The sequence below is a fragment of the Pseudophryne corroboree genome, chromosome 2 (genome assembly GCF_028390025.1).
Source record: "Pseudophryne corroboree isolate aPseCor3 chromosome 2, aPseCor3.hap2, whole genome shotgun sequence".
Classification (NCBI taxonomy): Eukaryota; Metazoa; Chordata; class Amphibia; order Anura; family Myobatrachidae; genus Pseudophryne; species Pseudophryne corroboree.
The window spans coordinates 61,215,009-61,503,366 of record NC_086445.1 but is presented as its reverse complement, the minus strand read 5'-3'; the positions used below and the strand labels follow the sequence as shown (position 1 = coordinate 61,503,366).

The 288,358-nt window shown below is 47.9% G+C and overlaps 1 protein-coding gene across 13 annotated transcripts; it reads left to right on the top strand.

Annotated features, from left to right (window-relative positions):
• The first annotated feature begins 102,968 nt into the window (after nt 1-102,968).
• On the top strand, nt 102,969-263,789 carry PICALM (phosphatidylinositol binding clathrin assembly protein). Of its 13 annotated transcripts, none has more exons than XM_063951359.1 (24): nt 102,969-103,373; nt 165,298-165,440; nt 202,307-202,382; nt 203,146-203,248; nt 206,275-206,368; nt 213,433-213,544; nt 214,279-214,385; nt 215,632-215,673; nt 219,396-219,481; nt 227,161-227,284; nt 227,452-227,582; nt 230,850-230,947; nt 233,275-233,421; nt 233,578-233,649; nt 243,075-243,158; nt 244,056-244,166; nt 245,097-245,228; nt 245,311-245,341; nt 245,589-245,688; nt 246,730-246,753; nt 256,178-256,240; nt 257,656-257,760; nt 260,731-260,833; nt 262,817-263,789. In XM_063951359.1, exons 1-23 carry the CDS (start codon nt 103,244-103,246, stop codon nt 260,821-260,823), a joined length of 2,208 nt encoding a protein of 735 aa, XP_063807429.1. In that variant the 5' UTR covers nt 102,969-103,243; the 3' UTR covers nt 260,824-260,833; nt 262,817-263,789. The 13 variants fall into 13 exon arrangements, with proteins under 13 accessions (XP_063807429.1, XP_063807427.1, XP_063807426.1 ...); XM_063951357.1 differs by having other exon boundaries at nt 227,446-227,582; XM_063951356.1 differs by having other exon boundaries at nt 102,970-103,373; nt 227,446-227,582; nt 230,847-230,947; nt 243,078-243,158.
• The last annotated feature ends 24,569 nt before the right edge of the window (nt 263,790-288,358 follow it).

Here is a 288,358-nt window from a genome sequence, read left to right as displayed (position 1 = left end):
ATCCGACCGGAGGCACTGAAGACTGGGGACCTTGTCTGGAAGAAACGGAATCACCGTACCAGCAAGCTTGACGCTATGTGGGAAAGTTGCCCATACGTCGTGATCAGTGTTCCTGAGGGCGACCGACACACCTACAAGATCCGTAAGGGCCCGGAAGGTCCAGTCAGCGTGGTACCAAGGGACCAACTCAAGCTCTGCACTGTAGAGTTACCAATGAGAAGCGCAGATCCACCTGTGGCAGAGGGACGGGAGACCCTAGGGGGCATACCCTTACACGATCCCAAGGAGCTCTTAGTGTTTATGGGTGGACTACCACCACCGCATTCAGCCCCACCCATAACGCCAAACCCGGTGTTCAATGGGCCTGTTGAAGACCAGGATCGGCCTAGCCTAATTACCGCTCCTGACGAGAGCGACATCCCTGGGGTTGAGACCAGAAGGTCGGGACGCAGCACCCAGGGCGTCCCGCCTTTAAGGTATAGAGAGTAAACTGTTAACCGTTTCCACTGTATACTTATATCCGATTTGTTTACACCTGTTTATTGTTATGCTTAAATTGAGATTTATATTAGAGACTTCGGCCTGCTGCCATAGGCGTGAGGACACGCAAGATTTTAGCTGGGGTGCATGTGATACCCTGAAACTGCAGCCCAAATCAACTGTGGCACTACAGGTGCCAGCATGACTTTAAAAAAGTAAAATGTTTGCTGGAGTTGCATAGCACTGTGCCAGCAGCCTACAGCTTGCAGCACAGAAGGAGTTAACAGCACAGCTCATAGCAATACAGATCAGTCTGCAAAATGCAAAGTGCATGACTCACCCATTTGCAGACTAAGAGCGGGAAATCCCAGATAGAATGTGTTCCTGGGAATCCAAAGTTATAAAAAGGTTGTCCTGCAGCAGCCTGCAGAACAGTGAGCTGAGGAGAGTGAGCAGGCAGTGAGGAGACTGAGAGAACAGTGAGCTGAGGAGATCGGGGCAGAGGCGGGAAGACGGAGAGAGAGAGGACCGCAGTGTGAGGGGAACGAAGAGAGCGCGCCCACCCGCTGGAATCGCTGCTGCCTGCCACGGCCGGAGAGAAGGAACAACACCACCGCGTGGACAAGAGAGGGAGGTGGCTCAGGTCACGGAGGATTCCTGACACCTGCCCAACATCAAAGACGCCGCGGCTCAAGGGCTCGAGATCCGGAAGGGGGAGATCGCGTGGGAAGAGGATTCCCCTAACAACAGTCATACGGGAGAGGCTGCAGTGATTGGGAGCACGGCTGCAGACAGCAGGAGCAACGAATATACCGCAGGTACTCTCACTTATCCCCAATATCCAAGCTATCCGGGTTACAGGAACCCCAAGTACAGAAGTACTGTACCTGGGTCTTCATAGATGTTTCCACGTAAAGTAGAGGGTTATCATTAACTGCCGTCTGTCAGAAAGGGGGACGCCCCTAACCCTAAACAGCTCCGTCAAAGACTCTCCCTATGTAATAGCGCCTCCTAACGGGTCCATGTTATGACCTTCACACTTATACTGCACCCGGTTGTTACAACACAGTTCAACAAAAGGTAACAGGACTGTGCAAACCCCTGTTCTTACTGTGCAAACCCCTGTTCTTACTGTGCAAGCCAGAACTGGTCTGTTTACTAGTTTATATCACTGGATGATAACTGACTTACCTTTCTGTGGATACAAATGCGGTTGGTACCGTGAGACATTACTGCTGTTCTGTATTATGGAGAAAGTGGTTTTGCATGCCTGTTTACAACTGTTTACCTTGCGTCCACTGACGCCTCCTTAGAAGTCCTCTGTTTCAGTATAAGCAGTCTATTAGAGAGACATTGGCCGCAAACGCCTCTGGGGCGCAGGAACTGAACGTTACGGTCCAGCATATAACGCCCCCCTCGTGGACAGTTTAGGGAGGGCTCCCGCGTTACTGCCAGGACATACTTTACCCTAATAGGACATTATTCTCCAAATGATTAGTAGTACGGGTGAAGTATTTGATTGTTTGATTTGGTCAAAGTTATACCTTCGAGGTGTTAAAACTGTGAATGCTGTTATAAGACAGGGAAAGACTCAGGATATTGTAATAATGTTCAACCTATGCAACTGTGTTTAATGAAAATTGAGTTACAGCGGTGACTGATATCGTCAGCGCAATAAATGGTTGTCACCGTCTCCATGTGTCGTGGTCCTTGAGCACATTGGGTTTGGGTTGCCCTTCCGGGGTTCTCCTGGTCCTTCTGCCCCAGCCTTACAGGTGAGGAGAAGATTAGACGCTGGCCAAGACATCGTTGAAGAGTGGATACGGCCGATTACGAGACCGACAGAGTTTCAGGTACGAACCCTTTTATAGAGATATTACACAATACATATACCAGAAAACAAACAAACCAAAACTGCCCAAACCCCCCCTCCCTGCATATCCATCCCAAACTAGACATGCCTGGATCCCAAAAAACCCAACTAAACTAAAGCTGAAAACCTATAACAACCCCAGGGAGTAGAGACAAGTATTGCCTCTACAAAAAGGCTATATCCTAGCATTCAGCTCATAAAATTAAAGATCGTCCCCGCTACATGGATAGCAGGAGTACAAAACCCAGCAAACAATGCGACCCCTGAGAGAGAAACAGTCCTCAGATAGGGGACCGAGGTCTACGCTCCAGCCAGGCCTCCGCCTCTTGAGCGGTATTGAAGAAGTGTGTGGAGCCATCATACACCACCCTTAAACGTGCCGGAAACAACATGGCATATTGGATTTGATGGTCACGAAGCTTCCTTTTGACCTGAAGGAACTGCGCAGCCGACTTCTGGACATCTACGGCAAAGTCCGGATAAACAGAAATATCATGGTTGTCAAATTTCAAAGGACCCTGTGTGCGGGCCAGCCGCAGGACCGCATCCCGGTCCCTGTAGTATAGGAAACGGGCTATGAAAGTGCGTGCAGGTGCGCCCGGGGGAGGAGCCCTGGCAGGCAATCGGTTCGCCCTCTCCACAGAAAACCGAGGACCAAAGTCATCGCGTTGAAATAATATGAGAAGCCATGTTTCCAGGAACGATTCTGGGGAGGAGCCCTCCGCTCTCTCCGGGAGGCCCACAAAGCGGACGTTACGACGTAGTCTTCCTTCAATATCAGAAAGCTTCGCCTTAACTGCCGACATTTGAGTTGTGAGATTGGAAACTGTATCTTTAAGAGGATTGGTGACGTCTTCTAGGTTGGAGATACGGTGCTCCGCCTCCCCCACCCGTTCACGAATCTTTTGCATGTCATGTCTGATTAAAGTGATATCCACCTGTACTTGGCCGATTTTATCCATGACTCTGTGTTCGGACGTGGATATGGCCAAAAAAATTTGCTGCGTCGACTAGGACCTGTCATCCTCTCGAGGAGGTGTCCACGAGGGGGAAGGGGGGGGTGGGGGAGCAGCACCCCGGGTGGGCTGGGAGGAGGACTGAGAGCCTCTAGCATATTTTTCAAGCTTAGCAGCAGCGGTAGCAGCAGCAGCACTGCCCCCACGCACCATGACGGGACACGGGTGGAACACGGGGATGGAGGTAGAAGTAGCAATAACAGTAGAGGCCAAGTGCGAGAACAATGCTGCTGAAGTAATGCAGAGAGAGGACTCCCGCAGCGATGATATAGAACAAACAATACGTGCTCACCACAGGCTGTAAAATCTTCAGGCTTCCAGAGTCTCACGTAGGTGAATGAACACAGGCAGGGAAAAGGAAATCTTTAGTGGCAGCAGTCAGGCTGTATAATCAGCAGCAGGCTTTCAAGTGGACCCTCATGGAGAGTAGTGTAGATAGGGAAGCGCCAACCAGCAGTGTAGGTAGAGTAGGATAACTGCAGGTATCCAGGCAGCTCCGCAGGCAGAGTAGTGCAGACAGGGAGGCTCCGACCAGCAGTACAGGGAGGCAGGGGACGTGAGGAGGGACGGTCCGTGCAGATAGATGCACCCCCGCACTGTCAGCAGCAATCACCGCCACACAAGGACATTCAGCCCGCCAGTCGCAAGGTGTAGGGAGACAGGGGCACACGCCGACCTCCGGATCAGCAGAAACAGCAGAGGGCACGGGTGAAGGGAGCTCCGGCCCAGCGAGTCCCCGGCCTCCGCTGTTAGTTCTCAATATGGCCCGCACTTCCGGCCAGACAGAAGGAGTGAGACAGAGCGGTGTAGGCCGCGATCCGTCCAGCGGCCGCCCAGGGCAGAAACACAGTCCCGCAGACCCCTCAAAATGAGCAGGGCTAAGAGTTACAAAGGGTGAGCCAGGTCAGGAGCGATCACCAGCGGGGGAATCAGGATAAAGAAAGCAGGATAGACGGAGCTCTAACTCCTAGCTCCTTACTCCATGCTCGGCCAAGCCACGCCCCCACCCTGAAGTCCATTTACACACATTCTGGTACCTTACTCAGACCGGCAATTGCGTCGGCCTGGGTTTGTAGCGCTGTAGCAGCATGGACAGATACCTTATCAGCGGAAATTGAGACCCTAGATAAGGATACCATTTTATTGACCCTAGGGCATATAAAAGATGCTGTCATATATATGAGAGATACTCAAAGAGACATTAGTCTACTGGGTTCTAGAATCAACGCTATGTCGACCTATGGACCCGGCAATGGACAGGTGATGCCGACTCAAAAAGGCATATGGAGGTGTAACCTTACAGAGGTGAGGAATTGTTTGGGGAAGGTCTCTCGGACCTGGTCTCCACAGCTACAGCTGGTAAATCAAATTTTTTGCCTTATATTCCCTCACAGCCTAAGAAAGCGCCACATTATCAAATGCAGTCCTTTCGATCACAAAGAAACAAGAAAGTACGAGGTGCGTCGTTTCTTGCCAGAGGTAAGGGCAGAGGGAAAAAGCTGCACAACACAGCTAGTTCCCAAGAGCAGAAGTCCTCCCCGGCCTCTACAAAATCCACCGCATGACGCTGGGGCTCCGCTACAGGAGTCCGCCCCAGTGGGGGAACGTCTTCGAATTTTCAGCCACATCTGGGTTCACTCGCAGGTGGATCCCTGGACAATAGAAATTGTTTCTCAGGGTTACAAGCTGGAATTCGAAGAGGTGCCTCCTCGCCGGTTTTTCAAATCGGCCCTGACATCTTCTACCCAGGAAAGGGAGATAGTGTTAAATGCAATTCACAAATTGTATCTTCAACAGGTGGTGGCCAAGGTTCCCCTGCTTCAACAAGGAAGGGGATATTACTCAACCCTGTTTGTAGTCCCGAAACCGGATGGTTCGGTCAGACCCATATTAAATTTAAAATCCCTGAACCTATACTTGAAAAGGTTCAAGTTCAAGATGGAATCGCTAAGAGCGGTCATCGCCAGCCTGGAAGAGGGGGATTTTATGGTATCTCTGGGCATAAAGGATGCATACCTTCATGTTCCCATTTATCCACCTCATCAGGCGTACCTGAGATTTGCGGTACAGGATTGTCATTACCAATTTCAGACGTTGCCGTTTGGTCTTTCCACGGCCCCGAGAATTTTCACCAAGGTAATGGCGGGAATGATGGTGTTCCTGCGCAAGCAAGGTGTCACAATTATCCCGTACTTGGACGATCTCCTCATAAAAGCGAGATCAAGAGAGCAGTTGCTGAACAGCGTATCACTTTCACTGAAGGTGTTACAGTAACACGGCTGGATTCTCAATATCCCGAAGTCGCAGTTGGTTCCTACGACTCGTCTGACCTTCTTGGGCATGATTCTGGATACAGACCAGAAAAGGGTTTATCTTCCGATAGAAAAGGCCCAGGAACTCATGACTCTGTTCAGGAACCTATTGAAGCCAAAACAGGTGTCAGTGCATCACTGCACTCGAGTCCTGGGAAAGATGGTGGCATCATACGAGGCCATTCCCTTCGGCAGGTTCCATGCGAGGACCTTCCAATGGGACCTACTGGACAAGTGGTCCGGGTCACATCTTCAGATTCATCAGTTGATCACCCTGTTCCCCTGGGCCAGGGTATGTCTCCTGTGGTGGCTGCAGAGTGCTCACATTCTAGAGGGCCGCAGGTTCGGCATTCAGGACTGGATCCTGGTGACCACGGACGCGAGCCTCCAAGGTTGGGGAGCAGTCACACAGGGAAGAAACTTCCAAGGTCTCTGGTCAAGTCAAGAGACTTGTCTTCACATCAACATCCTGGAACTGAGGGCCATATACAACGCCCTACGTCAAGCGGAGACCTTACTTCGCGACCAACCAGTTCTGATCCAGTCAGACAACGCCACCGCAGTAGCTCATGTAAACCGCCAAGGCGGCACAAGGAACAGAGTGGCAATGGCGGAAGCCACCAGAATTCTTCGCTGGGCGGAGAATCATGTAAGCGCACTGTCAGCAGTGTTGATTCCGGGAGTGGACAACTGGGAAGCAGACTTCCTCAGCAGACACGACCTGCATCCAGGAGAGTGGGGACTTCATCAGGAAGTCTTCGCACAGATTGCAAGTCAGTGGGGACTGCCCCAGATAGACATGATGGCATCCCGCCTCAACAAAAAACTACAGAGGTATTGCGCCAGGTCAAGAGACCCTCAGGCGGTAGCTGTAGACGCCCTAGTGACACCGTGGGTGTTCCGGTCGGTCTATGTATTTCCTCCTCTTCCTCTCATACCCAAGGTGTTGAGAATAATAAGAAAAAGAGGAGTGAGAACAATTCTCATTGTTCCAGATTGGCCACGAAGGACCTGGTATCTGGATCTGCAGGAAATGCTCACAGAAGATCCGTGGCCTCTTCCTCTAAGACAGGACCTGTTGCAACAGGGGCCCTGTCTGTTCCAAGACTTACCGCGGCTGCGTTTGACGGCATGGCGGTTGAACGCCGGATCCTAGCGGAAAAAGGTATTCCGGATGAGGTCATTCCTACCCTCATAAAGGCTAGGAAGGACGTGACATCTAAACATTATCACCGTATATGGCGAAAATATGTTTCTTGGTGTGAGGCCAGGAATGCTCCTACGGAAGAATTCCATCTGGGCCGTTTCCTTCACTTCCTCCAAACTGGAGTGAATTTGGGCCTAAAATTAGGCTCTATTAAGGTTCAGATTTCGGCCTTATCCATTTTCTTTCAAAAGGAATTGGCCTCTCTCCCTGAAGTACAGACTTTTGTGAAGGGAGTGCTGCATATTCAGCCTCCTTTTGTACCTCTGGTGGCACCTTGGGACCTTAACGTGGTGTTAAGTTTCCTTAAGTCACACTGGTTTGAACCACTTAAAACGGTGGAGTTAAAATATCTCACTTGGAAGGTGGTCATGTTATTAGCCTTGGCTTCGGCTAGGCGAGTGTCGGAATTAGCGGCTTTAACTCATAAAAGCCCCTATCTGGCTTTCCATATGGATAGAGCGGAATTGCGGACCCGTCCTCAATTCCTGCCTAAGGTGGTGTCATCTTTTCATATGAACCAACCTATTGTGGTGCCTGTGGCTATGCGTGACTTGGAGGATTCTGAGTCACTGGATGTGGTCAGGGCTTTGAAAATTGACGTGGCCAGAACGGCTAGAGTCAGAAAAACAGAAGCGCTGTTTGTCCTGTATGCAGCCAACAAGGTTGGCGCTCCTGCTTCAAAGCAGACTATTGCTCGCTGGATCTGTAACACGATTCAGCAGGCGCATGCGACGGCTGGATTGCCGTTACCAAAATCGGTCAAGGCCCATTCCACTAGGAAGGTTGGCTCGTCTTGGGCGGCTGCCCGAGGGGTCTCGGCACTACAGCTGTGCCGAGCTGCTACTTGGTCGGGTTCAAACACCTTTGCAAAGTTCTATAAGTTTGATACCCTGGCTGAGGAGGACCTCCTGTTTGCTCAATCGGTGCTGTAGAGTCATCCGCACTCTCCCGCCCGTTTGGGAGCTTTGGTATAATCCCCATGGTCCTTACGGAGTCCCCAGCATCCTCTAGGACGTAAGAGAAAATAAGATTTTAAACCTACCGGTAAATCTTTTTCTCGTAGACCGTAGAGGATGCTGGGCGCCCGTCCCAAGTGCGGACTACTTCTGCAAGACTTGTATATAGTTTTGCTTACATAAGTGTTATGTTATAGTTTTCATCGGTCTTGGACTGATGCTATATTGTTTTCATACTGTTAACTGGTTAATATATCACAAGTTATACGGTGTGATTGGTGTGGCTGGTATGTATCTTGCCCTTGGATTAACAAAAATCCTTTCCTCGTACTGTCCGTCTCCTCTGGGCACAGTTTCTTTAACTGAGGTCTGGAGGAGGGGCATAGAGGGAGGAGCCAGTGCACACCCAGTCCTAAAGTCTTTCTTAAAGTGCCCATGTCTCCTGCGGAGCCCGTCTATCCCCATGGTCCTTACGGAGTCCCCAGCATCCTCTACGGACTACGAAAAAAAGATTTACCGGTAGGTTTAAAATCTTATTTTTAAAGGATAAAAAAAAGAAAAACCTGTACAACACGGCCAACGCCAGCCCCAACCTGGCGAAAGGACAGAAGGGGGTTATCGTGAGGTGAAGAGCCACCTCACCATTCATACATCAGGTGCCCATCGCCTTCCTATGCACACAGCGCAACAGACATTATTGCAGTATGCGCTGTGTGCATTTCTTAAATCCCCACTGAGAGACGCTTCATACATTGCGGTGAAGCGGGGAATGCAGGACTTAGCGTGCGCTATGTACACATAGCGACGCTTCATACATCTGCCTCCAAGACCCTTGCTCGACTTCGCCAAGTGCAGCCAAAAGGGGCATGGCCTCGGTCGGATGTGGGTGTGTCCTCGGCAGGGAGGGAGTGGCCTAGTTGCACGACCCCGTTCTTGTCATTTTTGGGGTGTGCCCAGCATTCCCCAGGCAGTGCCCTCAGCTCACCTCCCTGCACAGCATCCATTCAGGGAATCAGTATGGGATCCCAAAAGTCAGGATCCCGGCGGTCATAAAACCAAGGCCGGAATTCCAACGACGAGAGCAGCATGTCACCTCGCAGGCTCGCGCTCACCACGCTTTGGGCCCAGTAGTGAGCTTTTCTCGCCACACTAATAATTCCCCCTCGGGGGGCGCGGACCAACCCCGAGTGGAGATTCCGGGCCCTGGTCGGGATCCCGACCACCGGGTTTCCCTTGGCTGTCGGAATTCCGGTGTCGGTATTCTGACCATCAGGATTCCGACAGCGGTACGCTGTGCTAATCTGTGTCTTTAAAATAGGGCATCCTGCATTTGCTTCTGGCGTTCATAAAGCCTCCTGACTTGGTTGTTATCTCTTTTATTTTATTATTGCAGGAAGCCAATTAACTTACAAACATGTTTTTGGATGTTGGGTGTAAACCTGGGCCACCAGAGGAAACCCACATAAAAATGGTGAGAACATAGAAACGCCACACTTGTAGGGTCCTGGTTGGAATTGAACCCATGACCGCAGTGCTGCGAGGCTGTCATGCTAAGCACTGTGCCACAGTGCTGCCCAAAAGTAAAGGGACCGATTCAGACCTGATCGATGTTGTGCAAAATCGCACAGCGGCCGATTATCGAATGACTGCGCATGTGTATGCACCGCAATACGCAGGTGCGTCACCAAACAGCGACAGGATGGTGCGAAATTTTCGATCGCAAGGTGATTTACAGGAAGAGGACATTTGTGGGTGGTAACTGGCCGTCTTCACGAAGTGTCAGGAAAAATACAGGCGTTCCCAAGCGTTTTCAGGGAGGGTGTGTGACATCAGCTCTGGGCCCCGATCAGCCTGTTACCCACAGTCTGGTAAAATCATTCGATGTTGAGTGAGTTGTGAACGGATTTGCAGATGTCCGCTGTCTGACAGAATTTTTGCACGGCGTAGACATGCATTCGCACACTTGCAGGGGGCGGGTTTTCACTCTCTATGGGCGGCGGCTATCTGATCGCAGACCTCTGCAAAAACGCACATAAGCGATCAGGTCTGAATCAGGCCCAAAACTCAGTAACAACAACAAGCCAAACCTTGTCACAAATATGGGGGGTCATTCCGAGTTGTTCGCTCGGTAAAAATCTTCGCATCGCAGCAATTTTCCGCTTAATGTGCATGCGCAATGTCCGCACTGCGACTGCGCCAAGTAAATTTGCTATGCACTTAGGAATTTTACTCACGGCTTTTTCTTCGTTCTGGCGATCGTAATGTGATTGACAGGAAATGGGTGTTACTGGGCGGAAACAGGCCGTTTTATGGGCGTGTGGGAAAAAACCCTACCGTTTCCGGAAAAACGCAGGAGTGGCCGGAGAAACGGGGGAGTGTCTGGGCGAACGCTGGGTGTGTTTGTGACGTCAAACCAGGAACGACAAGCACTGAACTGATCGCAGAAGCCGAGTAAGTCTTGAGCTACTCAGAAACTGCTACGAGGTGTGTAATCGCAATATTGCGAATACATCGTTCGCAATTTTAAGATGCTAAGATTCACTCCCAGTAGGCGGCGGCTTAGCATGAGCAAATCTGCTAAAATCCGCTTGCGAGCGAACAACTCGGAATGACCCCCATGGTACGCCAGATCACAACAGGTGCATTTGCTGTCAGCTAACGTATGTACAGTAACATTGAAGGACTGGAAGAACGGTGAAACAGAGTTAGTTTCTAGTTTTTCATGTTAATGGCATGACCAGGAAATTGAAAAAACTGTATGAGACCATGGATCCGTTATGTTAGGTGACAGCAATGCAACCTGGTGGTGCAGGCAGGGTTGGACTGGCCCATAGGGGTACAGGGGAACCGTTAGTGGGCCCCCTGCCTCATGGCTCCTCTAGGCATCGGGTTCCAGTCCGTGCACTTGAATTATACATTATCAGTGGTGCAAGGGGGCGGGTATGGGTGGGTACGGCGTACCCTTAAGAATTTAGCCGTGGGTATGCCGTACCCTCTGCCAGTGGGCTGGCGCTCCCTTCCACCCTCCGCTGCTGCTCACCGCGCCGCTGCTGCATGGGGGAGGAGAGCGCAGCGTACGCCTCTCCTGCCCCTCAGTGTCTATCTTCGATTCGGCGCCGGCCCGTGAGACAATCAGAGCTCGCGGACTGGCAGCCAAGGAGGTAAGAGGGTCCCCCAGGCGGGACCCGCTGGAAATCGCGATCCACCGCGGCCATTAGGAGGTGGGCCTCGTGCGCTGCCGTGGACACTGTGGCAGTACAGGGACGCCACTAGACCACCAGGGCAAGAGCACAGGTCGGATTAGTCTATAATCCATTTTATTAAGGCACGCAGCACCCGGTGGTGAAGTCCATCAAGGGGATAAGGCTCTGGCCTGTAGCCCCTCCTCCAGCGCCTGGGCGCCATTTAGAGTCAATGTTCCCGCCCTGAAGCTGCATCTCTCTGTCTCCCTCACTCCTGTCAGCGTTTGGGCGCCATTACACACAGCTGCGCTGATTCTGGGACTGCTGGGTGATGCCTCCTCTGTAAAGCCGACCTGCATCATCAGCGCTGTGCATTTACAGGACACTTAAGTATTCTACGTGTCCTTTAGACAGTGTTAGTTAAGAACAAGTGCATACATTCAGGGTTATTTAGTACAAGTACCCTGTGATATTCATCCAGTTTTTACTGTGCATTGATATATCTGTTTATATACATAGCTTTACTCAGTAATAGTATTGCTAGTCCAGTGTAGTTTTATTGTTTGTCATAATTCCTGCATTGTACATGTGACTGTGTGTGTGTGCATATAGCTGCTGGGTGATTTCTACTCAGTGTATCTCACTCCTACTGCTATCCCTATATTCTGTAACCTGAGGGGGCTCCGTGCATCAGGGTTATTAGATAATATAGGTTTCTCATACGTCCTAGAGGATGCTGGGGTCCACTTCATGACCATGGGGTATAGACGGTTCCGCAGGAGCCATGGGCACTCTTAAGACTTTTCAATGGGTGTGAACTGGCTCCTCTCTCTATGCCCCTCCTCCACACCCCAGTTTTAGAAATGTGTCCAGGCAGACTGGATGCACTCTAGGGGAGCTCTACTGAGCTTCTCTGAAAAAACTTATGTTAGGTTTTTGTTTTCAGGAATAACTGCTGGCAACAGTCTCCCTGCTTCGTGGGACTGAGGGGGCAGAAGTAGGAACCAACTTCCTGAAGAGTTTCATGGCTCTGCTTCTGGCTGACAGGACACCATTAGCTCCTGAAGGATACTGAACGCTAGCCGTGTCTAGATGCTCACTCCCACAGCACGCTGTCACCCCCCTCACAGAGCCAGAAGTCAGAAGACAGGTGAGTAGAAGAAGACAGATCTTCTATCAAGAAAAGTGATGGCTGAGGTACAGCGCGGCTGGAGGGAGCGCAGCGCGCCATTGCTGCCCACACACACAGGCACTGCAGGGTGCAGGGTGCTGGGGGGGGGGTGCCCTGGGCAGCAAAACACCTCTATAAACTGGCAAAAAGGGGGCATAAGATGCCCAGGCACAGCCCTACCCCCGCCAGTATAAATATCATGAAAAGTTTCTGAGGTAAAAAGGGCGGAGCTTCTTCCTCAGGCAGCCAGCACACTGCTCAGTGCCATGTTCTTTCTCCTCAGGCTGCAGAGACATCGCTGGCCCTCCTTCACTTCTGACTACAAGTATCAGGGTGCAAAACAGTGTGTTTTACTGTGTAAAAAGCGCTGCATGTCAGTGGGCATTCTGTGTTCACAGGCATTAGATACTGGCGCTGGGGTTGTGAACTGGCTGCTCCTAATCTGTGTCCCTCTGACAGATTTTACTGTGGGTCTGTCCCCTATAAGTCCCAGTGTGTCTGTGTGTGTGTTGTACACGTGTGTAAGACATGTCAGAGGCAGGGAGATCCTCACCGGAGGAAACCATTTTAGGGACACAGAAGTGTAATATGGTTGCGCTGCCGGCACACCAAGAGCCTGCATGGGTGAAAGAAATACGTGATAGTAAGTATGCATCATATCAATAGGAGATTAGATAAATATGAATCTCATGCTGAGTGCTGGAGAAAATCTGTGGAGGTTGTGATTTTTCAGGGCTCTGTTCTTCCATCCGCAGGCGACCCCTCTGGGTCACATAAGAGACCATTTGCGAATATTATGAATACTGATACCGACACGGACACTGATTCTTGTGTCGACGATAGTGATTCCAGAGAAATAGATCATAAATTGGCAAAAAATATACAATATATGATTGTGGCTATACGGGAAGTTCTGGAAGTCACGGAAGCCACTCCTGTACCTCAGGAGAAGGCTTATTTCTATAAAGAAAAGAAATCTAAGGTCACTTTCCCTCCTTCCCACGAGCTTAATACACTCTTTGAAGGGATGTGGGTGAATCCTGAAAAGAAATTTCGTATTCCCAAGAGAATTCAGATAGCTTATCCTTTCCCGGTGGAGGACAGGAAAATATGGGAGTCACCCCCTGTGTTAGACAGTGCACTGTCCAGGTTGACAAAGAAGGTAATTCTCCCTGCACCTGGCACGGCTTCACTAAAAGAGCCGGCAGACCGAAAGATGGAAACTACATTGAAATCTTTCGGAAACTACATTGAAATCTTTTGAAATTTATGTTGCCAATGGTACGCTGCTCAGGCCCACAATTGCTTGCGAGTGGGTGAGTCGCGCTATTGAAAAATGGTCATAAAGCGTGTCATCAGAAATTTACACGATTGATAAAGATGAGGTACTCCTTAAGTTAGGGAATATCAAAGACGCTGCCGCATACATGCTAGAAGCGATGAAAGATATTGGACTCTTGAGTTCACAAGCCGCTACCATGGCAGTATCGGCTTGGCGGGCGTTGTGGATTCGCCAGTGGAACGAGGATGCAGATTCCAAAAGAAATATGGAGGCTCTCCCATATAAAGGTGAGGCCTTATTTGGCGATGGACTGGATGCGTTAGTCTCGGCGGCTACCGCAGGTAAGTCGACATTTTTGCCCTCTGCGCCTGCACCGGCAAAAAAGACATATCACCCGCACATGCAGTCCTTTCGGCCCAATAAATACAAAATAGCGAGAGGTTCCCCCTTCTTTGCGGGTAGGGGAAGGGGAAAGGGAAAGAAGTCCACAACAGCTTCAGGTTCCCAGGAGCAGAAGTCTACCACTACTTCTGCCAAATCTTCAGAATGACGCTGGGGCTCCTTTGCGGGAGGCCACTCGTGTGGGGGCACATCTCAAACTGTTCAGCCAAGGTTGGATTCTGTCTGGCCTGGATCCCTGTGTGTTGCAAATAGTGTCCCAGTGATACAAGCTGGAGCTTCAAGATGTTCCCGCATGCCGATTTTTCAAATCGACCTTGCCAGCTTCTCTTCCAGAAAGGGAAGCAGTAACAGCGGCAATCCAAAAATTATGTCAGGATCAGGTCATAGTCCTGGTACCTTTGTCACAACAAGGGGAGGGGTTTTATTCAAGCCTTTTTGTAGTTCCGAAGCCGGACGGCTCGGTCAGACCGATCCTAAACCTGAAAAATCTGAATCTCTACTTGAAACGATTCAAGTTCAAAATGGAATCACTGAGGGCAGTGATTTCCAGTCTGGAGGAGGGGGACTACATGGTGTCTGTAGACATAAAAGATGCTTACCTGCTTGTTCCTATTTATCCTCTTCACCAGGCTTATCTGAGATTCGCGGTTCAGGATTGCCATTACCAATTCCAGACGTTACCTTTCGGTCTCTCCACGGCGCCGAGGGTATTCACCAAGGTGATGGCGAAGATGATGGTTCTCCTGCGTCAAAAAGGAGTCAATATAATTCCTTATCTAGACGATCTCCTGATAAAGGCGATATCCAGGGAGCAGTTGTTACAAAACATCACACTCTCCCTGTCAATACTCCAACAACACGGTTGGATCATAAATTATCCAAAGTCACAGTTGGAACCGACGACAAGATTGTCTTTTCTCGGGATGATTCTGGACACAGAAGTTCAGAGAGTATTTCTTCCGGTGGAAAAGGCTCTGGAAATCCAGAAAATGGTAAAACAGATATTGAAACCATCGAGTGTGTCGACCCATCAGTGCATTCGGTTGTTGGGAACGATGGTGGCGGCCTACGAGGCCATACAGTTTGGCAGATGCCATGCCAGGGTATTCCAGTGGGACCTGTTGGACAAGTGGTCGGGATCCCACCTACACATGCACCGGAAGATAATCCTGTCGTCAAAAGCCAGGATTTCGCTCCTTTGGTAGCTACACAGTTCTCACCTACTAGAGGGACGCAGGTTCGGGATTCAGGACTGGGTCCTGGTAACCACGGATGCAAGTCTCCGAGGCTGGGGAGCTGTCACTCAGGGGGCAAGCTTCCAAGGAAAATGGTCAAGTCAGGAAGCCTGCCTTCACATAAACGTGCTGGAATTGAGAGCCATTTACAACGACCTTCAACAAGCGGTACATCTTCTTCAAGATCATTCCGTGCAGATCCAGTCGGACAATGTAACAGCAGTCGCGTACATAAACAGTCAAGGCGGAACGAAAAGCAGAGCAGCAATGGCAGAGGTGACGAAGAGCCTCCTCTCGGCAGAAAGACATGTAAAGGCTCTGTCGGCAATTTTCATTCCGGGAGTAGACAACTGGGAAGCAGACTTCCTCAGCAGACACGATATCCATCCAGGAGAGTGGGGCCTCCACCAAGAAGTCTTCGCAGAGGTGACAAGTCTTTGGGGAGTTCCTCAAGTAGACATGATGGCATCTCGTCTCAACAAGAAGCTTCAGAAATATTGTTCCAGGTCGAGAGACCCTCAAGCAATAGCAGTGGATGCGCTTGTGGCCCAGTGGGTGTTCCGGTCGGTGTATGTCTTCCCTCCACTTCCGCTGATCCCAAAGGTGCTCAGGATCATAAGGAGAACAAGTCTAGTTACCAGCATAGTCCGTAAATTAGAAAAGGCAGACCAAGGCGGGCCCTGATGTGCCCCCGTTGTTACAAACTGACTGGGGGGGTACAGAACCCCCAGAACCTGAACCCTCCGCACAGTGGCGGTTCTTGCCACGGGCAAGCGGTACTTTTGCCCGGGGCGCCGCCATCCGGAGGGCGCCGCACCAGGGCAAGATCCGCCACTGTGCCACCCGTGGCACCTCTAGTGTCTATGCTGTTCTATGGGAGAGACGTAATAACGTCTCTCCCATAGATCGAAGAGAAGAGAGAGGGGAGAAGAGCGGTGCCGCCAGCGGAGGGGGTCTGGATCAGGAACGGGGATGGTAAGTATTCTTTTTATTTATTTATTTATTTTCTTGCAGCGTCGTGACCACGCCCCCAATTGAAGCCACGCTTCCATATTTTGCCCGGGGCGCCACAAGTCTTAGAATCGTCCCTGCCTCCGCAGCCATGGTATCCTCAAATGCATCTAGGACATCACAACCACGCATGGCGGAATCAGCCCCCCTGTAGCTGACATGATATGAAAGCGTAAACCACAGGCGACACAGTACAATATCAGCAGATATAATACCTAACACAACCCCCTCCTCCCGTGCAGTGTGACAGCACAAACAGAGGATTTCTGAGGTAAAATGTGACTGAAATACACAGAGAAAAATACAAAATACGTATATCCTGTGAAATAACAGGGCACTCTTAAGACTTTTCAATGGGTGTGAACTGGCTCCTCCCTCTATGCCCCTCCTCCAGACCCCAGTTATAGGAACTGTGCCCAGGGAGACGGACATTTCGAGGAAAGGATTTGAGATACATACCAGCTCACACCTCAACCATGCAGCACAACATGGCATTCAACATAAAACACGCCAACAGGCATGAACCAATTACAGCAACATGCTGAAACTAATAAAACACAACATGTGTAACTCTAATAAACAAAACTGCAGGTAAAGTACGCACTGGGACGGGTGCCCAGCATCCTCTATGGACTAGGAGAAAAGGATTTACCGGTAGGTATCAAAATCCTGTTTTCTCATACGTCCTAGAGTCTTCGGAGCAAGAACAAGGGGTCCTCAAGCAGCGTTCGTGGACGCACTGGCAATTCCATGGAACTTTCGGCTGCCATACGTGCTCCCTCCGGTGTCACTACTGCCCAGAGTAGTGAGGAAGTTCAAGCAAGAAGGAAGAATCCTTCTTCTAATAACTCCAGCGTGGCCCAGACGGCATTGGTTCTCAGACCTACAGGGTCTCTCGCTAGAGTGTCCTCTTCTACTTCTGCAACGACCAGACCTCCTCGTTCAGGGCCCTTGTGTTTACCAGGATTTGGCCCGACTGGCTTTGACGGCGTGGCTCTTGAAGCTTCCGTACTGAGGGCCAAAAGATTTTCTGAGGCGGTCATTCAAACTATGTTGAAGGCCCGTAAGCCGGCTTGTGCTCGGATTTACCATAGGGTCTGGAATGCTTACTTTGCTTGGTGCGCATCTAGCAATCATGACGTTTACAAGTTTAGTACGGCCAAACTTTTGGCCTTCCTACAACAGGGCCTGGACTTGGGCCTTCGGCTGGCCTCCCTCAAGGTTCATATTTCTGACTTGTTTGTATGGTTTCAGAGCAAAATTGCGACTCTGCCTGATGTTCATACATTCACTCAGGGTGTTTTTCGGATTCAACTTCCCTATGTCCCACCTGTGGCTCCTTGGGATTTGTTGGTGGTTCTGGAGGCTTTGCAAGAGTCAACGTTTGAACCTCTGCGGACCTTAAGTGGCTTTCCCTCAAGGTCTTGTTTCTGCTGGCTATTGCCTCTGCTAGACGGGTATCAGATTTGGGTGCCTTGTCTTGTAGGTCCCTCTATCTGATTTTTTCACCGTGACCGGGCGGTTCTTCGAATGTGCCCTGGTTATCTACCTAAGGTGGTGTCTTCTTTCCACCTTAACCAAGAGATTGTGGTTCCGGCCTTTGTCTCTCCGGATTTATCCTCCAAAGAGTGGTCTTTGGATGTGGTACGGGCTCTCCGTATCTATGTGAAGAGGACAGCCTCCATTAGGAAGTCTGATTCTCTCTTTGTACTGTTTGGTTTTCACAAATGTGGCTGGCCTGTTAACAAGCAGACCCTGGCCAGATGGATTAGATTGGTGATTGTACATGTTTATGTACAGGCTGGCCTTTCAGCTCCTGTTACCATCAAAGCCCATTCTTGGGCAGCCCGCCGTGGAGCGACCCTTGAACAATTGTGCAAGGCGGCTACATGGTCCTCAGTGAACACGTTCATAAAGTTCTATGCCTTCGATACTTCCGCCTCCCAGGATGTTTCCTTTGGACGCTTCTTGTGCCCGCTACAGTGCGTCTCCTCCCATAAGGAACTGCTTTAGGACATCCCCAATGTTATTCCCTGTGGAATACCAGTGTACCCCACTGCAAAAAAGGAGATTTATGGTAAGAACTTACCCTTGTTAAATCTCTTTCTGCGAGGTACACTGGATTCCACAAGGCGCCCACCCTGACGCACTTAGCCTCTTTGGGTTGGTATGGCATTAGCTGCTGATACCTTCTCCTGTCGTGAGAATGTGGTGTCTGTGGCTACTAACTGTTGTCGTCTCTTTTACCTGCTACTGCAATGGACTGGTTAACAAAAACTGAGCTCCCGTGTACACGGAGGCGGGGTTATAGAGGAGGCGACGCTGAACATCTTGGGAACAGTCAAAGCTTTTAGCCTGTTGGTGCCTCGGATCAAGATCCTACTCTATACCCCCGATGTTATTCCCTATGGAATCCAGTGTACCTCGCAGAAAGAGATTTAACAAGGGTAAGTTCTTACCATAAATCCCCTTTTTTGGCGCGCGCGCCTACAGTACCTGTAAGACATTTTTTCTACTTGCCACTGTACATTATACATATGTTACATTATACTGCACAGGGGGGCTATAGTGTATTTTCTACAGGGCATTGCTGTTGGTAATCTGGTACATTATTGTACATGTGCTAACAATATTTACTATATATTTATAGAGGGTTCCAGAGCATGCACTCTCTAATAGGTAGCCAAGTCTCTGTGGTGGCTGGCCACACCCAATACAGAGTTTGGCCACACCCCTAAGAATGGGTCCCTACCACTGCATTCCCCCGGTGGGCCCTTTATTTCCCAGTCCAACACTGGTTGCAGGCCCGGGCCTTTGGGGGTGTGGTCACTGGAGTGTGCGTGCATGAACCCCAGTGGAGTGTAGGTTATTATGTGGGACATATAGTCTTGGCTGACCCATGAGACCTTATGTTTTCTAAAACAACACATTACCAGTCTAACATAGGCTTCTGATAGCAGCTTATTCATTCACTAGACGCTAGTGATTTGTCACGTCACTGAAGCAAGAGGCACAAAATAGTGTCACTGATGTCACTTGCAAAATGGCTGCCCCTCCATGTATACACGATGTGTGCACATAAAGGAACGGGGATCGTTGCTGCAGCTCCACCATCTGCCTTGTTGGTCCTGACAGACAAATATATCTCAGCGCCTTAGAAACAAGCCCTGTAACACTGCAGACCTGTCTCTGTGTTTGCAGATCGTATAGAAATTGCCAGTGATCCCAGTTCAGTGTAAGACACATTCCAGTGTGATTGCTCCGCACGCAGAAGTCGTTATTTTTGAAAGCTCCATTTCCAAGTACTTCCTGTGGCTTGGCAAGGCAGCTACCTGTTAGATATTAGTCACCGCGTGACGTGCAGGCTATATATAGTCCGTCTAGATTTTGGGGCTTTCTATTTTCAAAACAGAGTAGAAACCAAGAATGTAACCTGGCAGGAGACAACGTCTAGATGTCAGCTTTCCCAATCACGTAGAAAGCAAACTGCAGCCATTATGTATGAACACGTTCTTTCAATTAATCTGCAAATGGGAAAAATAAAAAGTTGTAACGTAACTGCAACATGTTCAGATATTTTCAAAGGGACATTTTGCTACCGAGCCAAAATTATCTACGCCTGTTACGTGGAATTCTGTCCCTGCGGACCTTGCGGCTCTACACATATTGTCCGCCCGCCCCCTCAAAAAAAAAGCAGTATGATGCACCTCCCCTGACAGAGGAAGAGGAAGGCACTAGCAGAGGGTGGAGGCACTAGCAGAGAGTGGTGAGGCACTGGGAGAGGGGGGAGGCACTAACACTGTCACCAGGACTGCTGCACTTACAAATTCCTTGGACTTCTTTCCACCTTCATCCGGATTCTACAGCTTCTTCTTGTCCTTGGTGCTCTTGGTGAGAGCCGGAGGGCCCTCTCCATAGCTACCTCTCCCGTCTGGCTGAGCCATGCTGCTGGCTCACGCTCCAAGGGGCCTCGCTCAGGCGCTGACAGGCAGCACTTATCCCTTTTTCGCTGTGGAGGCGCCGTGCCGACTGCTGTACATGAGCTGCTGCTGGTAGAGGCTATCCTTGCAATGCTCCCGAGTCCGATCAATCCGGCGCCGCTACTGACGCCTTGGACAGAGCTGGCCCTTGCAGCACACGCCGATCACTGCTGATCGGTCAGCACAGCAGGACCCCCCACCCAGTGGCTGGAGACAATTGCAGCCACTGGGGCAGTGTAAAGCCCCATACGCACTAGGCGTGAAAGTGAACGATCTCGCTCAGAAGGGCCGATCTGAGCGAGATCTTTCACAATCCCGTCCAGTGTGTGCACTAAATGTCGTTAACGATGCACGCTCCCCCGCATTGTTAACGACCCCCTCCCTCGTCTGAACATGTACAGATGAGGGACGTCCTCGTTAACAACAGCCGTGCTGGAGACTGGCCACTCCCTTAAGCTTGAGCCCTTACCACTGCATTTCCCCGGTGGCCCCTTCATGCCCTCAGTCCGACACTGCAGCCAGGGCTTGTTGAACCCTAGATGGGTGACCCAATTCTCCTTGTTCTCCACGCAGTTTAAAAACTTTTTTTTTTAATGATTACATTTTGGTCTTTTGCTCTTCTTAATAGAAAAGCTTTCACAGATCCCCAGAACTTCACTTTGATTATAAGGAATTGGGACTATGGGGGTTATTCCGAGTTGTTCGCTCGCTAGCTGCTTTTAGCAGCATTGCACACGCTAAGCCGCCGCCCTCTGGGAGTGTATCTTAGCTTAGCAGAATTGCTAACGAATGATTAGCAGAATTGCTACTAAATAATTCCTTGCAGTTTCTGAGTAGCTCCAGACCTACTCACAGATTGCGATCAGCTCAGTCCGTTTAGTTCCTGGTTTGACGTCACAAACACGCCCTGCGTTTGGCCAGCCACTCCCCCGTTTCCTCAGACACTCCCGCATTTTTCCCTGATACGCCTGCGTTTTTTTGCAAACGCCGTGAAAACGCTGAGTTGCCACCCAGAAACACCCACTTCCTGTCAATCACTCACCGATCAGCAGTGTGACTGAAAAGCGCAGCTGAAGTGATAAAGCTAACTATTTATCTTATTACATTCACCTTAAAATGGGTAAGAGACTCAGTACGCAATTGGCGTATGGGGTATCGTAAGGGTACGCACTTAGCGTAACAGACGCTTAGCCGTGGTCGAGACGCACATGCGGCACGCTCGCTCACAGCTTAACGCGCGGCGTCGAGCACGCTATAGGCGGCCGACTACCGTAATGCTACGCTACTAGCGTAGCGTACGCACGTGACCACGAGGGGAACACGAGCGGCGCAGACGCTCACGGGATGACACTCAGTAAACCTTGTATGCAACACAGTGAAAGATTGAGTTTGTACTGTAAACCTTGGTTTTGTAATGTGAGCACAATGCAATGCTAATTAACCTCTATTGTATGAAAGCCTCTTGAGCGATTGAGACACTCTGAATACTCTCAGCAATGTAATAAACACACAATACCTTGCTAAGGTTCCAACACCTTTACTAACAATATCTAGCTATGTAAAAAAGAAATAAACAGTTAACAGTTCATACACTACAGGCTAACATCAATATCTAAGCAGAATAACTACACATAAATATACAATATCGTCACAATCTTATACAATAACAGAGAGAGAGAATATGGCAAATACAGTCAGAGATTTAGAATGGTCACAGAGAATAACTTACACACACTGGGGAATGATCGCTGCGCAGTCCTGGTACCAGCTCCGAGTTAGTCAAGATGAAAACCGTTTGTGGAGAGAAGACTGAGCTGGCCAGGCTGTCTGTCCTTATATACACTGCGTACAGTATACTACAAAGGGACCTACAATCTCATTGTTTATTGGACACAGGAATGTCTCCTCGCATCATAACAAAAGGTCATAGGTTAGTTTGAACAGGTGGGCTGTGACTATATCAAACTGCTCAGGTGGGAGGGAATCTGAGAATTCCCGCCGCATGGATAATGAACCGCAAATATAGTAAATGTCCAGAAACTACTAATAGACATAACTATACGCAGGAGCGATTAATCTTTACCTAACCAGCACCGGATTGTTTCTAATAAAATGTTCTTTAGTTAGGTACCAAACACAACTGCTCAAACCCTGTCTGACCCTTCGTACCATGCAAAGAGGAATTTCTCTGTCCAGCGACCAGTTACATTAAACAAACTTACAGTCATTATTAAGGGGAACATTATCTATAAAACATACTATTTGGTTTTATTATTTAACGATTGAGTCGCCGGCTAGACGCACACAAACTCTACCGTAAATGCACATACCACGCGCTCAAGCGCACGGCCGTGGAGGCGCCGTCACGCAGCTGCGAATATGCGCACGCACAGGAGAGAATGTGCACGTGCAGCGGGCAAGCGCATGAGGTGAATATATGGCAACGTGTAGCATGATATTTTTCCGACTTTGACAGTCCACCCTTTGGCAGTCATCAATAACTGCCACTTCCTAAAACAGTTCAAAAAGAAAAATATATGTCATAATGTAAATACAATTTTATGATTGGGTAAAGGAAGGAGAGGAGCAGGTGGGAAAAAGGTATGACCTAGTGGGATAGTAGAAGCATGTGTGTATGAATCCATGTTTGAGGGGTCATGTATCATCGTGCCGTACGTGTTTTAGATCAAGCTTCGAGGTATTGCGAAGTATACATTTGAATTCCTTCTTATCCCGTATTACGGGTCTGTGGATGGGCTGTCAAACTTTACCGAGCTCTTTTCGGCTTTTGGTTGCAACAAATGGGGGAGCACATTTAGTTGATGATACATGAATGGGGGGATATGTGAGTGCTGATATCTGTATCTATATTCCCTATCGACTATGTGTGTCATTACCTGGAGGTTGTAGAGGTGAAGATAAGAAGCAATTATTATACATGCAGTCGTAAATTATGTGAGTTTAATATGCATTTGCCGATTAAAGTCTTGTCTGATGTCTTGTCTTGATGTACATGTTGTCTGATGTCTCTCGGTGCTTTTGCTATAAATAACGAGCAAAAGTTGTTCCATTGTCCATAAAGTTACAGTCTCTAAAGTGTTGGGCTATCGTAAAAGTTAAAGTCACTAGGGAAATTGGGGCTTGTAGCATCGTTCATCAATGGTCTGTATAAAAGAGGTTGTCAAATTCTTCTTCCAAGCGGATGTCTTTGTACCTTGGAGGAAAACAAAGGAGAAACGGGTGAAAGAGACGGACCGTGGAATCACATTTTCATCACAACATTGTCTCTATCGTTGGGTCATAAATCAAATTAGTTGTTGTTAGTACAGTGTCCTCGCTCCCTAGACTCATCACCCTGGTATTACTTTTATGCTTCGCTAAAACCTGAACGCATCTAAATATCAGGCCAACCAATATGACGACTCCCAGAATACACAAAAGAAATTTCCCTACATCCATAATAATACCTTGGGCCCATTCTCCTAAGCCCGAGAACCAATTTCGTGGGTTCAACCATGACACCCAACTGGTCAGCTCATTACCCACAGCAGCGAGTGTGAGATTGTGTTTCCTTCGAAACTCCCATTTTAATTGTAAAATGTCATCCATCTTTTGGTCTATGACCTCGGCTGGGTCCTCCGTGCTGTTTGTAATGTACGTGCAGCACTTTATTCCATATTGAGTTGCTAGGGTAACACAATACCCGCCTGTCACAGCTGTGAGGTAATTAAGAATCATTCTATGCTGAACCAGTTCTGTTTTGTAGGCTTGTAACTCTTTCCCAGTGTACCTGAATGTGTCGTCATACATTTCGGTGATATTGTCTAATAAATTTGCAAGCGCAGATATATATTTATAATTTATCACTCCTCTGGCGGTACGAGTGATATCTAACGCGAGTAGGAATTGAATCCCGGTGGATTCATGGATCAGATCAGAGGCTGAATGCTCTGTCCTCTCTATCAGGTGCCGTTTAACGACGTGCTCATAATGAGTGTGAGTATAAGGAGCTTGGGCACTGCGGTGAATATCTTTCATTTTGTTATGGGTTACAGTCATTACTTCAGGCAGTACTTTTCCAATATAGCACAATCCCTCTGAGTTTGGGGCAAGCCACTTATACGCCTTCCTCTCGCATATGAAATATGCATCATCGGGGAGAACATATGGGACGGAGTATGACATTATCATGTTACAAATATTCCATGTGAAATCTCCTAACCCTAATTCTCCCATCTGTTTAGTACACGTATCAGGTTGTACGATATGTGCACAGTATCCTGGTGATACTTCTCCAACTCGCATGGTCCTACTTCCTAGATTGTACCTATACCGGAAATATTTTCCATGGTCGGCTATCTGGCGTATAAGTTCTGTGTCTATGGGCATTCTGTCGGGTCTGTATGAAAAGGTCATGGTTTGATTACTCCATGACACTTCCCAATTTCCCGGCTTTCGGGGATTGGAAATGTTAAAGCACACTAAAGACCTATCCACATGATATTGGTGGAGCTTCAAACTAGGAGGACTAGAGATATTAAACCTCTTGTCCACCGGCCTCCCACCACTTAGCTCAAGTACCTCTCCTACAGTTAAAGGGAATGGTACTAGTCCTGATTTGCTATGACCTTGAGGTACTTGAGAGCATACCCAACAGTCTGTCTGATTTAACACTTTACCCACTAAGGAGTGATAGTCACTCAATGGATGCCGGTCCATGTGGACATTAAAACTGGACTGACACTTCTTGATGCACCCATCCTCAACTATATTGTCACAATGCCTACAGATGCAGTTCTCTTCAGCTAACAATCCTTCACAATTCCTTCTATTGTCAATGCTACCAGATCGTTTTCTGATACTCGCCTTTATTCGGAGATTATGTTGCTCTTGGAAAACTACGCCTCCATCCTGGTCATCAGAACCCATTCCCGATCCTTTCTCGACCTCCATGGTACTCTCACCGAAACAGACTGCTCTGGTCAACAACAGGGTCAACAGGAAAATCCGGATCACAGTCTCTTGGGGCAAGTCCATCTTAGAGGAGTAAAAGGAGAAAAATAAGAAAGGGGAAAGGAAATAGGAGGGAGGTGGGAACTGGAGAAAATAACAAATGGGAAAAAGAAATCTGGCTCGACAAGCTTCTGGTCTTATTATTCTCAGCACTCAGGTGTCGTCTTAATCCTCCCTGAACAGACACTCTAGTGATACAACTTCTACCGTCTGTTCTTTATCACGGGACCTCTCTGGGTCAGAGACCTTTTTACAATGAGACGAATGGACCCAAGTGTCTCTCTCGGCAACCTTCAATGCTGTTGTGCTGGTCAATAAGACTTGATATGGTCCTTCCCATCTGTCAATAAGGCAACCTGAGCGTAGAAAATTTTGTATCATTACATAATCCCCAGGTTCAATGTCATGACAATTACTGTCTGGCAGATCAGGAATCACCAACTTTAGATTATCATTCTGATTCCTCAATTGCTTACTCATCTTAACCAAGTACTTTACAGTTACTTCATTGTTACATTTCAAATCATCCTGGGGGTTAATCATAACATGGGGTTGTCGACCAAACAGAATTTCAAAAGGAGACAGATTAAGAGGGGACCTGGGAGTGGTTCTGATGCTGTATAATACAATTGGCAAAGCTTCGGGCCATAACAGTCCTGTTTCAGTCATTACCTTGCTCAATTTATTTTTAATAGTGCTGTTTACTCTTTCCACCTTCGCACTCGCCTGGGGGCGATACGGAGTGTGCAGCTTACTATTAATTCCCATCAACTTACTCATTGTTTGAAAGACTTCACCTGTAAAATGGGTACCCCTATCACTTTCAAGGATTCTAGGGATACCATACCTACACACAAATTCCTGCACAATTTTCTTTGCAGTAAATACAGCGGTATTTGTGGCCGCGGGAAATGCTTCAACCCAATTTGAGAACACATCAATACAGACCAATACATATTTTAAATTTCTACAAGGTGGCAATTGTATGAAATCAATTTGTATTACCTGAAAAGGGCCATCTGTCGGAGGGATATGGGATGGCTCTGTCGGTATTGCCTTTCCGATATTCTTCCTCAAGCAGGTGAGACATGTCATCGCTCTTTTACCCGCATGGGGAGAAAATCCTGGGGCACACCAATAAGCTCTTACCAACTTACACATTCCTTCTTTGCCTAGATGAGTCAGCCCATGTGCCGCTTCCGCTAGACTTGGAAGGTATGCTCGGGGTGCCACTGGCTTACCCTGTCCATCTGTCCAGAGTCCTGAGGACTCCTGACCATATCCTTTTGACCTCCAAACTGCCTTTTCCTGTGGGGAACACAAATTTTGCATTTCACACAATTTCTGTGTGTTTACAGTATTAAATACCATCAGTCGTGTACTATCTGTTTGTATGGGGTTACCTGCTGCTGATTTAGCAGCTTCGTCTGCTCGGCTGTTACCAAGTGATACCGGGTCTTGGCTATATGTGTGAGCTTTACACTTGATAACAGCCATTCTGTCGGGTTCCTGTATCGCTGTTAGAAGTCTTTTGATGTGGGCTGCATGCGCTACGGGTGTGCCAGCTGCCGTCATGAAATTTCTGAGGCGCCATAGGGCCCCGAAATCATGGACTACTCCGAAGGCGTACCTAGAATCTGTGTAAATATTGGCTGATTTGCCCTTAGCCAATTCACATGCTCTGGTTAGGGCAACCAGTTCAGCAACTTGTGCTGAGTGTGGTGGGCCTAGCGGTTCCGCTTCTATGGTACCTTGGTCATCTACGACTGCGTATCCAGTACACAAGTCTCCCGAGTCCGTCTGTCTGTGACAACTACCGTCAGTGTAGAAAGTAAAATCTACATCTTCCAGTGGGTTGTCACTGATGTCAGGCCTTGCCGTGAAATTTTGGGTCAAATATTCCATACAATCATGCGTGTCATCCCCTGTATTAAATCCTCCTTCACCATCACTCTCATCCTCCATCCTTTGTGCCTGTCCAGGCACACCTGGGAGATACGTTGCAGGATTTAATGTGCTGCATCTCCTTATGGTGATGTTTACGGGGGCCATCAATGCCAATTCCCATCTTGTAAACCGCGCTGATGAGACGTGTCTGGTTTGGGCCGAATTCAGTAAGGCTGACACTGCATGTGGTGTATGAATTGTGAGGTTGTGTCCTAGCACTACATCTTCGCTTTTTGTGACTAGCAATGCTATTGCTGCAACGCTTCGCAAGCATGTGGGGAGGGATCGCGCTACCGTATCTAGCTGAGCGCTATAGTAGGCTACCGGCCTGCTGGCATCACCATGCTTCTGGGTTAAGACACCTGCTGCGCACCCAGCACTCTCTGTTCCGTACAGCTCAAAGGGTTTCCCATAGTCAGGCATACCTAATGCCGGTGCCTGCGTTAGGCAATGTTTAAGTCTCTCAAATGCCATCTCAGACTCGTCTGTGTGTGAAATCCGATCAGGTTTGTTTGAGGAGACCATCTCCTGCAAAGGTAGGGCTAGTATGGAAAAACCTGGGATCCAGTTACGGCAATACCCACACATTCCTAAAAATGTTCTAATCTGTTGCTGGGTTTGTGGCAGGGTCATGTCACGAATTGCTTGAATTCTATCAGCGGTAAGGTGTCTCAGTCCTTGTGTTAGACAGTGTCCCAAATACTTCACACGGGTTTGGCATAATTGTAACTTGTCCTTGGAAACCTTGTGTCCTGTGTCTGAAAGATGAATCAGGAGTTGTTTCGTATCTCTCAGGGACGCTTCCAGTGAATCTGAACACAGCAGTAAATCATCCACATACTGTATCAATATTGATCCACTCTCTGGTTGGAAAGACTGTAAACAATCATGCAGGGCCTGTGAGAAAATACTTGGACTGTCTATGAAACCTTGTGGTAATCGAGTCCAAGTGTACTGAACTCCTCTGTATGTGAATGCGAATAAGTATTGACTGTCAGGGTGCAGAGGTACCGAGAAGAAAGCGGAGCATAGGTCAATCACAGTGAAAAATTTGGCAGTGGGAGGGATTTGCATAAGGATGACAGCTGGATTTGGCACTACGGGGAATTGACTCTCAACTATTTTGTTGATCCCTCTTAGATCCTGCACTAATCTGTAACCCCTCCCCCCACTCTTTTTAACAGGGAAGATGGGACTATTGGCTTTGCTGGACGTTCTTACCAGAATGCCCTGTTGTAGCAAGCGCTCTATTACAGGGTAAACTCCTAACTCCACCTCTGGCTTCAGAGGGTATTGTGGGATTTTTGGAGCTATCCTACCATCTTTTACTTGCACAACTACTGGGGCTACATTTGCCATCAATCCAGTGTCTTGTCCATCCTTGGTCCAAAGTGATTCCGGTATTTGGGAAATCATTTCCTCTACCTTGGACGGACACCTATTTACAACAACAGTGTGTGACATTAATCTTGTTGGGGAGTCTAGCATATCCTGCGCTTCCTGAGCGTGGTTTTCGGGTATGTCCAAGAACACACCTTCAGGAGTACAGTATATGACGCATCCCATTTTGCACAGTAAATATCTCCCTAGGAGATTAGTCGGAGCCGATGCAGCCAGCAGAAAAGAATGCTTGGTATGCAAAGGCCCTATCGTAATCTCTGCAGGTTTGCTTAAAGGGTAGTGCTGTACTACTCCTGTTACTCCCATGGCTGGAATTGTTTTACCAGTGGTTCTCATGCCCACGGTCGAATTTATCACTGACTTGGCCGCCCCCGTATCTACAAGGAAATTTAGAGATTTACCAGCTACGTCAATTGTGACCTTGGGTTCACTTCCAAGGCTCGCAATTAATTTCACTGGCTGCAGATTACAGGTGTGGCCCCGCCCCTATGGTGCGTGGTGACCTCCCTGCATTGCGCTGGCAGCTATTACCTGTGAAGGGGGTAAATGGGAACTATCAGTGACTTGCCAGTCTCTTTTTGGGGGATACCTTTTTGTTTCCCCTGCGTGTGGCTCATAACTTCGTCTCTGCGGTCCTTGATCCCAATTTCGTGTGTCATGTCGTTGTCTAGAGGTTTGATATGATTTTTGTGCATTTTTCGATCTACAGTCTCGTGCAAAATGTCCCTCTTTATGACAGTAATAACAAGTTACCACATTTGACTTACCCACAGGGGTCGGAGATTTATACTGAGGTGGCCTTGTGGTCAGGGCCTGTATACTTACGGCCATTAACTTATCACTTTGTGACTCCCTGTGTCTGGTGATATTCCGATCATGATCAATAGCGGCCTCTCTCAAAGTAGCCACCGACAGACCTCGCCAACATGGTTGGGTGGTCTGTACCCTCGTCCTCAATACTTCCTTTAAACCATCCATTAACACAGATACTGCTACTTCTCTATGATTCACATTTGTCTTAATGTATTCTATGCCTGTATACTTAGCCATTTCCTGTAGTGCCCGATGAAAATAATCAGCAGCTGTTTCTCCCTCTTTTTGTTTGATGGAGAATATTTTGTTCCATTTGGCAACAGCTGGAAAATACTCTTTTAACTGTAAATTTATTCTCTTTACATTATCTTGGTTGTACACGTCCGTAAGGGGTACCTCTTCATCTAATTTACAGTCAGCTATAAATCTCGCTGAGTCGATATTGGAGGGTAAACATGCCCTCAGCAATATCTGCCAGTCTTTGTTATTGGGCTCCACAGTATTTCCTAGCTCTCTAATGTATTCCTGGCTTGCAACTAGATCTTTCCTAGGATCAGGGAATTCAGACACCATTGATCTTAATTCCATTCGGGAAAAGGGGCAGTGCGTGGCGATGTGTCTGACAGGAGTGAGTCCTGAAGTGTCAGTTTTCCCATTTGGCACTGCAATTACCCTAACGGGATTAAGTTCAATAACATCATTCTGAGTAGATTCTACAACATGTGGTGTAATGGTTTCAGCATAGTGTATAGTGCCAGACTTACCAGTTGATACGACCTCACCTGTCCCTCCACTAGGGGCCTTTGATACTGCTCTTACTGGTTGGGACGTGCCCACTGTTGTTTCTGCTATGGTGGCTGCTAGAGAGAGTGCCGATATTGTTGTTGGCTCATCCTCTTGGTCACAATCCTGGGGAAAGTTTAAAACAGGATACAGCTTGCACGGGTTAATATTAGCATCAACAATCTTGGTTACATTATTCTTAACATTTATACAGTTACTAAGTGCATGTTTATCATTCACCAGTGTGCCATTCTCTGTAACCACCTTCTCTCCCGTTATGTATGGTGGTGGGGGAGCAGTGGCTATCAGTTTCCTGATAGGGTTAGATCCAGCCGCTTGAGCCAATCCTCTTTGTATTTCACCTTCCTGTTGCCATAATTGTAAATAATGATAATGTTTGATCCGTCTCTTTGCAGATTTAATGAGACATATCCTTCTCCTTAGATTTTGTAACACCTCGGGACTAAAACTGCCTACCCGTGGGAACTTTTCCCCATCATGCACAGTCATTCTTTCCCATTCATCGCACAAAACCTCTGTGTGTGAACCGTATTTCTCACACATGACATACCTTGCCGACCCGATTGGTCGGTTTACTAAGTCAACCCGAACCGAGGTTGATCGCCCCCTGTCACAACTGAGGGCCTGAGCTGACGGGAGGCAGCCTCAGTTGTAGGGGCTGAGATGTACCGGAACCTGGGAGGTTGTATCAGACCCCTGGACATGTAAGTAACATAAATAATAACTGCCCGAAGGCGTGACCACGACAACTTGGATAAAAGTCAATGATGTTTATTATGACAACTCCGCAACACAGCAGCAGTAAAAGAAAACGTAAAAGTCAGCAAAGAATAAATACAGTTCCTGGGTACTACAGGATGGCAGGAGCCACAGGGCACTGGTAGTGTGAGATAGTTCTTATGATCTTCTAGATGGAAAGTCCTTACCAGGCCCGACTGTAGCAATGGAGATAACCCAGGATTGTGCCAGCTGGTGTTCCAGGAAAAGCTGGGTTGCTGAAGATAAAACAGCTGCTGTGGATACTGGCTGGAACCAGACTGTTGTTAGCACGGAGTGGATACTGGCTGGAACCAGTTAAATAATAAATGAACTTGGGAGCGATGAAATATGAACTGAAATGTAGAACTTGAGAGCGGAGAAATAATAATACCGGTGGAGAGTGGTAAAGTGTAGAAAGGACACCGGCCCTTTAAGGGAAGCTGTACTCTGCTGGAAGCTGAGCTGGAAGCAGGTAATGTTGTAGCTGGAAACAGATGAATCCACAATGGATTGGAGAGTCAGGCTACACCGCAGGTGGAATGCTGGTGCGGGTCTCTATGGTGGAAGTCTTGAGACAGGAGCTGGAACCTGGAAGACAATCACAGGAGAGAGACAAACAGGAACTAGGTTTGACAACCAAAGCACTGACGCCTTCCTTGCTCAGGCACAGTGTATTTATACCTGCAGCAAGGAAGGGATTGGCTAGGCAATTATGCAGATTATCAATACTGAGAACAGATTGGTGGAAATGATCAGCTGACAGAATCCAAGATGGCTGCGCCCATGCAGACACTTGGAGGGAAGTTTGGTTTGTAATCCATGTGGTAATGAAAACAGTAATGGCGGCGCCGGCCACCGGAGACAGGAGGCGCCAGGCTGACAGATGCACATCCAACCACGCGGACACAGCGGAGGCCGCGGCTGACGTAATCGCCACTCAGACACTCTGCATGCAGAAGTTCAGGGACGGCGGCGGAGGCCGCGGGAGACGCCATGCCAGGTGTAATATGGCGTTTACTGTGACAGCGTCCCAGAGTGACAGGAGAGGATACAGGAATGTACACATCAGGATAACAGATGGGATCCGGTCCTGGAGCGCTGAGCCAGCCTTAGGAGGCATCTGATGGGTAAGAAATGGCGTCCAGATACCCGGATCGTGACACCCCCTACCTGAACAACTGGCCCCATATTTGCAGGTGTTGCTTTCACTACCTCTGACCTTCAAATCAGGGTCTTCAGCGAACCCTTACAAAAACCAAGATGTCCGGGGTAGGCCGGCGGCGGAAGTTTACCGAGTACCTCCACTCACTCGCCCAGGTCGACCAATACGCCCACACACTGCCTTAGCGCTGGCGTACTCAACCTAGGGCCCCTGCGACCTGAACCTCTATTTACTGGAACATGTGGGTGTGATCCGAAGAGCACTTAACCCTTCCCAGTAACTATTGGTTGTTAGAGAATTCCCGAGTGACCAGCGAACCTCCCTTAAAATAAAAAAAATTACACAAATCACGTTAGAATGTACAAATAGCGTTTATGACCCCTCTAGCGTACGCAAATGGTACTGGGTCAAGTTACTAACTAATGCACACAATTACGTGCGGTACAATCGTTCTGCACATAAGCAACTAATCTTATGTGCGGAGCGACCAGTGGAATCGAAAATTGTGGCTGCGAATTCCTTCAGCCAGAGCTTAATGGCCTATATGGGTACCGCACCAACCTGGTGTTGTGCTCCTTTACTCTTTATCTATAGCGGACTTCTAAGTCTGCTGTACCTAGACCTCCTGGTCTGTCTGGACCTCCTGGTCTGTGCTACAGTAGACCTCCTGGTCTGCTATACTCTAATGCTCTTATTAATATGTTTAACAAGGGATGCCTCCCAAGCCACCGTGCCGTCACTTACACGTATGTACCTCACGAGAACTCGATGATTTCCTGTGGTTCAACCCCAAAATTTTAGAAACTTATATATATATATACACACTCTTTCACCTCATATACTCTTTACTTTCGTTTCTGCGCAGAAATCCCTTTCAGTATCGCAGGCTAATCCCGAGGAGTTGCAACTAGAGAAGGATCTATTAGCTTAAAATTTTGGACACTGAGATTGATTTGCGCTATTATCACGTTGCCTCCTTATTGCCTAACTAAAACAATACTTTCTTCTTATTTGTATTATGTGGGCATACCCAGACGCTCCGTTGCGTAATATACGCTCCGTGCGTCGGCCCTTGCGTCGCGTACGCTAGTCCCGCCCTTTGTTAGAGACACATGTACGCAAGCCAGGTATATCCACAGAAATACAATTAACACATTTATATCAATGTAGATGATCTTTAACTGTAATCATTTACTGAACACCACACCGAACTTCCTTGTATCTTAGGCAAGCCGTGCGCGTGTTTTACAAATTACTCCTTAACGTATTAATATTACTTTTAACTACCAATAGCAACAAATCTTTCTCAGCACGTTATCAATTGTGAAATGGCAAACAGGAAAGTGAGGTGTGAAAATACACAAATGAAAAGCAATACAGGTGTGTGCGTGCGTGCGTGTGTGCGTACGCAAAACAGAAATAAACAGTTTTAAAGACAATAGCGTACTGTTCTTACCTTCCGGTTCCGGATTCCACCAGCACTCCTACAGCGTAGCGAAACAGACGCTTATCTAGCCAGCACTACTGTATCCCGATACGAAGGGATACTGCCTTCCTGCCCTTGCTGACAGATAAAGTCTGTGTTCGCTGGTGCGGATATGTGGAGGACGGACGAGCCACCAATTGATAAAGCTAACTATTTATCTTATTACATTCACTATAAAATGGGTAAGAGACTCAGTACGCAATTGGCGTATGGGGTATCGTAAGGGTACGCACTTAGCGTAACAGACGCTTAGCCGTGGTCAAGACGCACATGCGGCACGCTCGCTCACAGCTTAACGCGTGGCGTCGAGCACGCTATAGGCGGCCGACTACCGTAATGCTACGCTACTAGCGTAGCGTACGCACGTGACCACGAGGGGAACACGAGCGGCGCAGACGCTCACGGGATGACACTCAGTAAACCTTGTATGCAACACAGTGAAAGATTGAGTTTGTACTGTAAACCTTGGTTTTGTAATGTGAGCACAATGCAATGCTAATTAACCTCTATTGTATGAAAGCCTCTTGAGCGATTGAGACACTCTGAATACTCTCAGCAATGTAATAAACACACAATACCTTGCTATGGTTCCAACACCTTTACTAACAATATCTAGCTATGTAAAAAAGAAATAAACAGTTAACAGTTCATACACTACAGGCTAACATCAATATCTAAGCAGAATAACTACACATAAATATACAATATCGTCACAATCTTATACAATAACAGAGAGAGAGAATATGGCAAATACAGTCAGAGATTTAGAATGGTCACAGAGAATAACTTACACACACTGGGGAATGATCGCTGCGCAGTTCTGGTACCAGCTCAGAGTTAGTCAAGATGAAAACCGTTTGTGGAGAGAAGACTGAGCTGGCCAGGCTGGCTGTCCTTATATACACTGCATACAGTATACTACAAAGGGACCTACAATCTCATTGTTCATTGGACACAGGAATGTCTCCTCGCATCATAACAAAAGGTCATAGGTTAGTTTGAACAGGTGGGCTGTGACTATATCAAACTGCTCAGGTGGGAGGAAAACTGAGAATTCCCGCCGCATGGATAATGAACCGCAAATATAGTAAATGTCCAGAAACTACTAATAGACATAACTATACGCAGGAGCGATTAATCTTTACCTAACCAGCATCGGATTGTTTCTAATAAAATGTTCTTTAGTTAGGTACCAAACACAACTGCTCAAACCCTGTCTGACCCTTCATATCATGCAAAGAGGAATTTCTCTGTCCAGCGACCAGTTACATTAAACAAACTTACAGTCATTATTAAGGGGAACATTATCTATAAAACATACTATTTGGTTTTATTATTTAACGTTTGAGTCGCCCGCTATACGCACACAAACTCTACCGTAAATGCACATACCACGCGCTCGAGCGCATGGCCGAGGAGGCGCCATCACGCAGCTGCGAGTATCCGCACGCACGGGAGAGAATGTGCACGTGCAGCGGGCAAGCGCATGAGGTGAATATATGGCAACGTGTAGCATGATATTTTTCCGACTTTGACAGAAGCCACAGCAAAACTGCTAGCAACAAATCGCAGCATAGCGAAAATCGACAACGAGCGAAGAACTCGGAATGACCCCCAATACCACAAATAGCGGGACTGTTACCGCAATGACTCATTCCATTAAGTAAAAAATGCTCTGCTCCTGGACTATCTTGCCAGTGGTGGCTCCAGAGGTGGAGCGGCAGCGCAGTCCAAAATGATACTTTTTGTACATGTACTTACACTAAGAGTTCTAATTACGTGTTGAGAACAGCGCTCGTATGCAACGGCCTACCCAAAAATAACCCAGCTCGGAACTGTTACCTTCAATTAACAAGTCCCAAAACCAGCGACCTTTAAAAAAAAAAAAAAAAAAAAAATTTTTTAGAACTGATTCAACATAAGCTTAGAAAGCTGGGCTTTGAATAGGTTTAAATCAAAACAATAGCTATATATTTTTTTTGTCTGGGAACAGGACAAAAGCAGTTTTTCTTTGGTGTAACCATGCATGGCTGGGGGAAGGGTAACAAGGGCAAAACTGGTGGTTGTTTTTTTTTTTTTAGTTTTAGAGAACGAAAAGGAGAATGGCAGCTTTAGATGTGTATGTGAGCCTCACCAGTGGCGCAGATTTGCTGCTTTCATTTCTACCAATAATGGGGGTCATTCCGAGTTGATTGCTAGCTGCCGTTGTTCGCAGCGCAGCGATCAGGCTAAAAATCTGCATTTCTGCGCATGCACCGCAATGTGCAGGCGCGTCATACGGGTACAATGAGCATCGTGGGTTTGCACAGAGTGTAACGAACATTCCAGTCGCACGGCCGAACGCAGGAAGATTGACATGAAGTGGGCGTTTCTGGGTGTGAACTGACCACTTTCAGGGAGTGCTTAGAAAAACGCAGGCGTGGCAGAAAAAACGCAGGCGTGGCTGGGCGTTCGCTGGGCGGTTGTGTGACGTCAAAAACCGTCCTCCGTCGTTAGAATCAAAGCACAGGAAGAGTAACTACAGGGCTGGTCTTGTTTTGCACAAAATGTGTTTGCAGCGGCTCTGCTGCACAAGCGTACGCACTTCTGCAAAGAGAAAATACACTCCCCAGTGGGCGGCGACTATGCGTTTGCACGGCTGCTAAAAACTGCTAGCGAGCGATCAACTCGGAATGACCCCCAATAATGATAATAAAGACAAAAGGGTGAGATGTCTCAAATACCGGAAAGGTGGTGGTGGTGGGGGTTTGGATTGCTCACCCACATTTTAAGAATTGCTACCATGCTGAGACTTGTAGTGCCATACAGGCAAAAGAAAATGTAGGTGCACACTCTAAGCACTAAGGATATTCCCCCAACATCCATTGTCAGAGGTACTTGCACATAAATAGCTCCCCAATGTATCTATAGAAATCTATGGGCGCTGCTTTCTTTTCAAATTTACAGGGATGTGCTGCGATTCAGGTGGGCGTGGACTCGCGGCATACCCTCATTTTCTTGGAGACACATGCGGGGAAGGCGGGGGGGGGGGCTGTGGGTGACAAAACCACAGAGCCTGAAGCTTGCTCTCTGTGGGGCCGGACCGGGCCACTGGAACATCTTAACTTCTGGCATATGCGCCAGATGGGGTTCCGGTATGAATGGTCGACCATGTTATGGTCGACAGTCATTAGGTCGACCACTATTTGTCGACATTGGCATGGTTGACATGGACAAATGTCGACACATGAAAATGGTAAACACATGAAAGGTCGACATGAGTTTTTTTACTTTTTTTGGTGTCGTTTTTTGCGTAAAGTGACGGGGAACCCCAATTAGTGCACCGCATCCCCTCGCATGGCTCACTTCACTCGCCATACTTCAGGCAAGGTGCCTCGCACAGCTACCGCTGCGCTCGGCACAGATTACCGTTCCCAATCGTTGTCCACGTGGATCGTAAAGAAAAGTTCCACAAAAGAAATTTTTTTTAAAACTCATGTCGACCTTTTCATGTGTCGACCTTTCATGTGTCAACCATTTTCATGTGTCGACCATGTGTCCATGTCGACCATGTCAATGTCGACCAATAGTGGTCGACCTAATGACTGTCAACCATGACATGGTCGACCATCCAAACGGATACCGTCCCCGACAGCAGGTGGCAGGGTATCTGGACTCCAGGTCGACAACAAAAAGGTCGACACACCTTAGGTCGACACCAATTGGTCGACACACCTTAGGTCGACATGGGCAAAATGTCGACATGAGCAAGGTCGACATGGAAAAAAGGTCGACATGAGTTTTTCACAATTTTTTTCTTTTTTGGAACTTTTTCATACTTAACGATCAACGTGGACTATGATTGGAATGGTAATCTGTGCCGAGCGAAGGCACCATGCCCGAAGCATGGCGAGTGAAGCAAGCCATGCGAGGGGACGCGGTGCACTAATTGGGTTCCCGGTCACTCTACGAAGAAAACAACACCCCAAAAAATGAAAAAAACTCATGTCGACCTTTTTCCACGTCGACCTTGTTCCTGTCGACCTTTTGTCCATGTCGACCTTTTGCCCATGTCGACCTAAGGTGTGTCGACCTTTTTGTTGTCGACCTGGAGTCCCAGACCCGGTGGCAGATAACTAGGTTAGGAGGGGCACTTATTTTGTCAATGTGGAGTTAGATGTCACACACAGGGAAACCAGGGCTTCCGATGTCGTGCAAGTCCCAGCCAGCCTTTGTACTGGAGATAGGCAGTGTATCAGTGTGTAACAGATGTTGGGAGAGGGCACAGAGCTCCGCCTGTCTCACACACACATTACTGGCCGCCCTTTCCTTGGCTATTACGGCTACCATGAGGCCTCCTCCGCTCCGATCATCATCAAATGCTAGTCTCCCGGCTCCCCAAAGATGCGTGGCCTCGTGGAAGTCCCGCCTATGTCACCAAAGGGGGTGTGGCCTCACAGGTAGACCTCCAGGACCCAAGTACTTCATTGTGAATGTATTAGGCAGAGTGCTGCAGCGTGACTGGGTGGAGAGGAGCGGCGGGGCCCTGCAGACATCCAGGGCCCTATAGCAGCCACATTCCCAGCACCTACGGTAGTTATGCCACTGCCTGGGTTGCTAACGCAATCTGAAGATGGTATTAGTGTGTAACTAGACATTTTAGCGCTGTGTGCAAGAAATGGTATTGGCGCCCCCCCTCCTTATGTAAAACAGGAGCAGTGCGCGCCGTAGTTGCGCGCAAAAATATATAGGGGTGTGGCTTAATGGGGAAGGGGTGTGACCACAAAATAATACCAATTCATACTACGGTGCACAGTAGTCTCCATTATTCAAATTTTCGACGCACAGTAGCGCCACTACACCAGGTAGAGCCCCTTTTACACATTACGGAAGACAGTCCTCTTTTTACACTTAATGGCAGACAGCGTCCCCTTTTTACACATTACGGCAGACAGCGTCCCCTTTTTACACATTACGGCAGACAGCGTCCCCTTATTACACATTACGTCAGACAGCGTCCCCTTATTACACATTACATCAGACAGCGTCCCCTTATTACACATTACGTCAGACAGCGTCCCCTTTTTACACAGTACAGCAGACAGCGTCCCCTTTTTACACATTACGGCAGACAGTGTCCCCCTTTTTACACATTACGGCAGACAGCGTCCCCTTATTACACATTACGTCAGACAGCGTCCCCTTATTACACATTATGGCAGACAGCGTCCCCTTATTACACATTTCGGCAGACAGCGGCCCCCTTTTTACACATTACGACAGACAGCGTCCCCTTTTATACATTATGGCAGACAGCGGCCGCTTTTTACACATAACGGCAGACAGTGTCCCCCTTTTTACACAGTACGGCAGACAGCGTCCCCTTTTTACACATTACAGCAGACAGCGCCCCCTTTTTATACATTACAGCAGACAGTGGCCCCCTTTTTACACATTACGGCAGACAGTCCCCCTTTTGTACACATTACGGCAGACAGTGGCCCCCTTTTTACACATTACGGCAGACAGCGGCCCCTTTTTACACATTACGGCAGACAGCATCCCCTTTTTACACATTACGGCAGACAGTGTCCCCCTTTTTACACATTACGGCCGACAGCGTCCCCTTTTTACACATTACGGCAGACAGCGTCCCCTTATTACACATTACGGCATACAGCGTCCCCCTTTTTATACATTACGGCAGACAGCGGCCCCCTTTTTACACATTACGGCAGTCCCCCTTTTGTACACATTACGGCAGACAGCATCCCTCTTTTTACACATTACAGCAGACAGCATCCCCTTTTTACACAGTAAGTCAGACAGCGTCCCCTTTTTACACATTACTGCAGACAGCGTCCCCCTTTTGGCACATTATCGTAGACAGTGTCACCCTTTTTTACACATTACGGCAGACAGCGTCCCCCTTTTTACACATTACGGCAGACATCGTCCCCCTTTTTCCACACTACGGCAGACAGCGTCCCCCTTTTTACACATTTCGGCAGACAGCGTCTTCTTTTTACACAGTAAGGCAGACAGCGTCCCCTTTTTACACATTATGGCAGACAGCATCCCCCTTTTTACACATTATGGTAGACAGTGTCCCCCTTTTTACACATTACGGCAGACAGTGTCCCCCTTTTTACACAGTATGGCAGACAGCGTCCCCTTATTACACATTATGGCAGACAGCGTCCCCCTTTTTACACAGTACGGCAGACAGCGTCCCCTTTTTACACAGTAAGGCAGACAGAATAGATAGATTGATAGATAGATACTTACCATCTCTCCCCGCTGGCTCAGGCAGTCAGGCTCCTCGGTGCTGGCAGATCCTGGGCAGGGGAGAAGGAGGAGGAGGGAGGGGGACTCGGGAGCCGCAGCAGCGCTCAGTATGACTCATTACAAGCCGCTGACATGGAATGCTGGCCGTTGCACCTTCAGGGCGACTGCGCTGTGTGCCAGGCACACCTGGCACACACGTAGTTACGGCTCTGGATCATGGTATTAGCCACTGTAGCCTATAGGTTGCATATTACAAAAATCACCATGAAAGGGATTCGTAAAAAATCTGAAAATGAAAGACGAGAACCCCACTGTGATACTGTCTGTGTACATGTATATAGTATAGTAGTGCATATATGCTCATCTGTCAGGGCATCAGTCCTGATGGCAGCACCTAATTGCCAAGCTACAGATCTTCAACCCCAATGCTAGACGGTGGAAATACCTCACAACATGATCCTCTCCAGGAGGGACACAATGCTCTGCTTCTGGACTTCCTTCTTAATTTATGATTGCCGGCACCTGTTTTGACCAAGTTAATGGATAATAGGCCCTACACACTTGCCGACATCAGTCAAAGATATGAACGATCTCGTTCATAAATGAACGAGATACCATTCATATCTTTGAGTGTGGAGGCTCCAGCGATGAACGATGCGCGGCCCCGCGCTCGTTCATCGCTGGTCCCCCGTCGGCTTTACATGCAGGCCAATATGAACGATCTCGTCCGTATTTGCCTGCAGTTCTATGGAGCCGTGTGACGGGGGGAGTGAAGAAACTTCACTCCCCCCGTCACTGCCCCTCCGCCGCTGGGTCGCCCGTCGGCCGTTTTCCGCCGTCTGGCAGCTCGGCGGCGGATTGGCCAATGTGTAGGGCCCATTAGAAAGGTGTTTCATTCAGTACAGGTGATGGCAACCATAAATTAAGAGAGAAGTCCAGGAGCAGAGCATTGTGTCCCTCCTGAAGAGGGTCATGTTGGGAGGTATGTAGAAGCAATGGTGGTAATTCCAAGTTGATCGCAGCAGGATTTTTTTTAGCAATTGGGCAAAACCATGTGCGCTGCAGGGGAGGCAGATATAACATGTGCAGAAAGAGTTAGATTTGGATGGGTTATTTTGTCTCTGTGCAGGGTAAATACTGGCTGCTTTATTTTTATACTGCAAATTATACCCCTTTCACATCGCACAAATAACCCGGTACCGACACGGCATATTGCCGTGTCGAACCGGGTCAGTGTGCGATGTGAAAGCACACTGGGCGATTTAGCGGGTCGCCTGACCCGGTAAATCAACCCGGTAAAAAAGAAGGGTTTTACCCGGGTTGATTACCGGGTCAGGTGCGGTGTGAATGGGAGCCGTGTCGATGCGACACGGTTCCCATTCACAAGATAGGGAGAGGCGGCGCTGGAGATGAGCTCATCTCCCGACGCCGCCTCCACCCCCGCCCCTGCTGCTGCTGCGGCCTCCGTTGTCATGGCAACCGACCCGGTATATTGCCGGGTCGGGAAGCCTGCAACGGAGCGCAAATGCCGGATCCCACCCGGTAAGTACACGTTTGTCTTACCGGGTAGGACCCGGCATTTGCGGTGTGAATGCAGCATTAGATTGCAGATTGAACACACCCCACCCAAATCTAACTCTCTCTGCACATGTTATATCTGCCTCCCCTGCAGTGCACATGGTTTGGCCCAATTGCTAAAAAAAATCCTGCTGCGATCAACTTGGAATTACCCCCAATGTTTGATACAAAAAGAGAGGCTGTATTACAGGATGATAGGTCAGACCTCCGTGCTGCCTCTAACTAGAATTAGCTACATTTAAATATTTATGTCTTTTCCTAGAGACCCATCCACTTAATGTAACAAACTCAGGGCTGGCTGTATCTGCTTACCCTGCTGATGTAACAGCTGGAAAAGGGCTGAGGATTAAACATTTGTCAGCCAAATATGGCACCCATATTGCACTTACTCCGGCAGGGCTTACCACTCACTAAAGCTTTGCAAAATAGGGAACGTTATCGCGGCGAATGGTGTTTGCTCATGTACTTTTAGATCTAGTTTTACGGTTACTTTTTGTCCACATATTTTATGATTGGAAGCCACAATCACTGGTTTTGCCTATTACATATTTATTAAATAATTTAAAATGGTCCTGGACCATCAACTTAGGGCGCCCCTGCAAGTTTCCCAAGGCATCCCAGGGCGCCACGGCAACCAGTTTGGGTACCACTGGTCTATAGGATGCAGGGGGGAAAAACAACAACTCATCAATAAAGTCTTCTCAGATAACATATTTACATTTGTTTATCTTAAAACAACACTTTTAAATAGGCCCATTTTAATTGCGTACAATGTATGTTCCATTTACTTAGCTTGAAACCTCTCTTTCTCAGATGAAAGATTTTCCCGGTTACATGTTTTCATTTACACTTAAAATTCCCGAGATTAGTTTTATAAAAATAGAAGGAGGCATTGGTCGGTTGGAATGTTTGGGTTTGAGATTAGACATGTGTCTGCCTTTGATTAGCGCTGTTAAATTGCAGGAAATATTTTGAGAATAGGGCTGGGACCGCAGCCAAGGAAACTTTATCAGGAGCTGCCATGAGTGACGCTACTAGAGAGTGAGAAAACTTCCGTCTCTTTTATTCTAACAGATCAGAGGAGAAGCAAAAGGACAACACGGCATAAATGTCACAATTTTTCCCAAAATGGGACCCTTTCTCCGCTAGAAATACTTACCTGACCATACTGACCTTCCCAGTTCACACTGCAGATGATCCCAACTTTATAGGAAAAGTCTGAATAGATTCCCAGGTTTTTATTTTAACCTTATTTGGAATTTAAAAGAAAGCATGTGGTGAATTTGATACTAAGTACAAATTACAAAAGTACTGGTAGCATGCTGGCTGAATTAACAAAATAATGATGGTCTTCCTCCCTAACCCCGCCAGATTTGGGAAGATGGGAAATTCCTTTAAGCTTAAGCACTTCCTGCCTTTAATTATTTTTATTTTCAGTCTTTTTGTTTTTAATGAAGTGGGGGTGAGACAGAAAATTATTCATCATAGAATGGGCTAATCTGGAATGTGTTGGTGACACTACGAAGATAATCGCAATTCCCGCCCCTTCTGCCTCATTGCAAGTCCCATGCAGTGGCACCGAGAGAGGGTACTAATTACCTGGGGCCAGGTCTGATAGAGGGGCCCATTGGGGGCCCAGGTCCAGGCCTCCTTTTATTAGGCCATGCCCCTTGAAAAATACCTGGGCCCAGCCAGGCTCTCTGCTGCCCTGGCTGGGAGCAGTAGCGGCTCTTGCCACGGGCAAGCAGGCTTTTTGCCCGGGGCACCGCTACCCAGAGTGTGCTGCCGCTGCTGTGGCAAGAGACGCTACTAATCCACCCTCCCTTCCCGCTCCAGGCTGCTGTGGGCGCACGCAGCCAGCGTCGCTGACTGACGCTAGAGGTCGAAATTGACCCCTAGTGTCAGTGCGGCGCTGCTATGGGAGAGACTGCTGCATGAGTATTATTAATGGCTGTCTAGCGTCCTCTGCAGCCTGCATTCTTCCTGGTGACACTTGTAAGTGCTTAATAAAAGTTTACTTTAATTATAGTACATACAGTATATATCCATGTGCATGCATATATATACACATGTATATACATACATACATACATAATAACACACACACATATGATATATATACATGTGTATGTATACGTGTACTGTGTGTGTGTGTATATATATATATATATATATATATATATATGTATAATAGGAGTATAGCGCCACTTGTGAGGGAAAAAAATCACCTAGAGAATTTTATAAAAACACGTATATGTAAAAACACTCCCTTATGGATAATAGGGTGTCAGCCGTCCCCTAGAATTTCAGCATTGGTAAGATGCTGTATAGTGTTAGGATGAATATGGATAGGTAGGGGTTCTGGCGACCAAATGGTGTTTATATATAAAAAATTATTTAGAGGACTAAAATGCAATTTATAAAGGACATGGTAAAAAAGCCTTTTTTTTTTGTAAAAAAGTGAAAACAATTTATTTGTCAAAATACATGAGAACACTAATTTTAAGCAAAAACTATTTTTCAACATATAACTACATATATGATAAAAGTGGTAAAATGATATATATACGTAAAAATTGGGTATGTATTGAAAAGTATATATAAAAACTTACTTAAGACATAAAAAGAATAAAAAAAATTGTAATTATTAAAAATAGCTTAACTTAAAATGGAGGGTCATACAGGATATACCAACGCGTTTCGTCAGTCTGACTTCATCAAGGGGTAGTGATCAAGTGTGCAGAACAGACTTATATACCTGCTGAAAAGGGGTTACTAGTTGTGACATCACTTCCTGTCAATTAACAATGCATAGGTATATAGTAGTGATGTGCACCGGACATTTTTCGGGTTTTGTGTTTTGGTTTTGGATTCCGTTCCGCGGCCGTGTTTTGGATTCGGACGCGTTTTGTCAAAACCTCACCGAAAATTTTTTGTCGGATTCGGGTGTGTTTTGGATTCTGGTGTTTTTTTTTCAAAAAACCCTAAAAAACAGCTTAAATCATAGAATTTGGGGGTCATTTTGATCCCATAGTATTATTAACCTCAATTACCATAATTTCCACTCATTTCCAGTCTATTCTGAACACCTCACACCTCACAATATTATTTTTAGTCCTACAATTTGCACCGAGGTCGCTGGATGGCTAAGCTAAGCGACACAAGTGGCCGACACAAACACCTGGCCCATCTAGGAGTGGCACTGCAGTGTCAGACAGGATGGCACTTCAAAAAAATTGTCCCCAAACAGCACATGATGCAAAGAAAAAAAGAGGCGCACCAAGGTCGCTGTGTGACTAAGCTAAGCGACACAAGTGGCCGACACAAACACCTGGACCATCTAGGAGTGGCACTGCAGTGTCAATCAAGACAGGATGGCACTTCAAAAAAATTGTCCCCAAACAGCACATGATGCAAAGAAAAAAAGAGGCGCACCAAGGTCGCTGTGTGACTAAGCTAAGCGACACAAGTGGCCGACACAAACACCTGGCCCATCTAGGAGTGGCACTGCAGTGTCAATCAAGACAGGATGGCACTTCAAAAAAATTGTCCCCAAACAGCACATGATGCAAAGAAAAAAAGAGGCGCACCACAGGTATAGAATGTAGATGGATAGTATACTTAATGAATGACGACACAGGAGGTAGGTACAGCAGTGGCCTACCGTACTGCTATATATAGTATACTGGTGGTCACTGTGTCAGCAAACTACAAAACTAAAATGCACCACAGGTATAGAATGTAGATGGATAGTATACTTAATGAATGACGACACAGAGGTAGGTACAGCAGTGGCCTACCGTACTGCTATATATAGTATACTGGTGGTCACTGTGTCAGCAAACTGCAAAACTAAAATGCACCACAGGTATAGAATGTAGATGGATAGTATACTTAATGAATGATGACACAGAGGTAGGTACAGCAGTGGCCTACCGTACTGCTATATATAGTATACTGGTGGTCACTGTGTCAGCAAACTGCAAAACTAAAATGCACCACAGGTATAGAATGTAGATGGATAGTATACTTAATGAATGACGACACAGAGGTAGGTACAGCAGTGGCCTACCGTACTGCTATATATAGTATACTGGTGGTCACTGTGTCAGCAAACTGCAAAACTAAAATGTACCACAGGTATAGAATGTAGATGGATAGTATACTTAATGAATGACGACACAGAGGTAGGTACAGCAGTGGCCTACCGTACTGCTATATATAGTATACTGGTGGTCACTGTGTCAGCAAACTGCAAAACTAAAATGCACCACAGGTATAGAAAGTAGATGGATAGTATACTTAATGAATGACGACACAGAGGTAGGTACAGCAGTGGCCTACCGTACTGCTATATATAGTATACTGGTGGTCACTGTGTCAGCAAACTGCAAAACTAAAATGCACCACAGGTATAGAATGTAGATGGATAGTATACTTAATGAATGACGACACAGAGGTAGGTACAGCAGTGGCCTACCGTACTGCTATATATAGTATACTGGTGGTCACTGTGTCAGCAAACTGCAAAACTAAAATGCACCACAGGTATAGAATGTAGATGGATAGTATACTTAATGAATGACGACACAGAGGTAGGTACAGCAGTGGCCTACCGTACTGCTATATATAGTATACTGGTGGTCACTGTGTCACAAACTGCAAAACTAAAATGCACCACAGGCATAGAATGTAGATGGATAGTATACTTAATGAATGACGACACAGAGGTAGGTACAGCAGTGGCCTACCGTACTGCTATATATAGTATACTGGTGGTCACTGTGTCAGCAAACTGCAAAACTAAAATGCACCACAGGTATAGAATGTAGATGGATAGTATACTTAATGAATGACGACACAGAGGTAGGTACAGCAGTGGCCTACCGTACTGCTATATATAGTATACTGGTGGTCACTGTGTCAGCAAACTGCAAAACTAAAATGCACCACAGGTATAGAATGTAGATGGATAGTATACTTAATGAATGACGACACAGAGGTAGGTACAGCAGTGGCCTACCGTACTGCTATATATAGTATACTGGTGGTCACTGTGTCAGCAAACTGCAAAACTAAAATGCACCACAGGTATAGAATGTAGATGGATAGTATACTTAATGAATGACGACACAGAGGTAGGTACAGCAGTGGCCTACCGTACTGCTATATATAGTATACTGGTGGTCACTGTGTCACAAACTGCAAAACTAAAATGCACCACAGGCATAGAATGTAGATGGATAGTATACTTAATGAATGACGACACAGAGGTAGGTACAGCAGTGGCCTACCGTACTGCTATATATAGTATACTGGTGGTCACTGTGTCAGCAAACTGCAAAACTAAAATGCACCACAGGTATAGAAGAATGTAGATGGATAGTATACTTAATGAATGACGACACAGAGGTAGGTACAGCAGTGGCCTACCGTACTGCTATATATAGTATACTGGTGGTCACTGTGTCAGCAAACTGCAAAACTAAAATGCACCACAGGTATAGAATGTAGATGGATAGTATACTTAATGAATGACGACACAGAGGTAGGTACAGCAGTGGCCTACCGTACTGCTATATATAGTATACTGGTGGTCACTGTGTCCGCAAACTGCAAAACTAAAATGCACCACAGGTATAGAATGTAGATGGATAGTATACTTAATGAATGACGACACAGAGGTAGGTACAGCAGTGGCCTACCGTACTGCTATATATAGTATACTGGTGGTCACTGTGTCAGCAAACTGCAAAACTAAAATGCACCACAGGTATAGAATGTAGATGGATAAAATACTTAATGAATGACGACACAGAGGTAGGTACAGCAGTGGCCTACCGTACTGCTATATATTGTATACTGGTGGTCACTGTGTCAGCAAACTGCAAAACTAAAATGCACCACAGGTATAGAATGTAGATGGATAGTATACTTAATGAATGACGACACAGAGGTAGGTACAGCAGTGGCCTACCGTACTGCTATATATAGTATACTGGTGGTCACTGTGTCAGCAAACTGCAAAACTAAAATGCACCACAGGTATAGAAGAATGTAGATGGATAGTATACTTAATGAATGACGACACAGAGGTAGGTACAGCAGTGGCCTACCGTACTGCTATATATAGTATACTGGTGGTCACTGTGTCAGCAAACTGCAAAACTAAAATGCACCACAGGTATAGAAGAATGTAGATGGATAGTATACTTAATAAATGACGACACAGAGGTAGGTACAGCAGTGGCCTACCGTACTGCTATATATAGTATACTGGTGGTCACTGTGTCAGCAAACTGCAAAACTAAAATGCACCACAGGTATAGAATGTAGATGGATAGTATACTTAATGAATGACGACACAGAGGTAGGTACAGCAGTGGCCTACCGTACTGCTATATATTGTATACTGGTGGTCACTGTGTCAGCAAACTGCAAAACTAAAATGCACCACAGGTATAGAATGTAGATGGATAGTATACTTAATGAATGACGACACAGAGGTAGGTACAGCAGTGACCTACCGTACTGCTATATATAGTATACTGGTGGTCACTGTGTCAGCAAACTGCAAAACTAAAATGCACCACAGGTATAGAAGAATGTAGATGGATAGTATACTTAATGAATGACGACACAGAGGTAGGTACAGCAGTGGCCTACCGTACTGCTATATATAGTATACTGGTGGTCACTGTGTCAGCAAACTGCAAAACTAAAATGCACCACAGGTATAGAAGAATGTAGATGGATAGTATACTTAATGAATGACGACACAGAGGTAGGTACAGCAGTGGCCTACCGTACTGCTATATATAGTATACTGGTGGTCACTGTGTCAGCAAAACTCTGCACTGTACTCCTCCTATATAATATTAATTATACTGGTGGTCCCCAGTCCCCACAATAAAGCAGCACACTGAGCACAGATATGGAGTGTTTTTCAGGCAGACAACGTATACTGGTGGTCACTGTCAGCAAAACTCTGCACTGTACTCCTACTATATAATACAGCTGCTCCCCAGTCCCCACAATTAAGCAGTGTGAGCACAGATATATTATGCAGCACACTGAGCACAGATATGGTATGGAGCGTTTTTTTCAGGCAGAGAACGGATAAAACTGGTGGTCACTGATCAGCAAAACTCTGCACTGTACTCCTCCTAACAGCTGCTCCCCAGTCCTCCCCACAATTAAGCAATAAAGCAATCAAGTTCAACAATAAACGGAGAGGACGCCAGCCACGTCCTCTCCCTATCATCTCCAATGCACGAGTGAAAATGGCGGCGACGCGCGGCTGCTTATATAGAATCCGAATCTCGCGAGAATCCGACAGCGGGATGATGACGTTCGGGCGCGCTCGGGTTAGCCGAGCAAGGCAGGAAAGTACGAACCTGCCTCGGACCCGTGTAAAAAGGGTGAAGTTCGGGGGGGTTCGGTTTCCGAGAAACCGAACCCGCTCATCACTAGTATATAGTATCCATGATTTTTATCAATGACAAAAAACAATGATGGAGCAGATCTATCAGCTTAACACGATGCACCCGGCAGGATTCAACGAGGGTTATGAAATCGCCCCATTTTTATGAAGGTTCCTTAAAACATCTATCTTCTTCATTTTATCCTTACTCACTTTAATCACACTGAATACGTATATATGCACCATTTTAGGTTAAGCTATTTTTAATAATTACAATTTTTTTTTATTCTTTTTATGTCTTAAGTAAGTTTTTATATATACTTTTCAATACATACCCAATTTTTACGTATATATACCATTTTACCACTTTTATCATATATGTAGTTATATGTTGAAAAATAGTTTTTGCTTAAAATTAGTGTTCTCATATATTTTGACAAATAAATTGTTTTAACTTTTTTACAAATAAAAAGGCTTTTTTACCATGGCCCTCATTCCGAGTTGTTCGCTCGCAAGCTGCTTTTAGCAGCTTTACACCCGCTAAGCCGCCGCCTACTGGGAGTGAATCTTAGCTTATTAAAATTGCGAACGAAAGATTCGCAATATAGCGAAAAGACATCTCTGTGCAGTTTCTGAGTAGCTCGAGACTTACTCGGCATCTGCGATCAGTTCAGTGCTTGTCGTTCCTGGTTTGACGTCATAAACACACCCAGCGTTCGCCCAGACACTCCTCCGTTTCTCCAGCCACTCCCGCGTTTTTCCCAGAAACGGTAGCGTTTTTTCGCACACACCCATAAAACGGCCAGTTTCCGCCCAGAAACACCCACTTCCTGTCAATCACATTACGATCACCAGAACGAAGATAAAACCGTGAGTAAAAAACCTAACTACATAGCAAATTTACTTGGCGCAGTCGCACTGCGGACATTGCGCATGCGCACTAAGCGGAAAATCGCTGCGATGCGAAAAAATTTACCGAGCGAACAACTCGGAATGTCTTTTATAAATTGCATTTTAGTCCTCTAAATAATTTTTTATATATAAACACCATTTGGTCGCCAGAACCCCTACCTATCCATATTCATATATATATATATATATATATATATATATATCCAATGAATCCACACTCACTGCTGCAAATTACATCATGGGCGGTGCGCCATAAAGGGCTCTCAAATAGTCCAGAATATATCCAAGAGGAGTATAGGCACTCACCACTTCCTTGATGATAATGAATTTATTATACCTCACAGGTGTATCTCACATAGAGATGAACGACAGCATGTCAGCAAAAATGTCGACGTTTCGGCTCCATCCGAGCCTTTGTCAAGACAGACAAAATCACATCAGGTTAACACCCAGCATGTGTATGCATGTTTAATATGCTATGTATATGTGTGTATATATATATATATATATATATAGGTGTACATATGGTATATATATATATATATATATATACACACACACACACACAGACACACTAGTTTTACGGACCCAGCATATACTGGGTCACCTCAGTCCCCACCCCCGTGATTGGCTCCACCCAGTTCTGGAAACCCCCCCATGCAAATCCTGCGTTTGCCACTGGGTGTTTCCAAATTAAATCCACAATAACCCATTCTGCGGAACATGGAATACAGTATTAATATTTAACACTATATTTGGTCTATAGTATAGGCTGTATCAAACATTTAAATAATATAAATGAGTGGTCAGGAACAGGTTGAACATACTATACTATAATAAATAAATACACAAACATAATAGAACCAGTACTGTATTTTCTAAGCATACATTCTCTCACCTCATGGTAAGGCTCCTGTCTCTTCTTCCTGGCAGCTACTCTCTGGTCCAGTGCAGTGATTGAGGACTCAGAACCACACACACAGCAAGCTTGGTAGAAAATTCTGTTACACTGGGCATGTGCAGCAGCTCTGCTCTGTCCCTTACACTGCATGATGTGGCAGCAGCTCTAGTAATCATATTATATACCATTGCTGTTGTTGTCATAATTTCAGCCACTTGCCAAGAGGAGGGGTTTTCCGGACAACTGATTGGCTCACGAATCGGCACTTCATTTGACAGACACGCCGCTGCCGCCGGAGACCAAGGAAGGACACACAGGAGAGGCGCGCAGTGTGCCCTCCGTGTCCTTCCCAAAACGCACAGCAGCGGGGGAGCCCGGGGGGATGTGCGGGGGGTGTACCTGGCACTGGGGGGGGGGGCATATTTGGGTGGGAGGGATATATGTGTACCTGGCACTGGGGGGGCATATTTGGCACTGGGGGGTATATCTGTAACTGGCACTGGGAGGGGGGGCATGTTTGGCACTAGTGGAATATGTGTCCCTGGCACTGGGGGGCATATTTGGCACTGGGGGTATATGTGTAGCTGGCACTGGGGGGGCATATTTGGCACTGGGGGTATATGTGTACCTGGCACTGGGGGGCATATTTGGCACTCGGGTATGTGTGTAGCTGGCACTGGGGGGGAGGGGCACTGGGGGCATATGTGTATCTGGCACTGTGGGGGAATATCTGGCTCTGGGGGCATATGTGGCACTGGGAGCACAGCCCTAGCAACAAGCATTACCCCCTGGTTACAAGCACAACACCCAGCTCATGAAATCCCTGGCAACAAGCATTACCCCCTAGCAACGAGCATGACACCCAGTGCATGAAACCCCTGGCAATGAATATTACCACCTGGCAACAAGCTTGAAACCCAGCACATAATACCTCTGGCAACAAGCATAACACCCAGCGCATGAAACCCCTGGCAACGAGCATGACACCCTGAGCATGAAAACCCCTGGCACCGTGCATGGAACCAAGAGCATGAAACCCCTGGCAACGAGCAGGTAATTTAAAAGTAATTAGAAGCCTTACTGTAGAACTTAATGTGTAATGGGCATTGTGGTGTGTGGCATAATGTATCACGGACATTGCTGTGTGTGGCATAATGTGTCACAGGCATTACGGTGTGTGGTATACTATATCATGGGTGTATTGTGGTATGTGGTATAATGTCTCAAGGGCATTGCAGTGTGTGGCATAATGTATAACGGGCATTGCGGTGAGTGGCATAGGGTATAACGGGCATTGCGGTATGTGTCACAGGCATTACTGTGTGTGGTATACTATATAACGGGCATTGTGGTATGTGGTATAATGTCTCAGGGGCATTGCAGTGTGTGACATGATGTATCACGGACATTGCAGTGTGTGGCATAATGTATAACGGGCATTGCGATGCGTGTCATAATGTGTCAGGCATTACGGTGTGTGGCATAATGTGTCGGGGGCATTATGGTGTGTGGCATATTGTGTCATGGGTATTATTGTGTGTGGCATAATGTCTAAGGGCCATTGCAGTATGTGGCATAATGAGGAAAAATGACAAATAATGTAAGGGGCATGAATCAGGATTATTTATTTTTCCTGTGGTGGCCAACGTCTGGGCGTGCAGGTTGCAAAACTAGGGTATAAGGCAGTCTTTTCCTGCAACTCACCCCCCTCCCCACGGTGCCCATGTAATAAAGGTATTGCGCATCAAAAAGGGGGGGTGGTCTCAAAAAGACAGGGGCGTGGTCACACAATAGTAATAATGCCCACAGTAGTAGCACCCAAGTGGAAATTTTGAAGTGGGGGTATGGAAAAGTGAAGGTTGTAATTATGTGCGCGCCGAAGGCGCACGGTACGAGCCAAAATTCACATTATGGAGTTACAGGGAGAGTGACAGCAGGGACATGGAAAATGACAGCAGGGACATGGAAAGTGACAGCAGGGGCATACAGTAGGGATTAGGGAGAGAGAAAGGCAGCAGGGTAAGATTACCTGTTTAGCAGCGGCGGTGGTATGCGGTGCGGGGGATGAGTAGGCGTGGAGGAGGCTATGGGCATCGGAGATAGTGCGGAGGAGGAGGCTGTGGGCATGCAGAGGTCCGATGGCGGGGCGGCAGAGGAGGCTGAGGGTGGCTGCAGTGGATCTGGAACCAGGCTGGCTTTATTATCCCTGCCGCCACATCGAGCTCCTGTGACCACAGCGATAATATTTAAAAACTGCTGCGGACCGGCAGCCAATCAGCGACAGATTTGAACTAGTAGCGCCGCGGTCACAGGAGTTCGATGCGGCAGCAGGGATAATAAAGCCGGCCTGGTCCCAGATCCGCTGCAGCTGGGAGTCTGGAACCAGGGCTTCCAGTGCGGCGGCGATGGTAGGGGCGGAGCAACGGAGGGCGGACCGGGAGCTCAGCTTCTTTGTCGGCCCATACAGTAATGCCCACAGCAGTAGCACCCCTTATACAATGCCCACAGTAGTAGTGCCCCTTATGCAATGCCCGCAATAGTAGTGCCCCTTAGTTCCCCAGGAGTGGTGCCCCTTATGAAGTGCCCCCTTTACAATGCCCTCATTAGCAGTGCACCCCATCAGTAATGCCCTTAATGGTAATGCCCCTGTGTAGTATTGCCCCCAATAGTAATGTTGCCTGTAGTAATGCCCCCAATCGTTTAGCCCCCTGTAGTTTAGCCCCAGTAGTCATGCCCCCACTGGTAATGCCCCTGCAGTTATGACCCCAGTAGTTTACTCCCCCCCCTTTAGTTTAGCCTCCCAGTGGTAATGCCCCCAGTAGTTTTGCCCTCATGTAGTTTGCCCCATGTAGTTTAGCCCCACCCCCTGTAGTTTAGTCCCCAGTGGTAATGCCCCCTGCAGTTGTGCCCCCAGTTGTTTAGCCCCTGTAGTTAAGCCCCCATGTAGTTTGCCCCGTTAGTAATGCCCCCAGTAGTTTGCCCCCTTGTAATGCCTTCCTGTAGTTATACCCCCAGTAGTTTAGCTCCTGTAGTTATGCCCCCTTGTAGTTTAGCCCCCAGTAGTAAGGCCGCCAGTAGTTTAGCCTCCCTGTAGTTTGCCCCCTTGTAGTAATGCCCCCAGTAGTTTGCCCCTTTGTAGCTTGCCCCCTTGTAGTTTGCCCCCAGCAGTAAAGCCCCCCAGTAGTTTGCCCCCAACAATAAAGCCCCCCAGTAGTTTGCCCCTCTGTAGTTTGCCCCCAGTAGTAAAGCCCCCCAGTAACTTGCCCCCAGTAGAAGCACCGCTACTAGTACACATATGGGAGGGAAGGGGGAGCACCATACTCACCAAGCCCCGCTCCCGCCGCAGTCCTCTCTTGGCGTCCGCTGCTCGGCACTATGGGAGAGATGTCATGACGTCATGATGTCATGACTGACAGAGCCGGAAGCTGGAGCTCAGTAGTGAGCACCTGCCTCCAGCTGCCGCTGTGGAGAGGGAGAAGGGCGCCCGCTGGTAACGCAATCTCAGCGGGTGCCCAGCATCTCCCTGCAGCACCGGGACATCGGGTTAGGTGAGCCGGAGGAGGAGGAACTGCGTTCCGTCTCCAAGTGGAACTGACGGAACGCAGTTCCGCCCCGTTCCGTCTCACTTTAACTCCCGCTGAGGAGTCCAATTTGGCTTGTTTGCAAACGCAATGATTACATACTGTATGTTTGGAAGGGTGGGTTGCCCAAATTCAGAAGTAGATCCTGTACGCAGGTGCCCTTAGCTTACCACATCGCCCATTAATGTGCTGGCCAGGGCCGGTTCCACGCCTTTTTGCGGCCTGGGCGGGTAGTAGGGGCATGGCTTCATACAGGGGGTGTGGTCAGTTACGCCCCCTGTACAGTAGTAGCGCCGCTGAAATGCTGTGCGGTGCGCGATGACGCTACTTGTCTAGTTCCCTTCACAGCGGGACGGCCTTCACAGCGGGACACAGCAGGCAGCGGGGGGCACAGCAGTAGTGGATCTTGCCATGCAGGGGCGGATCCAGAAGAAAATGATAGGGGGGGCACCATGGAAGGGGAAGTACATTTGCGTGCGGCTTCGGTGCATGTGAGGTGGCGCTTCTTATACAATGCCCACAGTTGTAGCGCTCATTATGCAATGTCCACTGTACTGGTAGTGCCCCTTATATAGACCCCATAGTAGTGGTGCCCCTTATGCAATGCCCGTATTGCCCCCAGTAGTAATGTTGCCTGTAGTAATGCCCGCAGTAATTTAGTGAGTGTGGCCAATTAAAATGAGACGTGATACACAGACATATGCCCCCAATAGTGCAGTGCCAAATCCACAATTGCACCCACAGTGCCAGATCCACAATTGCCCCCACAGTGCCAGATCCACAAATGCCCCCACAGTGCCAGATCCACAAATGCCCCCACAGTGCCAGATCCAAAAATGCCCCCACAGTGCCAGATCCACAAATGCCCCCACAGTGCCAGATCCAAAAATGCCCCCACAGTGCCAGATCCAAAAATGCCCCTACAGTGCCAGATCCAAAAATGCCCCTACAGTGCCAGATCCAAAAATGCCCCCACAGTGTCAGGTATACAAATGCCCCCACAGTGCCAGGTAAACAATTGCCCTCACAGTGCCAGGTAAACAATTGCCCCCACAGTGCCAGGTATACAATTGCCCTCACAGTGCCAGGTATACAAATGCCCCCACAGCAGGTATACTATACAAATGCCCCCACAGCAGTTCTGCAGCTGCTTACCGCTGCTGCTGCTTATCTGCCGGCTCTGAGGGTGTCAGGAGGAGGGCGCGGCTATCTGGCGGCGTGTTGCGGACTTCAAACTAGCCGCCAGTTCGTGAGCCAATCAGAGCTCGCGGACCGGCGGCTCCTGATTGGCTGCCGGTCCGCGAGCTCTGATTGGCTCATGAACCGGCGGCTGGTTTGAAGTCCGCTACACGCCGCCAGATAGCCGCGCTCTCCTCCTGACAGCTGAGACACGCTGCCGCTGGACTGAGCGGCAGCGTGTCTCAGTGACACAAGCGGGGGGGGGGGACGGATGGGGCCACAAATGACAGGGGGGGCACGGGCCCGAGTCCCCCCCCCTGGATCCGCCACTGTTGCCATGGTGCGGCGCCCTCCAGAAAGGCGGAGCTCCGGGCAAAAGTCCTGCTTGCCCGTGGCAAGATCCGCTATTGGTGCTGGCACAGCTAGCCCAACTTAGTTTTGGAAAAGGCTTTATGGACCCCCCTATCTAAATATTTATTATTATTTATTAACAGTTATTTATATAGCGCACACATATTCTGCAGGGCTTTAGCGTAACAACCATTGTTAATATTTCTGTTATTTTGCCAAGAGTGAATAATACACAGCTATTGTGGTGGACAGGGCTGCTATCAGAAATTGTGGGGCCGGGACTGACAAAATAGACAGGGCCCCCCACCAAAAAAAATATTTTTTTGACACACCTCTCCACCCCTATGTGATGTCACACATCATTACGTTACATATAGGTGGAACATTGCGGACCTGCAGAAACGATTCACAGAGCTGAGATGCAATTAAGGCGTGTTTTAAGTCCTCCCTGTGCATCAGCCCACTATAGGAGCCAGTGGTGGGCCGCCCTCTCTATAAGGGCCCGGGACTCCAGTCCCCACAGTCCCCCCCTGGTGGCTGCCCTGGTGGTGGACGGCTGGAAAATTGTCAGGCTGCAAGGATTTTCCACATGGCAACTCTCACTGGTAGTAGTTTCTCAGTTGTTGCAGTTGTCAATGTTGATGGTGCACTGCCATCTGTTGTCTGTAGTTGGTATTGCGGTAGATCCTCTCATTTATATGGAACCATTATTTCCTAACATGGGGGGTCATTCCGACCCGATCACACGCCGCAGTTTTTTGCAGCTGTGCGATTGGGTCCGAACTGCGCATGCGCTGCGGCCGCAATGCGCTGGCGCGACGCTGCCCGGTGACAGGGGACGCCGGGCAGCAATGAAACTAACGAAGATCGGGATTGCAGCGCCAAATGCAAGGTGACTGACAGCAGGAAGGCGTTCCTGGGTGGCAACTGACTGTTTTCTGGGAGTGTCCAGGAAAAAGCAGGCGTGTCCAGGCGTTTGTATTGCGGATGTCTGAAGTAAATTCCGGGACCTGACAGGCTGAAGTGATCGCAGCGGCTGAGTAAGTTCAGAGCTACTCAGAAACTGCACAAAACTTTTTGGCACAGCTCCCCTGCACATGCAATCGCACACTTGCTAAGCTAAAATACACTCCCTCATAGGCGGCGACTATCTGATCGCACGGGCTGCAAAAAATTGCAGCGTGCGATCACCTCGGAATGACCCCCTCAGATTCCCAGGGGGATATTCAAGTAAGTGCCATTTTTTCGACTGGTCGAAAAAAACGGCACTAATTTGAAACAGGGTATTCAATTGTGGCCATTTTCGTCTGTTTTTTTATCTATTTTCTCCCATGCTGTTTCACTTTTTTTTTGTCGAATCAACATGGGCAAAAATTGTGGCAAAAATGGGTGAAAACAGTCGCATATTCGCCAAAACACGTGTATCAGCGGCAAATTCGCCCGTACACGTGGTTTTCGACAGTGCCGGATTTTTCGACCAGTCGAAGAAACGGCACAGGGATTGAATAGGTCGAACACGGCACTAATTGAATACCCCCATTAATTAGATTAGACTATCTCAAGAAAGGCATTTCAGACACCAAGCATAACGCTATCTGCAGATTTATTATAGCTGAATTCAGATGCGTGATTATTTTATTACTTTGCAAAGAAATATAGACTTTGACCGGTCATGGAGCAAAGGTGTAGAGGACAGGTGAAGCCTGCTCGTGCTATTTATAATCTTTTATCTGTAGTCTCTAAGATTGTTAGTGGAGGAAGAACACAATTGTGAAGCAACCTGGGCAATTGAATTAGAGCATACTTGCCTGCACTTTTGGGATGTCCGAGGAGCTCGCGCATTTTTTGGGAATACCACGTCACCCTCCCCCATCCCGCTCACTAGCTAAAAAATGGCTGGTAAATATAATTAGCACGTAGCAAGCTATAGTAAGCCCCAAAGAAAGGGCGAGATTAAATTGTGGCTCGTGCCGGAAGCAACTAGATGGGGCCTAATGGAGCAATTCAATTGTTGGTCTGTTGGGGTGCGATGGCTGCCGGCGCCTGCATTTCAGCTCGCAGCCCCCAGGGGCCTAATGATCACGGTAAGCCACTTACCAGATTCTCTCTCTGGTGCGATGATTGAGCCCTTAGATCCACAAACACACATCAGATTTGGTAGGAAAATCTGCTGCCACTGGGCATGTGCAGGTTTCTGGGCAACTGGAAATGCTCCCTAGGTCCATTGCATCTTCTGGGGATCTCGGAGGGGGAAAGAATAAACTCAATTATCTCTATCACTTTCTAAGGTTCTAAACCTCTGCATGAAGATAAGGATATGTGTACAAGTTATGAGATTTCACGTCGGGCTCATTTATAAACTCATCTACATTTCCCTCAGTGTTTGGATAGAGTAAAGGGCCCCATACACTAGAACGATAACGTTCTAGTGTACATCCGTTCCGATCCGATGCGTTTTCCCGTGAGCATCGGATCGGAGCCCCTAGATCATTAGTGCTGCACTCGTGATATGTCGGATCCCGCAAGCATGGCTGGGATCGCATATGATACATCATATGCAAAAGGACCGCATACGATGTATCGTATGTGATCCTGCCGCTCAGGAAGCTGCCGGGCGGTTCAAGGGAAATCACCTCCAACTTCAGCCTCAGACATATCGTTGTGGTGTATGGGGCCCTTAAGGGAAGTATGTAGTAATCACTGGGTGCAGATCCGTGTGAAAAACTGAAGCGGTGACTTTCTTTGGCACATGCAAAAAACAGAAATAGTGACTTCTTACAATTCAAACCACACTATAAGACAGGCTAATATTACACAGTTCTCTTATTCCTCGGACAATGGACCCAATACAGTATCAGTTGCAGTATTGCTAAATTAGCAGAACTGAATCTGCTAACCATCGCATGCTGGGGGCCGCCCAGCACTGGGCAAGGCTGCCTAGCATGGTAATGGCCGCCATCGATGAATTGCGATCGCATCGCTGTCCCCGCAAAATAAGTGCTGCCTCTTGCCTGCGCAGCCTGCACATCGCGGCCATTTTACTTGTCGCAGCAGCCCCGTTTGACCTGGAAAATGGACCGAATCTGTCCCCGTTTTTGTTGCCACCCACTCGCAATGCTGCGTCCATGCCGACCGCCCCGTGAACGCCTCTGCGTGTCAATCAGGTAGAGGCGTTCGCATTAACGCAAAGTGGGCAACTGAGGAGATAAATGCCTTGAATACCCGGTAAGTCAGCGGTCCGTCAGGAGGGGCGAGGCTAATAACGCGTTTATATGACATTTGCGCCTTTTTAATCCCGCTGCATTCTCAGACGCAGCACTTGGATCTTGCAAATGCAAACAGGAGGCTTCTATCTCCTACGACGCCTCCTGCTGTATTTGCATTTTAATTACATGGCATTGTGCAGCTGCTTCCCTGTAAACATGAATTGGGCCCTTTTAGCGTTATGATCCAGCAAGAATAGGAATCAGGTGACCTCACCAATAATTGAAAATCCAGCTGCCTGGCAGGTACCGGTCACATACTATTTGTCGCAATTCCATAAGCAACGGATACAAGTTAAAATGAGAAAGAAATCTTTATTGATCCAATCAAAAAAAAATTGACAGCGCGCTGCTTCAGTGTTTGCCATTGCGAAGCAGTAAAATCAATATACAAATAAAGAATGTTAATTTTACAGCTTAGCAACTAATTGGTTAACAAGGCCTGATTGTGAGTCACACATAATGCAGTCTCAGTCTTGGCGATCAGAACCGCCCCTTAGCCCTGTGTTTGCGAAAGCAGGCACCAGCACCAGTAACCGCTTTGGTGCAGACGATGCAAAAACGGGCTGGACTTCGCATACACTCAACTCAGAACGGGCTGCAACTTTATCTACAGGCCTGTGACGCGCTTTTTCTATGTGTGAACACCCAGTAACTCCCAATAACACCCATCAACGCCCATCAACGAGAAGCGACTAAGATGTGTCTGACTCAGAATGGCTCATAGTTGTGTAGTTAGGCCGTGTCGCCTGCACACTCTGCTGAGAATCAAGCTGCGTCTGCATTCAGATTTGCACGTGATACAGAATCGAGCCCAGTGCTTTAACAGGGCGTCAGTGCACCCTGTACCGTCCGGTACCCCTAAACCTGTGACGTAATGATGCAGGGTTCCTGCCCTTACTGTCCCTTGTACGTTCCCGGCATCTTGCAAGCTAAATGTAAGTGTCGTGGAGCAGTGTTGGTTCCTCACCCAGAACACTGCGCCCTGTGTGACAGGTCCTGCTTGCCCGCCCCTAGTTACAGCCTTGATCAAGCCCACAAAACTTAGACTCGGAATTGCAGTGTTGATTGAGGACAAAATAAAATATAATTAACAGGACATACGTTTTACCATCTCATAGTTATGAACAACTCAAATCAGTCTTTTCACACATTGTACAACACTGCAGCTGATCAGCCATCATGAACGATAATATAGAGTGGGAAGAAATACAGTCTCTGTCCTAATTCTGACCTTGAAAATTACGCTGCGTACTTAGATCATTTATGTTAATAAAACTTGGGGAATGGTTGTGCATATTAATCACAGCAAACAGAATGCAGCCAACTCTCAGCTTGTGCCAAGTACCTGCTGCTCTTGGAGGGTGCAGAAAGCGTCAGTACTCGAGGTTTAGGAAAGAAGAACTTGCTGAAAGCTTTGGATTTAGTTGTGGCGTTATACTCTCTTTCTATCAGTCTTATTTTACAGCCTTATAATGAATCAAGAGTCTAGGTGGTCCTATTCATTATCCTTAACTGGCCCGGTACACATGTGGGACCAGTGATGGGCACCATTGCAATTCAGCAACTTCTGAAAAAGTTAAAGTTTTCAGAAGTTTGATACGGGAACCTAAGCCATCTGAATATAGCGTGGGTTCCCGACCCGTAGGAAAGATCTGAAAACGTTCACTTTTTCTATGGAAAGGAGGTCCGGGATTGCTAAGAGGAAATTCAATGGAATGCCTCCCTACTCAGGTCACACATGTGCGGGTGGCTGGCAAGTCACTGGTAAGTAGCACTGAAGTAGAGGTGTCGGGGGGGGGGGGGGGGGTGGTATAAAAGATAGATAGTGTCTAGTTAGCCAGTCAATAGATAGACACCATATGTTAGACAGACATTAGGTCAACAGGGTCAAAAGGTCGACATGAAAATGGTCGACATAAAAAAGGTAGACACCATGTTTTTTGCATTTTTGTGGTTTGTGTGGATAGTTTTGTCATCTGGGACCCCCAATTGTAGAAAGTCATACCCTCGCGGGGCTCGCTTCGCTCGCCATGCTTCGGGCTCGGGGGCTCGCTGCGCTCGCCACAAGGTTTATAACCAACTCTATGCCGACACGGATAGAGAAGGAATGAAATAGTCCAAAAACATGTTCAGTTAAAAAAACAACAACATTTGTCTATCTTTTTTATGTCAACCATTTTCATGTCGACCTTTTGACCCTGTCGACCTAATGTCTGTCTAACATATGGTGTCTATCTATTGACTGTCTAACTAGACACTGTCTATCTATCAACCGGATACCGTGTCAGGGATGGTGGGGATCAGAGCAGCTGTCCTCGCAATGGACCAATCACAATGATAATGGTTGTTTGACTATGTCACAGCAACCAATCAGATTACAGCTATGATTTGATAGAATGTACAAGGTAAATGTTATCTACAATCTGGTTGGTTACTGGGCAACACCTCCACTTGTTCTTTTTGGAAGGTTTGATACATCTTTCCCTTAGACAGAACATTATCTAGCAGGTCAGCATTTGGTGACGCTATCACCTCTTTAGAAAATGTATATGGTGGATGTTCTCAATGTTTTCTCAGCTGATGGAGGAAACATTACCCCAATGATGTACACTGTATACAGGCACTGTAATATGCTGCCTTTACTAGGCACAGGTCATTTAGGGAGCCAACATGCATTTTATTTTATTTTTCACTTTTATCAATAACCCCCATTATCTAATTGAATCCGAGTTCTATGAATACCGGGGGAAAGAAAATCTTTATTCTCTTTTTCTTTATTCTTCCCTTTTTATGACTGTGTATAGAAAGAGGTGCTATGCGGGAATCCTCCTGTTTTATTTTACCTCATAAAAATTCTGAAATTGTTTTCCATTACTTTGAATGACTTTGGATTTGACAAAGCTCTGCTGTGCTCTCTACAGTGGATGCAATTATAATTATATGCAGAGAGCAGTTTTGTGTCATATCCATGGGTAATAAACATAAACAGCTTTGCCCGGTGATATAGACACACATGGGCTAATAGTATAGTTGTACACGACATTGACAGCACTGTGCATGCTTTGTGGTGAGCGTAGGTAACTAGAAGCAACTATAGGAGATACTGTAGTCATACTGCCTGAGTCACCTCTCCAGCCATGGCCGGATTAAGGGAGGGGCAACAGGGGCGGCCGTCCCGGGGCCTCCGTACATTGCATACCTTCCAGCTGTTCTAAAGTCCACCCGTGGGCTGCAGTGTCCCATAGGTCCTGCTTGCCCGCCCCTAGTTACAGCCCTGATCAAGGGGGTGGAGGGGAGGTTGGGAAGGACACTCTAACATTGCTACTTTGCATTCCAGAGACTCTGTGCAGGCTCCAGGAGAGGCTGGGGGCTGTCTGGCAAGTTCGGGAGTGCTGGACAAGCCCCCAGGATGACAAAAATGGGGGTGTGGATCTCTGGCTCCGCACTGCGCTGGAGGCCATGCCCCCTTGCCGCAAAGTCATGCCCTCATGCTCCGGCACGCTGGCTGTATCTCTACTGCTGCTATGCTCCGGACGTCGAGGCAACGTAATGATGTGTATGTGTTGGGAGGGGGGCTGTGTCATCAATTGTGGGGGCCCCCTCAACCTCGGACACCCTGACCCCCATCTGTCTGAATCTGGCTCTGACCACTCCAGTTATGGCTGAATGAGCACAACTGGTGGCAATGGGGCCCTCATGTGCAGGTTATGTGTTCTGGGGTGGATTGTTGTAGGCATCTGGGCGGCCGCATTTCCAGGTAACTTCCATGCAGAATGCAATAAGAATTGAAAAGTAAATGCTACTGGTGACTATTTGCAAACCCGTAACTTAGGAGGACATTTACTAAGCAGTGATAAGAGCGGAGAAGTGAGCCAGTTGAGAAGTTGCCCCATCAACCAATCAGCAGCTCTGTATAATTTTATAGTATGCAAATTATAGATGTTACTTCAGTGCTGATAGGTTGCCATGGGTAACTTCTCCACTGGCTCACTTCTCCACTCTTATCACTGCATAGTAAATGACCCCCTTAAACTCTTCTGGTAGAAGTCCCCAATTGTTCTCTCTTTGCGTTTGCAGGGCTGTTTCCAGCCTAAATAAAACACTTCCACCCCATGGTCACATTATTTAGGAACATTGTAGATTGCTTTGATTTCAACAAGCAAAAATCTTTCAATTAAAAGTGTCTTTCCATGTGGAAGTAATGGGCCCTACACATTGGCCGATCCGCCGCCGAGCTGCCAGACGGTGGATACGGCCGACGAGCGACCCGGCGGCGGGGGGGCAGTGACGGGGGGAGTGAAGTTTCTTCACTCCCCCCGTCACCCGGCTGCATTGAAGTGCAGGCTAATATGGACGAGATCGTCCATATTGGCCTGCATGTACAGCCGACGGGGGACCAGCGATGAACGAGCGCGGGGCCGCGCATCGTTCATCGCTGGAGCCTCCACACTGCACGATATGAACGTTATCTCGTTCATTAATGAACGAGATCGTTCATATTGTGCAGTCATGTCGGCCAGTGTGTAGGGCCCTTTAGACTCAGTGAAGCATAGATTCTCAGGTGTGCAGTGATGGAGCAGGTCTCTCCAGGTGTGAGATGCAAAGCCTGGAGCTCCCGGTGGCTTCCCGGGTGGACTCGGCGAGGAGGCTGCATTTAATGTTTCGCCTTCGAGCCCTTGAGGAATGAGAGCCTTCCCTTATTCTGCCCCTTGTGGGAATAGAAAGGACACACACCTGTTCTCTCCATGTAGGGCCATGTAGGAAATACTGAGTGCATTCCATACAGTGATAGAACATCTCTTGTCACAGCTGAGACAATGAATCTACTTTATGAGCTGCAAATATGCAGGTGTGCAAAACATTTCCCTTTTTTTACATGAATGCCCCCAATTCTCCACTTCACAGTTACATGGACAAAAGCGTTCCCTGAAAACTCACCTATTCAGATAAGCTTATCAAATTCCAGAACTGCTCACATTACCTTCATAGCTTTCCTGTCCAATTATATCCCCACAGTACAGTCCACACATTATCCACCACATATTTTCTCTTCACTCTCCCTTCCTCCTGTCCCTGGTTCATCACTGCTGTGATGTGATATCATACAGCCCACCAGGAACCTTTGCAATCTGGTGGACAACTATGCAATAGATAGCACCTATCCTTGTGTATCAATGCCTATTTCCCCATAGATTGTAAGCTTGCGAGCAGGGCCCTCCTACCTCTATGACTGTTTGTTATTACCCAGTTTTGTCTTCTAATTGTGCCCACTTGCATACCTCCCAACATGACCCTCTCCAGGAGGGACAGAATGCTCTGCTTCTGGACTTCCCTCTTAATTTATGATTGCCATCACCTGTGCTGAAACACCTTTCTTATCCATTAACCTGTTCAACACAGGTGCAGACAATCATACATTAAGAGGGAAGTCCAGAAGCAGAGCATTGTGTCCCTCCTGGAGAGGGTCATGTTGGGAGGTATGCACTTGAAAAGCGCAACTGGATTTGCTGCGCTATATAAGAAACTGTTAATAAATAAATAATAAATAAATAATAGCACGCCTTACGAATTGTGGGATGAATGTGTAATTGCTCAGAGACCTATTTATTATCAGTTATTTATATAGCATTACGCAGCGCTGTACAGAGAGTATTTCAGTCATTCACATCAGTCCCCTCCACCCCGCTATATTCTGTCAACATCATAATGTTGACATGAGAATGCCGACATGGTCCTAAAGTCAACATAATGAATTTTGACATGATGAATGTCAACAAAATATACTGAGCCAAGGGCAGGGACCGATTAAATGTTTACATGATTAGAATGTTAAGAATAAACATGTCGACATCATACTGTAACTGTCAGTATTATGTCTGCATCCCCCCTACCCCCTGGGAGAATATAATCTGTTATCTATCGCACAGACACACTAGGGATAATTTTTGGAAGCATTTAGCCTACCACCAGTATGTTTTGGAGTGTGGGAGGAAAGTAGAGTACCCAGAGAAAACCCCATTCATGAATGGGGAGAACACACAAACTCCATAAGGATGGTGCCTTGCTCAGGAATTTAGTGCATGGTCTCAGGGTAGGGAGGCAAGAGTACTAGTAACCACCAGTGTCGGACTGGGGCATGAAGGGCCCACCGGGGAAATGCAGTTATAGGGGCCCATACTTAGGGGTGTGGCCAGTGTACAAAGGGGGTGTGGCCAGCCTCCACGGAGGCTTGAAATACACAATAGTTTAGTGCAGTGTAATGCAATATATCTACCATGTATAATACAAGTGCACAATCTGGAACCTGACCCCTAGAGGAAGGAGTGGGCCCTCATGCAGTGAGGCCTACCGGTGGTTTCCCTGGTACCCCTGTGGGCCAGTCCGACCCTGCTAAACACACTACGCCAAATGTGCAGGCATAGCTAGGTAAGAAATCTTATTGTGGATAGAGTGGACACATCATTTCAGTTGCACCCTGCGACCGCTTTAGCTTCACCTGCTTATTTTTTATCTTTTTTCTGCTATCGCTATTACATGCTGCTTTTACGTGTTTCAGTATTTTATTACATTGGTTGAAGTGCACCTAGAAATACGCTTACTGCATGATGTGTGTTCCGGAATGGTGCACTGTAAGCCCCACTGACAGCATAGTCTTGTATATTCCATCATCATGCCCTCTTGGCTGTACCCCGGGGAGGAACACTCCAGTATGTATGTGCCCAGGTATAAAGCTTTTCTTCCCACCCACTCACAACCCAAGAAGTAAAACCATTCAGTATGTACTGGGAGGGAATGAAAGGCATGCGCTGTGTGTGTTATACTCCTGCAGCGGAATGTAATGGAGTCCAAGATCGTCGCAGATGTGGATGCCAGCCAATCTCTGAAGATTTTTTAAAGGGGCAATCACTTACAAGGCATGGTTTTGCCTTGCAAGTGATTGCCCCTTTATAAAAACGTCGGGTCGGTATCAGCACTTCCGGTGATTTCGGACTCCATGGTATCCGGTCTTTAGGTCGACAGCACTTAGGTCGACACTCTTTAGGTCGAACACTGTTGGTCAACATGCATTAGGTCGACATGGTCATTAGGTCGACATGGCCACTAGGTTGACATGCAAAAGGTCGACACATGAAAAGGCATGAGTTTTTCACTTTTTTTTTTCTTTTCATTTTTTGAACTTTTTCATACTTTACAATCCACGTGGACTACGATTGGGAATAGCAACTGTGCTGAGTGCAGCGGTAGTGGTGCGAGGCACCTTGCCCGAAGCATGGCGAGCGAAGCAAACCATGCGAGGGGCCACGGTGCACTAACTAGGGTTCCCGGTCACTTTACGAAGAACAAGGACACCAAAACAATATAAAAAACTCATGACGACCAGTTTCCAAGTCGACCTAATGACCGTGTTGACCTATTTCAGGTGTCAACCTAGTCACTGTCGACCAATAGTGCTCGACCTAATGACTGTCGACCTAGTTACTGTCGACCCTATGATCCACACCCGGACTCCATTACATCCCGCTGAAGGTGTCAAGCTTCTGAGCCACTAATACCCCTTTCACATCGACAAAATAACCCGGTTATTGCCGGGTTGTTGCCGGGCAACCTGGCATTTCAACCCGGATTAAAAGAAGGGTAAAACAAGGTTTGGACCCGGGACGCTGTGCAAAGTGAAAGCCTCTGACCCGGAATATTCCACCCGGGTCTCAGAAAAAGGTGCCGATTGGCTGCAGAGGCGTATCTAGCACGGGGCGAGCAGGGCACGTGCCCTGGGCGCCGTGGCAGCCCCAGCAGAGGGGGGCGCCACCGGCACCTGCACGGCCCGCTCGCCCCATGCGACAAGGATTCCGCCGGCGCTACCCGCGGCGCTCTCCCTGTCTCCCCGGCTGCTGTGTCTGTCACACAGTACAGGCAGCGGCAGCCAGGAGCCTCATCCCCCCCCCTCCGCAAAATCTACATTGCGCGTGCGTGCGCGACCGCGGCGCACATACGAAGGGAAGAAAGGTCCACCGATCACCACATGAAGCACATGTGGGAGCAGAACAGGGAGCCGTGAGTGCTGTCAGAGAGTGAGGGCGGGCTCTAGCAGTGTACACTGCTGCCTGTCCCCTCTCTTTCTCCTCAACACTGCAGGTAAACATAAAAAAGAATGGGGGAGCCGATGGAAGCATTTTTTCTGCAACTCCACTGATCTGCTGCGTCCTATGTGCTGCCTGAGCTTCTCCTCCGCTGGGTGCAGCTAAATTATAATCTGAGGGGAGCAATGCTGCTCTGCCCCAGCATCTTATCACTGTAGTGTAGCTGAAGCAGCCTGTGTATGAGTGTGTGAGCAAGTGTGTGTGTATGATATACCAGGCTCTAATGTGCATGTAACCATGTCCTCTCCCACCCAGGTCCCAGTGTGTAACCATTCACCCACCCCCCAGTATGTGTGTTCCCATATCCCTCACCTGGCCCCACTATGTGTGTTCCCATATCCCTCACCCACCCCCCAGTATGTGTGTCCGCATATCCCTCACCCACCCCCCAGTATGTGTGTCTGCATATCCCTCACCCACCCCCCAGTATGTGTGTCCGCATATCCCTCACCCACCCCCCAGTATGTGTGTCTGCATATCCCTCACCCACCCCCCAGTATGTGTCCCCTGATATCCCTCACCCACCCCCCACTATGTGTCCCCCCATATCCCTCACCCACCCCCCAGTATGTGTGTCCCCATATCCCTCACCCACCCTCCACTGTGTCCCCATATCCCTCACCCACCCCCCAGTATGTGTGTCCGCATATCCCTCACCCACCCCCCAGTATGTGTGTCTGCATATCCCTCACCCACCCCCAGTATGTGTGTCCGCATATCCCTCACCCACCCCCCAGTATGTGTGTCTGCATATCCCTCACCCACCCCCCAGTATGTGTGTCCGCATATCCCTCACCCACCCCCCACTATGTCCCCCCCCATATCCCTCACCCACCCTCCACTGTGTCCCCATATCCCTCACCCACCCCCCAGTATGTGTGTCCCCATATCCCTCACCCACCCCCCAGTATGTGTGTCCCCATATCCCTCACCCACCTCCCAGTATGTGTCCCCCCATATCCCTCACCCACCCCCCAGTATGCGTGTCGCTATATCCCTCACCAACCCCCCATTATGCGTGTCTCCATGTCTGTCACCCACCCCCCAGTATGCGTGTCCCCATGTCCCTCACCCACCCCACAGTATGTGTGTCACCATGCCCCCCACCAGACCCCAGTATGTGTACCCATATCCCTCACCCGGCCCCACTATGTGTGACATAATGTGTATAATGGGCTTTACCTGGGGTAATGTGTATAGGTGTCTCTACCTGGCATAATGTGTACAAGGGGCCACTCACTCCAAGCTACTCCATAGAGTTCCGTACAGGTACAATTTACCTATCTAAGGTGGCCAGAAGTTAGTGGCGCCAAACTGAGATTTTATCTTGCCCCCCCCAACCAAAAAACGTTCTGACACCCCTGCTCGGAGGTGCGCGGCCTCGGAAGTGCAGGTGAGCAGGCTAAACAGTTAAAAGCAGTTTAAACTTTCCTGTCGGGAGGGGGGGAGGGGTGCGGTACAGTGTGCGTGTGTGTTAATTGTGTGTGTGTGTGGGACAGTGTGAGTGTGTGTCAATTTTTGCAGTCCAGTGTGTGTGGGGGAGGGGAAAGTATGAGAATGTGTGTGTGTAGTCTGAGTCGGTGTGTGTGGGGTTTGGGGGTGGCCAGTCTGTGTGTGTGTAATCTATAGTGTGTGTGTGTGTGTGTGTGTGTGTGTGTGTGTGTGTGTGTGTGTGTGTGTGTGTGTGTAAGTGTAAGGGGGTGGGTCAGTCTGTGTGTGTGGGTGGGATGTACTAATGGCCATTTACCGAAGAGGGATATGTATTAAACCACGGGCACTGAGATGCCCTTCTCACTCACCATCCAGCTGGGTGGCCGAGCCGGGCGGGTGGAAAGCCAGCAGCAGGGGCAGCATGCCGGATATTAGCAGCCGAGGGTGTGGGCTGTAAGGCACGTGCAGAGCCCAAAGCCGGAGATCGGCAGCATGTTGACCGGCAACAAGCGGCTTCTGCTTCCGCATTCAACATGCTGCCGATCTCCGGCTTTGGGCTACACAGGGTTCGGGGGATGGGTGTCCTCTGCCGGTGTACTGCAGCTCCGGGGGTGCGGGCTCCGGAGGCTCTCAGCACTGTTGAATATCCAGCTGCCTCAAGTATGTACAGCCCGCACCCTCAGCTGCTGATATCCGGCATGCTGATGGCTGTCCCCCCGCCCGGCTCGGCCACACAGCTGTATGGTGAGAAGGGCATCTCAGTTCCCGAGGTTTAATACATATGCCTCAGTAAATGGCCGCTGCGGTAAACGATACTAATGCTTACCATGGCAGTAACAGCGGGGAGGACGGTGCACAGCGGGATCCTGCAGCAGGAGAGAAGCACCCTTCGGAGCGCAGCAGACCACACTGAAAAGGGTGCATCCCCGGTGCGGTGATCTGCATCTGCATCCCGGGTGGCGCCGAATATGTGGAGTGTCGGAGGTGGCAGAAGCGCCGCAGCTTGGGGTGAGAAACCGCTGCAACCCTTCCGCTGCTAAACTCTGCAATTAGTCAATTAAGGGGGTAGGCACCCCTCACCACAGTGCCCCACAGGCCTTGTTAATTAAGGGGGTAGGATCCCCTCACTCTATAATGTGAATTTTTGGCTCATACCATGTGGGGTAATGTGAATTTCGGCTCATACCGTGTGCTATAATGTGAATTTCGGCTCATACTGTGTGCTATAATGTGAATTTCGGCTCATACCGTGTGCTATAATGTGAATTTCGGCTCATACAGTGTGCTATAATGTGAATTTCGGCTCATACTGTGTGCTATAATGTGAATTTCGGCTCATACCGTGTGCTATAATGTGAATTTCGGCTCATACCGTGTGCTATCATGTGAATTTCGGCTCATACAGTGTGCTATAATGTGAATTTCGGCTCATACCGTGTGCTATTACGTGAATTTCGGCTCATACTGTGTGCGCTATAATGTGAATTTCGGCTCATACCGTGTGCTATAATGTTAATTTTGGCTCATACCGTGTGCTATAATGTGAATTTCGGCTCATACTGTGTGCTATAATGTGAATTTCGGCTCATACCGTGTGCTATAATGTGAATTTCGGCTCATACTGTGTGCTATAATGTGAATTTCGGCTCATACCGTGTGCTATTATGTGAATTTCGGCTCATACTGTGTGCGCTATAATGTGAATTTCGGCTCATACCGTGTGCTATTATGTGAATTTCGGCTCATACCATGTGCTATAATTGAATTTCGGCTCATACCGTGTGCTATAATTGAATTTCGGCTCATACTGTGTGTTATCATGTGAATTTCGGCTCATACGGTGTGCTATAATGTGAATTTCACCCTTCTAAGCGATATTGTTTGTAATATCGCCCAGTGGCTACTGCTATTTCCGTCAGTCAGATTTGATAAAAGAGCAGTCTGGCACTAGGACCTGCCACGGCTCTAACAGCAAGTCCGTGTGGCAACCAATGGGGAGGCTGGAGCTCCCCCTGCTCACACCGCAACCTACCTCCCCCACTGCCAGCCAGCCAGCCAGAGTCGAGCCCAGGTGCGGGGTTCAAATGCCAGCATCAAGTAAGACTGTTACTTATGACGGCGCAGAAGGCTTCATTGGCCTTCATTGCACCCAGGGCCGGTTCTAGCCCTTTTAGCGCCCCGGGCGGAAAATAGGGGTGTGGCTTCATACAGGGGGCGTGGTCAGTTACGCCCCCTGTAGAGTTGTGCCCCCATTTGTGCCCCCTGTAGGAGTAGCGCCGCTTACAAAAACAAAATACTTACTATCCCCGCTCCTGATTCCCGACCGCTGCAGACCTCCGCCGGCGCCACTCCTCTTCTCGGATCTATGGGACAGATAGACACTAGAGGTCAATTATGACACTAGACACTAGAGGTCAATTAGCATCTAGTTCCCTTCACAGCGGGGGACCAGCGGGGGCACAGTAGGGGATCTTGCCATGGTGCTGCGCCCTCCGGATGGCGCCGGCGCCCTCCGGAGGGCGGCACCCCGGGCAAAAGTCCTGCTTGCCCATGGCAAGATCCGCTACTGATTGCACCGCACGGTATCCCAGCGCTTCCTCTTCCATTTCCTTTACCACCATGCTAGGTGCAGTCAAACTCAGCCTCAGCTTTGAGAAGGCGGCCCGTGTGATTGTGACAGGGCTGTCCTGCAGATGTCTTATGCTGCTTGTTGGAGATCCAGCTGGCTGCTTCTGCTAATCAAAGATGGGCAGTTCGTGTCCTGCAGTCTGAGTCTGAGTCTCAGTGCAGTGCCCAAAACAAGGTAAGCTGCACCTGCCACCACCAACTAAAAACTATAATACTTATATTGTGCTGGGGTGCCTTCCAGGCTCCCATAACTAATGGAACAGGTGACCAACATTTCAAGGCACAATCAGCCTTTTTATCAGGGTGAAACATTGGCAATAAACCAGGATGCGCTCCTACAGCCAATCATTACCTGATGGTGTATTCTGTGAGGCCACACCCCCTGTGATACCACTCCTCTTATCTGGGAGCACACGTGCCTTAGGTGCATGTAAATATAACTATTACCGTCCCCCTGTCATGGTGCCCCCCCTTTCATTTTCTTCTGGATCCGCCCCTGAGTGTGTATGTACTATATCGTTAACAATGCGCGCTCCTGCGGGTCCTTAAGGATATAGCTCAATTTGGACTAATTCAGTAAGAGTTTGCTATCCTTTGTATCGCATGCTGCCAGCCGCCTCCCTTCCTTCAACAAGCAGAAATTGCCAACATGCCCCCGTTCGTGCTGCACCGCCCCCCGTTCGTCCAGCTCCACCCCTGCAATGCTCCGTCTCCTCCCCCTGGAAACGGGGCGTTGCCCATCCCCTCCGCCCCGCGACCACCTCTACCTGATTGACAGGCAGAGGCGATCCCATTTTCTGCGCCCCCCCCCACCTGCAGAAAATGCAGGCACATGCACAGGACGGATGCTGCACATGCACCGCATCTTTTTCTCAATAATTCCAGTTGGATCACACACTGTGATCCAACCTGAATTAGGCCCTATATCTTCTAAAACTGTATGTTTGGCCTGGCGGCGGGATGACGTCACTGAGCGAAATCGTTAGTGATATCGTTCAGTGTGTACACACTGTGGGGTTTATTCAGAGTTGTTAGCAAACCAAAAAACTTAGCAATTTGGCAAACCATGGTGTGCTGCAGGTTGGACAGATGTAACATGTGCAGAGAGAGTTAGATTTGGGTGGGTTATATTGTTTCTGTGCAGGATAAATACTGCCTGTTTAATTTCTACACTGCAGTTTAGATTTCAGTTGAACACACCCCACCCAAATCTAACTCTCTCTGCACATGTTATATCTGGCCCACCTGCAGTGCAGCATGGTTTTGCCCAATTGTTAACTTTTTTGGTTTGCTAACAACTCTGAATAACCCCCACATCGTCTGCCCAGGAGTCAAGGGAAAAATCTAGGCGATAACGCTCATGGAGCGTATCGTCTAGTGTGCACCCAGCATTAGACTCAAGGTAACCAGAAAGAGGCAAAGACCTAGGTGTGAAATATAGGACAGAATTCCAGGCCACCCAATACAGATATAGATGATGGAAGGCCACCCAATAAAGATATAGCTAATGGATGGTCACCCAATAGTGAGCTAGCTGATGGCAGGCCATCCAATACAGAGAGAGCTGATGGCAGGCCACCCAATACAGATATAGCTGATGGCAAGTCACCAAATACAGAGAGAGTGATGGCAGGTCACCCAATACAAATATAGCTGATGGCAGTCCATCCAATACAAATATAGCTGATGGCAGTCCATCCAATACAGATATAGCTGATGGCAGGCCACCCAATAGAGAGATAGCTGATGGCAGGTCATCCAATACAGACATAGCTGATGGCAGTCCATCCAAAACAGAGATGGTAGTCCACCAAATACAGAGATGGCAGGCCACCTTATACAGACATAGCTGATGGCAGGCCACCCAGTACAGAGATAGCTGACAGCAGGCCACCCATTACTGAGATAGCTGATGGCAGGCAGGCCACCCAATACAGATATAACTCATGGTAGGTCACCAATATAGATATAGCTGATGGAAGGCCATAGCTGAAGGCAGGCCACCCAATACAGATATGGATTTTGGCAAGCCACCCCATACAGAGATAGCTGATGGCAGGCCACCTCATACAGAGATAGATGATGGCAGGCCACTCAATACAGATATAGATGATGGCAAGTCACCAAATACAGAGAGAGTGCAGGCAGGTCACCCAATACAGACGTAGCTGATGGCAGTCCATCCAAAACAGAGATAGCAGTCCATCCAATACAGAGATGGCAGGCCACCTTATACAGACATAGCTGATGGCAGGCCACCCAGTACAGAGATAGCTGACAGCAGGCCACCCATTACTGAGATAGCTGATGGCAGGCAGGCCACCCACTACAGATATAACTCATGGTAGGTCACCAATATAGATATAGCTGATGGAAGGCCACCCAATGGAGAGATAGCTGATGGCAGGCCACCCAATACAGATATAGATTATGGCAAGCCACCCCATACAGAGATAGCTGATGGCAGGCCACCTCATACAGAGATAGATCATGGCAGGCCACTCAATACAGATATAGATGATGGCAAGTCACCAAATACAGAGAGTGATGGCAGGTCACTCAATACAAATATAGCTGATGGCAGGCCACCCAGTAGAGTGATAGCTGATGGGAGGCCATCCAATACAGACGTAACTGATGGCAGTCCACCCAATACAGAGATAGCTGATGGCAGGCCACCCAATAGAGAGATGGCAGACTGCACAATACAGATATAGATGATGGCAGGCCTCTTGGTACTGAATTGGACGTTCCCATTTGCATAATGTAAAATTTGTAGATTTGTGCTGCACAAAAAAGGCAGGTACATATGTGTGTGTGTGCAGTTGGATGGGGGTGTGAAGTGACGGCCTAACGTATATATATCACGTACAGTAAGGACGTGTTGACATACCGACAGATGTGGACCCGTACCGAGGTCCAGGTCCAGGATTGAGATGTACGCAATCCATTTACATACATCTCTCGATGCTTTGAGATTTGCTCATGCGCAGTGCAACTGAAACGCATGCTCAGAAGTAAAAACATCGGCCATTTGCGTGAACCTCGACCTAACCTGCAACTCTGAATCAGGCTCAATGTCCTCTGTGTGATCCCAAATCCTCTCAAAGTCATCTAGAATCCATCCGGGGATAATGACATTCCGCTGAGAATACTCTGTGTCCTTACTAATATCTGCTGATGACAAATCATTAGACTGCAAGGCCCCACTGTCCCTGTCCCTATCATGTGAAGCCCTGGCATTTCCTGTTTATAACATATTTTGTACGGTTAATGACCCAAATAAATCTCTAGCAAATTAGTTTGGAGTAAAGAGAAATATCATGGCCAGCCTGAAATCTGCCTGCTATATACTTCCACATAAACCTCTTTGAAACCCATTAAAGGGGCACTCACTGAAAACAAGAGACACACTTTTTATATGTTTGTGCACATTGTGTACCCCTGTTATTAGCACTTCCCAATTGTAATACGCTATTTGTTATTCTAGCGCAGGTTACTGTAATCAGGACAACGTGAAACAAGTCATGAAAAGTAAAACGTAGGCCAGGGATCAGACAGGATGTTGGCCCACCACGCTTTACGTCAGTAAGCCAATTGACAGTCGTTCTCTGAGCGCAGTGGGCGGGTGGAGGTGTGAAAGGAGATGAGGTTAGATGTAGAGGGGAGAGGATTATAAGAGGTCCATTTAGCAAACTTAAAACAAAAACAGTATTTTCTATTCATTTGTTTGTGCAGTTCCATGGATTTCAATGGGGCTGCACATTAACACTATTACTATAACTGAGAGACGCATGCCTCTCTCAAAGACATAATGTCATCTCTGGGTGGTGTCCCGTCACTGGAAATATAGCATGGAAGAGACAATTTTCTTCTTGCTTTTTCCATCTGGACCCGCTCTATGCATGTGCCAGATATAGATGGCCCGCTCTATGCAATGCACTGGGTACAGATGGCCCGCTCTATGCAATGCACCGGGTACAGATGGCCCACTCTATGCATGTGCCAGGTACAGATGGCCCGCTCTATGCATGTGCCAGGTACAGATGGCCCACTCTATGCATGTGCCAGGTATAGATTGCCCGCTCTATGCAATGCACTGGGTACAGATGACCCACTCTATGCAATGCACTGGGTACAGATGGCCCACTCTATGCATGTGCCAGGTACAGATGGCCCGCTCTATGCAATGCACCGGGTACAGATGGCCCACTCTATACAATTCACCGGGTACAGATGGCCCACTCTATGCATGTGCCAGGTACAGATTGCCCGCTCTATGCAATGCACTGGGTACAGATGGCCCGCTCTATGCAATGCACCGGGTACAGATGGCCCACTCTATGCAATGCACTGGGTACAGATGGCCCGCTCTATGCATGTGCCAGGTACAGATTGCCCGCTCTATGCAATGCACTGGGTACAGATGACCCACTCTATGCAATGCACTGGGTACAGATGGCCCACTCTATGCAATGCACTGGGTACAGATGGCCCACTCTATGCATGTGCCAGGTACAGATGGCCCACTCTACGCAATGCACCGGGTACAGATGGCCCACTCTATGCAATGCGCTAGGTACACATGGCCCGCTCTATGCAATGCACTGGGTACAGATGGCCCGCTCTATGCAATGCACCGGGTACAGATGGCCCGCTCTATGCAATGCACCGGGTACAGATGGCCCGCTCTATGCAATGCGCTAGGTACAGATGGCCCGCTCTATGCAATGCACCGGGTACAGATGGCCCGCTCTATGCAATGCACCGGGTACAGATGGCCCGCTCTATGCAATGCACCGTGTACAGATGGCCCGCTCTATGCAATGCACCGGGTACAGATGGCCCGCTCTATGCAATGCACCGGGTACGGATGGCCCACTCTATGCAATGCGCTAGGTACAGATGGCCCGCTCTATGCAATGCACCGGGTACAGATGGCCCGCTCTATGCATGCGCCTGGAACAGCTGACCCGCTCTATGCAATGAACCGGGTACAGATGGCCCGCTCTTTGCATGCGCCTGGAACAGCTGACCCGCTCTATGCAATGAACCGGGTACAGATGGCCCGCTCTTTGCATGCGCCTGGTACATCTGACCCGCTCTATGCAATGAACCGGGTACAGATGGCCCGCTCTATGCATGCGCCTGGAACAGCTGACCCGCTCTATGCAATGAACCGGGTACAGATGGCCCGCTCTTTGCATGCGCCTGGAACAGCTGACCCGCTCTATGCAATGAACCGGGTACAGATGGCCCGCTCTATGCATGCGCCTGGTACAGCTGACCTGCTCTATGCAATGCACCGGGTACAGATGGCCTGCTCTATGCAATGAACCGGGTACAGATGGCCTGCTCTATGCATGCTACACAAAAACACAAAAGATTTAGTCTGGGCGCTGACTTAATTAGGGAAAATTCCCTACTTATATCTGGGTGTATTGCTGCTTCAAAAAATGGGGAGATCACTGATTCTCCCAAAAAAGTACAACCAAACAAAAATAATTGAAGCGCTATACAACCAGAATATATTTAATATATTTAATATCACCATTAGACAACACATATATACAAACAACACTTAACACACGGCCGGTGTATAAAATATGAAAAATAGCAATTGCTTCAAGGAATGATTATTATTAGAACAACCTAACCATTGGGAATAATCATTTGTTAATTAGCCAGTGCACATTAGCAATTAATTAATTTCAACTCAGATGTATTCCGTTGATCTTCTGTTAATTGAAACCACAGTCCAGATTGAACAATGTGCAAACAGTCACTAGACGTGGGTATTAAATCGTGTCCACAGCTATTATTGCATGCATCGATGTATATTAGCCTTTCTAAAAAAGCCCAAAGCAAAACTTGCGTAATAGAATGTAAAATCCGATTAGTTTGAATCCGATTTAGTGCTTATAGTGCAGTTGTATTTGTTAGAATTTAGCAGTTAGCAAGCACTTGTCTTAATATGTATCCCGTCAGCACGGGTAGATAATGGACATTGGTATCTTGGTTGGCTTACTGTGCATTGATCATCACCAGTGACTGCAGACTCCACCGGGAGACGATCCCCCCTCCAGCGGCCGAAAGTGCTGTATACCGCAAAAGCTGATCCGGGGTCTAGCCACACCAAGTCCGTTAGTTGAATGTCCCACCAATGGTCAGAAAGTCACAGCCGTGCATAAGGTGCAACCTCTTTACGCGTTTCTCCGCCTTTAAACTCGGCGGCTTCCTCAGGAGTAACTGAGGAAGCCGCCGAGTTTAAAGGTGGAGAAACGCGTAGAGAGGTTGCACCTTATGCACGGCTGTGACTTTCTGACCATTGGTGGGACATTCAACTAACGGACTTGGTGTGGCTAGACCCCGGATCAGCTTTTGCGGTATACAGCACTTTCGGCCGCTGGAGGGGGGATTGTCTCCCGGTGGAGTCTGCAGTCACTGGTGATGATCAATGCACAGTAAGCCAACCAAGATACCAATGTCCATTATCTACCCGTGCTGACGGGATACATATTAAGACAAGTGCTTGCTAACTGCTAAATTCTAACAAATACAACTGCACTATAAGCACTAAATCGGATTCAAACTAATCGGATTTTACATTCTATTACGCAAGTTTTGCTTTGGGCTTTTTTAGAAAGGCTAATATACATCGATGCATGCAATAATAGCTGTGGACACGATTTAATACCCACGTCTAGTGACTGTTTGCACATTGTTCAATCTGGACTGTGGTTTCAATTAACAGAAGATCAACGGAATACATCTGAGTTGAAATTAATTAATTGCTAATGTGCACTGGCTAATTAACAAATGATTATTCCCAATGGTTAGGTTGTTCTAATAATAATCATTCCTTGAAGCAATTGCTATTTTTAATATTTTATACACCGGCCGTGTGTTAAGTGTTGTTTGTATATATGTGTTGTCTAATGGTGATATTAAATATATTAAATATATTCTGGTTGTATAGCGCTTCAATTATTTTTGTTTGGTTGCTCTATGCATGCGCCTGGAACAGCTGACCCGCTCTATGTAATGCGCCTGATAGAGATGGCCCGCTCTATGCAATGCACCGGGCACAGATGGCCCACTCTATGAAAAGCACTGGGTACAGATGGCCCGCTCTATGCATGCACCTGGAACAGCTGACCCGATCTATGTAATGCGCCAGGTACAGATGGCCCGCTCTGTGTAATGCGCCGGGTACAGATGGCCCACTCTATGCAATAAACCGGGTACGGATGGCCCGCTCTATGCAATGCGCTAGGTACAGATGGCCCGCTCTATGCAATGCACCGGGTACGGATGGCCCGCTCTATGCAATGCACCGTGTACAGATGGCCCACTCTATGCAATGCACTGGGTACAGATGGCCCGCTCTAAGCAATGCACCGGGTACAGATGGCCCGCTCTATGCAATTCACGGGGTACAATTGGCCCGCTCTATGCATGCACCTGGTACAGCTGACCCGCTCTACTCATGCGTCGGGTACAAATGGCCCGCTCTATGCATGCGTCGAGTACAGATGGCCCGCTCTATGCATACGTCGGGTACAGATGGCCCGCTCTATTCATGCGTTGGGTACAGACAGGGGTGTATCTAGTGGTCCGGGCGCCCCTGGCAAAGTAAGGGATTGGTGCCTCCATATTTGAAATAGGGAAGGTGCATGTGCAAAAAAGGGACATGATCTTTTGGGAAAGGAGCATGACCATACAATAGTTCCCCCAATTCAAATTACGCTACACAGTAGTAACCCTTATACACATCATGCCCACACAGTAGCAGTTTCCTTTACACATTATGCCCACACAGTAATTCTTATAACACTGAGGAGCCATCAGCAGTGCCTGGCCTGGCTGAGGAGGCAATGCCACCCAAGACCAGGTAGTATTATCAAATAGTATTGCAAGGAAGTGCAGTGAAGCACAGTACCCAGTGGTGCAAGTAGAAAAAAATCCTTAGTGGTACTGTGTGCGCGCGGCAAAGGAAAAAAATGGGTGTTGCCACATGCCACATGGGGCATGGCCGATTAAAATGGGGGTGTGATACACATATGCCCCCAATAGTGCCAGATACACATATGCCCCCACAGTGCCAGATACACACACATGTCCCCACAGTGCCAGATACACACACATGCCCCCACAGTGCCAGATACACACACATGCCCTCACAGTGCCAGATACATACACATGCCCCCACAGTGCCAGATACACATATGCCCCCACAGTGCCAGATACACATATGCCCCCACAGTGCCAGATACAGATATGCCCCCATGGTGTTAGATATGCCCCCACAGTGCCAGATACACATGCCCCCACAGTGCCAGATACACGTATGCCCCCACAGTGCCAGTTATGCCCCCACATTGCCAGATATGCCACATTGCCATATACACATGCCCCCACTGTGCTAGATATGCCCTCATAGTGCCAGATATGCCCCCACGGTGCTAGATATGCACCCACAGTGCCAGAAACACATATGCCCCCACAGTGCCAGATAAGCCCCCACAGTCATATAGTCATAGTCCCCATCCCACCCCCAACACATAGCCATAGTCCCCTCCCAGTAAACAGCCTTAGCCCCCACCTCCCCAAGCAATAGCCGTAGTACCCCCAGCACATAGTCGTAGTCTCCACCTCTCCCAACACAGTCGTACAGTAGTCCCCACCTCCCTCACATCACATAACAATAGTTCCCGGCCAGCATAGATAGCCATAGTCCCCCTCCCTGCACATAGCCCCTCACCTCCCCAAGCAAACAGCCATAGTCCCCACCCCCCTCCCAGCACATAGCTGTAGTCTGTACTTACTTAGCACATAGCAGTAGTCACCCCACTCCCAGCACATACATATCCTCCCCACACAGAACATAGCCCTTGTCCCACCCTAGCACATAGACCCTCACCTCCCCAAGCACATAGCCATAGTCCCCATCCGCCTCCCAGCACATAGCTGTAGTTTACCCTTAGCACATAGTAGTAGTAGCAGCCTCCCCCACTCCCAGCACATACATATCCTCCCCACACAGCACATAGCCCTTGTCCCACCCTAGCACATAGCCCCTCACCTCCCCAAGCACATAGCCATAGTCCCCATCCGCCTCCCAGCACATAGCTGTAGTCCGCCCTTAGCACATAGTAGTAGTAGCCTCCCCCACTCCCGGCACATACATAGCCTCCCCACACAGCACATAGCCCTTGTCCCACCCTAGCACATAGCCCCTCACCTCCCCAAGCACATAGCCATAGTCCCCATCCGCCTCCCAGCACATAGCTGTAGTCCGCCCTTAGCACATAGTAGTAGTAGCCTCCCCCACTCCCAGCACATACATAGCCTCCCCACACAGCACATAGCACTTGTCCCACCCTAGCACATAGCCCCTCACCTCCCCAAGCACATAGCTATAGTCCCCATCCGCCTCCCAGCACATAGCTGTAGTCCGCCCTTAGCACATAGTAGTAGTAGCCTCCCCCACTTCCAGCACATACATAGCCTCCCCACACAGCACATAGCCCTAGTCCCCACCCCACAACATCCCAGCAGATAGCCGTAGTGTCTGGCAATACCTACTGTGCCGAGCTGCCTGGGATGGAGGGCGGAGGATCGCTCAGCAAACAGGAGCTAGCACCGGTGTCCGGCACTGCACCAATCTACGTGAAGAAACGAAAAATAAACTAGAGCTCCCATCAGCCCTTGCCGCCGAGAGCTCCTGACAGCAAGGGTTGCTGGGAGTTGTAGTTTATTTTCAGTTTCTTCCCTGTAGTGCATTGCGGTGCCGGACACCGGCGCCAGGTCCTGTCTGCTGAGCAATCCTCCACCCTCCATCTCAGGCAATGCACAGGCAGCTCGGCACAGCATGTATTGCCAGACACAACGGCTTAAGGGATTCCACTCATTGGCAGCGCCCCCTGCTCGGCTGGCGCCCCTGGCGAGTGCCATCCTGGCCAATGGGTAGATACGCCCCTGGGTACAGATGGCCTGCTCTATGCATACGTCGGGTACAGATAGACCGCTCTATGCATACGTCGGGTACAGATAGACCGCTCTATGCATACGTCGGGTACAGATAGCCCACTCTATAATATAGTGTGTGTGTGTGTGTGTGTGTGTGTGTGTGTGTGTGTGTGTGTGTGTGTGTGTGTGTGTGTGAGTGTGTGTATCTGGGAGAGAGAAAGAGACTGAGGGTGATCATACCTCCCAACTATCCTGATTTTTGTGGCACAGTCCCGCTTTTTGGGCACACTCTCGCTGTCCTACCCGCAAGCCGCAGTGGGAAGGGGGGAGGGGGAGGGAGTTGGGAGCTCCCTGTCACTCACTGCTCTGCTTGTCAGAGCAGCAGTGAATAGATGCTGTGTGTATGTGCACAGTGTCTAATCACGGGAAAGAGAGGGGCTGGGGGCATTCAAGCAGCTCACAGCAGGGGCAAACGCAGGATTTGTAAAGGGGGGTTTCCAACTTTCCATATATATATATCGGCTCAAGTTAAGAATATGGGACCCCCTGGACTATCAGTTTTATGTTACATGTGGACATCTAGTGCAAATAGTAACCTATTGCGAGTGGAGCGAGCCCATGAGGGTACACTTTATAATGTATGATGTTCTGAAGCAGTTTACTTATGGTAATCCGGGGGCACCGTGTTGTGAACTATATATATCCTTATTGGTAGTGGTTTCATTTATTCTGTTTCACTATGTGGGGTCTGTACTGATGTGGTTCAAGAGAAGGTACTTTTATTTAAAAAGAGGTGAGCAGGACTGTACAGTACTGCTCTGCTTTCTGGAAGCCACACAAGCTGCTGCTGTTGTTGGTGGCAGGAGAGGGGGAATGAGAGATATTGAAAATATATAAGAGGTGGGTGAAAACAGATCGTGGAGACCCACCTGTGGTGCTGGAATAACAGGGGCAGGTGGTGACCTGGTGACGCTGGTGCAAGGGTCTCTCCATCTGCATCCACCATAGACCTGGAGAGCTGGTCCTTTAAAGCCCTGTCCAGCAGGGAGAAAAAGGAGGCGGCGCTTGGACTGGAGGCACGGCAGAGTAAAGAAGTTAGCCACCGCCAGCCCAGCAGTGGACACTGAAGAGTGGAGCGCAGTGCAGCTAAGTACTCTCCGTTCCCACTGTTGCCGACAGCTCCCCTAAGCCGCCTCCGTTCTGTGCATTTAAAACCACAAAGAGGTCTGCTCAACAGAGCTCTCTGTGCAGTGCAAGGAGACGCAAACAGCTCCCATGGTGGCTGCAGCTGTCAATGTAGAGACGGAGACACAGCTGTCTCCGTCTCAAAATAATAAAATATTGGCACGTCAGGGGGGGTTTCCAGGTACTCAGAACCCCCCCCCCCCCTGCGTGCGCCACTGCACAGAGCACTGACCATACCCCACAATGAGGAGAACGGGAGGTGTGGCTAGCAATCGCGCATTCCCACGAAGCCACACCCAAATTTTGCTAACTGCCATTTTTCATACACAGCCTGTGACATGGCAGTTAAGAGCAGGGCCGTCTTTTCATATGGGCTCAATGGGCTCTTGCACAAGGGCCCCAGAAGTATAAGAGACATAGGCTGATAGCTGAGGGTCCCCTCTTTCCAGGGGTACCAGATTTTTGAAAATTGGCCCTGTGGAACCAGAGATATCTGACTTCAAATCAGTGGTCCCCATCCCAGCCTGTTAATTGCTCTTCCCAGTCAGATATCTCAGGTTCTGTCTGACATAGAGTTTTTCTGAGGGTATACTCCAAGAGCTGGAACTCTTCTCTTTTGGTGGACACTGACAGCTTGCCTCTACTATGCCCAGAACCAGAGATATCAGCCTTCCAGCAGCTGGTCCCTGCTCCAGCTCCACCCGTCTGGTATGCGGTTTAAAATATTTGTCTAAGGATTGTTCTGGCTCCTGAACTCTGATCCCCAAGTCCCCAGTAGCCCCTGAAAGGTGGGACTCTCTAGTGTTTTCTCTAACGTCCTAAGTGGATGCTGGGGACTCCGTAAGGACCATGGGGATTAGCGGCTCCGCAGGAGACTGGGCACAACTAAAGAAAGCTTTAGGACTACCTGGTGTGCACTGGCTCCTCCCACTATGACCCTCCTCCAGACCTTAGTTAGATTCTTGTGCCCGGCTGAGCTGGATGCATACTAGGGGCTCTCCTGAGCACCTAGAAAGAAAGTATATTTAGGTTTTTTATTTTACAGTGAGCTCTGCTGGCAACAGACTCACTGCAGCGAGGGACTAAGGGGAGAAGAAGCGAACCTACCTAACAGGTGGTAGTTTGGGCTTCTTAGGCTACTGGACACCATTAGCTCCAGAGGGATCGACCGCAGGACCCGACCTTGGTGTTCGTTCCCGGAGCCGCGCCGCCGTCCCCCTTACAGAGCCAGAAGCAAGAAAGGGTCCGGAAAATCGGCGGCAGTAGACTTCGGTCTTCACCAAGGTAGCGCACAGCACTGCAGCTGTGCGCCATTGCTCCTCATGTACACCTCACACTCCGGTCACTGATGGGTGCAGGGCGCTGGGGGGGGGGGGGGGGGGGCGCCCTGAGGGCAATATATGACACCTTGGCTGGCAAATCTACATCATATATAGTCCTAGAGGCTATATAGATGCAAAATTACCCCTGCCAGTATTCCAGAAAAAGCGTGAGAAAGTCAGCCGAAAAAGGGGCGGGGCCATCTCCCTCAGCACACTGGCGCCATTTTTTCTTCACAGTGCAGCTGGAAGACAGCTCCCCAGGCTCTCCCCTGTAGTTTTCAGGCTCAAAGGGTTAAAAAGAGAGGGGGGGCACTAAATTTAGGCGCAATATATGTATACAAGCAGCTATTGGGGGGAAAATCACTCAATTATAGTGTTAATCCCTGCATTATATAGCGCTCTGGTGTGTGCTGGCATACTCTCTCTCTGTCCCCCCAAAGGACTTTGTGGGGTCCTGTCCTCAGTCAGAGCATTCCCTGTGTGTGTGCGGTGTGTCGGTACGGCTGTGTCGACATGTTGGATGAGGAAGGTTACATGGAGGCGGAGCAGAGGCCGATAAATGGGATGTCGCCCCCTGTGGGGCCGACACCAGAGTGGATGGATAGGTGGAAGGTATTAACCGACAATGTCAACTCCTTACATAAAAGGCTGGATGACGTAGCAGCTGTGGGACAGCCGGCTTCTCAGCCCGTGCCTGCCCAGGCGTCTCAAAGGCCATCAGGGGCTCAAAAAAACGCCCGTCACCTCAGATGGCAGACACAGATGTCGACACGGAGTCTGACTCCAGTGTCGACGAGGTTGAGACATATACACAATCCACTAGGAACATCCGTTACATGATCTCGGCAATGAAAAATGTGTTACGCATTTCTGACATGAACCCAAGTACCACATAAAAGGGGTTTTATTTTTGGGGAGAAAAAGCAGCCAGTGTTTTGTTCCCCCATCAGATGAATGAATGAAGTGTGTAAAGAAGCGTGGGTTCCCCCGATAAGAAACTGGTAATTTCTAAACAGTTACTGATGGCGTACCCTTTCCCGCCAGAGGATAGGTCACGCTGGGAGATATCCCCTAGGGTGGATAAGGCGCTCACACGTTTGTCAAAAAAGGTGGCACTGCCGTCTTAGGATACGGCCACCTTGAAGGAGCCTGCTGATAAAAAGCAGGAGGCTATCCTGAAGTCTGTATATACACACACTCAGGTTCTATACTGAGACCTGCAATTGCCTAAGCAAAATAGTGCTGCTGCAGCGTGGTCTGATACCCTGTCAGATGATATTAATACCCTAGACAGGGATAATATTTTGCTAACAGAGAGCATTTTAAAGACGTCGTCTTATATAGGAAGGATGCACAGAGGGATATTTACCGGCTGGCATCCAGAATTAAAGGCAATGTCCATTCTGCCAGGAGGGTATTAGAAACCCGGCAATGGACAGGTTATGCTGCCTTTAAAAGGCACATAGAGATTCTGCCTTATAAGGGTGAGGAATTGTTTGGGGATGGTCTCTGGGACCTCGTATCCACAGCAACAGCTGGGAAGAAATTTTTTTACCTCAGGTTTCCTCACAAAAGCCTAAGAAAGCACCGTATTTTCAGGTACAGTCCTTTCGGCTTCAGAAAAGCAAGCGGGTCAAAGGCGCTTCCTTTCTGCACAGAGACAAGGGAAGAAGGAAAAAGCTGCTCCAGGCAGCCAGTTCCCAGGATCAAAAATCTTCCCTCGCTTCCACTGAGTCCACCGCATGACGCTGGGGCTCCACAGGTGGAGACAGGTGCGGTGGGGGCGCGTCTCGGGAACTTCAGGGACCAGTGGGCTTGCCCACAGGTGGATCCCTAGGTTCTGCAAGTAGTATCACAGGGATACAGGCTGGAGTTCGAGGCGACTCCCTCTCGCCGTTACCTCACATCAGCCTTGCCTGCTGCCCTCGGAGAAAGGTAGTACTGGCGGCAATTCTCAAGCTGTACTTCCAGCAGGTGAAATCAAGGTACCCCTCCTTCAACCAAGGCCGGGGTTACTATTCCAAAATGTTGTGGTACCGAAACCAGACGGTTCGGTGAGACCCATTCTAAAGTGAAATCCTTGAACACTTATATACGAAGGTTCAAGTTCAAAATGGAATCGCTCAGGGCGATTATTGCAACTCTGGAGAATTTCAGGGTATCACTGGACATCAAGGATGCTTACCTGCATGTCCCTATTTACCCTCTTCACCAGGTGTACCTCAAAATTGTGGTACAGGATTGTCATTACCAATTCCAGACGTTGCCGTTGGTCTGTCCCCGGCACCGAGGGTATTTACCAAGGTAATGGCCGAAGTACTTATCCCGTACTTGGACGATCTCCTTATAAAGGCGAGGTCCAGGGAGCAGTTGTTCGTCGGACTAGCACTATCTCGGGAAGTGCTACAACAGCACGGCTGGATTCTGAATATTCCAAAGTCGCAGCTGGTTCCTACGACGCGTCTACTGTTCCTGGGTATGGTTCTGGACACAGAACAGGATAAAAAGGGTTTCTCCCGGAGGAGAAGTCCAAGGAGTTGGCGTCTCTAGACGGAGACCTCCTAAAACAAATACAGGTGTCGGTGCATCAATGCACGCGAGCCTTGGGAAAGATGGTAGCTTCTTACGAAGAAATTCCATTCGCCAGGTCCAATGCAAGGATCTTCCAGTGGGATCTGTTGGACAAGTGGTCCGGGTCGCATCTTCAGATGCATCGGCGGATAACCCTGTCTCCAAGGGCCAGGGTGTCGCTGTGGTGGTGACTGCAGAGTGCTCATCTTCTAGGGGGCCGCATGATTCGGCATACAGGACTGGGTCCTGGTGACCACGGATGCCAGCCTTCAAGGCTGGGGGGGCAGTCACACAGGGAAGAAACTTCCAAGGCCTATGGAAAAGTCAGGAGACTTCCCTACACATAAATGTTCTGGAACTATGGGCCATTTACAATGCCCTAAGTCAGGCTAGACCCCTGCTTCAACACCGGCCGGTGCTGATCCAGTCAGACAACATCACGGCGGTCGCTCAGGGAAACCGACAGGGCGGCACAAGAAGCAGGATGGCGATGGCAGAAGCCACAAGGATTCTCCGATGGGCGGAAAATCATGTGTTAGCACTGTCAGCAGTGTTCATTCCCGGAGTGGACAACTGAGAAGCAGACTTTCTCAGCAGACACGACCTCCACCCGGGAGAGTGGGGACTTCATCCAGAAGTCTTCCAAATGATTGTACACCGTTGGGAAAGGCCACAGGTGGACATGATGGCGTCCCGCCTCAACAAAAAGCTACAAAGATATTGCGCCAGGTCAAGGGACCCTCAGGCGATAGCTGTGGACGCTCTGGTAACACCGTGGGTGTACCAGTCGGTGTATGTGTTCCCTTCTCGGCCTCTCATACCCAGGGTAATGAGAATAATAAGAAGGAGAGGAGTAAGAACTATACTCATTGTTCCGGGTTGGCCAAGAAGAGCTTGGTACCCAGAACTCCAAGAAATGATCTCAGAGGACCCATGGCCTCTGCCGCTCAGACAGGACCTGCTGCAGCAGGGGGCCTGTCTGTTCCAAGACGTACCGCGGCTGCGTTTGACGGCATGGCGGTTGAACGCCGGATCCTGAAGGAAGAGGGCATTCCGGAGGAAGTTATCCCTACGCTATTTAAAGCTAGGAAAGAAGTGAACGCAAACCATTATCACCGCATATGGCGGAAATATGTTGCGTGCTGTGAGGCCAGTAAGGCCCCAAAAGGAGGAATTTCAGCTAGGTCGATTTCTGCACTTCCTACAAGTCAGAGGTGACTATGGGCCTAAAATTGGGTTCCATTAAGGTCCAGATTTCGGCTCTATCGATTTTCTTCCAAAATAGAACTGGCTTCACTGCCTGAAGTTCAGACTTTTGTTAAGGGAGTGCTGCATAGTCAGCCCCCGTTTGTGCCTCCAGTGGCACCGTGGGATCTCAACGTAGTGTTGGATATCCTGAAGTCGCATTGAGTTGAGCCACTTAAATCCGTGGAGCTACAATACCTCACGTGGAAAGTGGTCATGCTGTGGGCCTTGGCGTCGGCCAGGCGTGTATCAGAATTGGCGGCTTTGTCATGCAAAAGCCCTTATCTGTATTTTATATGGATAAGGCGGAATTGAGGACTCGTTCCCAATTCCTTCCTAAGGTGGTATCAGTTTTTCATGTGAACCAACCTATTGTGGTGCCTGCGGCTACTTGGGACTTGGAGGATTCCAAGTTTCTGGACGTAGTCAGGCCCTGAAAAATATATGTTTCCAGGACGGCTGGAGTCAGAAAGACTGACTCGCTATTTATCCTGTATGCACCCAACAAGCTGGGTGCTCCTGCTTCTAAGCAGACTATTGCTCGCTGGATCTGTAGCACGATTCAACTTGCACATTCTGCGGCTGGACTGCCGCACCCTAAATCTGCAAAAGCCCATTCCACGAGGAAAGTGGGCTCTTCTTGGGCGGCTGCCCGAGGGGTCTCGGCTTTACAAATTTGCCGAGCTGTTACTTGGTCGGGGTCAAACACTCTTGCAAGAGTCTACAAGTTTGATACCCTGGCTGAGGAGGACCTAGAGTTTGCTCATTCGGTGCTGCAGAGTCATCCGCACTCTCCCGCCCGTTTGGGAGCTTTGGTATAATCCCCATGGTCCTTACGGAGTCCCCAGCATCCACTTAGGACGTTAGAGAAAATAAGATTTTACTCACCGGTAAATCTATTTCTCGTAGTCCGTAGTGGATGCTGGGCGCCCATCCCAAGTGCGGATTGTCTGCAATACTTGTATATAGTTATTGCCTAACTAAAGGGTTATTGTTGAGCCATCTGTTGAGAGGCTCAGTTGTTATCATACTGTTAACTGGGTATAGTATCACGAGTTATACGGTGTGATTGGTGTGGCTGGTATGAGTCTTACCCGGGATTCAAAATCCTTCCTTATTGTGTCAGCTCTTCCGGGCACAGTATCCTAACTGAGGTCTGGAGGAGGGTCTTAGTGGGAGGAGCCAGTGCACACCAGGTAGTCCTAAAGCTTTCTTTAGTTGTGCCCAGTCTCCTGCGGAGCCGCTAATCCCCATGGTCCTTACGGAGTCCCCAGCATCCACTACGGACTACGAGAAATAGATTTACCGGTGAGTAAAATCTTATTTTTACCCCATTGAAAGCTAAGAAAGCTATTTCCAGGAACTGGAGATATCTACAGTTAAGCAAGCTGCCCTCCCACCAGAAAATGATCAATATTAAGCCCACTCCACTATCCACCCCTCCTCTGCATATTAAACACCCCCTACCACCCTGGAAGTCATGTACCAGGGCCCCTTCATTCAGCTCAATGCCCCTTCTACAGTTTAGTGTTCTCCCTCCCGCCCCATCTGTGCAGTAAAGGAGTAATTAGCAGAAATTACTGCTCTAGGTCCTACATGCTGAGCGGAAGATAGAACACCCCCTACCGCCCGCAGGGCATCAAAACTGCCGCTGATAGACTCCCCCCCCCCCCCCCCCCCAGCCCTACTGCTGGAAAATGGGTAGGGGTCCCAGTGCATTGCTTTGCCCAGGGGCCTACACTGCTATTAAGATGGCCCTGGTTAGGAGCTGATTCGCTGGCACTTTTTCACCCTCCATTTTATGACTTTCCAAGCGATGATGGATCTAGCCGTCAGTATATCCATCCAAAGAATGGTGGGAGCCAGCCGAGGTCAGATGATGGTAACACCCTTGTTCTTCATGGGGTCCCAGCCACCAGCTGTTACACGCCTGGCTCCGAGCTGCCTATGGTCTTCCTTTGTCTCTGCATAGCAGAACCCAGTACACAGAGCAGCTGCTACCTGGGATGTGGGGAAGATGACATACATGTATAATTCCAGCGTGTGCTGAAGAATGACAGTGGGGTTATACTCTTAGGATCGCTGGATTAAGGCTTTTGGAGGCTCCAGTGCAACTATGTTGTAGGGGTCCTTACAGCTAAAAAAAAAATGATGCCACCTATAATCTGGCCCTGCCCCTCAGAGTGTCTTTAAGGAGCCGCTGTGCCCCCTCGTAGAGCAGCAATAAGTATAATAAAATGTCTCAAGCACAAGCAGCAACGTCATAGGGCCTAATTCAGACCTGGTCGCACGCAGGCTATTCTTTGCACTGCTGCGACCAGGTAATCGCCGCCTACAGGGGGAGGGGGTAAGGGCTGTGCAGGGCTGTGCAGTGAGCTGGTTTCTGCACAGCCCAGGACTTACTTAGATGCTGCGACGATCCGGACAGGTGGTGAAGTCGGGAATCCTCCTCCAGAACGGCTGGACGCGCCTGAGTTTCTTCGGACACTCCCAGAAAATGGTGAGTTGCCACCCTGGAACGCCTTCTGCCTGTCAATCATCTTGTGATCGCCGGTGCAATAGCTTTCTTCGTTAGCTTCGTCGCTCTCGCCGGCTAGCGACACGCCTGCGCATTGCGACGGGGAAAATACACTCCCACTGTAGGTGGCGACTATCTGAATGCAGGAGAGCAAAAATCGCAGCCCAGCGATCAGATCTGAATGACCCCCACAGTGCAGTGCTGGAGGCAGGCAGGGAGGGGGCAGAGCTGTCACTATTAGAAGCTGCCAGCGGCCAGGTCCTGATTAAACCAGGGACGTGTGGGGAGGTAAATGACTCAGGAGGCCCTGGCTAGCACCAGAGCCAGATTTACGCACAATATATAAGCCAAAGAGGGCATGTGGTCATTATACACAGGTGCAGCAGTATAAACTCCTGGAAATTTGGTGAGTTTTGATCAGAGATGGGTGGAAAAGGTAGGCGGGGGGCGGTGGGGGGGGGGGGGGGCACTGCCTCACCTGCCATAGACTCTTTACTCCAGAGTTTTTACTATAATAATTATTAGAATAATACAAAGAAGATATTTCTAACATATTCTTTGTATTTTTCACATACTTTATACAGTCAAAACTCTGGCGCAAACATTAGTATAACAGGAAAGGCTCTGCCTCACCTCACCGCATGTCACTGGGTGAAACTCACCGTGTGACTGCCACCTGGACTTCCTGGATACAGAGGTGGGACCATGGGCAGCATAGAGACTGGGCTCTGCTGCCGCTGCTCCCCCATGCAAGTAAGTGACTGATCTCCTCACCGCCGCCGCTGTGCCAGACGAGCCAACTGAGCCATTGTACCTTAGCTGCCCCCAGCGCAGCAGCACGTGCAGAGTGGGCCAGTAGGGGCAATGGCCCTCATTCCGAGTTGTTCGCTCGGTAAATTTCATCGCATCGCAGCGATTTTCCGCTTAGTGCGCATGCGCAATGTTCGCACTGCGACTGCGCCAAGTAAATTTGCTATGCACTTAGTAATTTTACTCACGGCTTTTTCATCGTTCTGGCGATCGTAATGTGATTGACAGGAAATGGGTGTTACTGGGCGGAAACAGGCCGTTTTATGGGCGTGTGGGAAAAAACGCTACCGTTTCCGGAAAAAACGCAGGAGTGGCCGGAGAAACGGAGGAGTGTCTGGGCGAACGCTGGGTGTGTTTGTGACGTCAAACCAGGAACGACAAGCACTGAACTGATCGCAGATGCCGAGTAAGTCTGGAGCTACTCAGAAACTGCTACGAGGTGTGTAATCGCAATATTGCGATTACTTCGGTCGCAATTTTAAGATGCTAAGATTCACTCCCAGTAGGCGGCGGCTTAGCGTGAGCAACTCTGCTAAAATCGCCTTGCGAGCGAACAACTCGGAATGAGGGCCAATGTTTGAAGCAGTGATCGCCTCTTTCTCCCCACCTAGAATCCGGCCCTGTATCGTCTACACTACAAGAATCACTTACACTTGGGAATATGCATGTAACCATAGAGCATAGGTTAGATGGAGGTTCCACCTTCGAGACAACTGACAGCCCTAAAGAGAAATACTCATACTCAATAGCCAAAGAGAGTCTGGGGGGCGGGCAGATACACGCCGCTACGGCGATACATGGAGCTGATCCCCAGGGAGCTTATGTTCCCGCAGTCATCCACTGATATAAAAAAAAAGTTTAAAGGTACAGTTAGGGTTATGTTTTATACAAGCTTCCATTGTGCAGATTTTGGTCTGTGTTGCAGACCACACTGAACTACCAGCACTGGATCAATACAGCAATCTGAGATACTCTGACATGTATAGTGACACTGCCGGTGGCAGCACAGGGTAGGTATAAGCAGAAACCCATACAGCAGCCATGATGCTAGGTTGTAAAAAACATAACATGTATCACTTATCTCACACCAGTACGTTGAATAAAGGAATATCTGGGTTCTGCACATGTTCATAGATGCAGTAAATCTAAGTGATATCGATATATAGTTGATACTCTTTATTAATGGTATAAGGGTGATCTATCAGTTGTGGATCATAGGGTCGACAGTAACTAGGGGGGTAATTCCAAGTTGATCGCAGCAGGATTTTTGAGAGCAATTGGGCAAAACCATGTGCACTGCAGGGGGGGCAGATATAACATGTGCAGAAAGAGTTAGATGTGGGTGGGTTATTTTATTTCTGTGCAGGGTAAATACTGGCTGCTTTATTTTTACACTGCAAATTAGATTGCAGATTAAACACACCCCACCCAAATCTAACTCTCTCTGCACATGTTATATCTGCCTCCCCTGCAGTGCACATGGGCCCTCATTCCGAGTTGTTAGCTCGTTAGTGGTTTTCGCAACGGAGCGATTTGTCGCAAACTGCGCATGCGCAATGTTCACAGTGCGTCTGCGCCAAGTAAATTTGCCAAAAAGTTAGGTATTTTACTCACGGCTTAACGAAGAAATTTCTTCGTTCTGGTGATCGGAGTGTGATTGACAGGAAGTGGGTGTTTCTGGGCGGAAACTGGCCGTTTTATGGGTGTGTGCGAAAAAACGCTGCCGTTTCAGGGAAAAACGCGGGAGTGGCTGGAGAAACGGGGGAGTGTCTGGGCGAACGCTGGGTGTGTTTGTGACGTCAAACCAGGAACGAAACTGACTGAACTGATCGCAGTGGCAGAGTAAGTCCCGAGCTACTCAGAAACTGCAAAGAAATTTCTATTCGCAATTCTGCTAAGCTAAGAGTCACTCCCAGTAGGCGGCGGCTTAGTGTGTGCATTGCTGCGAAAAGCAGCTAGCGAGCGAACAACTCGGAATGAGGGCCATGGTTTTGCCCAATTGCTAACAAAAATCCTGCTGCGATCAACTTGGAATTACCCCCTAGGTCGACAGTCATTAGGTCGACCACTATTGGTCGATGGTGACTAGGTCGACACCTGAAATAGGTCGACACTGCCATTAAGTCGACATGGAAAAGGTCAACGTGGAAAAAGGTCGACATGACTTTTTTATATTTTTTGGTGTTGTTTTCTTCATAAAGTGACCGGGAACCCCAATTAGTTCACCGTGTCCCCTCGCATGGCTTTCTGGCAAGGTGCTTCGCTCCGCTACCGCAGTGCCCGGCACAGGTTTCTATTCCCAATCGTAGTCCACGTGCATCGTAAAGTATGAAAAAGTTTTAAAAAAATATTTGTTTTAAAAAAACCTCTGTTTTATGTGTCGACCTTTCCCATGTCGACCTATTGACCATGTCTACCTTATGCATGTCACCAATAGTGGTCGACCTAATAAGTGTCGACATAAGTGCTGTCGACCTAAAGACCGGATACCGATCAATCAAGCACCCTCTAAGCACTGTACCAATGTCTGACCAACTGGCTGGTCTGAGAAGGCCTGGATGAGAATTGGACAAGTGTGTACCCAGCTTAAGATACTACTTTTTGTATATCGACATTACATACTCCTTCGGGATCCGGTCAGATCGAAATTTCGGTGCAGGAATCCTAACCCCACTCTTAATGCCGTCACCAGCATCCTGATTCGTGTCACAGCCAGGCCTGGCACCAGGCTAGGCAGAGCCGGCCCTAGGCATAAGCAAACTATGCAAATGTCTAGGGCATTTGGTATGCCTAGGGGCACCAGCAGCTTCTGCTGATTAAAATGATATGCAGCATGCCTATATTCTGTGTGTAGCATTTCATATGCAGATACAGCCACAGTCGCACACAGTATATCGGCATGCTGCATATAATTTTAATCGGCAGAAGCTGCTTGTGCATCCTAGCCACATAGCAATGCAAATAAGATGCATTTTCATCAAAAAAGACGCCCGACGTTAGCAGAGCTGCCAGCTGACTCATGCCAGGCATCTCCTGCTGCATGGCGTATTGAGGAATGATGTATGAGGACACATCTGTATCCAAGCAGAGACAGAGGTCACGGTGTTAGCGGCCGTGTGAGTGTTGTGTGTGGGTTGGTTTGTTGTGCAATAGTGTTCGGCATATGTGTAAGGGGCATTATGTGTATAAGGGCATTAATAAAGGTTGGAATAATGTGTAAGGCGCATTATGTTTATAAGGACATTAATAATGTGTGTCATATGTGTCAGGGGCATTACTGTGTGGTATTATGTGTATAAAGGCATTACTAATGTGTGGCATTATGTGCATAAAGGTGCTCTACTGTGTGGTGTTACGTATAGAAAGGGCACTATTGTGTGGTGTAATGTGAATAAATAACCATATGGTGTGAATAAAGGGCACTTCTGTGAGGAGTAATGTTTATAAGGTAAATTGTTACTACTGTGGGATGTAACGAGAATAAGGGACACTATCGCATGATAAAATATGAATAAAGTTGCAGTACTGTGTGGCGTAATTTGAATTGGGGGTACTATTGTGTGACCATGCCCCTTGCCGGCAAAAACACCCCCCTTTTTGGGCTGTGCGCCAAATGTGCGCACTGTTCCTATTTAAAATATAGGGGGTAGGAACACCAAAATAAGGACTGCTATGGGTGAGGGGTGATGATGCTGGGAAAAGGGTGTAGGGTCAGAAGCAGAACAAGTGGTGGTGCTAGGCCCCACCAGCCAAAATCTTGCCTAGGGCATCATATTGGTTAGGGCCGGCTCTGAGGCTAGGCTGCAGGGAGGGGGGGTTAGGTTTAGGCACCCCTGGAATTACCTTCCCCCTGTCGGGATTCTCAAACGAGGGATGACCACCGGCATTTCAATACCAACCCAATTCCTTCATGTAAGGTGCTTTATATATTCTAAACATAACATTTAACATTCTGCTGAACATACACTGCAGTATTACTCGGGGTATAAGGATATTGCTGTATGCACACTGGCACTATTGGGAGTGTAAATATATTGTGGGCCTGATTCTGAGATGCAGCTCCTTATACGCTGTAAAGTGCGAGTTTTAGTATGCAGTGCATGTGCACATAGCCAGATTAAGGGGGAGGGGAAGGACCAGGCACCCCTCTGTCAGGGCCCACCCCTGAAAGAGCACACTGACATCACTAGCTCTCTCTCTTGTGCAGCAGCAGAACCAGGCAGCCAGAATGTGAGCAGGACAGTATGCAGTGCAGGCAGAGACACAGGAGTATCAGGTTTTATGAGCTGCCGACAGAGCTTCCCGACCAGAGGAGAGATAGGAGTGGGTAGAGAGCACTAAGGGACCCAGGGATCCCAGCTTCTCCTCCTACCCGTCTGGGTCTTGTGCAACCTGTTATCTAATGTGAGTATTCAGGAGAGAGAAACACAGAGAGTCCTCCTGAGTCCTGTCCCAGTGTGTAAGTAGTACAGAGGCTGCTGCTATTCTTGCATGTGACAAGATAAATTATAGATTTTATTTTTCTATGTGTATTTTAAGGTTGTTTAAGTTGTCTTTGTTCCACTACATGAAAACTTTATAATACAGTTGTCTCTCAATTAGGTTGAGCTATAAACAAAATAATACCATGCATTATTAAACTATTCCTTTAAATCTAATATACACCATTGGTTTAAAATTAATATACACAATCCATACCTCCCAACATGACCCATTCCAGAAGGGACAAAATGCTCTCTACCTGGACTTCCCTCTTAATTTATGATAGTAATCACCTGTGTTGAAATACCTTTCTTATCAATTAAATAGTTCAACACAAGCAGTGCTAGTTTTCAGCAGTAACCAGCTGGAACAGTTGTTGAACCTCTCATGAAATATGACATAATCAGGAACTGGGTTCCTGAATCTGTCCTGTGCCAAAATGTACTTTCCATAAGTTTTATTTTACAGTCCATTTTGAGTGCCTTCTTTTCTAAAAACTATCTACAGATCTATAACTTTTTTACTAGCTCCACCCCCAGAACCGTAGTTCCTGAACCTATTTTTCCCGAAAAATAGTACTGAACACAGGTGATGCCAATCATATATTAAGAGGGAAGTCCAGGTATTATTATTATTATTACATTTTATTTATAAGGTGCCACAAGTGTTTTGCAGCGCCGTACAAAGGACAGTACAGGGAGACAAAACTTAACATTACAGTAAATAAGTAACAAAAATAGAGTACAGGTAACAAAGAGCACCACAATTCTCAAAATATAATACAGCTAAGATGTAAGTAGCGAGGGAGAAATCGTCGTACTACTTGGGGCCGGCGGCCATAGATAGAGATGAGCCTTTACCAGCAGGAGAAAAAGCAGGTAAAGATGGTCGCTGAGTAGGGGAGAGCTGCGAGTGAAATGTGTCGAGAAGAGGGCTTAGACCACAAGAGGAAAGAGGGCCCTGCTCTAAAGAGCTAACAATCTAGTGGGAAGGAGCAACAGACAGATGACATAAGGTGCAAGCAAGCGGGAGGTAGCCTGATGGCAGAATGTAAGCAAAGCAGAGATGGTCAAGGCATGAGGCAGGGGGATGAAGGAGCAGCCTCAGGACTAGGTTATGCATCGGGAGGGTACGCTTTGATGAATAGGTGGGTTTTCAGTGCCTGTTTGAAGCTTTGCAAGGTCGGGGAGAGTCTAATGGAGCGGGGCAGCGCGTTCCACTGAAGGGATGCAGTACGGGCAAAATCTTGAACTCGAGCATGGGAAGCAGTGACCAGGGCAGAGGAGAGGTTACGGTCACTGACCGACCGTAGGGGGCGGAAGGGAGTATAAAGGGAGAGGAGGTTGGAGATGTAGGGAGCAGTGGAATTAGAGATGGCCTTGTATGTGAGGGTGAGGAGTTTGAAGAGGTTTCTGTAGGGGAATGGGGGCCAGTGCAGATTTTGTCAAAGGGGAGCGTCAGAAGTGGAGCAGCGGGAGAGGAAGATAAGCCTAGCTGTGGAGTTGAGGACAGATTGGAGGGGAGCGAGATGGGAGTGAGTGAGGAGAACATTGCAGTAGTCGAGTCGTGAGATGACCAGTGAGTGGATGATAAGTTTAGTTGCACTCTGGGAGAGAAATGGCCTGATGCGAGCAATGTTGCGTAGCTGTAACCGACAGGATTGCACCAGAACTTGGATGTGGGGTGCAAAGGAGAGGGAGGAGTCAAGAGTGATACCCAAGCAGCAGAGTTGGGGAACGGTGGAGATGATGGTGTTGTCAACAGTGATAGAGATATTGGTAGGGTGTGTTGCTCTGGCTGGGGGAAAGATAATGAGTTCAGTTTTGTCCATGTTGTGCTTCAGAGAGCACTCAGACATCCAGGGGGAGATGGCGGAGAGGCAGCTGGATACCTGACAGAGGACAGAGGAGGACAGATCAGGAGAGGAGAGGTAGAGTTGTATGTCATCAGCATAGAGGTGGTATTGAAGGCCAAAGGAGTTAATGAGTGCACCCAGGGAAAAAGTGTACAGGGAGAACCGAAGGGGGCCTAGGACAGAACAGGAAGGATGAAAGGGTGTGAGGTGGTGCCAGAGGCAGACACAGAGAAGGAGCGGTTAATGAGGTAAGAGGTAAATCAGTCAAGGACAGTGCTAGAGAGGCCAGGGCAGTCTCGATGGAGTGGGCGAAAGCCAGATTGTAGTGGATTAAGGATGGAGTTGTCAGAGAGGTAGCTTGTGAGACATCTGTAGACCAGTCATTCAAGTAGTTTGGAGGCGAATGGGAAAAGAGAGATGGGGCGGTAGCTAGTGAGTGATGAAGGGTCGAGGTTGTTTTTTTTTTTTTGAGAATAGCTGAGACCAGAGCATGTTTGAATGGTGAGGGAAAGATGCCGGTAGAGAGCGATAGGTTAAAGAGGTGAGCAAGGTGGGAGCAGGCAGTGGGTGAGAGGGAGCGGAGAAGACGGGAGGAAAAGGGGTCTAGGAGGCAGGTTGAGGGGGGGAGGATAAGATGAGGGAGTGGATTTCCTTGTCTGAAGTGGGATGGAAGGAGAACAGGGTGGGATAGATGGAGGGGAAGGATGACGGGGCAGGGGGGCAGCAGAGGGGTGATGGGAGGAGATGTTGTGTCGGATATTCTCAATTTTGGAGATGAAGAAGGAGGCAAAGTCAATGGCAGTGATGGAGAATGGGAGGGGAGGAGTAGGGGGGTGAAGGAGAGTGTGAAAGTTTCAAAGAGACGGCATGGACTGGAGGACTGAGAAGAGATGAGTACTTTGAAAAAGGATTGCTTGGCGAGGGAAAGAGCCCGTAGGAGGAGAGAATAAACTTGAAATGGAGGAAGTCCAACAGAGAGTGAGATTTCCTACAGGAGCGTTCTGTGGAGCGTGAACATTTTTGTAAGAAACGTGTTAGTTTGGTGTGCCAGGGTTGGGGCTTGGAGTGGCGGAGGGGGACAGAGGAGAGGGGGTCCACAGAGTCAAGAGCAGCGGTAAGGGAAGAGTAATAGAAGGAGGCTGCCTGGTTGGGACAAGTCAAAGTGGAGAGAGGAGAGAGGAGAGAGGAAAGTCTAGGATAGAGGGTTTGAGGGACCCGAGATTGCGTCTGGTGATGGTGGTTCTGGGCTTGGAGAGGAGAAGGGAAGATGAGAGGGTGAAAGAAAGCAGATGGTGGTCAGAGAGAGGGAAGGAAGAGTTTGAGAAATCAGAGAGATCACATCGGTGGGTGAAGACAAGGTCGAGGGAGTGGCCGAGATTGTGAGTAGGGGTGGAGGTCCATTGAGAAAGTCCAAAGGAGGTGGAAAGGGCAAGATTATTAGTGGAAGCAGCATTGGTTATTTCAATAGGGATGTTAAAGTCACCGAGGATGATAAAGGCGGGGTCGGAGGAGAGAAAGTGGGGAAGCCAGGCAGCAAAGTTGTCAAGGTGAACAGCGGCCAGGGGGCGGTAGATCACTGCCACAAGGAGGTTAATGGGATAGAAGATGCGGATAGTGTGGACCTAAAAGGTGGAGAAGGTGAGGGAGGGCTCAGGTAGGATGACACGAAAGGTGCAGTTAGGGGAGAGAAGGATGCCCACGCCTCCACCCTGGCGGTCATCAGGTCTGACCGTGTGGGTGAAGGAGAGGCCTCTGTAGGAGAGGGCAGCTGGGGAGGTGGTGTCGGAGGAGGAGGGCAAGAGCAGAGCAGCGGGTGATTAAAGCCTCCCCAACTGCCCTCCTCCCCGCCCGTGGGACACTGCTGCCTGTGGGAGGGACAGCGGGTCAGTGTCCAAATAGCAGGACTGTCCCGCTGGCATCGAGACAGTTGGGAGGTATGAGGTAGAGAGCATTTTGTTACTCCTGTTATGGGTCATGTTGGGAGGAAAGTACAAACTAATATACACTCCCCACCCCCCCATTTTAAGTCCCCCCCCCTTCCCCTGAAGGCTTAGGGGATCATTCCGACCTGATTGCAGCTGTGCTAAATTTAGCACAGCTACGATAGATAACTTACACTGACATGCGGGAGGACGCCCAGCACAGGGCTAGTCCGCCCCCCCCTTCCCCCCGCACAAGTACAAAAGCATCGCACAGCGGCGATGCTTTCGTACTTGAAGAGTAACTCCCAGCCAGCGCAGCTCCCGGGAGTTGCTCGTCGCTGCCCTGGGTCGCAGCGGCTGCGTGTGACATCACTCAGCCGCTGCGGCCCACCCCCCGCACGGTCTGGCCACGCCTGCGATGGCTGGACCGCGCCCACAAAACAGCGGCCAAATGCCGCTGTGCCACCCCCTCCCGCTCAGCGACCGCCTCTGCCTGTCAATCAGGCAGAGGCGATCGCTAGGCAATGACAGCCGTCAGCTGTCAGCCATGCGCCGGCGCAGTGACCTGATCGCTGCGCTGCGATCAACTGCAGCGAACGATCAGGTCAGAATGACCCCCTTAATCCGGCCCTGCATGTGCAGAATCCAATTTACACATTATTGTGCATTTCTGGCTTATACTGACACACCTTCTGATTCTGACTGAAATGCCAGGTCACACATAGGATTTTGTACACTGGTCCATCCTGGGTGCAACCCGGTTGAGAAGTGGTGGCTGGACCTGGCTTATCACCTCACATGTGACCAGTGCTGGTGCTTGGAGATGAAATGAGACCTTTTCCATATTGACCTAATGACAGTGTCTTCCTATTTCAGGTGTCGACCCTATGAACCACACCCGTATGGGCAGTGCCGACATTACTGGGGGTGTAAGGATATGGCAGTTCAGTGGGTGTATGGGCAGTAGCACTGGCATTACTGGGGTATAAGGATATGGCAGATCACTGGGTGTATGGGCAGTGCCGGCATTACTGGGGTATAAGGATATTGCAGATCACTGGGTGTATAGGCAGTGCCGGCATTACTGGGGGTGTAAGGATATTGCAGATCACTGGGTGTATGGGCAGTGCCGGCATTACTGGGGTATAAGGATATTGCAGATCACTGGGTGTATGGGCAGTGCCGGCATTACTGGGGGTATAAGGATATTGCAGATCACTGGGTGTATGGGCAGTGCCGGCATTACTGGGGGTATAAGGATATTGCAGATCACTGGGTGTATGGGCAGTGCCGGCATTACTGGGGGTGTAAGGATATTGCAGATCACTGGGTGTATGGGCAGTGCCGGCATTACTGGGGTATAAGGATATTGCAGATCACTGGGTGTATGGGCAGTGCCGGCATTACTGGGGTATAAGGATATTGCAGATCACTGGGTGTATGGGCAGTGCCGGCATTACTGGGGGTATAAGGATATTGCAGATCACTGGGTGTATGGGCAGTGCCGGCATTACTGGGGGTATAAGGATATTGCAGATCACTGGGTGTATGGGCAGTGCCGGCATTACTGGGGGTGTAAGGATATTGCAGATCACTGGGTGTATGGGCAGTGCCGGCATTACTGGGGGTGTAAGGATATTGCAGATCACTGGGTGTATGGGCAGTGCCGGCATTACTGGGGTATAAGGATATTGCAGATCACTGGGTGTATGGGCAGTGCCGGCATTACTGGGGTATAAGGATATTGCAGATCACTGGGTGTATGGGCAGTGCTGACATTACTGGGGGTATAAGGATATTGCAGATCACTGGGTGTATGGGCAGTGCCGGCATTACTGGGGTATAAGGATATTGCAGATCACTGGGTGTATGGTCAGTGCCGGCATTACTGGGGGTGTAAGGATATTGCAGATCACTGGGTGTATGGGCAGTGCCGGCATTACTGGGGTATAAGGATAATGCAGATCACTGGGTGTATGGGCAGTGCCGGCATTACTGGGGGTATAAGGATATTGCAGATCACTGGGTGTATGGGCAGTGCCGACATTACTGGGGGTATAAGGATATTGCAGATCACTGGGTGTATGGGCAGTGCCGGCATTACTGAGGGTATAAGGATATTGCAGATCACTGGGTGCATAGGCAGTGCCGGCATTACTGAGAGAGAATATAGGCAAAGCCGGCCCTAACCAATATGATGCCCTAGGCAAGATTTTGGCTGGTGCCCCCTAGCACCACCGCTGGTTCCGCCTCTGACCTTGTACCCCCTATATATTAAATAGGAACAGTTCGCACATTTGGCGCACAGCCCAAAAAGGGGTGTGTTTTTGCTGGCAAGGGGCATGGCCACACAATAACCCCAATTTCAATTATGCCACACAGAACTGCAACTTTATTCACATATGATCATGCAATAGTGTCCATAATTCATAATACATCCCACAGTAGTATCACTTTATCTTATAAACGTTACTCCTCACAGTAGAACCCCTTATTCACATTACATCACACTGAATTGCTCCTTATTCACATTACACCGCACCCTATTGCTCTTTATTCACATTAGACAACACAGTAGTGCCCTTTCTATATGCAACGCCACATAGTAGAGCACCTTATACACATAATGCCACACATTAGTAATGCATTTACACACATTCCACACAGAAATGCCCCTTACACATATGAGACACATTATTGTCCTTATAAACATAATGCGCCTTACACATTATGACAACCTTTATTAATGCCCTTTTACACATAAGGGGGGTAATTCCAAGTTGATCGCAGCAGGAAATTTTTTAGCAGTTGGGCAAAACCATGTGCACTGCAGGGGAGGCAGATTTAACATGTGCAGAGAGAGTTAAATTTGGGTGTGGTGTGTTCAATCTGCAATCTGATTTGCAGTGTAAAAATAAAGCAGCCAGTATTTACCCTGCATAGAAATAAAATAACCCACCCAAATCTAACTCTCTCTGCACATGTTATATCTGCCTCCCCTGCAGTACACATGGTTTTGCCCAACTGCTAAAAAAAATTCCTGCTGCGATCAACTTGGAATTACCCCCAATGTCCCTTACACATATGTCGCACATTATTAAAGCCCTTATACACATATTGACACACATAGTGCCCCTTACACATATTCCGAACACTACTGCACAACAAACCCACTCACATGCACAAAGCACTTACACTGCCACTAACACTGTGACGTCTGCCTATGCTTGGATACAGATGTGTCCTCATGAATATTGCCTCAATGCTAACGTCGAGCACACCTTTTTTTATGAAAATGCATCTTATTTGCATTGCTATGTGGCTAGGATGAAAAAGCAGCTTCTGCTGATTAAAATGATATGCAGCATGTCTATATACTGTATGAGACTGTGGCTGTATCTGCATATGAAATGCTACACACAGAATATAGGCATGCCGCATATCATTTTAATCAGCAGAAGCTGCTGATGCCCCTAGGTATATCAAATGCCCTAGGCAATTGCCTAGTTTGCCTATGCCTATGGCCGGCTCTGAATATAGGTATATTACATACAGCACAGATCACCAGGTGTAAGGGCTGCCGCTATCATACTGCACGTGTGGGTGTATCCAATCGACTAGCCACGCCCACACAGCATGATTCCCACGTACAGCCCCGCCCAAATGACCGACGTCTCAGCTAGAGCCCCGCCCACGGTCTCAGCAAAGCCCCCCCCCCTCCCCGACGCCTCTGTAAAGCCCCGCCCACATACCAAACGTCCCGGGGAAAGCCACGCCCACACCACAGATCTCTCTGGAAACCCTGCCTGCATTATATGCAGGTCCATGGATAGCCCCGCCTACAACACGGAGTTCTCCGGAAAGTTTTGCCGACGTCACGTGTAAGTCCCGCCCTCAATACGGTATTTTCCGTGAAGCCCCGCCCTTGGCCCGGCAGTCCCCGTGAGACCCCGCCCCCGCTGGAGATGTCCGCCCCCCGGTCACGTGACGGGCGCCGGGCTCTCTGCCTCTCACGGATCTGAGGTGGAGCTGAGCCGCCATTTTCCCCCAGCAGCTCCCGTTCCCTGACACCCCGCGCCGCACGGCGGGCAGCTCGGGCTGACAGTGCGACTCTGTGCCCCGGGCCTCCATGCTCAGGTGTGCGGCAGGCGGCTAGGTGACACCGGCTCGCCCCCTCCTCCTTTCTCCGTGTCATACACCAGCCCGGAGTCGCCATGTCCGGCCAGAGCATCACGGACCGCATCACGGCGGCGCAGCACAGTGTCACCGGCTCCGCCGTCTCCAAGATCGTCTGCAAGGCCACCACCCACGAGATCATGGGCCCCAAGAAGAAGCACCTGGACTGTGAGTAGCCGCTCCCCCGGGGCCACATGCCGGGGTGACCCGTGCCCGGTGTCTGACCGGCTCAGTGTGTGATGGGGCCGTTCTGTGCGGTGCCCGGAGCTGCCAGTGTGGTGGCGGCACCCTTCTGTGCGGTACCTGGGGGTGCCAGGGTGAGCTCAGACCCCCTGTGTTGTGCCAGGTGGGTTCCATTGTGTTGTGGGACCTTTCTAATGGTCCAAGTGGTGCCAGTGAGTGGTGGGTTCCATCTGTGCGATGCCAGTGAGCGGTGGGTTCCATCTGTGCGATGCCAGTGAGTGGTGGGTTCCATCTGTGCGATGCCAGTGAGTGGTGGGTTCCTTCTGTGCGGTGCCAGTGTATGGTGGGTCCCATCTGTGTGATGCCAGTGTATGCTGGGTTCCTTCTGTGCGATGCCAGTGAGTGGTGGGTTCCATCTGTGCGATGCCAGTGTATGGTGGGTCCCATCTGTGCGATGCCAGTGAGTGGTGGGTTCCATCTGTGTGGTGCCAGTGTGTGGTCGGTCCAGTGTGTGGTCGGTCCTATCTATGAGGTGCCAGCCAGTGTGTGATGGGTCCCATCTGTGCATTACCAGTGAGTGGTGGGTTCTATCTGTGTGGTGCAAGTGTGTGGTGGGTTCTCTCTGTGCGGTACCAGTGTATGGTGGGTCCCATCTGTGCGATGCCAGTGAGTGGTGGGTTCCATCTGTGCGATGCCAGTGTATGGTGGGTCCCATCTGTGCGATGCCAGTGAGTGGTGGGTTCCATCTGTGCGATGCCAGTGAGTGGTGGGTTCCATCTGTGCGATGCCAGTGTATGGTGGGTCCCATCTGTGCGATACCAGTGAGTGGTGGGTTCCATCTGTGTGGTGCCAGTGTGTGGTCGGTCCTATCTATGAGGTGCCAGCCAGTGTGTGATGGGTCCCATCTGTGCATTACCAGTGAATGGTGGGTTCTATCTGTGTGGTGCAAGTGTGTGGGGGTTTCTCTCTGTGCGGTACCAGTGTGTGGTGGGTCCCATCTGTTCGGTACCTGGGGGTGCCAGGGTGAGCTGAGACCCCCTTGTGTTGTGCAAAGTGGGTTCCATTGCATTGTGGGACCTTCCTATTGCTCCAAGAGGTGCCAGTGTGTGGTGGGACCCTTCTGTGCGGTGCCAGTGGGTGGAGAGTACCTTCTGTGCAGTGCCATTGTGTTATTGCGGCACCCTTCTGTGCGGTACTTTGGGGTACCAGGGTGAGCTGAGGCCCTCTTGTGTTGTGCCAGATGGATTCCATTGCGTTGTGGGAGTTTTCTTATTGGTCTAAGTGGTGCCAGTGTGTGGTAGGTCCCTTCTATGTGGTGGCAGTGTGACCCTTCTGTGTGATGGCACCCTTCTGTGTGGTACCAGTGTGTGGTGGCACCCTAGGGTCATGCGTATGTGTAGTGGCACTCTTGTGTTGTGCCAATGTGGGGTGGTACCGGTGTGTAATGGCACCCTTCGGTCCTGTGCAATGCAACGGTGGTACCGGTGTGGTTCTCTTTTATGTGTTATGCCTGGTGGGTACCATCTTGTCGTGGACCCGTGGTTTGTGGTATTGACAGGAGGCCATTGTGACGAGGAGTCTTCTCTCTTCAGGTTCCCATGTGCTGATTTAGGAGTGTAGTGCAGTGTCTTGATACTGAAATGCCCTTTCTGTATTGCGTAACCCTTGGGGGGGGGGATGCATACCTGGTCATTCCATTGTTCGGTTGCTCTACTGGATGATGTGCCAGTATCTGGTTATAGTTCAGAGCACTGGCTTGCCACGTCCCACCACTGCCAGTTTATACCCACCTATGCAGTGACTGAACTCCCTAATGCCAGCTTAGACTTTTTATTAGGAGCTTTTGCTGTTGTATACAGAATATTATTATAGACAAACAGAAATATATTTTAGAAGTGACTTATAGGAGGGAAGAGCAGCTCCAACACTGCATGACTGCAGGCCAGTGACGCCGCTTCCGTCATGTGTCTTCTTAATATTTCATTAAGAAACCAAATACAGGGGGAGGGTTGCACAGAGCTGACGCATATTCATATAATCAATGAAAGGGGTACGGCAGCCCAGCTACAGGGGGAAGGAGACTTGTTTCTCGGTTTGACTTATTGAAGTTGAAAATTTCTATAGTAAGTTTTGGACCATTTACTCTAGTAAAGGAGCAGTGTCTGGGGTCTTTGTATATAGATTACAATGTAGAATACTGACTGCCATTGAGAATCAGGAGGTTTTCCACTTTTCAAAGTACTTTGTTTCCATCAGTGCGAAATGTCACAATTAATGTATTTAGGGGTCTATGTACTAAACCTTGGAGGGAAATAAAGCACCAGCCAATCAGCTCCTAACTATCATTTTCAAACCCAGCCTGTAACATGGCAGTTAGGAGCTGTTTGGCTGGTACTTTATCTCTCTCCCATGTTCGGAATTCAAATGTTATTCCAGGTGGCAGCCACTAGATGGCGTTTAACGGAGCTATTCAAATGTAGCCACCGGGGTGGCGGGCTGAAATGTGTGAGAAGTGATCCATTACCGATCTCGCCCATTAGTTTAGTCTCTTTACGCTGCTAAACCCGACGCTACTGGGCGCGATCAGCGCGATAGGGGACATCAATTGTTTATCGCCCCCTACGATATCCCATCACTTAAGATGGGAGATCGGGGGTGATTACATTTTAATCCCCCTCCCACCCCATGGCTTAGTACATCTCCCTTTATTACGGCGTATTACATTTTCTATAGTGGCCCTTAAGATTGTAAATTGTAGGCTGATAAAAATACATTCTCTTGTTATTTCCAGTGTCTACATACACGCCAGCAAACCTGCGTTCATTGGATTAAAGTGTCGACCTCTGTTTTTCCACAGATATAAAATGCTATGTAAAAGCTGTATTTCTTCTTGTGCTCACATGATACAATTTGAATACACTGTTTAATAGATGTGGTATGTTATGCAAACTCTGGTTACATGTCACTTTGTGTCCTCGGTGCACATTCATTTGTGTTCATCTGGCTTTTTTTGTGGAGAAATAAAGTGCAATACTTAGTGCAGAGTGTCCATATAGATGTTGTGCAATCATCTGTGGCTGGGCCCTGCTGCTTCCCTGGCCATGTATATGGCATTATGTGACCTCTTATTTTTCTCTAACGTCCTAGTGGATGCTGGGGACTTCGTAAGGACCATGGGGAATAGACGGGCTCCGCAGGAGACAGGGCACTCTGAAAGAATTAGGACTACTGGTGTGCACTGGCTCCTCCCTCTATGTTCCTCCTCCAGACCTCAGTTAGAATCTGTGCCCGGTCAGAGCTGGGTGCACTTTAGTGAGCTCTCCTGAGCTTGCTAATAAGAAAGTATTTTATTAGGATTTTTTTTTATTTTCAGAGAGATCTGCTGGCAACAGACTCTCTGCTACGTGGGACTGAGGGGAGAGAAGCAAACCTACTAACTGCGGATAGGTCGTGCTTCTTAGGCTACTGGACACCATTAGCTCCAGAGGGATCGAACACAGGAACTCACCCTTGGTCGTCCGATCCCGGAGCCGCGCCGCCGTCCCCCTCGCAGAGCCAGAAGACAGAAGCCGGCGAGAGAAGCAAGAAGACTTCAAAATCGTCGGCAGAAGACTCCTGTCTTCATATAAGGTAGCGCACAGCACTGCAGCTGTGCGCCATTGCTCCCACATTAAACCCGCACACTCCGGTCACTGCAGGGTGCAGGGGGGGCGCCCTGGGCAGCAATTGAGTACCTCCTGGCATAATAGAGCATATATACAGCTGGGCACTGTATATATGCATGAGCCCCCGCCATTATTTTACACAAAATCGCGGGACAGAAGCCCGCCGCTGAGGGGGCGGGGCTTCTTCCTCAGCACTCACCAGCGCCATTTTCTCTCCACAGCTCCGCTGAGAGGAAGCTCCCCAGGCTCTCCCCTGCAGAATCACGGTAGAAAGAGGGTAAAAAGAGAGGGGGGGGGCACATAAATTTAGCGCAAAATCAGTAATACAGCAGCTACTGGGTAAACACTAAGTTACTGTGTAATTCCTGGGTTATATAGCGCTGGGGTGTGTGCTGGCATACTCTCTCTCTGTCTCTCCAAAAGGCCTTGTGGGGGTTCTGTCCTCAAATAGAGCATCCCCTGTGTGTGTGGTGTGTCGGTACGATTGTGTCGACATGTTTGACGAGGAAGGCTATGTGGAAGCAGAGCAGGTGCAGATGAATGTGGGGTCGCCGCCGACACCTGATTGGATGGGTATGTGGAAGGTGTTAAATGATCATGTAAACTCCTTGCATAAAAGGTTGGATAAAGCTGAAGCCTTGGGACAGTCAGGGTCTCAACCCATGCCTGATCCTACAGCGCAGAGGCCGTCAGGGTCTCCGAAGCGCCCACTATCCCAGATTGTTGACACAGATATCGACACGGATTCTGACTCCAGTGGCGATGATGCAAAGTTGCAGCCTAAAATGGCTAAAGCCATCCGCTACATGATTATAGCAATGAAGGTTGTATTGCACATTTCAGAGGTAAACCCGGTCTCTGACAAGAGGGCTTATATGTTTGGGGAAAAAAGGCAAGAAGTGACTTTTCCCCCTACACATGAGTTAAATGAGTTATGTGAAAAAGCTTGGGATTCTCCTGATAGGAAAGTGCAGATTTCCAAACGGTTACTTATGGCGTATCCTTTCCCGCCAACGGACAGGTTACGCTGGGAATCCTCCCCTAGGGTAGACAAAGCTTTGACACGCTTATCTAAGAAGGTGGCCCTGCCGTCACAGGATACGGCCTCCCTAAAGGATCCTGCGGATAGGAAGCAGGAAGGTATCCTGAAGTCTGTTTATACACATTCAGGTACCCTACTGAGGCCGGCAATTGCGTCTGCCTGGATGTGTAGTGTTGTAGCAGCATTGGCAGATACTCTGTCTGAGGAACTTGATACCTTGGACAAGGATACCTTATTACTGACCCTGGGGCATATAAAAGACGCTGTCCTATATATGAGGGATGCCCAGAGAGACATTTGCCTACTGGGCTCTAGAATAAATGCAATGTCAATTTCTGCCAGAAGGGTCCTGTGGACTCGGCAATGGACAGGTGATGCCGACTCATAAAAGCACATGGAGGTTTTACCTTATAAGGGTGAGGAATTGTTTGGGGACGGTCTCTCGGACCTAGTTTCCACAGCTACGGCTGGGAAGTCAAATTTTTTGCCATATATTCCCTCACAACCTAAGAAAGCACCGTATTACCAAATGCAGTCCTTTCGATCACAAAGAAGCAAGAAAGTCCGAGGTGCGTCTTTTCTTGCCAGAGGCAGGGGTAGAGGAAAGAAGCTACACAATACAGCTAGTTCCCAGGAACAAAAGTCCTCCCCGGCTTCCACAAAATCCACTGCATGACGCTGGGGCTCCACAGGTGGAGCCAGGAGCGGTGGGGGCGCGTCTCCGAAATTTCAGCCACCAGTGGGTTCGCTCACAGGTGGATCCCTGAGCTATACAGATTGTGTCTCAGGGATAAAAGCTGGAATTCGAAGTGATGCCCCCTCACCGTTACCTCAAATCGGCCCTGCCAGCTTCCCCCATAGAAAGGGAAGTAGTGTTAGTGGCAATTCACAAATTATATCTCCAGCAGGTGGTGGTACAGGTTCCCCTCCCTCAACAGGGAAGGGGTTACTATTCCACAATGTTTGTGGTTCCGAAACCGGGCGGTTCGGTCAGACCTATATTGAATTTAAAATCCCTTAACATTTACCTGAAAAGGTTCATGTTCAAGATGGAATTGCTGAGAGCGGTCATCGCAAGCCTGGAAGAGGGGGATTTTATGGTGTCTCTGGACATCAAGGATGCTTACCTGCATGTCCCCATTTATCCACCTCATCAGGAGTACCTCAGATTTGTGGTACAGGACTGTCATTACCAATTCCAGACGTTGCCGTTTGGTCTGTCCACGGCACCAAGAATATTTACCAAGGTAATGGCGGAAATGATGATGCTCATGCGAAAGCAAGGAGTCACAATTATCCCATACTTGGACGATCTCCTCATAAAGGCGAGGTCCAGAGAGCAGTTGCTGATCAGCGTAGCACACTCTCGGGAGGTGTTACAACAGCACGGCTGGATTCTGAATATTCCAAAGTCGCAGCTGATTCCTACGACGAGACTGCCCTTCCTGGGCATGATTCTGGACACAGACCAGAAGAAGGTGTTTCTCCCGGAGGAGAAGGCCCAGGAGCTCGTGACTCTGGTCAGAGACCTCTTAAAACCAAAACAGGTGTCGGTGCATCAATGCATGCGAGTCCTGGGAAAGATGGTGGCGTCATACGAAGCCATTCCCTTCGGCAGGTTCCATGCGAGGAACTTTCAGTGGGATCTGTTGGACAAGTGGTCCGGATCGCATCTTCAGATGCATCGGCTGATCACCCTATCCCCCAGGGCCAGGGTGTCTCTTCTGTGGTGGCTGCAGAGTGCTCACCTTCTCGAGGGCCGCAGGTTCTGCATACAGGACTGGGTCCTGGTGACCACGGATGCAAGCCTCCGAGGATGGGGGGCAGTCACTCAGGGAAGAAACTTCCAAGGGTTGTGGTCAAGTCAGTAAACTTGTCTGCACATCAATATCCTGGAACTAAGGGCCATATACAACGCCCTGAGTCAAGCGGAGCCTCTGCTTCGCAACCAACCGGTGCTGATTCAATCAGACAACATCACCGCAGTGGCTCATGTAAACCGCCAGGGCGGCACAAGAAGCAGGGTGGCGATGGCAGAAGCCACCAGGATTCTTCGTTCGGTGGAGAATCACGTGCAAGCACTGTCAGCAGTGTTCATTCCGGGAGTGGACAACTGGGAAGCAGACTTCCTCAGCAGGCACGACCTCCACCCGGGAGAGTGGGGACTTCATCAAGAAGTCTTCACACAGATTACAAATCGATGGGAACTGCCACAGGTGGACATGATGGCATCCCGCCTCAACAAAAAGCTACAAAGGTATTGCGCCAGGTCAAGAGACCCTCAGGCGATAGCTGTGGACGCACTAGTAACACCGTGGGTGTTTCAGTCGGTCTATGTGTTTCCTCCTCTTCCTCTCATACCCAAGGTGCTGAGAATCGTAAGAAAAAGAGGAGTGAGAACAATACTCATAGTTCCGGATTGGCCAAGAAGGACTTGGTACCCGGAACTGCAAGAAATGCTCACAGAGGACCTATGGCCTCTGCCTCTCAGACAGGATCTGTTGCAACAGGGGCCCTGTCTGTTCCAAGACTTACCGCGGCTGCGTTTGACGGCATGGCGGTTGAACGCCGGATCCTAGCGGAAAAAGGCATTCCGGATGAAGTTATTCCTACGCTGATAAAGGCTAGGAAGGACGTGACAGCAAAACATTATCACCGTATATGGCGAAAATATGTTGCTTGGTGTGAGGCCAGGAAGGCCCCTACAGAGGAATTCCAGCTGGGCCGGTTCCTTCACTTCCTACAGTCGGGAGTGACTATGGGCTTAAAATTAGGGTCCATAAAGGTACAGATTTCGGCCCTATCCATTTTCTTTCAAAAGGAACTGGCTTCTCTTCCTGAGGTTCAGACGTTTGTAAAGGGAGTGCTGCATATTCAGCCCCCTTTTGTGCCACCAGTGGCACCTTGGGATCTTAACGTGGTGTTGAGTTTCCTGAAATCCCACTGGTTTGAGCCACTTAAGACCGTGGAGTTAAAGTATCTCACGTGGAAAGTGGTCATGCTATTGGCCTTAGCTTCGGCTAGGCGTGTGTCAGAATTGGCGGCTTTGTCATGTAAAAGCCCCTATCTGGTTTTCCATATGGACAGGGCAGAATTACGGACTCGTCCGCAGTTTCTGCCGAAGGTGGTGTCATCTTTTCATTTGAACCAACCTATTGTGGTGCCTGCGGCTACTCGTGACTTGGAGGATTCCAAGTTACTAGATGTAGTCAGGGCTTTGAAGATTTATGTAGCCAGAACGGCTGGAGTCAGGAAAACTGACTCGCTGTTTATCCTGTATGCATCCAACAAGCTGGGTGCTCCTGCTTCACAGCAAACTATTGCTCGCTGGATCTGTAACACGACTCAGCAGGGTCATTCTGCGGCTGGATTGCCGCATCCAAAATCTGTAAAAGCCCATTCCACGAGGAAGGTGGGCTCTTCTTGGGCGGCTGCCCGAGGGGTCTCGGCATTACAGCTTTGCCGAGCAGCTACTTGGTGGTGTTCAAACACGTTTGCAAAATTCTACAAGTTTGATACCCTGGCTGAGGAGGATCTTGTGTTTGCTCATTCGGTGCTGCAGAGTCATCCGCACTCTCCCGCCCATTTGGGAGCTTTGGTATAATCCCCATGGTCCTTACGGAGTCCCCAGCATCCACTAGGACGTTAGAGAAAATAAGATTTTACTTACCGGTAAATCTATTTCTCGTAGTCCGTAGTGGATGCTGGGCGCCCGTCCCAAGTGCGGACTTCTTCTGCAATACTTGTATATAGTTATTGCTTAACTAAGGGTTATGTTTGCGTCAGGTTGTCTGATGCTCTGTTGTTGTTCATACTGTTAACTGGGTAAGTTATCACAAGTTATACGGTGTGATTGGTGTGGCTGGTATGAGTCTTACCCTGGATTCCAAAATCCTTTCCTTGTACTGTCAGCTCTTCCGGGCACAGTTTCCTTAACTGAGGTCTGGAGGAGGGACATAGAGGGAGGAGCCAGTGCACACCAGTAGTCCTAATTCTTTCTTAGAGTGCCCTGTCTCCTGCGGAGCCCGTCTATTCCCCATGGTCCTTACGGAGTCCCCAGCATCCACTACGGACTACGAGAAATAGATTTACCGGTAAGTAAAATCTTATTATCTGTTGTGTAACAGATCATGGGTCAGGGGTAAATAATCACCTAGATTAATGTATGTAATCATCAAAGCGTTCACATGTTTTTTTTTTTTTTTTTAATTTAAGACTGAGGGGCAGATGTATTAAGCCTGGAGACAGCATAAGGAGGTGATAAATCAGTGATATGTGCAAGGTGATAAACGCACCAGCCAGTCAGCGCCTAACTGTTAATTTACATATTGGAGCTGATTGGCTGGTGCGTTTATTACCTTGCACTTATCACTGGTTTATCACTTCCTTATGCCGTCTCCAGGTTAATACATCTGCCCCTGATTTCCTAAATCGTGCTGGGAAAACACCATATTGACTAAAAATGTATTGCAGGCAAAATGCTTTTTTGGCACCTTCAATTGAATGTACCAATCCTAGCTGTAGGTTTTGACCATATGATTACCATATAAGACATTCCACCATGGAAGAACCAGCGCTGTTCTGTAGTACAGCCTATGCAGAGCCTGAATGGATGTTGAGGTTTTCTGCATGGTGTCTGTAGGGCCGACCAGTCGTAGCTTAATCTGTGTGACGTGGATTCTAGTGTGTGGCCTCCGTGTATTGTGCTGGTGGCCTAATGCAGGGCTGCAGTATGCAATGTCATCATCTTTACGTAAGTTTGTTGGAATTACAGGGGACCCCAAAAAAAGATTCAGTCCACAAAAGTTTCCTTGGTGTTAACAATCTTCCTTTACTTTAAGGGGGCGATTCTATTCGGTACAACGTGCCGGTCCAGGACAGGACGTCGTGCCCATTCACATGGCATGTTCTGCCTGGCATATGAGGATTGACCGAAAACTTGCAACAATTGTGGGTGTACCGTTACTGTCCTGTGTTGCAGTCGAGTATTGTTGCGCTGTTTTTACCCACAAAAGCAGTAATTTAATTCCCCCATAAATGGGATGTTTCCCTTTTTAAGTGATCATGTATAGCCCTAGGATCCTTTTTATTTTGTTTTGTTTTGTTTCATGTATCCTATAAGCCCTGTATCTCATAGAAGAGAGTAAAGGGCCCTACACATTGGCCGATCCGCCCGACGGGCGACCCGGCGGCGGAGGGGCAGTGATGGGGGGAGTGAAGTTTCTTCACTCCCCCGCTCACCCGGCTGCATTGAAGTGCAGGCAAATATGGACGAGATCGTCCATATTGGCCTGCATGTACAGCCGATGGGGGATCAGCGATGAACGAGCGCTGGGCCACGCATCGTTCATCGCTGGAGCCTCCACACTGAAAGATATGAACGGTATCTCGTTCATATCTTTGACTGATGTCGGCCAGTGTGTAGGGCCTATAAGTCTAGGTACGCACTATTCAATTATCGGACCAATAATTGGATAGAGAATATGCAGGAGCATTTGAGTATTTTTAACCAATAACCAAGCTGGCAACGGAACACACACTCACCGGCGATACCATAAATTGTGGGTATGAGCTTCTTGTACTTTATTCGATTCCACTGAGCAAGACATTGCACAGGGCATACAGGTGTGCACTGATCCGATAACGGTCAGATCGCAGCGTTTAATGAAACAGTGGCACCTGTCTGTTCGCGTATACCAATCTCATCCTGACTGATGCCAGATTACTGTGAAAGTCTATTCTGTGTATATCCCTGACCTAAATAAACTACCAAGGGATTGACACAACCATTTTAAAATCCACCAGTGACCTTGCATGAGCCACCAGGAAACGTTTGCATCCATTGTCATAAATAGTTCTGATTTCCAAAACTTGGGTACCAGGGGTCTTTTTATTTCGTTACATCATCTTCTTGTCCCTCCGCAGAATATTTACCTTGTCCAAGACACTTTACCAGGGGACCCTCATATGCATTCGCTATGTTTTAACGGTAGATGGGATGGCAGCTATCAGTATACAGACCCCGGAATCCTGGCTGCGAGGTAGCGCGTCCCCTCGCGGGCACGAAGTGCTTGCCGAGTTTTGGGGCACACCAACCGAGTGGGCATACTCTGCGGATGTTGGGATTCCGTCCGACAGTATTTCACTGGCTGTCGGGATTCCAGCGTCGGTCTCCTGAACGCATCCCCCCTCAGATACCTATGTCAAAAGTTGTCTGTCTGTGGTGTCCTTTAACCTCTTGCCTGTTGCTGGCATTTACAGTTTCTATAAGGCACTTGCCGCCTCCATAGTTGATTGAACTTAGACTTGTATGGTGGCTCTCCAGAATTGGTTGTTTACGGGTTTAGCACAGGGATAGGGAGGCTGTATGCTAATGGAGGAGAGCCTATGGCAGAGGTGATCTCTGTCTAAATGATCTTTTAGGAATCAGCCGGGTTTTGAAATAACCTCTCTGCTGCAACCACAGGCAGCGCAGACAGCCAACGTCAGGGCAGGGACAGACTAATCCCAGTAGACAGGTAGCCGCTGCACCTTAAATGAGTCACATCTACTCTACTTAATGGCCACTCATCTTCCCTAACTTCTATAATTCCTGCTGGCTCCTTTCTACATGAGTGGAGACTGGTGAACTGATTTTATTGCATAAAAAATGTATAACTTTCTGAATGGAGTTAGTACATTACATTTTTCCTAAAATGATTAAACCCATAATTTCATCAGTTTTTCCCACGTGTCAGCAGACTTGGATGTCGCCAGTGTCTTACAGATTTTTTTTTTTATTAATAAAGTTATTTTGTCATCTGTGTCACTATCCTGAGTTGGTAATAGGAAGCCACTGCTGTCTATGGTAGATTGGCGATGCCTGGCTTCTTAATCCTAGAGGAAAACACATATTTGGGACGAAGAAAGCGCTTTGGTTCTTATTCTTAATGGCTCCCCCCAGGGGAGACTTGTAGCAGCACAGTCAGGGGAGGCAGGGCCGTAGAGCTGCAGCAGCACAGCCGGGGGGAGGCAGGGCCGTAGAGCTGCAGCAGCACAGCCGGGGGGAGGCAGGGACGTAGAGCTGCAGCAGCACAGCCGGGGGAGGCAGGGCCTCACCTATCATACTCTAGAATTTTGAGTATAAAACTGGTTTTATTTACATTGTCCACCCTCTTAGGATGCATCACAACACCCTCTCGGTACACCTCCATGATTTATTTATTTTTCCTTTTGAAATAACCCCGTTCCTTAATACCCTCACCCTAAAGGGAAGACTGGATGGGCCATATGGTTGTTATCGGACATCAAATTCTATGGGGGGGGATTCAAGTTTAATGGGCGCCCACCACTAGAACAGGTTAGTTGTGCTGCTGTATGGGCGCGCATGCTACCGGTGTCAATATTTCTTCTTGCTGCGCCCGCTCCCCCTGAGCAGAAATGTGAGAAGTGTCACGCCCATGTGGGACTATTGCGTCACAGGCAGCACTTTAGTCTGGTTTAGCCGCTTTGCGTGACTAAACCCAGCACTTCTGGGCGCAATCGGTGCAATAAAACAATGGGCATCTTAAAAAAATGCATACCACGCCGTCTAAAGTAACAGGGAAAATGCAATTAGGGCGCACACTAAACAAATGAATCGCCTCCTATGTTTCTATGTAAATAAACTAGAGAGCACCTGATAATGATTTGCTGCTGTGCTGATTGTCCCCAGGGCTGTAATATCAGGTGCGGCGTCGGCAGAAGCAACTTACACTTATGACTCCCCCCCTCAGGTGCGCTCATCTCTGCAGCAGGAAGTTATTGCGCTGCATCTGAAACCCCATTGTCTAGAGAAATTCCAGATATGCCGTTACAATATTATTCATTGCTTGGGGAACTTTTGTTTGCTGTACTCACACATAAATCATGCATTAGAGTTGATCCATATTGTCAATCCCTAATTCATCATTGTATTCATTATGAATAAGCAGTTTAGTAGTTCCTTGGTGCTTTCTGGAAAGAGCATTATACACACTATGCTGCAAGCTGCCACCTGCAAACCGCTGACAGACTTTGTTTTCTGCACTGTGTTTCTTATTCCCCATGTAATATTAAACTTAAGTATAGTTTTCCGGTTTATGTTCCGTTCTCCGTCTCCCTTGGTAATGGTTTCTGTGCTGATCCTGTAATGTATTCTGGGTGCTGCCCGTGCTCCTACGCTGTGGAGGTAATGAGCTGCCGCCAGTGCTCTAGAGCAGGCCTATTCAACATGTGGCCCTCCATCTGCTGTAGAACTAAACATCCCAGGATGCACTGCCACAGTTTTGCTATTAGAGACTTTAGAAGTGTGGCAGGGCATCCTGGGATGTGCAGTTCCACAGCAGCTGGTGGGCCTGCATGTTGAATACCCCATGCTCTAGAGCAGGGGTGAGGAACCTTTTTTCTCTAACGTCCTAGTGGATGCTGGGGACTCCGTCAGGACCATGGGGATTAGCGGCTCCGCAGGAGACAGGGCACAAAAATAAAGCTTTAGGATCAGGTGGTGTGCACTGGCTCCTCCCCCTATGACCCTCCTCCAAGCCTCAGTTAGGTTTTTGTGCCCGTCCGAGCAGGGTGCAATCTAGGTGGCTCTCCTAAAGAGCTGCTTAGAAAAAGTTTTTAGGTTTTTTTATTTTCAGTGAGTCCTGCTGGCAACAGGCTCACTGCAACGAGGGACTTAGGGGAGAAGAAGTGAACTCACCTGCGTGCAGGATGGATTGGCTTCTTAGGCTACTGGACACCATTAGCTCCAGAGGGATCGAACACAGGCCCAGCCATGGAGTCCGGTCCCGGAGCCGCGCCGCCGACCCCCTTACAGATGCCGAAAAGCGAAGAGGTCCAGAAACCGGCGGCAGAAGACTTTTCAGTCTTCATGAGGTAGCGCACAGCACTGCAGCTGTGCGCCATTGTTGTCACACACTTCACACCAGCGGTCACGGAGGGTGCAGGGCGCTGCAGGGGGCGCCCTGGGCAGCAATGAGAATACCTTGTTCTGGCTAAAAAATACATCACATATAGCCCTTGGGGCTATATGGATGTATTTAACCCCTGCCAGGTCTCACAAACTCCGGAGAAGAGCCCGCCGAAATAGAGCACACAGCGCCATTTTCCTGCTCAGCTCCGCTGCGAGGAAGGCTCCCAGGACTCTCCCCTGCACTGCACTACAGAAACAGGGTAAAAAAGAGAGGGGGGGGCACTTTTTTTGGCGTTTTTGATATATATTAAGCTGCTATAAGGGAGACAACACTTCTATAGGGTTGTTCCTATATATTTATAGCGCTTGGGTGTGTGCTGGCAAACTCTCCCTCTGTCTCCCCAAAGGGCTAGTGGGGTCCTGTCTTCGATAAGAGCATTCCCTGTGTGTCTGCTGTGTGTCGGTACGTGTGTGTCGACATGTATGAGGACGATGTTGGTGTGGAGGCGGAGCAATTGCCGATAATGGTGATGTCACCCCCTAGGGAGTCGACACCGGAATGGATGGCTTTATTTATGGAATTACGTGATAATGTCAGCACATTACAAAAATCAGTTGACGACATGAGACGGCCGGAAAACCAGTTAGTACCTGTACAGGCGTCTCAGACACCGTCAGGGGCTGTAAAACGCCCTTTACCTCAGTCGGTCGACACAGACCCAGACACGGACACCGAATCTAGTGTCGACGGTGAAGAAACAAACGTATTTTCCAGTAGGGCCACACGTTATATGATCACGGCAATGAAGGAGGCTTTACATATCTCTGATACTGCATGTACCACAAAAAGGGGTATTATGTGGGGTCTGAAAAAGCTACCTGTAGTTTTTCCTAAATCAGACGAATTGAATGAAGTGTGTGATGAAGCGTGGGTTAACCCCGATAGAAAACTGCTAATTTCAAAGAAGTTATTGGCATTATATCCTTTCCCGCCAGAGGTTAGGGCGCGCTGGGAAACACCCCCTAGGGTGGATAAGGCGCTCACACGCTTATCAAAACAAGTGGCGTTACCGTCTCCTGAAACGGCCGCCCTCAAGGATCCAGCAGATAGGAGGCTGGAAACTACCCTGAAAAGTATATACACTCATACTGGTGTTATACTGCGACCAGCCATCGCCTCTGCATGGATGTGCAGTGCTGGGGTGGTTTGGTCGGATTCCCTGACTGAAAATATTGATACCCTGGATAGGGACCGTATTTTACTGACTATAGAGCATTTAAAGGATGCATTTCTATATATGCGAGATGCACAGAGGGATATTTGCACTCTGGCATCGAGAGTAAGTGCGATGTCCATATCTGCCAGAAGAAGTTTATGGACGCGACAATGGTCAAGTGATGCGGATTCCAAACGGCATATGGAAGTATTGCCGTATAAGGGGGAGGAATTATTTGGGGTCGGTCTATCGGATTTGGTGGCCACGGCAACAGCCGGGAAATCCACCTTTTTACCTCCGGTCCCCTCCCAACAGAAAAAGACACCGTCTTTTCAGCCGCAGTCCTTTCGTTCCTATAGGAACAAGCGGGCGAAAGGACAGTCATATTTGCCCGAGGCAAAGGAAAGGGTAAGAGTGCACCAAGCAGCTTCTTCCCAGGAGCAGAAGCCCCCCCCGGCTTCTGCAAAGCCCTCAGCATGACGTTGGGGCTTTACAAGCGGACTCAGGGGCGGTGGGGGGTCGACTCAAGAATTTCAGCGCACAGTGGGCTCACTCACAGGTGGACCCCTGGATCCTGCAGATAATATCTCAGGGTTACAGGTTGGAATTCGAGAAGTCTCCCCCTCGCCGGTTCCTAAAGTCTGCTCTGCCAACGTCTCCCTCAGACAGGGCGACGGTATTGGAAGCCATTCACAAGCTGTATTCTCAGCAGGTGATAGTCAAGGTACCCCTCCTACAACAGGGAAAGGGGTATTATTGCACACTATTTGTGGTACCGAAGCCGGACGGCTCGGTAAGACCTATTCTAAATCTGAAATCTTTGAACCTGTACATACAAAAATTCAAGTTCAAGATGGAGTCACTCAGAGCAGTGATAGCGAATCTGGATGAAGGGGACTTTATGGTGTCCCTGGACATCAAGGATGCTTACCTGCATGTCCCAATTTGCCCTTCACATCAAGGGTACCTCAGGTTCGTGGTGCAAAACTGTCATTATCAGTTTCAGACGCTGCCGTTTGGATTGTCCACGGCACCTCGGGTCTTTACCAAGGTAATGGCCGAAATGATGTTTCTTCTACGAAGAAAAGGCGTATTAATTATCCCTTACTTGGACGATCTCCTGATAAGGGCAAGGTCCAGGGAACAGCTGGGGGACGTAGTAGCACTAACCCAAATAGTGCTGCAACAGCACGGGTGGATTCTGAATTTTCCAAAATCTCAATTGACCCAGACGACACGTCTGCTGTTCCTGGGAATGATTCTGGACACGGTTCAGAAAAAGGTGTTTCTTCCGGAGGAGAAAGCCAAGGAGTTATCCGAACTTGTCAGGAACCTCCTAAAACCAGGGAAAGTGTCTGTGCATCAATGCACAAGAGTCCTGGGAAAGATGGTGGCTTCTTACGAAGCGATTCCATTCGGCAGATTCCACGCACAAACTTTTCAGTGGGATCTGCTGGACAAATGGTCCGGATCGCATCTGCAGATGCATCAGCGGATAACCTTGTCGCCACGGACAAGGGTGTCTCTTCTGTGGTGGTTGCAGAGTGCTCATCTGTTAGAGGGCCGCAGATTCGGCATACAGGACTGGGTCCTGGTGACCACGGATGCCAGTTTGAGAGGCTGGGGAGCGGTCACACAGGGAAGAAACTTCCAGGGAGTATGGTCAAACCTGGAGATGTCTCTTCACATAAATATACTGGAGCTAAGAGCGATTTACAATGCTCTAAGCCTGGCAAAACCCCTGCTTCAGGGTCAGCCGGTGTTGATCCAGTCGGACAACATCACGGCAGTCACCCACGTAAACAGACAGGGCGGCACAAGAAGCAGGAGAGCAATGGCAGAAGCTGCAAGGATTCTTCGCTGGGCGGAAGATCATGTGATAGCACTGTCAGCAGTGTTCATTCCGGGAGTGGACAACTGGGAAGCAGACTTCCTCAGCAGACACGATCTACACCCGGGAGAGTGGGGACTTCATCCAGAAGTCTTCCACATGATTGTGAACCGTTGGGAAAAACCAAAGGTGGACATGATGGCGTCTCGCCTCAACAAAAAACTGGACAGGTATTGCGCCAGGTCAAGAGACCCTCAGGCAATAGCTGTGGACGCTCTGGTAACGCCGTGGGTGTTCCAGTCAGTGTATGTGTTTCCTCCTCTGCCTCTCATACCAAAAGTACTGAGAATTATACGGCAAAGGGGAGTAAGAACGATACTCGTGGCTCCGGATTGGCCAAGAAGAACTTGGTACCCGGAACTTCAGGAGATGCTCACGGAAGATCCGTGGCCTCTACCTCTAAGACGGGACCTGCTTCAGCAGGGACCGTGTCTATTCCAAGACTTACCGCGGCTGCGTTTGACGGCATGGCGGTTGAACGCCGAATTCTAAGGGAAAAAGGCATTCCGGAAGAGGTCATTCCTACACTGGTAAAAGCCAGGAAGGAGGTGACTGCACAACATTATCACCGCATTTGGAGAAAATATGTTGCGTGGTGTGAGGCCAGGAAGGCCCCCACGGAGGAATTTCAATTGGGTCGATTCCTACATTTCCTGCAAACAGGATTGTCTATGGGCCTCAAGTTGGGGTCCATTAAGGTTCAAATTTCGGCCCTGTCGATTTTTCTTCCAGAAAGAATTGGCTTCAGTTCCTGAAGTCCAGACTTTTGTAAAAGGAGTACTACATATACAGCCCCCGGTTGTGCCCCCAGTGGCTCCGTGGGACCTTAATGTAGTTTTGGATTTTCTCAAATCCCATTGGTTTGAGCCACTCAAATCGGCGGATTTGAAATATCTTACATGGAAAGTAACCATGCTACTGGCCCTGGCTTCAGCCAGGAGAGTGTCAGAATTGGCGGCTTTATCGTATAAAAGCCCATATCTGATTTTCCATTCGGACAGGGCAGAACTGCGGACGCGTCCTCATTTTCTGCCTAAGGTGGTGTCAGCGTTTCACCTGAACCAGCCTATTGTGGTGCCTGCGGCTACTAGCGATTTGGAGGATTTCAAGTTGCTGGACGTTATCAGGGCATTGAAAATATATATTTCAAGGACGGCTGGAGTCGGAAAATCTGACTCGCTGTTTATACTGTATGCACCCAACAAGCTGGGTGCTCCTGCTTCTAAGCAGACGATTGCTCGTTGGATTTGTAGCACAATTCAACTTGCACATTCTGTGGCAGGCCTGCCACAGCCTAAATCTGTCAAGGCCCATTCCACAAGGAAGGTGGGCTCATCCTGGGCGGCTGCCCGAGGGGTCTCGGCATTACAACTCTGCCGAGCAGCTACGTGGTCGGGGGAGAACACGTTTGTAAAATTCTACAAATTTGATACCCTGGCTAAAGAGGACCTGGAGTTCTCTCATTCGGTGCTGCAGAGTCATCCGCACTCTCCCGCCCGTTTGGGAGCTTTGGTATAATCCCCATGGTCCTGACGGAGTCCCCAGCATCCACTAGGACGTTAGAGAAAATAAGATTTTACTTACCGATAAATCTATTTCTCGTAGTCCGTAGTGGATGCTGGGCGCCCATCCCAAGTGCGGATTGTCTGCAATACTTGTACATAGTTATTGTTACAAAGAAATCGGGTTGTTATTGTTGTGAGCCGTCTGTTCAGAGGCTCCTACGTTATCATACTGTTAACTGGGTTCAGATCACAAGTTGTACGGTGTGATTGGTGTGGCTGGTATGAGTCTTACCCGGGATTCAAAATCCTTCCTTATTGTGTACGCTCGTCCGGGCACAGTATCCTAACTGAGGCTTGGAGGAGGGTCATAGGGGGAGGAGCCAGTGCACACCACCTGATCCTAAAGCTTTATTTTTGTGCCCTGTCTCCTGCGGAGCCGCTAATCCCCATGGTCCTGACGGAGTCCCCAGCATCCACTACGGACTACGAGAAATAGATTTATCGGTAAGTAAAATCTTATTTTCTACCAAGGGCCATTTGGATATTTATAAAATCCTTCGGGGGCCATACAAAAATTATCAATTTAAGAAATAGCCTGCCCCCAGTCAGCAGATATGCCCCCAGTAGGTTTTCCCCTCTGTTGATATGCCCCCAGTCAGCAGATATGCCCCCAATAAGTTTTCCCCTCTGTAGATATGCCCCCAGTAGGTTCTCCCTTCTGGGTTGGACACGAGACCGAACCAGGTCACGGTGCAGTGTGAATGGTCCGTGCTGGTAGTGTCCCATACCACCGGCTTGGCTGCCTGCTGTAGCACTTGGCAATGACATCATCTCCAAGCATCCACTGTAAAGGTGGGTAGACCTTAGTCACGGAAGGCCTGGTGTGAACGTGTGGACCTGGGAATAACCAGGATCCAGCTGCTGGTGTGAAAGGGGTCTGAGCTGGGTCGCATCTGGGTTGGACCAGTGTTCAAAATCCCAGGTTGAACCTGGGATCTTGATCTGAAAGGGGGATAATTATCCAGTGTTCTGTGGCTGCAAGCTGGCTGCGCGTTCCTGTATGGTGTGTCATGGCCTGCAGGTGAGATCCTATGGGCTGTATTATCAGGTGAGATCACGCCAGCTCTACTATCCTGCTGTATCACACAGGGAGGTCCTCTTAGTGTGTACAGTCACTGTACACATGTGTTTCACCTGTGAATTCCCCGCGTGACCTTTCTTATTTGCTCTCAAGCTTGTGTTATCTGTAATCCTTTACCTTTATATTTCTCATGAGATTATATGATGTAATGCTTGTTTGTTCCTCTTGATACCTGTGGAACGTTAGGGAGTTATCTACCTGGCCGCACATTTCTACTTTATTTTGGACACCATATAAAAGAGTGTTGTTTTTTTTGGGGTGTGGGATCCTTTGCATACGCTGGTATTGTAGTGGAACATACACACAGTGATATTCATGAGATTTCAGTCTGCCAATCCGCAAACTACTATATATTGGGGGAATTTGTATTTTATAACCCCCCCCCCCCCCCCCCCCCCCCCGATCTCCCGTCTAAAGTGACGGCAGATAGAGGGGCGATATTCAAATGCCCCCATTAACGCACTGATCGCGCCCATTTCAGTCTGGTTTAGGTGTGCAAAGCACCTAAACCCGACTAAAGTAATAGGCACGATCGTGAAAAGATTAAGCGCATTTCAGTTCACTACCCCCGGCAGCAACATCAGAATACTGGCGCGGATTGGGGGGGGGTGGAGGGGGGCACATTTGAATCCGGCCCATTGAGTCTAAGCTAGAGTTTCGAAAACTCTGCCGTTACAGTACAGGCTTTAAGGATAACCATGTTTGAGCACAACTGAACTGTAATGGTGGAGTTTGGGCAATTGTGGCCTAAGTGACATAAATAATTCTAGCAAGTCAACATTTCAGACGTGTAACATTACGGTAAAAATGCTAGTTCCATCTTTATTTGGTTTATTCTTTTTAGTGTTGCGATGCAGTGAATATTAATGAGGGATGGAACAGTGATCATTCCGTCGCTCATTAATGTCTGTTTAGTATGTACCAGCAATCTCCCGACGCACGGGTAATGGTTCCGCGCATCGGCACGATTGCTAGTCGCACTAGTGTGTACCCGGCCTAATACCGGAGAGAAGAGTTTAGAAAAAGTGTTGAAAGAGAAGACCCCTCAGTATTGTGTAGGATATCCAGAAGCCTTATTAATAAAGGCATTAAGCCATGTTTTAGGGTATAAATTTGCAGCTTTGGAACAGCTGCTGTGGAACTACACATCCCAGCATGCCCTGCCTCAGTTTAAGCTTGCCTTAATAGCAAAACTGTTGCAGAGCATGCTGGGATGTGTAGTTCCGCAGCAGCTGGAGGGCCGCTGGTTGAAGACCCATGAGTTAGAGGCTGCAGTGCAGCCTACAGGAATATACAATCATACGACTACCTGTTTCTAAGTACATGTCACATCCTCAGACTACGCGTCATGAATAATTGATGACTTATATACATAATATACAATAGTGGGTCCATTATTTCTTATCATCCACCAGTTTCCACACTAAACTGTGGAGCAATGACTTTACAACACTGGTAAAAGTCGCCATTGAGTTCCATGACTGCACGAAGGTCATTGGAAGGGAGGTTGTGTGTCATTAATATTCAGTATTTGTGGTAAAGGAGTGTTATTCATTCTGGTAATGTCTGAGCTGTTCATAGAGAGTATTTACAGGAGATTAATATTATAGTGGTGCTAATTTATCCATAAACTGTATAAACATTGGCTCAATCTATGTTAAGTAATCCAGTGCAATTACCTTACCATTTACTTTTTATTCTCCCCATACATCTTTAATACAGTAAAAATGTTTAACATAGATTTTCTTTTTATCTCCTGTAGTTATTGGTGGGAATTCAATGGTTTTTGGTGCGCATAAGTAATGGGCAGCCGACATAGCTATTCAGTTATTTTGTGAGTGCATTACTACTTGCACCCAAATGCATTGGGTTTAGATGCGTAAAGTAGTGTTCATTCTAGCACCCTGCACCTTTCAAAATCCATGCAGTACCTCTTTCCTGCCTGGGGTGTCACTCTCTGCTCTGGTGCTTCTCAGAACACACAGGTCTGTATCACAGCACTGAGTAACAGACCAGTATGCTGAGAAACACCAGAGCAGAGAGCGACACCCCAGGCAGGAAAGTGGAACTGCATGAATTTTGAAAGGTGCAGGGTGCTAGAATGAACACTACGTAAAGTACTACTGGGCAGCGCACTGAAACCACCTCAGGAGGGTGCGAGCAAAAATAATGCAGACATGCCCGATTGGCAAAACAATTGAATACATAATTAAAAACATAAATAAATTGCATTCCCCCTAGTGACCGGATGCCCTCTTCGCCCTCGCTGACTGCGGTCACGGAATCGGTTTGGGTCACGTGACCTGGCCAATTGCAGGATTCCCGCTTACCGTCAGTAACCAACTATTACTGACTCCATCCACTTTGCAGTGGGCGGGTGCAATGCTGCCACCACCAGTCTTATTTCTGTGGCACCTGGAACCACGTTTCTACTCGGGCTCCTACCGCCGGCACCTCACAAAATCGCTTGCTGCTGTGTATGCGACGACACGCTTTTTGCCACACCTGTTTAGGCTTGGCTGACCCCCTCTGGTCACTGACCAGGCCTCTGCATGGTGGTGGAATGCGGAACTTGGAGACGCTAGGCTGGTACCCTGGACAGCCGGAGAACACGACTGCTATAGGGCATTCCTGCGTGTTGCAAGATGGAAGGCAATCATCGTCTTGAGGCAAAGATGTTTATTGCTCAATAGTCTTAAAAAAGACACTTCCATGTTGCCAGGGGGGACGCATACAATAAGATGTTCACAGCAGAGTAAAGTGAGATGGTATATATTTTTGGGTTCGCAGGACCTTTATTTTTTTATTTTTTTTAGTTATCTCGGTTCTACACACCAGACCTCAGGGGTAAGCCCTCCTTCTCTTCTCCAACCAATCACTACATGTGCTGTGCATGCCTTTGACCCATGCACAGTTACTATTGTCCCCAGTGGACAGTGTGGAGTGGCTATTCCTTTGGGCTGCTGCCCCCCTGCTATGTTAGTCACTGCACCAGGCTGCACATATATTTACACAGTTTGTTTGTGATACATTTTATGTTTTTGGCATCCTTGCCGGCGGGAGACTGCTGCGGATCTCCCTGTACCGCTGAGGCAGCCGGACCTCAGCGAATGGCCTCCCTCTGTCGCTGCCTTAGCATGGGGTACAGGGAGCTGGCTCTTCCAGATCCCTGATGTGCGGCACACAACACCTCCCCCCCCCCCCCCCGCCCTGGGCGCTGGTTAGTCTGGTCTCCCTGTGTGCGACGCACTCAGGCTTCAGTTGTTAACAAACTCGTCAGATCGTTATCAGGAGTGCTGCGTGACGTCCTGCGCTTCTGATGAGCCGATATTATCGTGCCACAAATGCAGTGTGTACACTATTGACACGGCAAAGTCCATTTAAAAAGTCGCCACAATGGGGTCGATTCTATTCGGCAACTAATGAATAGCGCCGGGAATTGGCTCCCGACGCTATTCAATTCAGCAACTAATTACCTGCAATTGTCGGGAAATCTTCTCTCATCCCGGGGGGATGAGAGAAAAAACCCGACAAAAGTGCTGCCTCGCGGCCGGCGCGAGGCTGATTCTGTCGGGAATCTGCCTCGCGCCGTAGAGTAAAGTCGGAGAATGCCCGTTCTCCCGACAATTCAACCTGTTTTGTCGGCGAGAACGGGCCATCGCCGACGTAACTAGTTGCTGAATTGAATAGCGTCGGGAGCTAATTCCCGGCGCTATTCATTAGTTGCCGAATAGAATCGACCCCATTGGCATTTATTGTGCAGATAGGAACGATATTTATGTTGTCTGGATGTCCCTATGATTGTTTCATTTGTAAGAAAAAAATAAGTTGTGGCTCATTCCGCTTATGTCTGGTGCGCACCTAGCTGTATACTGCATTGAAGGTGCATTGCGTTATAAGTTGTGGCTCATTCCGCTTATGTCTGGTGCGCACCTAGCTGTATACTGCATTGAAGGTGCATTGCGTTATAAGTTGAGATTTTTGTTTTCTCTGAAATTGAACATAAATAAAAACCCAATAAATGATTTTGACAACATGTAATTGAAGGAAGAGGTGTGTGTCTGGGGGGGGGGGGGGGGGGGTTGTTGTCTGTTCCACAAGACCTTGAAGCACCTGCCTCATATCTGGGTGAGGGACAACTGGGAAACTCAAAAGCTAGTGGCACCTCAATGACATGTTAAGTGTGTTAGATGCCCCCTCTCCCCTGTCACGGGATTCACCTCTCCATGGGTTCCCTCCCCAATTTATGTCTCTCTTTGGAATGTTCTGGGAGTTTGGAAATAAAAACACCTTTTTTCTGATGACTGGAGCTTTGTGTGGAGGTATTTTGGGCATAAAGGAGCTGCTCTCTGTTCTGATGTGCTCTGCAATGTGGATTTTCTATTTAGCAAGCGCAGGCTCTTTCTGAATGAAAGGAACCCATTCTGCACACCTTTACATAGCCTGAGCAGGCAGATAGGAATACACTCATGCCTTGCCTCTCATCAATAAGCAATTGTTTAGGCCTAATGGTGTGTGCGTCTGATCCACTTCAGGTGCGAGTGGCACCTTCCTCCGCTCTTTTTATTCGCATTGAATCTCCATTCTTTTGATGGTATCGCACTGACGAGGCCCATTGACAGCAGGTTACGCTGTTCTGAAGCTCATAGAAGCTGCTCATTGTCCTCAGTGTGTAAGAGTTCTCTGTATCATCTTGTTAGCAGTCTGTTGCACATGTATACGGAATCAGTATGTTTTACCGGCGGCCAAGATGCCGACTATACATATCCCCGAGATTGTTAGGGACCTGCAGTATAGTGGGGTCCCGTGACGGGGGCTGCAGGCTTAAATGCATTAATCAGTACAAGAACTAAAACTCTACTGGTTATTGTTATGCAAAAAGCCGCATATTGCAAATTGTATTATTATTCAGTAATGTTTGTATAGTGCACCGGCACCCGTTCTCTGTCTATGTGTAGCACTACAGGTCTCAGCTGGTAGCACCTTCATTATTGGCAGCTAGGGCGTGCAGTCTAGGACCCCCTTTCCCTACATATCCCAACAGTGGCATACCGTGCGCCAGAATGCAGACAGCGGGGCAAGCTCAAAGAGGATCTATTCCCACTCTGAGCCGGATTCAAATGTTCTCTCCCCCCTCTTGTCCGCGATCGCACCTGCCGGCAGTATTCTAATGTTACTGCCGACGGGCACGACAGTTCATTTCAGCTCGCTATTCCCGGGGGTATCAAGCTGAAATGCACGTGAAGAGACCCGTTTGGATTCCCAAACAGGTCTTTTCTTGATTGCACATATTACTTTAGTTGAGATTAGGTGCTTTGCGCACCTAAACTTGACTATAATGGGCGCTATAACGGGGGGGCATTTGAGTATCACCCCTCTATCTCTCGGCACTTTAGACGGGATATAGGGGGTGTGATAAGATTTGCATCCCCCCTTATGGGTGCCGTGGGATTAGTCCTGTTTTGCCGGGATTCCGGCTGGCGGCATTGATGGATATCTGTTTTCTGACAGCCGGCAAATTGAACGGATCCCATGTATACATGTCATTGGTCAGCCTGTGTTATACGGATTATGCAAAATATAGGTATTGACACTTTCTAGATCAAACTGAAACTAAACAAGATCATTTTGGTCTGTATACTAGGTCTATATTGGATTTGCACCTGAATACATGGTCACGCATGTTTTTCACTTTGTAGATCCTTATATCCAAATATTCTTTTAGGGAATAAATAACCAATTTCTAACCATGCTTTTAAAAATGATTTTCACCCTAAAGGGTCCCATACACTAGAGCGATAATGCTCGATTTCGGGCGTTCGGCCCAATATATCGGATGAAATTGGGCATTTTGGAGGTGTTTCCCATCTGATGCGCGTTCCAGTGAGCATTGGATCGGATCCTCCAGATTGAATGAGCTGCACATTCAATCAGGTCCGACCTGGGGGCATGGCTGGGATCGGCCAGGATACATTGTATGCAGAAGGACAGCATATGATGTATCTTGGGCGATCCTGCCCCCCCGGGGAGCCAGCCGGGGGTGATCGCCTCGCGACATGTGGTCGCTCTAGTGTATGGGGCCCTTTAGGTCTCTATTCAATTGATCCGACAAGTTGGAAAAACTTCCTTTTTCGACTTTTATAGGTCGAATCTGGATTCGACCTATTCAAGTCCGTTGTCATTTTTCCGACAAGTTGGGATTTCCGACTTGTCGGAACACACGTGGATCGGCAGATTAGCCACGGATCCACGTATTTTGTCGGATTTGCGGGCATTTCTGACAGGTTTTTGGCCCATTTCCGACAATGCCGATCCGACTTCAAAAAAAGTCGGATCGGCATTGTCGGAAACTGGCAAAAACCTGTCGGAAATGTCTGCAAATTGAATACTGAAGTTTCGGATCCTCTGTCGGAGAGGATCTGACACTAATTGAATAGACTCCTTAGTGAGGAATTAAATTGTTTTTTGCATGCCCGTGAGTCATGGGCACCCGACGGAGCTAATTGATTTACCCCCCTTAGATCCAGGAGGTGATGCTAGGAGCAGCAGTAAATCCGTGTAAATTTAGTATATTACGCATGTGCATTTTATAATCTGGTTTTCTACAATGCCCAGAAGCTGGCGATCATGTCTGCTTTCAACGGCAACAACCGTCGTGGCTGTCCCTATTGTGTGTGGTTCCATGGTCTGTGTCTGTAAAACCCATTGGGGGCACCCTTGGTTCATCTCTATTATTATCAGTAGATAAGATCTACTGTACCTGTACTCTAGATGCAGATAGTAAATACTGTCGTGGTTGTATACCCCACCACTTCACTAATCCCAGGTAGCTGGACCCTGAAACATTATGGGGTATATTTAATTAGGGTCGGATCCATTCCGACATGCATTTGTTGGAATGGATCCAACAACCCCTATTCAATCTCATCTCAATTCGACTTTTAAAAAGTCGAATTGAGATGAGGGACCATGAGAAGGAGAGGGGGGGCGCGGGGAGACCATCGGGGACAGCCTCGGGCAGACGGAGGAGAGCAGCGCTGCAGAAGGATGTCACACAGTCGCCAGACCTCACGGCAGTGTCCACCCGACTCCAGCAAGCGTGAGCGGCTGTGAGAGATCCTGCTACAGCGCTGTCTGCCCGCGGCTGTCCCCGCTGGTCTCCCCGCGCCCCCTCCCCCCCCCCCCCCCCCCCCCTCTCCTCTTCATGGTCCCTCATCTCAATTCGACTTTTTAAAAGCTATACCGCCGATTCACGTACTATTCGACAAGTCGAATTCCACGACTTGTCGAATAAAAACTGCTGGGACTGAATAGGTCGAATCACGATTTGACCTTAAAAAGTCGAAAACTGTCGTCTTTTTGACAGACGGCAGTTTTCGACCCTAATTGAGTATGCCCCTATGGCGGGTGTCCAATTTGTACTTGTTAATGGTTTTGCATCTTCTTTGGCTCCTTAAGGAGCTATAAGAAACCTGGCTCCATTGAGGCGCAGGTCTGTTCAGTCACAAGACTTATAGTCCTGTTGTGTATTATGCTTATGGTTTAGTCATCTCATGCTTCTTATTGCGTTGACCTCATAGAGACCTCTCTTATATGTGCTCTGTAATCTCTAGACTTTTAATTTGGGAGTTAATTAATTCCCATCTATGATATAAATGTCGTATGTTCCAGCTATGGCACCATAATGCTGAGCAATGATTACATTAGTATCCTAACGAGGCGCCTTAAGTATGTCCCTGGTTTATATGTAGGCCAACAAACTCAGTGGTAGCTGCTCAATCACTCTAGAGCTACTTAGGTACTAGAAAAGGGGAGGTTTAATAGCATACAGAGAGGGGGGTGCTTTTCATCCCCCTGGTATCCCCCGAGCACACTGACTAATACCCGCAACAATACCTGAACCTATCTGGTAATAGAATTTCAGAGATATTTGTTACATAAATTTGCAAAGACATGTTTAGTTGCTGAGCTGCATCAAGGCTTCTCGGATATCGGCAGTCCCAACACTACCTAATAGCAGTGCCCACATAGGGCCATGGGATTTGTCTACAGTAAGGCCTCATGATAAAGGCTCAAACAAAATTACATCCAGATTGAGAGCCACCCCTAAGATCTCCTTTTAGCACTACAAGGACCAGCATGCCTTCCAAATGCTGCTCCCATTCAGTGCCTTCACACATGCAAACAAACACAGTGGTAGCTGCTCAATCACTCTAGAGATACTTATCAGGTGGTAGAAAAGGGGAGGGTTCACAGCAAATAGAGAGGGGGTTGCTTCCACCCCTCCCCCTCGCCCCGGTATCCTCCCAGCACACTGACTAATACCCGCAACAATACCTGAACCTATCTGGTAATAGAATTTTAGAGATACTTGTTACATGAATTTGCAAATACATGGATAGCTGCTGAGCCGCGTCAAGGCTTCTCTGATATCAGCAGGAACTGACTGTCCATTTGCTGCCTAATATATGCCACCCCTTCACAGGTGCCATTGTATTGAGATAACCAATGTTATTCACTTCACTGGTCAGTGGTTTACGTGTGTGTGGCCAAATATGAAAGTCCGACAATTGGAGAAATAGGCAGGAATGTGTGACAATATAGGGTCAAATGTGATGAAAGTTTTTGACCAGGTTTACTATCTGTTCTGGTTTACAGATCCGATCTACTGATCCAGGTCAGATGCTGATCAGCAGTCACTGTGATTTACAGACAATTAGGTCTAATAGGCCATCAGTTGTAGCTGGTATGGGCATGTTTAGCTAGGGGAAGGAGTGAGGTCTGCTGTAGCACTCGTATAGGAAGATTGTGATATCAAAGGTTTCAACAATAAATAAAGTTCATCCATAAGTTTTTAAACCCTATTTCTCTAACGTCCTAGAGGATGCTGGGGACTCCGTAAGGACCATGGGGAATAGACGGGCTCCGCAGGAGATAAAGCACTTTAAGAAAGCTTTGGATTCTGGGTGTGCACTGGCTCCTCCCTCTATGTCCCTCCTCCAGACCTCAGTTTTACACTGTGCCCAGAGGATGAAGGGCGCACTGCAGGGAGCTCTTGAGTTCTTTGCTACAGAAAGCATTTTTGTTTGGATTTTTACTTTTTCACAGGGAGCACTGCTGGCAACAGGCTCCCTGCATCGAGGGACTGAGGAGAGAGGGGCAGACCTACTTAGCTGATAGGATCTGCTTCCTCGGCTACTGGACACCATTAGCTTCAGAGGGGGTGAACACAGGTTCGTCCTGGGCGTCCACCCCTGGAGCCACGCCGCCGTTCTCCTCACAGAGCCAGAAGAACAGAAGCAAGAAGACGTCTCAGGCGGCAGAAGCCTTCAGCTTCACAGAGGTAACGCACAGCACTGCAGCTGTACGTCATTACTTCACATCACCTCACACACTCCGGTCACTGTATGGGTGCAGGGGGGGGGGGGTGCCCTGGGCAGCAATAATAACACCTCTTATTGCATAGCGCCTTTTCTTCATTTCCAGTGGCTGTCATCACTTTGGTGGAACTTCTGCAACTAACGGTGGCTCCGGCCAGCGCCACTACACGGCGCCTTCAGCCAACAGAGGACTCCCCTTGCAATTAAGAGCGGCTACGGCCAGCGCTATCATACGGCTCTCATAGCCATTAGAGGATTCCTCTTGCAATTAACGGCGGTCCCGGCCAGCGCCATTGCACGGCGCACTCGGCTAACAGCGGCCACTAGCAGCACCTCTGACTGGGAATACTGGACATTATACTTTTCTCCTTCATTCAAGTGGGCATTTAAAGGACTTTCTCCAGCCCTCGGGAGATCACATGAATGTCTTGGTAACTATCATAAAGACGCCGGTCATTACACAGTAGCAGTCTCTCTTAGAGCAATTCAGCTCACTTCCTCTCCTTTTTCAATCAATTAGTGGGCTATAGTGGACTCCACCGAGTACGCTCTGTGTTCATAGCCCCAGGAGAGGTAATTATACACTACCAATAACTGTTATTCTACCTACTGTTGGGACTTCTACGTTTCACTAGCTATAGAGTGCATGTTGCCTCTGCACTTATAGTAAGATTATTTGTTACCAAGATAAATTCTTGAAGGTGCAAAAAGGTATTAGGTACATGATTATTGCCATAAAAGAGGTTTTGCATATCACGGAGGAACCCCCTGTCCCTGACACGAGGGTTCACATGTATAAAGGGAAAAAGCCTGAGGTCACGTTTCCGTCCTCATTTGAGCTAAGCGAATTATGCGAAAAGGCTTGGGAATCTCCGGATAGGAGACTCCATGTTCCCAAAAGGATTCTCATGGCGTATTCTTTTCCACAGAAGGATCGGATACGATGGGAATCTGCGCCTAAAGTAGACAAGGCGCTGACACGCTTATCCAAGAAGGTGGCACTGCCTTCTCCGGATACTGCTTCCCTCAGGGATCCTGCTGATCGCAAGCAGGAAATTACCATGAAGCACATTTACACACATTCAGGAACTATAGTTAGGCCGGCCATGGCGTCGGCCTGGGTTTGTAGTGCTGTCGTGGCATGGGCAGACACCTTATCTACGGAGATGGACACCTTAGATAGGGATACCATTCTAATGACCATGGAGCATATTAGAGATGCTGCCTTGTATATGAGGGATGCTCAGAGAGACATTTGTTTACTAAGCTCTAGAATAAACGCTGTCTATTTCTGCTATGCGGCTCTTGTGGACCCGACAGTGGACGGGAGACGCCGACTCAAAGCGGCATATGGAGTCATTGCCTTACAAGGGGGAGGAGTTGTTTGGAGAAGGCCTCTCGGACCATGTCTCTACTGCTACGGCCGGTAAATCTAATTTTTTACCTTATGTTCCCCCGCAGCATTCTAAGAAGGTACCACATTATCAAATGCAGTCCTTTCGTTCCAATAAAAACAAGAAGGTACGAGGATCGTCCTTCGTTGCCAGAGGTAACGGCAAGGGAAAAAAGCTGCACTCAGCTAGTTCCCAGGATCAGAAGTCCTCCCCTACTTCCGCAAAGTCCACAGCATGACGCTGGGGCTTTCCAGGGGGGGTCAGATCAAGTGGGGGCACGTCTTCGTCTTTTCAGCCACGTCTGGGTTCAATCACAGGTGGATCCCTGGGCAATAGAGATTGTTTCATAGGGATACAGACTGGAATTCGAAGACATGCCCCCTCGCCGGTTTTTCAAATCGGCTCTGCCGGCTTCCCCGTCAGAGAGGGAGCTAGTGTTAGCGGCAATTCACAAATTGTACATTCAACAGGTGATAATCAAGGTTCCTCATCTCCAGCAAGGAGAGGGTTATTATTCATCCCTGTTTGTGGTACCGAAACCAGACTGTTCGGTCAGACCCATTCTAAATCTAAAATCCCTGAACCTGTACTTGAAGAGGTTCAAAATGGAATCGCTCAGAATGGTCATCGCCAGCCTGGAGGGAAGGGATTGGATGGTGTCCCTGGACATTAAGGATGCGTACCTTCATGTTCCGATTTCCCCCCCTCACCAGGCGTTTCTGAAATTTGCAGTACAGGATTGTCACTACCAATTTCAGACGTTGCCGTTTGGGCTTTCCACGGCCCCGAGAATTTTCACTAAGGTAATGGCGGAAATGATGGTGCTCCTGCGCAAGCAGGGAGTCACAATTATCCCGTACTTGGATGATCTCCTTATAAAGGCGAGATCTCGGGAGAAGTTGCTGGACAGCGTGTCTCTGTCCATGAAGACGTTGCAGATGCACGGCTGGATTCTCAATATACCGAAATCCCAGCTAGTACCTGCAACGCGTCTGACCTTTTTGGGCCTGATTCTAGACACAGACCAAAAAAGAGTTTTTCTTCCGGTGGAGAAGGCTCAGGAGCTCATAGCCCTGGTCAGGAACCTTTTAAAGCCAAAAAAGGTTTCGGTGCATCATTGCACAAAGGTTCTGGGGAAGATGGTGGCTTCATACGAGGCCATCCCCTTCGGCAGGTTCCATGCGAGGACTTTCCAATGGGACCTATTGGACAAATGGTCCGGGTCCCATCTACATATGCAGAAATGGATCACCCTGTCTCCCAGGGCCAGGGTATCTCTCCTGTGGTGACTGCACAGTGCTCACCTCCTAGAGGGTCGCAGGTTCGGCATTCAGGACTGGATCCTGGTGACCACGGACGCGAGCCTCCGAGGTTGGGGGGGGGCTGTCGCACTGGGAAGAAATTTCCAAGGTCTCTGGTCAAGCCTAGAGACTTGTCTCCACATCAATGTCCTGGAGTTAAGGGCCATTTATAACGCCCTACCCCAGTCGGAGGAGTGGCTTCAGAACAAACCGGTTCTGATTCAGTCGGACAATATCACGGCAGTGGCTCATGTAAACCGCCAAGGCGGCACAAGGAGCAGAGTGGCCATGGCAGAGGCGACCAGGATTCTGCGCTGGGAGGAAGGCCATGTAAGCGCACTATCAGCAGTGCTCATCCCGGGGGTGGACAACTGGGAGGCGGACTTCCTCAGCAGGCACGACCTGCATCCGGGAGAGTGGGGACTTCATCAAGAAGTCTTCACACAGATCGTGGATCGGTGGGGACTGCCTCAAATAGACATGATGGTGTCCCGTCTCAACAAAAAGCTAAAGAGGTATTGCGCCAGGTCAAGAGACCCTCAGGCGGTAGCGGTAGACGCTCTGATGACACCATGGGTGTTCAGATCGGTCTATGTGTTTCCTCCTCTGCCTCTCATACCCAAGGTGTTGAGATTAATAAGACTAAGAAGGGTCAGAACAATTCTCATTGTTCCAGATTGGCCAAGGAGGACTTGGTATCCGGATCTGCAAGAGTTGCTCACAGAAGATCCGTGGCCTCTTCCTCTAAGGCAGGACCTGCTGCAGCAGGGGCCCTGTCTGTTCCAAGACTTGCTGCGTTTGACGGCATGGCGGTTGAACGCCGGATCCTAGCTGAAAAAGGGATTCCGGAGGAGGTCATTCCTACCCTGATCAAGGCTAGGAAGGATGTGACATCGAAACATTATCACCGTATATGGCGGAAATATGTTTCTTGGTGTGAGGCCAGAGCTGCTCCTACGGAGGAGTTCCATTTGGGCCGTCTGCTTAACTTCCTTCAAACGGGAGTGAATTTGGGCCTAAAATTAGGGTCCATAAAGGTCCAAATTTCGGCCTTATCCATTTTCTTTCAAAGAGAATTGGCTTCTCTTCCTGAAGTACAGACTTTTGTGAAGGGAGTGCTGCATATTCAGCCTCCCTTTGTACCTCCGGTGGCGCCTTGGGATCTTAACGTGGTATTAAGTTTCCAAAAGTCACCTTGGTTTGAACCATTCAAAACAGTGGAGTTGAAATACCTCACTTGGAAAGTGGTCATGTTGTTGGCCTTAGCTTCTGCAAGGCGTGTTTCGGAATTAGCGGCTTTATCATATAAAAGCCCATACCTGATTTTTCACGTGGATAGGGCAGAGTTGAGGACTCGTCCTCAATTTCTGCCCAAGGTGGTCTCATCTTTTCATATGAACCAACCTATTGTCGTGCCTGTGGCTACACAGGACTTGGAGGACTCCGAGTCCCTGGATGTGGTCAGGGCTTTGAAGATTTACGTGACCAGAACAGCTAGGATCAGGAAGACTGAAGCTCTGTTTGTTCTGTATGCGGCCAACAAGGTAAGCGCTCCTGCTTCAAAGCAGACAATTGCTCGCTGGATCTGTAACACGATTGAGCAGGCGCATTCTACGGCAGGATTGCCATTTCCTAAATCGGTTAAGGCCCATTCCACTAGGAAGGTGGGCTCTTCTTGGGCGGCTGCCCGAGGTGTCTCGGCACTACAACTGTGCCGAGCTGGTACTTGGTCGGGGTCAAACACCTTTGCAAAGTTCTATAAGTTTGATACCCTGGCTGAGGAGGACCTCCTGTTTGCTCAATCGGTGCTGCAGAGTCATCCGCACTCTCCCGCCTGTTTGGGAGCTTTGGTATAATCCCCATGGTCCTTACGGAGTCCCCAGCATCCTCTAGGACGTTAGAGAAAATAGGATTTTACTTACGGTAAATCTATTTCTCGTAGTCCGTAGAGGATGCTGGGCGCCCGTCCCTAGTGCGGACTTCTTCTGCAAGACTTGTATATAGTTATTGCTTACATAAGGGTTATGTTATAGTTGGTCGGTCTTGAACCGAGGCTATGTTACTTGTTCATACTGTTAACTGGGTAGTTTATCACAGGTTATACGGTGTGATTGGTGTGGCTGGTATGAATCTCGCCCTTAGGTTACATAAATCCTTTCCTCGTACTGTTCATATCCTCTGGGCACAGTTTCTTTAACGGAGGTCTGGAGGAGGGACATAGAGGGAGGAGCCAGTGCACACCCAGAATCCAAAGCTTTCTTAAAGTGCCCTATCTCCTGCGGAGCCCGTCTATTCCCCATGGTCCTTACGGAGTCCCCAGCATCCTCTACGGACTATGAGAAATAGATTTACCGGTAAGAAAAATCCTATTTTTCCCTGTATCCACTTGTATTGGTCTTATGGGAAACGCCTAATTTAGAATAGCTTGGATATCCGCCTTTTTCTGCATGGTGATTAGTGGTGGTATTAGGCTTACAGAATGGACTGTGCCGTAATATGATAAATGGGCAAAATGTAGACATTTAAATGATTTCTATAAATCAGTAGTTGGTCTTAGACCTGAAATCAATCTGTGTGTTGCAATACTATCAGTACATAAGTCTGATAACAATGCCTCTTATCCTTGGTGTATACATGGTATTGAGAAACCGTTGTGGTAAAAATATTGTGTAATTTGATGTAAAAAACGGATGCAATTTCACACTAATAGTATTTTTAGTAATCCGTCATGGTGCAGCCATTGGCTGATTTGGTCTATTGTAACAGGAAATCAGGGTGGCTGCTGTTCCTTAGAAATATGGATTTGTATTGCCCAGAAATGTGCGGTGGCACCAGTGAACCCTGGGAGAGGGACACGGACAGTGAAAAAAAAAAGACGCAGTACATACAGCGGGTAAATTAAGTATTGAACACATCAACATTTGTCTCAGTAAATATATTTGTAACGGGGCTATTGTAATGGAATCATCACCAAAGTTCAGCAGCAACCCATGGAAAGAAATCAAACCATAGAGGTCCATAAATTAAGTTGTGTAATAATGTGAAATGACACAGGTAAAAAGTATTGAACATGCCTACTGCAATTTATTTAATATTTCGTAGAAAAGCCTTTGTTGGTAATGACCGTTTCCAGACGCCTCCTGTATGGAGAAACTGCTCCGGTGTGATTTTGGCCCATTCTTCCATACCGTTTTCACATCTTGTCGGTTCCGTGGACCTCTTCTATGAACTCTGATCTTTAGTTCTTTCTATAGATTTTCAATTGAATTCAAGTCAGGTGATTGGCAGCTTTATTATCTTTCTCTGAAACCAATTGAGAGCGCCCTTGACTGTGTGTTTGGGATCATTGTCCTGCTGAAATGTCCACCCTCGTTTTATCTTCAGCATCCTGGTAGATGGCAGCAGATATTTATCAAGAATGTCTCATTACATTTTTCCATTCATCCTTCCTTCAATCATATGAAGTATTCCAGTACGGTATGCTGAGAAACAGACCCACACCATGATGTTCCCACCTCCAAACTTCACTGTTGGTATGGCGTTTTTGGGGTGGTGTGCAGTGCCATTTCTCCTCCACACGTGTATTTATGGCATCCAAAGAGTTCAATTTTGGTCTCATCTGACCAGAATATATTCTCCCAGTATTTCACAGGCTTGTCCAAATGTGCAGAAAACTTGAAACGAGCTTCAGCATGCTTTCTCCAGCAGTGGAGTCTTGCGTGGTTAGCATGCATACAGACCATGGCGTCTGAGGTCATTACTTATTGTTTTTTTTAAAACAATTGTACCTGCTGTTTCCAGGTCTTTCTGAAGCTCTCCACAAGTGGTCCTTGGCTCTTGGACAACTCTTCTGATTCTTTTCACTCCTGTCAGAGATCTTGTGAGGTGCACCTGGTTGTGGCCGGTTAATGGTGAAATTATGTTCTTTCCACTTCCGGATTATGGCTCCAACATTGCTCACTGGAACATTGAGAAGTTTAGAAATCCTCATGTAACCAATGCCATCAGTATGTTTTGCAACATTAAGGTTGCGAAGGTCCTACCAGAGCTTTTTGCTTTTACCCATCATGAGATGTTTCTTGTGTGATACCTTGATAATCTTTTTATAGGTCATCAGTTGGGACTGAACCAGTTTATATTAATTTGCGCTGACAGGGGGAAGGATTGCTTTCTAATTACTGATAGAGGTCAGCTGGTGTCTTGGTGGTCCATGCCTCTTTGCACCTCTCTTTCTTCATGTGTTCAATACTTTTTTCGCTGTGTCATTTCACATCATTACACATAACTTGATTTATGGACATCTATGGTTTGGTTTATTTGCATGTGTGGATTGCATGGGGGGTTGCTGACATTCGGTGAAAACTTCATTACAATGGCCCCATTACAAATATGTTTACTGAGAAAAATGTTGATGTGTTCAATACCATTTTACCCGCTGTATTTCAAGTAGGTGTTAAAGACCAGTCGGTTAGTCACGCCAGGTGTGTTATTCACAAATGCGTTTAGGTCAATGCAGTTGTGCGTTACAAGATAACTAATATCTGGCTCCAATTTTATAGTAATAGATACAAATTTTTTATTGTGCGTTTCTTTGGCTCCTTTAACCACTTGCCTGGCATGGTGGCATCAGATGCGACCATGCCTGCAAGTGCTCTATCTGACCTGTTCGCACAGGATGTGACCAGTCAGAGGGGTATATTCAATTATGGTTGAAAACTGCTGTCTGTCGAAAAGACGGCAGTTTTCGACTTTTTAATGTCGAATAGTGATTCGACTTGTTCAATCACTGCAGTTTCTCTATCGTCCTAGTGGATGCTGGGGTTCCTGAAAGGACCATGGGGAATAGCGGCTCCGCAGGAGACAGGGCACAAAAAGTAAAGCTTTTCCAGATCAGGTGGTGTGCACTGGCTCCTCCCCCTATGACCCTCCTCCAGACTCCAGTTAGATTTTTGCGCCCGGCCGAGAAGGGTGCAATCTAGGTGGCTCTCCTAAAGAGCTGCTTAGAAAAAGTTTAGCTAGGTTTTTTATTTTACAGTGATTCCTGCTGGCAACAGGATCACTGCAGCGAGGGACTGAGGGGAGAAGGAGTCAACTCACCTGCGTGCAGGATGGATTGGCTTCTTGGCTACTGGACATCAAGCTCCAGAGGGACGATCACAGGTACAGCCTGGATGGTCACCGGAGCCGCGCCGCCGGCCCCCTTGCAGATGCTGAAGTCAGAAGAGGTCCAGAATCGGCGGCTGAAGACTCCTGCAGTCTTCTAAAGGTAGCGCACAGCACTGCAGCTGTGCGCCATTTTCCTCTCAGCACACTTCACACGGCAGTCACTGAGGGTGCAGGGCGCTGGGAGGGGGGCGCCCTGGGAGGCAAATGTAACCTATATAAAGGCTAAAAATACCTCACATATAGCCCCCAGAGGCTATATGGAGATATTTAACCCCTGCCTGATTTCTCTAAATAGCGGGAGACGAGCCCGCCAGAAAAGGGGCGGGGCCTATCTCCTCAGCACACGGCGCCATTTCCTCTCACAGCTCCGCTGGTCAGGACGGCTCCCAAGTCTTTCCCCTGCACTGCACTACAGAAACAGGGTAAAACAGAGAGGGGGGGCAAATTTATGGCGATATTTTGATATAACAAAGCAGCTATAAGGGAGCACTTATTATAAGGCTTTCCCTGATATATATATATATATAGCGCTTTTGGTGTGTGCTGGCAAACTCTCCCTCTGTCTCCCCAAAGGGCTAGTGGGTCCTGTCTTCGTTAGGAGCATTCCCTGTGTGTCTGCTGTGTGTCGGTACGTGTGTGTCGAAATGTATGAGGACGATAATGGCGTGGAGGCGGAGCAATTGCCAAATATGAGGATGTCACCCCCTAGGGAGTCGACACCAGAATGGATGCCTTTATTTATGGAACTACGGGATAGTGTCAACACGCTAAAGCAGTCGTTTGACGACATGAGACGGCCGGACAATCAATTAGTGCCTGTCCAGGCGACTCAAACACCGTCAGGGGCTGTGAAACGCCCTTTGCCTCAGTCGGTCGACACAGACCCAGACACAGGCGATGACTCCAGTGGTGACGGTGACGAATCAACCGTATTTTCCAGTAGGGCCACACGTTATATGATTTTGGCAATGAAGGAGGCGTTACATTTAGCTGATACTACAGGTACCACTAAACAGGGTATTATGTGGGGTGTGAAAAAACTACCTATAGTTTTTCCTGAATCAGAAGAACTAAATGACGTGTGTAATGAAGCGTGGGTTGCCCCTGATAAAAAGCTGATAATTTCAAAGAAATTACTGGCATTATACCCTTTCCCGCCAGAGGTTAGGGAGCGCTGGGAAACACCTCCTAGGGTGGACAAGGCGCTAACACGCTTATCTAAACAAGTGGCGTTACCCTCTCCTGAGACGGCCGCACTTAAAGATCCATCAGATAGGAGGATGGAAAATATCCAAAAAAGTATATACACACATGCAGGTGTTATACTACGACCAGCTATAGCGACTGCCTGGATGTGCAGTGCTGGGGTAGTTTGGTCAGAGTCCCTGATTGAAAATATTGATACCCTGGACAGGGACAATATTTTACTGTCGTTAGAACAAATAAAGGATGCATTTCTTTATATGCGTGATGCACAGAGGGATATCTGCACACTGGCATCACGGGTAAGTGCTATGTCCATTTCGGCCAGAAGAGCTTTATGGACGCGACAGTGGACAGGCGATGCGGATTCAAAACGGCATATGGAAGTTTTGCAGTATAAAGGGGAGGAGTTATTTGGAGTCGGTCTATCAGATTTGGTGGCCACGGCTACAGCCGGGAAATCTACCTTTCTACCTCAAGTCACTCCCCAACAGAAAAAGGCACCGACCTTTCAACCGCAGCCCTTTCGTTCCTTTAAAAATAAGAGAGCAAAGGGCTATTCATATCTGCCACGAGGCAGAGGTCGAGGGAAGAGACAGCAACAGGCAGCTCCTTCCCAGGATCAGAAGCCCTCCCCGGCTTCTACAAAAGCCTCAGCATGACGCTGGGGCTTCTCAAGCGGACTCGGGGACGGTGGGGGGTCGTCTCAAAAATTACAGCGCGCAGTGGGCTCACTCGCAAGTAGATCCCTGGATCCTGCAGATAATATCTCAGGGGTACAGGTTGGAATTAGAGACAGATCCACCTCGCCGTTTCCTGAAGTCTGCTTTACCAACGTCCCCCTCCGAAAGGGAGACGGTTTTGGAAGCCATTCACAAGCTGTACTCTCAGCAGGTGATAGTCAAGGTACCTCTTCTGCAACAAGGGAAGGGGTATTATTCCACTCTTTTTGTGGTACCGAAGCCGGATGGCTCGGTAAGGCCTATTCTAAATCTGAAGTCCTTGAACCTGTACATAAAGAAGTTCAAGTTCAAGATGGAGTCACTCAGAGCAGTGATAGCGAACCTGGAAGAGGGGGACTTTATGGTATCCTTGGACATCAAGGATGCGTATCTCCACGTTCAAATTTACCCCTCACACCAGGGGTACCTCAGGTTCGTTGTACAAAACTGTCACTATCAGTTTCAGACGCTGCCGTTCGGATTGTCCACGGCACCTCGGGTCTTTACAAAGGTAATGGCCGAGATGATGATTCTTCTTCGAAGAAAAGGCATATTAATTATCCCATACTTGGACGATCTCCTAATAAGGGCAAGGTCCAGAGAACAGCTAGAGATGGGATTAGCACTGTCTCAAGAAGTGCTAAAACAGCACGGGTGGATTCTGAATATTCCAAAATCCCAGTTAATGCCGACAACTCGTCTGCTGTTCCTAGGGATGATTCTGGACACGGTTCAGAAAAAGGTTTTTCTCCCGGAGGAAAAAGCCAAGGAGTTATCCGAGCTTGTCAGGAACCTCCTAAAACCAGGAAAGGTGTCTGTACATCAATGCACAAGAGTCCTGGGAAAAATGGTGGCTTCTTACGAAGCAATTCCATTCGGCAGATTCCACGCAAGAATTTTCCAAAGGGATCTGTTGGACAAATGGTCAGGGTCGCATCTTCAGATGCACCTGCGGATAACCCTGTCTCCAAGGACAAGGGTGTCTCTTCTGTGGTGGTTGCAGAGTGCTCATCTATTGGAGGGCCGCAGATTCGGCATACAGGATTGGATCCTGGTGACCACGGACGCCAGCCTGAGAGGCTGGGGAGCAGTCACACAAGGAAGAAACTTCCAGGGAGTATGGACGAGCCTGGAAACGTCTCTTCACATAAACATTCTGGAACTAAGAGCAATCTACAATGCTCTAAGCCAGGCAGAACCTCTGCTTCAGGGAAAACCGGTGTTGATCCAGTCGGACAACATCACGGCAGTCGCCCATGTGAACAGACAGGGCGGCACAAGAAGCAGGAGTGCAATGGCAGAAGCTGCAAGGATTCTTCGCTGGGCAGAGAATCATGTGATAGCACTGTCAGCAGTGTTCATCCCGGGAGTGGACAACTGGGAAGCAGACTTCCTCAGCAGACACGATCTTCACCCGGGAGAGTGGGGACTTCATCCAGAAGTCTTCCACATGCTGGTAACCCGTTGGGAAAGACCAATGGTGGACATGATGGCGTCTCGCCTCAACAAAAAACTGGACAGGTATTGCGCCAGGTCAAGAGATCCGCAGGCAATAGCTGTGGACGCGCTGGTAACGCCTTGGGTGTACCAGTCGGTGTATGTGTTTCCTCCTCTGCCTCTCATACCAAAAGTATTGAGAATTATACGGCAAAGAGGCGTAAGAACGATACTAGTGGTTCCGGATTGGCCAAGAAGGACTTGGTACCCGGAACTTCAAGAGATGATCACGGAAGATCCGTGGCCTCTACCTCGAAGGAGGGACTTGCTTCAGCAGGGTCCCTGTCTGTTTCAAGACTTACCGCGGCTGCGTTTGACGGCATGGCGGTTGAACGCCGGATCCTAAAGGAAAAAGGCATGCCGGAAGAAGTCATTCCTACTTTGATTAAAGCAAGGAAGGAAGTAACCGTGCAACATTATCACCGAATTTGGCGAAAATATGTTGCGTGGTGCGAAGATCGGAGTGCTCCGACGGAGGAATTTCAACTGGGTCGATTCCTACATTTCCTGCAATCAGGATTGTCTATGGGTCTCAAATTGGGATCTATTAAGGTTCAAATTTCGGCCCTGTCGATTTTCTTTCAAAAAGAATTGGCTTCAGTCCCTGAAGTCCAGACCTTTGTTAAGGGAGTGCTGCATATACAGCCTCCTGTGGTGCCTCCAGTGGCACCGTGGGATCTCAATGTGGTTTTGGACTTTCTAAAATCTCATTGGTTTGAACCACTAAAAAAGGTGGATTTGAAATATCTCACATGAAAAGTGACCATGCTTCTAGCCCTGGCTTCGGCCAGGAGAGTGTCAGAACTGGCGGCTTTATCTTACAAAAGCCCATATCTGATTTTCCATTCGGACAGGGCAGAACTGCGGACTCGTCCGCATTTTCTCCCTAAGGTGGTGTCAGCATTTCATCTGAACCAGCCTATTGTAGTGCCTGCGGCTACAAGTGACTTGGAGGACTCCAAGTTACTGGACGTTGTCAGAGCATTAAAAATATATATTGCAAGGACAGCTGGAGTCAGAAAATCTGACTCGTTGTTTATATTGTATGCACCCAACAAGATGGGTGCTCCTGCGTCTAAGCAGACGATTGCTCGTTGGATCTGTAGCACAATCCAACTTGCACATTCTGTGGCAGGCCTGCCACAGCCTAAATCTGTAAAGGCCCACTCCACAAGGAAGGTGGGCTCATCTTGGGCGGCTGCCCGAGGGGTCTCGGCATTACAACTTTGCCGAGCAGCTACGTGGTCAGGGGAGAACACGTTTGTAAAATTTTACAAATTTGATACTCTGGCTAAGGAGGACCTGGAGTTCTCTCATTCGGTGCTGCAGAGTCATCCGCACTCTCCCGCCCGTTTGGGAGCTTTGGTATAATCCCCATGGTCCTTTCAGGAACCCCAGCATCCACTAGGACGATAGAGAAAATAAGATTTTACTTACCGATAAATCTATTTCTCGGAGTCCGTAGTGGATGCTGGGCGCCCATCCCAAGTGCGGATTATCTGCAATAATTGTACATAGTTATTGTTAACAAATTCGGGTTATTGTTGAAGGAAGCCATCTTTCAGAGGCTCCGCTGTTATCATACTGTTAACTGGGTTTAGATCACAAGTTGTACGGTGTGATTGGTGTGGCTGGTATGAGTCTTACCCGGGATTCAAAATCCTCCCTTATTGTGTACGCTCGTCCGGGCACAGTACCTAACTGGAGTCTGGAGGAGGGTCATAGGGGGAGGAGCCAGTGCACACCACCTGATCTGGAAAAGCTTTACTTTTTGTGCCCTGTCTCCTGCGGAGCCGCTATTCCCCATGGTCCTTTCAGGAACCCCAGCATCCACTACGGACTCCGAGAAATAGATTTATCGGTAAGTAAAATCTTATTTTTTATTCGACAAGTTGTGGAATTTGACTTGTCGAATACTACGTGAATCGGCGGTATAGCTGCCGATTCACGTACTTTTGAGTGAAACTGGGCCAAATTCGACAGGATTTGGTCCCGTTTCCGGCCTTCTCTGTCCGACATAAAAAAATGTCGGACTGAGATGTGGGACCCAGAGGAGGAGAGGGGGGAGAGCCGCGGGCAGACAGGGGAGAGTAGCGCTGCAGCAGGATGTCTCTAAGCCGCGCTGCTCACGGCAGCGTCCACCTGGCTCCAGCAAGTGAGGTCACGCTTGCTGGAGCTGGGTGGACACTGCCGTTAGGTCAGGCGGCTGTGAGACATCCTTCTGCAGCGCTGCTCTCCTCCATCTGCCCATGGCTGTCCCCGCTGGTTTCCCCCCTCTCCTCCCTCTCCGGTCCCTCATCTCAATTCGACTTTTTAAAAGTCGAATTGAGATGAGATTGAATAGGGGTTGTCGGATCCATTCCGACAAATGCATGTTGGGATGGATCCGACCCTAATTGAATATACCCCAGAGAGTGTTTTAGCGGCAGGGAAGAGAAACGTCCCTCCGCTGCTGCTGTCAGAGGGGTCGGAAGGTCCCTCTACCTCCCAGCACTCGCCCCTACTGATTGCCGTGCTGCTGATTGGTCAGCACGGCAGAACCCCCCCTTCCAGCGGCTGCAGACAAAGGCAGCCACTGGGGAGTGTAAATTAACCCTCCCAACCCACCCCCATATCCCCCCCTGTATACCTGGAGGCTGTCCCGGCTTTCAAAATGAAAGCCGCGATGTTCCCGATCGATGTTTGAAAAAAAAAAAATGATATATTTTTTTTTCTTTTTTAACTAAAATCATTTGGGATAGGGATAAATTCATGTTCTTCACCTTATTCACTCATTAAAAAAAAACGTCCATTTCGGAGCAATTTTTGGCAAAATAGTTCAGTGGTTAAAGCTGCCTGAACTGACAGAATGTGATCCAGCCTTCATATATATCCACCAGCCTTTTCATATGTGAAATTGTGAGCCTAACGGGACAGATTTATGGGTGGAGGTGAGTTCAGGACCATCATATGCTGAGTCACCTGTGAGGGGCATTCATAAATCCTAGGTGGACATCAAACAGTGACCATGTACTGACCTTTACTGCCATCCAGCTTTACATGTATCCTAGAAGCCATTGAGCCGTAGCTTGAAATTGTTGTGTTTATAGGTCGCTGAAAGGAAATCCCGCTAACTGTTAATCCAATGGATTCTTATTCTTTGTAGTTGCAGATATTTTGTTAAAACTATGGCTGTCAGTATGATGCTATGAGACTCATTCAGTTTGGCATGACGCGCCGTTGACCATTACCGCAGTGTTGGGCTGTGCACGCATATATGTGCTATACGGTACTCTCAAGGTCATTAGTTTACCTGTGAGCTTCTATGGGAGATGCGAGAGAAAACTGTTAATGATGTTGGTGGGATGTGTATTCCTGGAATGGCACATTGTAGCTGTCATCTATAATGTACTCTTCCCCCTACAACTCCTGTCTACTTGGCTGATCATTATTGGGGGAGATTTATTAAAGCTTGCAGAGAGAGAGAAAGTAGGAATCTATCTGCTCCTAACTGCCATGTTACAGGCTGTGTTTGAAAAATGACGTGAAATGATTGGTTGGAATGTTATCTCTCCTTGAGCTTTGATAAATCTCCCCCACACTGTGACTTGGCGGGCCTACTTCTCAGTGACCGTATTAGCGCTCTCTCCCCCTCCTCTGTCAGTGAGGTGCAGATGTATTAAGCCTGGAGAAAGGATAAAGCAGTGATAAGTGGAAGGTGATAACGCATCAGCCAATCAGATTCAATATGTAAATTAACAGTTAGGAGCTGATTGGCTGATGCATTATGACCTTGCACTTATCACTGCTTGATCATTGCTTAATCACTTCTCCAGGCTTAATACATCTGCCGCTGAATGTTACAAGTGCTCCATTACGTTGTCTATGAATATCTGCATAATGTTGTCTTGACATCCGTAGTTACTGGCGATTACACCCTGACTTTGCGTATTTTCCATCTGTTGCGATGACTAAAGTGTTTTCTCTAACGTCCTAGTGGATGCTGGGGACTCCGTCAGGACCATGGGGAATAGCGGCTCCGCAGGAGACAGGGCACAAAAGCAAGCTTTTAGGATCACATGGTGTGTACTGGCTCCTCCCCCTATGACCCTCCTCCAAGCCTCAGTTAGGTTTTTGTGCCCGGCCGAGAAGGGTGCAATCTAGGTGGCTCTCTTAAAGAGTTGCTTAGAAAAAGTTTTTAGGTTCTTTATTTTCAGTGAGTCCTGCTGGCAACAGGCTCACTGCATCGAGGGACTTAGGGGAGAGATTTTCAACTCACCTGCGTGCAGGATGGATTGGATTCTTAGGCTACTGGACATAGCTCCAGAGGGAGTCGGAACACAGGGCTCGCCCTGGGGTTCGTCCCGGTGCCGCGCCGCCGACCCCCCTTGCAGATGCTGAAGATGAAGAGGTCCGGAACCAGGCGGCAGAAGACTCTCAGTCTTCATCAGGTAGCGCACAGCACTGCAGCTGTGCGCCATTGTTGTCAGCACACTTCACACAGCGGTCACGGAGGGTGCAGGGCGCTGGGGGGGGGCGCCCTGGGCAGCAATGTATAATACCTGTATGGCGAAAAATACATCACATATAGCCCTTGAGGCTATATGGATGTATTTAACCCCTGCCAGATATCTAAAACTCCGGAGAAGAAGCCCGCCGAAAAGGGGGCGGGGCCTATTCTCCTCGGCACACAGCGCCATTTTCCCTCACAGAAAGGCTGGTGGGAAGGCTCCCATGATCTCCCCTGCACTGCACTACAGAAACAGGGTTAAAACAGAGAGGGGGGGCACTGATTTGGCGATATGTATATATATTAAAATGCTATAAAAGGAACACTTATATAAAGGTTGTCCCTGGATAATTATAGCGTTTTGGTGTGTGCTGGCAAACTCTCCCTCTGTCTCCCCAAAGGGCTAGTGGGTCCTGTCCTCTATCAGAGCATTCCCTATGTGTGTGCTGTATGTCGGTACGTGTGTGTCGACATGTATGAGGAAAATATTGGTGAGGAGGCGGAGCAAATTGCCTGTAATGGTGATGTCACTCTCTAGGGAGTCGACACCGGAATGGATGGCTTATTTATGGAAATTACGTGACAATGTCAACACGCTGCAAGCCGGTTGACGACATGAGAGGGCCGGCGAACAAATTAGTATCTGTCCAGGCGTCTCAAACACCGTCAGGGGCTGTAAAATGCCCATTTACCTCAGTCGGTCGACACAGACCCAGACACGGACACTGATTTCAGTGTCGACGGTGAAGAAACAAACGTATTTTCTTTTAGGGCCACACGTTAAGGGCAATGAAGGAGGTGTAACATATTTCTGATACTCCAAGTACCACAAAAAAGGGTATTATGTGTGAGGTGAAAAAACTACCTGTAGTTTTTCCTGAATCAGATAAATTAAATGAAGTGTGTGATGATGCGTGGGTTTCCCCCGATAGAAAATTATTGGCGGTATACCCTTTCCCGCCAGAAGTTAAGGCGCGGTGGGAAACACCCCTCAGGGTGGATAAGGCGCTCACACGCTTATCAGAACAAGTGGCGGTACCATCTACGGATAGGGCCGTACTTAAGGAGCCAGCTGATAGGAGGCTGAAAAATATCCTAAAAAGTATTCACACACATGCTGGTGTTATACTGCGACCAGCGATCGCCTCAGCCTGGATGTGCAGAGCTGAGGTGGCTTGGTCGGATTCCCTGACTAAAAATATTGATACCTTTGACAGGGACAGTATTTTATTGACTATAGAGCATTTAAAGGATGCATTTCTATATATGCGAGATGCGCAGAGGGATATTTGCACTCTGGCATCAAGAGTAAATGCGATGTCCATATCTGCAAGAAGATGTTTATGGACACGACAGTGGTCAGGTGATGCAGATTCCAAACGGCACAAAGATGTATTGCCGTATAAAGGGGAGGAGTTATTTGGGGTCGGTCCATGGGACCTGGTGGCCAGGGCAACTGCTGGAAAATCCACCGTTTTTTACCCTAAGCCACATCTCTGCAGAAAAAGACACCGTCTTTTCAGCCTCAGTCCTTTCGTCCCTATAAGAGTCATATCTGCCCAGGGATAGAGGAAAGGGAAGAAGACTGCAGCAGGCAGCCCATTCCCAGGAACAGAAGCCCTCCACAGCTTCTTTTAAATCAAGTAGTTTTTATTGAGTTTTATGTCACAAACAAACAAAACTAAACATCAACATTGAAATTTAACTATAACTTTAACAGTTGCCATCAATAAACCGATTTTTTCAATCACATTTTGGTATACGTGTTGTTTCTTATCATATATAGTTACATATATGTATCCATGACGAGGAGTATCCATAGTTTTACAATGTCGCTCATGTGCTTAATACTTGTTCGCCCAGCCCTGCGCCTCCCCAGCGGCCCCACATCTCCGTAAATCGAGAGGTGGAACCCCGTATTTTATACATATGTTTCTCATGGCGAATTACCTCGTTCACCAACGCCCTCCAGTGCTCCACCCTAGGTATATCAGCAGAGAACCAGACCCTAGCAATAATCACCTTAGCTAGCGTTGTGAGACACAGGACATATTTGTACAGCAAAACAGAGTGCGTCTCCTCCAAATCTAGCCCAAATAAACATATGCCAGGATCTAATGTTGGAAGGGACGGTGCTGTCATGACTACCTCACACCAAACTCTGTGCCAGAAAAGGGAAATCTCAGGGCAGTCCCACAATAAGTGCCAAAATCCGGCATCAGCTGCCTGACACCTGGGGCAGTTAGAATCTTCCCTAAGACCAGCCCTCCGCATACTAACCGGAGTGCGGTAGGACCTGTGTAGAATGTAGAAAAAAACCTGCTTATACCTTATACATGGTGTAGTGTATTTAAGTGAACTCATAATCTGAAGCCACTGCTCTTGGGACAATTGCCCTAAATCAGTCTCCCATTTAGTACGGAGATTGTTTAATAGATCGGGATAGCTATTGTTATTTAAAGCAGCATATATGGTAGACACCTTCCCCCTCCGGCTCATTGAAGCAAGCAGCGTCTTAACAGGTGAGTCAGCCATCGATGGTGGGCCGTGAGGGAATTGGGTCTGTACAGCATGTCTAAGCCGAAAGTATCGGAACATAACTGTGTTAGGCACATCAAATTCGATCTTTAGTTGCTGAAATGACTTCAGCACTCCACCGTGGTATAGCTGACCCAGTGCCACGACTCCCCTAGCAATCCATATGTTATCTAGCGACATCTCATATAGCTCAGGGTATGCACTATTGAACCACAATGGAGTACAGGTATCATGTCCCTCCCAGTCATACAAAGTGTGCGCATAACGCCAGATAAGCAAGGCTTGACGCAACAAGGGAGGCATGCCAGACGTTGAGAGACCAGAAAGGAGAAGTTGAAGAGGAGAGAGAGAGAAAGCAGGAGAGCACTCCGTCCGCTCAGCCAGAAACCCCCTCATCGTATCCCCCAGAGAGTCCCCAGTCCATTCACTCAGATGGGCCAACTGAGTGGCCACATAGTATAGTCTGAGATCTGGGAGGCTTGCTCCGCCAGACACCTGGGATCTGCACATCGTTCTTATAGAGACCCTCGCCTGCCTGCCACTCCATATAAATGAGGATAAAACTCCCTCAATAACAGTAAAGATCTTCTTGGGAAGGTAGACCGGGGAATTCTGTAGAGCATAGAGAAACTTTGGCTGCATCACCATTTTAAATAAATTGACCCTACCCAGGACAGACAGCGGTAATTTTTTCCAGCTATGTGCCTTTTCTTTAAATGTCGCTAGTATGGGGTCAATATTTTGGGCCATATAGCTACGCGCCATAGGAGTAATCCAAATGCCTAGATATTTGAATCGCAGTGTCCATTGCAAAGGATACGCCCCCTGTGTGTTTTCGGGAAGAAGGCCAGAGATAGGAAAAATGTGGGACTTGTCCCAGTTAATTAGCAGACCGGAAAAGATACCAAAATTCTCCACTACCTGTAATGCTGTTCGTAGGGAGTCATCAGAGTCCTGCAGGAAGAGTAGCATGTCATCTGCGTATAGCGCCACCACATCCACATGATCCCCAATCTCAACTCCCCTGACCCCGCTATCACCTCGCAACAGGGCGGCCAACGGCTCCACGGCCATCGCAAACAGTGCAGGAGACAGGGGGCAGCCCTGTCGAGTGCCCCTCTCCAGTGCAAAAAGCTCAGACGTGAAACCATTGGCCGTCACACGAGCCACAGGCAAGGAATACAATAATTGGATAAAGCCAATAAAACGAGGACCAAAGGCAAATTTCTCCAGCACCCCCCATAGGTACCTCCACTCTACGGAGTCGAACGCTTTGGCCGCATCAAGGGACACCACCACCGCGTCCGACCCCCCCACATCACTTCTCTGGAGATGACAGAACAATCTACGTAAATTTTGGGCCGTGGACTTACCCGGCATAAAGCCCGTCTGGTCTGGATGAATTATCGTTGTAATTACCAAATTCAATCGAGATGCCAATATTTTTGCCAATATTTTTACATCAGTGTTGAGGAGGGAAATGGGTCGATAGGACTCGGGGAGCAGGGGGTCTTTCCCTGGTTTCAGCAGGACAATTATATTGGCCTCGGCCATAGAACGCGGGAGGGCCCCACCCTTTAAGAGTAGTTCAAACAGTTGTAGGAGATAGGGGGCAAAAAAAGTAATGTATTTTTTATAGACCTCGCCCGGAAGTCCATCTGATCCCGGTGCCTTAGACGCCGGGAGAGACAGGATCGCAGCCTCCACCTCCTCCACCGTGATAGGCGCATCCAGAGCCCCAGAGTCCTCCCGGGACAAGCATGGCAAGGTCAACTGAGCCAAAAAATCCCCCAGCTGATCATCAGAGTAACCGGCTCGGGAGGCATAGAGCGAGGAATAATAACTACGGAAAGTTTCCGCCACTTTTGATCCAGAGTAACACATTTGGCCAGCAGAGTTTTTCACACACTGAATTACTGTTCTAGGGGAATCAGACCGGGCCAAAAAGGCCAAATAGCTGCCATTCATCTCAGCCCGAAAATACTGCTCATGTCCCGTAAAAAGGAGTCTACGCCTGGATTTCTCAAATAAACAATCCGACCACTCACTCTGCGCGTTCTTCCACAACAATTCATCAGACCGCAAATGGGTATTAAGATATTGAGATTCCAACTGCTGGCACAAATATTCCAACCGCATCTCCTCCCTTTTACTGAACGCTTTAACTTCAGAGATCCGCTTTATAAAGGAGCCCCGCAGAAACGCCTTAAAGGCATCATGCTTCATTGTCAGAACACTGTATAGTGAATTATCTTCCTGGAACCCTTCCCAGGCGGCCATCAGATCCTCACCCTTCCCCAGCAGAGTCAACCAAAAGGGATTAAGCTTCCACATTTTTGCTCCCCGCTCCCAACCTATATTAACTGTGACCAAAACAGGAGAGTGATCCGATATGCCCCTAGGGAGATAATCCACCGCCAGCACGTCCGGGGACAAATCATGGGAAACCAACACCAAATCAATACGAGAAAAAGCGTGATGGGTAGCGGACTGACAGGAGAACTGAGTGGCCGCGGGATTTCGACATCTCCATATATCCACCAGCCCCATCTCCCCCACCAGTCTTGCGAATGAGGTAGGGGTTGCCAGGGGAGGGGAAGATGCAACCGACTCCCTCCACCTGTCCATGCCACCATCCATGACATTGTTAAAATCTCCTAGACATATCACAGGGGTAGCAGGGGACCGGGCCAGAAAACGGGCAGCGTGCCGGAGGACCTCATTGTTATATGGCGGGGGGACATATACTGCTAATATATTAAACAGTCGGCTGTTAATATGGGCTCGTAGGAAGACGTATCTGCCATATTGGTCAGTTTCACATTCATCCATATGAAATTGTACGGACTTTTTAATCATTACAGAAACGCCTCTTGCATTGCTAGAGAAGGTGGAATGATACACGTGACTGACCCAGGGCTTTCTAAGCGCCAACACTCTACCTCCATGCAAATGTGTTTCAGAAAGACAAATTATGTCTGCCTGATATTTTTTAACCTGAGTCAGGACTAACGATCTTTTGATTTTTTTCATTCAATCCCCGAACGTTCCAGCTGAGCAGACGGAGCCCCTCAGAAACAGTAGACATAGAAATCATAACGGAGAGGGATAACAGGATAGGTTAAAGATACATATAGCAGAGCCTGGCATCGCAGCATAGCAACGTTGAGCCAACAGTACATAGGGACGGGAGTAACCAGTCCCCCTACGTTCCTGGAGGCATAAGAGCACAAAGCAACATAATGCAGAAAATACGCGTCTTTGCAAAATACGCACAGAGCTAAAAAGTGATGGCTTGGAAAAAAATAAACTAACCCCCCCCCCGCACCCACCCTGTATCACCTAATAACGCAGTGTAGCAGAACACACACATAGGCAAAAATTGATGGCATGAAAAAAAACAAACTAACCCCCCCCACTCCCACCCTGTATCACCTTGCGAACATAAGGTATACCTGGATCCCATAACTCCCACCAAAGTAACTAAACTAAGGGATAGGGGCCTAACTAAGATCCCAAAGAAATGCCCCTACACTATCTTCGGCATAAACTCTCCACAGAGTACCAGTAGAAGTAGTACCCTAACCCTGGGAAAGAAAAAAAAAAAAAAAAAGGAAGAAAAAAAGAAAAACATATCTAGCAGCGTACCCCAACGTATAAAAACGAGACAAAGATTAATATCAACATTAGGCTGCTCAGCATTACCCCCCTAATACATTGCATATATATCCACAGCATGACTAGCGTAACATAATTTGAAACAGCTAGGCTTAGCCAGCAATAAGAAAGTAACAAATCAACAAATGTATAATAATACATCAACGAGGAGGACGAGGCTGTCGTTCCAACCATGCAGCAGCATCCTGAGGAGTGGAGAAGAAATGAGTGGTGTTATCGGACACCACTCTCAGTTTGGCCGGGAACAACATAGAGTATTGTATATTGCGGTCACGGAGTTGACGCTTAACATGCAGAAACTGTGATCTACTCTTTTGCACCTCCAGGGCAAAGTCAGGGAAAACGGATATATTATGTCCATCTAGTTGGATAGGGCCCTGTGTCCGGGCCATGCGGAGTATAGCGTCACGGTCCTTAAAATGTAGGAAACGAGCAATAAATGTTCTAGCCGGAGCCCCGGGTGGTGGCGGTCTAGGCGGGAGCCTGTGCGCTCGTTCCACCGCGAATTGAGAGGTAAATGCTTCTTTGCCAAATAATTTAATAAGCCAATTTTCCAGAAAGGATTCCGGGGAGGTGCCCTCTGCCCTCTCAGGGAGCCCAACAAACCGAACGTTGTTGCGCCGTAGTCTCCCCTCGATATCGGACATTTTACTCTGCATAGATATCACCTGGGTAGACAAGTCGGCCACTTTCAATTGTAAGGGTGATGTAGTGTCTTCCAGAGCCGATATCCGATGCTCAGTTTCACCCACTCTTTCCCGGATTTTTTGTAGATCCTGTCTTAGGAGAGAGACGTCCGCCTGGACTTGCCCAATCTTGTCCGTGACCCTCTGCTCAGACGCAAAAATGGCCTGTAGTATTTGCTGGGTAGACTGAACCTGCTCAGTGGGGTCGGGGGCAGCGACCTCAGCCGCAGACGGGGATGGGTCAGTGTCACCTTGCTTTGCCGAATGAGTTGCCTGTTGCGACCTAGCAAATTTCTCCAGTTTTGCAGCGGCGTTCGCCGCGCTCTGACCTCCTTTCACCATTGCAGCACTGGACGCGAAGTCAGGACCCCAAGGATATTACAGCAAAAAAGTCCCTGAGCAGTATCAGGTCAGCACAGGTGCTGGAGCCGCACGGATCGGGCAGATATGATAAATAATAATGTAGCAAAGTAGAGCAGGCTTATGGGCACACCGCAGAGTAGGTTATATATAGAGAATAGGAGACTGGCTGGATCAGGACAGGAGCAAAACTAAGAGCACATGCGTGGTTACTGCAGTTTTGCAGAGAGCATATAGGGACTGTATTGTATCTTCCCTAATTATTGCTGACTATTTCCTTCCCCCTTCTACATCCATAGGAATTCCACATTGGACGTGGGGGGGAGTCTCAACTTTGGTACCCGTTTCAATACAGTTATTAAGCCCAGGAGGGGGACAGAGAGGCAGTCCCAGCCACAGCTCGCCTCACTGTGCGGCACCACAGGATGGGGAATCCGTCAGTAGCAGGGAGACAAGCTCATATTGATAATTAAAGATGGCGGTTTCGCGGGCTTTCCGCTCCGCACTCACCAGCTCGCCGTATCTTCCACGGGTCTGCGGGCGAGCACCGCCGCGCTCAGCCCGCCAGTCAGGGCCTCCTCCGTCGCGTTCCCCCAGCCGGGGGATCACTGCAGGGCCGCCGCCGGAAGCGCTGTCGCGTGTCGTCCCGCGAGCTCCGGCACGCAGAGAGGCAGGGAGCCGGGCCAGCACGCTGGAGGGGTCGGGTACAGGAAGCCGCTGCACGCTCCGGGCCAGCACGGATGGTAACAGGGGTAGCACCTCTTCCAATACTTGCAGGCAGATCCCAGGAGCCACGGGTTAGGGAAAAAAGGATATTTGACAGGATTAATATGGAGAGCTAGAGCAGTACACTGCTACTCCATGCCGATCCAGGCCACGCCCCCCCCTCCACAGCTTCTACCAAGTTCTCAGCATGACGCTGGGACCGTACAGGACCCCTGGATCCTACAAGTAGTATCCAAGGGGTACAGATTGGAATGTCGAGAGGTTTCCCCCCTCGCAGGTTCCTGTAGTCTGCTGTACCAATGTCTCCCTCCGACAGGGAGGCAGTATTGAAAACAATTCACAAGCTGTATTCCCAGCAGGTGATAATAAAATTACCCCTCCGACAACAAGGAAAGGGGTATTACTCCACACTATATGGTGGTACTGAAGGCTAGGTGAGACCTATTCTAAATCTGAAAAATTTGAACACTTGCAAGGGTTCAAATCCAGATGGAGTCACTCAGAGCAGTGATAGCAAAGAACAAGGGGACTATATGGTGTCCCGGGACATCAGGGATGCTTACCTCCATGTCCCAAAATTTGCCTTTTCTCACCAAGGGTACCTCAGGTTCGTGGTACAGAACTGTCACTATCAGTTTCAAGACGATGCCGTTGGATTGTCCAAGGCACCCCGGGTCCTTACCAAGGTAATGACCGAAAGGAGGATTCGTCTTCAAAGAAAATGGACGACCTCCTGATAAGAACAAGGTCCAGAGAACAGTTGGAGGTCGGAGTAGCACTATCTCAAGTAGTTCTACGACAGCACGGGTGGATTCTAAATATTCCAAAACCGCAGTTGTTCCGACGACACGTCTGCTGGTCCTAGGGATGATTCTGGACACAGTCCAGGAAAAGGTGTTTCTCCCGGAGGAGAAAGCCAGGGAGTTATCCGAGCTAATCGGGATCCTCCTAAAACCAGGAAAAGTATCAGTGCATCATTGCACAAGAGTCCTGGTAAAAATGGTGGCTTATTACGAAGCGCTTCCATTCGGCAGATTTCACGCAAGAACTCTTCAGTGGGATCTGCTGGACAAATGGTCCGGATCGCATCTTCAGATGCATCAGCGGATAACCCTATATCCAAGGACAAGGGTGTCTCTCCTGTGGTGATTACAGAGTGCTCATCTTCTAGAGGGCCGCAGATTCGGCATTCAGGATTGGATGCTGGTGACCACGGAGGCCAGCCTGAGAGGCTGGGGAGCAGTCACACAAGGAGTGTGATCAAGTCTGGAGAATTCTCTCCACATAAATATACTGGAGCTAAGAGCAAATTTATAATGCTCTAAGCTTAGCAAGACCTCTGCTTCAAGGTCAGCCGGTATTGATCCAGTGGGATAACATCACGGCAGTCGCCCACGTAAACAGAAAGGGCGGCACAAGAAGCAGGAGGGCAGTGGCAAAACTGCAAGGATTTTTCGCTAGGCGGAAAATCATGTGATAGCACTGTCAGCAGTGTCATTCCGGGAGTGGACGACTGGGAAGCAGACTTCCTCAGCAGGCACGACCTCCACCCGGGAGAGTGGGAACTTCATCGGGAAGTTTTCCGCATGATTGTGAACCGTTGGGAAAGACCAAAGGTGGACATGATGGCGTCCCGCCCGAACAAAAAATGGGACAGGTATTGCGCCAGGTCACGAGACCTTCAGGCGATAGCTGTGGACGTCCTGGTAACACCGTGGGTGTAACAGTCGGTGTATGTGTTCCCTCCTCTGCTTCTCATAACCAAGGTATTGAGAATTATAAGACATAGAGGAGTAAGAACTATACTCGTGGCTCCGGATTGGCCAAGAGGGACTTGGTAACCGGAACTTCAAGAGATGCTCACAGAGGACTAATGGCCTCGGGAGCTAAGAAGGGATTTGCTTTCAGCAAGTACCATGTCTGTTCCAAGAGGAACCGTGGCATCGGCCTTTAAGAAAGGACCTGCTCCAGCAGGGACCTTGTCTGTTCCAAGACTTACCGCGACTGCGTTTGACGGCATGGCGGTTTGAACGCCGGATCCTAAGGGAAAAGGCATTCCGGAAGAGGTCATACCTACCCTGGTCAAAGCCAGGAAGGAGGTGACCGCACAACGTTATCACCACATGTGGTAAAAATATGTTGCGTGGGTGAGGCCAGGAAGGCCCCACGGGGAAAAAAATTTTCAACTAGGTCGATTTCTGCACTTCCTGCAAACAGGAGTGTCTATGAGCCTCAAATTGGGGTCCATTAAGGTTCAAGTTTCGGCCCTATAGATTTTCTTCCAGAAAGAATTGGCTTCAGTTCCTGAAGTCCAGACGTTTGTCAAGGGAGTATTGCATATACAGCCCTTGTGTGCCTCCAGTGGCACCGTGGGATCTCAACGTAGTGTTGGGATTCCTCAATCATATTGGTTTGAACCACTCAAATCTGTGGATTTGAAATATCTCACATGGAAAGTGACCATGCTGTTGGCCCTGGCCTCGGCCAGGCGATTGTCAAAATTGGCGGCTTTGTCTTACAAAAGCCCATATTTGATTTTCCATTCTGACAGGGCAGAACTGCGGACTCGTCCCCAGTTTCTTCCTAAGGTGGTGTCAGCGTTTCACCTGAAACAACCTATTGTGGTGCCTGCGGCTACTAGGGACTTGGAGGACTCCAAGTTGCTAGACGTTGTCAGGGCCCTGAAAATATATATATATATATAATTCCAGGACGGCTGGAGTCAGAAAGTCTGACTTGCTGTTTATATTGTAGGCACCCAAAAAAGCTGGGTGCTCCTGCTTCTAAGCAGACTATTGCTCGTTGGATTTGTAGTACAATTCAGCTTGCACATTCTGTGGCAGGCCTGCCACAGCCAAAATCTGTAAATGCCCATTCCACAAGGAAGGTGGGCTCATCTTGGGCGGCTGCCCGAGGGGTCTCGGCTTTACAACTTTGCCGAGCAGCTACTTGGTCAGGGGCAAACACGTTTGCAAAATTCTACAAATTTGATACCCTGGCTGAGGAGGACCTGGAGTTCTCTCATTCGGTGCTGCAGAGTCATCCGCACTCTCCCGCCCGTTTGGGAGCTTTGGTATAATCCCCATGGTCCTGACGGAGTCCCCAGCATCCACTAGGACGTTAGAGAAAATAAGATTTTACTTACCGATAAATCTATTTCTCATAGTCCGTAGTGGATGCTGGGCGCCCATCCCAAGTGCGGATTGTCTGCATTACTTGTACATAGTTATTGTTACAAAAAATCGGGTTATTATTGTTGTGAGCCATCTTTTTTAGAGGCTACTTCATTGTTATCATACTGTTAACTGGGTTCAAATCACAAGTTGTACGGTGTGATTGGTGTGGCTGGTATGAGTCTTACCCGGGATTCAAGATCCTTCCTTATTGTGTACGCTCGTCCGGGCACAGCACCTAACTGAGGCTTGGAGGAGGGTCATAGGGGGAGGAGCCAGTACACACCATGTGATCCTAAAAGCTTGCTTTTGTGCCCTGTCTCCTGCGGAGCCGCTATTCCCCATGGTCCTGACGGAGTCCCCAGCATCCACTACGGACTATGAGAAATAGATTTATCGGTAAGTAAAATCTTATTTTCTCTATCGTCCTAGTGGATGCTGGGGTTCCTGAAAGGACCATGGGGAATAGCGGCTCCGCAGGAGACAGGGCACAAAAAGTAAAGCTTTTCCAGATCAGGTGGTGTGCACTGGCTCCTCCCCCTATGACCCTCCTCCAGACTCCAGTTAGATTTTTGTGCCCGGCCGAGAAGGGTGCAATCTAGGTGGCTCTCCTAAAGAGCTGCTTAGAAAAAGTTTAGCTTAGGTTTTTTATTTTACAGTGAGTCCTGCTGGCAACAGGATCACTGCAACGAGGGACTGAGGGGAGAAGAAGTGAACTCACCTGCGTGCAGGATGGATTGGCTTCTTGGCTACTGGACATCAGCTCCAGAGGGACGATCACAGGTACAGCCTGGATGGTCACCGGAGCCGCGCCGCCGGCCCCCTTGCAGATGCTGAAGTCAGAAGAGGTCCAAAATCGGCGGCTGAAGACTCCTGCAGTCTTCTAAAGGTAGCGCACAGCACTGCAGCTGTGCGCCATTTTCCTCTCAGCACACTTCACACGCAGTCACTGAGGGTGCAGGGCGCTGGGGGGGGGCGCCCTGGGAGGCAAATGTTACCTATATAAAGGCTAAAAATACCTCACATATAGCCCCCAGAGGCTATATGGAGATATTTAACCCCTGCCTGGATTCACTAAATAGCGGGAGACGAGCCCGCCAAAAAAGGGGCGGGGCCTATCTCCTCAGCACACGGCGCCATTTCCTCTCACAGCTCCGCTGGTCAGGACGGCTCCCAGGTCTCTCCCCTGCACTGCACTACAGAAACAGGGTAAAACAGAGAGGGGGGGCAAATTTATGGCGATATTTTTATATATATAAAGCAGCTATAAGGGAGCACTTATTATAAGGCTATCCCTGTTATATATAGCGCTTTTGGTGTGTGCTGGCAAACTCTCCCTCTGTCTCCCCAAAGGGCTAGTGGGTCCTGTCTTCGTTAGGAGCATTCCCTGTGTGTCTGCTGTGTGTCGGTACGTGTGTGTCGACATGTATGAGGACGATATTGGTGTGGAGGCGGAGCAATTGCCAAATATGAGGATGTCACCCCCTAGGGAGTCGACACCAGAATGGATGCCTTTATTTATGGAACTACGGGATAGTGTCAACACGCTAAAGCAGTCGTTTGACGACATGAGACGGCCGGACAATCAATTAGTGCCTGTCCAGGCGACTCAAACACCGTCAGGGGCTGTAAAACGCCCTTTGCCTCAGTCGGTCGACACAGACCCAGACACAGGCACTGACTCCAGTGGTGACGGTGACGAATCAACCGTATTTTCCAGTAGGGCCACACGTTATATGATTTTGGCAATGAAGGAGGCGTTACATTTAGCTGATACTACAGGTACCACTAAACAGGGTATTATGTGGGGTGTGAAAAAACTACCTATAGTTTTTCCTGAATCAGAAGAATTAAATGACGTGTGTAATGAAGCGTGGGTTGCTCCTGATAAAAAGCTGATAATTTCAAAGAAATTATTGGCATTATACCCTTTCCCGCCAGAGGTTAGGGAGCGCTGGGAAACATCTCCTAGGGTGGACAAGGCGCTAACACGCTTATCTAAACAAGTGGCGTTACCCTCTCCTGAGACGGCCGCACTTAAAGATCCATCAGATAGGAGGATGGAAAATATCCAAATAAGTATATACACACATGCAGGTGTTATACTACGACCAGCTATAGCGACTGCCTGGATGTGCAGTGCTGGGGTAGTTTGGTCAGAGTCCCTGATTGAAAATATTGATACCCTGGACAGGGACAATATTTTACTGTCGTTAGAACAAATAAAGGATGCATTTCTTTATATGCGTGATGCACAGAGGGATATCTGCACACTGGCATCACGGGTAAGTGCTATGTCCATTTCGGCCAGAAGAGCTTTATGGACGCGACAGTGGACAGGCGATGCGGATTCAAAACGGCATATGGAAGTTTTGCCGTATAAGGGGGAGGAGTTATTTGGAGTCGGTCTATCAGATTTGGTGGCCACGGCTACAGCCGGGAAATCCACCTTTCTACCTCAAGTCACTCCCCAACAGAAAAAGGCACCGACTTTTCAACCGCAGCCCTTTCGTTCCTTTAAAAATAAGAGAGCAAAGGGCTATTCATATCTGCCACGAGGCAGAGGTCGAGGGAAGAGACAGCAACAGGCAGCTCCTTCCCAGGAACAGAAGCCCTCCCCGGCTTCTACAAAAGCCTCAGCATGACGCTGGGGCTTCTCAAGCGGACTCGGGGACGGTGGGCGGTCGTCTCAAAAATTACAGCGCGCAGTGGGCTCACTCGCAAGTAGATCCCTGGATCCTGCAGATAATATCTCAGGGGTACAGGTTGGAATTAGAGACAGATCCACCTCGCCGTTTCCTGAAGTCTGCTTTACCAACGTCCCCCTCCGAAAGGGAGACGGTTTTGGAAGCCATTCACAAGCTGTACTCTCAGCAGGTGATAGTCAAGGTACCTCTTCTACAACAAGGGAAGGGGTATTATTCCACTCTTTTTGTGGTACCGAAGCCGGATGGCTCGGTAAGGCCTATTCTAAATCTGAAGTCCTTGAACCTGTACATAAAGAAGTTCAAGTTCAAAATGGAGTCACTCAGAGCAGTGATAGCGAACCTGGAAGAGGGGGATTTTATGGTATCCTTGGACATCAAGGATGCGTATCTCCACGTTCCAATTTACCCCTCACACCAGGGGTACCTCAGGTTCGTTGTACAAAACTGTCACTATCAGTTTCAGACGCTGCCGTTCGGATTGTCCACGGCACCTCGGGTCTTTACAAAGGTAATGGCCGAGATGATGATTCTTCTTCGAAGAAAAGGCATATTAATTATCCCATACTTGGACGATCTCCTAATAAGAGCAAGGTCCAGAGAACAGCTAGAGATGGGATTAGCACTGTCTCAAGAAGTGCTAAAACAGCACGGGTGGATTCTGAATATTCCAAAATCCCAGTTAATGCCGACAACTCGTCTGCTGTTCCTAGGGATGATTCTGGACACTGTTCAGAAAAAGGTTTTTCTCCCGGAGGAAAAAGCCAAGGAGTTATCCGAGCTTGTCAGGAACCTCCTAAAACCAGGAAAGGTGTCTGTACATCAATGCACAAGAGTCCTGGGAAAAATGGTGGCTTCTTACGAAGCAATTCCATTCGGCAGATTCCACGCAAGAATTTTCCAAAGGGATCTGTTGGACAAATGGTCAGGGTCGCATCTTCAGATGCACCTGCGGATAACCCTGTCTCCAAGGACAAGGGTGTCTCTTCTGTGGTGGTTGCAGAGTGCTCATCTATTGGAGGGCCGCAGATTCGGCATACAGGATTGGATCCTGGTGACCACGGACGCCAGCCTGAGAGGCTGGGGAGCAGTCACACAAGGAAGAAACTTCCAGGGAGTATGGACGAGCCTGGAAACGTCTCTTCACATAAACATTCTGGAACTAAGAGCAATCTACAATGCTCTAAGCCAGGCAGAACCTCTGCTTCAGGGAAAACCGGTGTTGATCCAGTCGGACAACATCACGGCAGTCGCCCATGTGAACAGACAGGGCGGCACAAGAAGCAGGAGTGCAATGGCAGAAGCTGCAAGGATTCTTCGCTGGGCAGAGAATCATGTGATAGCACTGTCAGCAGTGTTCATCCCGGGAGTGGACAACTGGGAAGCAGACTTCCTCAGCAGACACGATCTTCACCCGGGAGAGTGGGGACTTCATCCAGAAGTCTTCCACATGCTGGTAACCCGTTGGGAAAGACCAATGGTGGACATGATGGCGTCTCGCCTCAACAAAAAACTGGACAGGTATTGCGCCAGGTCAAGAGATCCGCAGGCAATAGCTGTGGACGCGCTGGTAACGCCTTGGGTGTACCAGTCGGTGTATGTGTTTCCTCCTCTGCCTCTCATACCAAAAGTATTGAGAATTATACGGCAAAGAGGCGTAAGAACGATACTAGTGGTTCCGGATTGGCCAAGAAGGACTTGGTACCCGGAACTTCAAGAGATGATCACGGAAGATCCGTGGCCTCTACCTCGAAGGAGGGACTTGCTTCAGCAGGGTCCCTGTCTGTTTCAAGACTTACCGCGGCTGCGTTTGACGGCATGGCGGTTGAACGCCGGATCCTAAAGGAAAAAGGCATGCCGGAAGAAGTCATTCCTACTTTGATTAAAGCAAGGAAGGAAGTAACCGTGCAACATTATCACCGAATTTGGCGAAAATATGTTGCGTGGTGCGAAGATCGGAGTGCTCCGACGGAGGAATTTCAACTGGGTCGATTCCTACATTTCCTGCAATCAGGATTGTCTATGGGTCTCAAATTGGGATCTATTAAGGTTCAAATTTCGGCCCTGTCGATTTTCTTTCAAAAAGAATTGGCTTCAGTCCCTGAAGTCCAGACCTTTGTTAAGGGAGTGCTGCATATACAGCCTCCTGTGGTGCCTCCAGTGGCACCGTGGGATCTCAATGTGGTTTTGGACTTTCTAAAATCTCATTGGTTTGAACCACTAAAAAAGGTGGATTTGAAATATCTCACATGGAAAGTGACCATGCTTCTAGCCCTGGCTTCGGCCAGGAGAGTGTCAGAACTGGCAGCTTTATCTTACAAAAGCCCATATCTGATTTTCCATTCGGACAGGGCAGAACTGCGGACTCGTCCGCATTTTCTCCCTAAGGTGGTGTCAGCATTTCATCTGAACCAGCCTATTGTAGTGCCTGCGGCTACAAGTGACTTGGAGGACTCCAAGTTACTGGACGTTGTCAGAGCATTAAAAATATATATTGCAAGGACAGCTGGAGTCAGAAAATCTGACTCGTTGTTTATATTGTATGCACCCAACAAGATGGGTGCTCCTGCGTCTAAGCAGACGATTGCTCGTTGGATCTGTAGCACAATCCAACTTGCACATTCTGTGGCAGGCCTGCCACAGCCTAAATCTGTAAAGGCCCACTCCACAAGGAAGGTGGGCTCATCTTGGGCGGCTGCCCGAGGGGTCTCGGCATTACAACTTTGCCGAGCAGCTACGTGGTCAGGGGAGAACACGTTTGTAAAATTTTACAAATTTGATACTCTGGCTAAGGAGGACCTGGAGTTCTCTCATTCGGTGCTGCAGAGTCATCCGCACTCTCCCGCCCGTTTGGGAGCTTTGGTATAATCCCCATGGTCCTTTCAGGAACCCCAGCATCCACTAGGACGATAGAGAAAATAAGATTTTACTTACCGATAAATCTATTTCTCGGAGTCCGTAGTGGATGCTGGGCGCCCATCCCAAGTGCGGATTATCTGCAATAATTGTACATAGTTATTGTTAACAAATTCGGGTTATTGTTGAAGGAAGCCATCTTTCAGAGGCTCCGCTGTTATCATACTGTTAACTAGGTTTAGATCACAAGTTGTACGGTGTGATTGGTGTGGCTGGTATGAGTCTTACCCGGGATTCAAAATCCTCCCTTATTGTGTACGCTCGTCCGGGCACAGTACCTAACTGGAGTCTGGAGGAGGGTCATAGGGGGAGGAGCCAGTGCACACCACCTGATCTGGAAAAGCTTTACTTTTTGTGCCCTGTCTCCTGCGGAGCCGCTATTCCCCATGGTCCTTTCAGGAACCCCAGCATCCACTACGGACTCCGAGAAATAGATTTATCGGTAAGTAAAATCTTATTATTACACCTGGCTTTCATATTAATCCTCCCGATGTGCCATAGACTGAGGAACTCCTATATTCAACTTGGAATAATAAGATGGAGGTGTACTGTTTGCGGTTCCCATTCTGAAGTGTAAAATATTGATGTTTTGTTTTTCAGATTTGATCCAGTGCACGAATGAGATGAATGTCAACATCCCACAGCTGGCGGACACTTTATTTGAGAGAACGACCAACAGTAGCTGGGTGGTGGTCTTCAAGTCTCTCATTACAACTCATCACCTGATGGTATACGGCAACGAGGTAAATAAACTGCTCCCACGTTACGTCTTCTGCGATTGGCTGATGAGATATTGTGCTACGCTTTGCTACAGAAACTCTGATAGGATGTTAGATGCCTGTGCTCCTGCCTTCTATTCCCAGCTTTATCCCTTTCCAAGCCTTTTAATTAGTGTTACTATCCTGGACCTGTGCTCCGTCATAGCACTGCGATAAAAGTTGCCTTTGATGTACAGGCGTGGTTGTCATTATGTGGGTAGCACATCGGTCTGCCTGTGACTCAGAAGAAAGTTGTGTCTTGTGCATTGTGGGTTCTCGTTTCCTAAAACTGAGTGGGGAATGTAAACGTGCATTTCCTCCACAGCTGGTAGTCATATTCAGCACAGTGTCTTGTTACCAGATTGCTCCAAAACCGATGACTTTACTACATATAAAGACCCAAAATACCATTCACATATCACTAACTGTGGCCACGATGGCTTCTGCGGCACAGACATGCTTATTTCTCCGTCGCGCTGTGCTGTTTGGTATGGTTAATGGACGCTGTTTTACCCAGCAGCCTCTGGCAAGCTAAGCCCCACTCAACAGGGAGTGCTCATCGCGGGCAGTGTTTGCTCTAGAGCGCTGCGAACCCGAAAAGTTAGCTCCCGTCAACACTGAGTGGGTTAAGTGTAACTTACTGGCAGGGTGAGTGAATGGGGTAAAATGAAATGCATATTTACTGTATTCCACCATGTGTTCTCCTGATGTGGTGCGCACCATTGCAGTCTGGAGCTCGAGTTCCAGCCTGCAGTAAGTGTGGTATCAGTCTGGCCAGGGGATGGTGCATGTAAAACTAGTTGTATTTTTTTTTTTTTTTAAGTTTAAACATGAAGGCTAGATCCTGAGCTACAGTGCAGGGGTGAATAATATCTATAAATTGTCATCCCTAATACCTGCTGGACCATTGGGGAGGTTGGAGCAGCAACCCCCAAATCCAGTGATGCAGCTATGGCAGAGGTGGGCAGTAAACGGCCTTCCAGCTGCTGATGAACTACACATTCTGCAGTTTTGGCATGCCTGGATAGCAAAACTGGCAGTGCATGCTGGGATGTATAAACCTGTTATGAACATGTACGTGCCTCAACACACGTATTTGCTCAGTAGAAAAGGATGTGATCCCCCTTCCCTCCCTTTCAAAGAACATGGGTCTAGTTACCTGGGAATCCCACCCAGCAGCTTGCGGGTAGTACCAGGGACACGAGGCAGTGTATACTGGTAAGCCGGGTCATCCACCCAAGGAGCCATTTGCAGCATAGTGATTGTCTCAAATCGGAACTGTGTCGTCGAGGACGGAGAGATTACAGCCTCCCCGTATGGGTCGAAACATTCTGGTATTTACCCCATCTACGCTTTATACAGGAAAACTGTAATCTCTCCCTGCCCATCTCCCCGGTGACCGCTTGTGACTGCAGACACCATACTGGGCGGTGCAATCCCCTGCAGCAGTTCGCTGGTCCGCTCCGGTCTGGCATTCAGGGGAGAACTGCTGATTCTAGTTCTTAGAGATGACGACATCTCCAAACCTAGGCACTGCACCCGTGCGCAGTGTGAACAGCGCTGAACCGGGAATATCCCAAGTCTGTGCCGCAGTGGGAGAAGGGTAAGTCCTGGGTCTGACCCAGCTTTGAACCGTCATCCAAATCCCAGGTCACGTCCGGGAGTTTGGTGGAAAAGTGGTATCCATAATCTGCTGGATTGACTTGCCATGAAGCCTCCTAAATTTGGGTTAATGTGGGAGATACAAGGCAAGCTTGGGAGTCCAATCCTCGAAACCTTATCCAGGGGATTATTGTTCTAGAAACTAGGCTCTCTGCTTTTGGAGGCCAGATTCGGCCAGAGAAAGTGGCCTTGCCCCTCATAGTGGAGCCCTCATCTAGACCTACTGGGAGGTGTAAAGGGCTGGGGGGTTTCCCAGCCTCCCTCCAGTTTGTGCACCTACTGACCATCTAGGGCAGTGGTACCCTAACAGTCCAGGTTCTAAAGATATCCATGGCTCAGCAGAGATGGTTAAATCAAAGTGACTTGAGGTCCTAATTAATACCCCTTTCAGACCGCCAGCCTTTGACACGGGCTATTGCACATGAGCGCGCATAACCCGGGTTGCTGTGCGGTCTGAAAGGGTCCAGGGGAAATATCCCGGTATTTCAACCCTGGTAGCAACCAGGATGGAACACTGTTTCAGCCCTGGTCGCTGTGCGGTTTGAACGGGTTGCCAGGTTGGTGCGACCCGTTTCCCGTTAACACTGTATGGACGGGCGGCGCTTGGAGATCATCTGATCCCCAAGCGCCATCACCAACCCAGCAATATGCCAGGCTCGGGACAGCGGTGGGAAAGGGGCCTGAGGCAGGTCACACCTGGGAAGCACCCGTGTACGGGTCCCAGGTGTGAAAGGGGGCCAAGCATGGATATACTTAAAACTTGGACTTGTACAGTGAAAATCTGCATGCTGTGTTCTTCCTAGTACCTAGACTTTGTATTTGGAGCTAATAAACAGAAGACTCTTCAGGTTGCTTGTATTACAGTGGGACTAGCAGATAAGTGTCAAATGTCTATACATTCTCCGGATGTCCTGACCGTTTGAGCTCAGTGTCATCAATATGCATTTAATTTTTTACCAAAATACTTGGTAACTGGCCAAGTTTAGTTATAGTGCTGGGAGCTCAAAGCTACTGTAATTTCTCTGACGTCCTAAGTGGATGCTGGGGACTCCGTAAGGACCATGGGGAATAGCGGCTCCGCAGGAGACAGGGCACAAAAGTAAAAGCTTTAGGATCAGGTGGTGTGCACTGGCTCCTCCCCCTATGACCCTCCTCCAAGCCTCAGTTAGGTTTTTGTGCCCGGCCGAGAAGGGTGCAATCTAGGTGGCTCTCCTAAAGAGCTGCTTAGAGTAAAAGTTTTGTTAGGTTTTTTATTTTCAGTGAGTCCTGCTGGCAACAGGCTCACTGCAACGAGGGACTTAGGGGAGAAGAAGTGAACTCACCTGCGTGCAGGATGGATTGGCTTCTTAGGCTACTGGACACTAGCTCCAGAGGGACGATCACAGGTACAGCCTGGATGGGTCACCGGAGCCGCGCCGCCGACCCCCTTGCAGATGCCGAAGAGAGAAGAGGTCCAGAAACCGGCGGCTGAAGACTTCTCAGTCTTCATGAGGTAGCGCACAGCACTGCAGCTGTGCGCCATTGCTCTCAGCACACTTCACACCAACGGTCACTGAGGGTGCAGGGCGCTGGGGGGGGGGGCGCCCTGGGCAGCAATGAAAGTACCTATGCTGGCTAAAAATACATCACATATAGCCTCTGGGGCTATATGGATGTATTTAACCCCTGCCAGGTTGTCAGAAAAACGGGAGAAGAAGCCCGCCGAAAAGGGGGCGGGGCCTATTCTCCTCAGCACACAGCGCCATTTTCCTACACAGCTCCGCTGCTAGGAAGGCTCCCAGGCTCTCCCCTGCACTGCACTACAGAAACAGGGTTAAAACAGAGAGTGGGGGGGGCATTTTATGTGGCGATATTATTATATATTAAGATGCTATAAGGGAAAACACTTATATAAGGTTGTCCCTGTATAATTATAGCGTTTTGGTGTGTGCTGGCAAACTCTCCCTCTGTCTCCCCAAAGGGCTAGTGGGGTCCTGTCCTCTATCAGAGCATTCCCTGTGTGTGTGCTGTGTGTCGGTACGTGTGTGTCGATATGTATGAGGACGATGTTGGTGAGGAGGCGGAGCAATTGCCTGTAATGGTGATGTCACTCTCTAGGGAGTCGACACCGGAATGGATGGCTTATTTAGGGAATTACGTGATAATGTCAACACGCTGCAAGGTCGGTTGACGACATGAGACGGCCGGCAAACCAATTAGTACCTGTCCAGGCGTCTCAAACACCGTCAGGGGCTTTAAAACGCTCATTACCTCAGTCGATCGACACAGACACGGACACTGACTCCAGTGTCGACGGTGAAGAAACAAACGTATTTTCCGTTAGGGCCACACGTTACATGTTAAGGGCAATGAAGGAGGTGTTACATATTTCTGATACTACAAGTACCACAAAAAAGGGTATTATGTGGGGTGTGAAAAAACTACCTGTAGTTTTTCCTGAATTAAATGAAGTGTGTGATGATGCGTGGGTTTCCCCCGATAGAAAATTATTGGCGTTATACCCTTTCCCGCCAGAAGTTAGGGCGCGTTGGGAAACACCCCCTAGGGTGGATAAGGCGCTCACACGCTTATCAAAACAAGTGGCGTTACCGTCTCCAGATACGGCCGCCCTCAAGGAGCCAGCTGATAGGAGGCTGGAAAATATCCTAAAAAGTATATACACACATACTGGCGTTATACTGCGACCAGCGATCGCCTCAGCCTGGATGTGCAGCGCTGGGGTGGCTTGGTCGGATTCCCTTACTGAAAATATTGATACCCTTGACAGGGACAGTATTTTATTTACTATAGAGCATTTAAAGGATGCATTTCTATATATGCGAGATGCACAGAGGGATATTTGCACTCTGGCATCAAGAGTAAGTGCGATGTCCATGTCTGCCAGAAGATGTTTATGGACACGACAGTGGTCAGGTGATGCAGATTCCAAACGGCACATGGAAGTATTGCCGTATAAAGGGGAGGAGTTATTTGGGGTCGGTCCATCGGACCTGGTGGCCACGGCAACAGCTGGAAAATCCACCTTTTTTACCCCAAGTCACATCTCAGCAGAAAAAGACACCGTCTTTTCAGCCTCAGTCCTTTCGTCCCCATAAGGGCAAGTGGGCAAAGGCCAGTCATATCTGCCCAGGGGTAGAGGAAAGGGAAGAAGACTGCAGCAGGCAGCCCCTTCCCAGGAACAGAAGCCCTCCACCGCTTCTGCCAAGTCCTCAGCATGACGCTGGGGCCGTACAAGCGGACTCAGGTGCGGTGGGGGGTCGTCTCAAGAGTTTCAGCACGCAGTGGGCTCACTCGCAAGTGGACCCCTGGATCCTACAAGTAGTATCCCAGGGGTACAGATTGGAAATTCGAGACGTCTCCCCCTCGCAGGTTCCTGAAGTCTGCTTTACCAACGTCTCCCTCCGACAGGGAGGCAGTATTGGAAACAATTCACAAGCTGTATTCCCAGCAGGTGATAATCAAAGTACCCCTCCTACAACAAGGAAAGGGGTATTATTCCACACTATTTGTGGTACTGAAGCCAGACGGCTCGGTGAGACCTATTCTAAATCTGAAATCTTTGAACACTTACATACAAAGGTTCAAATCAAGATGGAGTCACTCAGAGCAGTGATAGCGAACCAGGAAGAAGGGGACTATATGGTGTCCCTGGACATCAAGGATGCTTACCTCCATGTCCCAATTTGCCCTTCTCACCAAGGGTACCTCAGGTTCGTGGTACAGAACTGTCACTATCAGTTTCAGACGCTGACGTTTGGATTGTCCACGGCACCCCGGGTCTTTACCAAGGTAATAGCCGAAATGATGATGATTCTTCAAAGAAAAGGCGTCTTAATTATCCCTTACTTGGACGATCTCCTGATAAGGGCAAGGTCCAGAGAACAGTTGGAGGTCGGAGTAGCACTATCTCAAGTAGTTCTACGACAGCACGGGTGGATTCTAAATATTCCAAAATCGCAGCTGATTCCGACGACACGTCTGCTGTTCCTAGGGATGATTCTGGACACAGTCCAGAAAAAGGTGTTTCTCCCGGAGGAGAAAGCCAGGGAGTTATCCGAGCTAGTCAGAAACCTCCTAAAACCAGGCCAAGTGTCAGTGCATCAATGCACAAGAGTCCTGGGAAAAATGGTGGCTTCTTACGAAGCGATTCCATTCGGCAGATTTCACGCAAGAATTTTTCAGTGGGATCTGCTGGACGAATGGTCCGGATCGCATCTTCAGATGCATCAGCGGATAATCCTGCCTCCAAGGACAAGGGTGTCTCTTCTGTGGTGGCTGCAGAGTGCTCATCTACTAGAGGGCAGCAGATTCGGCATTCAGGACTGGGTCCTGGTGACCACGGATGCCAGCCTGAGAGGCTGGAGCAGTCACACAGGGAAGAAATTTCCAAGGAGTGTGGTCAAGTCTGGAGACTTCTCTCCACATAAATATACTGGAGCTAAGGGCAATTTACAATGCTCTGAGCCTAGGAAGACCTCTGCTTCAAAGTCAACCGGTGCTGATCCAGTCGGACAACATCACGGCAGTCGCCCACGTAAACAGACAGGGCGGCACAAGAAGCAGGAGGGAAATGGCAGCAAGGATTCTTCGCGGGGCGAAAAATCATGTGATAACACTGTCAGCGGTGTTCATTCCGGGAGTGGACAACTGGGAAGCAGACTTCCTCAGCAGGCACGACCTCCACCCGGGAGAGTGGGGACTTCATCTGGAAGTCTTCCACATGATTGTGAACCGTTGGGAAAGACCAAAGGTGGACATGATGGCGTCCCGTCTGAACAAAAAACTGGACAGGTATTGCGCCAGGTCAAGAGAACCTCAGGCAATAGCTGGGACGCTCTGGTAACACCGTGGGTGTACCAGTCGGTGTATGTGTTCCCTCCTCTGCCTCTCATACCCAAGGTACTGAGAATTATAAGACGGAGAGGAGTAAGAACTATACTCGTGGCTTCGGATTGGCCAAGAAGGACGTGGTACCCGGAACTTCAAGAGATACTAAGAAGGGACTTGCTTCAGCAAGGATCATGTCTGTTCCAAGACTTACCGCGGCTGCGTTTGACGGCATGGCGGTTGAACGCCGGATCCTAAGGGAAAAAGGCATTCCGGAAGAGGTCATCCCTACCCTGGTCAGAGCCAGGAAGGAGGTGACCGCACAACATTATCACCGCATTTGGCGAAAATATGTTGCATGGTGTGAGGCCAAGAAGGCCCCCACGGAGAAATTTCAACTCTGTCGATTCCTGCATTTCCTACAAACAGGAGTGTCTATGGGCCTCAAATTGGGGTCCATTAAGGTTCAAATTTCGGCCCTGTCGATTTTCTTCCAGAAAGAATTGGCTTCAGTTCCTGAAGTCCAGAAGTTTGTCAAGGGAGTACTGCATATACAACCCCCTTTTGTGCCTCCAGTGGCACTGTGGGATCTCAACGTAGTTCTGGGATTCCTCAAATCACATTGGTTTAAACCGCTCAAATCTGTGGATTTGAAATATCTCACATGGAAAGTGACCATGCTGTTGGCCCTGGCCTCGGCCAGGCGAGTGTCAGAATTGGCGGCTTTGTCTCACAAAAGCCCATATCTGATTGTCCATTCGGACAGGGCAGAGCTGCGGACTCGTCCCCAGTTTCTCCCTAAGGTGGTGTCAGCGTTTCAACTGAACCAGCTTATTGTGGTACCTGCGGCTACTAGGGACTTGGAGGACTCCAAGTTGCTAGATGTTGTCAGGGCCCTGAAAATATAGGTTTCCAGGACGGCTGGAGTCAGGAAAACTGACTTGCTGTTATCCTGTATGCACCCAACAAACTGGGTGCTCTTGCTTCTAAGCAGACGATTGCTAGTTGGATGTGTAGTACAATTCAGCTTGCACATTCTGTGGCAGGCCTGCCACAGCCAAAATATGTAAATGCCCATTCCACAAGGAAGGTGGGCTCATCTTGGGCGGCTGCCCGAGGGGTCTCGGCTTTACAACTTTGCCGAGCTGCTACTTGGTCAGGGGCAAACACGTTTGCAAAATTCTACAAATTTGATACCCTGGCTGAGGAGGACCTGGAGTACTCTCATTCGGTGCTGCAGAGGCATCCGCACTCTCCCGCCCGTTTGGGAGCTTTGGTATAATCCCCATGGTCCTTACGGAGTCCCCAGCATCCACTTAGGACGTCAGAGAAAATAAGAATTTACTTACCGATAATTCTATTTCTCGTAGTCCGTAGTGGATGCTGGGCGCCCATCCCAAGTGCGGATTGTCTGCAATACTTGTACATAGTTATTGTTACAAAAATCGGGTTATTATTGTTGTGAGCCATCTTTTCAGAGGCTCCGCTGTTATCATGCTGTTAACTGGGTTCAGATCACAGGTTGTACAGTGTGATTGGTGTGGCTGGTATGAGTCTTACCCGGGATTCAAAATCCTTCCTTATTGTGTACGCTCGTCCGGGCACAGTATCCTAACTGAGGCTTGGAGGAGGGTCATAGGGGGAGGAGCCAGTGCACACCACCTGATCCTAAAGCTTTTACTTTTGTGCCCTGTCTCCTGCGGAGCCGCTATTCCCCATGGTCCTTACGGAGTCCCCAGCATCCACTACGGACTACGAGAAATAGAATTATCGGTAAGTAAATTCTTATTTTTTTTTATTTTGTTCCTGTAGTTCTGCCAAACTTAGATCCCTTCTCAAACCTCTCAATGTCTGCTTTGTCCAGCACAAGTTGTCGCCTTTGTCCTGTTTAGTCTGCGCGTTGTATAAAGTTGTGATGAGTTTCTTGGAAGCACCTGCTAGCCTAGAAACACCCCTACCTTAGGCAATAGTGCACGATGTAGTGTGGACAGTCATTACCGGGGAAACGCTGAATCAAAGCCTGCAAGACTAGAGGGAGAACCTGATCTCCAATAAATCTCCGTCTGAGAAGTACACTGTGTGCTCTTTTTCCTGACAGCAAGCCGCCTGCTAAGAGATGTGCAGGGAAGTGTCTGTGTAATACTGTCTGTTTACTGGTAACCTATTCCATTAGGCTTCCCTGTTAGAGAGAAGAGGATATTGCGGCCAGCCGCTGATTGACAGCTGGTTGTCCATCAGCCTACATCTAAGCAGCAGCGCAGTCCAGTATACGGATATGCCTATTGTGGTGTGCCCATCTAATCGCATTGACCTGGAAAGAATATTGTAGCTGCAAATCACAAAACCTTTCCTGTAAAACCTGCAGTTATTCATAAGTGTCAAACTTATTCCAGAGCTCTGCACGAGACTTATATTGCTGGGAGAGCTCCTACATGCAGTCTAGTGTAGAGTTGATGCTACACACTGATATTCAAGTCACTGACTTGTTAAGACGTTCGCTGGGTCAGTGGCTGGGTAATCTGCTTTGGTAACTACTGTAGATAACCCAGAACATTTTATTCCGCTGAATGCACCTAAGCTGAGGATTCTCTGTCCTGAATTCATTATCCCTCCCATAACTTTCCCAGGCAAGTCTTACTTATGTTTGTATCATTTACATTTGAAACCAAGGGAGAGAACCAAAATACCAAGGGGCAGATGTATTAATCTGGAGAAGGCATACGGAAGTGATAAACCAGTGATAAGTGCAAGGTGATAAACACACCAGCCTATATCACCTATATCACCTATATCACCGTGCACATATCACTGGTTTATCACTTCCTTATGCCTACTCCAGGTTAATACATCTGCCCCTAAATCAAATCCTTTGGGACCAAATACTGATTGTAAGTACAGTAAATTGTTACTTTGCACACTTATAAAAATTCCGGGGAAAATTATTGAAACACCGAAATCGCTAACCGCGACTAATCGTATAAGTCATGCCATACTGCGCAAAAAAAATAGGTGTATGAGAACACATCTGTACGTTTACCTACAGCAAAGTAAGAAAGAATGCTTTGCCTTGTCCGGAAGCAGCTAGACTAACTTTTATTTTTGATTCTCTCCCTCTCTAGGGGCAGATGTATTAAGCCTGGAGAAGTGATAAGTGGAAGGTGATAACGCACCAGCCAATCAGCTCTTAATGGTCATTTTTCAAATCCATAATGATTGGCTGGTGCGTTATCAGCTTCCACTTATCACTGCTTTATTACTTCTCTGGGCTTAATTGAAATGTAAAGAAAACCAAGAGACCATAAATTAAGACTTGCTTAGAATTAGTATTTGGTCACAAAGGAATTGGTATTAAGTAGCAGATGAAGCATAATGATGCGTGTGGTGATTTCTGAATCTTGCGTGTTAATTCGCTAATTGTGTACGTGCGAGGTACAGGATGATTACGGTTTTGTTGTGAAAAATTTGGGCTAAAGTAAGAGATAAGAGAGACACATGGCACGACTAGATCAGTTTGTGGAACTCCTAACGGGGCAATTTAGCCCAATTTGAGGATATATTTATGTGGACGCATCTGTAGTGGTGCTGGCACAGTGCGTTGCTGTGTGTGGTTGTGTTTAGTTCTTGTTTTGGGCAGCTATGTTATTATCAGAGTGTATAAACCAATATAGGCGGGAGTGCTTATGTCAAGGCCTGTTAAATTAACTTTACATGATGAGATTATCAGCATCAATGTAACTGAACGGATGTATAAGTTCGTTAGTTTGTGACGACTTTCTATGTTATGTACAGAAATGAGAAGCGTGGTAAAACACAAGTGCGTAGTACATTATGCAGGAATGCTTTGAGAACATGCTGCCAGTGTCCTGATAAAAGGGATGACAAAGCAAAAGTCTGATCAGTGCTTTTAACAAGCGTTTTCTTAACATCCTCTCCTGGGAGCCCTGATTCAGGACGGAATGTAATGCACGAGCAGCTGTTCCTGCAGGTCAGGGTTTCCCTTATAAAGCGTGATCACCAGACAGTCGCACTGCGTCACACACACACACACACACACACACACACACACACACACACACACACACACACACACACACACACACACACACACACACACACACACACACACACACACACACACACACACGTTATATTTCTTACATGGTTGAGGATTACACTAATTAAACTTAAATCTAAATCATCAAAAACCTCTAAACAAGAGGCAGAGCAAAATTAAATACATATAATTAAATACACACGCATATAAAGAGTTATTAAATCTTCGTGTGAGGAAGTTTCCAGCCAGCACATTTTCCATAGAAAGTAGGCGGTGCGGTATGGATCCATCGCTGAAGGAAAACATATATTTTTTGCAGTTTTTTTTTTTCCAACTTATCTCTCCGATTATTCAAATATTGTAACTACTTTTCAGTCATTTATTTTAAAGATATTCCCTTCCTTATAAGACTCTAAATAAGGTGACAGTACCATCTATATTTTCTCAGTAGCTTATTAGTATAAATGTCATGCCTTGTCACAGTGCCCATTGTAGTGGTTCCCAAACTGGGTGCCACAGGCTGGCGGTCCAGCAACAAATAAAGGTGTCTATGTACGAAGCCTTGGACTGAGATAAAGTACCAGCCAATCAGCTCCTAATTGTAATTTCTCTATCGTCCTAAGTGGATGCTGGGGTTCCTGAAAGGACCATGGGGAATAGCGGCTCCGCAGGAGACAGGGCACAAAAAAGTAAAGCTTTACTAGGTCAGGTGGTGTGCACTGGCTCCTCCCCCTATGACCCTCCTCCAGACTCCAGTTAGATTTTGTGCCCGAACGAGAAGGGTGCAATCTAGGTGGCTCTCCTAAAGAGCTGCTTAGAGAAAGTTTAGTTTAGGTTTTTTTCTTTACAGTGAGTCCTGCTGGCAACAGGATCACTGCAACGTGGGACTTAGGGGGAAAGTAGTAAACTCACCTGCATGCAGAGTGGATTTGCTGCTTGGCTACTGGACACCATTAGCTCCAGAGGGATCGAACACAGGCCCAGCCGTGGAGTCCGGTCCCGGAGCCGCGCCGCCGACCCCCTTGCAGATGCTGAAGCGTGAAGAGGTCCGGAAACCGGCGGCTGAAGACTCCTCAGTCTTCATAAGGTAGCGCACAGCACTGCAGCTGTGCGCCATTTTCCTCTCAGCACACTTCACTGGGCAGTCACTGAGGGTGCAGAGCGCTGGGGGGGGGCGCTCTGAGAGGCAAATATAAACCTTATACAAGGCTAAAAATACCTCACATATAGCCCATAGGGGCTATATGGAGATATTTAACCCCTGCCTGACTGGAAAAATAGCGGGAGAAGAACCCGCCGAAAAAGGGGCGGGGCCTATCTCCTCAGCACACGGCGCCATTTTCTGTCACAGCTCCGCTGGTCAGAACGGCTCCCAGGTCTCTCCCCTGCACTGCACTACAGAAACAGGGTAAAACAGAGAGGGGGGGCACATTAATGGCTATATATATATATATTAAAGCAGCTATAAGGGAGCACTTAATATAAGGATATCCCTTGTATATATAGCGCTTTGTGGTGTGTGCTGGCAGACTCTCCCTCTGTCTCCCCAAAAGGGCTAGTGGGTCCTGTCTTCATTAGAGCATTCCCTGTGAGTTTGCGGTGTGTGTCGGTACGTGGTGTCGACATGTATGAGGACGATATTGGTGTGGAGGCGGAGCAATTGCCAAATATGCAGATGTCACCCCCCAGGGGGTCGACACCAGAATGGATGCCTTTATTTGTGGAATTACGTGATGGTTTATCTTCCCTTAAACAGTCAGTTGAGGACATGAGGCGGCCGGACAATCAATTAATGCCTGTCCAGGCGCCTCAAACACCGTCAGGGGCTGTAAAACGCCCTTTGCCTCAGTCGGTCGACACAGACCCAGACACGGGCACTGATTCCAGTGACGACGGTAGAAATTCAAACGTATTTTCCAGTAGGGCCACACGTTATATGATTTTGGCAATGAAGGAGACGTTACATTTAGCTGATACTACAGATACCGTAAAACAGGGTATTATGTATGGTGTGAAAAAACTACAAACAGTTTTTCCTGAATCAGAAGAATTAAATGACGTGTGTGATGAAGCGTGGGTTGCTCCTGATAAAAAGTTGATAATTTCAAAAAAGTTATTGGCATTATACCCTTTCCCGCCAGAGGTTAGGGCGCGCTGGGAAACACCCCCTAAGGTGGACAAGGCGCTCACACGCTTATCCAAACAAGTGGCGTTACCCTCTCCTGAGACGGCCGCACTTAAGGATCCATCAGATAGAAAGATGGAAGTTATTCAAAAGAATATATACACACATGCAGGTGTTATACTACGACCAGCTATAGCAACTGCCTGGATGTGCAGTGCTGGAGTAGTTTGGTCAGAATCCCTGATTGAAAATATTGATACCCTAGATAGGGACAATGTTTTACTGTCGTTAGAACAAATAAAGGATGCATTTATCTATATGCGTGATGCACAGAGGGATATTTGCACACTGGCATCTCGGGTGAGTGCTATGTCCATTTCAGCCAGAAGAGCCTTATGGACACGACAGTGGACAGGCGATGCGGATTCAAAACGTCACATGGAGGTTTTGCCGTATAAAGGGGAGGAGTTATTTGGAGTTGGTCTATCAGACTTGGTGGCCACGGCTACTGCCGGGAAATCCACTTTTTTACCTCAAGTCACTCCCCAACAGAGAAAGGCACCGACCTTTCAACCACAGCCTTTTCGCTCCTACAAAAATAAGAGAGCAAAGGGCTTGTCGTACCTGCCACGAGGCAGAGGAAGAGGGAAGAGACACCAACAGGCAGCTCCTTCCCAGGAACAGAAGCCCTCCCCGGCTCCTGCAAAAACCTCAGCATGACGCTGGGGCCTCTCAAGCGGACTCGGGGACAGTGGGGGGCCGTCTCAAAAATTACAGCGCGCAGTGGGCTCACTCGCAGGTAGACCCCTGGATCCTGCAGATAATATCTCAGGGGTACAGGTTGGAATTAGAGACGGATCCTCCTCATCGTTTCCTGAAGTCTGCCTTACCAACCGTCTCTTCCGAAAGGGAGAGGGTGTTGGAAGCCATTCACAAGCTGTACGCTCAGCAGGTGATAGTCAAAGTACCCCTATTACAACAAGGAAAGGGGTATTATTCCACTCTATTTGTGGTACCGAAGCCGGATGGCTCGGTAAGGCCTATTCTAAATCTGAAGTCCTTGAACCTCTACATAAAAAAGTTCAAGTTCAAGATGGAGTCACTCAGAGCAGTGATAGCGAACCTGGAAGAAGGGGACTTTATGGTATCCTTGGACATCAAGGATGCGTATCTACACGTTCCGATTTACCCCGCACACCAGGGGTACCTCAGGTTCATTGTTCAAAACTGTCACTATCAGTTTCAGACGCTGCCGTTCGGATTGTCCACGGCGCCTCGGGTCTTTACCAAGGTAATGGCCGAGATGATGATTCTTCTTCGAAGAAAAGGCGTATTAGTTATCCCATACTTGGACGATCTCCTAATAAGGGCAAGGTCCAGAGAACAGCTGGAGACAGCTTTAGCACTATCTCAAGAGGTGCTAAGACAACACGGGTGGATTCTGAATATTCCAAAATCCCATTTAATCCCGACAACTCGTCTGCTGTTCCTAGGAATGATTCTGGACACGGTTCAGAAAAAGGTTTTCCTTCCAGAGGAAAAAGCCAAGGAGTTATCCGATCTGGTCAGGAACCTCCTAAAACCAGGAAAAGTGTCAGTACATCAATGCACAAGAGTCCTGGGAAAAATGGTGGCTTCTTACGAAGCAATTCCATTCGGCAGATTCCATGCAAGAATATTCCAAAGGGATCTGTTGGACAAATGGTCAGGGTCGCATCTGCAGATGCACCTGCGAATAACCCTGTCACCAAAGACAAGGGTGTCACTTCTGTGGTGGTTGCAGAAGGCTCACCTATTAGAAGGCCGCAGATTCGGCATTCAGGATTGGATCCTGGTGACCACGGACGCCAGCCTGAGAGGCTGGGGAGCAGTCACACAAGGAAGAAACTTCCAGGGAGTATGGACGAGTCTGGAAAAGTCTCTTCACATAAACATTCTGGAACTAAGAGCAATCTACAATGCTCTAAGCCAGGCGGAACTTCTCCTGCAAGGAAAGCCGGTGTTGATTCAGTCGGACAACATCACGGCGGTCGCCCATGTAAACAGGCAGGGCGGCACAAGAAGCAGGAGTGCAATGGCAGAAGCTGCCAAGATTCTTCGCTGGGCGGAGAATCACGTGATAGCACTGTCAGCAGTGTTCATCCCGGGCGTGGACAACTGGGAAGCAGACTTCCTCAGCAGACACGATCTTCATCCGGGAGAGTGGGGTCTACATCCAGAAGTCTTCAACATGTTAATAGACCGTTGGGAAAGACCAATTGTAGACATGATGGCGTCTCGCCTCAACAAGAAACTGGACAAATATTGCGCCAGGTCAAGAGATCCACAGGCAATAGCTGTGGACGCACTGGTAACTCCTTGGGTGTACCAGTCAGTGTATGTGTTTCCTCCTCTGCCGCTCATACCAAAGGTATTGAAGATCATACGGCAAAGAAGAGTAAGAACAATACTAGTGGTTCCGGATTGGCCGAGAAGGACTTGGTATCCGGAACTTCAAGAGATGCTCACGGACGAACCGTGGCCTCTACCTCTGAGAAGGGACCTGCTACAGCAGGGTCCCTGTCTTTTTCAAGACTTACCGCGGCTGCGTTTGACGGCATGGCGGTTGAACGCCAGATCCTAAAAGGGAAAGGCATTCCAGAAGAAGTCATTCCTACCTTGATTAAGGCACGGAAGGAAGTCACCGTGAAACATTATCACCGCATTTGGCGAAAATATGTAGCGTGGTGCGAGGATCGGAGGGTTCCGACGGAGGAATTCCAACTGGGTCGTTTCCTACATTTCCTGCAATCAGGATTATCTATGGGTCTCAAATTGGGATCCATTAAGGTTCAAATTTCGGCCCTGTCAATATTCTTCCAAAAAGAATTGGCCTCTGTCCCTGAGGTCCAGACTTTTGTCAAGGGAGTACTGCATATACAGCCTCCTGTGGTGCCTCCGGTGGCACCGTGGGATCTAAATGTAGTTTTAGATTTCCTCAAATCCCATTGGTTTGAACCATTGAAAAAGGTGGATTTGAAATATCTCACATTGAAAGTGACTATGTTACTAGCCCTGGCCTCTGCCAGGAGAGTATCTGAATTGGCGGCTTTATCTTATAAAAGTCCTTATCTAATCTTCCATTCGGATAGGGCAGAACTGCGGACTCGTCCGCATTTTCTCCCTAAAGTGGTATCAGCATTTCATCTGAACCAACCTATTGTGGTGCCTGCGGCCACTAGCGACTTGGAGGACTCCAAGTTGTTGGACGTTGTCAGAGCCTTAAAAATATACATTGCAAGGACGGCTGGAGTCAGAAAATCTGACTCGCTGTTTATATTGTATGCACCCAACAAGTTGGGCGCACCTGCTTCTAAGCAGTCGATTGCTCGTTGGATTTGTAACACAATTCAACTTGCACATTCTGTGGCAGGCCTGCCACAGCCTAAAACTGTAAAAGCCCACTCCACAAGGAAGGTGGGCTCATCTTGGGCGGCTGCCCGAGGGGTCTCGGCATTACAACTCTGCCGAGCAGCTACGTGGTCGGGGGAGAACACGTTTGTAAAATTTTACAAATTTGATACCCTGGCAAAGGAGGACCTGGAGTTCTCTCATTCGGTGCTGCAGAGTCATCCGCACTCTCCCGCCCGTTTGGGAGCTTTGGTATAATCCCCATGGTCCTTTCAGGAACCCCAGCATCCACTTAGGACGATAGAGAAAATAAGAATTTACTTACCGATAATTCTATTTCTCGGAGTCCGTAGTGGATGCTGGGCGCCCATCCCAAGTGCGGATTATCTGCAATACTTGTACATAGTTATTGTTAACTAATTCGGGTTATTGTTAAGGAGCCATCTTTAAGAGGCCCTTTCTGTTGTCATACTGTTAACTGGGTTTAGATCACAAGTTGTACGGTGTGATTGGTGTGGCTGGTATGAGTCTTACCCGGGATTCAAAATGCCTCCCTTATTGTGTATGCTCGTCCGGGCACAGTACCTAACTGGAGTCTGGAGGAGGGTCATAGGGGGAGGAGCCAGTGCACACCACCTGACCTAGTAAAGCTTTACTTTTTTGTGCCCTGTCTCCTGCGGAGCCGCTATTCCCCATGGTCCTTTCAGGAACCCCAGCATCCACTACGGACTCCGAGAAATAGAATTATCGGTAAGTAAATTCTTATTTTTTTCAAACACAGCCTGTGATGTGGCAGTTAGGAGCTGATTGGCTGGTACTTGATCTCAGTCCACTTTATCTCTGTCCAAGACTTGGATGGACTCCAAACTTATTTATGGTCATTGTGATAGTCAATGCCAGCGCAGTTGGCTGCCAGTCCTAAAATATGTTGGCACACACAAGTGTAACCCTGTCCACCATCATGTAACGGAACATAAGGATGTCAGATTATCACAGTTTACGTAAATACTTGTTACTGAATTACTTAAGACACTTTTGGCCAAGCAGTGCTGTGAAAGCAACACTGATACTCTAGGGTGCTGTGATTCAAGAAAGAGTGGGAACCGCAGGCCCATTGTAAGCACAACGCCTACACCTTACTGGACTCAGTTGCTGCCTAGTCTACAGCTGGCTAGCTTCATTCACAGCCTGTCGGAAATACACTGCCTGGTTATCAGCAGTCAGAGCCATCACAAATCACAGCCCCAATCCGGATTTAAGTCCCGTAGACCTTTTACTTGGAGGTGCCATAAAGAACAGGAATGTGGAGTGTTAATGTATTCCCGTGTTGCCGCAAGGCGAGATGTGCCTGATGAAGACTCCTCATGTGGAGCCATTGCACTGCTGTCCAGAACAGAGACTGGAAGACCTACTGAGAGACATTCGCTTATCTGGCGATTTATGGCTAAAAGGAACAAGGCAAAAAGGGTGACGCCAACGCTGCCCACTTCATCAGTGAGAGCCTGGAGGATTCACTGTGCTGTGTTTATCGATCAACCTTCACCCAATCCTCACACCATGCTATTTGCAAGGACCCTGCTAAAGACCAGTAATACCCCTTTCACACTGCCAATGCCGGATCCCACCCGGGAATTGGAAACGGGTTCTACTCGGATGGGATCCGGCATTGGCCGTTGCTGCAGGCTTTCCTGACCCGGCAATAAGCCGGGCGGGTTGCCATAGCAGCAGGGGGGGGGGGGGGAGCCGGCGGCGCTGGGAGATGAGTTCATCTCTGCGCCGCCTCTCCCTATCTAGTAAACGGGTTACCCGGGAGCCCATTTACGCAGCCACTGACCCGGTATTCAACCTGGGTATAACAATGCTTTATTCCCGGGTTGAATTGCCGGGTCAGGCGACCCAGGATTTCAGCTGTGCCCCTTTCACACCACACGCCGACCCGGCAGAATGTCGGGTCGATATCGAGTTATTTGTGCGGTGTGAAAGGGGTGTAAGTAGGCTCACCTCCAAAATGCACCATGGTGCAGGCATTCACCAGCAATCTTCTGTCATATGTTTAACCAGTTGCGGCAGCTACCTGGTCTCTCACTGGATTGCTGCAGAGGTAGTGTGATATTTAGGGGTCAATTCATTTAGCCATGAAGGGGGCCGCGTTGCCATTGTAACAGCATTGCCTGTTCGTGACCCAGTGTTGCTTTAGACCAGGCATTCCCAACCGCGGTCCTCAAGGCACACCAACAGTGCAGGTGTTAGTGATCTCCATGCTTGAACACAGGTGACTTAATTAGTACTTCAGTTATTTTAATTTAACCATCTGTGCTGAAGCCTGGATATCACTAAAACCTGCACTGTCGTGTGCCTTGAGGACCGTGGTTGGGAATGCCTGCCTTGGACTCTCAGATGCTACATGGACTGAAGAGGACATGATCCAAGGATATAATTTGAGCAGAGAAGGGAAAGGAGGGACAGAATAGAAACGTTTAAATATACTAGGGGTTTTACCAAGGTACCGGAGGGAAACGTTCTTCACAGGAAGAGAAGTATTAGTACATGAGGACATGCACTGAGATTGGAGGGGGGAGGTTCAGGGGAAATCTGAGGAAAAATGACTGCACAGAATGGGTAGTGGACAAATGGATTAGCCTTCCATCAGAGGTGGTAGAGGCTAAGACAGTACAATAGAAACATGCTTTCGGCTAGACATAAGAATATCCTAACAAAGAACTAAGGCTCAAATAGGGTTGAGTTTGCCGAAAGGTTAAGAAAATAAAGGACAGACTAGTGATTCTTATCTGCCGTCAAATTCTATATTTCTATGTAAAATGCTTAAAAAAAAAAAAAAGTAATAATAATAAAAAAACATTAACAAAACTGATTTGAGACGCTTATGTGTCCAGGCCCCACACCGGGATCCTATATTGGTACTTGTTTACTGATGGATAAATTGATGATGAACTAGGTAGAAGTTATTTCTGCTGCGGGGTACACTGGGCTCAAGTCTGGACAATGGGGTGTAGAGTAGGATCTTGATCCGAGGCACCAACAGGCTCAAAGCTTTGACCTTCTTCCCAAGATGCATAGCACCGCCTCCTATATCACCCCGCCTACAGTGCTGCAGTAAGCAGGCACATAACAGAGGGGCTTCTCCAAGCAGCCCTGAGAAAAGCTTTTTATGAGGTAAAAAGTGAAGACTTCAAGGGCAGCAGCGGTGGTAAATGTCTTGTGACATTCTCTGCTGCAGCTCCAGCTCTCCCCAGCGGCAGTGTACACTCCCGAGACCTGGTTGCCGGGTACCTACAGCGGAGGCTCCAGTTTTCTTCATGTTAGACACACACGGCTCGGGCTCTCCAGGATCGTGCGTCCGCGCTTCGGAAGGTGGTAAGTGGGTCCCGCTCGCGGGACCCGGTCTTTATCGCAATCCGGTGCGATCAGTGGGAGACGGGCCGCGCGCGCTGGCGGTGGACACTGTGGATACAGGCGATCCCACTAGATCACCAGGGCATGGGCGCAGCTCAGGTTTTCTCTTAAAACCGATTTTAATATCGCCCACAGTACCCGGTGGTTTTGCCAGCAAGGGGGATAAGGCTTAGACCTGAAGCCCCTCCCCCAGCCCCAGGTCGCCATTTCCAACAAGTGTTCCCAACCTGGAGCTGCATCTCTGTCTTTTCCTCACTCCCTGTCAGTGTCTGCGGCGCCATTACTCCTCAGCTCCCTGTTCCTGGGACTGCTTGGGCAAATCCTCCTATGTAAAGCCGCCTGGTTGTCAGCGCTGTGCCTTTACATGACACTTAAGTATTCTACCTGCCTTTTTAGTCAGTGTTAGTAAGAAAGAGTGCATTTAGTCAGGGGTTTATAGTACAATTACCCTGTGATATACATCCAGTTTCTTACTGTGTAGTGTTATATCTATTGACTATATAGCTGTGTAAGCTAGTCCAGTGCAGTATTATTGTCAGTAATAACCTCTGCATTGCACAAACTGTGACTATTTGTATGTGCATTGATAGCTGAGTGGTGTCCATCTCGTGTCTTTCACTCAACTTGCTATCCCTATATTCTATAACCTGAGGGAGCTTGGTGCATCAGGTGTTATTTAATATAGGATTTTCACAAAGATATACTGTATTACGTATTTTTCTCTGTGATTTAGTCACCATATCTCTCCTTTATCTCTGCTGGTGCTGACTACACTGCGCAGGGGTTTGGGTTTAGGGATATAGTGCTGCTAATAATTGTACTGTGTTACCTCATACTGCAAGTTATATCATGTCTGCTTCTGAGGGTAACGGTTCTGGGGCGGAACACACTGCCGGTGTTGCTGAAGCCACAAGCACATGTGGGGAGAATATAGCAGCTGTGGGCTCTGGTTCTGGGGGCTCCTTGCCCCCCAGTGGGACTGTGGCAACGGAGGCACATACTGACCCTCCGTGGGCCGCTTTTTCCACGCATCTGCATACGCTAGTTCATAAACTAACACCCCCTATGGGAACCCCAATTCCGGTACAACCGTATGTGGTCCCTGCAGCTAACCCGCCGTGGGCGGACGATTTATCTGCTCAATTAAAGAAGTTGAACCAGTCCCTGACTACTAAAAAGTCTGACCATCGCTCGCTAAGTCCAAGAGGTCCTCTAAGCGAGCGCTTGTCTCCTCACAATCCACTGCTGTCACTGACACCTCGTCTGATGAAGACAGCACATACACTCACCCCACAGGTTCTGACTCAGATACTGCTGATGGGGAGGGTAGTTTACATGTGGATGTTCCTGATCTTTTGGAGGCTATTAAGTTAATTCTGCAGATTACGGATAATCCAGAGCCATCCGTTCCTCCTAGGAAACCAGATAGGTTCAAGCGTCAGAAGGTGATTAAACAAGTTTTACCTCACTCTGACCACCTAGTGGATATACGTCAGGAACCCTGGCAAAGCCCGGGTACGAAGTTTGTGCCACAAAAGAAGATGCTGGCTCGCTATCCCCTTGCGCCAGAGCTGTCTAAGAATTGGGAAACGCCTCCTCCAGTAGACTCACATGTGGCTAGGATGGTGGTTTCCTCAGCTCTACTTGTCACTACCGTCACGTCTCTAAAAGAGCCTACGGATAAACGTGTCGAGGGTTGTCTAAAAGCGATTTACACCCTCACGGGTGCTGCACAAAGGCCCACTATTGCAGCTACATGGGCGGCAGAGGCTATTGAAGCATGGGCCTTGGAGTTAGAGGCTGAAATCTCCTCTGACCATGCTAGACAATGCTTGTCGTATATTGTCACAGCTTCTCGCTATATTAAAGAGGCGGCTTCTGATGCCGGTATCCTAGCAGCCAAGGCCTCTACTACGTCAGTCCTGGCTCACAGGATATTGTGGCTGAGATCCTGGTCTGTGGATCTGGACTCTAGAAAAACCCTGGAGGTACTCCCTTTCAAGGGGGATATTCTGTTTGGGGAGGACTTAAATAAGATAGTGGCTGACTTGGCTACTGCCGCAACTGCCTGTGTGCCTAATACAGCTCCTTCTGTGTCGAGGGCCAAAGGCACGTCCTTTCGCCCCTTTCGTCCTTCAGGTAAAGCAAAAGGTCAGGCGTACCATAAGCAGGCCCGCACTTCCAAACCTGGTAAGCCGAAGCCCAAAAGAGCCTGGGCTGCCCGTCAGCCAGCAGCCAAGACCGATAAGCCTGACGGGGCGGGCCTCCCCCTGGGGGATCCCAGGGTGGGGGGCCGGCTTCTAGGGTATACCCAGGAATGGTTGAAGACCACTTCAGATGCCTGGGTATGGGAAGTCGTCACTCGAGGTTACGCCATAGCCTTCAAAAACCGACCCCCTCATCGATTTTGCCAGACAGACGTCCCGTCGGACCAGACAAAGGCAGACGCTCTGCATTCGGTGGTACGGACCCTCCTGGATACAGGAGTCGTAGTACAGGTGCCTCTTGCTCAGAGGGGCCGGGGGTACTATTCTCCGCTGTTTCTAGTCCCGAAACCGAATGGGTCCTCCCGGCCCATTCTCAACCTCAAGGCACTGAACAAATTTGTGAAGCTTTCCAAGTTCCGTATGGAAACCTTTCGCTCTATAGTTCTGGCCTTGGAACCTGGTAACTACATGGTCTCCCTGGACATACAGGATGCTTACCTGCATATTCCTATAGCAGTGTCACATCAACTTTACCTGAGGTTCGCTATTGGCAACCTCCATTACCAGTTTCGGGCGTTAGTTTTTGGTTTAACAACGGCTCTGCGAGTCTTCACCAAAGTTATGGCGGTGATGACGGTGGTACTCCGCCGTCAAGGGGTCAGGATACTGCTGTATCTGGACGACTTGTTAATCCTGGCAAATTCCCCAGATCTTCTCCTGCGTCATCTGGATATGACGGTCTGGTTTCTACAAGCCCACGGGTGGCTCAACAACTGGAAGAAATCCTCCCTGGTCCCTGCTCAGAGCATGGTGCATCTGGGAGCGCTGTTGGACACTCACAACCAGAGGTTGTTCTTGTCTCAGGAGAAAGTCCTGAAACTTCAGGACAGGATTCGTTGCTTCCTTTCTCGTCCGCAAGTGTCGATACATTCGGCAATGCAGGTGCTGGGCCTCATGGTGTCAGCATTCGACATGGTGGAGTATGCTCAATTCCATTCTCGCCCCCTCCAGAAGCTGATTCTAGCCAAGTGGGACGGCCTGCCTCACCAGATCAGGTCTCGCATGATCTCTTTGACTCCGGAGCTCCGTCTGTCGCTGGTCTGGTGGTTCCTGGACCGACAATTGTGCAGAGGCCGTCCCTACTGGATATCCAACTGGGTCCTGTTGACGACAGATGCCAGTCTAAGAGGTTGGGGCGCGGTGCTGGAGCAGCACTCCTTGCAGGGTCGGTGGACCAAGGAGGAATCTCTCTTCTCGATCAACATTCTGGAATTGCGGGCGGTCTTCAATGCGTTGAACCTAGCCCAGCATTTAATTCAGAACCGTCCTGTTCAAGTACAGTCGGACAACGCCACCACAGTGGCTTACATAAATCATCAAGGCGGCACTCGAAGCCGTTTGGCAATGAAGGAAGCCTCACGGATTCTACGTTGGGCAGAACGCCATCTACCGGCAATATCGGCAATATTCATTCCGGGAGTCCTGAATTGGGAAGCGGACTTTCTCAGTCGTCAGGACGTGCATGCCGGCGAGTGGGGCCTCCATCCAGAAGTGTTTCAACTCCTCGTGGAAAGGTGGGGTCTTCCATATGTGGATCTGATGGCGTCTCGACACAATCACAAGGTTCCGGTCTTCGGAGCAAGGACAAGGGATCCTCAAGCAGCATTCGTGGATGCGCGCTGGCAGTGCCGTGGAGGTTTCGGCTGCCGTACGTGTTCCCTCCGGTGTCACTCCTGCCCAGGGTAATTCGGAAGTTCAAGCAAGAAAAAGGAAATCTGCTTCTCATAGCTCCGGCGTGGCCCAGACGGCACTGGTTCTCAGACCTGCAAGGCCTATCGTCAGAGCGTCCACTTCTACTTCCACAACGCCCAGACCTCCTCGTTCAGGGCCCCTGTGTCTACCAGGACCTAGCCCGGCTGTCTTTGACGGCGTTGCTCTTGAAGCTTCTGTCTTAAGAGCTAAGGGTTTTTCTGAAGAGGTCATTAAAACTATGTCGCGGGCCCGGAAACCGGCCTCTGCTCAGATTTACCATCGGGTCTGGCATTCCTACTTTGTTTGGTGCGCATCTAACCATTATGACGCTTCCAAGTTTAGTACAGCCAAACTTTTGGCTTTTCTACAGCAGGGCCTAGATTTAGGCCTGCGTCTGGGCTCCTTCAAGGTTCATATTTCTGCCTTGTCGGTGTGGTTTCAGAGAGAAATTGCGACTTTACCTGATGTTCATACTTTCACTCAGGGTGTGTTGCGTATCCAACCTCCCTATGTCCCGCCTGTGGCTCCTTGGGACTTGTTGGTGGTTTTGGAGGCGTTGCGGGAGCCTCCATTTGAACCTCTTGGTTCAAGCTGACCTTTAGTGGCTTTCCTTTAAGGTGGTGTTCTTGCTGGCTTTTGCCTCTGCTAGAAGAGTGTCGGATTTGGGTGCCTTGTCTTGTAGTTCCCCATATCTGATTTTTCACTGTGACCGGGCGGTTCTTAGGACTCGTCCCGGATATTTACCTAAGGTGGTTTCTTCGTTCCACCTTAATCAGGAGATTGTGGTTCCAGCTTGTGTCTCTCCTGATTTGTCTCCCAAAGAGCGGTCTTTGGATGTGGTACGGGCTCTCCGTATCTATGTGAAGAGAACTGCTTCTATTCGAAAGTCTGATTCTCTCTTTGTTTTGTTTGGATTTCACAAACGTGGCTGGCCTGCTCACAAGCAGACCCTGGCCAAGTGGATTAGAATGGTGATTGCGCATGCTTATGTGAAGGCTGGTCTGTCAGCTCCTGTTCACATTACGGCCCATTCTACTCTGTCTGTTAAAGCTTCTTGGGCGGCCCAACGTGGTGCGACCCTTGACTAATTGTGCAAGGCGGCTACGTGGTCCTCCGGGAACACGTTCATAAGGTTCTATGCCTTCGATACTGCCGCTTCCCAGGATGCTTCCTTTGGACGCCGGGTTCTTGTGCCCGGTACAGTGCGTCCCCTCCCATAAGGAACTGCTTTAGGACATCCCCATTGTCCAGACTTGTGGAGCCCAGAGTACCTCGCAGAAAGAGTTTTAACAAGGGTACGTTCTTACCATAAAACTCGTTTTTCAATCACTGAAGTTACTGGTAGGTTGTATCTGTTGTCAGGATTTTCTTTACCATACAGACCTAGGCAGGCAGTGTAATTGTGAATTAGTTTAGTCCTGCCATTGTGTAGTGGTAGCCAGTGCTGGATGCCCACTTATCCAGTCACAACTGGGCAGCCGGGTACAGTTTCCCGCGATCTTGCAGGGTGGGTGTACTTGCTCTGCCAGGCTAGAGAGCCCCCACTGCAGTTATGACTCGTAGCCCATTGTCTTCTAAAGACAAGCTGACAAGTGACAGTGTGCTGCCATTTTATGTTTATTTACACTTGACATGAAGACGTCACAGCGTTTCCACCAGGGTAACATAACTACATACTGTACATACCACCGCTCACAATACCTGATCGTGTTTGACCACTGACAAAGGGACAAATATCATGTCCCAACTTGCCATTTCTGTTCCTCTCTCCTCTCTATGTAATGACTAAATGACCATTACCTAGCACTCTTACTCCCCCACGCTGTGCGCTCTCTATACTCTGAAATGTAAAATGTCATGGCTTTCTCATACACAGCTATCTCGTCTCTAGTCAATGGTTAACTTATATTATTCTGCCAGAGTCCAGGGATGGTCGTTGCGAGCTGCTCTGCTTTAGACTTGTTAATTTGCTGGCTGTTCACATGTGTTGTGTGTTAACTACACATCCCAGCATGCCCTGATGCAGTTTTAGCATGTCTTATTAGTAAAACTCTGGCAGGGCACGCTGGGATGTATAGTTCCACAGCAGTGGAACCTTACTCTGCTATAGAACCGTCTAAGAAGTTAGTCCTTTTTATTTTACCAAATATCTAGGGGTAAATGTAATTAGGTGCGAGACGCCGGAGGTGCAAGAATGCCTGTATTTTTTAAAGCGCCAATTATATAAGGCAAAACCAGGTTGGTTTTACCTTGTAAATAGAGAAATCAGATGTGCGGCGGGCACGTTTTGGTTTTGGATCTGGATACTCGCTTGTGTGTTGGATCTGGATTGGTTTTGCCAAAACCACTTTTTCGGGTTTTGGTTTTTGGATCTGGATGATTTTTGAAAAAACAACACAAAAACAGCTAAAATCACTGAATTTGGGGGTCATTTTGATCCTACGGGGGTATTATCCTCAATAACATTCATTTCCACTCATTTCCAGTCTATTCTGAACACCTCACAATATTTTTAGGCCAAAAGGTTGCACTGAGGTGGCTGGATGACTTTTTTTTTTTTTTTAAGCGACACAAGTGTGCTGCACAAACTCCTGGCCCATCTAGGAGTGGCACGCAGTGGCTGAATGTCGAAAGTGGGCCGCAATTTTTCGGGCCACCGACAGCATCTCCTACACGCCCCTGACATTTAAAAAAAAAATTCTGCACTACCAAATTGTGTGTGCAAAACATGGGACATGCTGGAATTTGCCCAGATTTAATACATTGGTGGACTTATACAGCAGTACCCCTGAACTTATACTGCTGCACCACTGGACTGGACTTATATGGCAGTACCCCTGAACTTATACGGCAGTACCCCTGAACTTATACTGCTGCACCACTGGACTGGACTTATATGGCAGTACCCCTGAACTTATACTGCTGCACCACTGGACTGGACTTATATGGCTGTACCCCTGAACTTATACGGCAGTACCCCTGAACTTATACAGCAGTACCCCATAACTTATACGGCAGCACCCCTGGACACCACCACTGTGACGGGACTTATGGCAGCACAGGACACCACCACTTGGACTGGACTGATGCAGCACAAGACAGCACTGGAATGACACACACAAGCAGGTCGCCACCCCACTTTCCCGCACAGACACTGAGGAGACACGTCCTCTCGCTACACTCTCCAGGACTGGAGTGAAAATGGCGGCGACGCGCGGCTCCTTATATGGAATCCAAAACCCGCAAGAATCCGACAGCGGGATGATGAAGTTTTGCTTCGTTCTGGTTTCAGAGTCTGGCGGGAAAACTCAAGCCGGACTCTGATCTGTGCTCTGTACGTGATGATCGGTTCTCCGAGAACCAAACCCGTTCATCTCTACTTGTAAATGGTTGTGGCTTTAAATAGGTGTGTAAAGGAAGATATTTTTTTATGTGGAGATGAAATATTTAATCATGCAGGCTAAACCATAGTACATCCCACTAAAGGTGCATACACACAGGACGTTTTTGCCCAGCATATATGCACAGCGATGATCGTGAACATAGCTGGCAGGAAAATAGCTCCGTGCATACCCACTGAGCTATTTTTCCCGTACCAGTGATGTTCACGAGGGTGGGGTGGGAGGTGAAGCACTTTCCACAGTAGGAGTCTTTGGGAAGTGCTTCACTTGGCTGTACAAACAGCCCGACGGACGGCGTCGGCCAGCGATGATGACGGAGAGCGCATCACTGCTCACCGCCTGGCCATACACACTGGCCGCGTTTGAGCTCAAAGTAGCTCAAAATGCCAAGAGTTCTACTTTGGGCTCAAAATCGCCCAGTGTGTATGGGCCTTAAGAGGCTGCTTCTGCTGCTCCAGAACAGCATTGTGCATTATTGCACAATTCTCTCTCCAAAAGGGTACAGGGGGGATGCAAGTCAAAAATGCCAACTTTATTTCGCTTTTAGGGCAAGTGTAGTTCTTTTTGTGGTTAGAGTTGTGTATAGTAGAGTCAGGAAGCCAGTTACTGCCATATAAATAACAGTAAAAGGTCACGCAGAATTCCTTATTATCTCTTACACTTTTCTCTGGTTTTATCGCAGGAATTATTGGAAGTATCCCGTTTTTGCAAATTTGCAATAAGATAGGTCCAATCAAAGGAGCGTGCAAACCTGCGTTAAGCCGCTTTTCGTTGTTGTTTTTTGCCGATGACAACAAGGTCTGATTGCAGAAAAATGACCACATTATCACAACTAATTGAGTTCCCCCTATGCTGGGGTATTGGTGGAAACACTGCTGATCATATGACAACGGATTGCTGCCTGTAATACTACGTATTGTTGCAGTCACTACACAGAAAACTTTGCAGTGATAGCCCATAGAAAGTAGAGCTCTAGCGAAGCCTTCAGGTTTATTACTGTTGTAATTATATATATATATATATATATATATATATATATATATATATATATATATATATATATGGAGAGATAGGGTTTGGCGCTCAGTGTTGTTAAAAAATGGTGAGTTTAAAAGCCAAAAAATATATACATGTATAAAATTTGTAAAAATTATTTTTTAATATATATGAGAGTAAAAAAGGTTCTTATTACCAAAAAGTAGAGATGAGCGCCGGAAATTTTTCGGGTTTTGTGTTTTGGTTTTGGGTTCGGTTCCGCGGCCGTGTTTTGGGTTCGACCGCGTTTTGGCAAAACCTCACCGAATTTTTTTTGTCGGATTCGGGTGTGTTTTGGATTCGGGTGTTTTTTTAAAAAAACCCTAAAAAACAGCTTAAATCATAGAATTTGGGGGTAATTTTGATCCCAAAGTATTATTAACCTCAAAAAACATAATTTACACTCATTTTCAGCCTATTCTGAACACATCACACCTCACAATATTATTTTTAGTCCTAAAATTTGCACCGAGGTCGCTGTGTGAGTAAGATAAGCGACCCTAGTGGCCGACACAAACACCGGGCCCATCTAGGAGTGGCACTGCAGTGTCACGCAGGATGGCCCTTCCAAAAAACCCTCCCCAAACAGCACATGACGCAAAGAAAAAAAGAGGCGCAATGAGGTAGCTGACTGTGTGAGTAAGATTAGCGACCCTAGTGGCCGACACAAACACCGGGCACATCTAGGAGTGGCACTGCAGTGTCACGCAGGATGTCCCTTCCAAAAAACCCTCCCCAAACAGCACATGACGCAAAGAAAAAAAGAGGCGCAATGAGGTAGCTGTGTGAGTAAGATTAGCGACCCTAGTGGCCGACACAAACACCGGGCCCATCTAGGAGTGGCACTGCAGTGTCACGCAGGATGTCCCTTCCAAAAAACCCTCCCCAATCAGCACATGATGCAAAGAAAAAGAAAAGAAAAAAGAGGTGCAAGATGGAATTATCCTTGGGCCCTCCCACCCACCCTTATGTTGTATAAACAAAACAGGACATGCACACTTTAACCAACCCATCATTTCAGTGACAGGGTCTGCCACACGACTGTGACTGATATGACGGGTTGGTTTGGACCCCCCCCAAAAAAGAAGCAATTAATCTCTCCTTGCACAAACTGGCTCTACAGAGGCAAGATGTCCACCTCATCTTCACCCTCCGATATATCACCGTGTACATCCCCCTCCTCACAGATTATCAATTCGTCCCCACTGGAATCCACCATCTCAGCTCCCTGTGTACTTTGTGGAGGCAATTGCTGCTGGTCAATGTCTCCGCGGAGGAATTGATTATAATTCATTTTAATGAACATCATCTTCTCCACATTTTCTGGATGTAACCTCGTACGCCGATTGCTGACAAGGTGAGCGGCGGCACTAAACACTCTTTCGGAGTACACACTTGTGGGAGGGCAACTTAGGTAGAATAAAGCCAGTTTGTGCAAGGGCCTCCAAATTGCCTCTTTTTCCTGCCAGTATAAGTACGGACTGTGTGACGTGCCTACTTGGATGCGGTCACTCATATAATCCTCCACCATTCTATCAATGTTGAGAGAATCATATGCAGTGACAGTAGACGACATGTCCGTAATCGTTGTCAGGTCCTTCAGTCCGGACCAGATGTCAGCATCAGCAGTCGCTCCAGACTGCCCTGCATCACCGCCAGCGGGTGGGCTCGGAATTCTGAGCCTTTTCCTCGCACCCCCAGTTGCGGGAGAATGTGAAGGAGGAGATGTTGACAGGTCGCGTTCCGCTTGACTTGACAATTTTGTCACCAGCAGGTCTTTCAACCCCAGCAGACCTGTGTCTGCCGGAAAGAGAGATCCAAGGTAGGCTTTAAATCTAGGATCGAGCACGGTGGCCAAAATGTAGTGCTCTGATTTCAACAGATTGACCACCCGTGAATCCTTGTTAAGCGAATTAAGGGCTGCATCCACAAGTCCCACATGCCTAGCGGAATCGCTCCGTGTTAGCTCCTTCTTCAATGCCTCCAGCTTCTTCTGCAAAAGCCTGATGAGGGGAATGACCTGACTCAGGCTGGCAGTGTCTGAACTGACTTCACGTGTGGCAAGTTCAAAGGGCATCAGAACCTTGCACAACGTTGAAATCATTCTCCACTGCACTTGAGACAGGTGCATTCCACCTACTATATCGTGCTCAATTGTATAGGCTTGAATGGCCTTTTGCTGCTCCTCCAACCTCTGAAGCATATAGAGGGTTGAATTCCACCTCGTTACCACTTCTTGCTTCAGATGATGGCAGGGCAGGTTCAGTAGTTTTTGGTGGTGCTCCAGTTTTCTGTACGTGGTGCCTGTACGCCGAAAGTGTCCCGCAATTCTTCTGGCCACCGACAGCATCTCTTGCACGCCCCTGTCGTTTTTTAAAAAATTCTGCACCACCAAATTCAAGGTATGTGCAAAACATGGGACGTGCTGGAATTGGCCCAGATTTAATGCACACACAATATTGCTGGCGTTGTCCGATGCCACAAATCCACAGGAGAGTCCAATTGGGGTAAGCCATTCCGCGATGATCTTCCTCAGTTGCCGTAAGAGGTTTTCAGCTGTGTGCGTATTCTGGAAAGCGGTGATACAAAGCGTAGCCTGCCTAGGAAAGAGTTGGCGTTTGCGAGATGCTGCTACTGGTGCCGCCGCTGCTCTTCTTGCGGCGGGAGTCCATACATCTACCCAGTGGGCTGTCACAGTCATATAGTCCTGACCCTGCCCTGCTCCACTTGTCCGTGGTTAAGTGGACATTGGGTACAGCTGCATTTTTTAGGACACTGGTGACTCTTTTTCTGAGGTCTGTGTACATTTTCGGTATCGCCTGCCTAGAGAAATGGAACCTAGATGGTATTTGGTACCGGGGACACAGTACCTCCAACAAGTCTCTAGTTGGCTCTGCAGTAATGATGGATACCGGAACCACGTTTCTCACCACCCAGGATGCCAAGGCCTCAGTTATCCGCTTTGCAGTAGGATGACTGCTGTGATATTTCATCTTCCTCGCAAAGGACTGTTGAACAGTCAATTGCTTACTGGAAGTAGTACAAGTGGGCTTACGACTTCCCCTCTGGGATGACCATCGACTCCCAGCGGCAACAACAGCAGCAGTAGGCGTTACACGCAAGGATGCATCGGAGGAATCCCAGGCAGGAGAGGACTCGTCAGACTTGCCAGTGACATGGCCTGCAGGACTATTGGCATTCCTGGGGAAGGAGGAAATTGACACTGAGGGAGTTGGTGGGGTGGTTTGCGTGAGCTTGGTTACAAGAGGAAGGGATTTACTGGTCAGTGGACTGCTTCCGCTGTCACCCAAAGTTTTTGAACTTGTCACTGACTTATTATGAATGCGCTGCAGGTGACGTATAAGGGAGGATGTTCCGAGGTGGTTAACGTCCTTACCCCTACTTATTACAGCTTGACAAAGGGAACACACGGCTTGACACCTGTTGTCCGCATTTCTGGTGAAATACCTCCACACCGAAGAGCTGATTTTTTTGGTATTTTCACCTGGCATGTCAACGGCCATATTCCTCCCACGGACAACAGGTGTCTCCCCGGGTGCCTGACTTAAACAAACCACCTCACCATCAGAATCCTCCTGGTCAATTTCCTCCCCAGCGCCAGCAACACCCATATCCTCCTCATCCTGGTGTACTTCAACACTGACATCTTCAATCTGACTATCAGGAACTGGACTGCGGGTGCTCCTTCCAGCACTTGCAGGGGGCATGCAAATAGTGGAAGGCGCATGCTCTTCACGTCCAGTGTTGGGAAGGTCAGGCATCGCAAACGACACAATTGGACTCTCCTTGTGGATTTGGGATTTCAAAGAACGCACAGTTCTTTGCGGTGCTTTTGCCAGCTTGAGTCTTTTCAGTTTTCTAGCGAGAGGCTGAGTGCTTCCATCCTCATGTGAAGCTGAACCACTAGCCATGAACATAGGCCAGGGCCTCAGCCGTTCCTTGCCACTCCGTGTGGTAAATGGCATATTGGCAAGTTTACGCTTCTCCTCCGACAATTTTATTTTAGGTTTTGGAGTCCTTTTTTTTCTGATATTTGGTGTTTTGGATTTGACATGCTCTGTACTATGACATTGGGCATCGGCCTTGGCAGACGACGTTGCTGGCATTTCATCGTCTCGGCCATGACTAGTGGCAGCAGCTTCAGCACGAGGTGGAAGTGGATCTTGATCTTTCCCTAATTTTGGAACCTCAACTTTTTTGTTCTCCATATTTTATAGGCAGAACTAAAAGGCACCTCAGGTAAACAATGGAGATGGATGGATTGGATACTAGTATACAATTATGGACGGACTGCCACGGTTAGGTGGTATAAAAAAACCACGGTTAGGTGGTATATATTATAATAATAATACAATTATGGATGGACGGACTGCCTGCCGACTGCCGACACAGAGGTAGCCACAGCCGTGAACTACCGCACTGTACACTGGTTGATAAAGAGATAGTAGTATACTCGTAACAACTAGTATGACACTATGACGACGGTATAAAGAATGAAAAAAAAACCACGGTTAGGTGGTATATATTATAATAATAATACAATTATGGATGGACGGACTGCCTGCCGACTGCCGACACAGAGGTAGCCACAGCCGTGAACTACCGCACTGTACACTGGTTGATAAAGAGATAGTAGTATACTCGTAACAACTAGTATGACACTATGACGACGGTATAAAGAATGAAAAAAAAACCACGGTTAGGTGGTATATATTATAATAATAATACAATTATGGATGGACGGACTGCCTGCCGACTGCCGACACAGAGGTAGCCACAGCCGTGAACTACCGCACTGTACACTGGTTGATAGAGATAGTAGTATACTCGTAACAACTAGTATGACACTATGACGACGGTATAAAGAATGAAAAAAAAACCACGGTTAGGTGGTATATATTATAATAATAATACAATTATGGATGGACGGACTGCCTGCCGACTGCCGACACAGAGGTAGCCACAGCCGTGAACTACCGCACTGTACACTGGTTGATAAAGAGATGATAGTATACTCGTAACAACTAGTATGACACTATGACGACGGTATAAAGAATGAAAAAAAAACCACGGTTAGGTGGTATATATTATAATAATAATACAATTATGGATGGACGGACTGCCTGCCGACTGCCGACACAGAGGTAGCCACAGCCGTGAACTACCGCACTGTACACTGGTTGATAAAGAGATAGTAGTATACTCGTAACAACTAGTATGACACTATGACGACGGTATAAAGAATGAAAAAAAAACCACGGTTAGGTGGTATATATTATAATAATAATACAATTATGGATGGACGGACTGCCTGCCGACTGCCGACACAGAGGTAGCCACAGCCGTGAACTACCGCACTGTACACTGGTTGATAAAGAGATAGTAGTATACTCGTAACAACTAGTATGACACTATGACGACGGTATAAAGAATGAAAAAAAAACCACGGTTAGGTGGTATATATTATAATAATAATACAATTATGGATGGACGGACTGCCTGCCGACTGCCGACACAGAGGTAGCCACAGCCGTGAACTACCGCACTGTACACTGGTTGATAAAGAGATAGTAGTATACTCGTAACAATTAGGATGACACTATGACGGTATAAAGAATGAAAAAAAAACCACGGTTAGGTGGTAGGTATATAATAATAAATAATACAATTCTGGTCGGACGGACTGCCTGCCGTGTGCCGACACAGAGGTAGCCACAGCCGTGAACTACCGCACTGTACACTGGTTGATAAAGAGATAGTAGTATACTCGTAACAATTAGGATGACACTATGACGGTATAAAGAATGAAAAAAAAACCACGGTTAGGTGGTAGGTATATAATAATAAATAATACAATTCTGGTCGGACGGACTGCCTGCCGTGTGCCGACACAGAGGTAGCCACAGCCGTGAACTACCGCACTGTACACTGGTTGATAAAGAGATAGTAGTATACTCGTAACAATTAGGATGACACTATGACGGTATAAAGAATGAAAAAAAAACCACGGTTAGGTGGTAGGTATATAATAATAAATAATACAATTCTGGTCGGACGGACTGCCTGCCGTGTGCCGACACAGAGGTAGCCACAGCCGTGAACTACCGCACTGTACACTGGTTGATAAAGAGATAGTAGTATACTCGTAACAATTAGGATGACACTATGACGGTATAAAGAATGAAAAAAAAACCACGGTTAGGTGGTAGGTATATAATAATAAATAATACAATTCTGGTCGGACGGACTGCCTGCCGTGTGCCGACACAGAGGTAGCCACAGCCGTGAACTACCGCACTGTACACTGGTTGATAAAGAGATAGTAGTATACTCGTAACAATTAGGATGACACTATGACGGTATAAAGAATGAAAAAAAAACCACGGTTAGGTGGTAGGTATATAATAATAAATAATACAATTCTGGTCGGACGGACTGCCTGCCGTGTGCCGACACAGAGGTAGCCACAGCCGTGAACTACCGCACTGTACTGTGTCTGCTGCTAATATAGACTGGTTGATATTTAAAGAGATATTAGTAGTATACAACAATACTATACTGGTGGTCAGGCACTGGTCACCACTCCTGCAGCAAAAGTGTGCACTGTTAATTAATATAATTGTACTCCTGGCTCCTGCTAACAACCTGCAGTGCTCCCCAGTCTCCCCCACAATTAATTATAAGCTTTTAATTTATACATTGATGACTGTGCAGCACACTGGGCTGAGCTGAGTGCACACAGACTGAGTCACACTGTGTGACTGACTGTGCTGTGTATCGTTTTTTTTTTCAGGCAGAGAACGGATATAGCAGAGAGAAGTGAACGGATATATTATATTAAATAAAAGTTAACTAGCTGCTGCACTGGTCACTGACTGTGGTAAACTAACTCTGTCTGCGACTCTGCACAATCTCTCTCTATCTAATCTATCTATCTCTATTCTAATGGAGAGGACGCCAGACACGTCCTCTCCCTATCCATCTCAATGCACGAGTGAAAATGGCGGCGACGCGCGGCTCCTTATATAGAATCCGAGTCTCGCGATAGAATCCGAGCCTCGCGAGAATCCGACAGCGTCATGATGACGTTCGGGCGCGCTCGGGTTAACCGAGCAAGGCGGGAAGATCCGAGTCGCTCGGACCCGTGGAAAAAAAAGTGAAGTTCGTGCGGGTTCGGATTCAAAGAAACCGAACCCGCTCATCTCTACCAAAAAGGCATAAAAACATACAAACATAAAAAGTCAGGACCAAATTTTAAAAAGGATAAGGAGTTTAACTTAACTCAAGAACAGCAAGGGGTTAGTGCAGGAAACCCAACGCGTTTCGTCTCATCAGACTTCTTCACATACACACACACACACACACACACACACACACACACACACACACCTCAAAAAAATAAAGGGTACACTAAAATAACACATCCTAGATCTGAATGAATGAAATATTCTTATTAAATACTTTGTTCTTTACATAGTTGAATGTGCTGACAACAAAATCACACAAAAATTATCAATGGAAATCAAACTTATTTAACCCATGGAGGTCTGGATTTGGAGTCACCCTCAAAATTAAAGTGGAAAAACACACTACAGTCTGATCCAACTTTGATGTAATGTCCTTAAAACAAGTCAAAATGAGGCTCAGTAGTGTGTGTGGCCTCCACGTGCCTGTATGACCTCCCTACAACTCACACAAGTGGCTCAGGTAGTGCAGCTCATCCAGGATGGCACATCAATGCGAGCTGTGGCAAGAAGGTTTGCTGTGTCTGTCAGCGTAGTGTCCAGAGCATGGAGGCGCTACCAGGAGACAGGCCAGTACATCAGGAGACGTGGAGGAGGCCGTAGCAGGGCAACAACCCAGCAGCGGAACCGCTACCTCCGCCTTTGTGCAACGAGGAACAGGAGGAGCACTGCCAGAGCCCTGCAAAATAACCTCCAGCAAGCCACAAATGTGCATGTCTACTCAAACGATCAGAAACAGACTCCATGAGGGTGGTATGAGGGCCCGACGTCCACAGGTGGGGGTTGTGCTTACAGACCAACACCGTGCAGGACGTTTGGCATTTGCCAGAGAACACCAAGATTGGCAAATTCGCCACTGGCGCCCTGTGCTCTTCACAGATGAAAGCAGGTTCTCACTGAGCACATGTGACAGACGTGACAGAGCCTGGAGACGCCAAGGAGAACGTTCTGCTGCCTGCAACATCCTCCAGCATGACCGGTTTGGCAGTGGGTCAGTAATGGTGTGGTGTGGCATTTCTTTGGGGGGCCGCACAGCCCTCCATGTGCTCGCCAGAGGTAGCCTGACTGCCATTAGGTACCGAGATGAGATCCTCAGACCCCTTGTGAGACCATATGCTGGTGCGATTGGCCCTGGGTTCCTCCTAATGCAAGACAATGCTAGACCTCATGTGGCTGGAGTGTGTCAGCAGTTCCTGCAAGACAAAGGCATTGATGCTATGGACTGGCCCGCCGGTTCCCCAGACCTGAATCCAATTGAGCACATCTGGGACATCATGTCTTGCTCCATCCACCAACGCTACGTTGCACCACAGACTGTCCAGGAGTTGGCGGATGCTTTAGTCCAGGTCTGGGAGGAGATCCCTCAGGACTCTGAGACCATCCGCCACCTCATCAGGAGCATGCCCAGGCATTGTAGGGAGGTCATACAGGCACGTGGAGGCCACACACACTACTGAGCCTCATTTTGACTTGTTTTAAGGACATTACATCAAAGTTGGATCAGCCTGTAGTGTGTTTTTGCACTTTAATTTTGAGGGTGACCCCAAATCCAGACCTTTAGTGTTCCCTTTATTTTTTTGAGCTATGTGTGTGTGTGTGTGTGTGTGTGTATGTATATATATATATATATATATATATATATATATATATATATATATATATATATATATATATATATATATATATATATAATCTGATTACTTTTTTTCTTTTCTTTAGCGCTTTATCCAGTATCTGGCCTCACGGAATACATTGTTCAATTTGAGCAATTTCTTGGACAAAAGTGGGCTACAAGGTAAGTTCCAGCATCGCGTCTTTTCTCTATTTCTTGCTGGAATAACATTGCATGGTCGGGCCGTTTTAAGTTGCCCTCCTGTTCCCCATCTCTTTATTTTCTCCTCTCACTATGTTCTTGTTCTGCAACTGAGATTATTATTATCATGCGTACAAGATTATATATGGGCAACTCTTATTTCCTTTTAGTCTTTAAAAAAAAAAGACTGTAATACAGCGAAGTGGTTGTTTAAGTTCGCAAGCATTTTTTTTTCTTTTAATAACAAGTACAAGACTAGAGGACTTGTGAAACAGGTAATTGGTCCCCTGTAAATATATATAAAAAGGTGTCCACTAATTATTGTGTGACTGAATAACCCCCTCCCCTAACTGGGAAACCCATGAAGGTTGGTGGGGCAGGCTGTACCATGGTGCTAATACACCCTGATTAGATAGGGAAGGGGGCACTCTGGTAAAAAGTGACTTTTTGCATCAAGTGACTCGGAGAAGTGCGCAGAGGTCACTATACCCAGTCACATGCCAAATCACTTCATGTTTCATCAGCAATCTATCTAGGCGTGACAATTCTGTATTAGCCTTCATAGGTACATAACAGGCCTAACATGCCCGGTTGGCTCAGTTTGCTTTGTTAGATCAGTTTTCATCTGATTACTAGAAACCGTATAGATTTGAAATATTCCAATTGTCGATCCATGGTAGTGTGCACAGGGGAATACTCATATGTTGCTGTACTATGATAATAATTTGTGTCGCCCTTTCTCTAGGTTATGACATGTCTACGTTTATTAGACGGTATAGCCGGTACCTGAATGAAAAGGCTGTGTCCTACAGACAAGTTGCTTTTGACTTCACCAAAGTAAAACGAGGGTAAGTACGGGATATGACGAGATACTGGTCTGGATATAAGATGTGCATATATCATAAGGTGGTGAAAATGTTAGTAATATCAGGTGACTGCTAGGTAATTCAGATGGGGAGTACAGTGATTCTTCCCGTTGTACTGCAAGTACCCGCTTTCTGTTCTGTTCTGTGACCTGTGGTTGCAGTGGACCTGTCATTTATTATAGGGCTGGTTCTGCCGAGCAACTAATGATTTCTATATTTGGCTGTGTATTAATATTGTAAATTACAATAACTGCAATCTTGTCCCCCAAAGTTAAATGGGGCTGGTATTAAAGAACTAGTAATTCACTCATCTGTCTTCCCTGGAATGTCGCAGACTGTAGCTGAAATGTAGGTCGATTCCAGCTAAAATGACCAATTATTACTTGAGCAACTGGTTAATATTTTTTTTGAGTGCTGAAGAAGCAAAAGCAATATTAATTCATATTCCTATAGCACCAGCATATTCCTCAGGGCTTTAGAAGTGGGAACAGTTACAGTATATAGGTAAATCGGACTTTGGTGCCTGAGGTTAAGTTCCAGATCATGCAGTGGGTGAAAGTGTGTTATACAGTCACAGAGCACTGTGGGTTCAAGGGTCAGTGGGTTGTTTGATTGCAGGAAGTTGACGAATGTCCGTGTTGAGTGAACGGTGTAGAGAGGTGGAAAATGGGGCACGATAGCCTACGGAGGTCAAGTATCCACCAAACAGTGCTGGCTCTCTGAAGTTTTGTGAATGGAGCTTGGCTGACCTTGGTCCTGCTGGTTGAGCAAAGGAAGCTGGTGAGGTGATTGTAGGAAAGGCATTCTCTTTAGGTGTTTGGGGGGGCATGGGAGCTGGGAGACGGAATAGTAAATATGTCTCTTTGGGTCATAATTATTTTCCTATTAGGAGTAATAGCTGCATGCTTCAATAATGTTGGACTGGTACCAGCAGGGTCGGGGGTGAGATTACAGATGGGGTGATATTACAGATGTAGGCTAAGATGAACACAGGAGGCGATGACCACGACCAGCTGATTTGAGGCCATAGGGCAGAGGTGAAGGTGATCATGAAGAGAGGATGCTGGGAAAGGTATATATTTCATTTTGGATCTTGTATGTCTCATCCATGAAGCAAAATATATAGTATCTAAGGTTGAAAAAAGACAATTGTCCATCGAGTTCAACCTATTTGTGGTCTCCTATGCACGATTATTTTGTAGAAAAACAGGTCCTGCGCAAGATCTGTATAATGTCCCCTTATATATTTGTAAATGTTGATCATGTCCCCTCTTAAACTCCTCTTTTCCAGTGTAAACATGCCTAGTCTTGCAAGCCTTTCTTCGTATTCCAGCGTCTCCATACCCTTAATCAGTTTGGTCGCCCGCCTTTGAACCTTTTCTAGCTCCAGGATATCCTTTTTGTAGTAAGGTGCCCAGAATTGTACACAGTATTCAAGGTGTGGCCTCACCAGTGATTTATATAACGGGAGTATAATACTCTCGTCCCTAGCATCAATTCCCCGTTTTATGCATGCTAATATCTTATTAGCCTTCTTTGCTGCAGTCCTACTTTGGGTACCACTGCTTAGTTTTCTATCTATGAGGACACCTAAGTCCTTTTCCAGTACAGAATCCCCTAATTTTACCCCATTTAGTAGGTAAGTGTTATTTTTGTTGTTGTTACCACAGTGCATTACCTTACACTTGTCTGTATTGAAGCGCATTCTTCATTTCGCAGCCCAGGCTTCTAATTTAACTAAGTCGTTCGGAAGCGACTCAGCATCCCCCTCCGCATTTATAACTTTACACAATTTGGTATTATCTGCAAAAATTGACACCATGCTCTCTAGACCTTCTGTTAGGTCGTTAATGAAAATATTGAACAATAGCGGTCCTAATACTGAGCCTTGCGGCACACCACTTAGCACTTCAGTCCAAGTTGAAAAAGATCCATTAACCACAACGCGCTGCTCCCTATTATCTTTTTTGACCCAAGTGCATATTGTGCTTCCTAGCCCTGATTCTTGTAGCTTGTAGATAAGTCTCATGTGTGGTACAGTGTCGAATGCTTTGGCAAAATCTAAAAAGATTACATCCACCTCTTTACCCTGATCTAGGTTTGCGCTTACTGTTTCATAAAAGCCAAGTAAATTGGTTTGACAGGATCTGTCCTTCATAAACCCATGTTGATTCCTTTTAATGACCTTATTGACTTCAAGGAACTTCTGAATACTATCTCTTAGAATACCTTCCAATACTTTCCCCACTATAGATGTAAGACTAAAACATGTAACAGTAATGGTACTCAGGGTGATGGATTTAAATATATTAAGGAGGCATCTGCAGTTAGAGTACTGAATTGTGGTAAGAGATTGGAAGTAGACTCATTAGGCCATGTCCGGAGATTTGGGTAGGTGTGATAGCTAGTAGATTTGCAGAAGTCTCCAGAAAGGCGATATTTTAGCCAGCACAGTTTGTCTTTGCTGGAGAGGTGTGGGTTATCTTAGATAGAAGTGTTTTACTTTTATTATTATTATAATCCAAGTTATGGGAAGGTTTCAGCTTTTGCTGTTTATATATAAAGTATGAAAATGTTTATGTACAGTACTATGGCCCAGATTTACCAAGCCTTGGAGAGTGATAAATAGCACGGTGATAAAATGCCAGCCAATCAGCTCCAAATTGCCTTGTCACAGGTTGTGTTTGAAAAATAACAGGAGCTGATTGGCTGGTACTTTATCACCGTGCAACTTACCACTCTCCAAGGCTTGATAAATCTGCCCCTATGTCTCCTGCAGATACTGACGCTGTAATATATTTCAGCCCTCTCTTGCCAGCGCTGTCAGAAATACAGTTCCGTATCGGCTGGGAGAATGTGTTGTCTGCCTCTGTCCTTTTACTATTTGTATTATTGGCATTTGAATAAGAGCTTATTATACCCTGGCAGGAAGAGGTTTCATTCTATTTCCCTTATGGTGCAATGTGTTTAAGGGTGACTTAATGAATTATCCTTATGTTTGTTTTTAGGGCTGACGGGGTGATGAGAACAATGAACACAGAGAAATTACTAAAGACCATGCCCATCATACAGAACCAAATGGACGCCCTGCTCGATTTCAATGTGAGTTTGATGGCCTGGTGCCCGGGAGCTGGCATTCCACATATGCTGTAGACATGAAGGGGTTTATTTTGCCCTGTAAAGTCCCTTCCTCTAGTACCGGGTGTAGACGTAAGAGTTGATCACTGATCCATATGTTATAATAGCCTGGATTTTCTTACTGCAGTATCATTAGTGGTGTGTTCCATAAGGTGTGTTGTGTTACACTACTGTACAGGATTTAGCGGTTATTAGCTTTACTGAAGTCTACTCTTGAGACATACGGTGTATGAAATTGAAACGTGGTAATGATCTTTGCACAGTATGACGTTACTCAGAATTTTGTATTGTGCAATGTTTGAATCTATGAATCAGTAACTTCTTATCCATTGAAGAGTTCTGAGAAAGTAAACTCGTCCAGTGGCATTATTCTATATCTGACTGGTAATATGGACCTAACATATGCTGGGTCACCACAGCCCCGCCCCACTGTAATACATACCTTTCTGGCACTGTTCTCCTCTCTTGGAGGTCTATTCATGAAGCAGTGAAAAGGGCGGAGAAGTGAGCAAGTGGAGAAGTTACCCATCAGCATTGAAGTAACATTTTCTTGCATACTATACATTTGTTCGGAGCAGCTGATTGGTTGCCAAGGGCAACTTCTCCACAGGCTCACTTCTCCACTCTCTTCACTGCTTCATGAATAGTCCCTTGGTCTGTCCGTCTCCATTGTGGCAATGAGAGCCATTGGTGAGGAGACGGCGCACCTCCCCACCGCTCCCACGTCACATGTCCATCTCGGGACATGCCAACAACAATTACAACAGTCTAGCCGAAAAAAAGAAACCAAACTAATTCAACCCACCGTTTTCATTTGCTGGTTATTTTTCCCGTTTTTTAATACATTTTCGCCCATGCCGTTTCACCTTAGTTTCTCTATCGTCCTAGTGGATGCTGGGGTTCCTGAAAGGACCATGGGGAATAGCGGCTCCGCAGGAGACAGGGCACAAAAAGTAAAACTTTAGGATCAGGTGGTGTGCACTGGCTCCTCCCCCTATGACCCTCCTCCAAGCCAGTTAGATTTTTGTGCCCGGCCGAGAAGGGTGCAATCTAGGTGGCTCTCCTAAAGAGCTGCTTAGGAAAGTTTAGCTTAGGTTTTTTATTTTACAGTGAGTCCTGCTGGCAACAGGATCACTGCAACGAGGGACTTAGGGGAGAAGAAGTGAACTCACCTGCGTGCAGGATGGATTGGCTTCTTGGCTACTGGACATCAGCTCCAGAGGGACGATCACAGGTACAGCCTGGATGGTCACCGGAGCCTTGCCGCCGGCCCCCTTGCAGATGCTGAAGTAAGAAGAGGTCCAGAATCGGCGGCAGAAGACTCCTCAGTCTTCTAAAGGTAGCGCACAGCACTGCAGCTGTGCGCCATTTTCCTCTCAGCACACTTCACACGGCAGTCACTGAGGGTGCAGGGCGCTGGGAGGGGGGCGCCCTGGGAGGCAAATGAATACCTATTTTGGCTAAAAATACCTCACATATAGCCTCCGGAGGCTATATGGAGATATTTAACCCCTGCCAGAATCCGTTAAGAGCGGGAGACGAGGCCGCCGAAAAAGGGGCGGGGCCTATCTCCTCAGCACACAGCGCCATTTTCCCTCACAGAAAGGCTGGAGGGAAGGCTCCCAGGCTCTCCCCTGCACTGCACTACAGAAACAGGGTTAAAACAGAGAGGGGGGGCACTAATTTGGCGATATGCTTATATATATATTAAGATGCTATAAGGGAAAACACTTATATAAGGTTGTCCCTATATAATTATAGCGTTTTTGGTGTGTGCTGGCAAACTCTCCCTCTGTCTCTCCAAAGGGCTAGTGGGTCCTGTCCTCTATCAGAGCATTCCCTGTGTGTGTGCTGTGTGTCGGTACGTGTGTGTCGACAGGTAGGAGGACGATGTTGGTGAGGAGGCGGAGCAATTGCCTGTAATGGTGATGTCACTCTCTAGGGAGTCGACACCGGAATGGATGGCTTATTTAGGAAATTACGTGATAATGTCAACACGCTGCAAGGTCGGTTGACGACATGAGACGGCCGACAAACAATTAGTACGGTCCAGACGTCTCAAAAACACCGTCAAGGGTTTTAAAACGCCCGTTTACTTTAGTCGGTCGACACAGACACAGACAGGGACACTGAATCCAGTGTCGACGGTGAATAAACAAACGTATTCCTTATTAGGGCCACACGTTAAAGGCAATGAAGGAGGTGTTACGTATTTCTGATACTACAAGTACCACAAAAGAGGGTATTATGTGGGATGTGAAAAAACTACCATAGTTTTTCCTGAATCAGATAAATTAAATAAAGTGTGTGATGATGCGTGGGTTCCCCCCGATAGAAAATTATGGGCGGTATACCCTTTCCCGCCAGAAGTTAGGGCGCGTTGGGAAACACCCTTTAAGGTGGATAAGGCGCTCACACGCTTATCAAAACAAGTGGCGGTACCGTCTATAGATAGGGCCGTCCTCAAGGACCAGCTGACAAGGCTGGAAAATATAATAAAAAGTATATACACACATACTGGTGTTATACTGCGGCCAGCGATCGCCTCAGCCTGGATGTGCAGAGCTAGGGTGGCTTGGTCGGATTCCCTGACTAAAAATATTGATACCCTTGACAGGGACAGTATTTTATTGACTATAGAGCATTTCTATATATGCGAGATGCACAGAGGGATATTTGCACTCTGGCATCATGAATAAACGCGATGTCCATATCTGCCAGAAGATGTTTATGGACACGACAGTGGTCAGGTGATGCAGATTCCAAACGGCACAGTATGGCCGTATACAGGAAGAGGACTTGTTTGGGGTCGGTCCATCGGACCTGGTGGTCACGGCAACTGCTGGAAAATCCACCGTTTTTTACCCTAAGTCACATCTCTGCAGAAAAAGACACCGTCTTTTCAGCCTCAGTCCTCTCGTCCCTATAAGAACATATCTGCCCAGGGATAGAGGAAAGGGAAGAAGACTGCAGCAGGCAGCCCATTCCCAGGAACAGAAGCGTTCCACCGCGTCTGACAAGTTCTCAGCATGGCGCTGAGACCGTACAGGACCCCTGGATCCTACAAGTAGTATCCCGGGGGTACAGATGGGAATGTCGAGACGTTTCCCCTTCGCAGGCTCCTGAAGTCTGCTTTACCAAGTCTCCCTCCAACAAGGAGGTAGTATGGGAAAAAATTCACAAGCTGTATTCCCAGCAGGTGATAATTAAATTACCCCTCCTACTACAGAAAAGGGGTATTATTCCACACTATATTGTGGTACTGAAGCCAGAAGGCTAGGTGAGACTTATTCTAAAATTTTTTTTTGAACACTTACAAAGGTTCAAATTAAGATGAAGTCACTCAGAGCAGTGATAACGAACCAGGAATAAGGGGACTATATAGTGTCCCGGGACATCAGGGATGCTTACCTCTATGTCCCAAATTTGCCCTTCTCACTAAGGGTACCTCAGGTTCGTGGTGCAGAACTGTCACTATCAGTTTCAGACGCTGCCGTTTGGATTGTCCACGGCACCCTGGGGTCTTTACCAAGGTAATGGCCGAATTGATGATTCTTCTTCGAAGAAAAGGCGTCTTAATTATCCCTTACTTGGACGATCTCCTGATAGGGGCATAGTCCAGGGAACAGTTGGAGGTCGGAGTAGCACTATCTCGGATACTGCTACAATCAGCACGGGTGGATTCTAAATATTCCAAAATCGCAGCTGATCCCGACGACACGTCTGCTGTGCCTAGGGATGATTCTGGACACAGTCCAGAAAAAGGTGTTTCTCCCGGAAGAGAAAGCCAGGGAGTTATCCGAGCAAGTCAGGAACCTCCTAAAAACTGTGCATCATTGCACAAGGGTCCTGGTAAAAATGGTGGCTTCCTACGAAGCAATTCCATTCGGCAGATTTCACGTAAGAACTTTTCAGTGGGATCTGCTGGACAAATGGTCCGGATCGCATCTTCAGATGCATCAGCGGATAACCCAATATCCAAGGACAAGGGTGTCTCTCCTGTGGTGGTTATAGAGTGCTCATCTTCTAGAGGGCAGCAGATTCGGCATTCAGGATTGGATGCTAGTAACCACGGAGCCCAGCCTGAGAGGCTGGGGAGCAGTCACACAAGGAAAAAATTTCCAGGGAGTGTGATCAAGTATGGAGACTTTTCTCCACATAAATATACTGGAGCTAAGGGTAAATTTATAATGCTCTAAGCTTAGCAAGACCTCTGCTTCAAGGTCAGCCGGTATTGATCCAGTGGGAAAAACATCACGGCAGTCGCCCACGTAAACAGACAGGGCGACACAAGAAGCAGGAGGGCAATGGCAGAAACTGCAAGGACTTTTCGCTGGGCGGAAAATCATGTGATAACACTGTCAGCAGTTTTTCATCCCGGGAATGGAAACTGGGAAGCAGACTTCCTCAGCACGACCTCCACCCGGGAGAGTGGAAACTTCATTGAGAAGTTTTTTCCACATGATTGTAAACCGTTGGGAAATACCAAAGGTGGACATGATGGCGTCCCGTCTGAACAAAAAACGGGACAGGTATTGCGCCAGGTCAAGAGACCCTCAGGCAATAGATGTGGACGTTCTGGTAACACCGTGGGTGTACCAGTCGGTGTATGTGTTCCCTCCTCTGCTTCTCATACCTAAGGTGCTGAGAATTATAAGACGTAGAGGAGTAAGAACTATACTCATGGCTCCGGATTGGCCAAGAAAGACTTGGTACCCGGAACTTCAAGAGATGCTTACAGAGGTCTTATGGCCTCTGCCGCTAAGAAGGGACTTGCTTCAGCAAGTACCATGTCTGTTCCAAGACTTACCGCAGCTGCGTTTGTCGACATGGCGATGGAAAGCCGGATCCTAAGGGAAAAAAGGCATTCCGGAAGAGGTCATTCCTACCCTGGTCAAAGCCAGAAAGGAGGTGACCGCACAACATTATCACCACGTGTGGCGAAAATATGTTGCGTGGTGTGAGGCCAGGAAGGCCCCACAAAGAAATTTCAACTCGGTCGTTTCCTGCATTTCCTGCAAACAGGAGTGTCTATGGGCCTCAAATTGGGGTCCATTAAGGTTCAAATTCGGCCCTGTAAATTTTCTTCCAGAAAGAATTGGTTTCAGTTCCTGAAGTCCAGAAGTTTGTCAAGGGAGTATTGCATATACAAACCCCTTTTTTGTGCCTCCAGTGGCACTGTGGGATCTCAACGTAGTTCTGGGATTCCTCAAATCACATTGGTTTAAAACCAGTCAAATATGTGGATTTGAAGCATCTCACATAAAAAGTGACCATGCTCTTGGCCCTGGCCTGGACCAGGCGAGTGTCAAATTGGTGGTTTTTTCTCAAAAAAGCCCATATCTGTTTGTCCATTCGGACAGGGCAGAGCTGCGGACTCGTCCCCAGTTCTCTCCCTAAGGTGGTGTCAGTGTTTCACCTGAACCAGCTTATTGTGGTGCCTTGCACCTACTAGGGACTTGGAGGACTCCAAGTTGCTAGGAGTTGTCAGGGCCCTGAAAATATGTTCCAGGACAGCTGGAGTCAGAAAATCTGACTCGCTGTTTATACTGTATGCACCCGACAAGTTGGGTGCGCCTGCTTCTAAGCAGGCGATTGCTCGTTGGATTTGTAACACAATTCAACTTGCACATTCTGAGGCAGGCCTGCCACAGTCTAAATCGGTTAAGGCCCATTCCACAAGGAAGGTGGGCTCATCTTGGGCGGCTGCCCGAGAGGTCTCGGCATTACAACTCTGCCGAGCAGCTACGTGGTCAGGGGAGAACACGTTTGTAAAATTCTACAAATTTGATATCCTGGCAAAAGAGGACCTGGAGTTCTCTCATTCGGTGCTGCAGAGTCATCCGCACTCTCCCGCCCGTTTGGGAGCTTTGGTATAATCCCCATGGTCCTTTCAGGAACCCCAGCATCCACTAGGACGATAGAGAAAATAAGAATTTACTTACCGATAATTCTATTTCTCGGAGTCCGTAGTGGATGCTGGGCGCCCATCCCAAGTGCGGATTATCTGCAATACTTGTACATAGTTACAAAAATCGGGTTATTATTGTTGTGAGCCATCTTTTTAGAGGCTCCGCTGTTATCATACTGTTAACTGGGTTTAGATCACAAGTTGTACGGTGTGATTGGTGTGGCTGGTATGAGTCTTACCCGGGATTCAAAATTCCTCCCTTATTGTGTACGCTCGTCCGGGCACAGTACCTAACTGGCTTGGAGGAGGGTCATAGGGGGAGGAGCCAGTGCACACCACCTGATCCTAAAGTTTTACTTTTTGTGCCCTGTCTCCTGCGGAGCCGCTATTCCCCATGGTCCTTTCAGGAACCCCAGCATCCACTACGGACTCCGAGAAATAGAATTATCGGTAAGTAAATTCTTATTTTTGCAGGCAAATAGGCATTGGCGAAAATGGCCCCCAAAACCGGCGAAAACCGCTTGCAGATTCGTCAAAACATGTGGATCGGGAGTGAATTCGCCGTTCCACGGGTTTTTCGCCAGTGCCGGCATTTTTTACCTAGGTGAAAATCCACCCCTGCTAATGCATAGGACTAATCTCCATTCGCCCTAATAATAGCGAAAAAGCGCAGTTTTTTCACCTAGGCGATAAAACTGAGCTAATTGTATACCCCCCCCCTATATGGGATATATGCAGAACCCTTGTTACATGCTATGTGTAGATCTCACCAGCTAATGAGCAGTTCTTTCAGATTTTCCTGTGTCGTCCTAACTTTCAGCCACGTCCCTTAACTTCCATTCTTAATGAGGTTTCTGATGGTGAGACTTTTCACCTAGAAGCATATAGCCGCAGTTTGTTTAGGGACTCTGCAGACGTGCTGTCAGAGTGGGGGGAGTTGAATACCAATTTTTGTGTCTGTTTTTGCTTGCAGCAAATACCCTAAAGAACAGTTGGGTTCGCTGTTCCCTATTTATACGTATGCGTGCCTGTTCTCTGTAATCCTGCAAGATATTATTCTCGTTACTGTGTTAGATTGCATGCAATTTTTCCCATGAATCTTTCACTCCAACCGCAGGTAAATGCCAACGAGCTGACAAATGGCGTCATTAATGCTGCTTTCATGCTGCTCTTCAAAGATGCCATCAGACTGTTTGCTGCGTACAACGAAGGGATAATTAATCTTCTAGGTAAATATGCTCCGCGTTCTGCTCGTTAAGCAATTTAAGAAGTTGCATCAATAGTCTTAAATCCGTTAACTTCTGCTCTTCAAAAAAAATCTTTTTTTTAAAGTGTTATTAAATAAGTGATATTGGCATAAATAATTCAGCCGCGTTTCAGCAGACGACTGTCAAAGCAAGCGGCAGCTGCCATGTTACATTGTCAGGGATGATTCTCGCGGATGGTGCATTCCAGTAATAACCGTTTTATGTAGTTTAGACTGTGTACGCTTATTTTGGATTCACGCTGTGAGCGTTTCAATGACAGCTTAAATTAGAAAAAAAAATAAAAACAAATCTGTAGTGTAATAGTACAGAGCCCACTGTGGGAGGTTGAGGGGGGTTTAAATTAAGAATACCGTCTGGCACAGTGTGCCGCTCCAGACCAGCCCGTCTTTTCTGTCACTTTGAATTTATTCCACCTACCCCACCCCCATTGGTTTACCAGAAAATGTCACTCGTATTGAAGACGAGGGTACCCATAAATGTGATGCTGTAACTGAAATGCCACTTTGTGACCAGCTGACACTGGGTCAGGACACCCTGCTGAGCGGCAGAAGCGTTTTCCCCACCCGTTGCTTGTTCTCAGCTGGACGTGGTGTTTGTGGAGCGCCACATGGGGAAGAAAACTTATAACCTTCCATGATGTCTGCTTGTGTCAGCCTTTCCGGCACGTAGTGATCTTTACCAACTCCTCTCCCTAGAAAAATATTTTGACATGAAGAAGAATCAGTGTAAAGATGGGCTGGATATTTACAAGAAGTTCCTGACCAGAATGACCCGAATCTCTGAGTTTCTGAAAGTAGCGGAGGTAAGAGAACGCCTGCTGTCTCGTTATTGGCCTCCCAGACCCCAATTACTGCTGTCCTACATGTAAACTTCTGGAGGGCACGGGTCATTAGGCCGACCACACTCAGGTCGACAGTCATTAGGTCGACCACTATTGGTTGACATGAGTGTTTTGACTGTTTTTGGTGTTGTTTTCTTCTTAAAGTGACGGGGAACCCCAATTAGTGCACCGTGTCCCCTCGCATGGTTCGCTTCGCTCGCCATGCTTTGGGCAATTGTTCCCAATTGTAGTCCACGTGGTTCGTAAAGTGTGAAAAAGTTCAAAAAGATTTAAAAAAAAAAAGGGAGAACTCATGTCGACCTATGGATCATGTTGACCTAATGCATGTCGACAAATAGTGGTCGATTTAATGACCGTATCTCCTTGTGGAATTCTCTCTTCTCCGCAAAGCTCAGCTTATACACCATATTACGGGGGTATTTGTATTGTGTGTCTATGGGTTTTTGTTTTATAGTTTGGTCTTACAGTATATGCCTATTTGTGGTGTGAAATCTGCCAGGAGCTGGCAGGATGGGGGTGCATGGTCAGGTGACCGGCGGTCGGGATCCCGGCGGTTCGCATACGGACGCCCTGGATCCTTGCCAGCAGGGTGCACATGATTATTCCCACTTGTGGGTGTCCACAACACCCATAGATTGGGAATAGAACCTGTGGCGAGCCACCAAGAATGCAAGGGGCTTAGTTGCGCTCGGCCCCCTGCCGGCATCCTGGTGGTCGGGATCCCGGCGTCGGTATGCTGAACGCCGGTCACCCAGCCCCAACCCTGTGTATAGGTAGGTAATGGCAGCTACTGATCATCATGCTCTCCAGTGTCTCATGCATCTGGGATGGGGTGGTCTATAGTTTGCCGGCTGTCGGGAACCCGGCGCACAGTATACTGGTGCGGAATCCTGACAGCCGGCATACCAACACTTTATCTCCCTCTTGGTGGTCCGCGACCCCCCTGGAGGGAGAATTACGCGCCACTGTGCCCGCAAGGGGCTCATTTGCACTCGCCACGCTGTCGGTATGCTGACGGTCGGGATTCCGGCGCTGGTCGCCGGGAGCCCGGCCGCCGGCATACAATACTACACCTATCTGGGATGGCACTAGTTCCTAGAGAATGGATAGGACAGCGTGAATGTCTGCCTCCGGGAGCCGGGGTGATTTCGGTCATTGTTCTGCTGAGTCACATTTGCTTTTCTCTCCCCCTCTCTCCTCTATGCAGCAAGTCGGGATTGACAGGGGCGATATACCCGATCTTTCCCAGGTAAGGAACATTTTGCTGGATTTGGCTAAGACTCTCCAAAGGTTAAATTGCTGCAGTGTTCTTTCCAGTTTGCAGTATGTGAAGCAGCTGTCCTCTCTAGGACATTACATTGCAGCTCTGTTAGTAAGTAAAGGGTTACCACAAACACACATTCTGCATTACAGAGAGCGGTCGCCTTTCCCCACATGGTTAGGGCAGTATTTAGATTGGAATGTCAAACACCTCAAAAATGCAGAGTGATTTGCCGTGGTGTCACTGCCTCTGCCACGTGTATGGATCCACCAATCCACACAGTGCATTTCTGGGGGGAAAGTCTGGACTGTAATAGCGGGAGTCTGGGAGACAGTCTTTGTAAGAAATATTTGCATTCCCGCTTGGCTATTTCCATGGGGCGCCACGCCCTGGACGATTGTTAAGTACTGAAATGCACCCTGCTCTTATGGAGGCGTCCTGGCACACCACCGATCACCCACTGTGTCTCTGCTGCCTGCACTGTGGATGTGGGGACTGGTGCACCGCTCTCTGTCCACGCCGTCTCACCTGCGGGCTGCAGTGTGTGTGTTTGGGGGGGATTTGAGGATGAGTTCTCACTGCCGGGTGAATAGATGCTCTCACCGCGCTCTAATGTACGCTCTCAGATGGTCGGTGCCCTGCCCTAAATAGACCGGTGAGTGGATACTAGAATACTACACCAAAGTCTGACTCGGGTGTGTTCATTTTAAATCCCAAATCTTATAACATGCCAGCCTGTACTACAGGACGGGTAAAGACCTTGGCACGGCTACTCTGTGTTCTAATTGATAAAGCTAAATATTTATCTTATATAAAACCCTTTGTGAGGTCTAAGAACACTGTACGTTATTCACGTATGGAGTACCGTAAGGGTACGCTCGTTGCGTAGCAATCGCTTAGCCGTAGTCGAGACGCTCAAGCGTCACATTCGCTCACGGCCAAGAGATCACAGGCAGGCACGCTATTGGCTGCCGTCTAACGTAATGATTCGCTATAGCGTAGCGGACGCTCGGGACCACGAGGAGATCACCAGCGGCGCTGACGCTCACAATGTTAAACCTTTATATCTAAACCATAAACAATGTAATATGCTGTAAAGCCTTAGTGTAGAGATAGGGTGTAGATGCAACCTAGTGTAACCTTATTAACTTAAAAGCTGTTTGAGCGTCACCGACGCCCTGTGAATACTTAACACTACAAGAAATACACAGATACCTGGGCTTAGGGTCCAACGCCTAATATATATATATATTATGAATGATATACTTGCAAAAGAATTAACACAATACAAGTCATACACTACAATATAACATAGACTACCTAACCAGATAACTACACAGGAAATACAATACAATACAATTATGTTTTAAGGGAAAATAAGAGAGAAAGAGGAGAAGAGAGAGAAATAGAGAGAAATGGCTCACAATAACAGTAAGAACAATATGATTGCGGAGAAACACTTACGCACAAGGGGAACGATCGCATGCGCCTCTGGACATCCAGCTCCCGATTTTCAGCAATGATAACCGTTGAAGAGTGAGCTGGATGTGATCGGCTTGTCTATTTATGCCCCACACACAATACAATTCAATGGTCCCTACAATCTCATTGTTCATTGGACACAGGAATTCGGCTTCGCATTATAACAAAAGGTCATAGGTTGATTCATACAGGTGGGCTGTGACGATTTCCAACAGCTCAGGTGGGTGGGATACTGGGTTTCCCGCCGCATGGCTAAGTAAGAGCAAATAATAGTAAATGGACATAAACTTCTTATGTCCATAACTATTCGCACGAGCGATTAATCCGCTCCAAACCAACACCGGAATATTGCTAATTAAATACTCTTCCGATGGGTACTAAACACCACTGTATGACTCCTGTTAGACCCTTCGTACAATACAAAGAGGGATCCCTCTGTCCAGGAACATGCTATATTAACTAAACTTTCAGAATCTATCAAAGGGACCATGATCTACAAAATACATTATATAGTTAAAATATGTAATGATTGAGTCGCACGCTACGATCACATAAACTCTACCGTAAATACGCATACCGTGCGCCTGCGGGTGCCCGCGACTGTGAGTATGCGCACGCACGGGAGAGCGTACGCATGCGCAGCGCGGACGTGTATGAGGTGCAAATATGGCAGTGTGTATAGAGATATTTTTCTGACTTTGACATAATCATCTTTGTTTAACCGTTAAGGGCAGTATTTTAATTTAGCCATCGTCAAAGGTTTAATCTAACGACAAGTCACTTTGGAAGAGTTTGGGGAAACCCACAAGGGTGATGCAAGTGGGAATTTTCAGTCCACGTCACCATTACGGTGAGAGCTGTACAACAAAGCCGGGACAAGTCACTGCATAACGATGTCCTCGTCAGTGTTTCCTTGTGGTCACCGTGAGTGTTACAGCCACATTCGTGGGAAGAGGCATTTGTCCATGATTCCAGGCAGCAGACCACAGTGGGAGATGATATATAAGCTGTGGCTCATTGCTTTAATCTCTTAGATGGATGCCAGAGGAATGTGGTTGTGGGGGGGGGGGGGGTTCACTTGACGTTTGGTGCACACTCTCTACAAGGAATCTGCCAGCTCACCACTGTCCAGATGTCTGGTTTCCAGCTGCGAGTACACGCTGCAGAGATTTCCCTGAAAACAGGGCTCCGTCACATGCAGAAAGCCACACCGTGGATGTATTTCTAGCTGGTGCAGTTAGATTCTGGTGTATTGATCTCAGGCTGACAAAGACTGCCGCAGGCAGCTACTACACACTGCAGTATCTAGGGTTTGTTGGGTCCTAAGTGCCAGTATTGTGGAATTCCCCCCCCACCCCCTTCCAAAAAAAATTGGATCCCAACAGAATGTAAGTTGTATATGACAATCGGGGGAACCTGAAAACTGTTGCACTTTAGGTCATACCCCACAGGTTGTACACCTTTTACTTCTAAACCCCTGCTGATCATACACGCCTGTACTGTCACACGGGGGAATGCATGTCCTCTGTCTCCAAGGAATCCTGGCTTCCAACAGTAATGTGATAGGATAGCTTGTGTTCTGCACATACAAAAGGCGTACAGAGTTGACCTGTAAATAGCCATTATTTCCGTGGCTCTGTGCTGCTATTCATACGTGTAGCGATTCAGTGACATGCAGGGACTGACACTGCCTGGGTAATTCTTATCCTAGGCTCTTCCCCAAAGTGAGACTGATTTCTTCTGCATCAGAGACCACAAAGTGCGTCGTGCTGGGGCTGGATCCATAGTGGAGCTATGCCTGCATGCAATAGTTTGAGAGTCCCATGCAACCCCTAGCTTCTGCCTCCCGTGTCAGTACGTGGTGGTACAGGTGGCATAACTGCTGTCTGGCATATCCAGGGTCGTACATTAATCTCACATTGGTAAAAATGATTGAGTGAATATAAATGTGATACCTGCCTCAGTATATCACGGCTGAATTTGGCTTTTTTTATTCTCTATAAACCGCGCACACATTTCTGCAGCGGACTATTTCTGTAATTAGTATCCGTCTCGGTTACAGTGGAGCTAACTATCTGTATTCCATATCCCATTACAGCTAGAGGGATGTACAGACCTCGCACAGTGCCTTTTTCAGGAATTAAACTAATGACCTCAGGAGTGTCAGGCAGTAATACTAACCACTACACCTACTATGCTGCGATCACTTAGGTGCTTTCTTTTCACAGGCCCCAAGCAGTCTACTCGATGCTTTGGAACAGCATTTAGCCTCCCTGGACGGGAAGAAAATCAAAGATTCTACGGCAGCAAGCAGGTAACGTCGTAACTATCGCTATAGCGCGTTTCATGGGGAGCAAATCTTTTGCCATCAAGTTATGTAACTATATTAGCTGGAATGGCTAGTGTTTGGGAAATGCATTGTGTGCGTGGTAAAGAGCTGTGCTGCATGTCACTATTTATATGAAGGCAGCTGCTACACAGGAGGAAATGAGCCATCCAATTGGTGGTGATTAATTATTTGCATAGTGCCTGTAGATGACAAAGCCCTTTCCAGAGATAGGTAGAATGTTCTTTCACTCTATATAGGACTGGATGGGTTTTTGTTGTCCTTTGACAGTTCCTGCTTTCATACGTACGGCTTGGCTCCCAGTTGCAGATAATTGGGTCGCAGTATCCCTCGGGGTCATAGGGGACAAACTCCCTCCCCTCTATTACACATGATGGAAACCATACCCAGGAAAGGATTTTAACTAGTGATCCAGCATGTTAATGGCACTTGTAAGCAGTGTCCACATTTGTCTCCTTTCGCACCATCATGCAGACTTACTGCGCAGTCCGCTAGCTTTACAGGGCTAGACGACACAGACAATTACGCAAAGCTGTAATTGCAGCAAATGGAGGTTTCCTTGATGAATATAGAGACTGATGAATAGAATTGTTATAGGACCTAAAAATAAGTTATGACATTGTCAGTTTGTTGACCATCGTTTCAGAACAATAAAGTTATTTTGCTTTAAAAAGAAAGGAAATGACAAACTTTTGTGTGCTTTTATACCTGCAGTAGGGTCTGCTAGGGGAGAGGCAGAGGGCGGCCCCCAACGCAATTACCTTCCTAGTTTGGCTTACTGTCATGCCACCCTCTAAGTATATGCTTGGTTAAAGAACTACAGTCATTTTCTTTTTAGAGTGGCCAAGACCCCTTTAGTCTCTCCTTAGAGATTACTCTGCAAGATGATTTCAGAGAAGCCTTAGATGTCAGATTGTTCTTCATCTGAAGCATCCTGATGCGGCAGCCGGGCGTAAGGCTGTTGGCAATATACTCAATGTTATCATTTTGCCTACGAGACACTATTAAATATTGATGTATTTCAATTGATTTTCTTTTTATCGTTCTTGAATGACTGGTTATTTGTAAACTATAAAAATAAATGTTCTGCTGCATAGTGTGTGTTCCCAGCTATTGATTTCAGCCTGGTGGTGGTACCGTACTCTCCAGTAGATCTGTAGTCCTTGCTGCATTATTAAAGTACATTGGTCTCGGACTATATGAAACCAAAACTATATAAAAGGTCGGTATGCATTTTATTAGGCCGGTATAATTGCACTTGTTCTGGTTGTCGCTGGGGTAAATTGAACCCCTAAGGCTAACACTCACTGTGTGCACTAGTGCTCGCTGTGAATGGGGGGCACTGTCCGGGTACTTTATGGCAACTTAAACCTTCAGATAACTTTCATTTAGAGGCTTAAGCGTGATGTCCTGCAGCGTTTAATGAATGCATTGATCTATGCTTCTAGCTTACGTCTGTGATTTTCAACCAAGTCATTATATCACTCTGAGGTTCTATACTTGTCCTTGGCATGCCTAATGACACAGCAGGTCGTAAGTTCATAGAGTACAGAAGTGCTGCCTTACCCAAGTGCAGTAAAAAATAATTAATTTTCTCTTACGTTCTTGAGGATGCTGGGGACTCCGTAAGGACCATGGGGTATAGACGGGCTCCGCAGGAGATAGGGCACCTAAAAGAACTTTGACTATGGGTGTGCACTGGCACTGCAGAGAGCTCTCCGGAGTTTTCTGTTGAAGAAAAATTTTGTTAGGTTTTTTATTTTCAGGGAGTCCTGTTGGCAACAGGCTCCCTGCATCGTGGGACCGAGGAGAGAGAAGCAGAGCTGGCTTGTCAAGTCGGGCACTGCTTCTAAGGCTACTGGACACCATTAGCTCCAGAGGGAGTTGGAACACAGGTCTCACCTGGGGTTCGTCCCGGAGCCGCGCCGCCGTCTTCCTCACAGATGCCGAAGATAGAAGCCGGATGAGAAGGCAGAAGACATCAGATCTTCATGAGGTACCGCTGCGCGCCATTGCTCCCAGTCTCACACACACAGAGCAGCACTGAAGGGTGCAGGGCGCAGGGGGGGGCGCCCTGGGCAGCAATAAACCTCACATTTGGGCACATGCAGATTGATAAGGCTGCGGAGGCAGTAAATCTATGATCCCCCGCCATTTTAATTGAAAAATCACTGGGACCGAAGCCCGCCGTCGGGTGGGCGGGGCTTGATCCTCAGCACTAAGCAGCGCCATTTTCTCCACAGAAGCTGCATGAGGAAAACTCTGGCTCCCTGGTCTCTCCCCTGCTGAACTTCACAGGCTGGAAAAAAGAGGAGGGGGGCACATTAGCGACGCAGTGAGTGGGAATTGGTATATTATATATAGAAAAGCACTATCTGGTCATATTTTTTCCAGAGTTTTTAAGCGCTGGTGTGTGCTGGCATACTCTCTCTCTGTCTCTCCTTAGGGCCTGGTTGGGGTTTTGTCCCCTTATAGGTTAATCCCTGTGTGTGTGGGGTGTCTGTACGTGTGTGTCGACATGTCTGAGGCGGAAGCCTTCTCCAAGGAGGAGGTGGAGCAAATGAGTGGTGTGTCCCCGTCGGTTGTGCCGACTCCGGATTGGATGGACATGTGGCATATGTTGAATGCAAGTGTGGCATCTTTACATAAAAGGCTTGATAAGGCTGAATTAGGGGGGACATCAGGCGGTCAATCCTCGGATTGGACCGACTCACAGGGCCCGTCGGGGTCTCAAAAGCGTCCCTTAACACAAGACACTACTACCTACACGGATTCTGATTCCAGTGTCGACTACGACGAAGTAAAATTGCACCCTAGGGTGACTAAAACTATTCAGTGTATGATTGTGGCAATAAGGGATATGTTGCATATTGAGGATGAACCCTCGGTCCCCGACACACGGGTACACATGTTTAAGGAAAAGAAACAGATTATTAACTTTCCCACATCTCATGAATTAAATGAATTCTTTGGAAAAGCTTTGGAGACTCCGGAAAAGAGACTGCAGATCCCCAAAAGAATTTATGTGGCATACCCCCTTCCCTAAGCAGGACAGGGAGATTTGGGAATCACCCCCCACTGTGGACAAGGCCCTGACGCGCCTGTCTAAGAAAGTGGCGCTACCGTCTCCTGACACAGCGGCCCTTAAGGACCCTGCAGATCGTAGGCAAGAAACTACGTTAAAGTGTATTTATTCTCATACAGGTGCTGTGCTAAGGCCGACAATTGCGTCGGCATGGGTGTGTAGCGCAATTGCAGCTTGGACAGATGAGCTGACAGATCAATTTGATAATATGGATAAGGATACTATATTCTTAACTCTAGCCCATATAAAAGACGCAGTCTTATTTGTGAGGGATGCTCAAAGGGACATTGGACTGCTAGCTTCTAGGGCCAATGCCATGTCTATCTCAGCGAGAAGATCCTTATGGACTCGCCAGTGATGCGGATTCCAAAAAACATATGGAAGTACTACCCTATAAGGGTGATGTATTGTTTGGGCATGGGCTGACGGACCTGGTTTCCACAGCTACAGCAGGTAAATCAAATTTTTTACCATATATTCCCCAACAGCAAAAGAAAGTTACACCCTATCAGATGCAGTCCTTTCGGTCGCACAAGTCCAGAAGAGGTCGGGGATCCTCTTTCCTCGCCAGCGGTAAGGGCAGAGGCAAAAGAGCACCTGCTTCGGCAGGTGCCCAGGAGCAAAAGTCCTCCCCGGCTGCTCCAAAACCCACAGCATGACGCTGGGGCTCCCCTGAGGGAGTCCGCACCGGTGGGGGCACGTCTTCGACTTTTCAGTCAGGCCTGGGTCAGTTCGGACCTGAATCCCTGGGTTTCGGACATAGTTTCCCAGGGTTACAAATTGGAATTCGAGGAGGTGCCCCCGCGACGATTTTTCAAATCGGCCCTACCAGCTTCCACATCGGAAAGGGATATAGTGTTAGCTGCAATTCAGACGCTGTGTATACAGCAAGTGATAATCAATGTTCCCCTGCACCAGCAGGGAAGAGGTTACTACTCAACCCTATTTGTGGTCCCGAAACCGGACGGTTCGGTCAGACCTATTTTGAATCTGAAATCCCTAAACCTGTACATAAAAAGATTCAAATTCAAAATGGAATCTCTCAGAGCGATAATAGCCAACATGGAGGAGGGGGAGTTTATGGTGTCTCTGGACATAAAGGATGCGTACCTTCATGTCCCCATATATGCCCCCCATCAGGAATACCTGAGATTCGCTGTACAGGATTGTCATTACCAATTTCAGACGTTGCCGTTTGGACTCTCCACGGCCCCGAGGATTTTCACCAAGATAATGACTGAAATGATGGTGGTCCTGCGCAAGCATGGAGTCACAATTATCCCATACTTGGACGATCTTCTGATAAAAGCGAGATCAAGGGAGAAATTGCTGAGCAGTGTGGCGCTCTCTCTGAGAGTGCTGCAGTAACGAGGTTGGATTCTAAATCTACCAAAGTCACAGTTGATTCCGACAACTCGACTAACGTTCCTAGGTATGATACTGGATACGGAACAAATGAAGGTCTTTCTCCCAATAGAGAAGGCCCAAGAAATCCAGAACATGGTCAGAGACCTGCTAAAACCGAAAAGGGTGTCTGCTCACCAATGCACTCGAGTTCTGGGGAAAATGGGGGCTTCCTACGAGGCCATTCCCTTCGGAAGGTTCCATGCAAGGACTTTTCAATGGGACCTTCTGGACAAGTGGTCCGGGTCCCATCTGCACTTACATCGGAAAATAACTCTGTCCCCAGGGGCCAGAGTGTCCCTCCTGGAGGGTCGCAGGTTCGGAATTCAGGATTGGATCCTGGTTACCACGGACGCTAGCCTCTGAGGATGGGGAGCGGTCACTCAGGAAAAAAAAAATTCAGGGTCTTTGGTCAGACCAGGAGTCCTGTCTACACATCAATGTGTTGGAACTCAGGGCCATTTACAACGGCCTTCGACAAGCGGAGAGTCTTCTTCGAAACCTACTGGTTCTGATTCAATCAGACAATGTCACAGCAGTGGCTCATGTGAACCGCCAAGGCGGGACAAGAAGCAGAGTCGCGATGGCGGAAGCCACAAGGATCCTTCGCTGGGCGGAAAATAATGTAAGCGCTCTATCGGCTGTCTTCATTCCGGGAGTGGACAACTGGGAAGCAGACTTCCTCAGCAGACACGATCTCCATCCAGGAGAGTGGGGACTTCATCAAGAAGTCTTTGCAGACGTAACGCATCTTTGGGGAACTCCTCAAATAGACATGATGGCGTCACGCCTCAACAAAAAGCTTCAGAGGTATTGTGCCAGGTCTCGGGACCCTCAGGCAGTAGCAGTAGACGCGCTGGTAACACCGTGGGTGTTCAAATCGGTCTACGTGTTTCCTCCTCTTCCTCTCATCACAAAGGTGTTGAGGATCATAAGACGAAGAAGAGTACAGACGATATTCGTTGTCCCAGACTGGCCTCGAAGGGCCTGGTACTTGGATCTACAAGAGCTGCTCACAGGAGATCCCTGGCCTCTTCCTCTCAGGGAAGACCTGTTGCAACAGGCGCCCTGTGTATTTCAAGACTTACCGCGGTTACGTTTGATGGCATGGCGGTTGAACGCCGAATCCTAGCGAAAAAGGGGATTCCGGAAGAGGTCATCCCTACTTTAATAAAGGCTAGGAAGGAGGTGACGGTAAAACATTATCACCGTATCTGGCGAAAGTATGTGTCTTGGTGTGAGTCCAAGAATGCGCCTACGGAAGATTTTCATCTGGGTCGTTTTCTCCACTTCCTACAGACAGGAGTGGATATAGGCCTGAAATTAGGCTCTGTTAAGGTACAGATTTCGGCCCTCTCAATTTTCTTTCAGAAGGAATTGGCTTCTCTTCCAGAAGTCTAGACGTTTGTAAAGGGAGTGCTGCACATCCAGCCCCCTTTTGTGCCTCCAGTGGCACCATGGGACCTGAACGTGGTGTTGCAGTTCTTAAAATCACACTGGTTTTAACCGCTTACCAAGGTTGAGTTGAAATTTCTTACCTGGAAGGTGGTCATGCTGTTGGCCTTGGCATCAGCAAGGCGAGTGTCTGAATTGGCAGCTTTGTCACACAAAAGCCCCTACTTGATTTTTCATGTGGATCGAGCTGAACTGAGGACACGTCCGCAATTTTTGCCTAAAGTGGTTTCTTCGTTCCATATGAATCAACCTATTGTGGTGCCTGTGACTACAAGTGACCTGGAGGATTCCAGATACCTGGATGTAGTCAGGGCCTTAAAGATTTATGTAGCCAGACTGCTAAAATTAGGAAAACAGAGGCTCTGTTTGTCCTGTATGCTGCTAATAAGATTGGCGCACCTGCTTCGAAGCAGACTATTGCTCGCTGGATCTGTAATACGATTCAGCAGGCTCACTCTACGGCTGGATTGCCGGTACCAAATTCGGTTAAAGCTCATTCCACTAGGAAGGTGGGCTCTTCTTGGGCGGCTGCCCGAGGCGTCTCGGCATTACAGCTTTGCCGAGCGGCGACTTGGCCAGGGTCAAACACATTTGCTAAATTCTACAAGTTTGATACCCTGGCTGATGAGGACCTAGCGTTTGCTCAGTCGGTGCTGCAGAGTCATACGCACTCTCCCGCCCGATTGGATGCTTTGGTATAAACCCCATGGTCCTTACGGAGTCCCCAGCATCCTCTAGGACGTAAGAGAAAATAAGATTTTAAACCTACCGGTAAATCTATTTCTCCTAGTCCGTAGAGGATGCTGGGCGCCCGTCCCAGTGCGGAAACTCTGCAAGACTTGTATATAGTTGTTGCTTACATAAGGGTTATGTTACAGTTGACATCGGTCTTGGACCGTTACTGTAGTTTGTTCATACTGTTAACTGGTTATGTATGTTCCAGGTTACATGGTATGATTGGTGTGGGCTGGTATGAATCTTGCCCTTGGATTGCTAAATCCTGCCTTGTATTGTCCATCTTCTCTGGGCACAGTTCTCTAACTGAGGTCTGGAGGAGGGGCATAGAGGGAGGAGCCAGTGCACACCCATAGTCAAAGTTCTTTTTAGGTGCCCATGTCTCCTGCGGAGCCCGTCTATACCCCATGGTCCTTAGGGAGTCCCCAGCATCCTCTACGGACTAGGAGAAATAGATTTACCGGTAGGTTTAAAATCTTATTTTATGGGAAATGGTACAATCCCATAAATGCAAAAAAAGGTCCCCTTTTTTCTGCGTGGCACTACACGTCTCAGCATGGTATCACCTCTTATTATGTTTAAAGTTATGGCATGCAGCCCAAAAGGAATGCAATCAATTTGCTGGCTGTCGGGATCCCGGCAGTCAGGATACTGACGTCTGAATCCCGGCAGCTGGATTCCCGGCGCACAGGTGACTATTCCCACTCGTGGGAGTCCACGACACCCATCGAGTGAGAATAGAACCTGTGGCGAGCCACCCAGGCCGCAAGGGGACTCTTAACGCTTGCCCCACTGCCGACATTTTGGCGGACGGGATGCCGCTGTCAGCCAGCACCCCGCACCCCGGTAAATAGTATGTATTCCGTCCAGTAGAACTCCTGCAATGCCAAACACTGGGCATGTCACAATTTTGCACCGTTTATCCACAGTCTGCCAGTAAATGCAAACCCCTCTCTCTCTAATTCAGGGCAACCACACTTTCCAATGCAGTCTCATCCCTCGCAAGCACAGGACTATCTCTCACTAGAGTGGATGAAAGAGAAAAGCAAGCGGCACTGGAGGAGGAGCAGGCACGGCTAAAAGCTTTAAAGGTAATGTGTGCGTGTCACCTGCCTTAAGGCCTTGGCTTTGCAATACATGTTCTTCTGACTTTCCTATTGACACGGATGCATCAGGATGTTTGTTTTCGCCTTTGTTTTGTTGTTTTCCTTGGACAGCTACGGTTTTGGCTCCATTTGTTTATTTTATTCAGGAACAGCGTCTTAAGGAGCTCGCCAAAAAGCCTCACAACGCCTCTACCACCGCCTCCTCCCCCGTGTCTTCGTCAGCAGGCAGCATAAACACCACAGCTGCAATTGACCTTTTTTCAACACCTGGTTCCTTAAACAGGTAAAATGCTGAACACTTTTTTTTTTTTTGTTTGTTTTTTAAACATGGGTAGCAAAATTGCATACACAGTAGATGACGTCGCTCTAGTGTTTCCTCTCCCGAGGCGGCCGGTCGTTGACCGGGATACACACTGAGCGATTTGACCGTTCATATCGCCCAGTGACATAACGCAACAGCTGGGCCGTGCTGGCAGCTCCTGGGCGACAGTTCAGATTGAGCGTGCATGCGCTGCCGACACTGAGGGTCGTTAACGACACGCGGTGCCGTGCATCGGTAGTCGTTGCTGGCATACACACTTGCCGAAAAAGTGAATGACGTTACTCAGTAAGGGTGAAAATGAGCGACGTAGTTCATTTTATTGGCAAGTGTGTGTGTACCTTAAGGGGTATATTCAATTGAAGTTGAAAGCTGCCGTCTATCGAAAAGACGTCCGTTTTCGACTTTTTTAGGTCGGGAGGCGTTCCGACCTATTCAATATAACCCCAAATTATTCGACAAGTCGAAAAGCACGTGGATCGGCGGAATAGCTGGTGATCCGCGTGCTTGTGTCGAATTTTCGACCATTTCAATTGGACTTAAAAAAAAAAAAAAAAAAAAGTCGAAGTCAGATGAGTGACCTGAGACCGGGAGAGCCGCGGGCAGACTGAGAGCAACGCCGGAGGATGTCACAGCAGCGTCCACCCGTCTCCAGCAAGTGAGACCCCGCTTGCTGGAGCCGGGTGGACGCTGCAGTGAGCAGCGGCTGTGATGCGGGTACGGGGAGAAGCAGAGAGATGGGGGGGGGGAGCAGCTGTAGTGCTGCTGTCCTTCGTCTCCCCGCGGCTCTCCCCCGTCTAGCTCCTGCATCTCAATTCGACTTTTTTAAAAGTCGAATTGAGATGACATTGACTAGCCCAGGTCGGATCCATTCCGACAAATGAATGTCGGAATGGATCCGACTTCAATTGAATATACCCCTAAGAGACTTGGGGGGGGGGGGGGTCATTGAGCAAACATTTTTATCTGTTTTTTTTTTTTTATATAGACCATTTTGTTTCTTTGATGTTGAGCAATCAATGCTCTGTTGTTTAATTGTACAAATAACGTCTCCAGGTTGTGATTAATTAGCGGATAATATTGACATCTCATTCATGGTGATAAAACCTTTTATGTAGATTATATCATTATTTGCTGTTTAGTTTAGAAAGGGATTTTTACGCTGTAATCTGCCCCATAGTACTGTCACTGGTCTCCCGACAGTACTAGGTGATTGTGATTTCAGCCGACACGAGGACAGCTCTGCGGCTTGTCTCTGGAGGTGTCAGTGACCTGGTTTATTAAAAACGGTTTAAATATGTATAAGGGGAACTAAAAGTAATTTGCTGTCCAAATCTCTTAATTTGCATTGTAATCGAACCCTATACCTAGAGCTCCACCCGTTTCCCCCACACTCCCATCTTCAGGCCTTTATGGCGGGGAGATTCCAGCCAGGAGTCAGCTGTCTATTTACCCCGATGCTGAAATGACTGCGGTTCTTGCAGCGGAACCCACACATGAGTTGTGACAATGGGAGTTTTGCGCTCTCCCTCGTTTATTATCTCTTTGCACTCCTTTACGATAAGTTATGGGGGGAAGGGCGCATCTTATTGTTTTCAATGATTTTGATGCATTAGGGTGTTTTATCAACCACTAGATGATCTGTCATGGTTAAGTCACCCAGAAGTACGCTCCGCAGTCCGCCGATTGCTCAGTCAGAGCGTTGCTGCTGCTCTGTGGAGGTTTATGGATATTCCTGTGCTTTAGTTTTATTGCTTCTTTTATCTCCCTGCTGCTTCCTAGTATGTTTTTCCCTCTCCTGACAAGTGCTCTCGTTAAAGGTCCATGATAGAATGGATGTAAAGGGCTATAGACTGACATTGCGTGTGCATTGTGTGTTGCTACATGTTTCCGATCATTGATTGCTGATGTTACACAAGAAAATGTGGAATAGAGGGTGCAACGTGCTAGAGAATTGTCCCCACAGTACCTGGAGTTTACATGTGTTGCCACCAGGTCCGTTACATTGAGAACTGAAGGGAGCAGCCATTATACCAGTTCTTTAGGGTTGTGCTTTTGCTCTCGTGCTGCATAATGATGACTGTGTGGTGCTCGGTATAATCTTATAACAATGTATGAGAACTAGTACACAGGTAAAAGGTGATGTAACACATACAGTAGTTCTGTGTCGTGAGCTCATAAGTGCCAGTTGTTTAATCTAGGCATGAAGTCCTGATTCCATTTGCTTTATGAATGTGGGAGGATTGAATAAAAGTTGAGTGCCTACTTGTTTTGTTTAGCAATATTCATAGACTTCTAGTCTTACATGATTCTAGTTTCAGCACGGATAAGGGAGGCGCAACTGGTAGCCAATCAGATCACTGGAATGGTCATAGCAGTTACAGATGAGGGCCTCCTGTGGGAGGCAGCGACAAGTCCGCTGTAGTGGTAGTTATGACAGGCGCAGTGTCAGGTTGTGAGGAAATGGGAATGGAGGCAGCAGGAAGCCACAGACTGAGAGGTAGATAGTGGAAGGAGCAGGGTCCCCAGCAGCACAGAGTATATCAGGAGATGAGTGATGTGTCGGTGAGGAGAGGGCTGCATGTGACGGGGGCAGTGACATGATGTGTGGAGGGGAATGGAGGTAGCAGGAAGCCACAGACTGCGGTAAATAGCAGAAGGGAGCAGGGTCCCCAGCAGCACAGAGTATATCAGGTGGTTAATGATGTGTCTGTGAGGACAGGGCTGCATGTGACATGATGTGAGAAGGGGAATGGAGGCAGCAGGATGCCACACGTAGCTATGTACTGGAGTGGAAGGAGCAGGGTCTCCCAGCAGCACAGCATAGTGAAATGTGGCTTCTGTTATTGAGGTGTGATAGTTGTGGGGCCCAGTGCACCTGTATATATGATGACCTTGATACATCCTACTTGTTAAATAATACAGTAGCAGATGGATGAATCCTTAATTAAATAATATTTTGCCTTGGAGTTTGTAGGTCATGGAATCCTTGGAGATGGGACTTGCAGCCCCTCTTCCATGCACTTATTTAAAATCCAGAAAGGAATAAGAACCGGGGTTACGGACGAGCTGCGTGTGTGTATACAGCCGCTGCATAGAATTCCTATTAAGTACAAGTCACCTGTGTGAAGCGTATAGGAGCAGTTGCGTCTGCTGTTGGGGGGAAGTATTTGTGTGGGATGTGTGTAATTGCACAGACATAACAGTGCCTGTGTTTTCTCTCCTCAGCAGTTCCAAGCTGCCAAATGACTTGCTTGACATGCAGCCAAGTTTCCAGCCAGCTGTTCATCCGCTGAGCACTGTACCACAAGTAGCAAGTACATGGGGAGGTAAGGAGCGTGTCTTCACCATTACCGCCTGCAGGACTTTCCCTAAGCCTGGAACGTGCTGTATTATTCAGTAAATGGTTGTGGAGGCTCTTGGGACTGTAAATCTTGTTTAGTTTTCCTAGTTTGGATGTAAAGGGAACCTTCCAGCATTGCACTAACCAGATAAATCAGTAGCTGAAGATGGGAGCGATGATGGGGCTTTTTTTAATGCTGTCTAGATGACGTCTGTGAATAAGCAGTTTGAGTAGTGCAAATGGGATCTTGGGAAGCTGCGTTCAGGACGATCCTCGGAGTTGAAATATAATAAACATTTGAGTTGGTTCCAGCAACATTCTTGGGTTGAATAGATGCGTGGAGAATAGATTCTAAGGGATAGGGTGCAGGATTCAGAATCTTCCAAGACATTGGGAGCTCGGCGCTCAGATTTAAACCAACCTGCTTTTATGTTACTAAACGTTTCTGCTTTACGTTTCACTGCCAACTCCTACTCCGCAATCTCTGATCCCGCACCCTATTGCATTCAGCCCTGTGTCTGCATAAAACGCTTATTGCTCCCACCGTTGTTTCTACATATATTTATTCATATGTCATATGTGTTAGCAACGAGTGGCATTAGGTTTGGTTACAGTATACCTGAATGTGATTGAGGTACGTCATTGAGCGGGCTAGGTTTCCAGCACTGCAGCCCTGTCCTCTAATTTAAGCTGTAGGTTGAGAGTCTAATTTAACAGTAGGTGTTGAAACACCTCACTCACAAACTTTAAATTTACCTGATTAGGGGTATATTCAATTAAGGTCGAAACTGCCATCTTGTCGAAAAGACGGCAGTTTTCGACTTTTTCAGGTCGTAAGGGATTCCGACCTATTCAGTCCCGAGCGTTTTTATTCGAGAAGTCGGGGAATTCGACTTGTCGAATAGTACGTGAATTGGCGGTATAGCTGCCGATTCGTGTACTTCTGAGGGAAACAGGGCCAAATTCGACAGGTTTTGGCCCTGTTTCCGACCATCTCAGTCCGACTTTAAAAAAAAAGTTGACCTGAGAGGAGGAGACGGGGGACAGCAGCGCTACAGGAGGATGTGTCATAGCCGCCGCTCACAGCAGCGTCCACCCGGCTCCAGCAAGTGAGATCCCTGCTTTTGCTGGAGCTGGGTGGACGCTGCCGTGAGGTCTGGCAGCTGTGCCCCATCCTCCTGCAGCGCTGCTGTCCCCCGTCACCGGCGTCTGTCCCCCGTCTGGCTGCGGCTCTCCCCTCTCTCCGGTCCCTCATCTCAATTCGACTTTTTTTTAAAGTTGAATTGAGATGGGCATTGAATAGCCCTTGTCGGATCCATTCCAACAAATGCATGTCGGAATGGGTCCGAACTTAATTGAATATACCCCTTAGAATTTTGAGGAGGTGGGGGTGTCTTAACAGCTATGTTGCATGCTTGATCCTTGCCGTAGTAGAAGAGTGAAACGCGTCACTGGACTGTTGGTTGGAACTTTCCTGGTAACTCCCCGAAGATCACAAGTGTAACATTGTATTTTTACACACACGCGTATAAATTAGTGATGAGCGGATTCGGTTTTACTCGGTTTTACTCGGTTCTCAAAACCGAATCTTATTGGCTCACTGATGTCACGTGTTTTGGATAGCCAATAAGATTCGGTTTTGAGAACCGAGTAAAACCGAGTAAAACCGAATCCGCTCATCACTAGTATAAATAGTTATTTAATTATTTTTATTTATTATTTCACTTCCTGGTTTTTAATGCACTGCTCCCGTAGATATCCAAATGCATTGCTGGTTATGTACAACCCTGCATTAAAGTGATGACACCCCATTTGTGTCCTGATTAGAGCCCTATTATGGTGGACTCTGAATTGTATGGAATATGTTTTTGTCCTAGCACCAACGCCTGGATGAACATGACTTATAAGAAGAATTATACCCAATAAACCCGATGCCATATGTAATTAGAGTTCCCATCAGAATGGGACGTATTATTCTATTATTATGTAAGCAGCATGTGGTCTTTGATGTTGGGATCGTGTTGTCATTTATTAAATGTCCAATTAGCTTGATTTCTTCTTTGCCCATCGGTTCAATATAACTCAAGGCCAAGCGTTAGATGTGTATTAAGTGTGTATACGGCGCTGAGACTGCAGCTGTGTACCCACTATGTGTGCAGTATAAGGGGGTCCGGTTATGTCCGTGGACGGAGTAGTATATGCGCTTGTGAATGTGTTACTGACTTTGTTTCTCTCCTCTTACTAACGATCTGGTGTGTATGCTCTTTCTTTCCTCTCTGCTAACCTGTCCTGTCTGTGAATGGGGATGTGCAGATCCCTTCTCTTCTGAAGCTGCCGATGAGTCCATCCAAAATCTAAATCCTTTCCTCAGTAACCCTTGCGATGGTGCCCATCTGCCTGTTATAACTGCTGACACAGCCAGTTACACAGCTAAGACTCCTAACCGTGACATGTTTATTGGTAATGTACCATTCAGTCTATATCCATCTAATCCGTAGCCCCAGGTGTGTGTTTGTAAACTCTCCCACCCTATAAGTTTTGTCTAGGATTGACACCTGTACGGTTTTAAGTGTGCACTACTAGAGTCTCAAGTCTGAATTGTCTTTGGTCCTTTAGATCATGCCAATCCTTTCTCTGCACCTGTCGCATCTCATATGTATGGGCGTGGAGTAGATCCGTCTAGCTCAGGTATACCTGTATGGTTTGGGTTTACATCACCTCTGGCTGTGTTTGAGGGTATGATGTCCACCATCTGTGTAGAGTACCAGTTTCCCCCACCTCTGTGACTATGGGTGGAGCAATGAGTCCACGGGTCCTGTTGGCCAGACACCAGTAACATCACTGAGGCACAGTCAGTGTCACTAGTTCCCTTCCTTTTTCTCTTACGTCCTAGAGGATGCTGGGGTCCATATTTGTACCTTGGGATATAGACAGGTCCACCAGGAGCCATTGGCACTTTAAGAGTTTGAGAGTGTGGGCTGTCTCCTCCCTTTATGCCCCTCCCACCAGACTTAGTTTAGAAAATGTGCCCGGAGGAGCCGGTCACAGCTAGGGGAGCTCTCCTGAGTTTCCTTAGTAAAGTTTTAGTTTTAGAGTTTTTATTATTTTACAGGGAGGCTGCTGGCAACAGCCTCCCTGCATCGAGGGACTGAGGGGGGGAGCAGTGTCCGCCCTGCGGGGTCTGAGCCACTGTCTCTGCTGACTGGACACTGAGCTCCAGAGGGGATAGATCGTTCCCTGCCGCAGGGGATCACTCACCCCAGCAGCATGCCGCCACCCCCTTACAGAGCTGAAGATTGTGGCGAGTGAGTCACCGACCCCCCCTAGCAAGCGGGGGGGCGGTGTGAAGATGGCGGCATCAGGGTAGGACCGCAGTATTAACTGCGCTTCGGAGGCTCAGTGGTACATAGTGCGGCGCTGTGAGGGGCGCCCTGAGCTAGCGCCTATACCCTATACTGGTCACACAGCCTGTCGGGGTCCCCGGATCTCAGCCAGCATCAATCCTCAGGCCACTATAATCCTGTGAAGAGCGGGAAGACAGCGCCATTTTGGGGGCGGAGCTTCTCCTCAGAGCTACCCAGCAGTGTTTCAGCTCCATTTTCCAGCCTGCACAGCACTGTCAGTGAAGAGAAAGTCCCTCCACAGCAACTCCAGCTATCTATCACGGTACCAGGGGGTTGTAAAAGGGGGGCTGCAAAATGACTGTGTAACCTATTAAGGTGCACAGTCAGCGCTGGTTGGGGGTCTCCCTTTATATTGAAAGCGCTGTGTGGGGGTTGGCTCCAATCTCTGTGTTTCTATTGCCTTTCTTGGGGGTGAAACTCTGTCTGCCCTCCCTTGTGTGTGTGTGTGTGTGTGTGTGTGTGTGTGGAGTGTCTGTGGTCTCCATTAAGCAATGTCCAGGGACTCTGTCATATGCTGCAGAGGATATGTCCTCTCAGGATGATCCCATTCCATGTAAACAGGATTGCACTGGTTTAGCACACATTCCAGCAAGGGAGCCTGAGTGGTTGTCCTCTGTCAGATCAATGATTTCTCAGATTTCAAATAGGGTTGCACAAAATGAATCTGCAACGCAGGCTTTAAAGACCTCTATGGCAGTCTGGCCCAGTTCTGGTACATCAGGGCTCCCCGCTGTATATTCCCATAAACCTGCTCTTGCTCAGATCATGCAGGATGATACCGATTCTGATACTACAGACTGTGACGGGGAGGTGTTGCGGGGTGCTGCATCACTTGCAAAAGGGGTGCAGTTGATGATGGAGGCTATTAGGGATGTGTTAAATATTGCTGATACAACACCCGAGCAGTTTGAGGAGGCTTCACTGCATCAAAGGAATTGAATGCTATATTTGAAAAGGCTTGGGAAAACCCGGATGAAAAATTCCAGATACCTAAAAGGGTTCTGGTAGCGTTTCCTTTCCCGGTGGAGGATAGGAAAATATGGGAAAACCCGCCTATTGTTGACGCGTCAGTATCCAGACTCTCAAAAAAGGTGGTTTTACCTGTTCCAGGATCTACCGCCTTGAAAGAGCCGGCTGATCGTAAAATTGATAATACGCTCAAATCCATGTACACGGCTTCTGGGGTATTATTATGTCCCACTATTGCCAGTGCTTGGATTGCCAAAGCTATAGTAAAGTGGTCAGGCACGTTACTTAAGGATTTGGATACTATGGAGAAATGTGATGTTGAATTGTTTTTACGTAACATTCAGGATTTCTGGTAGAATCCATGAAGGACCTGGGTTCCATGGCTGCGGGGATTTCCTCCATGTCCGTATCAGCTCGTCGAGGGCTGTGGTTGCGCCAGTGGTCTACCAACGCGGATTCCAGGAGAAGTGTGGAGACCCTACCCTACACAGGTCAGGCTCTCTTTGGGGAAGCGTTAGATGCGTGGACCTCCACGGCTACGGCTGGTAAGTCACCCTTCCTTCCCTCAGCTACACCTGCTCCGAAGAAGCCCTTTTCTTCAGTTACGCCACAGTCCTTTCGGTCTAACAAGCCCAGAAAGGCAAAGCTGTCCAACACCTTCTTTCTGGGAGGTCGGCCCAAGTTCAAGAACCCTGCGGCTGCAGGTTCCCAGGAACAGAAACCTGCTTCAGGTATACCAAAGTCCTCCGCATGACGGTGTACTGCACGCTCTGGAGGTGGGGCTGGTGGGAGCGAGACTCAGACACTTCAGTCATGTCTGAGTGTCCTCCGGCCTGGACCCCTGGGTGCAAGATATTGTGTCTCAGGGGTACAGGCTGGAATTTCAAAATCTCCCTCCTCGCCGATTTTTCAGATCAGGCTTGCCAGCTCTGCTGGCAAACAGGACTGTCCTGCAGGAAGCCATCCAGAAGTTGGTGGAGGCACAGGTCATTGTGCCAGTACCACCTCACATGCAGAACAAAGGTTACTATTCGAACCTTTTCGTGGTACCGAAACCGGATGGTTCTGTCGGGCCCATTCTGAACTTAAAATCACTAAACCCCTTTCTGAGGGAGTTCAAGTTTAAAATGGAGTCCCTAAGGGCGGTGATATCAGGTCTGGAGGAGGGTGAATTCCTAGTATCCCTGGATATCAAGGATGCGTACCTCCACATTCCGATTTGGCTGCCGCATCAAGCTTATCTGCGATTTGCACTGTTGGAATGTCACTTTCAGTTCCAGGCCCTCCCATTCGGTCTCTCCACAGCACCGAGGGTATTCACCAAGGTGATGGCGAAAATTATGATTCTCCTCCGCAGACAGGGGGTGAACATAATTCCGTATCTGGACGATCTGCTGATAAAGGCATCGTCCAAGGAGAAGCTGTTACGGTCCATAACACTCACGACTCAGTTTCTCAGAAAACATGGTTGGATCCTGAGTCTTCCAAAGTCACATTTGGCACCAAACAGAAGATTGTCCTTTCTGGGAATGATCCTCGACACGGAAGTGCTGAGGGTGTTTCTTTGAGTGGAAAATGCGTTGGTGATTCAAACGATGGTCCGGGATGTCTTGAAGCCAGCCCGGGTGTCAATTCATCAGTGCATTCGCCTTCTAGGGAAGATGGTGGCCTCGTATGAGGCTCTGCAGTACGTAAGGTTTCATGCTCGATCCTTCCAACTGAATCTCCTAGACAAATGGTCTGGAACCCATCTACCAGAGAATTTGTCTGTCGCCAAAGGCCGGGATTTCACTCCTCTGGTGGCTGCAATTATCTCACCTTCCGGAGGGCCGCAGGTTCGGGATTCAGGACTGGAACCTTCTCACCACGGATGAAGTCTCTGGGGCTGGGGCGCAGTCACTCAAGGGGAAACCTTCCAAGGAAGGTGGTCAAGTCTGGAAGCCGCCTTCCGATAAACATTCTGGAACGAAGAGCTGTCTACAACGGTCTCCTCCAAGCGGCCCATCTTCTGAGAAATCGGGCCATTCAAGTGCAGTCGGACAGTGTGACAACAGTGGCTTACATAAACCTACAGGGCGGAACGAAGAGCAGAGCTGCGATGGCAGAGGTAACAAGAATCATCCTCCGGGCAGAAAAGCACGCGTTGGCGCTGTCAGTAATCTTCATTCCGGGAGTAGACAACTGGGAAGCGGACTTCCTCAGCAGACACTATCTTCATCCAGGGGAGTGGGCTCTCCATCCAGAGGTGTTCAAGGAGGTAACAGATCTTTAAGGCGTACCCCAGATCGACATGATGGCCTCTCGTCTCAACAAGAAGCTTCGGCGGTATTGTTCCAGATCGAGGGACCCGCCAGCAGTGGCGGTGGACGCCCTAGTGACTCTGTGGGTGTTCCAGTCACTTACCTCGGCTACGTTTGACGGCATGGAGGTTGAACGCCTGATGCTAGCTCGGAAGGGAATTCCGAACAAGGTTATTCCTACCCTGACACAGGCTAGGAAAGGAGTAACATCTAAACATTACCATCGAATCTGGAAAAAATATGTATCTTGGTGTGAGTCCAAGAAATTTTGTGTGGTGGAGTTTCAACTATGACGGTTTCTCCTCTTCTTACAAGCTGGTGTGGATATGGGCCTAAAGTTGGTATCTGTGAAGGTCCAGATTTCGGCCCTATCCGTTTTCTTCCAAAAACAATTGTCTGTCCTTTCTGATGTTCAGACCTTTTTGAAGGGAGTTGTGCACATACAACCTCCCTTTGTACCGCCTACGGCACCTTGGGACCTTAACGTGGTGTTACAGTTTTTCCAATCGGACTGGTTGAAGTCAAATTTCTTACTTGGAAAGCTGTCACTTTGTTGGCTGTAGCTTCTGCTAGACGTGTGTCGGAGCTGGGGCTTTTTCGTGTAAAAGCCCATACTTGATCTTCCACGAAGATAGAGCTGAGCTCCGGACACGTCAGCAGTTTCTTATGAAGGTTGTGTCGGCATTTCATGTCATCCAACCTGTTGTGGTGCCAGTAGCTACTGACTCCTCAATTTCATCAAAGTCCTTGGATGTTGTAAGGGCTCTGAAAATTTATGTGAAAAGGACTGCTCGTCACAGGAATTCGGACTCTGTCCTGTATGATCCCAAGAAAATGGGGTGTCCTGCTACTAAGCAGACGATATCTTGCTGGGTCAGGTTCACTATCCAGCATGCGAATTCTACAGCAGGATTGCCGTGTCCTACGTCTGTCAAGGCCCACTCTACACGTTAGGTGGGGTCTTCCTGGGCGGCTGCCCGGGATGTCTCGGCATTACAACTTTGCCGAGCAGCAACTTGGTCTGAGTCGAACACGTTTGCTAAGTTCTACAAGTTCAATACTTTGGCCTCTGATGATCTGACGTTCAGTCCATCAGTTCTGCTGGAGCCTCCGCGCTCCCCCTCCCGTTCTGGGAGCTTTGGTACATCCCCATGGTACAAATATGGACCCCAGCATCCTCTAGGATGTAAGAGAAAATAGGATTTTGGTTACCAACCGGTAAATCCTTTTCTCGTAGTCCGTAGAGTTTGCTGGGCGCCCGCCTAGCGCTTCGTTTTCCTGCACTTGTTATCTGGTTCAGTACAACTTCGTTTTAGTTGAGTGCTGCATTGTTACTTGGTAAGTAATGTTTCAGCAGTTGCTGAGTTTTCAAGCTAAGTAAGCTTGATGTGCCTTGTATGTGTGAGCTGGTATGAATCTCGCCACTATCTGTGTTAAATCCTTCTCTCGAAGATGTCCGTCTCCTCGGGCACAGTTTCTAAACTGAGTCTGATAGGAGAGGCATAGAGGGAGGAGCCAGCCCACACTCTAAAACTCTTAAAGTGCCAATGGCTCCTGGTGGACCCGTCCATACCCCATGATACTAATATGGACCCCAGCATCCTCTACGGACTACGAGAAAAGGATTTACCGGTAGGTAACCAAAATCCTATTTATACATCACTGAGGCACAGTCACACTGTCACTAGTTCCCTTCCTGTTACCCAGAGACCAGTAACATCACTGAGGCACAGTCACACTGTCACTGGTTCCCTACCTGTTAGGCAGACACCAGTAACATCACTGAGGCACAGTCACACTGTCACTGGTTCCCTTCCTGTTACGCAGACACCAGTAACATCACTGAGGCACAGTCACACTGTCACTAACTCCTTTTAGATTAATAAACTGCATTGTCTTTGAAAGACTGCTTGCAATTTGTGCCTCAGTAAATGCCTCTCTGCTCAGTAGTGAAAGGTTGGATTCCGACATGGGGGTATATGCAATTCCGGACGAATTGCGTCTTTTTTTCGCCCGTTTTTAAATTCGACACAATTCGACCGTCGTATCCCGGCCGGCGGGTGCCGGAATCCGTCATATTCAATTAAAAACGGTTTTGACAGTCCCGCTGTCGAAAAACGGACCAATTGACGGATAAGTGTGTCCTGGATTCGACTTTTCGGACGGCACAAAAATGGTTTTAAAAACCCTAAAAAGAATTGCGTGGGGTCCCCCCTCCTCAGCATAACCAGCCTCGGGCTCTTTGAGCCGGTCCTGGTTGTAAAAATACGGGGGGGAAATTGACGGGATCCCCCGTATTTTTAGAACCAGCACCGGGCTCTGCGTCCGGTCCTGGTGCAAAAAATACGGGGGACAAAAAGCGGTGGGGTCCCCCATTTTTTTAACACCAGCACCGGGCTCCACTAGCTGGAGAGATAATGCCACAGCCGGGGGACACTTTTATACTGGGCCCTGCGGCCGTGGCATTAAATCCCCAACTAGTCACCCCTGGCCGGGGTACCCTGGAGGAGTGGGGACCCCTTAAATCAAGAGTCCCCCCCCCCCCCCCCCCCCACCCCTCCAGCCACCCAAGGGCCAGGGGTAAAGCCCGATGCTGTCTCCCCCCCCCCCCCCCCCCAAATCCATGGGCTGCGGATGGGGGGCTGATAGCCTTGTGTAAAATAGAAGAATATTGTGTTTTTTTTCAGAACTACAAGTCCCAGCAAGCCTCCCCCTACCCAAATAAAAACAGGACACGCACACCGTGAAAGTAAAACTTTATTACATACATGCCGACACACACATACTTACCATTGCGGGTTACCTCACCGCTGACCGCAAAGTTCCCACCATTGCAGATAATGGAGCTGCTGTGCGATGCGCTGTCTGACAGCTCAGACGCGCATAGCCAATCAGGAGAGTGCCACGACGTGGCGCTCCCTGATTGGCTGAAGGGACCCTCTGTGACAGGAGTCACGGGGGGTTTCAGCATTCAGGGAATTCAGTGCGTGGATCGGGTATGCGGTTTGTTTTTTTGCCAAGTACGTGGATTACAAAAAAAGAATAGGACACACTGGATTTAAGTGAGTATAATTTTATTTTCAGGTACCCCGGATTCTACTTGGAGACGTGGACAGTCGGCGTGTGAACATAAGGTAAGTGTGTCGGCATGTATGTAATAAAGTTGTACTTTCACGGTGTGCGTGTCCTGTTTTTCTTTGGGTATTTTTTTGCAGAAGAACTACAGGTACCAGCGGGCCCGTTTTACCCCCGCATGCTGGTATTTGTGGTTCTCCAAGTACCAGCTTGCAGGGGAGGCTTGCTGGGACTTGTAGTTCTGCTGCAAAAAAACAATATTCTTTTATTTGTCACAAGGCTATCAGCCCCCCATCCGCAGCCCATGGATGGGGGGGACAGCCTCGGGCTTCACCCCTGGCCCTTGGGTGGCTGGAGGGGGGGACCCCTTGATTTAAGGGGTACCCACTCTTCCAGGGTACCCTGGCCAGGGGTGACTAGTTAGTGATTTAAACCAGGGCCGCAGGGACCGATATAAAAGTGTCCCCCGGCTGTGGCATTATCTCTCTGACTAGTGGAGCCCGGTGCTGGTGTTAAAAATACGGGGGACCCCTACGTCTTTTGTCCCCCCGTATGTTTTGCACCAGGACCGGACGCAGAGCCCGGTGCTGGTTCTAAAAATACGGGGGATCCCCTGTCAATTTTCCCCACCGTATTTTTACAACCAGGACCGGCTCAAAGAGCCCGAGGCTGGTTATGCTTAGGAGGGGGGACCCCACGCATTTATTTTTCTGGATTTTAACCCATTCCCACCCCTTCCCACTGAAAACCATGCTCTCTATTTTAGTCTGTTAAAAAAAAATATTATTTTAAAAAATATATAAATAAAAGTTGTCCCCTAATAGACAAACCAAGTACATAATCCCTTATAATATAAATAGATATGCTATTAGCAATAATAAAAAAACACCAAAAAAACATGTTTTTTAATTTTTTTATTAGATTCCACAAGCAAAGTGAGGCGGAATGAAATTGACGAAATTACTGTCGAAAAGCACTGTTGTCGAATCGACATTCTTCAATTGAATATACTTTTGTCGAAAAGCTGCATTTTTACCATTGCAGACATGTCGAATTTGACAACTGTAGAACTTTAAAAAGTCGAATCTGAAAAGTCAGGTTTTTTTGTCAAAGTACTGTATTGCATTGTCGAATATTTTTTTTGTGTCGAAAATGCCCCGTTTTTCGATATTTGCGGCAATTCGACCACAATTGCATATACCCCATGGTCTGCCTCCCAATGTGTGTACATCATGCTGTACTCTCTGCCGTTCATGGCATTGCTGTATTTGTATAATTAAGATAATACCTTAGGCTCTTGGTACATCAGCACATTATCACCAGGGCCTGTATAACTGTAATAGTGTCACTGCATTGTGCCATCCTACCGTAGTACTATATCTCATGTGGTTAGTCCTAATTGTCTGCTGTGGTCAGTCTGTGGTGGGGGGTGGGGGTGGGGGGGGATACGGGGTATTGAGTTGTTACTCTGGCTCTTTGTAATGGGCACCCACGCGGGCAGTTGAATTGTTGTTGCATTCAGACGCGAGTGCCACCGGCGCACACAGTTCTTCTTGCAGCCTCCTGAGCTGGCAGGGGGAAATGCTGCAGGGCCGATGGGGGATGTTGCTAGCTACCTGCAGGAGCGCGCGTGTCATGGCTACACACTAGATGGTGTACCCAACGCGTCTCTCCGATTCACGGGATCGGCCGAAATATCGTCTTGTGTGTACCCAGATTCACAGTCCCACCCTCCCCTCCTCTCTCCTTTATGCTCCGCCTTTTGTCTGTGCCCCTCCCCCCGAGCTTCTTATGCTCATTCCAGAGTGGCCTTGACAAGAGAAGGATACAGGAGCACAGTGAGGGCCCAATACAGGGAGATCTGAGAACCCGTCTCTCCCATTTACCTTATATTCTATAGCGTCACACACTTTTAGCTTTGACGGACTCTTTTTAAGCGTGGAAAAGTTTCCTGTATTCTCTTTGTAATCTATAAATGTGAGTTACCACACACCGCCGTTCTACAGCAAGTGCTTCATATTAGCTAATGACACTGGGATGAACGCACGAAGCACTAGAAGTGGCAGCACTTAGTGTCATGTCATACTTGAAGCAATGTTTAAATGGAAAGGTTTTATCTGGATTATTGTCCCCCTCCCCTCCCCATCTTCAGACATTTTGTGCTGTGGGTGGATGTGATTTGTATCCGTATTATTAGGGAGCTGCACATCTGTAGTTTATGTTCCTGAGTTATGTTTGTGTAGTGTGCGATACGACATCATTGTAGCGTGAGTGAAGCTTTGTATGTAAGCTGCTGTGTGTGTGTGTGTGTGTGTGTGTGTGTGTATACATATAGTAACTCTTCTCCCTTTCTGACTTACATTAGCAGATTCTTTCTGTGGGCCCCAAGTCTATCACAATGCGTCTCATTTCCACGCTGAACCCTCTACCGTAGCCGGCCTATATGGAGGTAAGGTGACATTGGCCTAGGAAGAATATGCATACAGCTTTCCGTTAAATAGAATTCTATACATATACTCTAATGTGTTTTTTTCTGTGCGTTCTCTGTACAGTGATGCATGCCACATGTTATATAGGGCACCACGGTGTATTGCGGTTAGTAACATTCAGCCACTGAGCTATGGGAGAATGCCAGTGAGATTCTCCGCTTGGCAATGGTCGCCGTTCTCCTGATGTGTTTAATACTCTCCATTTGGCAGCGGTCGCCGTCCTCCTGATGTGTGAAGATCTTGAGACTATTCTCTGTTACAGTCTTGGCAGAGGTTCAGCCTAATGAATGCTGATTAATGGATTATGAGGAAAATAATACCCTGCATAAACATAAATATTTTTTGTTGTTCCTCACACAGAGCCGTTATTGCTCCAGCGACAGCTGTTAATGGATTATTATCACTAAAAAATGGAAGTTCTTCATAAACTTTCAAAGATGAACTTGACACATACATAAAGTATTACTGTATGCCGCTAGCGAGGATTACAGGGCAGGGATATTGATCTCCTGGTAAATGAAGTACAATATGTATCTTTTACCCACCCGCATAGTTAATAGGGGGAGTTTAAATGTGATCACACCACCGATCTCTCATCTAGATTCACGGGAGATTGCGGGGCGATATTCAAATGCCCCCACTTATTGTGCTGATTGCACCCATTATACTCCAGTTTAGGCGCGCAAAGCACTTAAACCCGACTAAAGTAATGGGCGCATTTCAGCTCACCACCCCCTTATCCTTAATTTGTATTGTTATTTACTCAGTCATCCAATAGGGGACACTGGAACCTGCAACACTGGGGTATAGATGGGTGGCTATAGGGAGCCAGCTGCTAACTCTTCTTTCTCTCATAGGGTTTACACCATCGCTAGCTGTTCAACCACAGACCTCTGGTGGCCTTAATGTTGACTTTGACTCTGTTTTTGGCAATAGATCCCCCACTAACTTAAATGTTGACTCTACTGGTAAGAACACAATTTTTAGTATTTAAAAAAAAAAATAGTTGTGAAAACCTTGTTACATTATTAAATAATTTGTGTTTAAGATGTCTACAATGCATCGTATTTAATGAGTAATGATTTAATTGTCAGTCCTTCAACACCAGCTTGTGTCATGATTGCGTCTGAGGGTGGTACAGCAACCATTATGTATCTGTCACTGAGGTCTGTACTGTGATAGTCGTTATATATTCTGTGAGTCTCCCGGTTTACAGTACATTTGGATCTGCCCTTGGCTAAGCAGTCACAATGCGGCAGCAAACATGATACAGGTTGAGTATCCCATATCCAAATATTCCTAAATACGGACATTTTTGAGTGCGATAGTGAAACCTTTGTTTTCTGATGGCTCAATGTACACAAACTTTGTTTAATACACAAAGTTATTAAAAATATTGTATTAAATGACACCCAGGCTGTGTGTATAAGGTGTACATGAAACATAAATGAATTGTGTGGATGTACACACGCTTTGTTTAATGCACAAAGTTATAAAAAAATATTGTCTAAAATGACCTTCAGGCTGTGTATATAAGGTGTATATGTAACATAAATGCATTCTGTGCTTATATTTAGGTCCCATCACCATGATATCTCATTATGGTATGCAGTTATTCCAAAATACGGAATAATCCCATATCCAAAATACCTCTGGTCCCAAGCATTTTGGATAAGGGATACTCAACCTGTATTGGCAAGCATCTATTGGGGGATGGGTGTGGACATCTCCTGCCAGTGTGCCCCCCCCCCCCCCTCACACCCAGGCCTATCCAAGCTCTTAACAACCCTGCATATATATTAGCGATAGTGCGGCGTGTTACCAGTTTCCTGTTACAGTATACTGTTATCACTGTATGATTGGTTACCTATTGAGTCTGATTTGTGTTTTCTTGTAAGGTTTTGAAGATATGGGCGGACTCCTCAAGCCGACTGTAGCTTCTCATAATCAGAGTCTTCCTTTATCCAACATCCCGCCCAACAAGCTGGTGTCAGATGACTTGGACTCCTCTCTGGCCAACCTTGTGGGCAGTGAGTATAACCAGAGATACTTACCGTCGTCTCCTCCCCAGGTGCTACATGCGGTACTCACCCATTTCTCTATTTCTCTTAGATCTGGGCATTGGCAATGGAACAGCAAAGAAGTGAGTGTCCTCAGTTCCCTATTGCTCACACCAGGGCTGGACCCTCCGTAGTGTGTGTGGAGTATTCATCCTCCACCTCCCCCAATGTCCTAACTGTCCTATCATGTAGGAGTTGATGAGATTGGTGTCGAGAATATTGTTTAAATCTGTGTGATCTCTGTAAATTTGTATTTTAATTTCTTTCGGAAATAGTACTTTTTGGATATATATAATTTTTTTTTAAATAGTTTCTAACATTTTATTTTAGTGATGTTCATTGGAGTCTGCCCGGGGAGAAGAAACTAACAGGAGGGACCAATTGGCAGCCGAAATCGGCCCCAACCACAACCTGGAACCCTGCCACTCTGGTAAGGAGCCATTTGTGTGTAGTGATCAGTTTTACTTTTTTTTATAACACTATCTTACTTAATTGTATTTGGGAGAAGCCATTTGCATCGATGTTCGTTACAAGCAGTCATGCATAGCCGCTTGCATCTGAGATTGACTGGCCATCCTGGTCAGGGTGTAATTGTGATCCCGTTTGCCTTCCTCTCACCGTCACTCGTGCAGCACAGATTGCTGCGGATAGAGCCTAGTGCAACACTGGTCCGCAGCTTTTGGTTCATCTGCAACTTTGTATGTGTGTAAAACTAATTTCTGTGCGATTAAAGTTGCAACCTGGCGTCTCTAGTACACTGTGATTGGTGGTTCCCTGTCTGAGATCCATGTATGCGCTTCACGCAGCGGCCCAGTTGCCGTATGGCATAGAGATGTAGGTGTCTGAGGACGCATCAGTAGATGACTGCTGAACGGTTATCATGATGACCTAGAAACATCAGTTATCCCATGGGGCTGATAAGGCCGTGTGTTAGTTTACAGGTTATGCATGAGTCGGGGTATGTAATTATCTTTGTGGCAGCCTGAAGCATACTATCCATGTAAGTAGCCAGTCACATCACGTAGTAGCCCAAGCTTCAGAACCTGTTTGTCTTATCCCAGTCGTTGGCAATCTTCCTTCCCCATGTCTGCATGCATGTAAAGCACTGATTAGGAATTTCTAGGATAAGGGGGTAAATGTATGAAGCGGTGATAAGAGTGGAGAAGTGAGCCAGTGGAGAAGTTACCTATGACAACCAATCCGCTGCTTTGTATAATTTTATAGTATGCAAATTATAAATGTTACTTCAATGCTGATTGGTTGCCATGGGCAACTTCTCCACTGGCTCACTTCTCCACTCTTATCACTGTTTCATACGTTTACCAGAGGGGCTCTTGTCGTTTTCACCCGGTCGCCCCATCCTTATTGCGAGCAGTGTGTTTGAGATGTAAACGTGTACTGCTGTAAGTTTGTGTTCTAATCTTGTGTTATTGCATTGTACAACTGTCCGTCCCGATGAACAATAAAACAGAATGGCATGCATTTCTCACCATACGTAAGTTGACATAAAACCAGCGCCTTTTATTTGTGGTTACAACTAAGCATGCGTTTATTAACCCCTGCTGCAGCGTGAGCTGGCACTAATCACTGGTTTGATTGATTGAACTCTTTCCCTGGTGTGCCCTGCATCTCCCTTCCTTCCACTAATGGCATGACGCGCTGGCGCCTGATTTCTCTCGCTTCTCCGAGCTTTGGGTGTGGAGCGGACTAATGAATGGTGGTGTGGCCTTTGGGAGACTGGTTCTTTGCCTTCAGCACAGCACTGCCTGCAAGTGTGTCAGAGAAGACGTTCTCCGCTGCAATCAGAACCTGTTCCTGCATGATGCCTCTGTCTCCTGTTACACACATTCTATTCTCATTGGAGAGTTTATACTTGTGTTTGACAAGCGTCAGGTTGTTTAGTATCACTTTGGTTTCCTGCATGCCCGTTTGTCCCCAGTTTTGAAGTGGGCGGGATTAGAACAGCTTGTAGCCAATCGAATAATCAGAATTTTCACAGCAGGAGGTGCAGTAAAAGGGGGGCGTCACTCAAGGTGACCGATCGACCGTTTGCCTTCATTTTCTAAACTGAAGTAGAAATATTAGTCTAATTGTAGAGTTGATTTGAGATTTGAAGAGTCCACTTCTGTGATTGAGGACAGGGCTGCATGTGACATGATGTGAGGAGGGGAATGGAGGCAGCAGGAAGCTACAGACAGAGTTATATAGTGGAAGGAGCAGGTTCCCCCAGCAGCACAGAGTATATCAGGAGGTGAGTGATATGCCAGTGAGGACAGGGCTGCATGTGACATTATGTGAGGAGGGGAATGGAGGCAGCAGGAGGTCACAGACAGTTATATACTGGAAGAAGCTCGGTTTCTCAGTAGCACAGAGTATATCAGGAGATAAATGATGTATTCTTGAGAACAGGGCTGCATGAGTGGAGGCAGCAGGAAGCCACAGACTGAGCTATGTAGCAGAGTCTCCCAGCAGCACAGATCATTTCAGGAGATGAGCTGTGTATTACAAGTAGTAGCATACAGTATAATTATCTTTTAATGTATGTGCTAGAGCATTTTTCAAGTTACATCAGGACTTTGTACCCTGCTGCTGGCCAGCTGTAGTGGAGCTACAAGTCCCAGCACGTTGAGCAGTATCTGTGACGTTCTCCTGTCCTGTTGCGGCAGATGATTTAATGTTTGACCGTTGTCTTTTCCTCGCTGTGACGGATGATCTGCAGCTGCAGCACAGACTTCCCCCGTCTCCTGAACACGTTGTCGTTTTATCTGCAGAAACCTTCCTAATGTGTCATCTGTATCTTTTTGCCAAGAGTGTCGCACACTCGGGTATATCTACTATCCATCGGCGTGTCAATGCAACGGCTTTAATAAACCAGCAATAGTGTTTAATGCTAAACAAGTCTGTCAGTCCAAGCCACTGTTGTGCAGTAGCTTTGACAAACCAACGGATATTACATATACCCCTGGGTGTGTTGCACGCTCGTACGCTGTGAGCTGTAAAAGCAGAAGAGTTACCCAGTTGCAGTACAAGTGGCAGTAATTAAACCCACTTTATGATTTGCCCATTTTCTTTCTTTTTTTGCTACCTATTTACCATCAGATACACCAATCCCCCTTCCCTCAATTTACCCCCACCTCCTCACTTTGTTGCACAGGACTCCCCGCAAAATTCCCACCCCTCAATTCACTGCATAATACTGTACTCTTAACTCTGTTGGTTTTCAGCGTAGAGGAATGTCAGTAGCAGCAGTCCCTATATACAGTTGTGCTCATAAGTTTACATACCCTAGCAGAATTTGTGATTTTCTGGTCATTTGTCAGAGAATATGAATGATCACTCGCACACTTTTCTTTCACTTATGGTTAGTGGTTGGGTAAAGCCATGTATTGTCAAACAACTGTTTACACTCTCTTTCTCTGACGTCCTAGTGGATGCTGGGGACTCCGTAAGGACCATGGGGGATAGCGGCTCCACAGGAGACTGGGCACAAAAGTAAAGCTTTAGAACTACCTGGTGTGCACTGGCTCCTCCCCCTATGACCCTCCTCCAAGCCTCAGTTAGATTTTTGTGCCCGAACGAGAAGGGTGCACACTAGGTGGCTCTCCTGAGCTGCTTAGTGAAAAGTTTAGTTTTAGGTTTTTTTATGTTCAGTGAGACCTGCTGGCAACAGGCTCACTGCATCGAGGGACTAAGGGGAGAAGAAGCGAACTCACCTGCGTGCAGAGTGGATTGGGCTTCTTAGGCTACTGGACATTGGCTCCAGAGGGACCGATCACAGGCCCAGCCATGGATAGGTCCCAGAGCCGCGCCGCCGGCCCCCTTACAGAGCCAGAAGAGGTCCGGAAAATCGGCGGCAGAAGACGTCCTGTCTTCAACAAGGTAGCGCACAGCACTGCAGCTGTGCGCCATTGCTCTCAGCACACTTCACACTCCGGTCACTGAGGGTGCAGGGCGCTGGGGGGGGCGCCCTGAGACGCAATAAAAACACCTTGGATGGCAAAAAATGCATCACATATAGCTCCTGGGCTATATGGATGAATTTAACCCCTGCCAGAATACACAGAAAAACGGGAGATAAGGCCGCCGAGAAGGGGGCGGAGCCTATCTCCTCAGCACACTGGCGCCATTTTCCCTCACAGCTCCGTTGGAGGGAAGCTCCCTGGCTCTCCCCTGCAGTCACTACACTACAGAAAGGGTTAAAAAAGAGAGGGGGGCACTAATTAGGCGCAGTATAAACAATACAGCAGCTATAAGGGGAAAAACACTTATATAAGGTTATCCCTGTATATATATAGCGCTCTGGTGTGTGCTGGCAAACTCTCCCTCTGTCTCCCCAAAGGGCTAGTGGGGTCCTGTCCTCTATCAGAGCATTCCCTGTGTGTGTGCTGTGTGTCGGTACGTTTGTGTCGACATGTATGAGGAGAAAAATGATGTGGAGACGGAGCAGATTGCCTGTAATAGTGATGTCACCCCCTAGGGGGTCGACACCTGAGTGGATGAACTGTTGGAAGGAATTACGTGACAGTGTCAGCTCTGTATAAAAGACAGTGGTTGACATGAGACAGCCGGCTACTCAGCTTGTGCCTGTCCAGACGTCTCATAGGCCGTCGGGGGCTCTAAAGCGCCCGTTACCTCAGATGGCAGATATAGACGCCGACACGGATACTGACTCCAGTGTCGACGGTGAAGAGACAAATGTGACTTCCAGTAGGGCCACACGTTACATGATTGAGGCAACGAAAAATGTTTTACACATTTCTGATAATACGAGTACCACCAAAAAGGGGTATTATGTTCGGTGAGGAAAAACTACCTGTAGTTTTCCTGAATCTGAGAAATTAAATGAGGTGTGTGATGATGCGTGGGTTTCCCCCGATAACAACTGATAATTTCTAAAATGTTATTGGCATTATATCCTTTCCCGCCAGAGGTTAGGGTGCGTTGGGAAACACCCCCTAGGGTGGATAAAGCGCTCACACGCTTGTAAGAACAAGGGCTCTACCCTCTCCTGAGATGGCCGCCCTTAAGGATCCTGCTGATAGAAAGCAGGAGGGTTTCCTAAAATGTATTTACACACATACTGGTGTTATACTGCGACCAGCAATCGCCTCAGCCTGGATGTGCAGTGCTGGGTTGGCGTGGTCGGATTCCCTGACTGAAAATATTGATACCCTAGATAGGGACAGTATATTATTGACTATAGAGCATTTAAAAGATGCATTTCTATATATGCATGATGCACAGCGGAATATTTGCCGACTGGCATCAAGTCTAAGTGCGTTGTCCATTTCTGCCAGTAGAGGGTTATGGACACGACAGTGGTCAGGTGATGCGGATTCCAAACGGCATTTGGAAGTATTGCCTTATTAAGGGGAGGAGTTATTTGGGGTCGGTCTTTCAGACCTGGTGGCCACGGCAACAGCTGGGAAATCCACGTTTGTACCCCAGGTCGCCTCTCAACATAAGAAGACGCCGTATTATCAGGCGCAGTCCTTTCGTGGGCAAGCGGGCAAAAGGTTCCTCATTTCTGCCCCGTGACAGAGGGAGAGGAAAAAGGCTGCAGAAATCAGCCAGTTCCCAGGAACAGAAGCCCTCTCCCGCCTCTGCCAAGCCCTCAGTATGACGCTGGGGCTTTACAAGCAGAATCAGGCACGGTGGGGGCCCGTCTCAATGAATTTCAGCGCGCAGTGGGCTCACTCGCAATTAGACCCCTGGATCCTTCAGGTGATATCTCAGGGGTACAAATTGGAATTCGAGACGTCTCCCCCTCGCCGTTTCCTAAAGTCGGCTTTACCGATGTCTCCCTCTGACAGGGAGGCAGTTTTGGAAGCCATTCACAAGCTGTATTCCCAGCAGGTGATAATCAAGGTACCCCTCCTGCAACAGGGAACGGGGTATTATTCCACACTGTTGTGGTACCGAAGCCGGACGGCTCGGTGAGACCGATTCTAAATCTAAAATCTTGAACACTTACATACGGAGGTTCAAATTCAAGATTGAGTCACTCAGAGCAGTGATTGCGAACCTGGAAGAACGGGACTACATGATGTCTCGGGACATCAAGGATGCTTACCTTCATGTCCCAATTTACCCTTCTCACCAAGGGTACCTCAGGTTTGTGGTACAGAACTGTCACTATCAGTTTCAGACGCTGCCGTATGGATGGTCCACGGCACCCCGGGTCTTTACCAAGGTAATGGCCGAAATGATGATACTCTTTCGAAGGAAGGGAATTTTAGTTATCCCTTACTTGGACGATTCCCTGATAAGGGTAAGATCCAGGGAACAGTTGGAGGTCGGTGTAGCACTATCTCAGGTAGTGTTGCGGCAGCACGATTGGATTCTCAATATTCCAAAATCGCAGCTGATTCCGACGACTCGTCTTCTGTTCCTAGGGATGATCCTGGACACAGTCCAGAAAAAGGTGTTTCTCCCGGAGGAGAAAGTCAGGGAGTTATCCGAGCTAGTCGGGAACCTCCTATAACCGAGCCAAGTCTCAGTACATCAATGAAAGGGTTCTGGGAAAAATGGTGGCTTCCTACGAAGCAATCCCATTCGGCAGATTCCACGCAAGAACTTTCCAGTGGGACCTGCTGGACAAATGGTCCGGGTCGCATCTTCAGATGCATCAGCGGATAACCCTGTCACCAAGCACAAGGGTGTCTCTCCTGTGGTGGTTGCAGAGTGCTCATCTTCTAGAGGGCCGCAGATTCGACATTCAGGACTGGGTCCTGGTGACCACGGATGCCAGCCTGCGAGGCTGGGGAGCAGTCACACAGGGAAGGAATTTCCAGAGCTTATGGTCAAGCCTGGAGACATCACTTCACATAAATATCCTGAAGCTAAGGGCCATTTACAATGCTCTAAGCTCAGCAAGACCTCTGCTTCAAGGTCACCCGGAGTTGATCCATTCGGACAACATCACGGCAGTCACCCACGTAAACAGACAGGGTGACACAAGAAGCAGGAGGGCAAGGCAGAAGCTGCAAGGATTCTTCGCTGGGCGGAAAATCATGGGATAGCACTGTCAGCAGTATTCATTCCGGGAGTGGACAACTGGGAAGCAGACTTCCTCAGCAGACACGACCCCCACCCGGGAGAGTGGGGACTTCACCCAGAAGTCTTCCACATGTTTATAAAACTCGACAAGTATTGCGCCAGGTCAAGGGACCCTCAGGCAATAGCTGTAGACGCTCTGGTAACACAGTGGGTGTACCAGTCATTGTATGTGTTCTCTCCCAAGGTACTGAGAATTATAAGATGGAGAGGAGTAAGCACTATATTCGTGGCTCCGGATTGGCCAAGAAGGACTTGGTAACCGGAACTTCAAGAGATGCTCACGGAGGATCCGTGGCCTCTACCTCTAAGAAGGGACCTGCTCCAGCAAGGACCCTGTCTGTTCCAAGACTTACCGCGGCTGCGTTTGACGGCATGGCGGTTGAACGCCGGATCCTGAAGGAGAAAGGCATTCCGGATGAAGTCATTCCTATCCTGATCAAAGCCAGGAAAGATATAACCGCAAAACATTATCACCGCATTTGGCGAAAATATGTTGCGTGGTGCGAGGCCAGTAAGGCCCCGACGGAGGAATTTTCAACTAGGTCGATTCCTACATTTCCTGCAAACAGGAGTGTCTATGGGCCTGAAATGGGGGTCCATTAAGGTTCAAATTTCGGCCCTGTCAATTTTCTTCCAAAAGAACTAGCTTCAGTCCCTGAAGTTCAGACGTTTCTGAAAGGGGTACTGTATATACAGCCTCCTTTTGTGCCTCCAGTGGCACCTTGGGATCTAAATGTAGTTTTCGGGTTCCAAAAGTCACATTGGTTTGAACCACTTAAATATGTGGAGTTAAAATATCTCACATGGAAAGTGGTCATGCTGTTGGCCCTGGCCTGGGCCAGGTGCGTGTCAGAATTGGCGGCTTTATCCTGTAAAAGCCCTTATCTGATTTTCCATTCGGACAGGGCGGAATTGAGGACTTGTCCTCAGTTTCTCCCTAAGGTGGTTTTCAGCGTTTCACCTGAATCAACCTATTGTGGTGCCTGCGGCTACTAGGGACTTGGAGGACTCCAAGTTGCTAGACGTTGTCAGGGCCCTGGAAATATAGGTTTCCAGGACGGCTGGAGTCAGAAAATCTGACTCGTTTATTCTGTATGCACCCAACAAGCTGGGTGCTCCTGCTTCTAAGCAGACTATTGCTCGTTGGATTTGTAGTACAATTCAGCTTGCACATTCTGTGGCAGGCCTGCCACAGCCAAAATCTGTAAAAGCCCATTCCACAAGGAAGGTGGGCTCATCTTGGGCGGCTGCCCGAGGGGTCTCGGCTTTACAACTTTGCCGAGCAGCTACTTGGTCAGGAGCAAATACGTTTGTAAAATTCTACAAATTTGATACCCTGGCTGAGGAGGACCTGGAGTTCTCTCAATTGGTGCTGCAGAGTCATCCGCACTCTCCCGCCCGTTTGGGAGCTTTGGTATAATCCCCATGGTCCTTACGGAGTCCCCAGCATCCACTAGGACGTCAGAGAAAATAAGAATTTACTTACCGATAATTCTATTTCTCGTAGTCCGTAGTGGATGCTGGGCGCCCATCCCAAGTGCGGATTGTCTGCAATACTGGTACATAGTTATTGTTACCAAAAAAAAAAAATCGGGTTATTGCTGTAGTGAGCCATCTTTTCTAGAGGCTCCTCTGTTATCATGCTGTTAACTGGGTTTAGATCACAAGTTATATGGTGTGATTGGTGTGGCTGGTATGAGTCTTACCCGGGATTCAAAATCCTTCCTTATTGTGTACGCTCGTCCGGGCACAGTATCCTAACTGAGGCTTGGAGGAGGGTCGTAGGGGGAGGAGCCAGTGCACACCAGGTAGTTCTAAAGCTTTACTTTTGTGCCCAGTCTCCTGCGGAGCCGCTATCCCCCATGGTCCTTACGGAGTCCCCAGCATCCACTACGGACTACGAGAAATAGAATTATCGGTAAGTAAATTCTTATTTTTAAATCATAATGACAACAGAAACTGCCCAAATGACCCTGATCAAAAGTTTACATACCCCAGTTCTTAATACCGTGTATTGCCCCCTTTAACATCAATGGCAGCTTGAAGTCTTTTGTGGTAGTTGTGGATGAGGCTCTTTATTTTCTCAGATGGTAAAGCTGCCCATTTTTCTTGGCAAAAAGCCTCCAGTTCCTGTAAATTCTTGGGCTGTCTTACATGAACTGCACGTTTGAGATCTCCCCAGAGTTGCTCGATGATATTGAGGTCAGGAGACTGAGATGGCCACTCCAGAACCTTCACTTTGTTCTGCTGTAGCCAATGACTGGTCGACTTGGCCTTGTGTTTTGGATCATTGTCATGTTGGAACGTCCACGTACGTCCCATGCGCAGCTTCCGGGTTGATGAGTGCAAATTTTCCTCCAGTATTTTCTGATAGCATGCTGCATTCATCTTGCCATCAATTTTGACCAAGTTTCCAGTGCCTTTGTAGCTCACACATTTCCAAAACATCAGCGATCCACCTCCGTGTTTCACAGTAGGAATGGTGTACCTTTCATCATAGGCCTTGTTGACTCCTCTCCAAATGCAACATTTATGGTTGTGGCCAAAAAGTTATATTTTGGTCTCATCACTCCAAATGACTTTGTTCCAGAAGTTTTGAGGCTTGTCTCTGTGCTGTTTGGAGTATTGTAAGCGGGATGCTTTGTGGCATTTGCGTAGTAATGGCTTTCTTCTGGCGACTCGACCATGCAGCCCATTTTTCTTCAGATGCCTCCTTATTGTGAATCTTGAAACAACCACACCACTTTTTTTCAGAGAGTCCTGTATTTCAGCTGAAGTTATTTTGTGGATTTTTCTTTGCATCCCGAACAATTTTCCTAGCAGTTGTGGCTGAAATTTTTGTTGGTCTACCTGACCGTGATTTGGTTTCCACAGAATCCCTCATTTTCCTCTTCTTAATTAGACTTTGAACACTGCTGATTGGCATTCTCAGTTGCTTGGATATCTCTTTATATTCCTTTCCTGTTTTATACAGTTCAATTACCTTTTTCCGCAGATCCTTTGACAATTCTTTTGCTTTCCCCATGACTCAGAATCCAGACACGTCAGTGCAGCACTGGATGGAAGATGCAAGGGTCTTTCAGGAGTCCAGAAACTCACTGACCTTTTATACACACACACTGATTACAAGCAAACAGATCACAGGTGAGGATGGTTACGTTTAGTAGCCATTCAAACTCGTTTGTGTCAACTTGTGTGCTTGTTATCAGGCCATTATCTCCAGGGTATGTAAACTTTTGATCAGGGTCATTTGGGTAGTTTCTGTTGTCATTATGATTTAAAAAGAGTAAACACCGTTGTTTGACAATAAATGGCTTCACCCAACCACTAACCATGAGTGAAAGAAAAGTTTGTGAGTTATCATTCATATTCTCTGACAAATGGCCAGAAAATCACAAATTCTGCTAGGGTATGTAAACTTATGAGCACAACTGTACTGAGGGACATATCTCCTCTATACACTGACTTTCTCCAGCAAATACAAATGTGACACAAGTCAGTAGGAACAAGTTGCTTGTGGGAAATGCCAGCTTATAGCCCGTCCTGGGAATCGCTGATGCAGCCCTTTCTGCCTGCCACTAATTGGTGATTGGGCTCCATGCTTTCTACACCGATGTAAGAAATAATCTACACCGTATTGATGCTGCTCGGGTGAAAGACGACAGCTTTATAATTTACTAGCAGACGATGCGCAACCAATCGCTGGATGGCGGCCTCTCCGGGGAGATCCATGTAACTCATTGCTTTGTTGCTTTGAATCACAGCCACACTTGCCAAACTGCATGGCCACAGTATAACGGTGTAAGGTAAAATAATACAGCAATATTGTGTTCTTCATCTCTGCACTTTTCTCATTGTAGCAGACCCCACCGATAATGGCATATCCAGCTACAACGCCCACAGGGATCTCTGCGTTTGGAATGGTAAGATGTGTTTAGTATGTTACACCCACGTGGTCCTAGTCCTGTCACTCTGCAGACCATGCGGGTGGGGTGAGGTGGCCCTGCCACACATTCCTTGCCGACAGATTCATAGAACCTACATATCCACTGAATTGTACTTTTATTATTTGGGTTCGGCCAAACCCAAGGTAGTCGACCACTTGTTTCCTGCGGTCTTAGTGTAGATCAGAGCTGGGCGGATGTTGTGAAACTACAAGTCCCAGTATACCCTCTCCCCGAACAGCCGGAGAGCCACAGGTTGGCCAGGCCTGGGGTAAATGATGCGGTAATCCTTCCATATAGCTGTACACCTGGGCATTTCCACCTGTCTGCTGTAGTAACCTGCTCGGAACTGGGTGATATAAGAATAAAGGGAACGGTGCCAACATTCGGGTTAGGCTGTGGGATGATTAGGGTTATTTTGCAGTTCCCTCCAAAAACCAGTGTGGTGCGAAACCTTTCGGCTCATGACCGCCCTCCCTGTGCCACCGTTCTAATGTGGCAAGCAACGTTCCGTTGTTGGAGCCCCAGAGAAAAGGCTGCACTTGGAGCTGTGGAAACATTGTATAAATATTATTACAAAATATAGTCCAACTCCAAAATGATTCTTTGTTCTCTGTATATTGTTGTTATTATTTCATATGTGAGAAATTCTGTATTTGCTACTAGTTATCAGACGGTCAAAATGACGGAACAATATAACTGTAACGTCCCCACCGGCGGCTGTGTGCACTCGAACAGAGCAACACGTGAATTGCTCTGTTGGGCGCCATCTAGTCACTGCCGACATGCAATATCCTTGAATTGGAGGTGAGGAGCAGCATTAGCCTTTTATTATTACGTACAATATGACATTACAGAGGCTTGAGGTGTAACAGTGCCTTTGGTGGCCATTGTTATGTGTGACGCTGATGGTGCCCACTGCAGTAAGTTTATGTGTACCTTCATTAGGCAGTGCCTGGGTGTGCGCTATATAGGCTTATACACCATATTACTGGGTTTTTATGGTCTAAGGGGCTGATTCAGTTGGTTTGGGCACCCGTGGCTCCCATATAAAGTGACGGGAGCTATTCAATTGTTTGCACAACCAGTGCCATGATGGTTGCTACAGCTGCATTCTCGCACCCACATGCATGGTGATTTAGCCACGTCGAACGGCTTCTCCCGTGCCCAGTGCTGGGGGTGCTGCAGCTAAGGCACATCCGGTATACGCGCCCAGCCCCAAAGCACTACTTTGCTCATCCTCAGGAGGGTGCGGGCAAAAATTCGCAATAACTGCAGTCTTGGAGCTGGATGGCAAAAGCAATTGAATAGCTTCCAGTTACTTAAAACTTGAATCTCCTCCTGAAAGTCTCAATCTTTTGGCTGTCATTAACTTTGTATATCCGTCCTTGTAGCCTACTCAGATGGGACCTGTACCAGTAATACCACAGCAAGCATTAATCTACAACCAGCCTGTTATGAGACCACCTAATCCTTTCGGCCCTGTATCAGGAGCACAGGTAAATTGGTTACAGCGGTGGACATTCCTTGGGATGACTTGTGTGATGCGCTATGAAGTGTTTAGTATACATGTGTGCAACCAAATAGGATATTGGTGGGGGGGTTGGGGGGCTGCAGGCATGACCTGAGCTATGTTGGGTGTATGTGTGTGTGTGTGTGTGTGTGTGTGTATCCTAAGAAGAGAACTTTTATTACCTGGCAGTGTAAAGTATCTCAGTCCGAACACTTCTGGGCACCCATCAACCGGTGGCATCTGGGAGTTTGGGCCTCCTTATACTTTGGCTAACAATCATGTAGTAGTTCAGTGTCAATCAATGGGGCAGATGTATTAACCTGGAGAAGGCATAAGGAAGTGATAAACCAGTGATATGTGCAAAGTGATAAGGGCACCAGCCAATTGGCTCCATTATGTAAATTAACAGTTAGGATCTGATTGGCTGGTGCCTTTATCACCTTGCACATATCACTGGTTTATCACTTCCTTATGCCTTCTCCAGGTTAATACATCTGTACCGTGTTCTGAGAAGGAACAATGCTCTTCTGTGCGCACAATACTTTCTGAGTGCGGAAACAAAGTACACGGCACCAATGTGGTATCACAGGATCCACCTCCCCTTCTCCTGGTGCCCCAAGGGTTTCACGCCTAGCATGCCCCAGCTATGTCCGTGCCTTCCAGGGAATGCATAGCCCATATTTTCCTGAGTATAAGTTCTCGTCATTGTAGGTGACAGGTGCACGCTCTCGTTTTAAATATATAAAGAAGTATAGGAACTTTTATATATGTTTGAAAAGATTGCCAAATAATCATAAATATTTTTATTTTTTTATTTTAGTCTTAATGGAACTAAAGATGACTGGTAGCTTCTTGAGAAGCCTTGTTTGGACTCGTTGTTGAAACGTGTTTGTTATCAGTCTAGTGGAGCACACAGCCAGCAGTGATACTCACTCCGTATACCATTCTATATCCCCTTCCCGTTCATAGAGAAAATGGTTTCCATGCTGGCCCCCTCATAGACTCTGTCATCCTGTGGGGTTTGCGGTGTGGGGACGGGGGCTCCTGCGTCTGTCAGCTGCAGCAGGATTGTCCCTGCTGTGAATGGAGAGAGACCAGGGAGCGCGGACACTGGATCTACTGTGTATTTAGCTCGGTGCTTCTCTCTATACAAATCCCTCGTTCAGACGTTATTGTAGATCCCAGTTGTTGCTGGCTTCTCGCCCATCGTCCATGATGCCAAGACAGGGAGCAGTCTAATCGTGTGCCAGTGGCTTTCGTCTGCTTCCCCCTTTAGTCACCCAACGTTTCATTTGCAGCTCTGACCCCTCAGTCTCTACAGTAAAGCTGCATAAGTGAGGATTTGGGTTACTTTCCCTAATGGACATGCATCTCCGCAGCTAAACGGGGGGCCCCAGTGTACAGTAATACAGAGGTTTCATCAGACACAGGCAGCCCATATTTATATAAATACAGGGAGGTTTTATATATTCTGCTAACTAAACCGTGTTTAGTGTAATTCCTGCATCCATTGTGTGTTGTCTCTTTACATATGATGCACTCTAGTGTATGAATGGATAGGGACACGCGTTAGGGCTGTCAGTCGGTCCCTGGGGTCTCAGAAGATGAATGTCGCAGGCTCTGGAGAGACAGAAATAGCTGTCGGCTCAGTCTTTGTTGGTTTCTCAGACATATCTATTTTTTTTTATTTATATAATTTTATTCTATAGATATATAGCTGTTGCGCTGCGTATAATTTGAATATTGTAGCTTGCTTTTTAATGGTAGAAATGTGTAGTTTGGTTCTTTGGCAATAAAAAAAATCTTTCAGTATTTTCTTAATGAATTGTGTCCGGTTAAGTGCGCCAAAAAATAGCCTTTTTTTAAATTTAAATTCGTTTTTCCACTGGCTTTTCCGTCGTTCTCTTTTGTCAGCGCCTTTCTGCAGGAAAGGGATGACGACGACGTATTGATCAGACGTTTCGTTTCATTTAATTTTTAAACTCTCCCCCACAACTCCCCTGTATTGAGGATAGGCTTACACTATGGGGTAAATTTACTAAGATGGGAGTTCTATTTAAGATGGGATGTTGCCCATAGCAACCAATCAGATTTCAGGTATTATCTTCTAGAAGGTGCTAGATAAATGAGAAGTAGAATCTGATTGGTTGCTATGGGCAACATCCCATCTTAGATAGAACTCCCATCTTATTAAATTTACCCCTATGTTTCCGTGTTCATACAGGACACGGAGTGATCAGTTAGCTATTGAATTCGCCCTGCCCTGCTTATTCAATTGCGGCCTGTTTTTAAGGAATTTTCGTCAATGCCCTTTAGCTTTTCTTTTTAGTGAAACATCATTGGTGAAAAAGGCCTCAATCGTCGAAAATTGCCCACATTTTCGCCGGCGAGAGAACTTGGATTCCCCAATCCACATGTTTTCCGCTCCTGCTGAGTTTTTCACCTAGGTGAAAAAACATCCCTGCTATTGAATATAGCGAATCCCCATTTGCCCTAAAAATAGCAAAGTACAGTTTTTTCGCCTAGGCAAAAAAATGGACCTAATTGAATACCCCCCACAGTGTTTTTCATGTGCACCACTCACCCCTGCATAGCGCTGGCAGCCATTCGTGTGAGATCCTGTATTCCTGGGAATTAATCATTCAACCAGTGACCTCCACTGTTCTGGATATAAAGGGCTTCTCAGCTGAATACTGATTTACCCCTCAATACGTGAGGGATTGATGCAGCTTAGAAACACCGATAGGATTAGCCGGCACTTTAATGAGATTTAGCGGAATGAAGCGTGCATGTGGGTGGGAGGAAGGAAAGCATTGCTGATATCTGGCTTCTTGTTCTTCTGCTTTGCTGTCAGTTTTCAAACTCTTCCACCGTTTTCTACTCAAAGAATCTCGTGATGTTTTCCATTTCCATCTGTCATTCTCAGACTGGCTTCTCTACCTCTCCTCTCACCCAGTTATCTGCAGCCTCCAGCCCATCCAGTCAGAGCCCTCACGGAGTGTCCGGGAAGGACCCTTATCCGTCGCTCTCTTTACAGGATTTCTTGTAGGACCATTTAGGTATAGTCGGATAAATCCGAGTAACACCGAAAGCTATTGTGCCAAAGCCGGAGCTATGGGAGCTGCTTACCTGTGATTTTATATATTGCTTCTATGCCTTAGACTTGTACTATCTAGCTGGACTCATGTTTATTATGTTGCTTTAACCACTTAACTGACTATTTTTCCCTTCAAAACCATTTATAGTTTTCTAAAAATGTTTTATTTAATACAGTTTAAAAAGTATTTTTACAAATATTGAAACATTGTTATGCACATCTGCAAAACGCATCTCCTCATCAAACTGCAAGACACATTGGTGGCTGCACGATGACATGATTTGGACATGCCAGTTAAGTGGTTAAACAACACTATTGGCAATATCCAATTATCCGCGCTCATTTGCCACGAGTAATTGCATCGCTGGGGGCTATCCAATTAGCCCCGGTAAGCCGGCGCGAGCCGCAACGTATCAGGGATTTTTTTCACCTGATTCAGGCAGGCAAAACAAAATCCCCCAAAACAACTCCATTTTCGGGCAAAAACGCGGCTGTTTCTAGCAAAAACACACAGGATCATAAGAATTTATTTTTTACGAGCGATCTAATTGGATAGCCTGTAAAACAAATAAAAATAATAATTCGGGAAAAATCACACAAAAAAACCCTGACTCTATTGCCCAATGTTTTATCGTGCCTAATTGGATACCCCACTTTGAATGAAACCAGAGCAAAAATATTCTGAGTAACCAGATTAAAAACAAAACCTTATGAAAGAGGCGGTTTTCTCGGTTAGGTAAGACACCCGTATAAATAGCCCTAAAAGTGCAGCCGTTTTACATTGATTTCACTGGCTGTTATAGAATTGCCAACCAAATGGACACCTTACCTGTGTATAGACAACTGGATGAAGTGTATATATAACAAAATAAACAAAATGGAGCTTTTACCTCATACATTTAGCTTTATGGCTCTCCAAACTTCCTGCTAACTTTGGGCAATGATCTGTGGAGAATTAATATTTGGAGGCCTTAATCTGGGACCAGAAGTCTTCTAAATACCCTATAGGTCTCCTCTCTTCCAAATGTATCTGGTCCCTGTAGCTGTATAACCACTCTGTAGGTAAACCTAGGCCTCTAGGTATTCTGGGCCTATCCTGTTTTTGTAAATCTAGAACAGGCCAGGCTAACCAGTGGCCATGCAGCTGTTGTTAAACTACAAGTCTCAGCATGCCCTGCCACAGTTTTGCTATTAGGGAATGCTAAACCTGTGGCAGGCCATGCTGGGATGTGTAGTTTCACAGCGGCTACAGAGCCACAGGTTGACCAGGTCTGGTATAGAACAAGTGATGCTGGGAAGTTATCGGAAAAACAAATTTAGCATTTTCTTTTCTTTCCTCCTATTACTTTCTTTTCTCCCTATACATTATTGCTTATTACTGGCTGCAATAATTTTTCTATGCTGCTTTTTGGGGGGTCTTTACGCTTCTCTTCCCGTTTCTGTAGGTCACGTTGTTCCTGAATAGCGCCGAGGTGCTGCTGTTTTTTGCATGCCTTCAAAATTGCAAATGGCACTACGAGCTTTTAAAGGGGAAGGAATAAAAAAAACATTGTTCCTGTAATGTGAGAGAGTATTGTCCAGGGTTTTGACTTAAAGTATCTGAAATGTGTTGGGGAGATATTTGTAGGGTCTCGCACCTGTGGATATCGCCTTCCCTGGTTTCTGAGCTCCGATTTTTTTTTTTTTTTGGTGGGGGGGATCTGCAGCCCGTGTTGTCTAGGATGGTTTGGAACTGCATGAAGACAGTTGTACCCACTAAGACAAATGGCGACTCCAGTTCGTCTTTGTGGTGGACGCACTGTCCTTAGCCAGTTCCCAACTCCAAGCAGCATGGTCTGGAGAACTCAGAACTCAAGACGTTGCATGCCTCAGCTGTGAGATCTGGATGGGTGGTCATTAAGGCGTTTCGCAGTGCGCTCTTAGTTATGTTCCCTCTGTCTTTCAGATGCAGTTCATGTAACCCAGCTGGACGGTAGCTCCCTTAGAGAAGGCTACGTAACAAATCCTTACTTCCAATCCAATTGAAGCTGCTGATGATAAGCTCTACACTTCCACGTGAATGGTACTAGATGGAGCGATGAGGCCGCCAGCTGTATGGAGCATCCCCATAGAAGACAAGTGTGAGGGGACAATCAGGTCTCCCATTCCTTAGAGTGGTGGGACTACAGTAGATTTCGGAGCGTGTACTGTATTTGGCTATGCTGTGTGAAGTGAATGGGGGTTACGCAAATACAGTCTCCCTGGGCACTACGTGGGAAGATGGAAATCCGCAGACCATCTCACGTTCCTTTCTCCAGATCTTTTCACCCGTAGACCGCAATCGAGGTTATCACTTTCTATTACCCCCGCCACATTTTTAAATATATATATTCAGTTTGCAGTAGACATTCCTTATATGTATTATTTGTATTTATTTATAATTATCATTACAATTAATGTATCACAACCTTATGAAATATGTATGGATGTATACAGGTTTTTACATTTTTTATTTTTTATTTTGAAGAAGTGATTCCATACTACGGTCTAAATATTTTAAGTAATGTCCGTATACCGCTTAGGGGGAGGAGACGGGTAATTCAGTAAGCCTGGGTCTTATTGAGCTGCGTCTAATGGACAATAAGATATAAGTTCCGTGCTGCTTTTATTCCTGATAATTCCGATAGTGAGACGTGTGCCTAGGATTCTGCAAAGGGGGGGCGGAGAATGGGGGTAACTGATTAGAGATGAGCACTACATTTTTCAATCTGAAAGTTAAGAAGAAATGTATTGCTTCAGGCTTGGTAGAATATCATTTTACATTTGAAATGTTAATTTGCCTTTTAAAAGAAAAGAAAAAAAAACGAGATAAAAATTAATGTGAGGAATTGCTTTCATTGTATAATTTCCTTTTTAAACCTGTGAGGTTTGGGGGGGGTCAGGGGGGGGGTCAGTGTTGAACACGTCATTGTGGGGAGGGGGGGCGGGTGGGATTATACTCACTAAGTGCCATAACATGTCATCCATATTGAGTTGCAGTATGGGGGGCGAGCCACGCCATCCTCCTTCCCGTCACGCTGTAGCCCATTGCTGACGCAGGGGATGACGACGACGGAGAGCAGCCCAGCCTTCCTATGGGAGAGGGTCGCCATGTCAGACCCTGGTCATGCAGTGCCTTACAGCCCACGCACCATTACACACACACACACACACACACACACACACACACACACAGTCATCCTACACCAACCACTGTTTGGCTCTCTGTTTTAGTGAGGATCAAGGAAACCCCGGCGCTGTTGACCAGCGCTCGCCGTGTAAATAAATGAAACTCTGAAGGAGCGTCTGAAGGGAAATTCTCAGCATGAAAGCAATTCTGTACATGAAACGCGTACCTGCTGCATTGTCTCTGCAGATTCTATTTTTTTGTTCCAAATATAAATTGTATGTGGTCAGGAGCTGGTGGATTTTAAAATAAAATTCAGCTTCAACAGGATTCTGCTACGAGTCCCTTTTTGTCTCAAATTTTATGGTTTAGACGTTATTATAAGAGATTGTGCTAATGTGTGTAATGTATCCGCTCATGTGTATGCTGCTACTGAACCTTTTCTTGGCTGTCTCCATAACTCCAGTGTAGACTAGAGCAATGCTGCGTAGTCTGCGAGTGGCACACCACTCTCTCCCACTCTGTAATCCCAGCTGTTACTATCTTTCTCTTACGTCCTAGAGGATACTGGGGTTCCATTTAGTACCATGGGGTATAGACTGGTCGACTAGGAGCCAGGCACTTTAAGAATTTGATAGTGTGGGCTGGCTCCTCCCTCTATGCCCCTCCTACCAGACTCAGCTTAGAAAATGTGCCCGGAGGAGCTGGTCACGCTTATGGAAGCTCCTGAAGAGTTTTCTGCATTTATTTTATCGGTTTGTTATTTTCAGGCGGGACTGGTTGGCACCAGCCTGTCTGTTTCGTGGGACTTGGGGAGGGAACGGCACAACCTCTTGAAAGGTTAATAGTCCCGTTCCCTGCTGACAGGACATCGAGCTCCTGAGGGAACTATTAGCAAGCCCCACCACGGCGAGCGTACATTCCTGCAGCACACCGCCACCCCTAACAGAAGAATGAAGAGTGGTCAGTACTAAGCCGGCGCCCTGACTAGCGGGTCGCCGGACATTATGGTGGCATGAGGGTACAGAGATGCATGGCTTCTAAACGGGACGGAATGAGTCTCCAGACACAGTACACAGCTGCGTCTCTGTACACTATACCCACACTGGCAAAAACAGCCTTAAAACGTTTTTCTCTCCATTTTAAGCACCAGATTACCTAAACCAGTATAAAAAAAAAAAAAAAAAGCAGGATGGGGCTTCACTATGAGAGGATCCAGCAGCTCATCAGCGCTATTTTCCCTCTGCAGTGGACAGAGACGCTGACTGACAGGGACGCACAGCTGCTCCGGTGTGACTCCAGATTACCTCAGCAGTACCAGGGGGTCATAGCAGGGGGGCAGCGATTATTAGTATACTAAGTCCCCTATCAGGGTACTTAGTCTGCTACCCGGCTAAGCTTGGCATTAGCGATAAGGGCGCGGTGGGGCCTGTCTACAAATAACTATCTACCTGAAGGGCTCTTTGTGGGTTACTTGTGCTTAAGCTTTTCCTGTGTGTGTACTGTCACATTTACATTGTCAGGCAAAGAGTGTGTTTCTTGTACAGCGGAGTGTTCCTCTTCACCAGGGGGGTCACTACTGCGTACTCAAGGCAGTACACCTTCCCAGAATAGCGGGGCTGAACTGGATTGGATTAATTCCATTAAGGGAATGATTTCAAATATTTCTACAAAACTATCCCGCAATATGAGAGACGCAATACTTAAGACAGACTGTGGATGAGTTTATGAATAGAGACTTTGTCCACAAACCAGCGTCTCAATCCCCTCCCATTTGTCCGCAAAAACGATCTATGGCCCATATCCTGCAGTCTGATTCTCGACGGGTCAGACATGGAGGAGGGTGAGGTGGATTTGGAGGGAGAGGGTGGGTGCTACTCTGTCACAGAGAATAGAGGGGGTCATTTCAACCTGTTCGCATGCAGCGGTTTGTCGCTGCGGTGCGAACGGGTCCGGAATGCGCATGCGCAACGTTGCTCGCCGGGTTACGTCCAGGACAACGAAGAAAGCGGTCACAGAGCCAACCGCAAGAAGATTGACAAAAAGAAGGCGTCACTGGACCGTTGCCAGCCGTTTTCGGGGAGTGGAGAAGAAAACGCACGCGTGTCCAGGAGAATGGAGGGTGGATGTCTGACTTCAAAGCCAGCCCCAGCATTGCTGAGATCGTTGCACAGGGTAAGTATGTCCAGGGCTAGTCTTGTTTTACTTGAAATTTTTTTAGCTTAGCAGGGCTGCACAAGCGATCGCAGCCCTGCTAAGCTAAATTACACTCCCCCCATAGGCGTGTACTAGTTGATCGCAGCAGCAGCAGCAAAAAGTTGCTGGCTGCGATCAACTCGGAATGACCACCCGAGGCTCTTATAGAGGCTATCAGAGATGTTCTGCATATTCCTGATAAAGTGTCAGAGGAGTGTGAGGAATCTTATTCCTTAGTCCTCAGTCACTTTTCCTGCGTCAAAGGAATTGAATACCTTGTTTGAAGAACCGTGGGTTAATCCTGATAAGAAATTTCTCTAACGTCCTAGTGGATGCTGGGGACTCCGTCAGGACCATGGGGATTAGCGGCTCCGCAGGAGACAGGGCACAAAAATAAAGCTTTAGGATCAGGTGGTGTGCACTGGCTCCTCCCCCTATGACCCTCCTCCAAGCCTCAGTTAGGTTTTTGTGCCCGTCCGAGCATGGTGCAATCTAGGTGGCTCTCCTAAAGAGCTGCTTAGAAAAAGTTTTTAGGTTTTTTATTTTCAGTGAGTCCTGCTGGCAACAGGCTCACTGCATCGAGGGACTTAGGGGAGAGAAGTCAACTCACCTGCGTGCAGGATGGATTGGCTTCTTAGGCTACTGGACACCATTAGCTCCAGAGGGATCGAACACAGGCCCAGCCATGAAGTCCGGTCCCGGAGCCGCGCCGCCGACCCCCCTTGCAGATGCCGAAGATGGAAGAGGTCCAGAAGCAGGCGGCAGAAGACTTTTCAGTCTTCCTGAGGTAGCGCACAGCACTGCAGCTGTGCGCCATTGTTGTCAGCACACTTCACACAGCGGTCACGGGGGGGGGGGGGGCGCCCTGGGCAGCAATGTATAATACCTTTTTATGGCTAAAAAATACATCACATATAGCCCTTGAGGCTATATGGATGTATTTAACCCCTGCCAGATCTCACAAACTCCGGAGAAGAGCCCGCCGAAATAGGGGGCGGGGCTTATTCTCCTCAGCACACAGCGCCATTTTCCTGCTCAGCTCCGCTGTGAGGAAGGCTCCCAGGACTCTCCCCTGCACTGCACTACAGAAACAGGGTAAAACAGAGAGGGGGGGGCACTTTTTTTGGCGATATTACTATATTTAAGCTGCTATGAGGATACAACACTTTTATATAGGGTTGTTCCCATATATATTATAGCGCTTGGGTGTGTGCTGGCAAACTCTCCCTCTGTCTCCCCAAAGGGCTAGTGGGGTCCTGTCTTCAATAGAGCATTCCCTGTGTGTCTGCTGTGTGTCGGTACGTGTGTGTCGACATGTATGAGGACGATGTTGGTGTGGAGGCAGAGCAATTGCCGGTAATGGTGATGTCACCCCCCAGGGAGTAGACACCGGAATGGATGGCTTTGTTTATGGAATTACGTGATAATGTCAGCACATTACAAAAATCAGTTGACGACATGAGACGGCCGGAAAACCAGTTAGTACCTGCCCAGGCGTCTCAGACACCGTCAGGGGCTGTAAAACGCCCTTTACCTCAGTCGGTCGACACAGACCCAGACACGGACACTGAATCTAGTGTCGACGGTGAAGAAACAAACGTATTTTCCAGTAGGGCCACACGTTATATGATCACGGCAATGAAGGAGGCTTTGCATATCTCTGATACTACAAGTACCACAAAAAGGGGTATTATGTGGGGGGTGAAAAAACTACCTGTAGTTTTTCCTGAATCAGAGGAATTGAATGATGTATGTGATGAAGCGTGGGTTAACCCAGATAGAAAAGTGCTAATTTCAAAAAAGTTATTGGCATTATACCCTTTCCCGCCAGAGGTTAGGGCGCGCTGGGAAACACCCCCTAAGGTGGATAAGGCGCTCACACGCTTATCAAAACAAGTGGCGTTACCGTCTCCTGATACGGCCGCCCTCAAGGATCCAGCTGATAGGAGGCTGGAAACTACCCTAAAAAGTATATACACACATACTGGTGTTATACTGCGACCAGCCATCGCCTCAGCCTGGATGTGCAGTGCTGGGGTGGTCTGGTCGGATTCCCTGACTGAAAATATTGATACCCTGGATAGGGACAGTATTTTACAGACTTTAGAGCAATTAAAGGATGCTTTTCTTTATATGCGAGATGCTCAGAGGGATATTTGCACTCTGGCATCGAGAGTAAGTGCGATGTCCATATCTGCCAGAAGAAGTTTATGGACACGACAGTGGTCAGGTGATGCGGATTCCAAACGGCATATGGAAGTATTGCCGTATAAAGGGGAGGAATTATTTGGCGTCGGTCTATCGGATTTGGTGGCCACGGCAACTGCCGGGAAATCCACCTTTTTACCTCAGACCCCCTCCCAACAGAAAAAGACACCGTCTTTTCAGCCGCAGTCCTTTCGGTCCTATAAGAAGCGGGCAAAAGGACAGTCATATCTGCCCCGAGGCAGAGGAAAGGGTAAGAGAGGGCAGCAAGCAGCTCCTCCCAGGAACAGAAGCCCTCCGCGGGTTCTGCAAAGCCCTCAGCATGACGCTGGGGCTTTACAAGCGGACTCAGGAACGGTGGGGGGTCTACTCAAGAATTTCAGCGCGCAGTGGGCTTGCTCACAGGTGGACCCCTGGATCCTGCAGGTAGTATCTCAGGGTTACAGGTTGGAATTCGAGAAGTCTCCCCCTCGCCGGTTCCTAAAAGTCTGCTTTGCCAACGTCTCCCTCAGACAGGGCGACGGTATTGGAAGCCATTCACAAGCTGTTTTCTCAGCAGGTGATAGTCAAGGTACCCCTCCTACAACAGGAAAAGGTATTACTCCACGCTATTTGTGGTACCGAAGCCGGACGGCTCGGTAAGACCTATTCTAAATCTGTAATCTTTGAACCTGTACATACAAAAATTCAAGTTCAAGATGGAATCACTCAGAGCAGTGATAGCGAATCTGGAAGAAGGGGACTTTATGGTGTCCCTGGACATAAAAGATGCTTACCTGCATGTCCCAATTTGCCCTTCACATCAAGGGTACCTCAGGTTCGTGGTGCAAAACTGTCATTATCAGTTTCAGACGCTGCCGTTTGGATTGTCCACGGCACCTCGGGTCTTTACCAAGGTAATGGCCGAAATGATGATTCTTCTGCGAAGAAGAGGCGTATTAATTATCCCTTACTTGGACGATCTCCTGATAAGGGCAAGGTCCAGAGAACAGCTGGAGGACGGAGTAGCACTAACCCAAGTAGTGCTGCAACAACACGGGTGGATTCTGAATTTTCCAAAATCTCAGTTGACCCCGACAACACGTCTGCTGTTCCTGGGAATGATTCTGGACACGGTTCAGAAAAAGGTGTTTCTTCCGGAGGAGAAAGCCAAGGAGTTATCCGAACTTGTCAGGAACCTCCTAAAACCAGGAAAAGTGTCTGTGCATCAATGCACAAGAGTCCTGGGAAAGATGGTGGCTTCTTACGAAGCAATCCCATTCGGCAGATTCCACGCACGAACTTTTCAGTGGGATCTGCTGGACAAATGGTCCGGATCGCATCTGCAGATGCATCAGCGGATAACCTTATCGCCACGGACAAGGGTGTCTCTTCTGTGGTGGTTGCAGAGTGCTCATCTGTTAGAAGGCCGCAGATTCGGCATACAGGACTGGGTCCTGGTGACCACGGATGCCAGTCTGAGAGGCTGGGGAGCGGTCACACAGGGAAGAAACTTACAGGGAGTATGGTCAAGCCTGGAGATGTCTCTTCACATAAATATACTGGAGCTAAGAGCGATTTACAATGCTCTAAGCCTGGCAAAACCCCTGCTTCAGGGTCAGCCGGTGTTGATCCAGTCGGACAACATCACGGCAGTCGCCCACGTAAACAGACAGGGCGGCACAAGAAGCAGGAGAGCAATGGCAGAAGCTGCAAGGATTCTTCGCTGGGCGGAAGATCATGTGATAGCACTGTCAGCAGTGTTCATTCCGGGAGTGGACAACTGGGAAGCAGACTTCCTCAGCAGACACGATCTACACCCGGGAGAGTGGGGACTTCATCCAGAAGTCTTCCACATGATTGTGAACCGTTGGGAAAAACCAAAGGTGGATATGATGGCGTCTCGCCTCAACAAAAAACTGGACAGGTATTGCGCCAGGTCAAGAGACCCTCAGGCAATAGCTGTGGACGCTCTGGTAACACCGTGGGTGTTTCAGTCAGTGTATGTGTTTCCTCCTCTGCCTCTCATACCCAAAGTACTGAGAATTATACGGCAAAGGGGAGTAAGAACGATACTCGTGGCTCCGGATTGGCCAAGAAGAACTTGGTACCCGGAACTTCAGGAGATGCTCACGGAAAATCCGTGGCCTCTACCTCTAAGACGGGACCTGATTCAGCAGGGACCGTGTCTATTCCAAGACTTACCGCGGCTGCGTTTGACGGCGTGGCGGTTGAACGCCGAATTCTAAGGGAAAAAGGCATTCCAGAAGAGGTCATTCCTACACTGGTTAAAGCCAGGAAGGAGGTGACTGCACAACATTATCACCGCATTTGGAGAAAATATGTTGCGTGGTGTGAGGCCAGGAAGGCCCCCACGGAGGAATTTCAATTGGGTCGATTCCTACATTTCCTGCAAACAGGATTGTCTATTGGCCTCAAGTTGGGGTCCATTAAGGTTCAAATTTCGGCCCTGTCGATTTTCTTCCAGAAAGAATTGGCTTCAGTTCCTGAAGTCCAGACTTTTGTAAAAGGAGTACTACATATACAGCCCCCGGTTGTGCCCCCAGTGGCTCCGTGGGACCTTAATGTAGTTTTGGATTTTCTCAAATCCCATTGGTTTGAGCCACTCAAATCGGCGGATTTGAAATATCTTACATGGAAAGTAACCATGCTACTGGCCCTGGCTTCAGCCAGGAGAGTGTCAGAATTGGCGGCTTTATCGTATAAAAGCCCATATCTGATTTTCCATTCGGACAGGGCAGAACTGCGGACGCGTCCTCATTTTCTGCCTAAGGTGGTGTCAGCGTTTCACCTGAACCAGCCTATTGTAGTGCCTGCGGCTACTAGCGATTTGGAGGATTCCAAGTTGCTGGACGTTGTCAGGGCATTGAAAATATATATTTCAAGGACGGCTGGAGTCAGAAAATCTGACTCGCTGTTTATACTGTATGCACCCAACAAGCTGGGTGCTCCTGCTTCTAAGCAGACGATTGCTCGTTGGATTTGTAGCACAATTCAACTTGCACATTCTGTGGCAGGCCTGCCACAGCCTAAATCTGTCAAGGCCCATTCCACAAGGAAGGTGGGCTCATCCTGGGCGGCTGCCCGAGGGGTCTCGGCATTACAACTCTGCCGAGCAGCTACGTGGTCGGGGGAGAACACGTTTGTAAAATTCTACAAATTTGATACCCTGGCTAAAGAGGACCTGGAGTTCTCTCATTCGGTGCTGCAGAGTCATCCGCACTCTCCCGCCCGTTTGGGAGCTTTGGTATAATCCCCATGGTCCTGACGGAGTCCCCAGCATCCACTAGGACGTTAGAGAAAATAAGATTTTACTTACCGATAAATCTATTTCTCGTAGTCCGTAGTGGATGCTGGGCGCCCATCCCAAGTGCGGATTGTCTGCAATACTTGTACATAGTTATTGTTACAAAAAAATCGGGTTGTTCTTGTTGTGAGCCGTCTGTTCAGAGGCTCCTACGTTGTCATACTGTTAACTGGGTTCAGATCACAAGTTGTACGGTGTGATTGGTGTGGCTGGTATGAGTCTTACCCGGGATTCAAAATCCTTCCTTATTGTGTACGCTCGTCCGGGCACAGTATCCTAACTGAGGCTTGGAGGAGGGTCATAGGGGGAGGAGCCAGTGCACACCACCTGATCCTAAAGCTTTATTTTTGTGCCCTGTCTCCTGCGGAGCCGCTAATCCCCATGGTCCTGACGGAGTCCCCAGCATCCACTACGGACTACGAGAAATAGATTTATCGGTAAGTAAAATCTTATTTTTCAAATCCCTAAAAGGTTGTTCTCATCTTTTCCTTTGGAGGATAGGAAAAAATGGGAAAATCCATCGATGGTGGACGCATCAGTCTCTAGGCTGTCAATAAAAATTGTATTGCCTGTCCCTGGTGCAGCCTCCCTAAAAGATACGGCTGATCATAAAATTGAGACTACACACACATCATTGTACACAGCTGCTGGGGTGGCCCAGAGACCCACTATTGCATGTGCGTGGATCACAAAAGCCATTGCTAAATGGTCAGGTAACCTAATTGAGGGGTTCGATTCCTTGTCTAGGGGGGAAATTGTTTTACTCCTGCAGCATATACAGGACTCTGCGAACTTTATGGTGGAAGCCATAAAAGAGATTGGTTTGCTTAATGCACGCACCATCGCTATTGCAGTGTCAGCACGCAGGGGCTTGTGGCTACGCCAGTGGACTGCTGATGTGGACTCCAGGAAAAGCGTGGAAGGCCTACCATTCACAGGAGAGGCCTTGTTTGGAGACAAATTAGACAAATGGATCTCCAATGCTACTGCGGGTAAGTCCACGTATCTCCTTCCGCAGCTCCCCCAGCAAGGAAAGCTTATTCAGCTTCAAATTTACAGTCCTTTCTGACAGCCAAGATTAAGGGAAAATCCAGAGGTGCTTCTACGGCCTCCAGAGGTGCAAGAGGTAAACCACGCAAACTAGCAACTGCAGGTGTTCAGGAACAGAGCTCAGGCTCTGCTTCCTCAATGCCTTCAGCATGACGGTGGACCGTGAGGCCTGGAGGTCTGTCAGGTGGGAGCCCGACTACAATTCTTCAGTCACATCTGGTCAAGTTCGTGCTGGGATCCCTGGGTAATAGATCTTATTTCCCAGGGCTACAGACTGGAGTTTCAAGAGCTCCCACCTTACGGATTCTTCAAATCAGGCTTACCAGCTTCACAAGAGGCAAGTATAACTTTACAGCAGGCCATCCAAAAACTTGTACAGACTCAAGTCATTGTTCCAGTTCCACCTCATCTACACAACAAGGGGTACTATTCCAACTTGTTTGTAGTACCGAAACCCGACCAATTCTGAACCTCAAGTCCTTGAACCCGTTCTTAAGAGTGTTCAAGTTTAAGATGGAGTCTCTGAGAGCAGTGATGTCACGTCGGGAGGAAGGGGAATTCCTAGGGCCAAATGTAATAGAGTGAGAGTTTCAGAAAGTGAGAGATTTGGTAAGGTTTTGCAGGTTTTTTTTTTAAAGTGCCAATCATTTTCACAGCAAGATCAACCTGGTTTTGCAGTGTAAATGATTGCTACTTTAAAAAAGACTGAAAAACCTTACCAAATCTCTCACTTTCTGAAACTCTCACTCTATTACATTTGGCACCTAGTGTCTTTTGATATCAAGGATGCGTACCTTCACATTCCGATCTGGCCTCCTCATCATTCTTATCTACGGTTTGCACTACAGGAATGTCACTACCAGTTCCAGGCCCTGCCATTTGGTGTCTCCACGGCACCGAGGATGTTCACCAAAGTGATGATATAGATGATGTTCCTACTCCGCAAGCAGAGAGTGAACATAATTCCGTACCTGGACGATCTTCTGATAAAGGCGCCGTCCAGGCAAAGTTTGCTGGACCGCATTGGCCTCTCAACCAAACTTCTCCAGGATCATGGGTGGATTCTGAACTTTCCGAAATCCCACCTCTAGCCAACACGGAAGCTCCCATTCCTGGGAATGATATTGGACACGGAGTCGCAGAAAGTGAAAAAGGCATTGGTAATCCAGTTGATTGTTCGGGATGTTCTGAAGCCAACCCGGATATCGGTGCATCTATGCATTCACCTTCTGGGGAAAATGGTGGCCTCTTACGAGGCGCTTCAATACGGAAGGTTTCACGTAAGACCCTTCCAGCTCGATTTGTTGGACAGATGGTCCGGATCGCATCTTCACATGCACCAGAGAATTCGTCTGTCGCCAAAAGCCAGGATCTTCCTTCTGTGGTGGCTACAGACCTCTCCCCTCGTCGAGGGTCGGAATTCAGGACTGGATCCTGTTAACCACGGACGCAAACCTCTGAGGTTGGGGAACAGTCACTCAGGGAGTGCAGTTTCAAGGAAGATGGTTAAGTCAGGAAGTCATCCTTCCAATCAACATTCTGGAACTCTGGGCCATATAGAACGCTATTCTGCAGCCAGATTTTCTTCAGGATCGGCCCATTCAAATCCAGACGGACAATGTGGCGGCAGTGACGTACATAAACCGACAGGGTAGAACGAAAAGCAGAGCAGCAATGTCAGAGGTGTCAAGAATTCTCCTCTGGGTAAAAAACGCTGTTGCGTTGTCAGCGGTCTTCATTCCGGGAGTAGAAAACTGGAAAGCAGACTTCCTCAGCAGACACAACCTGCACCCGGGGGAAAGGAGCCTTCACCCGGAAGTGTTCTGGTGCTTGACACGGCTGTGGGGTTATCCACAAATCGACATGATGGCCTCTTGTCTCAACAAGAAGCTCAAGCGGTGTTGTTCCAGATCGAGAGACCCACAGGCAGTGGCGGTAGACGCTCTGACGACTCCATGGGTCTATCAGATGGTGTATGTGTTTACTCTACTTCTTCTGATCCCAAGAATTCTCAAAAGAATAAAAAGTGAAGCGGTTCAAGCAATACTCATTGCGCCGGACTGGCCAAGCAGGTCCTGGTATGCGGACCTTCTAGATATGCTCCTCGAAGATCCGTGGCCTCTACCTCTTCGGGAGGATCTTCTGCAACAGGGCCCGTTCGTCTAGCAGGACTTACCGCGGCTACGTTTGACGGCATGGAAGTTGCACGGCTGATTCTAGCCAGAAGAGGGATCCCTAATAAAGTTATCCCGACTATGATCCAAGCCAGGAAGGAGGTATCGTCTAAACATTACCACCGTATTTGGAAGAAATACATCTTTTGGTGTGAGAGCAGAACTTATTATGTGGTGGAATTTCACCTGGGACGTTTCCTGCTTTTTCTGCAGGCAAGTGTGGAAGTGGGCCTACGTCTGGGCTCCATATAAGTCCAGATTTCTGCCTTGTCCATTTTCTTTCAGAAACAATTGGCTTCTCTCCCTGAGGTCCAGATGTTTTTGAAAGGTGTTTTGCACATCCAACCTCCCTTTGTGCCTTCCACGGCACCTTGGGATCTTAATGTGGTGCTGCAGTTCCTCCAATCGGACTGGTTTGAACCATTACGTGGAAGGCAGTCACACTGTTGGCCTTGGCTTCAGCAAGACGTGTATCGGAGCTGGGGAGCTTTGTCTCACAAGAGCCCCTATTTAATTTTCTCTGAGGACTGTGCTGAACTCAGAACTCGTCAGCAGTTTCTTCCGAAAGTGGTGTCTGCATTTCACATCAACCAACCTATTGTGGTTCCGGATATCACTGACACTTCCACTACTTCAAAGTCTTTGGATGTTGTGATGGCTTTGAAGGTATATGTAAAGAGGACAGCTCGTCACAAAAAATCTGACTCGCTGTTCCTCCTATATGATAACAATAAAATTGGGTGTTCTGCTTCTAAGCAGACAATTGCACACTGGATCAGGCTCACTATCCAGCATGCTTGTTCCACGGCAGGCTTGCCGGTTCCAAAATCTGGGCAGCAATATAAACCTCTATTATGGCATAAACACATATTTACATGTACAGCTGGGCACTGTACATGTATATAAAGAGCCACCGCCATATTTTTGAATAATTTCAGCGGGACAGAAGCCCGCCGCCGAGGGGGCGGGGCTTCTCCCTCAGCACTCACCAGCGCCATTTTTCTCCACAGCACAGCGCTGAGAGGAAGCTCCCCGGACTCTCCCCTGCTTACTGAAGTGACAGTGGGTTTTTCAAGAGGGGGGGCACATAATTGGCGAAAAACGTGTTATTTCAGCGCTACTGGGGAAACATTCTGTGTTTTGCCTGGGTTGTATAGCGCTGGGGTGTGTGCTGCCATACTCTCTCTGTCTCTCCAAAGGGCCTGGTGGGGAACGGTCTTCAGATAAGAGCTTCCCTGTGTGTGTGGGGTGTGTCGGTACGCGTGTGTCGACATGTATGAAGTGGAAGGCTCACCTAAGGAGGAGGTGGAGTGTATGAATGTCAGATCTCCGTCGGCAGCGCCGACACCGGCGGATATGTGGAATGTCTTGAGTGCTAGTGTAAATTTATTACACAAGAGATTAGACAAGGCTGAGGCTAGGGAACAGTCAGGTAGTCAGACCATGCCTGTCCCTGTGTCACTGGGACCTTCCGGGTCTCAGAAGCGCACATTGTCCCAAATAATGGACACAGATACCGACACGGATTCAGACTCTAATGTCGACTATGAGGAAGCAAAATTACAGCCAAAAGTGGCTAAGGGCATTCGATATATGATTATTGCAATAAAAGATGTTTTGCATATCACAGAGGAACCCCCTGTCCCTGACAAGAGGGTACACATGTATAAAGAGAAAAAGCCTGAGGTCACTTTTCCATCCTCGTATGAGCTGAGCGAGCTGTGCGAAAAGGCTTGGGAATCTCCAGACAAGAGGCTGCAGACTCCCAAAAGGATTCTTATGGCGTATCCTTTCCAGCAAACGGATAGGATACGATGGGAGTCCTCTCCTAAGGTGGACAAGGCTTTAACACGTTTATCAAAGAAGATAGCGCTGCCATCCCAAGATACGGCTACCCTCAAGGATGTTGCTGATCGCAGACAGGAGGTTACCATGAAGTCCATTTACACACATTCAGGTACAATTCTTAGACCGGCAATGGCGTCGGCCTGGGTTTGTAGTGCTGTCGCAGCATGGACAGACTCCTTATCTACGGAAATTGAGACCCTAGATAATGATACCATTTTAATGACCCTAGGGCATATAAAAGATGCTGCGTTATATATGAGGGATGCTCAAAGAGACATTTGTTTGCTAAGTTCCAGAATAAACGCTATGTCTGTTTCTGCTAGGCGAGTCTTATGGACCCGACAGTGGACGGGTGATGCCGACTCAGAGGCATATGGTGTCTTTGCCTTACAAAGGTGAGGAGTTATTTGGAGAAGGCCTCTCGGACCTAGTCTCCACAGCTACGACAGGTAAATTTTATTTTTTGCCTTATGGTCCCTCACAGCCTAAGAAAGCGCCTCATTATCAAATGCAGTCCTTTCGTTCGAATAAAAGCAAAAGAGTACGAGGATCGTCCTTTCTTGCCAGAGGTAAGGGCAGAGGAAAAAAGTTGCACACAGCTAGTTCCCAGGAACAGAAGTCCTCCCCTGCCTCTGCAAAATCCACCGCATGACGCTGGGGCTTCCCTGGGGGAGTCCGCTCAAGTGGGGGCACGTCTTCGACTTTTCAGCCACATCTGGGTTCATTCACAGGTGGATCCCTGGGCAATAGAAATTGTTTCTCAGGGAATACAAGCTGGAATTCGAAGAGGTGCCTCCTCGCCGGTTTTTCAAATCGGCTCTACCTGCGGCTCCCTCAGAAAGGGAGTTAGTGTTGAATGCAATACAAAAATTGTATCTTCAACAGGTAGTGGTCAAGGTTCCTCTACTGCAGCAAGGAAAGGGTTATTACTCAACCCTGTTTGTGGTTCCGAAACCGGACGGTTCGGTCAGACACATTTTGAATTTAAAATCCCTGAACCTATACTTGAAAAGGTTCAAATTCAAGATGGAATCGCTCAGGGCGGTCATCGCCAGCCTGGAAGGGGGGGGATTTTATGGTTTCCCTGGACATAAAGGATGCATACCTTCATGTTCCAATATTTCCTCCTCATCAGGCGTTCCTGAGATTTGCTGTACAAGATTGTCATTACCAATTTCAGACGTTGCCGTTTGGGCTTTCAACGGCCCCGAGGATTTTCACCAAGGTAATGGTGGAAATGATGGTGCTCCTGCGCAAGCGAGGGGTCACAATTATCCCATACTTGGACGATCTCCTCATAAAAGCGAGATCTCGGGAGAAGTTACTGGACAGCGTGTCTCTGTCTTTGAAGGTGTTACAGCAACACGGCTGGATTCTCAATATCCCGAAGTCACAGTTGGTTCCTACGACACGTCTGACCTTCTTGGGCTTGATTCTGGACACAGACCAGAAGAAGGTTTTTCTTCCAATGGAAAAAGCTCAGGAACTCATAACTCTGGTCAGGAACCTATTGAAGCCAAAACAGGTGTCAGTGCATCACTGCACTCGAGTCCTGGGGAAAATGGTGGCATCGTACGAAGCCATTCCCTTTGGCAGGTTCCATGCGAGGACCTTCCAATGGGACCTACTGGACAAGTGGTCCGGGTTATATCTACAAATGCATCAGAAGATCACCCTGTCCCCCAGAGCAAGGGTGTCTCTCCTGTGGTGGCTGCAGAGTGCTCACCTCCTAGAGGGTCGCAGGTTCGGCATTCAGGACTGTGATCCTGGTGACCACAGACGCAAGTCTCCGAGGTTGGGGAGCAGTCACACAGGGAAGAAATTTCCAAGTTCTTTGGTCGAGTCTAAAGACTTGTCTCCACATCAACATCCTGGAGTTGAGGGCCATATACAACGCCCTACGTCAAGCGGAGGCATTACTTCGCGACAAACCAGTTCTGATTCAGTCGGACAAGGTCACCGCAGTAGCTCATGTAAACCGCCAAGGCGGCACAAGGAGCAGGGTGGCAATGGCGGAAGCCACCAGGATTCTTCACTGGGCGGAAAATCATGTAAACGCACTGTCAGCAGTGTTCATTCCGGGAGTGGACAACTGGGAAGCAGACTTCCTCAGCAGACACTACCTGCATCCGGTAGAGTGGGGACTTCATCAGGAAGTCTTCGCGCAGGTCGGTGGGAACTTCCCCAGATAGACATGATGGCGTCCCGTCTCAACACAAAGTTAAAAAGGTATTGCGCCAGGTCAAGAGATCCTCAGGCGATAGCTGTGGACGCCCTGGTGACACCGTGGGTGTTTCGGTGGGTCTATGTATTACCTCCTCTTCCTCTTATACCCAAGGTGTTGAGAATAATAAGACAAAGAAGAGTGAGAACTATCCTCATTGTTCCAGATTGGCCACGAAGGACTTGGTATCCGGATCTACAGGAATTGCTCACAGAAGATCCGTGGCCTCTTCCTCTAAGACAGGACCTGCTGCAGCAGGGGCCCTGTCTGTTCCAAGACTTACGGCGGCTGCGTTTGACGGCATGGCGGTTGAACGCAGGATCCTAGCGGAAAAAGGTATTCCGGCTGAGGTCATTCCTGCGCTAATAAAGGCTAGGAAGGACATGACATCAAAACATTATCACCGAATATGGAAAAAATATGTTTCTTGGTGTGAGGCCAGGAATGCTCCTACGGAGGAATTCCATCTGGGTCGTCTCCTTCACTTCCTGCAAACTGGAGTGAATTTGGGCCTAAAATTAGGCTCCATAAAAGTTCAGATTTCGGCCTTATCCATTTTCTTTCAAAAGGAATTGGCCTCTCTACCTGAAGTACAGACCTTTGTAAAGGGAGTACTGCATATTCAGCCTCCTTTTGTATCTCCGGTGGTGCCTTGGGACCTTAACGTGGTGTTAAGTTTCTTTAAGTCACATTGGTTTGAACCACTCAAAACGGTTGAGTTAAAATATCTCACTTGGAAGGTGGTCATGTTGTTAGCCTTGGCTTCGGCTAGGCGAGTTTCGGAATTGTCGGCTTTATCACATAAAAGCCCTATCTGGTTTTCCATATGGATAGAGCAGAGTTGCGAACCCGTCCTCAATTCCTACCTAAGGTGGTCTCATCCTTTCATATGAACCAACCTATTGTCGTACCTGTGGCTACTTGTGATTTGGAGGATTCCGAGTCCCTTGATGTGGTCAGGGCTTTGAAAATTTACGTGGCCAGAAAGGCTAGAATCAGAAAAACAGAAGTACTGTTTGTCCTGTATGCAGCCAACAAGGTTGGCGGCCCTGCTTCAAAGCAGACTATTGCTCGCTGGATCTGTAACACGATCCAGCAAGCGCATTCTACGGCAGGATTGCCGTTACCAAAATCGGTTAAGGCCCATTCCACAAGGAAGGTGGGCTCGTCTTGGGCGGCTGCCCGAGGGGTCTCGGCACTACAGCTGTGCCGAGCTGCTACTTGGTCGGGGTCAAACACCTTTGCAAAGTTTTAGAAGTTTGATACCCTGGCTGAGGAGGACCTCATGTTTGCTCAATCGGTGCTGCAGAGTCACCCGCACACTCCCGCCCGTTTGGGAGCTTTGGTATAATCCCCATGATCCTTACGGAGTCCCAGCATCCTCTAGGACGTTAGAGAAAATAAGATTTTAAACCTACCGGTAAATCTTTTTCTCATAGTCCGTAGAGGATGCTGGGCGCCCGTCCCAATAGCAGACAACTTCTGCAAGACTTGTATATAGTTATTGCTTAAATAAGGGTTATGTTATAGTTTTATCGGTTTTGGACCGAAACTATGTTGTTTTTCATACTGTTAACAGGTCAGTTTAACACAAGTTATACGGTGTGGCTGGTATGAATCTTGCCCTTGGATTAACTAAAATCCTTTCCTCGTACTGTCCATCTCCTCTGGGTACAGTTTCTCTAACTGAGGTCTGGAGGAGGGGCATAGAGGGAGGAGCCAGTGCACACCTAGAGTCAGTCTTTCTTAAAGTGCCCATGTCTCCTGCGGAGCCAGTCTATCCCCATGGTCCTTATGGAGTCCCAGCATCCTCTACGGACTACGAGAAAAAGATTTACCGGTAGGTTTAAAATCTTATTTCTAATTACCTACAGGTAAATCTTTTTCTCGTAGTCCGTAGAAGATGCTGGGTGCCTGCCCAGTGCTTCGTTCTTTGCACTGTTACTTGGTTAAGTATTGTTGGTTCAGTTGTTGCTTTTCCTGTTTAAAGTTGGGTTAGCTTAGCTTTCCTGTGTGTGGGTGTGTGTGTGTGTGTGTGTGTGTGTGTGTGTGTGTGTGTGTGTTGGTTTGGAATCTCACCACTATCTTTATCAATCCTTCTCTCAAAGTATGTCCGTCTCCTCGGCTACAGTTTCCTAGACTGAGTCTGGTAGGAGGGGCATAGAGGAAGGAGCCAGCACACACTATCAAATTCTTAAAGTGCCCATGGCTCCTAGTGGACCTGTCTATACCCCATGGTACTAAATGGAACCCCAGTATCCTCTATGGACTTTGAGAAAAGTATTTACTGGTAGGTAATAAAAATCCTATTTTTACTCCTGCAGCACCACAAGGCTACTGTAGTGCAGTACACAGGGAATGGTACATAAAGCAAACTACATAGTATGTAGGTGATCAAGGAGGTCCATTACCATACACAACTTTATACATAAACCTATAAAAAAAAACAGATTATTCTTGAGACTGGTAGAGAGGGACAGGACAATGGACAGTGTTAGAAGGATTGTAGGCTTAGGTGAAGTGAGGAGTTTAGGGTTCAGGTTCGGTGAGTGTTAATGGAGGAGGTCATTCCCTAGAACTGGAACAGCACAAGAGAAATCCTGGGTTCGGCCATGGGAGGAGAGGCAGCTGTCATTGGTAGAGCGAAGTAGGCGGGAGGAAGTGTGATTGGCAATGAGGCTAGAGATGTAGGGTGGGACAGGCAAGCATTGGCGTGACTGGCAGAGAGGGCAGCAGAGGGTAGAGTGACCAGAGAGGAAGATGAGGCGGTCTGCAGAGTTGAGGTAGGTATGCCCGAGTGCTGTAGCTTACAGTAGTCAAGGGCAAGACAGGGTTCTAGTGGCTCTCAGGGTGAGAGAGGCACAGATTCAGGGACTGGCAGGTTTGTGATGGGGATAGGGGATGGATGTGGGAGAGACAGAAATTAGGGCTCATACATTTATAGCAGAGGGAAGAGGTGTAGAGGCAGCCGGAGACAGAACCGCGAGGTATGTATAGGAAGGGAGAGGAGGCAGAAATGAAAGCATCAGTTGGACAGATAGGATAACCACTGTGATTGCAGAGTTAGAAAGGATTGTAGGATGAAGGGTGCAGTCCATGGTGATAAATGGGCTTGTGAGGTCATGGAGGATCAATATAAGGAGTTACCGTTGACTGTGGTTGCATATAGCAGCCCTGGTCCCACCAGCTGTACAAAGAAACACTTGGGGGGCTGTTGAATGCACATATTTTACACTAGCACCACAATAAGTTCACGGTGCCTGAGCCACATCATAACCAACGTGTCTGCAATCACATCATTATGTATGGCATTGCTCTGCAGTGTATTATATGCCAGCTGCAACAAGGGAGAAAAAAGAGACTCTTTTGTGGGCGCACTCTTGTCTTAAATTAGCGTATGAAACGATATGAACAATCTTCTAAAAATTAACTTTTATTAATACAATAGTAAAATATTCAGTGGTCAAAACAGCATCAAGATAATATTTAACAGCAATAATCGAGCTGATATTGGAAAGTATAATGCAGTACTACAGTAAATAGTAATTAAATGCCGAAAATCGCATAATAACATTCGCTGCCGATGTCCCAGGTATAGAAAAATGTATTGGCCCAATCAATAAACGTATCAAATAAGGCACATAAGTGCGCTAGCTAAATGCTAGTGTAATTGAAGTGCCTGATGATGTAATAAACCCAGCTATCGTAGGAAAAGACAGAAAAAGAAAAAAGGTGTAGGGAATGAGATAACAGTGTGAATCTGCTGTCAGTGTTAGACTCTGAGCGTTATAAGCCAATCTCTTCTCTACTAAACTGAGTATTCTTCAAGGGTCGCCCACTTGAGTACTGGCCCAGCCCGACACTGATTAGCTTCCAAGATCGGACGGTTTTTGGGCGTTACCAGTGTGGTATGATAGTAGAGACAACAGGAGAATCCGATGCTACTGGAATCACTGATGAGAGTTCACGAACTACATAGTAATAAGGAGTGTCAGAGATAAGATGGATCTGCTGCCAGTGTTAGACAGGGATCGACCCTGAATCAGTGGTGAGAGTCCATGAAAAAATAGAAATGAAACAGACAAAAGCAAACGGGACTTCTAGGTGCCTAGTGGAAAAAAATCCCTCTAATCCAATAGCCGAAAAAGAAACTAATGTTAGAATGGTCCGAGACGATTCGTTCTGGGGCTAGATATAAAGTTCAGCAAATATTGAACATTCATCTGCGCCATACATTGACCAGGGAAAAATTTATCTAGGTAAAGCACTAGAATACAGTATACTAGAAGCCTATGATATTGTGTGCTGAGAGATTGCAACACTTATGATACTAGTGTTGCATAAGCTGTTAATATTTAAACATTGTAGCAGATACAAAGAATGTCACTGGAGAACTGGTATCAAACAGATATAGATGAATAGGTAAATAAATATCTGATTGGTTAAATATATCCTAGATTCACAAGTGAACAAATAAACAGATGAAATATGCCAGCTACCTGCAATCCCTGTACATTATGTAGATCCTGACTAAACCTGTGTCCTAGTAACTTATGACTATGTACATTAAAAATATGTGGTGTGGATTAATGGTTAGACAATGTTATGGTTGACATTGGTAAAAGTTGACATGCCAGTGGTTGACACACAGAACTTGACATGTTTTTGGGCTAAATCTTGTATATTTCATGTTATGTGACCACGGTCAGTACAAACACATCCTCATGGGCTTGTTTAGCCCTCCTCATGTCAGGCAAGGTGGCTCATGAAATGCTTAGAAAAACTCCCAAAACATGTTGACCTTTTGTACTTGTCGACATATACGTTATCACTCTATGGTCTGGTTACCAAAAATAAGATCCTCGTATCGAATAGGTGTGCGTGACATCATACTCCGTAGGCTCCATATAAATCCCTGTAATAGTCTAAGGCAGAGGTTCCCAAACTGTGTGCCGTGGCTCCCTGGGGTGCCTCGGGACACTTGCAGGGGTGCCCTGGGTTGGTGGTCCAGGACCAATTCAAATTATTCATGGTCAATGTAATAGGCAAAACCAGTGCTGGTTGCTGCCAGTCATAAAATATGTGGCCAAACAGAAGCAAATCTTGTCCCTCACCACACAACTGACCCTAAGGATGACATATAAACGCGATCTACTTAATGTAATATGGCTTTCTAAATTTCTCTAAGACATTTTTGGCCTAGGGGTGCCGTGAAAAAAATTCTGATATTCTAGGGCGCCGTGATTCAAAAAAGTTTGGAAACCGCTGGTCTAAGGACAGGAACCCATTTTGCAGCCCCCTTCCAATCTGGTTTTCATGGTCTGTAAAATCTAAAGTAAGTGAAGTACGGTGTATATTTCGGAAACAAATTGTGTGGGAAATGCCCTAAAGAGCGCACTGCAAAAAGTTAGCATCACTAGGATGTATGAAGGGTGTTCCAGAGAATTTCTCCAATATCTGCCATGATCACTCAATTTCCAAACTCCAGAGCAACACTCATCTGATCCTATGGGGCTAATTGGACAATTTATAAACCCATTCCAGATCTTGGCCCTGCAGCCTCTGGTTTAATCTTGCACCTTATAATGGCCCATAGCAGACTCTGGTTTAATCTTGCACTTTATAATGGCCCATAGCATACTCTGGTTTAATCTTGCACTTTATAATGGCCCATAGCATACTCTGGTTTAATCTTGCACTTTTTTAATTGAAATGAATCCTTTGGATCCCTCCCCATCAGCTCTTACGGTCATGCACTGCTCGATGGCTCTGCACATGCATTATGCTCACCAGGTCCGATCTGAATGCTTTGCACCTAGCTCCTTGCCGGGACAGGGCTTTTTTAGAAACACTGTCTTGGTGCCTCAACATTGCATGCAAAAAAAATTTTTTTTTATCGTTTTACGGGTTAGGGCCTAATTATCACACTTCAAATCTGCATTAAAAAATGCAGATTATAATAATTATGCCTCTAAGACTTTTCAAATCTCTTGTGGAGCTACTTTACCTTCTGTAATAAGAGAGGCCACCTCACCTTCCAGGTCACACATCTAACATTCCAAAAGCATGAAAGGTTCTATCCTGGTGAAAAAAACCGCCTTTATGAAGTGAACCAGTTTTATCTATCGCCATTGTATTATCTGCCTTGAGAATAACACAAACAAACATACAGTAACATGACACAAGGTGTGGATGGCCTTACCCACAGGAGTTTACAATCTAAAAGGTGTGGGAACCGTACAAAAGAGAGAAAATTAACAATTGTAACTGGTTGTGGAGAATGTGTATATGGCTATTGTAGACAGAAAATAGGAATTTAGTACCTACCGGCAATTCCTTTTGCTCATAGTTTGTAGTGGATACTGTGGATGACATTATAGATCGGGCCCATTGGAAGAAAACTGTGTGTGCTGGCTCCTCCCCTCTATGCCCCTCCTAGCAGACTGTCTAGCAAAACTGTGCCCGAGGAGACGGACATACCATGAGAGAAGGATATAGACATATATAATAGTGAGGCAACGAACCAACACACAACAATAATAAAGGATAGCATCGCTAAACAGAACAGAGGACAGCAATGCTAACCTCAACCAGGATAGCAACGCTAACTAAACATGGAATAGGGGCAGCAACAGCAGACCCAACCAAGAACACTATAACCAGGTAAGAAGGAAAATGAAGCACTGAGGCGGGCCCCCAGTATCCACTACAGACTATGAGAAAAGGAATTACCGGTAGGTATTAAATTCCTATTTTCTCTAACGTCCTAGTGGATATTGGGGATGACAGTACCATGGGGAAGTCCCAAAGCTCCCAGAACGGGTGGGAAAGTGCTGAGACCCCTGCAAAACCACCTGACCAAACTGAAGGTCATCTCTGGCCAAGGTGTCGAACCTATAGAACTTAACAAAGGTGTGCGACCCAAACCAGGTAGCTGCACGGCACAACTGTAAGGCCGAGACATGCCCCGGGCAGCCGCCCAAGAATAACCCACCAACCTTGTGGAGTGGGCCTTCGGTAGCGGCAGAGCTGCCGAAGAATAGGCTTTTTGAATGGTCAACCTGAGCCAACGAGCAATGGACTGCTTGGAAGCAGGACATCTAATTTTGGTAGCGTCATAAAGGATAAACAGCGAGTCAGACTTCCTGTGATGAGCTGTCCGTTTGACGTTAATTCTCAAGTCCTCAACACATCCAAGGACTTTGGAGCAACCGACTTATCCGACAGAATCTAAACCACTATTAGTTGATTTATGTGAAAAGCCGAAACCATCTTCAGCAAAAACTGCAGGCGGGTCCTGAGCGCCGCCCTACACTCGTGAAAAATCAGACACGGGCTCTTACAAGATAAGGCCCCCAATTCTGGCACAGGTCTAGCAGAGGCTAATGCCAGCAGCATGACAGTCTTCCAAATAAGATATTTCAAGTCCACCCTGATCAAGGGTTCAAAACAATCCAACTGGAGAAATGTCAAGACCACGTTGAGATTCCATGGAGCCGTTGGAGGAACAGAGGGTGGTTGGATGCGAAGAACACCCTTCTGGAAGCACTGCCAGTTTCTGGAAGAAGATGGAGAGAGACGAAATCTGAACCTTGATGGAGCTTAACCTGAGGCCAATATCCACGCCTGCCTGCAGGAAGGGTGGAAACCGGCCGAGTTAAAATTCCCCAGGAGAATATTTTCTTCCTTCACACCAAGAAACATTTTTTCCAGATACGGTGATAATGTTTTGACGTGACCACCTTGCGGGCCTGGACCATAGTGGAAATAACCTTGGAAGGGAGACCTTTTCTGGCTAGAATCTCCCTCTCAACTTCGGGGATTTAGAAAGAGTTCAAAGGCGAGCTACTAAATTGATTAAAGGGTTTGAGACACTGGAGTACGAGACATTATTATCTTCAAATATGTAAAGGGTCATTATAAGGCGTTAGCTGGGGATTTGTTTATTAAAAGAACTCTCAATCTAAGCACAACACACAAACTGCAACCATGCGCTTTATTGAATTTAATTAATATATCATCAATTAATTATTCTCAAGCTGCAATACAGAGCTACTGACTTGGGGTCTTCAAGTCAGAATAATTAGCACAGGTGGTCCCTGTGCTGATTCCCAAAGCTGCTTTACCAATTAGCTCTCTGCGCTATTTATTATGGTATGGCTGATGTTCAAATGATCAAACTACAAATTTTACTATATTTCATATGTTTTAATACACATAAAAATTAGACCGGTCTAAAATATCATAAACAATGTAAAACAATAATAATCAGTATTATCAAAAATACTATAGACTTAACACAAGGAGGTGGAGCCAAGCTACTATATGCCCAGTTCTCGTAATGGACAAATAGTTTTAACTATATTTCAGTCCGCATATTAAACTTATTAAAATGCACATTCATTTATTTCTGTAACCCATGTAGGGATATGAGTTCCTTAAGTGCTTTTTAAAGATGAACAATGTTCCATATTCAACTGCTCGTCAGCAAAGACAGAAATAAAGCATGAAAATGCGCTCCTGGACGGAGCCTTACGTGTAATAACCGTCCGTGCTGTGTATCGCAAATTGAAGCCCCCAAAGGTCTGTGTCGCGGTCCCGGTTTCAGGGGATCAAGCGTCTGCAATGACGCCCGCTGATGACGAGGGTATCCAGCCACAGGGATCAACGAGACCGCACCGTTTTGGTGCTGCTTGCAAGCACCCAGGTCCCGGTCTCTCTCCTCTCAATTGCTGACGGGCTATTGTTGGTGGCGATGAACAGCAATATTGGTAGGTTCAAGAAGAATATATGGGTCCAAAATCCACACTTCTGACGCGTTTCGCTCCTTTTACAGAAGCTTTATCCAAGAATAATCTCCAGAGAATCCAGGACCCTTTTTAAAGAACAACTCTCCAACTCCATTGGTGCAGATAATGATGAATAATTATCACCTGTTGTCACACCTGCTCAACTACACCTCCTGCTCCAACCTCCTTATAATTACTTATGTTAGGTAGAAACTGTTTAGATTTCTTTTATTCCTAAATGAATTCTAATGTATAATCATAAACATATTATTATCAAATCCATCCATATTTAAAAAACAAATAAAAAACAGAAAAAGACATATATGTATAAATAAATAAATAAAACCTTATTGTCCGCTTGTCCATAAAATTCTCCTCTTTCAACTCTAATATATCCACAACTATTTACCAGATTATATTCATAATCTTTATCCCTAAGAGTAAAACCATACCTTATATACTAACAACATTATGAAATATAAATTTAAAACATTTTGGTTTGCTTAAATATACCACTATAATATCACCCCTTCATGTGATTCGAACACC

Excerpts from the sequence above, each read along its gene's own strand:
- PICALM (XM_063951355.1), top strand. The coding sequence starts at position 103,244 with ATGTCCGGCCAGAGCATCACGGACCGCATCACGGCGGCGCAGCACAGT. Across the intron at positions 165,441-202,306 it reads TGATGGTATACGGCAACGAG|CGCTTTATCCAGTATCTGGC; the intron begins GTAAATAAACTG and ends TCTTTTCTTTAG. Across the intron at positions 206,369-213,432 it reads ACGCCCTGCTCGATTTCAAT|GTAAATGCCAACGAGCTGAC; the intron begins GTGAGTTTGATG and ends CTCCAACCGCAG.